We start from the raw sequence: 240,641 nt of genomic DNA, 5'->3' as shown, positions 1-240,641 counted from the left end.
CAGCGCAGGGGCTGGGCCCAACAGCCCCTGAGCTATTTCTGCTCTCAATGAGTTGGCTTCACTGGGGAGAGCATGGTGCAGAGGAAGAGCCGACAAAAATAAAACCTGAGTGTTGAAGTGCTCGCAGGAAGTTTGTGGGTCTGCGAGCCAGAGCAGAGCATAGGTGTTCAAGTGACACACCACATGAAAGCTGCCTGAAGACCAGCCCATACAACAACACCCTGCCTCTTTCAGGAGTCAGGTTGATAACACCTACTGTGGTCAGGCCAATCGGGGTCTAGAGCTGGCCTCTGCCACTACTGATGGCTGACCTTAGACAGGAGGCCTCTCTGAGCCTCATCTTCCTTATCTGGGACGCTTTTGGAGACTTAATCCAAAAATATATGCTAAAGGATTAAGCCTTTATGTAATAAATATATTTCCTTCCTTCATCTGTTAAGCACTATTAAAGGTGAAGGACAAGGTCTTCAGTAAGAAGGTGAAATTTTACTGCAGAGGTTACACATGTACTACACACAGCATACACGTACTACATACATACACACCACACGCACCTGTACATACCATGTACACATACTATATGCACTGTGCTAGTCATTCAGTTGCGTCCGACTCATTGTGACCCCATGGACTGTAGCCTGCCAGGCTCCTCTGTCCATGGGGATTCTCTAGGCAAGAATACTGGAGAGAGTCGCCATGCCCTCCTCCCTATATGCACTACACACATATACACCACAGATACCTATATACACCATGTACATATACTATATACACTACACACATATACACACCACACACACCTATACACACCATGTAAACAAACCACACACATACACATCACACACCACACACATACTCCTGCCAAGTTTAAAACCTTCATGAATCAACAACTCTAAACTTTATAGCTCTTCTGTTGGCTGCTCCCTAATTGGAAACAGATTTTCTTCTTCCCCTACCCAGCTGTTTCTGGGGCAGAGTTCCTCTAAATGTGGGTCTACTCATGGTGATTCCATTTTCCTTTTCTCGGTCAACAGTCATTTGACACCACTACCCAGGTGTTCTCCACAGCTCTATCCTTTCATGAGTTCATAAACCTGGGAACTGAGGGAATGCTTACAAAACTTCATAGCCTTTACCACGGGTGCCTGAGCATACTTGATGATGTCAGTCCTCACCACAGCCAGCAAAATGCTTCTATTATCCCTTCACACAGCAGATAAGAAAATTGAGGCTCAGAAAGATTTAAAAAATAGTCCAAGGCCTTCCAAGCAGTAAGAGGCAAGATTTGAACCTAAGGACCGGTTAGCCTGAGCTGTTCCCACTGCCCAGTGCAGCCTGGCAACACAAAACCCAGCTGGAGCCCTCTAGGAGTTCCTTCTCCACAGCCCTGATACCACCCAGGCTGTTTCTCTCCCAAGTTTCTATTTGGGTTCCTGTTGGCCCCAGCTCCCTCTGTACCCCTCTGCCCTCCTCCCTCTTGGGAGCCTCAGGCTTTGCCTTCTTGGAGCAGAGCCCTGCAGGCAGCAGAGCCTCTATTTCCCCTTTTCCCATCAGCACAGCCAATGCAAACTTCTCACTGGGAAACACTGCACCCTCGGGACAAAGGCTCTGTGTGATGTTCTAGTACCTGCCTGTCGGGTCTTCTGTGAAAAGACCCATCTGGGGTGGCTGGGCTGCCAGGCCTGGGACAGGCAAAGTTCATAAACAGCTTCTCCAGCCACAGAGCTCAGGCTGGACTGGAGCCACATACTGCCTGCCTCAGTGCTTACACCCTCCCTGGCCTTGGTCAGCCAGAGCCCATTTCTGGGAAAGCAGCAGGACATCTGGGTGTTTGGGGGTGCTGAGGCTGGGGCCCTATTCACAACAGAAAATAGATTTTGGAGTCAGGCAGACCCAGGTGTAAATCCCAAATCTGCCTCCCTCTAGCTGTCTCACTTTGAGAAATTGGCTTCTGCTGGCTGAACCTCAGCTCTTTCAGCTATAAATGAAATGAAAACTATCCAACAACCCTAGCCCAGTACTTGGATCTCTAAAATGCAAGAGAGGGACTTCTCTGGTGGTCCAGCGGGTTAAGACTTCCAATGCACAAGGCTTGGGTTCGATCCCTGGTTGGGGAACTATGATCCCACATGCCCAATGGCATAGCCAAACTTAATGAAAATAAACTTGTTAAATTTTAGAAATTAAATGCAAGGGAAGGACTGAGTCTTGAGATTTTTGTCTAAAATGCTCTCCACCAAGCTAGGTGGGAGGTGTCCTTCCTGCTGGGACACGGGGAAATTTGAAGCATTGCTGTGTCTCTCAAGCTGAGCTCAGCCATCGAGCAGAGTGTTTGGTTTAATTCAACAATTTTTACTGAGCACCCCACAACATCCTGTACCGTTTTAAGAACTCAGGGTACAAAGATAAGCATAGGCCCTGCCCTTAAGGGCTTCATAGACTAGACCAGTAGGAGTGATAAGACCCATAAAAACAAGTATAATATGCAGTGGAAAGTGATAAGTATGCTAGGAGGGGTACAGATAAAAGATGATGAAGGTGGAGAGCAGAAAGAGGGTGATTATAGGCTGGGAGGGAGATAAAGGTGTGGCCAGTCCATGAAGGGTCTTGAGTGATAGTTTGCACTTTATGGGGCGAGGCTGTTGACTAGGGCAGGGAGCATATCAGGGTCATGATGACTGGAGAGTTAGTCCTCTACCACCTGGAATACCAGACTGCAGAATTTCTAAAGAGAAAGACTCAGGTTCCACCATTTTTTACAAGGGCTTTATTTCCTTCATGAAGTATTGGGTTGGCCAAAAAGTTCATTTGGATTTTTCCATACTATCTTATGGAAAAACCTGAAGGAATATTTTGGCCAACCCAAAAGTTCAGGATTTGCACACAATGTACAGGGGCCCAAAGCTGCCCCTTGTTCCTGTTCTTGCATGTTGCACGGCCCCACGCCCCTGTCTCTCCTCGGTGGCATCTCACCGAGCCACCTCCCTGCGTGAAAGACGTGAGGATGAGGCCTGTGGGGCAAGAGGCTGGCACCCAGCTCCGGGGAATGGTCTTGGCTCCACAGACAAAGCGTCCTGGGACCTTTGCTGTCCTGCCAGTTTGCTTTGGCTCAGCTCACCACCTCCTGGGAGGCAGTTGGCCTGTAGAGGAAAGAATGTGTCACAGAGTTACAATTGGCTAAAGCTGCCTGAGAAGCGTGTGTGTGTGTGTGTGTGTGTGTGTATGTGTGCACGCACTCAGGACTATGTGTTTTGCTGATTGCAATCTGGGTCAGTACTGTGCGGCCTTTAGCACATCGCTATCTGCAGACGATGAGGTGGAACGATCCCGGGCAGGACCCAGCAGCGCTCAACTAGCCCTCGAGATGTAAACACAGCTGTTTGCCAGGCTCTCGTTTCTAATCATGAAGGGGCCTACGTCAATAGCAGAAGGGATCCAGGTAGATCATAGGTTTGGTTAAGGCTCCCAGAGAAGCAAGGGTCTGCAGCTGGCCCAAACTACTGGTGGAAAACACAGAAGACACAATGATGAATTCCGCCCCCGCCGAGCTCCTGCCACTTGGCTCATCGAGGGGAGCGCGTCCAGAGCTGGGCCTGACAGGGCCATGGAGCTGAGGAAAACATCCTGCTTTTAGCGCTTGTTCTGTCACTCAGCTACCACTGTGACCTTGACCAAGTCACCTTGTCTCTGTGGCATTTGTCTCATCTGTAAAGTGGGACTAATGCTTTCATCAATGTGAATACCAGGAAGAAAATCCTAAAGGCTTCTGAATAATCAAAAGAAGTTAATCCATCTGTCAGTCTACCTCATATTCTTTACTCCGAGAAAAGCTTACCTTAGCTCTTCTCTTGAAACCTCTGTTTTCTCATAATAAGAATATGCTTGGGTTTCTGACTTCCTGGCTGACCACAAATGACAAACGATTGATTAGCAGGGAGTTGGGTCTGCTAAACATAGGAACTGACGACTGACGTCATAACACAAAAGGCAACCAAGAAGGCAAAGAAGGAGAAAAAAGCTGTTGAGCAAAAACAAGATCTTTAAAAGTAACCCAACCCATGTATTAATAGCACTCAAGCAAACATGTTTACACATGTCAGCAGCTCTGAAGGCCATCATGTCTAGGAGCCTATTGTGATAACTGACCCTTCAAGGACTTTTCAAGGAAATTTCAAAAGACTGTGCTGTATTTCTACTGTTAGCAAGGCAGGGCTTTATAGAATATTATTTTAGAAAAAATTTCCTTGCAAATGTTTTAAATAAATAATGCTTGGATGCTTAAAGGGGAAATTTTCCAATATCCTGAACAATTAGACACTGTCCAACCAAGGGGACGGTGAGGGGTAATCCCTTGGTTTTGAATTGTTTTTGAAGGCTGACTGTCTAGGAATGATCCTAATTATCATACTCGTTGATGAGTTGGCCTGGAATGTATTGGGTTGGCCAAAAATTTCATTGGTGTTTTTGTACCATCTTGTGCAAAAACTGGAATGAACTTTTTGGCCAAGTCAATAAATTTATTTTGCCTTGGCTATTGTTTAGAGGGTGGACTTTTCCCAAGACATGTGGCCAGCCTACTGTGGAAGGAGAGAGGGAGGAACCAGGAAATAAAGTTTCTGTCCAGAAGAAGCAGCCTTTTCAATGAGCCAGCCTATTGTCTTCACATCTGTATGACACTGTGGGCTCACAGAAAAATGTAATTAATTGAGCTGCACCATCTGCTGCTGGTCAGGCTCCATGATAGCTGCATGAGAAGGACGGCCACCCAAGAAACATGGGGCCGTCCCTCAAGAAGCTTATAGACTTGTGGCTTTTCAAGGATGGGGCCTAGGTCCATGTGAAGTGTTGGCTTAACAGCACTCTTCTTGATATCTCTTTCTTTAAATACATTTTGGTGCACAAATAATAATTGTTCATGTAGCAAAACAAAAAAATACAGATGAGAAGAGAGAAAAATTAAAAGTCTCTTCAACCCAATCACACAGAAATAACCAATATTAATATTTGTATTAACAACCAGCATTAACAAGCTGTAGAATTGTTCATATAAATGAGCACATGAATAGGATCATACTGTACACAGGGCTTTTTTACTCAAAAAATTATGGGTCCCTTAATGCATTCAGGGCTTCCCTTGTAGCTCAATTGGTAAAGAATCTGCCTGCAATTCAGGAGACCTGGGTTCAATTCCTGGGTTAGGAAGATCCCATGGAGAAGGAAATGGCAACCAACTCCAGTATTCTTGCCTGGAGAATCCCATGGACAGAGGATCCTGGCAAGCTATAGCCCATGGGGTCGCAAGAGTTGAGCACAAGTGAGCAAATAAACCACCACAATGCATTCAGAGTGCTGAGAGGAACAACCTCAGAAACATAGCATCTATGCTGGGAACATAAAATTCCTCATCTACTCTAAACAGAAATTCCTGAAATATTAAAGATACAAATGTAAATGAGTAAAGCCATAATAGCATTATAAGAAAACAGAGTAGACTAATTATGTAACATGAGGATGGGGAAAACTTCTTAAGCAAGACAGGAAACCCAGAAGCCAGAAAAAAGCTAACACGTGTGAATACTGAAACATTTAAAACTCCTACAGGAAGAAAGTCAGCATAAAGCTTAAAAACAAATAGCAGACTTGAATAAAATATTTGCAGCAGTTAACAGACAGAAGATTAACATCCCTAATGTCAAAGACTTTTGGCTCCTCAGTACCTGTTCCAAGGGCCCTACCTCTGCCCATAGGTGCTTCAAAATAAAGTGTTTTTCTTCCGATCAATGGATGTCCATACTTAATGGACAAAGAGTGCCTCCAAGTAAGACATTCAAACAGAAAAATGGGCAAAAAATATAAGCAAAGAATTTACTGAAGAAAGGTAGATGGCCAATAAACATAAAAAGATGTTCAACTTCACTGCTGTCCAAAAATGCACATTAAAAAAAAATGAATAGAACCCCTACACATTGCAAGGATCTGTAGAAGTGAATACTCTCATCCACTGCGCTGCTGCTAAGTTGCTTCAGTCGTGTCCGACTCTGTGCGACCCCATGGACGGCAGCCCACCAGGCTCCCCCATCCTTGGGATTCTCCAGGCAAGAACACTGTGCAAATCTGTGCAACTTTGGGAGGAAGGTGGTTTGGTAGAATCTTGTGCAAGTGTGTGCAGTCGTGGACCCAAAGAGGCTTCCACAGCCATAAGAAGAAAGAAATTCTGGACCTAAAGGAAGGAGTGAGTCTGGACTCTGCCTCCCTAGAGGACAATCCCTATGTCTTTGCTGTCTTCAGGAACCCTGAGTCGACAGAGGCTGAGGCACCCGGCTTAGCCACGCTCTGTGGAGGAAAGACTCTCAGCACAGGCCACTTTGCTCCGGACGTGGGTCACCTCCTTGTTTTTCATCTGCTGGTGCTGCTTTTGGCTAAACTCTCTGGCCTCTTGCCTGAAGCAATAGGACAGAGCAGCGTTATCCTGGTTGCCTTTCCTGACTTGGCTTCTCCCCTGCTGGTCTCAGGGTGCTCACCCGACCCTGCCTTCCTCACACACCCTTCCGGAGCTTCTCAGAGCTCTTCTGGGCAGGCATGCCCTGGCCAAGGTGACCCACTGACAAGCTGACACATTTAACACTCCAGAGTTGTTAGTTGTCACTTTGACTTATCATCCTATAGACAGGCACACTGGGGCTGGTGAATTTCCAGTGACTTGACTCTACACTGTCAGTTCCTTGAGAGCGGGAACCAAGATGGCTTTGAACACCAATTCTGTACACTCAGGACCTGGTACACAGAAGGCCCCCAGGAGAACTTGTTGACTGAATGAAAACTGGATGAATCAGTTTAAACTCCCTTCTCCCCCGCCACATGTAACAGTTTAAAATCAGCCTGACATAGCAGATAATCCACTTGAGCAGCCCTCAGAAAACTTGTTCTGCAAAGGGTTAGAGAGTAAATAGTTTAGACTTTTGCAGGCAAGAGGCAAACTCAAGACTATTATCCATCTTGTAAAAAGCAAAAGAAAAATTAAATTTCCATGACATTTTTGTTGATGTTCAAAATATAATAATAATAATACAGCTTAAAAAAAAATAGTAAGGGGTCCCCAGTGTGAAGAATAAAATTCTTTTTTTGAGGAATAACATGGCACTTAATTTGGGGTTCAGAGTTAATGTCCTCCTTCTTCAAAAGCTACTGCAAATATTCATCTGCTAAAGATAAAATGTAATGAGATAGCATGTATTTCATTTTTGAAAACGAAAGTTGAATTTCGTATCATTTTCACAGGTCATAAAATAGTACTGTTTTTACTCTGTTTTCAGTGATGCTCAGCTCACAGGCAATACAGAAAGAAGCAGTGGGGTAGGTCTGGCTTCAGGCTGTAGTTTAACTCCTGCACTTGAGGTTAAGACAGAGGAGGCTATTTTCATTCTCTCTCTTACCTCAGGCTCCAAAGCCTCCATTTTCTAAACCCCGGGGTTTCTAAGACACTTTCACTCTTTTCTTCCTCAAAGAACTCACAGACTGAGCCTGGCAACTCCCCAGAAAGCGGTTCCAGAAGTTTCGTTATTGCCCAAGGGCCCCAGCATCGCGGAGTGAAGTCAGGGCGGCCACAGGCCCTTCCTTTTCTAAGGCTGGCATTAGTTCCTTGCCAACCACACACAAAACCGCTGGGATGGGCTTGCTTGTGCTGCTTCTCCAGCCCAAACCACAGAGAGAAGGGAGGCCTCAGCCGCGGCTGGACTAATGGGAAACAGTTGTGCTCACCCAGCCCTGTTCACAGAGGGAACACATTCAGATGCCTAACATCTCCTTGTATCCTGAAAAAATGTATCATTTGAAAAAGACAACTGACCACAGCCCCAAATTCAGGGCTAGCAAAACAGTATCAATAATGCAGTAACAGGACCTGACTTTTTGTCCATGTAGAGAGTACCAAGGAGATCCGGGATTTGTGAAAGCATCAGTTGACTGACTCATGGATTTATTCAACAGATAATTTTTTTAGGGTCTACTATGTGCCTGGCACTGTATTAGACCCTGACATAGTACAGGAAATAAAACCTGACATGGTTTCTATTCTCATGGAGTTTACAGTATTGTTCAATGGCATTTGCTGAAGTCTGGTTATTTTGTGGCATATCACTAAGCATCCTTTGAATTGAAATTATTGAATTGAAATGAAACAATGTAAAATTGTCCAGGAAAGAAGGAATTAAGTCAAGTCCACCAGATTACTTTATTGGAGGACTCAGAACCTTTGGTGTACAGATTTCCATTGAGAATCTCCAAAAGAGAGATATATAGAATGCAGCCTTCCCAATCTTATTTAACTATGGCATCTTTTTGGTGAATTGCATCTTGTGGCACCAGTCAAATGGAGCATGGCTCTTAGCACTGCTGGGTTTGGCCATGTAGGCTGTGCACTGAACAGCTTCAGTGGGACCACTCACCCAGGCTACCAGTTATGGTGCCCTGGAGTTCTGTGGCAACGGACCTGATCTCTGTAACTACAGGGCAAGGCATGGGTAAGACAGGTTTCATATAGCTAACACTCAGCTATCTGCCACTTGGCTCTTTCTCACAGAACAGGCCAGAGACAGCGCTCAGCAGCTGGGAAAACAGACGGAGCTGTAAAGAGAGCCTTAGGGAAGGTTGAAGCACAACATTCCTGTGAGTGTCTGGGTAGAAATAAATCAGCAGAATGAATTAAAAAAAAAAAAACACACCAACGTACAGTACAGTGACGCATAAAACTCTTGAGGATATAAAGAAGACCCTCAAAGCTTCCAGAGGGGGAGAAAAAAAATCAGGTAACAAAGGCACAATGATTAAAATGGTATGGGTTTAAAATGGATAACCAACAAGGACCTACTGTATAGCACATGGAACTCTGCTCAATGCTATATGGCAGCCTGGGTGGGAGGGGAGTTTGGAGAATGGATACATATATGCATGTATGGCTCATACATGTATGGCTGAGTTCCTTCTCTGTTCAGCTGAAACTATCACAGTATTGTTAATCAGCTGTACCCCAATACAAAATAAAAAGTTAAAAAAATAAATACATGAAATATGACACTATTCCAGGCCCCTCCCCCCAACAAAAAGCAACACCGGGAACTAGGAGACAATGCAGCAATGCTTTCAATATTTCAAATCAAATGAATATGTTTTTTCACCCAGACATCTCTACCTAGCCGGATTCCAGATCAATACTGAGAGTAGAATAAAGACATTTCAAGGGTTGAAAAGTCTCTGAACTACTATTACCCATGATTTTCAGGAATTATTTGAATATGTGCTCTACTGAAAACAAAAGTTAATAAACAAAGAAAGAGAAAGGCATGGGCTCCAGGAAAGAAGAGATGCCACTCAGAAGAGATCCAAAGAAAATCTACAGTGATGGCAGCGGCAGTCTAAGGATGACAGCTACATGGTAAGTCTGAGGATAATTGGTTCCAACTGAAACTGACCGGAAGTAGCAGGGGGTGGTCCTACAGAGAAGATCCAGGCAACAAGAAAAGAAATGAACCAAAAGACTACTGAGCATGTGGATAATTATATTTACAGAACTAGGTTCAAAGGAAACTAATAACAACAACAACAAAAAGAGATAATTATTAGCAAAAAATAAAGTGTAAAAAAGACAATGTGATCACAGCTTGCTGCTTGACACATGAGTGATTCATATCTATTTAGCTATAATAATAAAAATGCAAATACTAATTTAGAATGTGAAAAAGGGAGGTAAGAAAGCGGTAGCGTAAGCAAGCTAAAATTCTCCTCTACCATATCAAGACGTCAGCGGGGAGTGTGTAAAACTCATTCATCAGGAGTGAATGCATTTTAGGCATATATTTAGAAACATGGAGGAAAATATCAGAAGAAATAGCTGAAACAGTGGGGAGTGGTTAGAAGCTGGTTGTAGGTTGTGGAAGGGTAAGCAGGCAACACAGAGAACTGCCATTTCTTTAATAAGCCTTTTAGGGCCATTTGATTTTTGTGTACGTTAAACGTATACATTACTTTGGTTTTGTAAAACATGGTAGGCTAACTAGGTTGTCACTGGCTAAGCGGCTTATACTATTTTTCAGTTTCAACACTTGCCCAATTAAAGTTCATGGATTAATAAAATGACAAATCACTGTAGGCCCTGGATCTTTGGGACTCCTAGGGAACACTACAAACTCTGAATGTCAAACTCGAGAATAATAAGCATTTGTTGCCTCAGTACTTCAAGTGCTACCCACAGACCAGGGGTACGGGTTATCACCTGGGAACTTATTAAAATTGAACAATCTCAGGTATCTTCTCAGACCTATTGCATCTTAAAAGATCCCTGAGTGATTCATATGCACATTAAAGTTTGTACTGGGACAACCAACGATAGTGTCGGGGTAAATGAAGTGGAGGCAGGTATACAGGCCAATGATAAAGCCATTGGTGATAGATCAAGAGTATAATGTGAGAGACGTTCTAAGGGTTCCTTGCCTTTAGAGGTCCTACCCCACATTCTAACAATCCCACAACGAGACAAAATACATACATCTACATACAAGATGGGTTGACTTACAGGAGACTGGTTGCCATATGTCACGTTTTGTAGGCATTTAAAAATTAAACATGTATCAGTTAAAATCAACAAAAAGTACAATGTCCAGAGGGCATTCAGGTTAGGCATGAGCCAAGATGGTACTTATAAAACTTTAAGGGGCTTTCCTGATGGCTCACTTGTTAAGGACTGGCTTACAACGCAGCAGAGGCAGGAAACAAGGGTTCGATCCCTGGGTCAGGAAGATCCCCTGGAGGAGGAAATGGCAACCCACTCCAGTATTCTTGCCTGGAGAATCCCATGGACAGAGGAGCTGGTGGGCTACAGCCCATGAGGTTACAAAGAGTCAGACACAAGTGAGAGACTACGCATGAGCAAGGACAGAGAACCCTGGGCCAGCTTCTCAGACAGACGGGGCTGTTGTCAGCACCCTTGACTGCCAGTGACAGAACCCCAACTCAGTCAGACTGAAACAAAGAAAATAATTTACTGCCTTTCACAACTCCTTGAGGGTAGCTGGCACCTGGGATTTGGTCCAAATGTTTGTGTATATCTGGATTCTGACTTCGTGTCTCAGTCTTGCTTGGCTTCCTTTTCAGATAGCTTCTTGCCACATAATGACAAAAGGATAGCTGGCTGCCTAAGCTAGTAAATAGTAGTTTTAACAACTCTTTAAAATAACTGAAGAACCTAAAGAATCTTTTTAATGTACACCGTAGCTGCCAATACTTAACTATAGTAAAAAAAATAATAATATAACAGAACAAAATTTAAATATGTATAATTACTTCATTTAAAATAACAATAATAAACCTACTCCATATTAGCATAAATAACATATTTCTTTGAGAAAATTATGGTTTCCAGAACAAAGATTATTTACTGAGTGTTCTTGTTTTACATTTTTGTAAATCTCCCTAATCTTAGGGTTAACAGAAGAAAACTGACTGTGCATTATCTACTTCTGAATTGAATTTGCTACAATATATTGTTTCCATTGAAGTAGTTAAAGAAAATCTGGCCTCACAAAGACTTAGGTAGAAAAGGGAGGAACATTTTAATAACTTTTTTAGGTAATTGTGGCTATGCTTCTTTGATACTACACTGAAATTTAAAAATGGTAGTGTCTTTTTTAAAAATACATACACATGCTAGTTTATGATATAATTTTCCTCTCTATTGGCTGGTTATATCCATCCATTTATGATTCTTTCAGGGTTAGCCTAGAGCTAGAGCAGGCATCCTTAAATTAGTGTTTCCCACACAACACATTTTCACCCATTTCCCAGACAGTGCAAAGATCTTAGAACATTCTAACTCCATCTACCCTCTTCCTGATTCATGTACTATTGTGTCCTATATTTTAATTTTCTCTCTGTATCTTAAACATTAGTTGTATGGTTTTATACAACCAAGATTCATTTGCATTTATCCATATTTCCCTGCAAGGAGATCCAACCAGTCCATTCTGAAGGAGATCAGCCCTGGGATTTCTTTGGAAGGAATGATGCTGAAGCTGAAACTCCAGTACTCTGGCCACCTCATGCGAAGAGTTGACTCATTGGAAAAGACTCTGATGCTGGGAGGGATTGGGGGCAGGAGGAGAAGGGGACAACAGAGGATGAGATGGCTGGATGTCATCACTGACTCCATGAACATGAGTCTGAGTGAACTCCAGGAGATGGTGATGGACAGGGAGGCTTGGCGTGCTGCAATTCATGGGGTCGCAAAGAGTCAGACACGACTGAGTGACTGAACTGAACTGACTGATTGTCCTTCTTTCCTTCCTAAATATCCAAGATTCCATCTGGGACCACTTTCCTTCTGCCTGAAGCTTCCCCTTGTGTTTATTTTTATATTTGAACCATTCAAATGGTTCAAAATTCAAAAGAAGATGAGTGTTCTATGATAGATGTCTCTCTCTCCCATATTTGCCCTTAGCCCCAAACTGTATATTTCTATGTGTACACAGAACAATACTTGAAAGGATACACACCAAATTGAGAGGAGTGGCTTGTCCATGTGGTCTGAAACATCTGTGATGATAATATATCAATACAAAAACGATAGTTTCATTAAAGGTCATTGCAAGTGTGAAACCTAAAACCATATCTGTGGGGACTTCCCTGGCAGTCTAGTGGTTAATACTTCACCTTCCAATGTAGGGGGTGTGGGTTCGACCCCTGGTCAGGGAACTAAGATCCCATGTGCCTTACAGCCAAAAAACCAAAACATAAAACAAGAAATATTGTAACAAATTCAATAGACTTTAAAACATGGTCCCCATCAAAAGAAAAAAATCTTTAAAAAATAAAATAAAACCAGATCAATGAACTTTTCACACTCTGTTACATTAAAATCCATTGGTCTATGCTGAGTTTTGAATGGGTCTTTTATTCATTCATGTTTTTACATCATGGATTTGTCATTGGAAAAGTATCAGTTCAACTGAGTTTTGCAGATCTTCTAATGTTGACCCATCTCCTTACACAATATCCCCAAATCACATTCTTTAATATCACCACCAATCACATCAGGAGCCTTGAAACACTGGGAGCTAATAAGCTCACGGTAGAGAATATGACTTTCCAAAACTCCGAGTTTTGCTTTAAAATTCAAATATTATCATCATCAACAACAAAACCATCACTTGTTTTCCTTGAAACGGCAAGCTCACTCCTTTCATTTTTATGGAAATGTCTGCCAAATACCAAGTCTGAATAACCGTAGTTTGCCAGTCATTCTTTTCAGGTAAGATGGTAATCCATGAAAAAAGCAGCTGGCTCAGCTCATGGCTCAATCACATGAGTATTTTTCCTGAGACAATCACAGTATTTTGTTACACAGTTGAAAGTACTTTACGTACAATAGAAGTGCTTCACGCACCTTCCAGAAACAAATTTCAAGGCCAGATGAAATGTGCTTAGCCAAGGAAAACACCTGTGAAGGCAAATGGGGAGGGAGTTGGAGAAGTAAGGAAATCCTTTGACCATGATGCTAGTCTAACCGCAGGGGAAGAGGAAGGAAAGCAAAAAGGATCAGGTCAGATAAATCTTGGACTGCGGTATAGTTCAACAAAAGTTCAACCAGGCCAGTGGGGCGTCCTCAAGCCCAAATCACCCAAGACAGGAGTCCCACGTTTCTCAAGAATGAACCTGCATTAGTACTTCCCTCTTGGTCAACCATCGGCTGGGAGCAGACAGAGAGAAGCAAGGCCTTGGCACAGCATGGAGGTAGGCCCAAAGGACAGCAGATGCTCCCTCCCCCAGCTGATCTGAGTGGCACATTTTTACAGCCACCACGTGGCTCTGCTCAGTTGCGTGCAACTCTGTGAGACCCCATGGACTGTAGCCTGGCAGGCTCCACTGTCCATGGAATTCTCCAGGCAAGAATACTGGAGTGGGTTGCCATTTCCTCCTCCAGGGGATCTTCCTGACCCAGGGATCAAACCCATTTCTGCTGCATCTCCTGCATTGGCAAGCAGATTCTTTACCATTATGCCACCTAGGAAGCCCAATTACCACATGGTTTATAGGTACCTTTCATTTCATCACAAGACATCCTCACAATATTATAAAGATGCGTACCCAAGGGTTGAGGTTGAATAAAATTGATATTTTTTACTGCTTCATCATGACATTTCTTAAGTGAAACTGACCTTTATTTTCCTGCAAGTGTGTGGCAATGAAGAATACATTCAATTTGGAGTCACTGCCTCGATTCATTCCAAGGTGGCAGTAGTTTTACCCCACTATTGCTTTTGCACTGATACTGCAAACGTCAACATACCAAAAAAGGCATGTGAAATCTCAGTATCATTACAAAAACAGTTTCGATCTCATAGATTCCTTGAAAAGACCTTGGGGATCCCTAGGGAACTGCAGGTTACACTTGGAGAACCAGTGACTTATAGTTAACAACCCCAGAATTAGAATGTGTTGGTGAAGGGAAGTTGCTGTTATTCTGTTTCGTTTGGTGTGGTTCTGGCAAAAGTCACAGGGAAGATTTTAATGTTCCCATTTGGGTCATGCTTCTCTACCTGAATCAATCACTGTGAAGAGGAAAATGAGGCACTTTCACTGGCTAGGCCTGTATTATGTAAGCAGTTCTCTGAGAAGGATGAGACAGATCCATCCAATGGATGGGAGAGGTTCCCATAAAAAGGAGTGGTTCTCTTTAGGGCAGGGATAATGCATGGTCAAACCAGCCCACTATAGAGTTCAACTGGGCAAAGAAATTGGCAATAAGTGTGTGGGCTACGAGACTTGGCCTGTTCCAGGGGAATCTGATGTCAGCATCAGAAGAGAAGAGATCAAAGCTGAGGTGAAGGTTCCCAGGCAGGAACCCAGCCCCTGAGGGTACCCAGCTCCTACAACCAGTTTGGCAGCTTCTAATTTAGCCCAACAGGCAGGGCCAGGTGACCATAGCTCAGGTTTGGTCAGATTGCACGTGTGTTTAAAAGGGCAGATGTCTCATTCTGTGTCTCCCTTCAATGATGCTGGAGCTGTGACTATTGTAAGTTTGCTATCTTGGTCAGCAACAAGAACCAGAGGAACCAGAGATTAAATTGCTAATATCCGTTGGATCATAGAAAAAGCAAGAGAGTTCCAGAAAAACATCTACTTCTGCTTCATTGACTATGCTAAAGCCTTTGACTATGTGGATCACAACAAACTGGCAAATTCTTTAAGAGATGGAACTACCAGACCACCTTACCTGTCTCCTGAGAAACGTGTATGCAGGTCAAGAAGCAACAGTTAGAATCAGACATGGAACAACGGACTGGTTCCAAATTGGGAAAGGAGTATGTCAAGGCTGTATATTGATACCCTGCTTATTTAACTTATATGGAGAGTACCTCATGAGAAATGCCAGACTGGATGAAGCACAAGCTGGAATCATGATTGCCGGGAGAAATATCAATAACCTCATATATGATAGTTGACACTACCCTTTTGGCAGAAAGCGAAGAGGAACTAAAGAGCCTCTTTATGAAGGTGAAAGAGGAGAGTGAAAAAGCTGGTTTAAAACTCAACATTAAAAAACGAAGATCATGGCATACGATCCCATCACTTCATGGCAAATAGATGGGGAAACAATGGAAACAGTGAGAGACTTTATCTTTTGGGGCTCCAAAATCACTGCAGACGAAACAACAACAATCTTTGTCAGGCTTGATTCAAAAATGAGAACCCAGTGGGCTCTCAGGGGTCAGGTGGGGGAGCAAGGCAGTGGGGACTCAGATGTTAGAAGCTGGGGATGGAGAAGAACCATCTAGACTGATCATAGGTCCGTGGAAGTCATGCCACACAAGACATCGCGTTTCTGAAATGGCATTTGCTCAAATGCAGCTCTACCTATCTAGACGGTTTCACATTTACCATTTCATACTCTGCCTGTGCTACTTGTTTATCCTCAGAATTATTGAGAATTATTCCTCTCCTTGGAGGAAAAACTGTGACAAACCTAGAAAGAGTACTAAAACGCAGAGACATCACTTGCTGACAAAGGTCCATATAGCCAAAGCTATGGTTTTTCTAGTAGCTGTGTACGAATGTGAGAGTTGGACCATAAAGAAGGCTGAGAACGAAAGAACTGATGCTTTCAAACTGTGGTGCTGAAGAAGACTCTTGAGAGTTCTTTGGACAGCAAGATCAAACCAGTTGATCTAAAGGAAATCAGTCCTAAATATTCACTAGAAAGACTGATGCTGAAGCTGAAACTCCAATACGTTGGCTACTTGATGCAAAGAGCCAACTCATTGGAAAAGTCTCTGATGCTGGGAAAGATTGAGGGCAGAAGGAGAACGGGATGACAGAGAATGAGATGGTTGGATGGCATCACTGTCCCAGTGGACACGAGTTTGAGCAATCCCTGGGAGATGGTGAAGGGCAGAGAAGCCTGGCATGCTGCAGTCTATGGAGTCACAAAGAGTCAGACATGATTTAGTGACTGAACAACAAATAACAAATCAGGGTTCAGTTCAGTTGCTCAGTCGTGTCCGACTCTTTGCAACCCCATGAATCACAGCACGCCAGGCCTCCCTGTCCATCACCAACTCCCAGAGTTCACTCAGACTCACGTCCATCAAGTCAGTGATGCCATCCAGCCATCTCATCCTCTGTTGTCCCCTTCTCCTCCTGCCCCCAATCCCTCCCAGCATCAGAGTCTTTTCCAGTGAGTCAGCTCTTCGCATGAGGTGGCCAAAGTACTGGAGTTTCAGCTTTAGCATCATTCCTTCCAAAGAAAGAAATCAGGGTTATAGGTGATCAATTCAACTACTCAGCTCTGGTGCCCAATGCTTCCCTCTCGAAAGACTCCCTTACTCGGATCTCCTCGATGTCATGTTCTCCTGGGTTTCCTCCTAATTCTCTGGCTGCTTTTTCTCAGACTCCTTTGCACATCTCTTCCACAACGGTATCTTTGGGGGCTCTGCCACAAAACCTTTATTCTATGCAGGCAATGTGATCTGTCCCTGTGCTGTCAATTATGGCCACATTTCTTTCTTAAAACTGCTATAAAACTACCCCCTCATCCCTTCAGCAGACACAAACACGTTCTTTGTGTCCTAAGGCCCCATCTATACTTTCCTCAAGGGCCTGGGATAATCAGAGCAATTGGTACGCTGCTGGCACAAAGGCCATCATAAACCCACACATGCACAGGAGGACTGACATCAGGTCATCTGGCCATCCGGTTGTTCAGACTTGGGGGGGGGTGTGTCTGTCTGTCTGTCTATCCATCTGTCAGATTGTTGCTTAGATGAAAAAATGTATAGGAGAGGACCTAACTGCAGCCCTTTGAGAATACGTGATGGCTCCATAAAATATAATTGAGTAAATGGGTTCCTATGTTATGCCAGGCACACGTAGTAAATGTAAAGGTTATAAGGGTGAAAAGGCCAATGTTCTTTCCAGGGATGGGTTAGGGTTGGGGGACTAATATTTACATGACTGTAGTCAGAACAAATTTAAGAGCCTAACACTGTCTAGTCCTAGCATGTTGTCGCATTGTAAAGAATCGTAAGTAAAACTAGGTCATTCATAAACTTTAATAGAACAGTTTTTCACATTTTCACATTCCTGAAGTCAGGCTGCATCTAACAAATGATTTGATAAGGATACCTGTGTTAGGGTTTAATTGGCCGAGTTTATTCTTTCCTAGTTGCACAAAAAAATAAAATGCAGAGTTGACGCTGTCTTATGGAGAAGGCAATGCACCCCACTCCAGTACTCTTGCCTGGAAAATCCCATGGATGGAGGAGGCTGGTAGGCTGCAGTCCATGGGGTTGTGAAGAGTCGGACATGACTGAGCAACTTCCCTTTCACTTTTCACTTTCCTGCATTGGAGGAGGAAATGGCAACCCACTCCAGTGTTCTTGCCTGGAGAATCCCAGGGATGGGGGAGCCTGGTGGGCTGCCGTCTATGGGGTCGCACAGATTCGGACATGACTGAAGTGACTTAGCAGCAGTAGACAAGATGAAAAATATTATTTGGGTCTCTCAGAGAAATTTGAAGTCAAATTTGTCACCTATAGCAACATGTCCCCAAATTCCTGCTTTCTTTTGGTCTCCAATTATCTAACCCCTTAGCTGCCCAGGAGCCTCTTTTTCCATCTTGAACTCTTTACTCTCCACCAAAACATGACAAAACCTCCCTGACATCACCCCCAGAAAGAGGGTATCCTCTTTCTTCCTCTCCCTCCTGCTCTCTCTCCCTCCCTCCCCTCTTCTGAGAGACAACCTCAGTCATCTTCAAAGGACATCACCCCACTCCTCGGCTTCTTCCCCAACCTGATAGTTTGACCTGGTTTTTTGTTCGTTTTTAATAAGCAAGAGCAGGAGGGACAAATGCTTGGCAGTTAGAATTTTCTTTAGCAAGGAAAGGGAAAGGGATAGGCAAAGAGGCTTTGACTAATCCCATAGAAATAATTCTTGGACCGGGAACAAGAGAACAAGCAGATCACAATGAGGGTTAAAACAGAGCAGGGTGCACCCGGCCATGGCCAGGGGAAGGATTGGAGTGCTACCTAACACGGGCCGTCCTGGGGAGGCTCAGATTTTAAAACCTCCCACCTCATCCAGAAGCTTCATATACATGTATCCTTGCATGGATACATGCAGGCAGGCACAAACACATGTACACATACACACGTGTGTTTAAATAACAGGCTGAGGCCTTTCTGTCCCACCTCACAAAGCCTTGGGAGGGACGAAGGCGGGGCCAGGATGATCACCTGCTTTCCTGGGTTGAAGAGGCCCAGGGAGGGAGACCAGGAGCTGGAGACCCTACTCCTCCCCACCCAGCCCAAATAAAATCTAACTACAAAAGGCTGGACAATGTACTAGAAGAGCATTATCCACTCAGTGGGAAAGGCCTCTGAGCTCTAGGGAGATGTGCAGCTGAAGGAGCAAGGGTGGGTGGGAAGTGGCCTCTGGGAAGATCATGCTTCCTTAAGACCTCAGAAAACACAAGGGACAAGCTAGAAGGCTGATCTGCAGTGGAGGAGGGTAGGAGGGGACCCCACTTTGGCCACCTAGCTGAACGCTTGTGTGTGGGTTCTCAGCTTCAAGCTGCCCAGCAGCCACCCAGAGTCTCGGGGTTCCTGTGGCCAGAGAAGGACCTTTGGAAAAATTTAGGCGGCCCATGATGATGAGAGCAGAATGCAGCCAAGCTGACTGGCTCCCACCTCCCCGAGCTGAATGTTTCTGCTGTGCTAAGATCAGACAGGGTGCTGAGCATGTCCTGCTCTTCCTAGAGCTCTGGGGAGTGGGAGTATAAATAAGGGAGAGGCTGCAGAAGTCAAGATGGAGTTGGAGAAGTTGAGTGTCAACACAGGTGGAGCCCAAGTCCTATCTGATCTGCAAATCCCACTCCTACAGAGTCCCTGGCCTGTGCAGCCTAGGAATTGCCCAAAGCCTGCCCAGAGCTCTGGCCTGTGGGAAAAGTCAGGAAAGCTTTACTTAGGAGGTAGACTGGTAGGACCTTAGGTAGGTGAGAAGGAGGAGCCCTGAGACTCTCCCAAACCCTGAAATGAGCCGAGGGGGTTGGAGCTGGGCCCATGGTGATCTTCTCTGCCCCTGATCTCTGCTGATTCCTGGCTGCAGGGTGCGTGTGTGTAGCTGGGAACAGGTCAGGTTTAATTATTAATCATCTGACCAGACTAATCAGCCTAGAGCAATGTCTCTCTCTTCCGGGGCTGTGAAATCCCCACTCACTAGCCCAAACCCCCAGCACCTCCCAGATGCTAGGAGAGAAGAGTGTGAGGAGCTTCCCTGCAGCCCCTGGGTCTTCAGGAGGCCTTAATTAGGTGTGGGCACCAGGCAGGCAGGTGCGGTTTCTACAGTGCAGGGTGAACCGAGGCCATCCACCCCATGTTGACACAAGCGTCATAAACTGAGCTTTGTTCCCAGCTCTGCCCAGGAAGGTCCCTGAGAGATGGGTGGGCCTGGCAAGGTGGGTATGCAATGAGGACAGATAGGTTTGGAGAAGGCGTGCCCCTGGGACCCAGAGAGGTGAAGCTGGCATAGGAAGCCGGTCTGTGTCTGCAGAAGAATCTGACCATTGAAAGGCCAAGCTTCGAGCCACACAAGCAGGGTCTGTGACCCCAACCATCAGAGACACCTTCCAGTCCTCAGTGGGTGGGAACCTGGAAGGGAAAGATGGGCAGGGCCAAGGCGGGGAGGTGGGGAGATGCTCCCTGGCACCTCTCTGAGAATACAGTCCTGTTCCTGCAGCCAGCTGGTGGCTGGATAGAGACCTGGAGCTTGGGCCTCTGGGGCTGCAGCCAGGCCCAGAGATGGGGAGGGGGCTGCTTCGTCCTTCAGGCACTGGTGCCCGTTCTGTGCAGGCGCAGGGGAGTAGAACATGCTTCCTGCCCTGTAGACTCAATGGTTAATGTAAGACCAACCTGTAAACAGATCACAAGGCAGCCTGATAAGGGCTATAAAGAGAGGCCTCTGTGTGGGGCTGGGGGTGGAAATGGTGTGCTGGGACACAGTGTGGGAGCAGAAACACCTGCAGGGAGAACAAAGAGGGTCAAGGAAGGCTTCATAATGGAGGTAACGCTTACTTAGAAGGAACGTTAAAGAAAGTCCCGGTTCCCAAGCAGAGAGAAAGAAGGGCATCCAGGCAGTGGGAGACCATGTGCAAAACTGAGAGGCTGAGATGGGCCCTAAATAGGACCCATGCAGCATTGAGCAAGGCTGGACCACAAGTGGGAGCTGCGGGGGTGAGAAAGCAAAGTGGGTGGCGCTGAGGGAAGCAGTGCATAGGTTCAGCTAATGGCACCCTGAGGCATGTGAAGATGGAGACCAGAGAGGCCAGGACAACACAGGTGCCAGCCTGCCCCCTGGATGCACCTGCATCTGCTCCTGAGAGGGACTTGTCCTCTGCAGACGGCGGACTGCCCCGGGGTGGGGAGTGGGGGACGGAAGGATGCTCACGAGACCAGAAGTCCCGGCAGGCTTGCGGAACGCAGCACTGGGGCTGTGGGAAGCCCAGGGACGGAAGTGACCACTACCCCCGTCCTGTGACTGACTGAGTCCCGCTCTTGCCTCACTTTCCCTCCAACAGCCTCAGGCAAGCGCAAGGCACACATCAAGTGCAGATGGAGAGACTGAAGTGGCAGAAGGTCACCTTGTCCAAGACTGAGTGAGTTCCTTGTGGATCTGACATAGGGGCTCAAGGCCCTGAGGCCCAGAACCGGAAAGTTCTCTCCTCCAACCTTGTGGATGGCGAGAGTGACCCCTGTCACAGGGAGCCCTCTGCTCCTCTCCTCCCCCAGGCCAGTCCTCCCCAGGCAGGTTTGGGGTGGTTTCCAGGCTCAGCCTGAGGAAATCAATGCTTCCCAGTCCACTGGGGTTCTCTCCTGGCTGATGCCAGCCCATGGGGGACCGCAGAGAGTACCTGCCCTTGAGATTTTCCCAGAATTCAGATCGACCCACCCAGAGCACTCTGTTTTCAGGTGGGTGTGCTGAGCAGTCAGATGGCTACGATGACAGCCTCCTGGTCCTATGGACCTGGCTCCTGGAAGCTCAAATAACAAGAGAAATTTGAAAAATTTGGGGGAGGGGATTAAAACACACCAACTCAAGCCAGCATACTGGCTCAGGTGAGTTAGGCAGGCAGAGGAAAGGTCAGGTCTTTAGACACTAGGAGGCATTACTGTGACATCAGAGACAATTTCACATGGACCATTTCACTAACATCCCCTCCAGAGCATTCTCCACTATCTTCTCTGACTTTGGGCTGCCAGCTACCTAAGGATATTCTCCAAGCCTCTTAGCACAACATCACGTATAGTCCCAAAAAGGAGTTCTTCTACAATTTGGAATCAAGTAGAATGATTTCCCCAGATTAACTGGCATGCTCTCTTGATTCTAACAGGAAGAGCTGAGCAGCGGAGCTTGCTTCCTCTTTTTGCCTTGGCTCCCAGGATGCTCCCAGTCACATTTCAGGTTAATTCACCACCACTGTCTCGGCCCTTCCTACTCACCTACTTGCTGCCTCCGGGTTTCCTCAATCCTCACTTCAAAAGTTTCCATTGGCTTAATCTGGCCGCACATGGCCTGTGTTGTATATTAACTCAATTCCTTGTTGTTAGGAGGTGGCAGGTAAATAAACAATGAAGTTTCACTCAGGAAAGAAGGGTTAAAAGTGCAAAGTCTGGCCTGGATCTAGGGCCCATGGGAAATTTCCTTTTGATCACACCCTTATACCCCTAAATTCCCCAAGAACACAAACTAGGTGCTCTTCTCCCCTCCCCAGAGGAGCAGGAACAATCCCCTGGCTCACCCCTAGATCCAGCTCCTAAGGTGAAACCTCCTGAGTGAGCGGAGGAAGAAACTGTGTTGCTTTGGCAACTTCAGCCTTCCTGCTTGTTTTCCTACTCTGTGGTGGGTGGAGACCTTTGTTTAGCTACAGTCTAAGGAGGGAAGTGTTGAGGTCAGTTTCAGAATTTAACAATCAGGATCAGTCATAAACTCCTGAGTCTAGCTAAATCCAGCTCTCTAATCCTCCTTACTCCACTGTTTCTGGCAGACCCAGGATCTAGAAGTTTTAGCAAGAAGCAGGAACAAGAGAAGACCCCAACCCTGAGACAGGCACTAGAGAATAGTGGTTAAAATCATGGTTTGAGAGTCACGTGGACCTGGATTTGAATCCCAACTCTGCCACTCACTAGCTGTCCCTGGGCAAACCATTTTCACCTTTGAGCTTCATTTTCACCTTTGAGCCTCATTTTCCCTGTCTGTAAAATGGGAGAAAAATGGCGCCTGTCTCTCAGCATTGTAAAGAGGCCAAGAAACTGTATCCCTACAGAGTACACACAGAGTGTGACATGCACTTAATAATCTGTAGGGCTAATATCAGTATTAATGGTGGCTCATGGAGCACAGGAGAGGGTGTGTGAACCCCAGGTTTCCTCACGAGCAGTGACATGGTCCTGGAGAATGCCCCTGCTCCCCGTGACTCAGCCTCCTCTAAAGGTCTGCTGACTGCACAGCTCTCTGCCCTTAGGGGCTAGCGTATCACCAGGAGTCTTGATAATTACAGTGCCTTCAACCATTAACGAGGATAAAGAGACCATTGGAAGACTTTTGCCTAACCATGGTAAATATGAATCCAACTAAAAAAAAGTCCTGACGTGCCCCAAACCCAGTCTGACAACCACCCCCTACCGCCACCAGCTCCCACCATCTCCATCTGCTACAGTCAGACTGTCTCCTCCCCTGTATGTCCCCTGTCTTCAAGCCTTTTCCACACTGGAGTCTCCCATACCTTCAATGGTCTCCATTCACATCTGTTCTGCCCTTCCCCCCAGCAAAATAAATGTCCCTTCTCTTCCAGGAGCTGCTGGGGAAGTCCCCGGTTGACAGCTAGGGCAGCGTTTTTCCAAGCGAGGAACAAACTCCACCTGCACTGAATCACTCATGAGGCTCCACTAAGATGCAAATGCCTTCCCATGACCCAGTGAGGCAGAATCTCCACCGGGGGTGGGGGGTGGGCTGGGGAGGCAGGAGTCTCTAGTTCCAACAAGCTCCCCAGGTGATTCAGATACACACAAAGCACAAAAATCAGCGATTTTTCTTGAGTCCTTGCCAATTGCAGAAGTCCAGCTCAGACTAGATATAGAAAATTCATGAAATAATTCAGCTGAAAGAAACTACACTCCTCATGTGTGCCCAGTTAGGACCACCCTTTAGGCAAATCACTTCCCCGTCTGGGCCTCAGTTTTCTCACCTGTAAAAGGAAGGTCAGGGCTTGGGTGGGGGGGCAGTCCCTGGGGCCATCCTGTTCTAACACGCTTGGAAATCCACTTGGGTTAGGCTGCTTTGGAGGGCCAGCCTGGTGGGAAAGGAGAATGGGGACCTGTTGGGGATGAGCGCAGAGGTCCTGTCCCTGCCTAGGTAGACAGTTGTTGATGTGAGAGGGGCACAGAGATCTCAGGTCAGATGGGGGTCAAGGTCAGTATCTAAGTGGCCTGGCCTCCAGGGACTGTGAGGAGCAACTCGAGCATCTGGGCCATGGCAGAATCAGGCCGAAGAGTCTGGCACTGACCCCTGGGGAGAAGAGGGAGCCCAGAGAGCGGGTCTGAATGTCAGGGCCCAGGCCCAGGTGACTGGCTCAGGACTAGGCTTCGGGCCCTTAGGAACACAAGAAAGCAAATGATGAGCCTCCGGCTTGGCAGGGAACTCAGCTCAGGGGGCCTTCCTGGCAGGATGGCTCTGTTGCACAGCTCCGGGGCGGTGGGGTGGGGGGTGTGTCTTACAGAAGGCAACGTACTGCCCCCTGGAGTTGTGCCACATGAAGGGACTGGGAGCAGGGACTGGGAGCAGGTACTGGGGCACCCTAGCCGCCCTGGATCCTGAACTTAGGGCAGCAGGGCGAGCCCAGGCCCACCGGCTGCGTTGGCCCACAAGGGTACGGCTGACACTGGCAGGGAAGGATGTTTCCCCACCCCTCCTGGTTGGGAACTGGAGGCCTGAGCTCAGCCCTGGATGGCCACAATAGGTGGGGGGGTGGGGAGGAGGTGGGTAGCAACAGGCTGGATGGGAACTTTCCTCAGATCTACACATCTGCACCCACTAATTACAGGCAGCCCCACTCACTTTGCCCTCTGGGGCCGGACTGCCCTGCCGCTCCCCAGTGACTCAGGAACACTGCCAACAGGAGGGGAGGGCCCTGAGAAGATTCCAAGCCATTCAAAGGACTTGCTAACTGGTCCCAGGAGATTAGCATTGTTTTGCTAGAAGAAACAGTTGAGAAAGAACTTAAGAACCACTGAAAATTGGAGGGTTGTTCTGAATCCCCAAACAGCAAAGATTCAGGGCTGCACAGCATAGCAGTTGCTTTCACCAGCAACGACGTTAGCCCAGAAACCATCAGGGAGGTGATTAATACCATCACCCTTGCACCCAAGGAAACGGGACTTCAGAAGTCACAAGGCTGAAAGGACCCAAGCCAGGAGCTGACCTCCTTACAGGGACAGCACCTCCAGAAACGGCCTGACTCCGCTGCAGGACAACAGAATTCGGCCACTAGACAACCTGAGAGCAGTGAGACGGGCCACAGGGTTAGAAGAAGCCAAGAGAATTTTCTATCCAACCCTTTTGGCCTGGGGAACAGCAGCTCCCCGTGTTCCTAGAATCAGCCCTCTTGGAGCTTCACCCCTGAGACGCTCTGATTCCCCCCCGCCCGAGTTCCAAGTGGAACCTCTTGCATCTTGTTTTTTCAACTCTTCAGAAACATTCTAGATTTAGATGGACTGAATCCCAACCTCCACACTCTGATTATCCTTTGGCCAAACACTTAGGGATCCCAGTGTAACAGATGACGACTCACTCACAAGCTTTCAAATTCTCTTTATTAAAAATCTTTTTTTTGTTTTTCCTTTTGTAAAAACAAACACTTGAGGTCAATTATACAGATCAGGAAAAGTGACGATTAATTGGACACACTCAACAAATTCCAATACTTTACAAGTTCAAACTTAAATCAACTAATGGTTTTCTTTTTCTCACAAGCTCAATAATCAAACTCTGGTCCAGTTCAAGTATAATCTAACAGATCACAGCCTCAGACTGTCAAGAGAAACCTTGATACTAATGGCTGCTGCTCACACCAAGTGTACCAAATTCTTCGGGAATACGCTGTGGATATACTTTATTTCAGGTGTTTACAATAAAAAGTACACAGGCCTTTTGTTATATTAATGCAGGGGACGAGTAAATGTGCCGCTCAAGACAGCAGCTGCTGTTGAACAACCTTTCCAGAGAGACATTTTGAAATGGTTAACAAACACTGAAGAAAAGCTTTAAAAAAAAAATCAATATTTTCCTGGTTGCTTTTAATACTGCATTGTGTATGACACACGTACGAATAAAAAGTGCAAATTATAGAGTGGGTGAAACTATGCCAATGGAATTGTATAAAAATAAATAAAAATAAATATATATATACACACAAATATAGGACCTTGGATGACTTTTAAAATTAATTTTAAAATGTTCTTATTAAACGCAAAGAGCTTTTTCTCTCTCCTTCCCAGGGCTGTTCTCCAGCTTTAAAATATAGGGAAGTTCGATCTATCAGTGAGAGCGCCATTAAATTACTAGGGAATATGGCTGTTTGAACAGACATCCAAGTTTCCATGGAAACACTGCTTGGTAGGGGGGTGGTGAGCTGGTGGGGTCAGCTTCCACTATGCTGGGAGAAAAGACTGCCAGCTTCTCTAAAAATGCAGTTTTAGGCTTTAGGTTTTTCCCAGCAAGGTTCAGAGAGTTGGCCCCTGACTTCCCACCAGTGGGAAGAAAGACATAGGGTGAAAGTTTCCGAGAAATGGGGGAAGCCGGTTTCTAGAATACCAGGTAAAAACCAGAGAAGGCAGCCAGGGGAACAGGTCTGGGCTGAGTCACTGTTTTCAAACTCTGCTCTCTTTGAGACACTCACCTTTCTGAGGCCCACAGCTGCCTGATGCCAAGTTCAGATTTCCCACTGCCTGCAGCCTCCCTCTACACCTGTTCAAGCTGGTCTGTTTGAAGCTTGCCTGAACTCCTCTCTCTCACAGGTCCCCAGCGGTTCTCTCCTTGCAGATGCCACCTGCCCCCAGGTTTACACATGATCCTTGTGTTCTATTTTCCCTTCCTTTCTGAGGCTTAATTTTCTCACTGATCAGATGTCAGTGTAGAACTCAAATAATCCATCTCTCTACCTTCTGCTTTTAGTGCAGAGGACAGAAAACAGAATATGCAGTATAGTCTTATCTACCATTAAAAGAAAAAAAAGCAAAACATTAAAATAAAACAAGCAATCTTGTCTTAGCCTACCTATTTGTGGTCAGGAATAGAACTAACAGGAACCGCCTTCTAGGAGCTGAGCCAGGGCGGCCGCCTCCGGGCAAGTGTCTCACTTGAGGAAGCAGCCCCAGGCTCCCTTCTGACCTTCTCAAGGGTTTCTCCAGGGCTCAGCTGAGCCTCATTTTCCCTAGCACCTTTTCCCAAACCCTCCCAATGAACCTCAGCCTAGACTCCCGCAGCCTGTCCTGTCCAGGAACCTGAAGGCACAGACCTTCAGTACCCACAGCCCGATGGGAAGGAGCTCTGCGCCTCATAACATTTAATATCAAAGTCTGCACATGGGGTAAACTCTGAGAGGCCTTTGGCCTTCTGCCCAATTGGAAAGGGCACCTGGCAACCCTCAATGCTCCTCGGTCCTGCAGCCTTCCCTCTCCTTAGCTGCCCCCGCCTCTAAGAGACCATTTAAAAACCATCCCACTGTGAGGCTGCTGGTACCCAGTGTGCAGGCACCAAAGGACGAGTCAAGGATGGATGCCTCTTCCTTGTTTTGGTGTCTCTCAAGCCAACCATGCACGTCTGGGAGACCAGTCTTCAACTGAAGTCTTGACCTTCTAATGTTTTAGCTGGAGGGGGAAGATGATTCTGTTTTCATTTTCATTTAAAGTGAATCTAGACCAGACTCAATATCCAGAGGAGAACAAACCCTGGCATCTCCTGAAATCAACAGGAGGGAAATGATCAGAGCTTCCAAAATAAAGGGCTCTTTCCCTCCTTAAATTTTAAGGCTTGAATCTGGTGGGCTTCTAGAACAATGGAGAGGACAAAAGAGTTATGAAAATCAGGGCTTTTCAAAAAGGTGGTTGAGCTGGAGGAGCTCCCAGCTTCTGCCTGCTGGTGGTCCAAGGCTTCCCCACTCCAGGACTGTAGGATCCAACTCAGCTCCCCCACCTCCCACACACAGGATGCCAAGCAGAGACATGGTTCTCGACCCAGGAGTCTCCATGAAATTTTTTTTTTTTTTTTTTTTTTGAGGACTCAGCCTGGCTTGACCTATCCTATCCCACCAAGAATCGGAACACTGTGAAAATCCCTGAGAAGTTGGATTTTATGGGCACAGGAGGAGGGAGTGAGAGATGGAGAGGAAGAGAGACAAGCAAATTGAAAAACTGTTCGAAGGAAACACGAGTCACAGGACACGCCAGGGTGAAGGCTCCGAGCGGGAGGCGCTCCGGGCATTTCGTGAGTCTCTGCAGACCGACTCAGGCACCGCCGTGGGCTCCCTGGTCTTCCTTCCTCTCTGGCAGGAAGGCCCCACTTCTCAGGCCCTCCTCTCCCTCTTCAAGCAGCGGTGTCAGAGCTTCTTCCTTTCAAAGTTTGGCACGATTCCGCTGTCCTGGGGCCGTGGGCTGCCCGCCCTCTCCGTCTCTTTCAGGCCCTCCTCGGCCAGCTGGGACAAGTACTTCTGTGGTGTAAAGAGGGGCAGAGTGGGGAGGGAGAAAGACAGTGGTGAGCTGAGGGGAGAGGAAGGGGCTGTGTGCCTGGCCCCCCTCTCCTCTCCTCTTGCCCCCCTGGGGTGGGACCCCTCTTCTCCCTCCCCAGATCCTTCCAGGGCCCTGGGACCCAGGCTGAGTGATGAGCTCCACCCTCTTTGTGTTAGTTTACAAATGATTCCTGGAGAAATGTAGGGAAGTGCAGATCCTAACAGCAAACACATCCATAGCCCTTATCCCAGATCCAGCGCTAACTGCTTTTCTTCTATAAACTCATTTAATCCTCACAACAACTCTACTCATTGTCCAGAATGAGCCCTAGGATCCAGGCAGCACGTCTACATGTAAAAGGCAGAGGAAAGAGAGGGAGGCTGGAAGGGCAAGGAGGGGAGCAGCTCTGTCCCATACCTACTGTGAAAGAAAAAATGCATCCCGACATCTGAGACTCTGCAGACAGGCTGGGGGAGCCGCCTGTACCCCACCTCAGGGCACCCATGTTCCCACTGGCTCCCCAAGTCCAACTCGGTGAGCCTGTCAGGCTGCTCCTGAGGTTCTGGATTCAATGCGGTGAGAGAACCAGAAGATGCCCTAGGCCCCAGTTGGAAGTCCTCTGATGGCTGGGGCAGCCCAGGGCAGTGCAAGGAGTGCTGGATTAAGAATCAGCAGGGTTGAGTCCCCCACAACCGTCAAGTGTGTGGGCTTTGCCATCACATGACCTGGGTTCAAAGGCTGGCTCTCAGCCGGCAAGTTCCTCAATATCTTTGGCATCTGTTAAGTATGAGTAATACAGTAACCACTGCACAAGGTTGCTGTGACATCCCAGAGAGGTACCATAAAGCATCAAACATAGAGCCTGGCATGGAATAAACACCTAGCAATGTCATAGGCATGAACCATCAATTACTCAATCGCGATCCTATTCCTGGACATTCAGGATGTTTCCAAAAGTGTTGGCAATAAGTTATACATTTATTATAATATTAACTGCAATAAGTGTCCTTGTACATATTTACATATTGGTGAATTTATTTCTGTAGGTTAGATTTCTATAAGTGGGATGGTAGGATCCTGGGCTATATATATTGGGTTGGCCAAAAAGTCAATGCCGCCTTGATCGTAACTGGCACTGGCTGTCTGATTCTGTGAAAGTCACTCATCTTCTAGCCTCAGACCCTAAACTGTTGAATGGAAGGATGATATCTTCCTTCTTCTTCCTCCAGGGGTGAATCTGAGGGTCAGACCCGATGATGTGGGAGAGGTGATGGAGTCGACCTGGTGTCTCTAGGAGAGCCTGGTTGGCTTTGAGAGGTGGGTGAGACTGATGGAGAGAGGCAGACTGTGGATTCCGGGGGATCAGGCTGCTGATGGAGGACTGGGCTGCTCCTGCACCTCGTCTCACGGAAGGCAAGTGGGTGGGTGTGTCGGGTATCGGACCTGGGGCTGAGCAAGCGTCTAGTTTTCCCACCTAGCACCTACTCCACTTGCTGTTTTGACCACCTGCTGTGGCTTCTCTCAGAGCACAAGAGAACAGCAGGACTGCAGACAGAAAATGAAGATTCCTACCACCCCATCCCCAGGAGCAACCCCGGCCCCCGCCTCACAGCCTCGCGGGTGCTAGAATTACAAGCTGCCTGACTGAGGTGTTAGCCAGCACCGGCCACTCCCGTCTGAATTCTTCCCTTTTCGCACATGTAACATGGAGTGGGGGCGGGATGGGTGCATCTGTGTGGACAGAGACAGTCTGTCAAGGCCACTGGCAGAAACCCTATCTGGGACACCTGTGATTGAGGCTCCCAGCTCCCTGACAGGTGCACCGGGGAAAGCTGAACTGCAGTTGGCGGGTGTAAGGGACTTAGCCAGCGTCTGGACCTGACAGGCCTGGGACCACAGGAGTGGCTGTGGCCTGCTACAGGGAGGCGAGTCTGCCTGGGGGTTTGGCCCAGAGGCCCAAAACTCAGTGAAGTCTGTTGCCCTGCAAAAAGCAGAGGGTTTAGAATTCAAGGACCTGGGAGTCTGCATTCTTCCAACCTTCCTGGGTGACCTTGAGCTGTGTGTCTCCTTGAGGGTTATGCAGTCCAGCCGAGAAGACTGGATGAGAAGGTTCTCATGTTGAGGTATCATAATCTGCTGGAAAGACTTTAAAATGCAGATTCCCAGGCCCCACGCTAGAGACAATGAATAAGCAAATATAGGGTAGGTCTAGGAAGCCACATTTTAAAAAGATTCCAACTGAAGACCAGGGTTTGGGAAAATCAGGACCGGATGATCTTCAAGACCCTGTTCAGCTCTTCCATTCTAGAGGTTTCCTCTTGTTGTGGGTGGGTGGTGACGATGTCTTCAGGGTTAGACAGCTGCCGTCAGCTGGCTCTGTGTAGCCCAAGCTGAACCCTTGGCCTGGTCCAGTCTCTGCCCTACCCCCTGGAAAGGCTGGGACCTGGGCCCCAGGCCCTGTGATGTTCTCGGTCATGCAACAGCTGCTTTCCGGAGGGAAATCAAGAGGCTTACATGACCTGAGTTTAGGCACAGCCAATGACAGTTCCTTGCAGATGGTGACCCAGGCCACGACACGAATCTCAGTTCACAAGACCAGCTTAGTCGAGTGAAAGCAGCCAAGTGATTCGGAATCAGGCGATCTGGTTCCAGGCCTGGTAACTCACCATCTTGATGGCCTTGGACAAATCCAAGGCTTGGACTAATCCAAGGCTTAGATAAATCCCTGGTTTCTCTGGGCCTCAGTTTCCTCAACTATAAAATAAGAGAGTTGGCCTGTATCTGAGTTTTCTTAACTAGGGATACACATTCAAATCATTTGGAGAATTTTCTTAAATTACATATTCCTGGGTCCCTCCCAAATTCTGCTGAACACTTGGCCTAAGTTGTATAAATACTTCTGAAACACTGTGTACAGGACTTTGGTTCACATCCTGGCTAAGAACTACCAGAGCAGCCACTCTTTAACAATTAAACTGAACGGTACTATCTGCTCTGGAATTAAAGTGTCTGCCTGCAGTGTGGGAGACCTGGGTTCGATCCCTGTGTTGGGAAGATCCCCTGGAGAAGGAAATGGCAACTCACTCCAATCCCATGGATGGAGGAGCCTGAAAGACTATAGTCCACGGGGTCGCAAAGAGTCAGACACGACTGAGAGACTTACTCACTCCCACAAGGGTCTTCCAGAGCCAAGGCCTTATGCCTCAAGAAAGTAGTCTAGATTCCTTGCAGTTAGAACAGATGGTACTTTGATACACTTATCACAAGTATCTATCTACTATGATTTCTATTATATTACTAATCCCGAGCTAATACCAGAAGTCATATGAAAATCACATTTGAAAATGCTATATATTATTTAGGTATTTTTATAGGATATGTTGCTGTATCTCATTGATCTTAAGAAGTGTTTTTTCCCCACGTATGAACAGTTCTGAAATTGAGATGTATTTTCCAGTTGATGGAGCCTCACCGTTTAATCTGTAACATTTTTTTTCATGTTGGTACCAAAAAATAGTGTTGTGTCTTACAACTGATGGCACCTTAGATTGGATGAAATATGGTATGTAGAATATTTTTTATATGTCACAGTTAATATACAAAGAAACACACTTATTTTTTGCTTATCTACTACTCTAGAATGGAAGGTCCATGAGGGCAGGGGTTATTATCTGCTTTTTTTGTTGTTGTATCCCCAGTGTCTAGTCCCAGATGCTATGTCTTTAATAACAGCTGCAGTATGAACAGACATTTCAGTAGAACATAACAGTGACTTTTATTCTAGCCAAACATGGATACTAGCACAGGAGAAGAGAAACACAGAAATATCTGTATCTGAAATGTCCAGGTCTTGTGAAAAGGGATCAGCTCCAACCATGGGCTAGGTGAATACTAAAAAGTCATTCAGTCTAGAGGGAGAGCCAGTTGCCAAAAATATCCAACCCAAATAGAATGTTTTGTATTAACGTGGAGACAGATGCTCTGAGAGCATAAGGCAGGCAGCCACCATGTGGAGAAGTCTGGTGGAATCAGGATTCAGACCACAGAATGAGTTTTCCATGTGATGGAAGGAGATATAACCTCCCAGAACCTTAGCCCAGGGATTGCCCCTCCTGGGCGCTAGGCAAGGAAGACCAATGGTTACCTGTAAGTTCCGGTAATGGACGGCACTGCGGCAGTGAGTCATCTTCGCCATCTCTTCACTCGTGTAGAACAGCCCACATAGCTTGCAATAAAAGCCGGTCCTGGGCACCACGAACTCAACCCCTGCAGAAGGATGGGGGATGGACAGGTAGGCAGTTTAGGAAGGTGGAGGGAGGCCCCTGGGGTCCAGACAGCAGTCAGGGTGAAACAGGAGCAATGCGATCCAGCCCTGGCTTGCTATTGGCTTGGGCTGGTTACCCAACTTCTCCAAGCCTCATTTTCCTCATTTACAAAACTGGCACGAAGGAAACAGCATCAGCTTCATTCACAGGCAGTGTGATGAAGTGTGATGGAGTGCTGGGAAATCACATGCTTTGCAACCGCCTTCCAGAAGTAGGTTCAGGCTCTACTAACATCAGTCTGCTTCCTGGGAAAGGAGGAGTAAGCAGGTTTCTTACATTTCACTGGGTGGATTTCCTTTCTCCATACTGTACGTCTCTCTGCAGCTGCTGTGGCCAAGACTCTGGAAGAACACTCATTTTTGTTTGCTTATTTTACAATTATGTTCACTAAAAAGAATTTTTTAAAGATAAAAGTGAGGAAAAATCACTCGGAGTCATTCCAATCAAAATATTTTCTTCCACACTATCTATATATAGAGCCCTTTGTGGGGTGGAAGAGGACATTTTTAATGACACCCTAAGTATAATTCTGTTTCCTCCCTTTTTCATGTGATGAGCTATCATAAACATTTTTCCGTCTTCCTCCAGTCTTAAATCTTAGCCATTCGTTAGTAGCATTTTATTTATGATGTGTTAAATAGAAGTTCCAGAATTTGGGGAGTTCCTTTGATTCCGAGGAAAGGAAACAGTGGGCCAACAGCCAGAGAAATGACGGCATCACAGCCCAGAGGATTCATCTTTGAAGGGGGACAGTGGCTGCTCCAGCCTACACCATGGTGTTCTGGGGTCACTGTTGTCCTCTTGAGGACACAGCAGAGTGGAAAGAGCCCAGGTCTGAGAAGGGGCTAAGACCAGAGGCTAAGAATCTGTGTAGCTTGGGGAGAGCTGGCTGAATACCTCCTGGGCCTTCTGACTGAGGCACCAGCTAGAAAGCAGGGCTGAGGGCCGCGGAGATCAGGACACGCTGTGGAGCTAAAGGAGCGGGGCTGGCCACTCGGGACACACAGACGCGCCACTCCCGGCCCCGCGCGTTCTCAGGCTGAGGCCGCTGGGTACTGACCCTTCCGCTGTGCTTTGGTGCTGCCCATATGGTGAGCTCTGCTGCGGATGGAGGGATGGTCAGAGAGCTGGCTCCACTGGGTGTCAGGGACAGTGGGGCTGGGAGCCACACACGAGGCCAGGGCAGCCTCTTACAGAGAGGGGGACAGGCCAGGTCTCCGCCAAGGCCCTGCGTGTGACCACAAGCCCAGGCCTTCCTTCACTTTCCTTATTCTGCCTCTAGAGACAGGGCTAATCGCACAGGAGACCCTGTCATAGAGGAGCAGCTTAGTCTTCTAATTACAACCTTCCCCCCAACACTCACCCCGCCCCTCCTCCCGCCTCATTTCACAAAAGCCACTTATCAGCCTGGAAGGACGGGCCTGGAGGAAGGAGGGAGCCTGGGAGGCCTGCCTGAGGCCTGCCTTGACGGATGGCTCCTCTGTGTGTGTGTTGGTGGGGGGGAGTGGACTGGCTGGCCACGTAGCAAGCCTGCCTGCCGTGCCCTCAGCAATCTCCAGTGAGGTCCTTGGGTGAGGGGCCCAGTTGCCCTGCAGGAGGCCTAGTGGCCTCCCAACCTCACTGCAAAGGATGTGAACGGGCTGGCTTTGCCTGTGGGTGGCCGTCCCGCCCCTCCACCTCCCCCAGGCCCTGGCTCCTGGCTGCTGCTAGCAAACAGAGCATGAAACAAGGCCCGCCTTCCTACTCTGTGCCTGCAAAATACTTCTCCCTTTTGCTGCTGCTCCACAGGGAGCAGAGGCCCCCACTGGACAAGAGAAGAGCAACCAGAAAAGGGGAAGCACCCCCCGACCCCCGAGGCGCAGACGCAGGCAGGGGATCAGAGCCTCTCCCTGAGTCCAGACCTCGTAGGGACGGCCAACTGGGTAAAACCAAGAAAGAAGCCTTGGGTTTTCTGTGCAGATTCCACGAGGCCTCCAGAATCCGCCATGTTTCCCAAGAGGCCTTCAAAGCTCTGTCCTGGGTGCCCCCAAAAGGGGTGCAGCTGCCTCAGAAGCCACAGAACATGAAGCAGACCTGAGCTGGCAGCTGTGGCCCATTTCAGCCCCAGCAGTGGGCATGGCTACCATCTGTAGTGTTTGGGGTGAGATTTCACTTGAACAAAGGCTTCTACTGCCAAAAAACAAAAAAGTTGGAAGCCACAGTATACTGGAGAGAAAACAGAATTTGGAGTCAGACCTAGCTCTTTGACTCACACTGTGTGACCTCAGGTATGTGTGCTAACCTCTCTGAGATCAGTTTCCTTGTCTGTGAAACAGGAATAATAATACAATAAATTGTGTAATGGGGAAGCACATGTCATTTTGCCTAGGGCTCAACAAACATTAGTTCTTTATTAAACTGTTTATCAAAAAACAATAGCAGACATGTGTGAGGCTTTTCTCCGCAGAAGTCTTCTGGCCCTCCAGCCTTTCACCAGAGCTGCCTGGAGAACCCGGGCTCCACGGCTGGGCAGCAGCTCTCTTCAAGGCCCCCGCCGGCCTCCAGGGCTACTCAGGCAGTACCAAGTGGTCAGAGATAGTGTTGAGGAGGGAGAAGCTGGGGCAAAATCCCCAAACGCCTGGGAACTCACCCTTGAGTAACCAAGAGTTGCCCGGGCACTTAGAATGCCAACACAGCCTCAGGACACCTCTGGAATGTGAGAGCCCCGGTGAGAGCCCGGGGAAGCATAGCGTGAAGAAAACACAGCCCCAGACCCAGAGAGTTCTGTAGCAACCTGGTCCTCCCATTTTTCAGCCTCTATTAAGTACCGTAATTAAAGTAACATCTGCCTTCTAATAATAGCTCCTGCCATGGGTAATTACAGCCCTGTCATCCCAGCACAGCCTGTGATGGGTGGAGAGGGGGAGCTTGCGTTTTGTAGGCTTCCCTTTAGTTCTGGGAGGAGCTCAGGCCTTGGCAGGCTCACGCTGGCTGGGGTCCCCCGGAGCTGGCTTGAACCCACGGAGCTGCCCTTCCCTACCCTCGTGCCCAGCCCAACCCCTAAGCAGCAGGACTTTGCCTCACCTCTCCTCTTCATTCCACCTCCCTGTGCTCCACAGGGACCAAGCCTGAGCTGTCCCCACTCCCTAGAAAGTCTCTCTGCAGTAGTGATAAACCATGGAGGGTGACGGGTTATGCACCCCCAGTGAGAGAAAGCAGAGTAGGTCTCAAAAACTATTCCGTAAATGAATAATGATTTCCCTGGTGGCTCAGACAGTAAAGAATCTGCCTGCAATGCAGGATACCCGGGTTCAATCCCTGGGTCAGGAAGATTCCCTGCAGAAGGGAATGGCTAACCACTCCAGTATTCTTGCCTGGAGAATCCCATGGACAGAGGAGCCTGGCAGGCTACAGTCCATGGGGTGGCAAAGTCAGACGTGACTGAGTGACTTTGAGAGAAAGAGAGAAAGAAACAAATAATAACAATAGACAACTCATAATAAGTACCTCCTACTGCAAGAGGCTGAGACCTTACAAGTACTCATTCATCTAATCCTCAGAATAACCCTACATGGTAGGTGACTACTACCATCCCGGATTTATAGATGAAGAAAGCCAGGGAGAGAGAGGGAGAGAGAGGTTAAATCAGCAGCTCTTTGTCCCCCAGCCAGCTGGGATTGGAACCCAGGGAGTCAGATTCCACACTCTGTGCTCTTAACCACTGCACCAAAACTGCCTTTCCTTCCAACTGTGCTGCCTGAATGGCAGGACAGCCAGGTCTCCAATAAGGATTCTCTCAGTTCTGACCTGAGTCTACTGCGTGCTTTCGGGCAATAAGGGGCTTCCTTGGTGGTTCAGCGGTAAAGAACCCACCTGCCAATGCAGGAGACTTAGGTTAGATCCCTGGGTCAGGAAGATCCCCTGGAGAAGGAAATGGCAACCCACTCCAATATTCTTGCCTGGGAAATCCCATGGACAGGGGAGCCTTGCAGGCCATAGTCCATGGGGTCACAAAAGAATCAGACATGACTTAGCAACTAAAACACAAAAACAACACTGGTAATAAGTCTCTGGGCTTCAGTTTCCTTACCTGGAAAATGTAGGAAAGTATCATATGGCCCTCACCTCCACTGAGATTAAAGAAACAATAGGTCTCAAAGCCAGAGACTATCATCAAGCATAAAAGTACAGTCTGTAATAGCCCCAAACCAGAAAAACCCAAATGCTCATCAACAGCTGAATGAATAAACAAAATGTGATCTACCCAAACCACAGTGCAATACTCAACGATAGACAGAAACCAATTATCCATACACCCAACAATTGGGATGAATCTCAGAATAACTGTTGAGTGAAATAAACCAGGCAACAAGAGTACATACTGTACGATTCCCTTTCTAGAAAATTCTAGAATGCAAACTAGTATTTTGTGACAGGAAGGAGGGCAGTGGCTACCTGGAGACTGGGGTTGGGAGGGAGGGGTAACAAGGGAGTATCAGGAAATACAGGGGCGATGAGTATGTTCACTGTCTTGCTTGCAGTGATGGCGTACAGGTGCATATGTGTCAAAATTCAGGTTTTATGTGTACTTCATTAACCTCACTTATACCTCAATAGAGCCGTTTTAAAAAAATAAAATGAGCTACCATTTTCCCTCCAATTGGTTGGTAAAGATTAAAAACTGATAAGATCCAAAGCTGGCAAGGATGTGGAGAAACCATACTCTCACGTGAGGTAGTGCTGAACACTGGTATAATCTTTCTGGATAGCAATTTAGTGGCAATTTTGAAAATTTGAAATGCACAGATACATGGACACGCCCCTCTCCCCTGGGCTAGCATGCCGTCCAACAGAAACTGGCTCACGCCAAGGTGGCAGCGCGTGCGGAAGGCGGCAGGGTGCACAGGCAGTGAGAGCACGGGGCTAGGAGGCAGGGGGCTGTTCATTAGCTCTGTAACCCTGCATCTCACCCTGAATCCCTGGTGGCTCAGTGGCAAAGAAACTGCCTGAAAGACAGGAGACACGGGTTCGATTTCTGGGTCGGGAAGATCCCCTGGAGGAGAAAATGGCAACCCACTCCAGTATTCTTGCCTGGGAAATCCCATGAACAGAGGGGCCTGGCAGGCTGCAGTCTTTGGGGGCGCAAGAGTCACACGTAGCGACTAAACCACCACCATCTCATTTCTTACCTGTAAAATAGGGCTGAAAATATTACCAACCCCATAGGTGTTTTCCAAGTTCAATGGTAAATGAAAAAAATAAAAGTCTAACTTTCATAGCATTTAAATTAATTATTTAAAATTTTGATAAATAATGTTACTTTGTACTTCATACTTTCTCACTTATATTATTCTTTTCTTCTTGGCTGCTTAACATTTCTAACATTGGATATCTTACTTAATTTTATATTACAATCCTTAGAAGTAAATACGTAAGAGAAAGCCATTATTGACTTTAAAGATGGGAAAACAGGAATAAGTTTGTGAAATAGTATACCTGACAGGAAAGACATTTCCTGATAAGAAAAACAAGTCTCTGCTCTGGCTCCAAGGGCAGTGCCATTCAAATATATAATACTTTTAGAATGTAAGAATATATTCTGTAGAAATATGTGAAATGTTTGGTTATCGATCAGTGCTAAACTATGATGGAAATCATATTCTACCTAGTATTGTTGTCAATCTAATTTTTAATGGAAAAAAATTAAAGATATTCTGAATGTTCACCAGTAGAGAGATGATCAGTAGGTACAGTTTTTAAGATAAAATATTTGCAGTAGTTAAGTAGTTAAGAAGAATGCATTTGATGTGAAGAGAGCTCTAAGATTCACTGTTAAGGTATAAAAGCAAACTGCATAACATTGTGTGTACAGTTTGATCCTGTTTTTGTGGGAGAAAAACTATCCATGGGTATGACTGTGGCCACCTTTGGAGAGGGGGAGAGACTGGGGAGAAGAAGAGAAACAACATTTAATGTTTACTTTACATGGGTTATAAATTTGTTGTAAAAATCTTTCACACTTTTTACAATAAAAATAAAAATAAGACATGAATTATAAAGTAGCAGAATTTATTCTTAATTTCTGCCTGTGTGTGTCATACAGATTCCAAGTTCCTGGATGCCAAGAGACTTGTGTTCCCTTTCTCAGTGCCCCTGTGCCCCGAGTGCCTCATGCAGTGCCACAATATCCAGGAAGGGCTGCTGACTGTCTGGCACCTTTTTCCTGAAAGGCAGCCTTTGCAAGTATTTTCCAGAACCCAGGGCCTTCTTGCAATCATCTCAGTTCATTCTAAGGTCAGTACCTATTTCCGTTGTTTTTTTTTTTTTAATTTTTGTCCTGGGGCATGCTGGATGCTATGTAGTAAACTTCTTCTTCTTCTTCTTCTTTTTTTTTTTTTAAAAAAAAAGGAAGTTTGCTCTTTGCATCTGACTAAATGGCACACTGGAGGACAGAAAAAAATAAGGGATTTTTATACAGCAGATGAAAAGGAAAAAAGAAAACTTGATGGAAAGTGTGAGCCTCATGCTGACTAGCTCCTTTGGGGCTCATCGTTGTTAATGAAGGACCTGCCACGCTGTGCTTAGTCGCGTCATGGGCTATAGTGCCATGTTTCTCTGTCCATGGGGATTCTCCAGGTGAGAATACTGAAGTGGGCAGCCTATCCCTTCTCCAGGGGACCTTCCCAACCCAGGGATTGAACCCAAGTCTCCCACGTTGCAGGTGGATTCTTTACCAGCTGAGCTACCAACTCATAAATACTGGAGTGGGTAGCCTGTCCCTTCTCCAGGGGAACCTCCCGACCTAGGCATTGAACTGGGGTCTCCTGTGTTGTAGGTGGATTTTTACCAGCTGAGCTCCCAAGGAAGCTGAAGGACCTGCTGTAACTGGAAAAAAAATTCCTGGTTATGACTTGTCTGAGGACATGCAGTCAACCAACATGGGAAGGACAGGGACCCAGGGACCCCTTTATCCACTACAGAGTGCGTTCTCAGTTGCTCAGTCATGTCCAACTCTTTACAACCATATGGACTGTCCGTGGGATTTTTCTGTCAAGAATACTGGAGTGGGTTGCCATTGCCTCCTCCAGGGGATCTTCCTGATCTAGAGATTGAACCCACATCTCCTGCATTTCCTGCATTGGCTGGTGGATTCTTTTACCTGTGAGCCACCTGGGAAGCCCCTAAATACAGTCTATTCAGTATCATTGCCTCAGAGAAGCTAGTCCCTCAAAGAGGAAAAAAAAAAAAGCAGCGTTGTTTGGAGAAGTGCTGGGGCTAGGAGGGCATTTCTGTTGACTCTGTGGCGGCTGGTGGGCCGCCACTACCCGGGCTGAATAAGGGCTGTGCGGTTAGGAATGAAACATTTCCTGACAGGAAAAACAAGTCTCTTTGCTCTGGCTCCTAGGGCAGTGCCGTTCAAAGTCTGGCCCCATGAGCTATCTTGGTCTACTATGGGAGACTGAAATTGCAAGAAACTTTAAAGCTGCAGGTTAATCTGGGTGATTGCATCAGACATTAATACTACAACAAAATGACAAACAGCCTTCTCAAGCTCTTAAACATTATTACAGAACTATTGTCCCCTGGAACTGAATTCTCAGGAAGGACTGAGTATCTCACCCACCTAGAGGAATGCTAAGTTCACTGAACACATCCTCTGGTTCCCAGGAAGGCAAAGAAAGGGGCTGTTTTAGCTCCACTTCAGCGTCTTCAAGTGACCTCACGTCCAGAGATTTCATTTCCGAGTACCTGGAGTTTTCTGCAAAACATGAGCCGGGACAGAATACCAGTGAACACGACCTGCCTCCAAGAATCCCTGAAATTCTGTTCCTTGCACTGTGTGATGGGAAATGGTCCTGGGGCTGCTTAATAACATGAGACCAGGGCCAGGGCTGCTAATTAGAACCAAAGTGCTAGAATAAAGAGCTTTTACGGCTGCCAAAAGAACGCCACACACAAGAAAACTTGGCGAATCTTGGCATGGGCTCTGTGGGGGATGGGCCTCTGATGCCTTCGGTTGGAATGATCCACCCCCGTGCCCCTGATTCAGTATCACTCCATTTCTGCGGGCAGAAGAATCACTGAAGTGCAAAAATTGTGCTGACATCCACAGGAGCACCGAGGCGGGCAGAAGAGGCAATGCCATTCTCACCCCAAGCCTATTGAGCAGTGTTACTAAATATGAACTCCAAACACTGGGGAAGCCAATGAGCCATGAACACCAGTGCATGTCAAGACCTATACTGCAACACAGAGGAGGTTCAACCCGAGCAAGGTGAACGGCACTCGCTCCTCCTTTATTCTTGCCTTCTCTAGACACAGCCCAGGCCTCAGCATTGCTCTAGCAACAAGGCAGCTCACAGCAGAGTTCCCATGGAGGCTCAGATCCATACAGGTGAAAAAGAGCTCAGGTCAGCTTGACATGGAGGGAAGCCCAGACCCCCCGCTCACCAACCAGTTTGTGCCAACTACAGAGCACTGAGCTGAAATATTTAAGCCCTTCCTCTCTATTTTCTGCCCTGGACTCTTATCCCCACACTTCCTTCAAACTCTGGAATGCCACAGGCTTTCTGCAAAATCAATTTCTAGCTATTTTCACTGGGAGAACATGGAGGGCCACGCCTCCCCCCTCCCCCCACAGCTCTTGCTGGATCTTAGTTTCCACTTGGCAGAGAGGACCGGGCTTAGCCTATTTTAAACTCTGTCTTCATGATGTCATAGTGCCAGGCACAGACACAACATCACCTCCAATGGAGGTGGAGGAGATCCCGAGATAAGTCTGGTTTCACCATCAGATCCTGGAGAAAAGTGAGTCTGAGATGGTGAGACGGGAAACCAGCCAGGCCCTTTCGTGAGCCCAGTGTTCTGCCCTCTGCCCATTCCCTTCTCTCCTTTCTTGCCCTCCGAAGCTCTGCGCCCTCACTCAGGCCTCACAGAAGTAACTGCCTGGGTGGTCCTCTGTGGCTCAGGCAGGAAAGGCTGCTTGCTGATCCCCAGGAACCAAAGCTCCTTTGATAACCCCAAACACTTGCTAATTTAGTTGTCGGAGTTCATCTGGGCTCCTGTCAAGGCAAAGAAGTACGTCCCATCTGAGTCTGCTTTTCAGAAAATGTGTGGTCTCCTACCCAACGTCCCCTACCTAAAAGCTAAGAGCTAACCACTGCCTCAAAGCTCTAGCAGTTTAACCAGGCTTTTCAGCTTGCCTCCTGCACCAGCTTTCATGCCGGCTGAACCCTGACTTGTGTTAGTTCCAGCCTGCACTTGCTCACACACTGCTCCAGGGAAGCAGTGGTCGGATCAACCCAACCACACAGAAAAAGGGAGGAAAAAGGGAGGTAATTACCCGGGGTCGACGCTCTTTGGCAAGCCTGGCTTTGGAGGTCGGTTTCAGTGGGGGGGCCGGCTTTCTCCTCCAGGGTGCTGCCTTCACCAGCCCCATCTTCGGGGGTCCCCCTGGCCTTGCAGTCATCGAGAAATGGGTCGGGCTGCCAGGCCCTCTCCTCTGCTGGCTTGGGGGAAGACATTTGCAGAAGTGGAGGGGCCAGATGAACATCTGAGCTCTCTCCTCCCTTTGCGGGCTTCTCGTAGCAATCTGAGCTCTCCAGGGAGAGGCCTGTCTCACATTCAGCTGGCTTCCGCTCAGCATCCAGATTTAGGCCAGGCATCTCCACGTCCATGTCACTGGGACAGCCCATGGAAGCAGAAGGCAGTTCTTCGGGCGACTTGAGGCTAATTTCCGCAGCCCCATTCCCGATGGTCTTGACTCCCTCCTTGGCGAAACCTTTGGTAAAGTCCAGGTCTAAGGCAGTCGTCACACAGGGACATATTTCTGAACAGATTTTGTCCTTCTGGTCTATGGGCACAATCTCCTCTAGTTCTGGGATGTCTGGTTCCATGATAAAATCTTCTTCCTCCCCTACCTCATCCACTGTCACCAGCTCCTCCATGTTCGTGGGGTACCAGCTCTCACCCTCAGCCTCACTTCCACTCTCCGAATCCTGCTCCTGAATAAAAATGCAGATGGAGGTCAGAGGGTGGCTGAGGCCTGGTTCTTAGTATCTAACCAGAAGAGGGTACAAATCTTGACCACAGGACCCCTCAAACCAAAAGATGCTGTGCGATCTTACTGCTACCTGGGTAATTAGGAGCTGTAAACCATTCAATCTCTCATCATTGATTTATCCCTAAGATGGGCCTCAAAATAACACAGGAGTTGGAGTAAGCCCTTAATGTTTAACCTACCAAGTGGCACAAAGAATCTCAACTCCTGGTACATAACAGGTATTCAATAAAAAGATTGGGGTTTTTTGTTTGTTTTGTTTTCAGCTGTGGGTAGCTTACATTTTTACTTGGTATTATGGCTTAGAGGTGCTTCTGTATCATAGAATCTACATCTCTACCATAACTGTTAATGCCCATGTAGGATTCCAGTCAAAGTTATTTAGCCTACTTCCTATTGTGAAGCACTCTATGGTGGTGCTTAGCCGCTCAGTTGTGTCTGACTCTTTGTGATGCCATGGACTATAGCCGATGGGATTCTCCAGGCAATAATACTGGGGTGGGTAGCCATTCCCTTCTCCAGAGGATCTTTCTGACCCAGGGATCAAACCCTGGGTCCCCTGCATTGCAGACAGATTCTTTAACCTCTGAGCCAAGCTCCACATACTTCCTATTGATGGATAATCATCTCTGCTCATCTTTTTATGATTAATTTCTAGAAACTTTTTTTTTTCAAGTTTTGAGAGAGTTTTTGAATGAATGAGTAAGTTATAAGCTCTAAACGCATCAACTTGCTTGCAGGGCATCACTAAATGTAACTGCAGCGAAGCCCTTACAAGGTCCCCCCTAAACACCCTCTCCCAGCAAGGGTACAGCCCTCCACAGCCACAGTTCACACTTGGCTCCTCCCAAGACTTTCCCCTCATGTCCCCAGCAGCCCAGGGGCCCAGCAGCCAGATTTAGGAGATCAGCTTCCAGCCAGTGATACTCATCTCCCTGCCTCTTCTGACTGGAAAGGCATGAAGCTGGCCACGCTCCAAGGACATTTCTTTTTGCTGTGGCAGCCCCAGCCCTGTGACTGGGTTTTTCATTTTAATTAAGTAAAATAACCTTTACAAGCACAGTAGATGTTTGGTTAATCCAAGCATCAGGGGCTACTGAGGTCAGGGCCCCAGCCTGAGTACCCAAAGCCCCCTTCTGCCTGCAGCCCTTCCCCAGGACCTGCCTATTTTGGGAGTCTGGCTCTGTAGCCTGGAGTCTTTCGCGGGCACATGCTTTCTCTTATGAGCACAGCCAAGTTACTGAAGATGGAGACAGAGCCCAGGCAGGTGGTAAAGATCTCTTCAATAAAGACTGTGCAAAGATCCCAGGTGAAGCCATTACTCCAGACAGTGCTGGCTTCATTCATGGACCCACTGCTGGGGTCTCAGACACATGCCATGCAGCAAGCAGGTCATCCCCAGGCAGCACGGGAAGCCCTATGACTTGAGGAGGCCTGTGACTTGGGGTCCCAGAGCCGTTGTGCCAGTGCGGCTACACTGCCAGCATCTGGCACAAACTTTACCTTCCTCGCTTTTCTGTTTTCTGTATCGGAGGATTCTGTTTCCTTCTCTTGTCTGCCCACTGATGGGGGATTCTCTTCCATGCTGTCCTGTTCCTCTTTTCCAGCCTTAGCAGTGGAAGCACAGAACAAACCAAATCAATAGTGAACAGTGACAGAGGGCACACCAGGAGAAAAAGAACGTTACTGAGAACAGTTAATGATGCCAGATGCATTTCACACACATCACATCCTTTATCCTCACAAAATCCCTTGGAGGCAGGTGCCGTTATTATCTTTTTACAGATGGGGACACTGAGGCTCAGAGAGGTTAAGTAACTTGCTCGAGGCACAGACAAATGGAGGCAGAGAGATGTTTCACTAATGTTTTCCCTGAGGACTTTAGGGAGACAGAAGTTCCTGGTAAACTGGATACTTTTTGCGGCCGTGATATCTGTAGACAGGGTGAATAAAGGGGAAAGGGGGAATCTGACCCTGGGGTTCATAACCATCATGGTGACGTCTACCAACAGATCTGTATTAAAAAAATCACTTCCAGGCCACTTAGGGTTAGGAAGGGTGCTGTCATCCAATCAGGGCCCTGTCACCTCACTTTTGACTTATCTCTGTCCTAGAGTTATTGCCCCAGCTAGCAATCCTTTCCTACCTTCCTTCCTCCCATCCCTTCCCTCAGATTAAGTCCCTCATGCTAGCACTCATGTCTGGGATAGTGAACAACTGAAGCAGGTGTTTGCTTTGAGAATTAGGGTCTCTGATCTGCCTTTAAAACAGGGGTGAGCCAACTCCCATCCTCAAGCCAAATCTGACCCAGGGCTTCTTTTCTGTGCAGTCTGTGAACTAACAATGCTTCTCACGTCTCTAAACAGTTGCATGCTAAATGATGATACAAGTACCTACATAATATCCTCAATTTAGCCTACTTGCCCACATGGCCGAAAATAATTACTCTCTGTTTTTGTTTGTAGAAAAACGTTTGCCAACCCCCATTTTAGAAGCTTGAGGAGGATATTCTCCCATGACTTAAACTTTGGCCATCAAACCAATGAGTGTTCCTGGATGTTCTTGGGAGCAAGCTGCATTTTCTCGACAACTCTGGCTGAAGTTGGCTCAAAGTAAACCACTCTCTGATTTCTTACGAGCAGACACACCTCTCTTTGCTGACAAGGAGCCAGCCTGGCTGGGAGCTCAGGGCTGAGGGGTTTAACTAGATATGACCGGACAGGGAAAGACAGTTGAAATCCTCAAGTCTTTGCTCTTTCCAGTGTTTGCAGCAGAATCTCTGCTCTAGCCTTCTGAGCTGACCTGAGCTCAAAGCAGCCCAAATGCCTTTTCAGCCCTCAGAACCCAGAGCTTCTACCAACAGGGGGCCACTTTTCTTTATTTTCTGTCTTCCTGAATAAATTACCCACCGCCCTCCCTTGTCAAAATAAACAGCCCATACCCTTCCCAGGCAGTTCCTGCAGCCACACATCCAAATCAACACAGTAAAGAGGCTCCCTCCAGTTCTAGCTGGGAGAGGCAGGGACAACCCGGCCTCTGAAAACCCGCTTGCCAGAAGGACCCCCTGCCCTTCATCCCTGCAGGCAAAGGTGACACCGCGGTGCCTTTCAGGGCATCCCTAGACCTGGGACCACTTCCAGGTGACAGCAGCTTATGGGGAACAGACAAAGGCAACCAGTGCACTCGCGCTCCACCCCATCTCCACCCACCAGGTCAGGGAGCAAAGTATTAGGTCCTGACTATTGCAGGCAGCGCTGTCACTACAGGGCTGGGGTCACTGCTAAACCACCTACTAACTGGTCTCCCCCTTCTGCTCGGCAGCCTCCTCCCAAGTGTATTCTCCCCAAGGTCCTTGGGAATGATGATTCCAAAATGTAACAACAATTATATCGTGCCTGCACCTTCCTGTCTGAATGCTTCATTTCCTTCCCCTAGAACTTAGGATAAAGACAAAACCCCTCAACCTGCCTGTAAGGCTCTGCATAAGCAGTCCCTCGTTGACACTTCGGCCTCACCTCCCACCATTCTATCCCTGGCTCTCTCTGCCCCAGCAACACTGGTCTCCAGCCACAGGGCCTTTGCACGTGATATTCCCTCTGTCTGTTCTCCTTCCTTTTGACCCAGTAAATACCCACCATTCCTTTCAAACTCAACAGGCACATCCTAACCCAGGAAAGCCTCTGGCTTGTTAAAGGCACTGATAGCACTGCATCCTCCACCTCCTTAACACTTAACACTCATACCCATCTGTTCAATGAAGGGATTATTTGATGAGCATGTTTTTCAAGAGACCGTGAGCTCCATGCAATCAAGAGTCATTTTAGCTTTGACTCACAGCTGCAGCCCTAGTGCTAGGTGCTCCATGACTACCAGCATGGAGACTGGTAGGAGAGGGTGAAGTGAGTAACAAGTACACACCTGCCACCCAGCATGCGTGGCTCTCTCTCTAGGCTTTGAACTGAGCATGCGTTCTTTAGATATTTCTCTCCTGTGGATCATTTATACTGGGGGCCATATTCTGGGGACCCCTAGGGCTCCACCTGACCTACAGACATGTTTCATTTTACATAGTTTCTAAAACATGGGAAATTTCATACTGATATCTGCATCTGGACCTTGGTCTTGCTGTAAGAAAAGGGAAACCAGACACAGGGTACGTATGCCTGCACGGCAGCCATAGAGTGGACCTGTGACGTGGCTGACCCAATATACAGGCATTTCCTCCCTGGTCCCCCACATTCCCAGTTCTTCTCTCTGGCTTCAGTCATGCTACCTGGTCTGTGTCACCTGTCTGGTTTCCCTGCTCTAGGCATCTGGGTCTGTAAACCTGGGTGCCCCTGCCAGGAAAAGTGGAGGAGAGCCTCTTTCACTGCCTGGTCTTCTTTCGTTTTCTTCTGGTCTCATGGTCAGGGCAGAGCCTCACGTCTGGCTGTGGCCTCCCACAAACACTGAGCAGTGCATACGATGGCTTTGTCAGCACGGGCACTCCCTCCAGACTCTCCCAGGGTTTCCCATGAGCACAATCTTGTTAAAAGTCTTACAGCAGCCTTGTGATCACACCCATTTCACAAACGAGAAAACTGAGGCCAAAAAGAACAGGGTGTGACCTAGTTCTCAGAAGCCAGGCTTCTGCCTCCAGAGTCTGGACTCAATCATTCATTCCTTTTACAAATACTTATTGAACGCCCACTCTGTGCCAAACCCTAATGCAGGAATTAGGGGGGGACTGGCAGTGACACAAATTCCTGCCCTCACTGAGCTCACAAGGGGGTTGGGGTGGGGGAGGGCTGGGAGGGAGAGCAGACCCTACACAGAATAAAGACGTTAGGAGATAGATTGGAAGGAGACAAATGCCCCTAAGAAAAAGAAAGCAGGGAAGGATGAGAAGTGGGTTGGGATGTTGTGATTTTATGCGGTGACCAAGAATAAACTTTGGAGATTGTGACAATGAATAAAGACACAGGAGCTGAAGAGGGAGCCATGTGGACGTCAGCAGGGGAGGGGCTCCCAGGCAGGGGAATGCCCTGTGGTGGGCATTTGCATATCATAAGAAAGGCAGGGACCCTGTCCTTAGCCTTCATTCCCCAAGTTCAGTTGCTGCCTGTTGTCTGGCTCCTGGGACACCCCTGTAGATTCTAGGCTGTTCTCAAGATGGTGATGAGAGTTTAACATCAGTGGGTCACAAGGAGGACTGAAGTCCTGCAGCAGATGGTGAGCCCTGGATGAGGCATTTGGATGGAAGGTGCCAGCCAACTGCTGAGCGTTTTTACTCCAATGGAAGGAAACACAATGTCTGGAGAAACACACCAAGCCCTGGGCACCCAGTATAATTTAGTGGGTGGTGGTGGCTTCTCCTTTACCACCTCTCATCAAAGCCCAACACTGGTGGATGCTTTTGGCAGGAGAAAGGACGGAGCAGACCAAAGGTCTAATCTACCCTGGCAGAGTGTGTGGGTGCAAACACCTCAGGGCCGCTCCACCCTGGACAAACAGACAAAATCCAACAGAAGGCCTCTGCATCAAGTCCTTGCCGAACTTTCAGTAAAGGCCGGAGGGTGCGGTGGGACTTGGAGCCAGATCACCTGGGTGTCATTCCAGTTCCACCATTTCCAACCATGTGTCCTTGGGCAACTAACTTAAGTTCTCTGGGCCTCAGCTGCCTCATCCACAGTAATAATAGTATTATTACTAGTATTTCTTCGTAGGGTTGCTGCGAGGATTAAATGAGTTGAGATAACATGGTTAGCACAGTGCCTGGCACAGAGTACACATTCAGTAAGCATTTCATTCATTCCATAAATGTTCATTATCCTTATTAGTCTTCTCCCCTGGGACCTGCCTCTCCTTACCTGGGGGAAAGGGATTCCATCCTTACCTCATTCTCTGCTATCCTTTCTTTTCTGTCATCAGCTCCTTCTTGGTCTCGATCAGGTCTCTTGGCTCTGTTTTTCTCACTCTGTTTGGACTTGGTGCCCTTGGGCTCCAGTCCGTCTTCCCTGCCCAAGTCGTCGGTGTGGGGGTGCCTGCCTTCTCGCAGCCTGGCCTCATCTTTCTTCCTGGACCTCCCTGGGGCATCCTGCTGCAGCTTCAGGTACTTGTCCGATTTGCCCTTGGACTCTTTCCGGTGGTAGCCGTCTTCTCGGCTTTTGTAGCCGGACGCGGAGTGGAGCGGGTTGGGGGACCCAGACCTCGGGTGCTTTTCTCTGTAGCCCCTCCCCGCTTCCAGTCGCTCCTCTAACTCGGCTTTGTCTAATTGCCGGGGGTAGTGCTTGCGATCATGCGCCCACGCGTCCGTCCTATCCCTCTTGTCCTCCCCGTTCTCCCTCCAAGACGCTGGGCCTCGCTCTTCCTCCCTCCTGGCGTAGGGAGAGTGCTCCCAGGAGCCGTTGCCCCAGTCGGCCCGGGAGGGGCCCGGGGGGCTGTGAGAAGAGCTGCAGGAGGTGAAGCTCGGAGTGTGGGACCTCGGGGACAGCGACCGGCTCACTGGACTTCGAGATCGCGGCCTTTCTGGGCCGTACCTGTGAGGGGGTGGCAAAGGAGCCGCTTTAGAATCTGTGGCACCCACAGGTCCCCCCACCCCGGCCAGATACACCCCATCTCTGCAATAGAGCCACGGAGCACGTGACCCCACCCGGCCATGCGCTCTTACCACCACCATGCAGAGCCCCCAGAGTGGTCCAGGAGCAAGCTCTGCCTCCCTGCGCCCTCAGGGAGGGATTTTCCCTGGGCACAATGCTGGCTGCCCTCGGCTTCTTTCCTCATAATGCTCCTGGAGTGGGGATGAATAATTGGGCTGGTTTGGCTCAGCCACATCTCCTCTTGGAAATGAGCTTCACTCAGGCAGCAGGAGACTATCCCAGGGAAGGGAGGGGAGTTTGGGGTCCAGCAAGGTTGCTCTGGTCCAGCCTGGTGGGAGAGGCTGCCTAACCTTGGGTTCAGTCCGACGACCTCTTGTCTAGGAGACTAAAGTCACCCCTACACCTGGCCTCCACCAAAGTAAAGGCCGCCTCTTGGCCTCCATTTTTCTAGGAAGGCATTTGGGGTTGGAAGAGTCCTTAGAGCTCTGACCTGCTCATCTATCAGATGATGAAACAGAAATCCAGAAGAGGACCTGAGCCTATCTAGGGTTCAGAGCAAGGCTTCCTGGTCACCTGCCCTCGGGACTCTACCACAGAACTGCAGGGGCAGGCTGCAGCTTCACATGTGTCTTTAAAAAACTCAAACAGCCACAATATTTGAAAAACAAAAATCCCAATCCTGAACAGCTGCAAACAAAGATAGACACAAACACACACATATAACACACACACGGTTGTTATTAAACAGGTCAGTTGAGTCATCCACCCAATATTCTAAAAGGATGGGGAACTTCCATTTGGTTTCCAAATACAGGAAAACCACGCGGTCCTCACTGACCAGGGGACAAGAGATGTGGCTCCCTGGGACCAGCTTTGACCTCCTCTGGGGATACAGCCTGGGCCGGGCCCTCTGCAGCAAAGTTAGAGCGCCACCTGTGGCATCTCTGGGTAAAAACCACAGAATGAGCAGGCCCGCTGTCGCTCCTGCTGTTCTGCACAGTGGTCTCTGCAGGGACCGTCTTCACTCTGAGGGGTGGTGACAGGAGTGACCTTGCAGCCTCAGCCTGGCAGAGTCACAGCTTCAGTTGGGAGAGATGAGTTGGAAAACCAAATGCACTCAGTGTTGAGTGAGTGACCGGTCAAGTCACAGATGTTTCTGCACCTACATTCAGCTCAAGAAAAATCAGAAGACATACACATACACATACCACACTCAGAGCCCACATACACCCACACCACATATATCACACAAACACACACAGATTCCATAGATATACCACACGTACAACACACATGCACCCACACCACACACAACACACACCAGATACCACACATATCACACAAACACACACACAGACCCCATAGATATACCACACTTACAACACACGTGCACCCACACCACACACACACACCACTCCACACATATCCAACACACACAATACAACCATATAACACAGACAAAATACACACTGCACATAACCATACATACATACAACATACCACATACACAATAGAACCACACAACACAAAGCGAACACAACACACATACACCACACACACTCTCAGGCTGTTTTAGCAGAGTGTACCCTTGCCCCTAAGAGTCATATATCAGCAGACTCTCTCCTATATGCCTTTCCAACAAAGGAGGAGCAGCTGAGAGGAAGCTGAGCATCTTGAATTTTTCTGAGGTTTAACCTGAGCACTTGACTGGACTCGCATATTCCCTCGGACACAAAGAAGTATAATGCCCAAAAAAAGCTGATGGACAGGATGAGGCAAGGGCAGGGCACAGAATGACTCAAGTACCCCAAGAAAGGGGAGGATGTTCCAATGACCCAGAATCTGCCCTGAGACCAAGGCCGGGCCTCACCTTTCTGCTTCCCGGAACATGTCCCTCTCCCTCTGGGAATGGATGTCCTGGATGATGGCGGCCACGGTCTTCCCAGGTTTCTAGGCAAAGTCAGAGGGTCACTGTCAGACCTGAGAAGGCCTTGCAAACACCAGAGGGAAGCAGCTAGGACTTGGGTTCATTGCCCCATCCACCAAAGGGGGGAAAGAGCCTTCTTAGGGGGAGACAGTTTAATCTAGAGGATGAGAAGTATGTGCATAATGCTGAACAGTGCGGGGCTGAGTGGTCCAGGGCACATGGCATCCATGAAGCTGGGAAGGAAGAAGTCTGAGGCTCACTCTCCAGGTGTAGGAGGAAAGCAGCATTTGTTACTACCCACCTCCCACCTCCCTCCAAAATAAAAGAAAATATCTAATATGTGAAAGGAACAAAAGGAAAGAGGGAGGGAGGGGAAGAGGCGTTACAACTTAGAAAGAGACTTAAAGATCAGAGAATGCAGCCCCCACATTTTACATCTGAGGAAACTGAGACCCAGAGACATCAAGGCAGAGTTCTGCCTGGCACAGCTCCAGTCACCAGCCACGCTGTGCTCTAGGGTGACCTCTGGAGTTGTGCTGGGTTAAGGAACACATTTACAGAGATGGTTGCTGCTGCTGCTGCTGCTAAGTCGCTTCAGTTGTATCCGACTCTGTGCGGCCCCACAGACGGCAGCCCTCCAGGCTCCTCTGTCGCTGGGATTCTCCAGGCAAGAACACTGGAGTGGGTTGCCATTTCCTTCTCCAATGCAGGAAAGTGAAAGTGAAGTCACTCAGTCGTGTCCGACTCTTAGTGACCCCATGGACTGCAGCCTACCAGGCTCCTCCACCCATAGGATTCTCCAGGCAAGAGTACTGGAATGTGGTGCCATTGCCTTCTACTTGACAACCGGCATTTTAACTCCAAGGTCCCTTCCATGCCCCCATGCTTCCAGCAGCTCCTGACTACAGCATGGTTCTTTTAGTGGGTCATTTAGTGCTAAATGGAAGTCTGCAAGGTGGGCAGTGCAGGCTAGGCCAGGTTTCACAGTTGAGGATACAAGCACCCAAGGCTCCACCCTTCCAGAAGTCACCATATGGTGACTGTGCCAGGACAGGACCAAGCCCAGCCCCCAAATCCCAACCAAAGCCCTTTCCTAACGCTAGAGTGGACAAATAAGAAAACAATAAAAATAAATGGTTAAAAATGAAATTTAGGGGCACAGAAGGATGGAAGCATTTTGCGAAAGACTACAGAGAATTAGTAAGCCAGAAAGAAAAACACCAATACAGTATACTAACACATATATATGGAATTTAGGAAGATGGCAATGACGACCCTGTATGCAAGACAGGGAAAGAGACACAGATGTGTATAACGGACTTTTGGACTCAGAGGGAGAGGGAGAGGGTGGGATGATTTGGGAGAATGACATTCTAACATGTATACTATCATGTGAATTGAATCGCCAGTCTATGTCTGACGCAGGATGCAGCATGCTTGGGGCTGGTGCATGGGGATGACCCAGAAAGATGTTATGGGGAGTGAGGTGGGAGGGGGGTTCATGTTTGGGAATGCATGTAAGAATTAAAGATTTTAAAATTTAAAAAATAAAAAACTAAAATTTAAAAAAAAAAAATTTTGCATAGAGAAGGAAAAAAAAATAAAATGGATGGAGCAGGGTAAATTTATGCTTTGTGATTTATATCCCCAAAATTGTTGTTGTTGTTCAGTTGCTAAGTCATGTCCAACTTTTTGCAACCCCATGGACTGCATCATATCAGCCTCCTCTGTCCTCCACTATCTCCTGGAGTTTGCTCAAATTCACAACCATTGAACTGCAGATGCTATTTAACCATCTCATCCTCTACCATCCCTATAATACTGATGTTTAAAAAAGACTTATAAGCCCTTAGTCTATAATGTCAATTTTTGACAAAGAATTTTCTTAGGAAATGTAAGTAACTGTTCTTTATATCCTTATTTTTCCCCCTCCTATATATTGGGTTGGCCAAAAACTGTGTTTAAATGCAAATAAACTTTTTGGCCAACCCAACAATTAATGTGAAATCTTAGAGCCTATATGGATGTCAGGTATCATCAAACACCTCATCTTACAGGTGTGAGACCCAGGGCCAAAGATACGAAGTGAGCTCCTTGATGAGCTGGATGCGTAGACACTGATCTGTGTTACTGCTGCCATTGAGGGTTGTGCTGAGGAATAATAAAGGGAGGAGAGAATTAAGGAGGAGCCTCCTGTGGTTTCAGAGGAGAGGTCAGAGCTAGGACTTAGGGAAGGGAGGTAAAATGGCATTGAAACATGTATAATATCATATAAGAAATGAATCGCCAGTCTAGGTTTGATGCAGGATACAGGATGCTTGGGGCTGGTGCACTGGGATGACCCAGAGAGATGGTATGAGGAGGGAGGTAGGAGGGGGGTTCAGGATTGGGAACATGTGTACACCCATGGCAGATTCATGTTGATGTATGGCAAAACCAATACAGTATTGTAAAATAAAGTAAAATTAAAAAAAAAAGTTTCTTAATAATAAGAAAAAAATGTTCAAGTCAGGGAAGGATCGCTTGTCAACTTGAAACACGAGAGAAGAGAAGAGAAGTCAGTGATCGCTACCACTGAGGCTATGAAGGAGGAGGGGGTGGTCAAAAGCCAGACCATCCCTATTCAATAAAACGCTCAGGAACTAACACAGGTCAGCATACCCACCGAGAGCAGGCCTCGCAGTTTTGGCAAATGATCCCTTTCATCTGACCATAGCTATAAAGGTGGCCCCTCTATAAGCCTATGGAAGTGTCACCTATGAGTAACCAGATCATCCAGCCCCTGCACAGGCAACTAGCAACCTAACTGCTTAGACTGGACCAGAAGCCAGCAACCCAAGGCCAAGCAAGGGAAGGAGCTGGGGCTGTGGGCCTGCATGGAGAAGAAGGCTCTTGCCAGGGTGCCTCCTTCTACCCCACTGCAGACACCTGTCCTCCTGCCTGGGTTGCTGGTAAAACGAGAAGGTTGATCTGAACTCACTGAGTGGCCTTCTTCCTGCCTGCCCCCTTCTTGAACCACAAAGTGAAAGTTGCCTCCTGCATCATCACAGGTGAGGCCAGCCTGGGATGGTTGGTCCCTAGGAGACCTGCAGCATCACTGCCTCCACGTGGGCCAGCCTGGAAAAGCCCGTGAGAGCCATCAAGACCAAGAGCAGAGATGTGGGACAAGATCTGCTGGCACCAGGCAGGCCCAAATCTGTCCTCACCCTGCCAAGCTGGAACAGCCCAAGGTTAATGAATGTGCCCCCACACCAGGTGAAATGTACCATGGCAAATTTTCACAGCATCCAAATTCCCTGAGGGGTCTGGATCAGGGATCTTCTGTAGCAAAAAGCGTCCCCAGGGTCCCCAACACCTTTCTTCTGCCTTCTGGAACCTCAAGTCCTCATGATTGTCCCTCTAGTCCGGATCCAGAAAAGCCTGGGGTAAGAGGAGGGGCCTGGTCAGGGAGCAGCTGAGGTTCTATAGGTTACCCAGGGCAGCATTGGGGTGGGCTTGAGACCCTCAGGGAGGGGCAGGTCAGGCCAGTGGCATAGCCAGAGGCATTCAAGGAGCTCTCGGACCCTACTGACCTCCATCATCACAGACAACAGCCCCTCGGGCCCTCCTCTTTCTGGATGCCTTGCTGATGATGGGGCAGAGCTGGCCAGTCAGGTACCACAGATAAAAACATCCTCAGTGGCCCAATGCAATCCCCTGGGGGTCAGAGAGGTGCTTCTAGAGTTCTCTGGGGGCTAGAAGAGCCTCTCTGGGCTTAAATATTTCCTTGCCCTTATTTTCTCAACCACAGAACAGCTTTGTGAGGCCACTGTCAGCCCAGCGCCCCCTGAATTTGCTTTTATTCAGGTGGCATGGCTGGGTGAAGCAGGGAATGGGCTTGTTAACCAGCAGTAGCACTGGGCCCCTCATGGAATGATGAGTTTCATGGCACGATGACTGGCTGGAGAGATGGAGGGATGGGTTGCAGAGAAAGGCCACAACAATCTGCAAATACTATATGCTGGAGATGGCGGTCACAGGCACCGTGACTCCCCGCTCCAAGGACTGGAGGTCAGTTCCTCTTGCCTGGAAAATCCCATGGATGGAGGAGCCTGGTGGGCTGCAGTGCATGGGGTCGCCAAGAGTCGGACACAACTGAGCGACTTCACTTTCACTTTTCACTTTCATACATTGGAGAAGGAAATGGCAGCCCACTCCAGCGTTCTTGCTTGGAGAATCCCAGGGATGGGGGAGCCTGGTGGGCTGCCGTCTATGGGGTCGCACAGAGTTGGACACGACTGAAGTGACTTAGCAGCAGCAGTAGCACTGGGCCCCCCATGGAACGATGAGTTTCATGGCACGATGACTGGCTGGAGAGTTGGAGGGATGGGTTGCAGAGAAAGGCCACAACAATCTGCAAATACTATATGCTGGAGATGGCGGTCACAGGCACCATGACTCCCCACTCCAAGGACTGGAGGTCAGTTCCTCTATTTTAAGTGATAATTCCAAACTATTGGCACTCTCTGGCCCAAACAGCCTGCCAGCTGCCATCTGAGAAGGAGTCAGAAGTGGCCAAAGGCTTTCAAATAACAGAATCAACTTTTCACAACTCTAAGAAAATCCTCTCTCAACCTTCCTCTTCAGGCCTGGCCTCATGATCGTGTGGTTAAAGGTATAAAGGAAGCAGGTAAAAGAAAACCATAATCACTGCAGAGGAGTGGGAAAAGAAGAGGATGGAGTAGGTGTGTGATGATGTTTGGATACACCTTTTTATTGTAGAATACTTCAAACACACACGGAAGTGCAGAGGATGGTATATTAACACACACCCCAACGGTGAATCCATTTCCACTGTCAACCAGCCCCCAGGGGACCATTTACAATGCTCTCTGTCAACACATCTTGCTGCTTTAAAGCAAGAGTGAGATTCCAAGCCCCATACAGTCCCAGGGAAGTATGATCTCACAGGGAGTCTCCGTGGATGGAGAATCTCCACCCAGGAAGAGCAGCCCAGCCCTGCTGCCAGCTGGCAGGGTCACCTGGGGTCATGGCTTGTTGCCTGTGGGAGACTCACCTTCTCCACCTATAAAGATGAGATAATGAGGCCCACCTGGCATCCAGTGAGAGCCTCAGGGCAGAGAGTGCTGTCCTGATAAAGGCCACAGAGTGCTGGGCCAGCGTAAAAGAAGCCGCTAGAGAGTTTCGTGCCTCCTAACCCCTCCTGGGCTGTTTCATTTGTCTCAAGAACCTTAGGAAGATGCTGACACCTTGCAGATGAGCCCTGAACTTGTCACAGCCACATACTGTCACAGCATCCCTGATTATTTCTGTACCACTGTGCTTTCCAGACTCTACATCTCACCCACCTCCTGCCCGGAGGCCCCCTCTCTGTTTAGTTGCCTCATCCTTCAAGGCTCTACTCAGGAATCTCTCCCCTTCTTGACACAACCAAGTCATAGTGCCTTTTGCCACTGATCTTCTAGGAACTTGGAACGGATGCACTCAGGTTTAAATCATGAGATTAGCTTCTCTGCCAGTGAGATAGCAAACTTTCCCCCAAGTGAGGACCTCTCGCATGCTCACTGTTACTCTTGGCACTACATCTTACATGGAAAAGACCCTCAGTCATCATTTACTGATTTATTCGCCTTAACCAAGAGATCATGGATCACTCACAAGACTGCTTCCCAGGGCCAAAGACCGTCTCTGTGCGTAGGAGGCTGGCAAGACCAATGGCTCTGAAAACAGGCCCACTGTTCCCAAACCACCCGGGAGCCTCAGTCACGCCCCAGTCTACCTGGTGAGAGTCTCTGGGCAAGAGGACTTTGAATAATCAGTCTTCTCATGCAGGTCTGCAGGAAGGAAAACACTCACTTTTTATCATTCTTTCAGATTTTCTCACTCATTTCACACATTTGTAGGACACTTATTGTGTGAAAGTTTCTGTCCCAAATGCCCTGAGGAACAGAATCTCAGCCACAAAGAGTGAGACAAGATTACCAACATGAGGAAATATTTGAGAGGAGAGGAGAAATGCCTTAAAATAAAAATCTCTCCTTCTTCCTCCTCCACTTTGTCTGGTGAGCAAAAGGTAAAATTACAGGAGAAAGACCAATCAAAGTCTCCCCGACCTCTGCAAGCCCGGGTGGGGCCCCACGTGGTGGCCCTTTGGCCCAGAGACGTATATGGACACAATGACTTGCTGTCTGCCTCCCCAGGAACCATCCCCTGTCCCCAGCCTGCTCCCAGGATGCAGGTGACATGGTTTGACCAATCACACCACAGCTACAAGGACTGGCTCAGGGAAACGCATGTATCAGAGGGACTTCCCTGGTACCACTAGGAAAACTCTGGCTTTCTCTCGGTGAAGGAAAATGGGAGGCTGAGGAGCCAAAGATGCTGGAGTCACTGAAGCCATCACACCACCTAGAGGAGAGAGCCGGGGGCTGTCGGGGCCCAGCCCAGGGAGACCCCAGCAACAAGGCCAAGGGAACAGAAACCAAGTCCGAATGATAGCACTTGGGTCCTGAATCCAGCCATGCCTGCAACCCAGGGCTGCTCTTGTTTTTTTCAGTTCCATGAGCCAATAAATTCTTTCATTTATATTAGCCAGTATGATTTAATGGAGATAAAAGAAGGACTTGGACTTGCAGAGGAAGTCCAAGCTGATTCATGTCAACATGGGGACCATAATACACCCGTTACTATGTAATTGAAACATGCTCTAAGATGCTTTCACGTAGAGGCAGTGTGACTACTTGGGGAGCACAAAATCCTCGCTAAAGGTCAGGATCCACGTGTTCTGGCCACTTAGAGAGAGTGTGCTACAAGGACCAGAAACATTGATGTCTCCTGGGAGCCTGTGAGACATGCAGAATCACAGCCCTGACCCAGACCTACTGAATCAGAAATTTCAACAAGATCCACAAGGCATGTGTACGCACACTGAAGTTTGAGAAGCTCTGTTAGAATACTATCTCTGCAGCTTAATGACTGGATGACTACAAGCAAATTATCTGATTTCTCTTTTTTTTCACATGGACAACGGAGATCATAAAAACACAATATGGAGACGCACACAGAGTGCAAAACCAAAACAGCCCTAAGATACAATCATGACTCTTCCAGTAACTGTGATTTCAGGCCAGTCACCAAACTTCTATGAGGCTCAGTTTCCTTGTCTGTAGAACTGATAATAATACCTGTCCGACAGGACTGATGTCAGGATCACAGTAGATAGTATCTTAAAGTGCTTGGCACATTAGTTGACCCAGGACTCAATTAAAGGCACATAGTCTCATTATTATTGTTGTACTATTTTAATTACTGTTATTATCCACCCTACACACGTCACAGGGGAGGGTGATTGTGAGACTCAAGGAGACCACGTGTGAAAAAAAAAATTCTTAAAACGAAAGAACACAAGGTATATAGTCCTTTACTGATCTGGAACCTGAGGTTCACAGAGGTTAAGCAATTTGTCCAAGGTTATCAAAGCAGGAAGGGGTAGAGGCTAGGCTGGTGCTACCACCCTCCAATCTGCTGTAGGTCACATGGTTGCTGATGGTTCTGTTTATGTGCTCTTCCTCCCACCAGCCTGTGAGCTCCTCTACAGACCTGCTGCCACCATATTCATGGCCCAGTTCCCACTCACAATGAGCACTCAGTGAACATTAGCTGAATGCAAACTTTGATCATCTGACCCATTTAACCTATAGTTTTTGCACCACCACAAAAGACCTCCCTTGATAAGGGACCTCGGTGCCTTGGTACTTTAAGAAGCAGAGGACTGCAGTTAATCCTAACTAGAGCCTTATGACAACATCTCATTTGGAGACCAAAGCTCCACTATGAATTCAGTGCAGAAATTCAATTCTAGCCCCCAGGGCAGAATCAGGGAGAACAAGAACTTTGGGTACAGAATAGGGCAGGATCTTTTACTTGTCTGAGAAAAGCAACAGGCTTTCATGAGCTGGGAAAAGAATGCCAGGTTCTGCCTGAAGCTGAATTGTTGGCAAAGGAACTTCAGAAGCAATAATGCAAGCAAAGCAAAATTAGGACTTTGGCAACTGGTTGACGTATTACCAATCTACATATGTAGACTTGTCAGAATGCTTGTCCTAGCTAGAAAAAGCTGCTAACCCTTTGTGTTCTGATTTGAGCCTTGAAGGCTGATTAAGGGCTGCAAGTCTTGAGCAAAATGGACCCTCAGTAAATGTGGAATGAGCTGAAGTGAACCAGAAAATCCCTATTAAATAAGACAGTAGAAAGTACAAAATAAAAAGTTAGATTTAACCACAAATATGGCATTAATTACAACAAATCCAAATGGACTCAGTGCTCCAGTCAAGAGAACTCCTGCAAACCAATAGGAAGATACAATCTAAAACAAATGCATGGGTAAATGACTTTAAAATTTCCTACCAGAGAAGATCTAGGTGGAATAACCAACAAACACATGAGAAATTGCTCAGCTTCTGTTAACACGGAAAATAAAAAATGAAGCCATGATAAACCATCACACTCTTCCTCAGAGGGGCAAAAAAGTTGCACAAGACGAAGAATTCGCAAGAAGCGGAGCTGATGAAAACTCTCAGACACTACTGGTAGGAATGCGGCTGCTGCTGCTGCTGCTGCTAAGTCGCTTCAGTCATGCCCGACTCTGTGCGACCCCACAGATGGCAGCCCTCCAGGCTCCCCCGTCCCTGGGATTCTCCAGGCAAGAACACTGGAGTGGGTTGCCATTTCCTTCTCCAATGCATGAAAGTGAAAAGTGAAAGTGAAGTCGCTCAGTCGTGTCTGACTCTTAGCGACCCCATGGACTGCAGCCTACCAGGCTCCTCCATCCATGGGATTTTCCAGGCAAGAGTACTGGAGTGGGGTGCCATTGCCTTCTCCGAGTAGGAATGCTATCATCCAGCAAAGCTGAGGGTAAGCATGCCTGGTGATCCACCAATTCTAGGTGCATAGTTCCCCTAATTGTACACTCGTGTACATGGGTACTGAAATAACATGTTTGAAAATGTTCACAGTAGCTCTGTCCCTACTGCCCTAAAAGTGGAAATAACCCAAATGTCCATCAACAGTGGAATGGATAAACAAATCTATACTCATACAATGGAAATTTGCATAGCAGTGAAAATAGATACACCCAACATAGATGGCATAATGTTGAATGAAAGAATACAGTATGATTCCATTCACAAAAAACGCAACAATAGGCAAAACTAAACTACAATGTTAAGGAAGGCATGGAGAGGAAGTAAATAATAAACGGAAAAGCAAGGAAATGATTAGAGTCAGGAAAGTGGAAAGAAGAGTTAACATAAAAAGGACTCATGGGAGTTTCTGGGTGCTGTCTGTGTACCATTTCTTGACTTTGGTGGTGGTTTTACGGGGTTTATGGAAGTTCACCATCATTACTTTTTCAGCTGTACAATACAAAATTAGTATTTTTTTTTTTGGTTGTACTTTACAATAAAACAAAAAAGAAAGGAAAAAAGAAAGGTAGAACAAGCTAAAACAAAGACAAAAGCCCTGTCTGCAATGATCTCAGTTCAATCCTGAGTTTGGACGATGGCCAGCTCAGTCATGTGCTGCTTAGAATTACTATGGACCTTAAGGCATAAATGGGGGCTTCCGTGGTGGCTCAGCTGGTAAAGAATCTGCCTGCAATTTGGGAGACCTGGGTTCCATCCCTGGGTTGGGAAGAGTCCCTGGAGAAGGGAAAGGCTACTGACACCAGTATTCTGGCCTGGAGAATTCCATGGACTGTAAAGTCCACGGGGTTGCAAAGAGTCGGACGTGGCTGAGCGACTTTCACTTAAGGCATAAATACAGAGGATGGAGGAAAGAATAAAAGATCAAGAGGTGACAGAGGAAAAAAAAGTAACTGAAAACCTAAGTAGAGAAGGAGGTTACATTCAGGTTTATGCCTGGAACTCTAACCTCTGAAAAAGCAACCACCTTTCCCTCTTGCTTTATCTTTTAAGATTTCCCTTAAAATTGTTCTTGGGTCCCAGGTAGGTAGCCATCCTGTCTCAAGCACCCCTTTGCATCCTGTCCTTACCTCAGTGAGCACGTTTCTTGCCTTGTTAGAATGGGTTTGCCTTCCCATGTGATATCCTCAAAGGCAGTGGATCCTTTTTGGATCTTTTTGTCTCCTTCCCACCAGCACTCAGGCCAGTGGCTGACAAGGAGACACTCAGCTGATGTTTGCTGAACAACTGAATGAAGGAGAGGGTGCTTTACCTTCAGCTGCAATTCCTTGTATCTCTTGGACATCCGAATAAGCAATTTCTCACCATTGATCATGGCAGATTTTTCTTGGTAATACTGGACCATGGCCTGGGCAGCCTCTGTGTAAGCCATCTCTAAAAAGGCCTAGGAAAGAAAGGAGGAATAGACATTGGACTTGACTTGAATGGTCTTAAAGGAAATTCCATACAAGGTGTGACTCCATGTATATAAAGTTCAAGAACAGGCAGAACAAATTGATGCTGGTAAAAGTTAGAGTTGAGTTTCCCTTGGGGTTGGGGGTGGATACTGATTAGGAAGGGAAATGAGGAAACCTTCTGGGGTTCTGGAAAGGTTCTCTATCTGTATTTGCACAGTAATCCCTAGTAGCTCAGATGGTAAAGAATCTGCCTGCAATGCAGGAGGGCTGGGTTTAATCCCTGGGTTGGGAAGATCCCCTGCAGGAGGACAGGGCAACTCATTCCAGTGTTCATGCCTGGAGACTCCCATGGACAGAGGAGCCTGACAGGCTACAATCCATGGGGTCGCAAGAGTCGGGCACAACTTAACGACTAAACCACCACCAACACATGTAAAAGGGCTTCTCTGATGGCTCAGCGGTAAAGAATCTGCCTGCAATACAGGAGACACGGGAGATATGGGTTTGATCCCTGGGTCGGGAAGATCCACTGGAGATGGAAATGGCAACCCACTCCAGTAGTCTTGCCTGAAGAAATGGACAGAGGACATGGACAGAGGAGCCTGGTGGGTTACAGTCTAACAGATTGCAAAGGGTTGGACACAACTGAATAACTGAGTACACACATGTAAAAAATGAATGGAGTTGTACACTTAAGACTGGGGCCTCTCCAGTGGCTCAGATGCCAAAGAATCTGCCTGCAAAGCAAGTGACCCAGGTACGATCCCTGGGTCAGGAAGATCCCCTGGAGAAAGGAATGGCCACCCACTCCAGTATTCTTGCCTGGAGAATCCCATGGACAAAGGAGCCTAGCAGGCTACAGTCCATGGGGTCATGAAGAGTCGGACACAACTGAGTGACTAAGCACTCACACACACTTAAGATTAGTGCATTTTAGAGTATGTGTTTTATACCTCAGTAAAAAGGAAAAAACTTCAATACAAGGAAAAGAGCTCTCTTTGATCCCATCTGTTCAAAGAGACCTATTTATTAACTTTAGCAAAAGAGCTCATTATAAGATGGCCCCTCTCCTGATCTCCATGGTTACCAAACATTATTCTTAATTACGTACGTCCATCTGTGGCTACAACATGCCACAGGAGCCCCTTGGGTTGGGAGGGTCCATTAACCCACAGTTCCCTGAGAGGAGGGACTGAGCCTGTTGCACAAGTGACCTTGGGCTGATCCCTGCAAAACTTGCTGGTCAGTGGTGCCAATGGCAGGAGACAGACACAAGTCCTGGGTATCTGAGCTCTCAATTTCTTAGCAAAGAAAGAAATACTCTAAAAACACCGGGGGTTTCTGAGGCTTGAAGGAAGGCCATGTCTTTGTGAGCTGGAGAGAGAGGAAACAGTTATGTTTCCACAGTATTTCTCCTCTTTAACTATTCTAATAAAAACCTTTACAAAGAAACGGGCTTTTCCATTCAATTGATGATACAGGGAGTTTCTACATAGACCTTTTTTTTTGGCCACACTAAGCAGCTTGCAGGATTTCAGATCTCTGATCGGGGATTGAACCTAGGCCATACCAGTGAAAGCCAGAATCCTAACCACTAGGCCACCAGTGAACTCCCTTCATAGACTGTTTTGACTGACCTGTCAGTTTGCCCCAGGAGCTGCAGTGACAGACTGGTCACTGTTATTGTATCTTAGATTCGATGGGTTTGTATTAATACCATAATCAAGATGCAACAAACTGGTCAATTGACCACTGACTGATCAACGCAACTTCTTAATGTCAATGTTGAGAAGGAAACATGGTCTGTGACCAGGGAGCCCTCACTGCGAGCCCTCACCTCCCATGTCCTTGAACTGCGTGGGCTAAACAAGCTCATCCCCTCCACTTCCCTCACATTTGCTTTTGAATTTCAGTCATGCCTTTCTCTGTGGCTGTCACAGTCCATGGCAGAAGGGTGGGAGACCAAGAAGTCAGGGTTCTTTACAGTTTTATTTCAAAATCTACCACTCAGCTTTCTAAGTGCCTCTTTTTTAAATGTTTTATTTTTATACACTTTTTAAAGATTACTTTCCATTTACAGTTATGACACAACATTGGCTGCATAGTCTGGGTCATATAATACACCCCCAGCCTATGTTACACCCAATAGTTTGTACCTCCCGCTGGTCCACCTATAGTGCCCCTACCCCCACCCCATTAGTAACCACTAGTTGTTTCTCTATATTTATGAGTCTGCTTCTTTCATGTTATACATACTAGTTTGTTGTATATTTTAGATTCTACAATATAAGCTCTATCTGTCTGACTCTAAGTGCCTCATTCTTCACACCAACATTTTAGCACCTCTAGCTTTCACCTGTCACATGGGAATAAAATGAACCCAGGGAATCTCACTGCATTTATGTTGCAAGCTGAATTTTGGAAATTTGCCCAAAATAAAATTCTGAGAAGGAGGAATGAAGAGACTACACGAGTAGTCTAAGCCCAAGTTGATGGAGGAAGACCCCTGATGATCCAAGGTGGCTTTGATTTTCCAAAGTTCGTGCCTTACTTAAGAAAAGAATTTCTCCTGTGCCTGTTCCTCTGATTCCTAAAGTTAAAATAGTCATTAGAAATAAAAGACTAAATGTTCTTACTTCTGACCAGTCTCTGTATAAATTCCTCTCCGGACTTTAGAAATGAAGACAAACATAACCCCCAAAGACTCGATCCACATGGGCTGAGGGTTCTTAGTTCCTTAGATTAACCATGCACCCATTAATTCCCACCTACTCTCCTGCTACGAGAGACAAGGGCCTCGGATGTCAACACCAAGGATCGGTGAAAATACCTCTTCCCGGTCAGTTGTTGGCTGGCTCAAAATCCACATGCCATCAGAGATGAGAAATGTAGAAGGTGAGAAAGACTAGCATTAGCTCAGGGGGTGAGTAATATAGTGAAAAGACTCGAGTCCCTGGATTTCTGTTTTAGGAACCATCTGGCTTTTCTATGCTAAGGAATACTTTATTCCAAAACACATCCTCACCTCTAGGTAACTCGCAAAGGCCTGGGCCCATCACAAGAAGGGTAAAGTGAAACCAGAGGAAACGAAACACCAGCACCAATGACGGGAATCTCGGTGCTGCACCAGCAGGAGGCCAGCTGTGCATTATCCCTTTATGCTACGAACAGCTTCTTAAAAAAAAAAAAAATTATATAGTTCCCTTCCACCAGTGTGTGGTTTATCCGGTACCTACCAGTGTGAATGTGCCGAGACCTACCTGATTAGTAGACTTCATGAGGATGTAATTAGTGACCTTGCCAAAGGGCAGCCCCAGGTTAATGACGTCATTCTCTGTGCAGCTTCCCTCCGGTAGGTTGCAGATATGGACCACGCGGCCGGCGCCTGTTTTCCGCTGGGCAAACTAATGGGAACAAAGACCCACGGTTGGTCTTCAAAAGACATTTCCTTCCTGCCCTCTATTCCAAGTGCTCCTAATGGCTATCTCCCCCACCCAAATAATGACTGCAAAACTAAAATTTACAAAATAAATGCAGAAAAAGAATCCATTCGCAGACACATATGAAACATTGATTTTATGCCATCTCTACACAGAAGTTCATAACATTTTTAATGAGCAATCCTATCCAGGCTTGATAAAGAGACTGGGAAATGGGCATATCCATACATTGCTTGTAGGAAGTTATATATTGACAATCTTTTGAGAATATACTTTGGAAATATTGGACAAAGCTTAAAATATATAGGGTTTGCCCAAAATTTCCTTTCAGTTTTTCCATAAGATGTTATGGAAACTTTTTGGCCAACTCAATATATAGCCCAGGATCCTACAATCCCACTTTTGGAAATCTTACCTACAGAAATATATTCACCAATATGCAAATACATACAAGGACTTTTATTACAGTTAGCTTATTATAATAAATTTACAACTTATTGCCAAAACTTTTGGAAACAGCCTGAATGTCCAAGAATAGGATAATGACTGAGTGATTGATGGTTCACACATATGATGGAAAACTATGCAGCCATGAGGAGGAAGTGGTATATGAGTTGATCAGGACAAAATTTTTAAGACAGATCAAGTAAAAAACAGTTGCCAAGTATAGATGTAGTATAACACTATTCTTCTAAAACAAAACAAAAACCCAAAAATGTATGAGAAAAAGATGAAGCAAGTGTTGTAAAATCTTGATAATTATTGGAACTGGGGGATCAGTACATATGGGTTAACTACACTCGTTTCTGCTGCTTTGTATGTTTTAAATTTTTCACAACGGAAACATTTTAAAGGATATCAGCACAGACAGAGAAACACAGGGGAGGGTGCATATCAGCTTGTCAGTACTGGTTATCTTGAAAGAGCAGAACTGCAAGGGATAAGGGGAGAGACGTTTAACCTGTTTCTTATATACCTCGTATTATTTGACTTATAATTTTTTAAAAAAACCCAATTTAAAAAAAAGAACATGAAAGGACTGGTGAACCTAATACATACACAGAGACGTTCATAGCAACAATCTTTGGGTTAGGACAGTGGCTTTCAACACTTTGTTAGCCCTGAAATCCTTTCTTCAAACAAAAGCTTGCCCACCAGCCCAACATATTCAATAACTAAAGAGGAGCTGCTTTAGACAAACCTTATGGTCCAACACCCTGCTGCCACCCTCCATCCAACAGTCCCAAAGGCGCCTCTAAGGAACACAGTTCAGAAACAAGGACCTGGGCCTAATCACAGCTCTTGGAGGGAGGAAGTGTGTCTGTTTGGTCTGTGCAAACTTTAATCAGCCTGGAGTCTCCAGGAGGTTCAAGAATTAGTACCCACAAGCCAACCTAAAGTGGAAGAGAAGGATGCAATTTTCGAAACCCATACTAATAGCATAGCCCATATTTGCATAATCACCATCTTCTGTGATAAAGTGAACTTCAACATCTAATTACATTTGATGTAGGTCCTACTCAGCTATGGTAATACAATGGGGAAGTCTGAGGTCTCATCCCTAACAGGGTCTAATACTTGGGTAATTCTACCAAGAAAAGTCTTCATTTTTCTCATCTGGGCTGAGGACAATTAGAGTCAGTCAAGAATTTCCTTGGATGGTTCAGCCCTGAATTGGAGAAATCCATGTGCCTCTTTCAGACCTCCCTCTCTGCAGTGTCCAGAGGTCAAGCATTTCCCAAAGGGGGACAGTCTTCCGTGCCTGGCCCGGGTGGCTCCCAGAGCATGTGCGCGCCTCCCTAAGGTGCAAAAAGAGCTCTCCATAAGCTGGGAGGCTTTGAGTGTGAGCCTGGCTCAGAAGAACTGTGTCCTTCTCCAGAGGTGATGGGAGGAAAGCTAAGAGGCAGGATCTTTGCCTCTCATTAGGGCGAGGGGGCCACATCAAGATATCGACCCAGTTGAGCTCTTGGGCTGGGCGAAGTTGCCAATCCTCTGAGTTCATCAACAAAAGGGCTGAGGCTGGGTGCTCTGCCGGCTTCTCTTAGCTGGGCACATTTCTGTCCACGTGACTGCTGTGGTCGGCTCGGGCTCATGTTTGCTCAGACTACAGGGCAGACACGCAGGGAGGTTCTGGGCCCCTCCAGCTCCTTGCCTGTCCTGTTGCCTAGTGACCGGGCATGAGGGCCAGCGCCTCCCCGATTGTCTCCTGCAGATTAAAAGAGCAATTCAAGAGGCTTTTATCTGAGGGTTAGTGCAGCAACTGCTGCTGAGGGCAGAGCTTGCCTCTGAAAAATAAACACCTTCACTGCTGCAGGTCACCCAAGAACAAGATGAAGTCATGCTGCAGACAGATTACAAAGATGCCAAAATAAATGGGTCTCAATTAAGGTTTTCATTTAAATTTAAAAAGTACATTGCAGCAACATGGATGGACCTAGAGACTATCACACTAAGTGAAGTCAGAGAAAGACAAATATCCCATCACTTATATGTGGAATCTACACAAATGATACAAAGGAACTTTACTCACAAAACAGAAATAGACTCACAGACATGGAGAACAAACTCATGACAACCAAAGGGGAAAGTGGTGAAGGGATAAATAAGGAGTTTGAGATTAACAGATTTTTATTAAAAAAAAATCAATAGATAAAAATCAAGAACCTACTATATGGCACAGGGAACTATATTCAATATCTTAACCTATAATGCTTGGGGCTGGTGCACTGGGATGACCCAGAGAGATGCTATGGGGAGAGAGGTGGGAGGGGGCTTCAGGATTGGGAACTCATGTACACCTGTGGCAGAGTCATGTCAATGTATGGCAAAACCAATACAGTATTGTAAAGTAAAAAGAAAAAAGAAAAAGTCTGGAAAAGAATATATATATTATATATATTTATATATTATATATAATATATATAAAACAATCGCTTTGCTGTACACCTGACACTAATACTACACTGTAAATCAACTGCACCTCAATGAAAAGTTGTTCATTTTGAAAAAAATTTAAAAATAAAGTACCTATTTACATATTTTAAAAAAGTACATTTCATGGATGTACCCTCTGCACTGGGAGGCAGAGTCTTAACCACTGGATCACCAGGTAAGTCCTTAGAAACATTTTCTATGTGTTGTGCTCTTTTGCAAATATTCGATTTAAGATAGTTCAGCCTACATTCTGTGAGTGATCTAAAATATCTTAGGTTCAAAATCATATTTGATTCATAAAGGGCATAGAGTTATATGTATAATCACTCTAGTCCATCCTTAAATAGTTCATATAAAACATGGCTATTATTTGCCTTATGTCCCATGGGAGATCTAAATGATGAGGGAGGAAGGGAGGATATGGTCCAGGTGGTACTTCTAAAGTCTGCTCACCAGGATCACAGACAACCCTGAGTGCCCTGGAGCAGGCAGCACAATGTTCTACAGTTATTCCCTACCTGGGTTCTCTAAGAAGCCCAAGTCCTGAAGGGTCTTTGAAGGGATGGTTACTTTTGACATTTAAAAAAACCCAAGTTGAAATCATACTTTGAGTTTCTTTACTAATAAGGAAACCTTTGATTAGATCTCTAGGCTGATGAGAAAGGGTGACTCCTGTATCCGCTTTAAATTAATAAAAACAGGTAACTAGTTAATTACTCACTAAACTCACTAATAGTACTTTGGCAAATAGATAGTACTTTGCCAAACATAAAATGCAGGACAGGGGCTGCTTGAGGTAGGAGTGAATAATTTAAAAGGGTCTGGGCTGTAACAACTGCAAGACTTTCTGATGTAGTAAAAAAAAAAAACAACTCTGAACTTGGAAGACAGAGGACTGACTGGATTTCAGACCCAGCTCAGCTACCGAATAGGGGCATGACAAGGACAAACTGGCTTTCCTTTTGGGGCCTGAGTTCCCCAGTGTCTGGTCTGAGGGAGTTGGTCTACATGTCTCAAGTCAGATGTAAAATAGCCATGCTTATGTGGCTCAGCGTTCTAAAATTCCACTCGTCTCAGAACCCTTGCCAAGCTAAACCCTAAGATCCAGGATAATGATAAGTTTCCCCAACTGTGCTGGGCAAACACAGGAAACCTGCATCTCTCCACCCCCTGCCCCAATGAATGTAATGCCTGTCTTTCTACTCTGTGTGATCAGCCATGTCAGCACGCCATTTCACATGCACAAGGAGTCATCATTCAGACAGTCCTGTCTGTGTTGGTCTTGGTCTCCTCTCTACAGAACTGAAGGTAAGCTCCAAGCAGGGAGCACCTTGCCAAGGTGTCTGCCCCCCTGAATGACTGTGCCATCTGAAGGAACGAGAGGAGTTGAGCTCATACACTGAGATAACTAAACACACACACAGGGGCCTGCTACCACCCTGAGGACAGACACATCAGGTGTGTGCCTCTGACCTCCAGGCACTAGGGCCAGGGCATTAGGAGCATCCAGACAGACCTGGGTCTGCTCCCCAGTGTTCCTGCTCTCCAGTGACGGCCACGAGCAAGGGACTGACCTTCTCCAAGCTGATTTTGCTTCTCTATAAAACAGGGAAAATAAAAGCTGACTCCATAGGACAAAAATGCCACCATGTATTACTATATAAAGTGTCTTCATGCAAAGCCTGGTGTCAGCAAGCTTCTGTAAATAAATACTTGTTCCTTTCTTTCCTGTAACAGTTCAAGAATGTGCTGGGCTTCCCGGGTGGCGCTAGTGGTAAACAATCTACCTGCAAATGAAACAGACATAAGAGACAGATGCGGGTTCGATCCTGGGTCAGGAAGATCGCCTGGAGGAGAGCATGGCAACCCACTCTAGGATTCTTGCCTAGGAAATCCCATGGACAGAGGAGCCTGGCAAGCTACAGTCCATTGGATTGCAAAGAGTTGGACACGACTGAAGCAACTTATTATGCACACACGTGATGCTACTGGACAGGGGGGAAAAATGTAACTGTACTATGATGATGTAAGAGAACATCTGTGCTCTTAGGAAATTCATGCTGATGTAGTCATGGGTGAAGAGGTACAGTGACACCAATAGTTCAGGAGAAACATGCATACGGATCATTGGATGGATGGACGGACAGATGGATGGAAGGACAGATGATACAGAGAGACAAGAGAAGCACAGAGAAAGAACGATAGAGTAAATCAGCCAAAATGTAAAAATGTAGTGAATCTAAGTAAAAGGTATATGGGGGTTCTTATATCGTTCTTGCAACTTTTCCATAAGTCTAAATTAAATTAAAATTTGAAATTACAAAAGTAAATTTTAAAAGATGTGCTGTGGGGCAGAGCAGCAGCTAGACTTAGAATCGTGAGCCTGGTAGTGATGGGCTCTGCTAACATCCCACCCACTCATGCTCTCCCGGGAGGCACACAGGCGACAGGTGCATTTGAAACTTTCTGGTCCAAGGTCAAGTCTCTAAGAGAGCTAAGGTGTCTGGGTGGTAACTGAAGTCTGCATTACTAAGCTGGGGGGACGGACAATCATCCATCACCAGCCCAGGAGATGCTTCAGTCAGTTCACAAGCTAGCATGAGATGGCATGCCCCCACATGTAATCAGGGCCCTGGGTACATTTTCATCCGTTGGAGCCACTCATTTAAAACCGGATGCTGCTTCTGGATTTCCCCGGTGGTTCAGTGTTTAAGAATCCACCTGCCAGTGCAGGGGACATGGGTTCGATCCCTGGTGGGGGAAGATTCCATATGCCTCAGGGCAACTAAACCCATGTGCTGCAACTACTGAGCCTGAGCTCTAGAGTCCACGAGCCTCAACCGCCGAGCCTGCGCTCTAGAGCCCACGAGCCTCAACCACCGAGCCTGCGCTCTAGAGCCCACGAGCCTCAACCACTGAGCCCCACATGCTGCAACTACTGAAGTCTGTGCTCTGCAACAAGAGAAGCCACCGCAATAAGAGCCCCGCACATCACAACAATAGTAGAGTAGCCCCCACTCACAGCAGCTAGTGAAGCCCATGCACAGAAAGGAAGACCTAGCACAGCCATAAATAAATAAAGCAAGACCAGACCCTGCTTCTAATGGTTCACACGACCGGGTCTAAGGCCTCTCCAGTTCCTCGCAGATCTTTTATGGATGGGTGGAAATGTGAGCAGACTTGTGTAGGAAGAGTCTGAGACCTTTCAATGCCCTCTGATGCAAGAGGGAACAGACTTCGAAGATGAGTTCAAAGAACAGACCCAGTTTCAATAATTCACAGAGCTGTCATAAAAATGTGGCTCTGGGCAAGAGGCCCCCAGGGTGAGAGAAGTCTCTCAATCTGCTTTTAAGAGTTAACAGTATAGAGTCGCTCTTCAATAAACCATTTTCTCTGCTCCAGCCTCATCTCCTCTAGGTGTGACCTAATTTCACCTGGCACACAGTTTATAGGCCTCTGCTGGGTTTGTGCTAAACATAACTGAGGACAGACACAGGGAAAATGTTTATTTCTCGTGGGGTTGATTTGAACATACCATGCAGATAGTGAAAAAGCCAAGTCCCTCTATAGACAATACAACATGATCTGATTTTCCCCCAAGTATATACTTACAGTAAGTAAATTCGCACAGGTACACTAGCTGGAGACAGACAGTGAGAGCTGAAGACATTTACCTTTAGTTTTCACTACAGGGTTGGATTTTCTATTTTGTATACTTCTGTTACTGTTTAATATTTACATCATTTTACTATTTTTGCAGCAACAAAAAAATTCAGATTTGTAAGCAAAAAAGAAAAAAAAAGGCTCGTGCGAGTCTTCTGCGTCTTCATTCTTTGCTCTCTTCGAAAACGCACAAGGTGAGCCTTGCCGAGGGGACAAGAGCAAGGATAGAGCTGGAATGATGGAGGAGGGGAAGGGTATTTGCCACATCGGTTACTACTCTTCATGGTCTATGGGGGGTCAGGAGACCAGGGTGCTCTGAGCCAAGGACCTAAGAGGCCAGGGTGGAGAGACAGTTGTTCTAGAAACAGCCAGCAATCTGAGGGGCAACCTATGGCTTAAACCTCTGGCTTCTCACAACATTTCTATTTCGCTGTGCCTCGGTTTCTTTATTTACACGCGCTTTCTGGTGAGCAAGGTTCTAGTGGGAAAGAAACCATAAAAACAATGCATATCGTCCCCAGCCAGGGAAGCCCCATCTGAGGCACTAGCACTAAATAAACTCTAAGGTGTCTGTGAAAACTGCAAAGGGACTTTATGGGGACAGTCAGCAGGCAAAGTGCATCTTAGGCAGGCACAAGAAGACTATTTACAGGCTGAGAAGGCCCCTCTGGCCCCCTGCAGAAACCTGATTACCCTGTTTATGACGACTCAGGCAGCCAAGGATAAAGTGCCTCTGCTCCCTCACACGGCTGGAGCTTAAGTGAAAGTGAACACCCTTCTCCCGGGAGGGATCCTGGAGTTGGAGGGGAGGGGCCAGGGCCAGGCACAAATCACCCACCCATAGCAGAGCACACAACTGTCACTTCAGTGCCCCATCTCTGTCAGAAATAAACACGGAAAGGCTTGCATTTCTACCAAATTGAGATAAGTGCAAATTCAGCCAGTGGACAGGTTGTGTGGTCATTTTAGATTTTGCGGCAGTTCAGATACCCCCTGAAGCCTCCGTCACGCCATGGAACCCCGTGTGGCTGTTCCCTGCTTAAAAACAGGGGGCTTTAGAAGGAAGAGGGCTTCCCTGGTGGCTCAAATGGTAAAGAATCTGCCGGCAGTGCACGAGACCCAGGTTCTTTGCCTGGGTCAGGAAGATCCCTCAAAGAAGCGAATGGCTACCCACTCCAGTGCTCTTGCCTGGAAAATTCCATGGACAGTGAAGCCTGGTGGGCTATAGCCCATGGTGTCGCAAAGAGTTGGACATGACTGAGTGATTAAAACACACACTTTTTTAGAAGGAAGAACTGTTCTCTGCTCCACAAACAATAGTGATGTGACAGTGGCCAAGTCCTGGTGGTTCCCGCTTTTACTCAAAACGTGTTTCTGAAAAGATGTATGTTAAGCGGAATCAGGCAGAAACAGCCCGGCATTCAACTGGAAAACAATTCTGGAGGAAAAGGCACGAAAGCCTTCATGGGTCTCTATGGGGGCAGGAAGCGGGGAAAGTGGGAGGAATTTCAGCGTCCTCTTTAAATATTTCTTTTCTGCTTGAGTTTCCACAAAAAGCATACATTATGTAAGCAGGAAACACAATAGAAGTGTATATGCAAAAGGAGCTCTCTAGGCACTCACGGAGCCTGAAAAAAGCACCCTTGGGTAACAGATTAACCACCCCTTGGTGTATCTGCTTATCTTTGGAGACCAGCAACTGCAGACAGAAAAAGAATCAATAATTCCTCTGAGAGACTCTAGCACTACTTAAAGGAGCCTCGCAGAGTATTTTTCAGTAGTGGATTCATCAACTCATTTCTCGGCTTGTCTTCACAAGTCAGTATTTTTGGATTTTAGGTTTTTCTAAAGAAACACACCTACATTTGATTGCATTTGTCAGAAACAGCAACAAGAGGACCAACAGGATGAACCAGCACTGACGCTGCAGGGACCAGCTGGAGCAAACTCTGTCCTTGTCCCCCAAATATCCTTGGGAACCTCATGTGACCAAAGAGACTTTACAACTTACAACGACAAAATCAGTCAGATGACACCTCTTTGCCTCCACTGAGCGTGCACAAATGCCTCCAAACGTCTGGGTTCATCTTGGGAAACCCTGTCACGGTGCCGAAGAATTCGGCTGCCAGGTCTGACGGCCTCTTCACCTTTTGCTCCACGGCAGCTGCTGACTGAGGCCCAAGGAGACCTCATCACCCCCAAGACAGCCTGAGAGCCTGCTAAGCAACTTGTGGAGTGGAAGCTGGGGAGGGGCAGGGGAGAACGTACTAAGGAGAGAATCATCATGATGGAGAGACCTCAGAGATGAGCAGGAGGGCTTAGCGGTTAAAAGTGAGGCTTCTAGAGCCAGGTCCCCTGAGTTCAAATCCCACAGCTGCCCTTTACCAGCTGGGTGACCTTAGGCAGGGAATTTAGTCTCTCTGTGCCTCGGTTCCTCACCTCATAGGGTTGTCTAGGGGATTAAATGAGTTAATACATACAAAAATGCTAAGAAAGTATTGAGCACCATATAATAACAGCTATTATGATTATCATCTGACTATGTCTGGACTTTCCATCACCTTTCTGCTGCCACAGCACAGAAAGCAAAATGTTTCTTGTGTTGCTTCTCAGGCTCAAGCCAGATGAACACCCCATCTCTAGGCGTCCAGAGGAAGCTGTACTCACAAATGATCACGAGTCAGCACATTGCTGATGTCTGCCCCCTGCCTGGGTAAAGCCCTTCCGTGGGAACTCTCAGCTTCTCAGGGGGAGCAGACGGGACTAGAGGGATTCCCAGACAGAAGGAATGCTGACCCTGAGACCAGCCCCTGGTCACGCGGCCAGGAGACAGAGCGCAGGTTTATCTGGCCACAGCACGGGTTTCCCCACAGCAGGTTAAATGGACTTGCGCTCAATACCAGCCATTATTACTGCTCACACACTGCACGGTTCACTAATCCTTGTCACCGACATGGTCTCTGACCTTCACAAGGGCAGCACAACACTGGTCTGCCCTGAGCCTCATGCCCATCTTACCACTCAGACCACCGAATCAGAAGACAGTGCTCAAATGGCCACAAAGATGCTCCGAAGTCAGTGGCATCATCAGAAGGCTCACAAGCCGAAATGGAAACCCAACTTCAAAAGTCATTATCAGGGGAGTGTTTGCCCCACTTGAGGAAAAGGAGTCTCCCAGAAATAAAGTGACTTGTTTGAGGCCACACAGCAGCGGGCTCCAGACCTGGGACTTGAACTTGGGCTCTGGCCCTGCGGTTCACTGGTCGAGGCCGGAGGACGTGGCTAAGGCACAGGCCGACACAAAAGTGTTCTGCCCTTCTCTCCTCGCCCCACTCAGCCCCCGCCCCTTTATAAAGGGCTCATCTGCCCCAGTCTCTCTTTCCTGTGTCCAGATCCTTGGCCCACCTGCCCCCTAGTCCTGCCTCCCCCATCTGGGTCACAGCCCCTTCTGCTCAGTGCTGGGGTCTCAGAATGGGCAGAGAGCTGGCTCCATGGTCCACAGTGTGGGCAACAGGCCCTGGGGTGGGAGCCGGGCCAGAGCTGCCAGCGCCTGCATCGGACACAAGGTCATGGAATCCAGCATCTGACTCAAAGACAAATGACAGGTTCAGTCAATTCACCCTCTCTCCTGGGACTGACCCAAAGCTGCTGCTGACCAGGCGTGGCTTTCCATCTGAAGACTGCACAGAGAAACCACAACGTTCTCTCTCACCAAAACATAGGCTGCAGACAGGGGCGCCCCCTTGAAGCACTTCTCCCCGAAACACAAACAAACAGAAATTGCGGTCCAAGCAGGCCTCGCTTCTCATCATGAACTTCCTCACCTCCCCACTCATTCAGCACCCAGGGTCTAAACCTAAACATCTCAGCTTGCTCTTCCCAAGCTTTGCTCTGATGCCCTGACGCGTGGAGAGGATGGCATGTGGGGAGACTGGCTCTTCTGAGCTGGAGAAAAAAGAGCCTGCAGCTGCTCACATGACAAACTGGAAAAAAAAAAAAACCCACAGATTCAGGCAAAACCACACAGACACTCGCCCTCAAGCAGGGTTCGGTCAAACGTAGAGGATGAGGTGGTTAGATAGCATCACCGACTCAATAGACATGAATTTGAGTAAATTCTGGGAGACACTGCAGGACAGAGGAGGCTGGTGTATTATAGTTCACAGAGTCACAAAGAGCCAGACACGACCTAGCGACTGAACAACAAATTCGCTTTATGGGGGGCTCTGTGGCTCAACCCCTTCCACGCATTTCCCAGGGAGGAAAGGAAGCTGGGTAGCTCCTGGGAGACCAGGCTACACGGAGTGGGAGAAGCAAGTGGGGAGAGCAAGTTGTCACAATTGGTGGGAAAAAGAGGGATGAGCCCTTAGAGCTTCGGGACCAAAGTGCACACTGTAGAGAAGAAGGAACACAAACACGACTAAAAAAGGCGTGATGCAGATGTCACCGTTTCCCCAAGGAGCCAAAAATAACCCTGAGCGCCGGGCCCTTACTTTTCAAGCACATCTTCTCTTTCTGTTCAAGTTTCAGAATTGAAACTTGAAGGAAACGGTCCACTTCATTAAATGTCAAAGTGCTAGAAAACACACACACACACACACACACACACACACCCCTACACACACACCCACACACACCCACACACACACCCCAACTTGTTTTTTTCTAAACCAGGACCGAATGCTAGAAAGTCTTTGAGTGCTTTCAATTGGAAGAAATTAAGTCAGGTTTTTAATCTGTGTGTTTCAACCCCAGTTGGACTGAATTAAACAACGTGGGCCGCCTCTGCTTTCCTGCCCTTCACTAAGCGCCATCTGTGCCTGCTTCACCCAGCCTTCTCTGCACCTCTACACCCAGGCAGAGAAGGTGGTAAAAATGCTTCGATGAGGACAAGTGACAACGGAGAAAAAGCTTCTGTACTCACATTTGTCCCTGGGGAAGCTGAAGGGAATGCGGGACTCGACTGAGTAAACGACCTCGCAGGAATGGTCGCGTATGACGTTCCAAGATTTGAGGTGTACTCTAAATGGTAAATCACACAAAATCGAGTGAAAACCCAGTCATTTCCTTGACCTTCGGAAGTCCTGGTTTATAGATATGTGCAAGAGTCATTGCCCCCCCTATTTAAAAATAAAAATGACTTTTTGGCCAAATGTTCTTTTAAAAAATAATTAAAGTTAGCTTTTCTTTCTTGAAATAAATCATTTAAAAGAAATTTTTAAAAGTTGTAAGGCAAACATAATAATAAATAACTGGGTTAACCCCTATACCCCAAAAGCCATTACCAGGACAGAAGCGGGAAGGGAAAAAGTGAAAACTCCCTTTTAGTATAGTGATTAGTGATTGGCATGATTACACTTCTGAGTGTGCTGATAACCAGCAAAGCTTTAGGTCTAAAACATGTAGAAAACATCAAAGAGCCCAGAGAGCAAGTCCAACGCCTCTTAGCATCTTGGGATCCGTTTGCTTTACAGATGTCCAAGGAGGGCTCATCGGGGACACTTGGTTAGTAAAGATGAGGCACAAGAAGCCTTTGGGAGGGGGTTCCCTGGCAGTCCGGTTGTTAAGGCTTCGCCTTCCAACGCAGGGGGGTTTGGGTTCAAGCCCTGGTTGAGGAGCTAACATCCCATATGCTTCTCGGCCAAAAAACCGAAACATAAGAAGAAGCAGTATTGTAACAAATTTAACAAAGACTTTAAAAATGGTCCACATCAAAAAAAAGTCTTAAAAAAAAGAAAGAAAAGAAGGCTTTGGGAAACTGCTTTCTGCTTCAAGCTGCTGACCCGTGGGCCCCTCCTCACCTTCCGTCCCAGCGGGGTTGTAAACAGCTGCGCTGTTGGGAGAGGCACACAGAGTTCCCTCTGCTGGACCGAGGACACACCGCACACCAGCGCTGGAGGGGGTGAGAAGGGGGAACCGGTTACTCAATAGGCTAGACAAAGAATGTGACTCAGAAATTTCACTAAGACACTCAGACCCCAAAGAGGAGAAAATAAATGTTCAAACCAAAACTTGTACACAAATGTTCACAGCAGCCCTATTCATAACAGCCCAAAGGTAGAAACACCCCAAATATAGATCAGAAGTTGAATGTTTTTATATATGTGAATATTATTCAACCATATAAAGGCTGCGTATGCTACAATGTGGGTTGTACTGAAAATATTATGCGAAGTGAAAAAAGCCACAAAAGGTCACATATTATGAGTCTAATTATATAAGATGTCTAGAAGAAGCATATCCATGGGGATAGAAAGCAGATTAGTGGTCCCCAGGGGCTGGGGGTGGGGAAGGGGATGCGCAGTGACTACCTAACGGGTATGGGTTTCCCTGGGAGTGATGAAAATGTGGAACTGGAGAGTCGTCCTATTTACACAACTTTGTGAGTGTGTTAAGTACCACTGAACTGTATACTTTAACATGGTTACTATGGTGAATCTTATGTGAATTTTACCATAATAAAATGATGGGGAACCAGAAAAGAAATGATTTTTTAAAATCAATTTTTAAAATTGTGTTAAATAACCTAAAACTAAGATCATGGCATCCGGTCCCATCACTTCACGGAAAATAGATGGGGAAACAGTGGCTGACTTTATGTTTTTAGGCTCCAAAATCACTGCAGATGGTGAATGCAGCCATGAAATTAAAAGACGCTTACTCCTTGGAAGGAAAGTTATGACCAACCTAGACAGCATATTAAAAAGCAGAGACATTACTTTGTCAACAAAGGTCCGTCTAGTCAAGGCTATGGTTTTTCCAGTGGTCATGTATGGATGTGAGAGTTGGACCATACAGAAAGCTGAGTGCAGAAGAATTGATGCTTTTGAACTGTGGTGTTGGAGAAGACTCTTGAGAGTCCCTTGGACTGCAAGGAGATCCAACCAGTCCATTCTAAAGGAGATCAGTTCTGGGTGTTCATTGGAAGGACTGATGTTTAAGCTGAAACTTCAATACTTTGGCCACCTGATGTGAAGAGTTGACTCACTGGAAAAGACCTGATGCTAGGAAGGATTGAAGGCAGGAGGAGAAGGGAACAACAGAGGATGAAATGGTTGGATGGCATCACCGACTCAATGGACATGAGTTTGGGTAAGTTCTGGGAGTTGGTGATGGACAAGGAGCTCTGGTGTGCTGTGGTTCATGGAGTTGCAAAGAGCCAGACACAACTGAGCCACTGAATTTAACTGAACTGAACCTAAAACTTACTGTCTTAACCATTTTTAAGTGTACAGTTCAGTAACATTAACTACATTCACATTGTTTGGCCACCATCACCACCATTCAGCTCCAGAAGAACTCTATCTTATAAAACTGAAATTCTCTACCCATTCACTACTAACCCCCCAAATCCCTCTTCCAGCCCCGGCAGCCTCCATTCTATTTTACGTCTCCATGAATCTGAGTTCTCTCCTGTAAGTGGAATCATACAGCATTTGTCCTTTTGTGACTGGCTTATCTCACTTAGCATAACCTCTACCCATGTTGTTGCACATGTAGGAAATCCCTTCCTTTTGAAGGCTGAACGATATTCCACCGTAAACCTAGACCACATGTGTTCATCTATTCATCTAGCCTGGACATTTAGGCTGCTTCCTACCTTTTGGTTATTGTGAATAAGAAAGAGAGGCCTTTTGAATGAGCTCATCTCTAAATGCTTAACCCTATCTTCTATTCTACTTCCCCAGGCCAGAGCTCCTCTTTTCTGTGTGGGTGTTTACAACACCCTCAACATCAGTCTCCAGGTATCTGCCTTTGCCCCCTACCAGCTGAATTCTCAGCATGGCGGCTGGGGTCCCAATCAATGAAGCCAGAGCACACCCCTCATCTGCTCAGCCCTCCAGGGCTCCAGCTGCACTCAGATCAAAAGTAAGTCTTCTCGAGGAGCCAAAGTGCTCAGGATGGGGGCCCACGACTTCACTGGCTCTTCCCCCCAGGTAGTCTGCGCTGCTCACACTGATGCTGCTGAGCATCCCTGGACCACACCAGGGTCTTCAAAGTTGCTATTCCTTCTGCTGGGAGTGCTGGTCCCACAGGCAGTCATGGCTCATTCCACATCCTCCTGGTATGTCTTCAGTGAGGTCTCCCTGCCACCAGCCCCTATGAGTGAACGCACACACACATATGTACACGCACACACACACACACACTCTCTCTCTCTCTCTCTGCCCTGATGCTGTTTTCTGTTTTCTCTTTAGCATTTACCACCAAAGATGCTACTGGGTTGGCCAAAAAGTTCATTTGGGTTCTTCTGTATAATGTCATGGAAAAACTCAAAAGAACTTTTTTGCCACCCCAACACATGCCTCACTAGCGTGTCATCTGTCACCCCTCGTCATTAAGTATAAGCTCCTTGAGCACAGGGTTGGCTTGTTTTGTCCTCTGTTTTCCTAGCAAGAATGGTACAAAGCACACAGTATGAGCTCGATGAAAGCTTGCTGAACACATGCAAAGACCTGTCCTCCTGGACAGCACTTACTTTTCAGAGAAGAGCAGGCATTTCTGAGCATGTAGTTTCCCTTTTACATGCAGCTCCCAGTCCTAGGCCAGAAGGAGAGAAAAATGACCGAAGTAGAACTGACTCCACGGGAAGGCAATGGATGAGTGCGGGCTTCGTCCTAAACACAGGGAGCACAGAGCACCCAGTCGCTGGACAAACCCTGCACGTGCATCTCCCGCCCTTCCTCCCCCACCATCCAGGCTCCTCCCTCCCTGCTCCTGCCGCCCTACTCAGCCCTCACCCCACCAGCATCCACCTGCATATCTCAAGTCTATCTCAGACAGGAGCCTAGAGTCACAAGTCTGATTCTCTCTTCCCCTGTCAGTGGGCCCTTGGTCCCACCGATGCATTTCTATAGGAGAAGCTGGCAGGTGGAAAACCCTAGAAAAGGCTCAATCCTCCATCACCTCCCATATTAGCCAGACCCCCTCCAGAAAAGGGAGGTGAGAAGGTATGTCCCACTGGAGTGACTAGGATGCATCTGGATGACATGACCCAGCAGAGGTGAAAGACACACCGTGGTGGAACGCCCGCTAAACAGGGATTATTGTGCTCTGCAGACGGGACAAGAGACAAGAGGCTGTACAGCTCAGTGCTTAAGAGGCACAGGCTCTGGGAGGGTCAGACCCATGTCTGAATCTCCACTCCACCACTTTCTGACTATGGGGTCCTGGACAAATCATTTCATCTCTCTGGGCCTCAGTCTTTACATCTATAAAATGGGTATAATAATAGTGTCTCTCTTGGAGAGTTATTGCTGACACAGACAAAGAATATGCTAACTGTAATTATTATTGCTTTGGACTATTTTACTGCATCAGCAATACATTTTAGGGGGAAATTTATACTACCATGGGCTTTTGTTTGCAGGGGCTCAAAGCACTTTCCAACTGCTGGAAAAGAGTCATGAGGCTCTACCTCCATTCTGCAGACGGAGAAGCTGAGGCCCTTCTATAATAATCTGTCTAGGTCCCATCTGAGAATGACTTTCTTGTCTGACTCAAAATTCTGCTAAGTTTTTCTCCATTTGTACTCTGTACAATGTATGTTGTCAAGGAACATAGACTCTCAGGCTTCCTGGTGCTCTACAGAGAAAAGCCCTTTTCAAGGAGGCAGAGGCTCTAATTCCTGAGTCCCTTTTCCATAACCCAGGTTGGGTCCCTTGATCCCCTCTCACGTTGACTCTCTCATCTATAAATACAAGACTCTCTTACTTGCTTTAAAGCAAGAGATTGGCCCTGATACATTTCTGAAATTCCTATTGGTTCTAATACCAAGGATTTTAATCAAGGGTAGCTATGGCAAGGTCCTGTCACCCATCCCCCAAGTGTCACAGTTCCTGGCCTATGAACAGCAAGGGTTGGGTTGTGGTGGCCGGCTCCCCCAGGCTCCAGCTGGAGCTCCGAGCAGGTCTCAGATGACTCACCTTCAGATCAAACACCTTCTTATCACAGATGCTACAGACGTGCGGCAGGTGGAGGGGGGCCACACCGTGAAAGTCATTCAGCTCATGCGCTTGCAGGGGCCGCAGGGACAGCACTGCCTGCTCCTCCTTGGCCCGCCTCCGGGCTCCGCTGAAGCCCTGATGGCTGTTGTTGAGCCGACCCCCAAAGGAAGGAGGGGTCCTGTCTGGTGTGGGCTCCTCGGGGTCATACAGCTCATAGGGCTGGCCGGGAGGTGGGGGCCACAGGCTGGGGGCCGCCGCAAGATCAGGCTTGCTCTGGCCAGAGAACCCATGGGCGCTCTCCCACTGGCTGTTTGGACCCTGCAGCAGGGGACCCACCTCGCCTTTCAAGGCCCCGGCTGGCTCAGCCACAAATCCACCTGCCACCTGCGACCCTTGGGCACTGGGTCCGTAGAAGTCCTTGGGAAAGGCAGCCTGGCCATCTTGCCCTGAGTGGCTATAGTGCCCTTCGTAGGTCATGCTGCCCGAGGTAGCAGCCGAGGCTGGCAGGAAGCCAGGCTGACCGTCGGTTTCAGAGCCATATGCCTGGCCAGAGTTGGCTTTGCCGTATTCGTAGAACCCTGCAGCAGTGGGTGTGGGCCCAGTCTTTCCAAGGCCCAGGATGACCGCTGGCTGGGTGGGGGTCTGAGGCATGAAGGGGTGCATCACCATGGCATTGGGGGGCTGGCTGGGAAGGCTCACCGTGGGCCCTGGGCCTCGCGTCTGGCCAGGGGGTGAGAAGGCGAGTGCATTAGAGGGAAAGCGGGTGCTGGGCACGGTGGCTGTGTGTTGGGGCACCCCGGTGTGGCCGTGGGGGCCGCTGATCATGGATGGATGCCGCAGCTGGTTGAAGAGAGGCTGGGACATGGCCACTTTGGAGAGGACTTGGTTGAGGACCGTGGCGGCCGCGGTGTTGTTGGTGACGGCTGTCTGTGCCAGCTTCAACCGGTGGAGGGTGAGCTGAGCCTGCAGCTGGGCCAGCTGGAGGCTGGCGGGCGAAGGAAGCAGCGGGTTCGGGTTACTGACCGAGAACGGGGTCTTGTCCAGGAGCTTGGCGGCACTGCGAGGAGACAAAGGGCTAGATGCACGGCTGCTTTCCACCTGGCAGGCGATGGGCTGCTTGTTTGCTGTCTGTGGTCCCCCCTCCCATACAAACAAGACCTCCCACACAGGCCCCACATATGCTCCAGTCTGCAAAAACCTGTGCTCATACACATCAGTGAAAGAATCTTTTAAATTCCAATAGGTGGCTCAGACAGTAAAGAATCTGCCTGCAGTACAGGAGACCCAGGTTCAATCCCTGCATCAGGAAGAACCCCTAGAGAAGGGAATGGCTACCCACTCCATTATTCTCGCCTGGGAAAAGACCTGGCAGAGGAGCCTGGTGGGTTATAGTCCACAGGGTGGCAAAGACACGACTGAGCGACTAACACACACAGAAAAATTCTTATAAGGTATAATGTTCAAACTCACTGGTAATCAAAGAGATAAAGTTAAACCATTAGAAACAAGTATTTGCTGACCGAAGTAGCAAATACACACACACACGTAAATGACAGCGCTCAGTGCCGGTGAGATAAAGTGGAATGGACACAAGATCAGTGATGATCTAAACTCGTGCAACTTTGCCCAAAGGTAGTCTGGCAACAGGCGCTCATTACAGCCATATTCTTTGACCCAATAATTCAATCCTATGAATATGCCCTAAGAAAACAAGCTAAAATGCAGACAAAACTTGATACGCAAAGATGTTTAATGAAACTACATTATTTGAGAGTCCAGTGTTGAAAGTTACAAATATCCAATAACAGCAGGGAGGTGACTTTTAAAGCGAGTAAATTATAATACATTGGCAGAATGAAATGTTCAGTAAGCATTCACTACTGGTGCAAGAATTTCCATTGTGTTATGCAATATTTAAGACATTCAAAGAAGTCTTCCCATCATCAAGTTTAAGATAGAAGATATTCCACCACACTAAGTCCTCCTTGGGCATCTGCTCTCTCCATCCTCACCCCATCTTCATCATTGCCAGTGACAGACATCATCTTGAATTTGGTCAGGCCATACTTTACAAAGAAAAAAAATGGTGACAAGAGAAAATCCATCTACTCTAATGTTAAGTGAAAAAGGAGTCTTCAAAATTACACACAGAATGAACTGTGTGTGTATATATTTGTGCCAAACACATTTTTATCCTTGTTCTCATTTCACATCCAAAAGCAACAAGACTCATGTGCCCTTCAGTCCATTCTCAAACCCAACTAGCAAAAGAAATTTAAAAAAATCAGAAGGGAAGAACTGAATTTTCGATCATAGGCAGTGGTGGACTCTCACAGAATCTTATTTCAGGGGTATCTGTCTGACATGTGCCTTTCACTGACTTCTGTTGGTTGGTTATGGTATTTTCTAGACCAAAAGTCAGGACCTGTGAACTGGAAAGGGAACAGACATTCCCTTTCATGGTATATGTGGTTACCATTGTCAGGGCCGTTTTATAAGACCCCTACATTTCCTGGTCTTAAACTCCCCTTCTGGGGAGTGCAATCAGGAAATGTGTTCAGGATGTTGATAAACTGGAATTCTCAGGACATCTTAATGGGAAGAATGGAACTGTGCAATTGAGATTGGGGTTATCGTGGACAGACCTGGCTATACATTCAGCATGCCTATGGAAGTGTGGGAGAGAAACGAAAAGTTGGGACCGTTTAACAAGGTGTCCACTGTTTAACAAGGCTTTGTACAGCGCAAGTCTGATGACAATGAAACAAAGGGGAAGGGCCAGAGGGTAGGCATAGGCAAGGAGAGAGAGAGGTGGTTGGCATGTCACACCTCTCCCACTTTGGATTGGTGCTCTGTACTGGTCTGAGAGAATGAGCACAGGCAGGCTGGGGAGGCAGGTGAGGGGGAGAGGTTCTTCACATTTACTGCGACGCCATGTGCCCGGTGCTTGTCTGTGCTGTCTCCCTGGACCTCTCCATGAGTCCTATGGGGTGGGTAGTGTTATATGCTGTGCTAAGTCACTGCAGCTGTGTTCTAGGCTTTGCGATCCTATGGACTGTAGCCCGCCAGGCTCCTCTGTCCATGAGATTCTCCAGGCAAGAATACTGGGTTGCCATGCCCTCCTCCAGGGGAATCTTCCCAACCCAGGGATCGAACTCAGGTCTCCCACATTGCAGGCAGATTCTTTACCATCTGAGTCACCAGGGAAGCCCAAGAATACTAGAATGGGTTGCCATTTCCTTCTCCAGGGGATCTTCCCGATCCAGGGATTGAACCCACATCTCTTAGGTCTCCTGCACTGGCAGGCTTTTTTTTTTTTTTTTACCACTGGCACCACTTGGGGAGCCCAGGGGGTAGGTAACTTCATCCCAATTTTGCAGGGCAAGAACCTATAGCTCAGAAAGACTAGGTGACCTACTTAACAAATGCCCATTGTTGGTGAGTACAGACCAAGGAGTCAGGCTTTCCAAAGAAGAGAAAGGGCACAGCCCTCTTCATGGGCGGCTTCACTGTTTTGTCCAGGGTTCTCAGAACATTAGGCACCCCTACATTCAAATTCAAGCACAAAACACATCTCAGAGCCAGACAAAAACAGATCTGGCTTACTCTTTCTCGTTCTATGAGAAATCAAGTATTTGCTGTAAGTCATTAAAGAGACAGGATGTTCCCCCAGCCAGCAGCCTTGCTGTGCTCCAAGGACAGAACAGGCTGGTTGCATGTTAAGACACTGCAGGGTTGTGGGGAGGGGTCGAGGTTAAAATCAGTGACAGACCTCTTCTCCTGTGGGTAGTTGTGCTGGTTGCAGCCAAGCCTTGGTGGCCCCACTGTGGCTCAGGCACACATCATGGCAGCAGCCGAGTTGGGGAGGTACTAACTGTCTACGCAGGCGAGAATGTGAAAGGCACAGGAGGATGGGGTAGAGGCTGGTGATAGATTTCTACTTGTGTAGTATTAAGCGGCTGAGCTTTAGAGAAGCAATTAAGCTTAACTCAAAACCCTGCCCACACAGGGCCAACCCTTCCTACCAGGTCTGTACCCGATGCAGCCTGTCCTTGCTAACAAGGCGATAATGAGGTGCCAACTTGGTTTCCATGACGAGGGTAAGACAAGGTTGGTTTTGTTTTTCCCAGAGAAGTCAGCTGTATTTTCTAAAACTGTGTTCTGGGCTGGAGGGAGCTCTCGCTGGAGATTCCCCTTTGCCTCTGAAAGGACATGTGGGGAAGAGCTGTCTTTCCAACGGGGAGAGCCAACCTCGCTGGGTATTTGTAGGTCAGCCATGGGAAACGAGTGCTTTCCTGAGGATGGCCCAGGTTACAGAAGTCTACCTATTCACATGCAGCAGAAATTAAGAAGACCGACTAGATTTTCTTCTCGACTTCCGCTTTGCCTGGTAAATTGGTCCCCAACTTGAATCAACCTTGAGTAGAAGTGGTTTCATAAGTATCATCAGAATCAGATACCCTTTTGAACCAAAGACCCTTGGATGAAAAAGAAATGACACACCATCCTACTTTTAAAAAGTCTTAAAGTTCTCAGCCTATCAGAGTTAGTAACTCAGAATTCAGGTGCAGGGCCTCCTCTGGTGGACCATTGGTTAAGACTCTGTGTTCCTAATGCAGGGGACACAGGTTCGATCCCTGGTTGGGAACTAAGATCCTGCAGGCCACGAGGTGCAGCCAAAACAAATTGCAAATAAAAATAAATTAAAAAATAAAATTCGGGTGTGTATGATAATCAAACTTCTGAGCCAAAAATTGGGGCAAGTGGTCTGAAACCCTGAAGGACAGAACTGATGTCACCCTCCTGTCTTCCTCCCCCCTCAGTTTGTCACTGTTGCATCACTGCCCTGTATTGAAAGTAACTGCTTGTGTGCCTTTCACCCTCCATCAGACATAAGCTCCACCAGGGAAGGGAGCATTTCTCAGAGATTCTCGCATTTTCTAGGCACACTTGCTTAAACTTGGTGGCCACTTGGTGACTGCCATGAACAGAATGAAGGAGGAAGATAATGGATGAATTAAAGGAAGGAGAATCTAAATATAGGCAGAAAGCAAATGGATTTTGCTGTTGTATACAGCTTGAACTTCACTCAGGTACAGAGTCACCAGAGCAGGAGTTCCAATACACTCTCTCCCTGTCCAAATCTAGGTTTGTGTGCTTGTTTTTTTTTTCAAATGAAGTGTTATTTTTATTTTTATTTATTTGGCTGTGCTATGTGGCATGCAGAATCTTAGTTCCCTGACCAGGGATCAAACCCATGCCCTCTGGAGTGGAAATGTGTTGTCTCAACCACTGGGCCAGCAGGGAAGTCCCCGAATCTACATTTTGAAGTCAAATGGACAATCCCTGTGGTAGGCTGAATAACGAACCATCCCAAATATCTCTACACCCTAATCCCCAGAAGCTGTGAATCTTACCTAACATAGTAAAGGGGACTCTGCAGGTGTGATTAAATTAAGAGTCTTGAGATGAGAGGTTATCCTGGATTATCTGAGCTGGCCCAATGTAATCACAGCAGTCCTTATAAAACAGAGGCAGGAGGGCTAGAGTCAGAGAGAGAAGATATAAGGATGGAAGCAGAGTCAGAGAGAAGAGATGCGATGTTGCTGTCTTAGAAGACAGAGGAAGGGGCCATGAGCCAATGAAATGCAAGTGGTCTCTGGAAATTGGAAAGGGCAAGGAAATAAAACCTCCCCTAGAGGCTCCAGTAGAAACCAGCCCTGCTGACACCTTGACTTTGGTCCCGTGAGACTGACTTTGGACCTCCGACTCTCAGAAGTGTAAGTAATTTGTATTGTTGGAAGCTACAAATTTGTGGTAACACGTTACAGACACAATAGGAAATTAAAACAATCCACCAAGAAAGTGAGGTGCAAAAGAGGCTTCCACACAGAGAGGCGGGGGTGGGGATGGGGACATTGGCTGGATTTGTTGGTATGAATGCTTGCCACAGCAGTCCTGGGGAGTACAGCCATCTGACCCAGGATCTGAAGACCCTCTGGGAACTTAGCCAGGAGCCAAAACAACACAGAGGTCTCTTCCTTTTCCAAGTCAGATTTTTCTAAACAGCTGGAGCAATGGCACCCTGGGAAAGCTTAGAACTGCAGACCCTTAGGGAGACTCATCTACCCCTCTCGTCAACAAAGAAAGTGACTCGCCCAAAGCCACACAAAACCCATCTAATCAGAACCCAGAGCTTTCAAGCCAGCTTCTAGTGGCTGACAGAACAGCCTTGCCTCCAAAAGTCTGAAGTTTCAGAACTATTTCATCACCAAATCATCATCTCCATCCATATTTCTCTGTGGTCCTCCTCTTTGTTCAGTGAGATACTGACTCCCTGCCATAGGCAAGGCACTTGCTGAGCCCTGGAGAGAGGTGGAGGTGCAGGCCTTTCTGGAACCCGTCAGCTCCAGTGATGGCAGCAAGGACGCCCTCTTGTCTGGGGGGTGGGTGGGGAGCGCGGTTCTATGCCTCTGCCACACCCTCTCTTCCGTGTTGTGCAGCAGCTCTGTGTATAGTCACATGGTCAAACCTGAGATCCAGGGAGAGAGGGAGAGCAGCGCAGTCAGGCACAGAACCTGGGCACGTGGCACAGAGCTAGAACGCCTACCACACAGCCCCACGGAGGGCTGGTCCACTCTCGGCACAGCCACTCGGGTTCATTCAGGCCTTGACAAGGCTCACTGCCCCCAGAGCTGAGGTTTCCTTTCCTTTCCAGAGCCATTCATTGTAACAAAGAACTCACAGTGCACAATTAACATCCAAAACTTTGGCTCCCTACTCACTTGGAAGGTTGGTTGTTTCTCCCAATTAAAGCAGCATTTCTCTCATTAATTTAAAAAATAAAATACAATATAAAGGAGAAAAGTTTCCTTTATAAGCTGGGAGATTTAGGAGCTCCAGATGAAAACTGTTTCTGATGATTTAATTCCATACTGCCGAAAGGATGTGCAACATATTGCATCTCCCAGGGCAGCCAACAGCTGTCTCCAACACTCACTCTTTGCCCCAAAGCTCTTCCACATTTTATGCTGAGTACCCACAGGATGTGATGATGGATTAACATTTGAGCACAGTAACTGAGGCACTCTTTCCTCAGTTCAAGTCGGGGTGCTGGAAATTCAGCAAAATTTCAGCAAATTTTGTGACATAATCCATTCTGTTCTGAAAGGAAAGGATAGTGTTCAGGACACAGGGGCTGCAGAGCCTCTGCTCTGAAACAAATTCCAGCAGAGGGGTCAACAGGATATGGACGAGCTCTATTCAACCAGAATGGATTGAGCACCTATTATGTGCCAGGCAAAGTTGCTAGAGATGGAAAAAGAGAAACGTCTTGAGACCACGGGGGAGACAGATCAGTGCAAAGAAGATGAATATTCCCACGGAGGTAAGCACAAAACAGCAAGGCAGGCAAGGAAGTGGTTCAAGCCTCAGATGTCTCAGAGCAATGTAACAAATGAAACAAAAGACCAACTCAAGGGCTGTCCCTGAACTCTGAACAAAACCTTTGAAACAGTCTGGGTTTATTAATCCACCCACATGTACAAAGGCACATCAGCTGTTGGTGAAAGGCAGTTGTAGGGTGAGTTATGGTCAGAGACCAGCTTCCAAGTACCTGTTACTGGTGGTGTGATGGGGGAAGTGAAGTGAAGGGTTGGTGGCTCAGTCGTGTCCGACTCTGCGACCCCATGGACTGTAGCCCACCAGGCTCCTCTGTCCATGGAATTCTACCGGCAAGAATACTAGAGTGGGTTGCCATGCCCTTCTCCAGGGGATCTTCCCAACTCAAGGATCAAATGCGGTCTCCTGCATTGCAAGCAGACTCTTTACTGTCTGAGCCCTCAGGGAAGCCACAAGTGAATTGCTGTAGAGGAAAACAAGCCCTGGGTGGGCTCGAACCACCAACCTTTTGGTTTACGGCTGAATGTACGTGCTAATCGATTATGCCACAGAGCCATATGATGGGGGGAAATTGCTTAATTTTTTCCAACCCTCAGAATTTTCTCATTTATAAAATGGGAATCGTAATGTCTACCTAATATGATCCAGCCAGTCAGAGCCCCCAGCCACCGTGACTGACTCAGGAACGGACACTCCCAGATGCTACTGGAGCCATTAAGAGACAGACCCTCGTCACCTTGTCAGGCCATGCCTGGGTTGCTAAACTGGCTGAATTTAAGCTACCGCTTAAGGAGAGGCTGCCTGAGAATAAAGCTAACCCACAGACACTGGCCTGGAGATGGGCCGGTCCACTCTGGGAGTCACCGTGAGCCAGCTTCCCCTGAACCTGCTTGGACTTTTCTTTCCATGAACCAATGCATTTCCTTTAGGTGCTTAATAAAAATAATAAGGTAAAAAGAAAAGCAGCCTACTAGAACCATCTTCAAGGAATCTGGCTGGTTCCCTCCATGGTCCCACATCGAATCAAGAGTCCCCTGTCACTCTCCAGCTTCCTCAGCTGGAGGCGAGGGGTCACTCAAGGAAAGTTCGGGCGGTCACTTTGGTGTGAGTATCTGTTGACCAAAGAGACCTGTTTCCTGGAGATTCAGGAAGCAGAATGCTCCCCCGTCCTGGGTGGACTAAGAGCCCTGCACTGTGATCACGAAGTGTGAATAGAGTGCCAGGAGAGAGTCCCCACAAGAGGAGGGACCCAACTTCCTACAGGTTTGGAGATCCAATGCTGACCACGCAGGTGCTCCTGTGAGAAGGGACAGAATGTCTTGGCCCTCACCTGGGAGAATTTCTAAGCAACGCCTTTCAATTCTCAGCACCTAACAAGCCAATTTTGCTGTACTGAGAACTGGCTTTATTATGCCAGACACTCATTATCCCCCAGGAGAAAAAGTTCTTTATTACAGATACAGTTCTCTGGTCTCCTTTCACTTGGAGGGGAGGGGAGTGTACGATGAGTACATATTGGGCTGTGGGCTGCCCTTTACAAACTGGGGTAGGAACCAAGGGATCCAGCCCTAACTCATTGCTCATCAGCTGTGTCACAGTGGGCAACAGACTCTCTGAGCCTCAGTGTCCTCAACCATGAATAGAGAAGTTACAGTCTTTCCTCATTTACATCATGAGGGCCGATTTGGGGTTCAGTAGGGAGTTGTCAGAACGCTCTGTAAATTATTTGGCACTTACAGATGTAAAGGCATGGCATTGGCCAGAGATTATTGGAAAGAGAACATCTTTTGTGTGATCACAACATATTCCTTTTCAGAAAACGTTCCTTTATAGAGGAAGTGATATTTATCACTCACATCCATGGAGATAACCTCGTTGCCACTAGGATTCAGGGTAGAAAGAGGTAAAATTGATTCAGCCATATTAATGGAGTGCATGTTGGGGTGTACCAAGGGCTGAACCATACCAAGGGCTTCCCTGATAGCTCAGTTGGTAAAGAATCCACCTGCAGTGCAAGAGACACCGATTCGATTCCTGGGTCGGGAAGATCGTCTGGAAAAGGGATAGGCTACCCACTCCAGTATTCCTGGGCTTCCCTGGTGGCTCAGCTGGTAAAGAATCCACCTGCAACGTAGGAGACCTGGGTTCAATCCCTGGGTCAGGAAGATCATCTGGAGAAGGGAAAGGCTACCCACTCTAGTATTCTGGCCTGGAGAATTCCATGAACTGTATAATCCATGGGGTCACAAACAGTTGGACACAACTGAGCGACTTTCACTTTCAACCATACCAATGTGATTGCACTCTGCATCCCATACGGCGGGTAGGGATGTAAAGAGCATTGCCCAGAGGCTAAGGGTACAGGTTTCAGAGTTTGTACCAACTTGGATATGAATTTCAGTTTGCCACATATCAGCTAGTGACTGTGGGCAAATATTTATTCTCTCTCAGCCTCAGTTCTCATTGTTAAAGTAAAGATGGTTATGTCTAAGCTATAGGTTTGTTCTGAGAGTTAAATGACAGGGTAGACATAAACTGTTCTGCACAGCTCCTACATACAGTAAGCAGCCACTAAACCAACACAGCAGAGACCAGCACTACTACTAATCTTCTTACCACTGTTGTTACCATAACTCATGTTACTATCATCACCAGCATCATAGTCATCATCAGGGCAAATGGCAGGTGAGCTCTGCCAAGGCAGAGAGAACGAATCTTCCTTAGAGACAGATAGAGATAGATAAAACATACAGAGATGTAAACACTGAGGAAAAAAAAGAATTTACAAAGTAAATGCAGATGTGTGCTGAGAGAGGAATAGCAGGCGGGGGGGACTGAGACCTGGAGAAAACACAGAGAGTTAATCACAGCTGCTTGGTGAACTGGAAAAGTAGTCAACAATAGATTTAAAAGCCGTAAAACAACACAAGGACGCAGCTGAAGTGTAGTGGTACAAATGTGTGTGAACTCACACCAAGTTTTTCCCTGGTAATGTTCGTCCATCCAGAAGCAGAAGCCAAGAACTGAAGTCCAGAGGACAGCAGTACCTTTGTCAACCAGACCAGTCACATTTTCAGTAAGCACCATACCTTGCACAATAAACAATCAGGAATTTAAATTCACTTCCAGTTCAACTCATCTCCCTTTCCAGGCCACAATGAATATGCCATTTCTTCTTAAGTGCTAAGATACAAAATATAATCCAGACGAAAGAGTTCACGACAAGAGAATGTTTTCCCAGGTTTGCTCACAGCTTACAGAGCAACCAAATCAAATCAAGAGCAGTGGTCAGGGTCAGGGACAGGCTTCCTGGGAGTGGAACCTCAAATCACAAGCTCTCAACTCTGCTATAACATTCTTAGAAGCTAGGTCAGGATGTGACCCTTGGGAACAGCCCCTAAATGTCAGGTTACAAAGATGACAATGATGATGAGACCACAGTAATACTGGGGCAGAATTCCAAACTGCAACTAATTATCACAAACGTAAGAGCAAGAGATCTCAGAGGTCATTGAGTTTAATCCACTCATTCTACAGAGGGAAAAAAGTGAAGCCTAAAGTAGTTGGTATATATGTAAGTTAACCCAATAACACAGCTAGAGAGAGGAGAGCTGAGGCTGGAACCCAGTCTTCATCCTCACTCTCTGGGGCTAATGCAGCCTCTGTGGTGGATGCATCCCCATCAACATGCATCAGGGGAGTCTTCTTTGTGGGAGAAGAGTGAGATCACACACTTTTTTGATAGTGCTGCCTTCCTGGTAACAATAGGGCTCCTGGATTATCACTCGAGAGGCCTCTGTGACTAATTCTGAGATGACTGGGTCCATGCTGGCATTATCCTGTGTTTGGGTTTTAGCCATGACATTATCGTGTGATGATTCATATCACCATGACACATTCAAACAGCAATCATAATCCTATTATCTCTCTTTTGTTTTGTGATTTTCAGTTGGAGTGTTAATAGATGTTTTCACCTCATTAGCTACCTGACCTCCAGGACAGCTACATGATTAGGTAAACGCAGTAGGACCATTTCTAGTTTATAGTAAGAAGACTTGACTGAGACCAAAAAAGGTCAGATGAAATCATATGAGGGCATCCAGCAAATAAGGGACTTAGCTGGGACTTGAATGAGGGTCTTTTTAGGTATAACCAGTACCCTATCCCCGGTTTACACATTCATTAAAGGGAGCTTATAAAACCACATTCCTGTATCTATTTCCTTGAGTCCAGTTTTTTTTTTTTTTTGGGGGGGGGGGTTGTTTGTTTAAAGTTACAGTTAAAAGTAAAGTTAAAGTTAAAATATAAAGCTATTTCCTTTATTTTGTGCTTTTCCCTCCAAATTCTCATAGTGTTTCATTTTATTTTTTCCAGCTTTAAAGGTATATAACTAACATATGGGGCTTCCCTGGTGGCTAAGATGGTAAAGAATCTGCCGGCAATGCAGAAGACCCAGGTTCAAATTAACATACGACGTTCTACAAGTTTAGGTGCACACGTAATGATCCGATATATGTATATGACATGAAGTGATCATCACAATAAGTTTAGCTAACACAGTCAGGATGTGATTTTAAATAACACATTTGATAGCAAATCACCAGCCTTTTGGTCTACTGTACTCAGTACCACTTTAATCAGTCAGATTAAAATTCTCGGAACCTGGGGGACATGTAGTCTCGAAGGTGCAGCTAGCGATTTTATAACTGACAAGAGAGGGCCTGCCTGTCCTGCCAGAGTTATTAGAAGTGCTTGAAATGTGAAAAAGAGAACTGATAATGCAGCAGAAGCAGAGAAATGAATACACATCCTGCTAGAGTCATAACAGGAAAAGACTTCAAGCAAAGAGAGAATGAATGTCAACTGAACCACCAAGAACTAGATACTAGCTTTGGTTTTTCTTTTCTTTCCTTTGTACCAAATTTCTTTTTTTAAAATATCCTTTTTTTTATGAAATGATGATATTGTAGGTGGTAATTTATTTTTCACATTAGTATTTGTTTTGAATTTTAAAACTACAAAAATCTAAAGAACATAACAAATACTTATTAATTCATTGCTCATCAATAAAATTAACAAATACTACCATTACAGTCATTTTAAGCCCAAGTATTTTTTATCAAAAAAATAAAATTATACAGACAAAACTGACATCCCTTTGAGACTGCCTAGTCTAATTCCACCTTTATCTCCCCCAATAACGTCCACATGTGATTTGTGTATCTATTTACCTATATATCTGTTTGTTTACCTATCTATATATAGAAAAATTATAGAAGAGACTTTTTCTATATCTGCATGAGCTTACAGAACAGCACATAAGACTGGTTTCAACAGTATTTCTCTTAAAGAAACAAATATGTATTCTTTCAAGTTTCTTTTTACACACTGAAAATTGAAAGCAGCATGATACAGTGGAAAACTTGGTGAGCTAGAAATCAGAAGATCCAGGCCTGGACCTGCAGTTACTATTTACTTCCGGTGGGATTATGTATCAGTCAACGTCCTCTTTTTTTTTTTTGGTAAAATGAGAAAGCTGGATGAAAGGATCTCCAAGGTCTCTTCCACCTTTGAAATCTGATGACTCCAAGGTTTAATCTCCTCATCTGTCAAATGGGGATAACAACGTCTGCCTTACTAACTTATAGAGATCAAACATCATGTGCAGGTGTTCCGCAAAGCAGTGATGATAATAATAATATTAGTTGAATAATAATGAATAATAATTATCACTAATACTACACACTAAAATTAAGCTATTTTTTAGCTTCTGGGAATACTTTTGAGAAACGATTGATACACTACTGTTGTTACATATAACTTGGTTTAGACTGACATGTTGCAGTCCAGGCAGCATAAAATAATTTAATTTCTTCTAACTGCTTTCTTGGGCAGGCAGTTCTGCACAGGACAAGCTCTCAACTCTACCCTGAAGACTGACTAAATGAAATATCAAAAGTGCCTTGCCATAAGATGCTGTCTTCTGCAAAGCATTCCATAGACAGCACCAGGCTTCCACAGTAAAATGAAGCTCAAAGTACTCTGGGTCTGGAGTTGGTTTCCCCGAGACATAATTCTTCAGGAAATGCATGCAGAATTTCACTCATTTTGTGAAGGATGAAATTGAGGGGGTAATTTGACTTATAGGGGTTAGGAGAGATCTTTCTGTTTTCTCAGTGACATAAGATATGGTGACCTCTCAACCCACTAACTCTTCTGGGGAACATCAGGGTCTTTGAGATGGAAAAACAAGCTGTTTGAAATGTATATCTAAAGGAATTCCCTGGCAATCCAGTTTTAGGACTCTGGGCTTTCACTGCCATGACCCAGGTTCAATCCCTGATCCAGGAACTAAGATTCCGCAAAGCCAGGGCACGTCCAAAAAAGAAAAAAAAAAAAAGTTGAAATGCATGTTTAAAAACTGTTAAACAAGTTCTCTAAGAAGCCAAATGATAATGTTTCTACATGCAAATGAAATGTTTAGGGGTTTATAGGTCACTAGCCCCAGTGAAGAACAGTGTGCACATAAACATGAACGCCTTTGCATATACCGCTTTCTCCTTGACCACCTCCTCCCTACTCCCCCTCACCTGGATAACCACCATCCTTCAACATGCAGCTCACATGGCACCTCCTCCAGGCAGCCCTCTCTGACTTCTGCCCCCATCCAGTGTGTGCTGGTGTTTCCTCTGTCATCCCCCATAATGCCCTGCAGTTCTATTAAGCCTCAATTACACTCCGTTCTAACTCCTTCCACCCTCACTAATAATTATCCACTCAATCACTCATCTAATGTCCTCATCTAATACCCCACGGTCATTTTGAAAGCAGTAATTATGCGTCCATTTCATGTCATAGAGCCTGGCACACAGTAGGTGTGTGGAACCAATAAACACATCCATACTTGTACACACCTGCTCCGTGTGTATGCGTGCGGACATAATAGCTGTGTATCACATTCTCAATTTGTTTCCTGGCTAAGTGTTCCATGTACGCTGCTACAAGGCTTTGAAGATGAAGCTCCATGGAGAATGTGGATTAGACTCAGTCTTTGAACACTGTCAAAATTATGTAAATAACCACCATCCACATCAAGGATAGAATTCTAAAATATTCAACAAACAGACTTGTTGCCACATTTTTCCTTTTAACTAAATCTGAAGAAAATGCAATTTCAGTGTGCGATCTGAGGAGCTATGTGTCTAATCTACACGATTCTGAGATGAAACACATGCTCCAGGAATGGCCCCTATGTTTGCTAAATTTTACTTTCAGTTTATATCACTGATTTTTTCTTGTACAAAGAGGATTATAAAATTCAAGTTAATATTAAATCACAATAAAAGTTTAATTTTTAAGAATTTAAATTCTCACTCAATAAAGCTGGTCCTTTCCTAGAATTGCCTGACTGTTACCCTGGACATTTTAATCAGTGTAATTTAAGCTAAATACTAGGAGTCCCTATGAAACCGAAGAGGTGCTGTGGGGTATTTAGGGAGGAGGCCAAGAGAGACAGTTTTTGTTGGTAAGTCAAGCGACTTCTTGGACAGGCTCTGCCATGAATAATTGTACATCTTATTGCAATCAATTCGCCCTGCAGACCTCAGTTTTCTCATCTGTGAAATGGGAGGGTCAAATGAGACAACATTTAAAGCTCCTTTATGTTTTGTGATTTTAGGATGGTGGGTATTTTCCTAAAGCTCTTACTCATGATACACAGAAAAGTGAGGATGATCTGGCCACGGTGTAGACAGATTTTGGCCCAGAGAAATCTGAGTTTCTAGCCTCTATGCTTCTCTAGTCCTGGGTAACTTCAGGGGCACTTAACCTCTGTTTAACAGATATGTCTGTAAAATGGCAAAGTGAAACCAGAGCAGTGATTTTCAGGTGTTGAAGGAAGGGGCATCAGGAAAGCTTCAAAACACAAATGCTGGGCTCACCCCCAGTTTCTATCTTAGGAGGTCTGAGTTGGGACCTGAGAATTTGTGTTTCTAACAAGTCTGGGTGGTAACTGATGCTGCACTTTCAGAACCACTGAACTAGACAAGCTTGAATTGACCTTTCAACTCTAAGAATCTATGGTGGTGGGTTATAAAGAATTTAGTAACAGTTGTATTTTTTTAGGAGCCACTTCTATCTACTAATTGTGCAGTACCCCAGGAAGGGGCTTCCTTTTCCGTGGGGTTTTAGACATTGCAAAAATGTGGTTATTCTTATACCTAACTTCCTTTAAGAGATTCAGTCGGTATGTTCAACAACATTTGACCTCCTGGAATCAAAATGTTCAAGGTTCACAAACCTCAGGTACTTTAGTAGATTGACTGGCTCAGTGTTATGTTATCTTTGTTGACTAGGAAGAAAGCATACCTCCATTTACACTGAGTTCAATGATGCAGAGCACAGAGGAGTCAGACTCCAGTATGTCAAAAGTTCTTTAGTCAAGCAACATCATCATTATGAGAAAGCCTACCTTCCAAACTCACCCTAGACTTAAAGTTTTTTATAAAATCATCTGTATCACTAGATTTCAATGGTATAGCAATAACACGGGGTGTTTTTTAGAATACTGATACTTGGGCCCCATTTCCAGAGATTCCTTTTCACCCTAGGCATTGGGATTTTTAATAGCTACCCGGGGAGGTTTCAGAGGAATCAGAAACAAAGTTTGAGATTCACCAATGTCTAAAGGAATAGTATCAATCTGTTCTTCTTTACCTTGATCCCCACAGGCCATTTTTGTCATTACAAACAACATGACCATGTGTCTTAAATTGCACTTATGAATAAACACTGAAGTTTTTATAAGCTCACAAAGGGTCACAAACACAGTGGGCAATCGATCAATATTTCGTAGCTAGACTGAAGTATCTTTCACCCAATTCAAAAAATATTTTTGTGGCAAGACTTGTCCCAAAGTATATAAATAATGTTTGCTGTAGGAAGCTGGGTGAGGTTTGCTGGCGTACGACTCTTGCTTTTTAAATGATAAGCACCTTGAAGACATCATCCACATCCTAAAATCTTTCAAATTCCTGAGTGTCTGTCTGGCTCGGTGCCGGGCAAATTAGAGGCGGTGAACAAACACTTATTCAACTCACTTGGATTTACGATTGTCTCTAAGCCCATGGGAACGGAGACCTTAGCAGAATATGCTAAGTGATTCATTGTGGAGTATGAGGTATATATTTCCTTGTGCTCTGGGAATTTAATTCTTCTAAATTCCTTAGAGTAAATGAGAGTATTATGGATGGGACTTTATAAATACACCATATAACTATTTGTTTGGAAAAATGGAGGGAAGTTTCTGGTGCCTTAAAAAACCTTTCTGACTACAGCCGACAAAACACAGGTGCCACCCAAGGCAGAGAATATTCTATGTAGGTGACTTCTGAGTTTTGACTCTGTTTTACAAAGCTGTGGTCCTATGAAAGTTGCGAAAGACAAAAAGCAACAGCAGAGAGACAGGTCCATCTCAGTTACATGTGTGCGTGCCCTTGTAGCCATTTTCTCAGATCACCACAAATTAAACCTGTGGTTCAGATCCAAGCAAGACTGAGAACTGCCTTGGCTGAGGCAAGTAAGAATGGTTAAAACCCAATGGCTGGCTTTTCACTCAAAACTGTTCTCCAGCCCTTCTCCCTGCCACCCCATCCATTGCTAATTAGGGGAAGCCAAGGCTTGACATGTACACAGTCCTCTATGGTAAAATTGATTATTATATTACTCTGGAAAATAAGGAAGTCATTTTGTTCAAAATATCAAATTCCACAAAATCATACGTGGCAGCTGTTAGTGTATGTGTGTGGGGGAGGGGTGAGTGTGTGAAAATATTAACCCTCTCCCCTTCAGTTTTCTGACATCTTGACAAAAAAGTGCACAAAAAGAAAGGAGGAAAAAAAAAAAAAGATTCCAATGCATGTAAGGCAGAAGCCAATAGTAAAGCTAACATCTGGATTTTTTTAAGGTTAAAAAAATTCCCACGATGTAAGACACATCATACATGCCATTTAACCAGAGTGAGGATTTGCTCTGACACACAAGCAGAGGACCAGTATTCCTCTCTCAAATGTGTCTAAGCGACTTTTAATTGCATCAGATGAAGAAATGAGGTGAGTCATGTTTGGCTGTGCTTGAGCCTGCTAACAGATCATCACATCCATGTCCAACTATGTCCCTTGAACCTCAGGACATAAGTTTATGTACTTGCTTGGGGACTGTTAATATAGTTTTGCTTTGTAATTTAAAGATATCTAAAGTTGCTGAAATGCTTATCACAGCTCCTGCAGAGGTGCTCAGAAGCGACTTGTGAGCATGCTTTTCTGGCAAATCACCCCTGCTCGTGAATCCTAACACCGTACTCCCCTCCGGTTCATGAGTCTGACTCTGCACTCAACAGACACGGGACATTTCAAATGCCTTAAAGTTCATTTTCCATCATCGACAAGTTCCAGCAATGAACACAATAAACCTCCACCGTCGGAGACCCTCATAATTCATTAGGTTTCGGGATTTCGAAAATGTCCCCTTCCATTCCCTCCGATCTGGTGACAACGCAATCTGTTTTCCCATAGCCACGCGACTTTTCTTAATAAAAGAGTTTAGTAACCAGCGTAAAAAGAGCATCTAGACTTCCTTGACGTTGGGATAGCTGATTTCACTGGGGTCATGAGGAGCTGTTTTAGGTCACATGTTACCCCTGCCGTTATGAATCATTTATTACAACTTTTTTAAACAGAACGGGGTGGGGATCCACACAAATCGCATACTCATGCACAAATGCTTAGCGCCAAGAATATGGTCAGAAGTGCTGCCCGGACTAGAGAACTAAAAAAAAAAAAACCAAACCCTTGATTTCCCGCCTGGGCTGGGGAAAGGTAGGATGACGTCATGCAACCTTACCTTTCTGAAAAAGACCAGGGCTCCTGGCATGGAAGGCTCACCTGAGGCCACCGAAGCCGGGAGTCATTTTGGGTGTCGCGCGTGTGCCTCCCTAGAAAATTCCAATGACATTCTACCAGCTTTCCGCATGCCAATCATGACAAGCGTCCGCTTAGACTCTCCCGAGTCTGGGAAGGGGGCAGAGGAGGGGGGACGCGAGCAAAGGAGCCAGCGAAAGAGAAGGAGCACCCCGGGCACCGCACACCCGGCTGGAAGCAGAGTCACATGCCGCCAGGAGCCATTCCTGTGGCATTACACATGCTGAGTGTAAATGGCAAACAATATCAGTCGATGTTTATACCACATGTTCTCAGCCTCTTCACATATCAATGCCCAGGCCAGCTCTACGCAGACAGGACGCCTAAGACCACTTCTGAAGGAGGGAGTCTGGTGCTAATCATGAGGCCATTTTTAATAAAATTCCGAAGCCTTCAGTTCTGGTTTACTTTCCTATTTTTTGTGGGTGGTGGTGATGAGAGTGCTCTGTTTATTTGCTTGTTTTTAACTCTGGGTCTGGTCCTGAAGAACCCCAAAAGGACCCCATAATGACGCTTAGCAATGCAGCCGCCTCAGACAGCGTGGTCACACTGACTTCCAACCCACAAACCTCCTGATTGGCTGGCCTCTCTTTTTAAAACTTTTGTGAAGCAACAGGAGATGGAGTGAAGTGACTCATCATTTCACCATCCCAAGTTGTAACTGCAACATTTTTCAGCAGGAAGAACCGGCTGTCTTCTGCTATAAGCAAGGGCCGGTAACTGGGGGTGAACGTCCCCCAGGGTACACTGTAGACATTTTGTTTCAGAATTGGGAGCACTACTGGGATCTACTGGGCAGAGGCCAGTGATGCTGCTAAAATCCTACACTGCTCAGGACAGACCCCCCAAAAAAAGACTACCAGTCCAAGATGGCAATAGTGCTGGCAGCTGAGAAAATATCCCACAGCTAAGTACCTCTAAAAGTCTTGCAAAAAGCAGGGGGCGGGGCGTGGGGGGAGGGAGGGGTGGAGAAGGAAGGAAGGAAGAAAAGAGAACAAAGGCAAGAAGGCCCTCTCTGTGAGGCACTGACCGGAGACCACGTCCCCTGATGGACCTGGCCTGATTTACAGTTTAATTACTCAGGAAGTTGCTCACTTGTCTCCCCAGGAGTCACCATTCTCCTGCCACTTTTCCTCCTCTTCTCTTTATAATACTTAATCAAACCAAGTAAACCTTCTCATGACTTTTGAAGTCAAATGCTGCTGTGTGCAGATGCCTCGTTGACAGGTTAAACAGAGCTGCCATCGCCCCTTTGTCCTGTCTGGACCATCTGATGTTCATCTGCGATGCCCAGAATCCTATATAATCCCTGCTCAAAACTATTCAGGAGGGTAGGCGTTTTACAAGGTAAACCCTTCCCAAAAGAGCTTAGAAAGGCTGAGGGATGAAAGCTCATGGCGTTCTATTTGCCTGAGACTCCTAGGTGGGGATCGGGAGCGGGGGGCGATGGTCACCAGCTTCGGGGAGGCTCTTCTTCACACACTCAGGGTGTGACGTTCTTGCAGCCACTGGCAAGTCGAAGTGAAGGCCACTCTTGCCTGCCTGAACAGCTGCCCACCAGAGGCCGGTCCACCGCCCACTTGCCCACTGAGCTCCCTGAGCCCGAGGGCTCCTTCTTCCTAATTTAGTCATAGCCCACAGGCTGCCCCAGGCACCCTGGCTCTCTGCCGCCCACTCAGTCACAGACACCTAAAGGCGCCAGCCCCAGATCCTGACGCACAGGATCCGGCCAGCCTGGCTGCAGCCACATTTCTGCTCAGGCCTGGGCCCCTCCCACGATCAACTAGTCCTCCTCAAGGCGCGAGGTGACGCCACATTTTGCCCTTCCTCTGTCTCTTGTCTCATCTTATTACACTCGGGACTTGCTTAGGATAAGGGTTACTACGGAGTGCTCCACCACACACAGATCTAAGGCTCTGCCTTTCTCCTGCCACCAAGCCAGCACTGACTAGTGGATGGGAAGGGCTCAGGGGCTCTGGGCTGGAAGAAGCAGGAGGCAATTCTGTCCCAGATGAAATGCTGCTGTTTATTCTGAGACTATGAGCTCCTTGAGGTGACACGATGGAAGGGGATCATTTGGCCTCTGCTCCAGGAGCGACATCCCAAAGCAGGCGGTGTAGTGACCCTCAGTGGAGGTGGGGGAGGGGGCTATTCACAGTATGACACACTCGGCAGGCGTATACAGCCCAAGGGTGAATGGTGAAGGCAGCGGAAGATTAGGAATAGGAAGGTGGGAGCATTGGTTCACGGCCCCAGCTTCATCACTGACTCAGCGTGTGGCCGCCAGCCCCTGCAGAGTCCTCAGAGCTCAAAACATCCAAGTGCTAAGCACACAGGAACTTAAGGGCATAACATGTGGCCATGCAAAGTGCAGTCTATAATCTACTTACTGTTGAATGTTAATTTAAAAACCAGGTTCTGTAAAAAACTAAAAATAGAATTATCATATGATCCAGCAATCTCGCTCCTGGGCATATACCCACAAAAGACAAAAATTCTAATTTGAAAAGATACAGGCACTCCAATTTTCACAGCAGCACTATTTACAGTAGCCAAGACATGGAAGCAACCTATATGTCCATTGACAGATGAATGGATGAAAAAGATGGGGGAGGGGGGAGTGTGTGCGGAATGGAATACTACTCAGCCATAAGAAGAATGAGATACTGCCATTTGCGGCAACATGGATGAACCCAGAGATTATCATACTGAGTGAAGTAAGTCAAACAAAGACAAAAAATATGATACCAATTAGTGGAATCTAAAAAAAAAATGATACAAATGAACTTATTTATAAAACAGAGTCACAGATACAGAAAACAAATTTAGGGTAACCAAAGGAGAAAGGGGTGGGAAGGATAAATGAGGAGTTTGGAATTAGCAGATACACACTGCTTTACGAAAAAATAAACAAGCTCTTACTGTACAGCACAGGGAACTATATTCAATATCTTGTAATAAGCTATAATGGAAAGATATATAAAAGTATGTATATATATATAACTGAATCCCTTTGCTGTATAACAGAAACACAACATTGTAAATAAACTAAAATTCAATTAAAAGTTTTTTAATTAAAAAATAAACAGTGCACAGAACTGTATATACATTATGGTCATAGACATGTAAAAGGCAAAACAACCCTTCAGTTCAGTCCAGTCGCTCAGTCGTGTCCAACTCTTTGCGACCCCATGAATTAATTGCAGCACGCCAGGCCACCCTTAGGTGGAAAGAAAAAATACTATCAGAGACCACACCAAAATATTAACAAGGCAGCTGAGTTTAGATGGCGGATTCTTAGGTCATTGCTTTCTCCTTTCTCCTTGGAGAATGCTCCAATTTTTCTTTTATAAGCACATTTATTTTTCAGGGGAAAAAAACTTAATTTTTTCAGGGACAAACGAATTCAGTTGGACAAGCATACTGCACCATCTAGCATATAAGGACTTTTCAATGAACTCCCTTATATTAAATCGTCCATCAAGGCTCCTTGCCATAGCAGGCACTTCTCCTCTGGAGAACCATTATGCCAGAATGTAAGGGCAAGGCACCTGGAGGAGACAGGCATCCATGTTCTCTTGTGGAGGCCCAAGTGCAAGATTCATGTGTGTCTTCACACTTATACGCCAGGAAGGCACTTGTACAAAGTAGGTGGAGGAGCCAGCACACTGTTTAGGGGTCAACAAAGGCCCATTTTAGGACCTCAGACTTCTGACCAGAGAGATCAAGGTCATCGGCATGAGACCGCTTCTCGTGTGGTACACGTACACTGTATATATAATGGAATATTACTCAGCCATAAAAAGGAATGAAATTGGGTCATTAGCAGAGACGTAGAAGAATCTAGAGTCTGTCATGCCACAGTGAAGTAAGTCAGGAAGAGAAAAACGAATATCATACATGAATCCAAATACATGGAATCAAGCAAGAAAAACAGAACTGATGAACCTATCTGCAGGGCAGGAATAGAAACGCAGACACAGAGAACACTGTAAAGCAATTATCCTCCAATTAACAACAACAACAAAGCCGAAATCTGCAGCAGCCTCTTTCCCTTTCCCATGCAGGTCTGGGGGTGGGGAGGAGGAGCTCTCAGTTAACTGCAGATGGCTAGGCAAGGCTGAAGGGGAACAACAGAGTCACAGCTCAACCCCCAGAAGCAGGCTTGGGCCCACAGACTCAGTCTCTCGCACCCTTCAGAGGGGGACTAAGTAACTGCACCTTCCACGGGGTGTGCAAGCACAGCGACTAATCTGGGCCAGGCCTGGACTAGAGACTACAGCTGGGCCTCCTCTAATCTGCAGCACACTGACCGTGGACAGGCTACTTCATCTCTGTGTTTGGCTGAGAATCTTGCTGGAGCCGAATCCCCACATGCACTGGAGAGGCAGAGCTGGTCCCTGTGGCATCCACTCCCTCCCCCACTCTGCCGGGATAAGCCAGAAGCTGCTTGGAATAGCCCAATTCTTGGCCAAGAGGTACAGAGGTTTCCACAGCCTAAGAGATCCCAGCACACACACGGCATGTGAGAAAACCACTGCAAACATTCCTGGTCTTTTTTTCCCACTCCTTTCCTTTCCTATTTTCCTTTGTAACCTTTTCAACAGAAGTGGCAATTCATGGTGAAACTATTTCCAAAGACCAGTTTCTCTTTATAACCAGGACTGATTATGTCATCCTAGCTTGGGACAGGGGGTTGGAGGGAATAGCTAAGCCAGAAAAGTTGGAGCCTTGGCCCCTGAGATAACTGGAGGGAAGTAAGAATGCAGAATTGTCGTTGTCCAGTCTCTAAGCCATGTCTGAAACTGCGACCCCATGGACTGCAGAACAACACCCTTCCCTGTCCTTCTCTATCTCCCGGAGTTTGCTCAAATTCATGTCCATTGAGTCAGTGATGCCATCCAACCATCTCGTCCTCTGTGGCCCCCTTCTCCTTCTGCCCTCAACCTTTCCCAGCATCAGGGTCTTTTTAAATGAGTTGGCTCTTCAAATCAGATGGCCAAAGTATTGGAGCTCTGACTTCAGCATCAGTGTTTCTAATCAATATTCAGGGTTGATATCCTTTAGGATTGATTGGTTTGATCTCCTTGCAGTCCAAGGGACTCTCAAGAGTCTTCTCCAACACCACAATTCTAAAGCATCCATTCTTCAGTGCTCACCCTTCTTTATAGTACAACTCTCAGATCCATACATGACTTCTGGAAAAGACACAGCTTTGACTATTCGGACCTTTGTTGGCAAAATGCCTCTGTTTTTTAATATGCTGTCTAGGTTTGTCATAGCTTTCCTTCCAAGGAGCAAGTGTCTTAATTTTATGGCTGTAGTCACCGTCTACAGTGATTTTAGAACCCAAGAAAACAAAAATCTGTCACTATTTTCACTTTTTCCCCTGCTGTTTGCCATAAAGTGATGGGACCAGATGTATGATCTTAGTATTTTGAATGTTGAGTTTTAAGTCAGCTTTTTCATGCTCTTTCACCTCATCACCTCTCTAAAGAGGCTCTTTAGAGACCCCCTTAAAAGAAAATTTGTAGAGGTTCCAGCCTCTCATTACAAAAAGGTTCAAGGAAAGAACAAACACAGGATTCGTTCCCAGAATGAACAAGCAAGATCTATGTAACGGCTACATCCTGCAAGACAAAGGCCAGCCCTGCCTGTGAGCAGAGGAAACCAGTCAAGAGTTGTGAGTCAGACGATGTGGGAATGAGCCCTTCCTAGAAAAGGAAGCAGGTTCTTTGTTGGGCAGAGGCTTTTCGTTCTCATCTGGTTAACTGTTCCTCTGTAGGTTCTCCAGAGGCTCACAAAACAGAGGCAGGAAGCAATTGTAAGTTTTCCAGATTTGCTCTTTGAAGACTGGGCCCAGCTTCCAGACCAGATCCCATGCTGGGTTTTCAGGGGCCCCATGTCCTCAGGACCTTTGCAAGGCCTCTCCTTGCAAGGCCTTTCTCTAGATCTTGCACTGTCCAAGAGAGTAGGTATTAACACATGCAGTTAAGTTATTAATATTAAATACAACTTGAAACTCAGTTCCTTGGCTGTACCAGCCACAGTAGCCATGAGACTCAAGGCCACACATACCGGATAGCATATGTACCATCTTCAGCATGCAGCAAGTTCTACAGGACATCATTGCTTCAGGTCCTCATATGACCAGCCCCTTCTCAACCTCAGCTTCCTGCGCTACTGTCCCCTTCCCAAAGAGGCCCACTTCAGACCCAGGAACCTAAAGGAAGTACAGTCACTCTCCGTCCCTTTATCCTACCTTTGTCGATATCTGAAGTTATCTTGTTTATTTTGTGCTTTATTGCCTGTCACTCCCCTGGAATATAAGCTCCATGAGAACAGGTCTCTTTTATTGCTCCCTTCCCAACGACCATACCTGGCACAAGCAGAAGCTTGGTAAACACTATTGCATAAATGACTCGCAGTAGGGTCTACCCCAACATTCTGGGATCAGAGGACACTAGCCAGCCAAACAGCTGCATCTTATTTCCCCACAGGCCAAGATAACATCCAAGCATGGGCCCATGAGATCACCTAGGGAGACTGAGGGTTGTGGGCATGCCCACGTAATAGCAGAGTAGCCAACACCCAACCTTGACCTGATTCTCCTCCAAAAACACTGGTTACCTTTCATCACTGCTGCCAGTCAGTCAACAGTGCTGTGCCCAACACCTACATTGTCTTCCTTTTCTGCTTTTGCAAAAGATCAAAGTAACCTCTAACACAGTATTAGATACTCTTCAACAGGTGATCACTTTTCCTCCATGTGTATATACAAAAGCAAGTAACAGAATGAGATTTATCCTACGTTTAAGGAGTCGGTGACAGAGAAATAATCTCAAAAATATACAAGCAACTCCTGCAGCTCAATTCCAGAAAAATAAACAACCCAATCAAAAAATGGGCCAAAGAACTAAACAGACATTTCTCCAAAGAAGACATACAGATGGCTAACAAACACACGAAAAGATGCTCAACATCACTCATTATCAGAGAAATGCAAATCAAAACCACAATGAGATACCATTTCACACCAGTCAGAATGGCTGCTATCCAAAAGTCTACAAGCAATAATGCTGGAGAGGGTGTGGAGAAAAGGGAACCCTCTTATACTGTTGGTGGGAATGCAAACTAGTACAGCCACTATGGAGAACAGTGTGGAGATTCCTTTAAAAACTGGAAATAGAACTGCCATATGACCCAGCAATCCCACTGCTGGGCATACACATTGAGGAAAACAGAATTGAAAGAGACACGTGTACCCCAATGTTCATTGCAGCACTCTTTATAATAGTGCTCTTTATAATAATGGAAGCAACCTAGATGTCCATCAGCAGACAAATGGATAAGAAAGCTGTGGTACATATGCACAATGGAATATTACTCAGCCATTAAAAAGAATACATTTGAATCAGTTCTAATTAGTGGATGAAAATGAAGCCATTTATACAGAGTGAAGTAAGCCAGAAAGAAAAACACCAATACAGTATACTAATGCACATATATGGAATTTAGAAAGATGGTAATGATAACCCTATATGCGAGACAGCAAAAGAGACACAGATGTATAGAACAGTCTTTTGGACTCTGTGGGAGAGGGCGAGGGTGGGATGATTTAGGAGAATGGCACTGAAACATGTATATTATCATATGTGAAATAGATCACCAGTCCAGGTTCGAGACAGGCATGAGACAGGGGGCTCGGGGCTGGTGCACTGGGATGACCCTGAGGGATGGGATGGGGAGGGCGGTGGGAGGGGGGTTCAGGATGGGAAACACATGTACACCTGTGGTGGATCCATGTCAATGTATGGCAAAACCACTACAGTATTGTAAAGTAATTAGCCTCCAATTAAAATCAATAAATTTATATTAAAAAATGGTAAAATTTTAAAAAGGAGTTATTTTGCTACTTGCAGTCTCTTGTGCTTTCTGACACCTCCTCTGGGAGAAGAGGAAGAAGAAAGGGAGGAGGAGCAGGAGGAGAAGGTGGGGAGGGGGAGGGGAGGCACAGGGACGGCCCACTACAATTGTGTTTTACACAATTTACTTCAATTAAAATTTGACTGGAAGAGTATTACATTCAGCAAAACATGACCCCATGGCTAAATGCTAGAAGAGTATTAAGATATAAAAGTTGGAAAACATACCACGTGTCACATGTTATTGAACTTTCATAACAAGCTGAATACAAAGTCATCCTTGTTTGGGATCAAAAAAAACTCAGCAAGACAGAGGAGCAGGACATAGAGAAAGAGCATGTGCAATCAAAGAAGAGCAACAGGCAAACAGAAAACAAAAAAGCAGGAGGAATCTGCGCTCAGAGTCAAACTAGGAAGGAATTCCCATAGTCAAGGAAGCTGGGGAGCTAGAAGCTAACAGCCTGACCGCTTGCCAAGAAAGAGAGGGGCGGCTTGGAGAATCTTTCTAGTGTATTCTCTAATTCTTGATGAAGAAACAAATCTGATTTTAAGCTGCTGCTGCTGCTGCTGCTAAGTCGCTTCAGTTGTGTCCGACTCTGTGCAACACCATAGACGGCAGCCCACCAGGCTCCCCCGTCCCTGGGATTCTCCAGGCAAGAATACTGGAGTGGGTTGCCATTTCCTTCTCCAATGCATGAAAGTGAAGCCACTCAGTCCTGTCCGACTCCTAGCGACCCCATGGACTGCAGCCTACCAGGCTTCTCCGTCCATGGGATTTTCCAGGCAAGAGTACTGGAGTGGGGTGCCATTGGTTTCCCCTAAAAGGCACACACTGGCAACTGTCTATGGAGCTCTACCTGCACTATTTAGTGCATTAATTAAAAAGTTCATCAAACTCATTTGTGTAGAACAATGTACAACAGTGATTTTTTAAAGTTTTTTTGACGTGGACCATTTTTAAAGTCTACATTACTTGTTACAATATTGCTTCTGCTTTATGTTTGGGATTTTTTTTTTTTTTTTTTTGGCCAGGAGGCATGTGGGATCTTAGCTCCCTACCCAGGGACTGAACCTGCACCCCCTTCATCAGAAGGCAAAGTCTTCACCACTGGAATGCCAGGGAAGTCCCAGCAGTGATTTCTGAGTGAACTGGCAAAGAGAACACATCTTCCACTCCAGCCATGTTTTATTAATCAAATTCCAATATCCATTCTAAGATGATTTCCAGAAAATTGAGTTTATTCTGATGCATAAATCACTCAATTCTTGTTTCTTTGTCCAAGACTGCATGAAGCTTTGTCCAAGATAAGCAGCAGGATTGGTTGCCATCTTTCTCCACTTTGTCTTTCACTAGGTCTTAAAAAAAAGAGTTGGCTTACAACTCCACATTCAGAAAACTAAGATCAGGGCATCCGGTCCCATCACTTCATGGCAAATAGATGGGGAAACAATGGAAACAGTGAGAGACTTTATTTCTTCTCCAAAATCACTGCAGATGGTAACTGCAGCCATGAAATTAAAAGACTCTTGCTCCTTGGAAGAAAAGCTATGACCAGCCTGCTGCTGCTGCTGCTGCTAAGTCACTTCAGTCTTGTTTGACTCTGTGTGACCCCATAGATGGCAGCCTACCAGGCTCCCCGGTCCCTGGGATTCTCCAGGCAAGAACACTGGAGTGGGTTGCCATTTCCTTCTCCAATGCAGGAAAGTGAAAAGTGAAAGTGAAGTCGCTCAGTCGTGTCCGACTCTTCGTGACCCCATGGACTGCAGCCTACCAGGCTCCTCCATCCATGGGATTCTCCAGGCAAGAGTACTGGAGTGGGGTGCCATTGCCTTCTCCAATGACCAACCTAGATAGCATATTAAAAAGCAGAGACATTACTTTGCAAACAAAGGTCCATCTAGTCAAAGCTATGGTTTTTCCAATAGTCATGTATGGATGTGAGAGTTGGACTATAAAGAAAGCTGAGCGCTGAAGCATTGATGCTTTGAACTGTGGTGTTGGAGAAGACTCTTGAGAGTCCCTTGGACTGCAAGGAGGTCAAACCAGTCAATCCAAAAGGAAATCAGTCTTGAATATTCATCGGAAGGACTGATGCTGAAGCTGAAACTCCAATACTTTGGCCACCTGATGTGAAGAACTGACTCATTTAAAAAGATCCTGATGCTGGGAAAGATTGAAGGCAGGAGGAGAAGGGGATGACAGAGGATGAGACTGTTGGATGGCATCACTGACTCGATGGACATGAGTTTGAGTAGGCTCTGGAAGTTGGTGATGGACAGGGAGGCCTGGAGTGCTGCAGTTCATGGAGTCGCAGAGTCAGACGCAACTGAGCAAGTGAACTGAACTGAACTGAACCGAACTGAGGTCTTAAAAAGAAAAGCGTGGCTACCTTTACATTTAACCAAAGGACAGCTGCCTCTCAGTGAAAGGGTCATACTTTCAGAGATGACCCGATTTGGGAGGGATGCTCCCTGAAATGTGGGGAAGAAAGCGAACTCCAGCCAGCCAGGCCCGTCAAATCAACCCTCACAAGCAATGGGATGACAAACATCACAGATCAGCCTCACAACCAGCTTCAGGTCCCTCCTCAATCTCAGCTTCTCTCTTAGGTGATCAGCCTTAATACTTTGCAAGATTATAAGCATTCTGCAGGCAAGGATACTGCAATAGCCAGCATGATGCTTTCCAGGTGGCAGAAGTCCATTAAGTGTTTTCTGCATCAACAAATGATTTACAAGCTTTTCCTCATGTTGACTGTCATTTCAGAGGCTTCCATCCAAATTCGGGATTGGAAGACCAAGGGGTCAAAAATTCATTCCTGACATGTGAGATTTAAAGTTTTGAAGACTTGATCCAAGACCAACTGGTCAAAGCGTGATGCTGAGGGTAGGCCAAAGACTGGACTCATAAACCCGGCCCAAGCACGTGCACATATCCACCGCCAGAGTCAGCAACCCACCTTCACTGTCACAGACTCACGTCGCAGTGCTCAGGCGTCAGGCCATGAGACAGGCAGCTGCTGACGAGCGCTGTCTCTACCAAAATCAGCTGCCCTCATCGCTGCCTCAAATTCGAAAAAGCTGGACCTCCACCACTATAGGGCAGTTCAGGACCAGGCTGAGGTAGCAGGGAAACGAGCTAAGAGAGCTTTTCCTTTGGTGGTTATTTTTTTCATGGCAAAGATGCAACTTATTAGCTAACCAACTGAAGATACACCTTAAGGAAAGAACAAATGGTATCAAGCAAGATGGGCTCTTCAAGTTTGTAATGTCACTGGGACAATCCATCCAAGACTCACACCTTTTACTCCTCAAATTCTACTGCAGATCAGTCTTCCAAAGGATGACTGCTAAATCTCTTGTTGTTCAATCGCTCAGTTGTGCCTGACTCTTTGTGACCCCACGGACTACAGCACATCGGGCTTCCCTGTCCTTCACCATCTCCTGGAGCTTGCTCAAACTCATGTCCATTGAATCGGTGATGCCATCCAACCATCTCGTGATCTACTGTCCCCTTCTCTTCCTGCCCTCAGTCTTTCCCTGTGTCAGATTTTTTTAACAATGAGTTGGCTCTTCTCATCAGGTGGCCAAAGTATTGGAACTTCAGCATCATTCCTTCCAATGAATATTCAGGGCTGACTTCCTTTAGGATTGACTGGTTAAGACTAAATCTGTTAACACACACAAAAGAATTTATGGGCTTACATTCCTTTGATCTTCTTGCACTATAAATTTCCTAAAGGTAAATATAGTTGTTAAACACAAATGCTTAATTTCATACAATAAAAATGGAATAGCTGTTTCCCATAAGGGCAGGTTAGGTAATAGGTTATTCAGATAAATCCTCTCCCTGAAAGAAAAAACTCTGGATAAATCACCTTTAAGCACTTAGGAGCTGAAAAGATAGTACAGCCCTGCCAGGCCAATTTTGAAGGAAAGCTTGAATTCAAAGAGACTAGAGAATTATTTGAGTACCCAAGTTGCTTTCACCTTAAAGACACTGGAGGGGTAAGGGTAACAGATATCCAGTCAAAGAAGACATTCAATGTAAAGCCTTACTGGACACTTCTCCCTGCATTGAAGCAGGGTCCCAGAGTAGACTCTCAGAATGAGGACTCTGAAATGATTTGTCCCTTCTACTTCTCCCCAGCTCCACAGACTAAGGGAGGTTACTTTGTACTGAAGCAGAGCAGGAGGAGGAAAAGGAAGGTGGAGAAAATAATTTGGAGAACACGTGGCCACAGGGCCACCCTCATGCACATTTCACCCCAAGAATGTACAGCACAGATAGGCAATGAATTTGGTTTGATGTGATCCCCAACTTGAAGTGCCCTGAAAAGACGGTCAGAAGGAGGACAGTACACTTATTTCAAGCCTCAGAGAGTCACAAAAAATGTTTTAAGGGCAATAACCAGCGAAACAGTTAAAAGATAAGTAGACGCATAGAGATATAAGGCAACATGAGTGAGACCCAGTATAAACAATTGAGAGCAGAATCAGACCTGGACAGATTTCAGATATAGACTTATTAAGTTTATATATGTTTACCACACGAAAAAATGAGACAACAAGTTCACAAATAACTAAGACTATAAAACATGACTAAGCAGATCTGGAAGAGGATCAAATAGAACTTCTGGAAATAAAAAATATAGTAACACGTTAAAATTCCAATAGAAGTGTCTGGCAACAGATTAAAAACAATGGAAGAGAGAATTATAAACCAGAGGTAAGATCAGAGGAAAATATCCAGAATATAGTACAGAAAAGCAAAAACAGGGAAAGCACAGAAGAGTGAGTTTACAACAAGGAGAATATAGTAAAAAAATTCTAACATACATTTCACTGGAGTCCTGGAAGAGGAGGAAAGGGGGTGTGGGGTTGAGATCATTTTGAGGAGAAAACAGCTAAGGATTTTCCTGAACTATTGAAAGATACCATAAATTCAAAAGACCCAGAGACTACCAGACAGAATAAATATAAAGAAATGTACGCCTAGACACATCATAGTCATCAAAACAAAGATTAAAAATCTTAAAGAAAAAGTATAGATTGCCTTAAAACGAAGGATGAGCAGACTGAGATAATATCTCAACATCAAAAATGGAAACCAGCAAGAAAATAAAATGATGAAAAGACAGTCTCCTTAATAAATGATGCTGGGAAAACAGTACAGCAACATGTAAGAGAATGAAACCAGATCATTCTCTAACAAAATACACAAAAATAAATTCAGGATGGATTAACTGCCTAAATGTAAGCCCATGTACCATAAAACTCCCGGAGGAAAACAGAGAACAGTCTTTAACATAAATTGAAGCAACACTTTTTTTTTTGTTTTTACCTGTCTCCTAAAGGAAATAAAACCAAAAACAAACAAATGGGATCTAGTTAAACTTAAAAGCTTTTGCACAGCAAATGAAACCATAAACAAAATGAAAAGACAATCTATTTGGGAGAAAATATTTTCAAGGGATGCTACCAACTAGGGCTTAATTTCCAAAATATACAAACAGCTCATACTGCTTAATATAAAAAATGAAACAAATAACCCAATCAAAAACTGGGGAAAAGATCTAAACAGACATTTCTCCAAAGAAGACATGCAGATGGCCAACAGGCACATGAAAAGATGCTCAACATCACTAATTATAAGAGAAAAGCACATCAAAACTACAATGAGGTATCACCTAACACTGGCCAGAATGGCCATCATCAAAACGTCTATAAATAAATGCTGGAGAGGGTGAGGAGAAAAAAGGGAACACTCCTATATTGGTGCAGCCGCTATGGAGAATAGTATGGAGGTTTCTTAAGGAACTATAAATAGAGCTAGCCTGGGATCTAGCAATCCCACACCTGGGCATGTGTGTGTATATTAGTTGCTCAATAGTATCTGACTCTTTGTGACCCCATGGACGACTGTAGCCCTCCAGGCTCCTCTGTCCATGGGATTCTCCAGGCAAGAATACTGGAGTGGGTTGCCATTCCCTTCTCCAGGGGATCTTCCCAACCCAGGGATCGAACCCAGGTCTTCTGCATTACGGGCAGATTCTTTACTGTTTGAGTCACCAGGGAAGCCCACATCTGGGCATATGTCTGGAGAAAAGTGAAAGTGAAGTCACTCAGTTGTGTCCGACTCTTTGCGACCCCGTGGACTGTAGCCCACAAAGCTCCTCCATCCATAGGATTCTCCAGGCAACAATACTGGAGTGGGTTGCCATTTCCTTCTCCAGGGGATCTTCCCAACCCAGGGATCGAACCCGGGTTTCCCACATTGGAGGCAGACGCTTTAACCTCTGAGCCACCAGGGAAAACTCTAGTTCAAAAAGACACACACCCCAGTGATCACAGCAGCGCTATTTATAATAGTCAAACAGGGAAGCAACCTAACTGTTCACCAGCAGATGAACAGATAAAGAAGATTTGGTATATATACATAACGAAGTATTACTCAGCCGCAAAGAGAATGAAACAACGCCATTTGCAGCAACATGGATAGACCTAGAGATTGTCATATTTAGTGAAGTAAGTCAGCCAGAGAAAGACAAATATCGTATGATATCACTTATATGTGGGATCTTAAAAAATGACACAAATAAACTTATTTACAAAACTGAAATAGACTAACAGGCATAGAAAACCAACTTCTGGTTACCAAAGGGGAAAGAACGGGGAGGTAGATTAGGAGTTTGGGATTAACACAGACACACAACTATATATTGATATGGGCTTCCCTGGTGGCTCAGATGGTAAAGAATCTGCCTGCACTGTGGGAGACCTGGGTTCCCTGGGTTGGGAAGATCCCCTGGAGGAGGGCATGGCAAGTCACTCCAGTATTCCTGCCTAGAGATCCACATGGGCAGAGGAGCCTGGCAGGCTACAGTCCATGGGGTCGCAGAGTCAGACATGACTGAGTGACTAAGCACAGCACAGCTCAGATGATATAAAACAGATAAACAGCAAGGGCCTAGGTATAGCACAGGGAACTATATTCACAATCTTATAATAACCTATAATGGAAAAGACTGAAAAAGAACTGAATCACTTTGCTATACACCTGAAACTAACATTGTATATTAACTACACTTCAACTTTAAAAAATGGTTTAAAACAGGAAGCCAGAAGACAGTAGAATCATATCTTTAATATGCTGAAAGAAAATAAAAATCAACACATAGTTTTATACAGTCCTGTGCAAAGATTAATAATGGTCTCCAACGATAACCAGGTCACAGTCCCTGGAACCTGCAATATTACCTTATAAGGCAAAAAAAGACTTTGCAGATATGATTAAGTTAAGCACCTTCAGATGGGTGGATTATCCTGGATTATTTGTAGGTCCTCAGTACAATCATGAATGTTACTACAAGGCGGAGGGAAACTCCACACAGAGGAGAAAGGCATGTGGGAGGAGATGGAGATTTGAAGATGCTGCAGTGCTGGCTCTGAAGATGGGGGAAGGAGTCACAAACCACAGGATACAAGGAATGCAGCTCTAGAAGCTGGAAAAGGCAAGGAAACCGTTTCTGCCCTGGAGCTTCTGGAAGGAGCACAGCTCTGCTGACATCTAGACAAGCCCAGTGACATGGGGTTCGGGTATCCAGCCTCCAAAACTCTCCAAGGATAAACATCCTGTTGATTTAAGTCACCACATTTGTACAGCAGCCACAGGAAACTAATACAACTGACAAGACTATCCTTCCACAAAGAAGGTGAAATTCAGGCGTTTTCAGGCATGCAAGGCCTGAGAGAGCTCCTTATCAGCAAAGGAAATTCTAAAGGCTGTACATCAGGCGGGAGGAAAGGGATTCTAAACAGAAGACTGGAAACACAAAAAGGAGGGAAGAGTGCAAGACAGTGACAAATGCGCGAATAAATCTAACTGAACGCTGACTGTGTAGCACAATTTATTTTGTGGTGTTCTTCAAAATATACAGAATTAAAAGACACGGCAATGAGAGAAAATAAGTGAGGAGGGGGTAAATGTTTTGGGGTGTTCCAAGGACCTGGTGTTACCCAATGGGAAATGAAAGCTTTCATCAACCTTAAATTCCAAGTACAAATATTGTAATTTTTAGAATACAAAGAGTGCGTAACTTTCAAAGGAGCAGAAGGAAACACAGATGGTAAAACTAGAGATAAAGCAGGAAGTTACTGTAAAACGGAAGTGAGGAAAGAGGCTGGGATGGATCAGGCACTCTCAGAGGTTCTGGGAGCCAGTGGCATCCTATTCATCCACCTGGTGATAGTTACATAGGTGTTTATTTGTTGAACTCTGCATATAAGTTTTAAGTATTTTTTGGTGTATACACAATTTTTTTTGCAATGGAAAATAACTGAAAACAACAAACACATATGTACCCCTTTCAACTATACTATGTCCAGACTCTTTCATCTCAGCTCAGTGTTTAGCAAATCAAATATCCATAATGAGTTCTCCAGAGGACATTCATCCAGCCTCGTGTTTATAGACAAGCAAATTCTTGTTTTGCCTAGTTTATAGGTGATGCAACTGAAGTCTAACAAAGTGGAATGATTTATCCAAGGCCACAGTGATTTCATCCAGATAGTTACCTGAGAATAACTTTTACTTCTGCTTTTCAAAAATAAAGCAAATTCTATTTTTCACAAACACATCTGAAGATTTCCCAGGGTAGCATCTGTCACACTGAGAGAGCCCCAGAACTGAGCTTGCATCCTCTTGCCTCTAACTATTGCATATTTAAGTATGAAGTGCTAGAGGCCAGAAACGTGTGACTGCTTGTAATTAACAGTGCTTTTGCAAGACTCCCCCTTAATATTGATGCAACAATACAAGAACAGGGATTTTTAAAAAAGGGGGAGGGCACATAATCAAGCCCGGACTTGACGTGGCTTCCCAGTGAGATGCTCACCAAAAACAACACTGCTAAAACCACAAGTCATGCATCAAACCAAAGGCAAACAGCACCATACCAGGAAGGAGACCAAGGACTCATTCAGGGAGGTAGCCTCACACAGTCCCGCAGAGGGGGTGGGGGGAGAGGAGCAGGCAGGGTGGAGAAGGAGAAGCGCAAATAGTCACGGTGCTTAAGAAATAAACCTGCACAGACTCCAGTACTCTTGCCTGGAAAATCCCATGGGCGGAGGAGCCTGGTGGGCTGCAGTCCATGGGGTCGCTAACAGTAGGACACGACTGAGCGACTTCACTTTCATGCATCGGAGAAGGAAATGGCAACCCACTCCAGTGGGACCGGGGAGCCTGGTGGGCTGCCGTCTATGGGGTCGCACAGAGTTGAAGACTACTGAAGCATCTTACCAGCAGTAGCAGCAGTTTTAAAGAAATCAATTTTATCTTGATATTCATCTTGATTCAAGTAACTGCTTAGAGAGCAATTTTATTTATTGCTAATTTTTAATTACAACCTCCTAACAGATCAAAGCAATGGCACCCCACTCCAGTACTCTTGCCTGGAAAATCCCATTGATGGAGGAACCTGGAAGGCGGCAGTCCATGGGGTTGCTGAGGGTCGGACATGACTGAACGACTTCACTTTCACTTTTCACTTTCATGCATTGAAGAAGGAAATGGCAAGCCACTCCAGTGTTCTTGCCTGGAGAGTCCCAGGGACGGGGGAGTCTGGTGGGCTGCCGTCTATGGGGTCACACAGAGTCGGACACAACGGAAGTGACTTAGCAGCAGCAGCAGCAGCAGCAACAGATCAAAGCGATTGAACTGAACTGAACAAATCAAAACAACTGCCATAAAGCACAAGACTTTCAACACTGGTCACTGAAAACACAGCAACTTCACATTTGCCTCTGAGCAAGGTCCACTTTCCCAGGTCCCTCTCAGCTTCAGCCTCTGCTATGCAAACACTATCCCTTCAGTGAACACACTCAGATGAGGACACTCTCTTCATGGATGTCAAGGAGCTAGGGATGAAGTTTAAAAGTTGCCAAGTTAAATCACAGCCAGTACTTTTGTGTTTCAAAAAGCGTGGCTATTTTCATTGCAATCCTTCAGGTCACAGAAAGCCACAGTGGATTTTTTTTAGGGCATCTCTAGAGCCTCAGGCTTCCCAGGTGGCTCAGCGGTAAAAAATCTGCCTGCCAATGCAGGAGACACAGGAGACGTGGGTTCAATCCCTGAATCTGGAAGATCCCCTGGAGGAGGAAGTAACAACCCACTCCAGTATCCTTGCCTGGAGAATCCCATGGACAGAGGACTACAGTCTATAAGGTCCCAAAGGCTTGGACACCACTGAGCGTACACACCCCATCTCTGGAGCCTACCCCACTGTTGTGACGACAGAATGAAGCCTCTGAAGGATTTCCCAAATGACCTTGCAGGGAAAGAACCTAGAAGATGGCACGTGTTGTTTAGTCGCTCAGTTGGGTCAGTCTCTCCGTGGCCCCATGGACTGTAGCCCGCCAGGCTCCTCTGTCCATAGGATTCTCCAGGCAAGAATACTGGAGTGGGTAGCCATTTCTTTCAGGAGACGGCTAAATGAAGAGTGGAAGAGACAGAGAAGGGAGGAAAAGATTGGAGTCAGGCGGTGGTAGAAAATGAATTTCTTTAGTACCTGCAGCAGAAAGATGGAGATGAATGTAAGGAGTGTGTGCCTACACTCCCAACCTGATCCTGCTACAGCTAGCATTCCATTTAGATCCTCAACCGGGTCTCGTAAAATTCATTCCTGTGGCAAAGAAGGGCCATTAGAGGATGCCTTGCCTCTCCACTCTGATTGTGTTGTCATTGAGCACCCGACCAGTTTCACAAGGACATCGTGTAAAGTCTGAAGAATGTGTCCACGCACACAAATCATTTAAGATGACGGAGGCCTTGGTCACACGCCCTGCTGAGGTTGAGAGCAGTGATAATTGTAATTATAAATACTCAGCCAGTGGAAACCTGTTCACCACCCCCTTCCTGGTTTCAAAGTCCTCTTTCTCCCTCTCTGCAGGTAAAAGAGAAATGATCCTCTACACCACTCTGGTCTCATCTGGTGAGTTCCATTTCACAGATTAGAAAACTAAGGCAGGACAGACCAGCAGATCCACAGATGACTGGTAGGGTTCCAAGACTCTTGTTTCTAAATGAACAGCCCACAGAAACCACCTTGATCCAAACATCATACCTCCTTGGCGACCCTGACATTCTCACCCACCCTACCTCACCATACCCGAGTGAATTGCTTGGCTCTCTTTCAGGCTCTGACTCCAGAGCAATAATAATGGAGACCAATTAAGCCGGGGCTTCAATGTCAGTAGCATGCCACTCCTGCTCAGCGGCAGCTAATTAAGAGCCTCTGCCACTTGGTAGGGAGCACACTTGTCACTACAGGGCACCCAGATCCACCCTGTTGAGGAAAACAGCAAGGTCAAAGGTTTAACAGAAGTCAGGCGGGGCCCATGAATTAAGAGGTCAGGCAAACAGGAACTGACTGCAGTGATAATCACCTCCCTGTGCTCGTACAAAACTTAGGCTTGTGACAATGCTCTTGCCTGTGCATTCTTTTTCTGCTCCTCCAAGCAGTTGTTAACCTCTCCCACGGAAAGCAGAGAAAATGTGAAAGCTGGCAAGGGAGAGGACATTAGCAGACTTTTGCTTTCCAGAGTGAAAAGTCCTTGAGAAGGAGGGTCTTACGCAGGGACCCAGCTTGCTGATGGCAGTGCTAGGGTGAGAATCAAACCTTTGGGGTCCAGGCAATTTCCCTTATACAGCTACAGCTTTCACACTGCTTGCTGATTTGGGTTGAGAGTTGCTTTGTGTTTTCTTAAAAACAATTTTAAATACAAAAATATTTATAAATGGGGGCGTGGGTGAACTGGAAGATGGCAGTGACAAGTTACAAACTTTCAGTTATAAGGTAATAAGCACTAGGAATATCATGCACAACACTGCTGTATGTTATATACGAAAGTTAAGAGAGTAAATCACAAAGAAAAACCTTTTTTCTATTTCTTTAATTTTGCACCTATTTGAGATGATGGATGTTTATTAAACTTAACTGTGATAATCATTTCATAATGTAACTCAAAGAACTATGCTGTGCACCTTAAACTTATACTGTGTTGTATGCCAATTATATCTCAAGGATTTCCCTGGTGGTTCAGTGGATAAGAATCCACCTGCCAGTGCAGGGGACATGGATTCAATCCCTGGTCCAGGAAGGTTCTACACGCCCTGGAGCAACTAAGCCCATGGGCCACAGCTACTGAGCCCGTGTGCTGCAACCACTGAAGCCCACGCACCTAGCGCCTGGGCTCTGCAACAAGGAAGCCCCTGCAATGTGAAGCCCACGCACCACAACAAAGCATAGTCCCCACTGGCCCCAACTAGAGGAAGCTGGTGTGCAGCAACGAAGACTGAGTACAACCGAAAACAAAAAAACATATAATTTAAAAAATTATATCTCAATAAAACTTGGAGAAAAAAATAAAACAACATTTTAAAAATGTAAAAAAAATTCCTAAATGTAACAAACTTTATGTTCCCACCATCCAGAATCAACCAATGTTAACATTTCTTCATTTTTAACATTATGGATAAAGTTGAGTTCCCTGTCTCAGCCTCTCCCCTCTCTCGCTGTCCAGAGACAACATCTATGTGTATATTTCTAAGTCAGATCCTTCTACTATTCACTAATAAATAATGATATGCTAGTAAGTTGTCCTGGAGAAGGAAATGGCAACCCACTCCAGTGTCCTTGCCTGGAGAATCCCAGGGATGGTGGAGCCTGGTGGGCTGCCGTCTGTGGGGTTGCACAGAGTTGGACATGACTGAAGTGACTTAGCAGCAGCAGCAGCAACAGCAGCAGTAAGTTGCCTTGTCTATGAATGTATCATTGTCCATTTATTTTAAACTTTAATACCTTTTACTGGAGTGCAGTTGCTTTACAATGTTGTGTTGGTTTCTGTTGTACAGCAAAGTGAACCAGCCACACATATACGTATAGTCTTCTCCCTTGGACTTCCTTCCTATTTCCTAATATGTTTTATGACCTCTCCATTAAAGCCTTATGTATGTTTTATTTGATTCCTAGGTACCATACAGATTAGTTGCTATTAAAATATCTCTTTTCCTAGCACATTTCCTATAGGTTATTGCTACACTGAAGTGCTACTGCTGTTTGTATGTAGATACTGTACTCTGTACCATGTTTATCTCTTTTATTATATATAATGTTTTCAAAATTCTTGAATTTTGAAGGTATACAATCATACGATGTTCACGTAAGAAAAACTTTAGCCTCTTATTTTCTGTCCTGAAGCTTCATTTCTTTTTCTTGTCTTGTTGCATTGGCTAGATCCTCCAGCACAATGTTGAACAGCAGTGATATCGAGTATCCTTATCTCATTGCTTACTCTAGTTGTAAGTGTTTCTAAGGTTACCCTAGTAAGCATGATGTTGGCCGCAGGATGGCAGCTGCCTTTTTTATGTCCTCAGATGGCATCTTCACACCTAGGAAGCTCCTTCAGTTGCTTCAGTTGTATCTGACTCTTTGCAACTCCATGGACCATAGCCCACCAGGCTCCTCTGTCCATGGGATTTTTCCCAGCAAGAATACTGGAGTGGGTTACCATGCCCTTCTCCAAAGGGATCTTCCCAACCCAGAGATCAAACCTGCATCTCCTGTGTCTCAGGAATTGCAGGTGATTCTTTACCACTGAGCCACCAGGGAAGCCCCAAGCTCCTTCAGGGCAAGGCCTAAATCCCATACATCTTTCCACTCATTATAGTACAGTGCTGGTCACATAATTAGTGCACAACAGATGGTTGATATTGTTCATATACTTTTAAACTCTTCTACTTAGGTTTATTTTAACATTTTGTGCTTCTCTAACCTGCATAAATATGGTAGGCACTTCAGCAACCCTTGGCTAGATGGTTGTAAGATGGGTGTTCCTCAAGCATGTGTGTGTTCATACTTAACTTCACGGAGATGGCAGCCTAAGCAGTGAGGCTATGAAGGTTCATAAAGAAAACAAAGAATTCAGGTTTTCAAAAAGCGAATTCTTGCAAATATTTGAGATTCGATTACCCTCTGGAGACTGTTTATCTGCTCATTCCTCATTCATCCCATATAAGCGAGGATTAACTGGAGAGACTAATCGGCCCCTGAATGGGTCACTGACTTTTTCAGATCCACAAGGATCTATTCCTTTGTGGGAGCAGCAGCTCCACAGGGAGGAGAACACTGCCCTCACGGTTCAGCTGGAGTGAGGCCACACACCTCTGGCTTCTCAGCAATTCCTGGGAGTCTGGCCAGCATAGTCCCCCTGAGGCTGTGCACACAAAACCACCAGGAACTCCATTCATGCTGACGAGAACATGCCTGTGGTGAGGAAGAGAGGAACAACCACAGTCCACGCTTCTCTCTCATGCTCAAGTTCCTGCTCCCTGCCCTCCTCAGCTGCCTCCCCAAGTCATTTTCCCCAGCGATCAGCTCACTTGCCTGAGGTATATGGAGGAATGAGAATGTCAGGAGATGGGATGATTGTGACCCCCACCCCAAACTCTCCTTAGCCTCGTCCAAGCCAACAGCTGGACAGGGAAACTGGATAATGGGGTACATGCAGGGTGATATCAGAAAGACTGTTGGCAGTGACCTGCTCCTGGGCAGCAGGGTGCAAACGGCGGAGCAGGCTCGGGCAGTGGTGAGAGGCTCACACTCTGCTGGAGACAGGGGGCCTGGGTTCAGGTCTCAGCCCCACCACTTACTTGTCTTCACCACAGGCAAACTTTCAGTGTCTAAGTACCTCATCTGTAAAATGGGGACAGGCACCAAGGTCCCAAGTTCAGCTACAGCATGGGCCAGGGATGAAGGACAGTCTGCTTAGTCCCTGAAACATCCAAAGCCCCTAAAGGGAATCTTTTGCTGAAACTAGAGACTGAAAGTTCCTGAATGGTTGGCTTGAAGGACCAGGGCAAACTGAGATAACTGGGAATAAGTTATTACCTGGGTGCCACCAGGAAGACTCATAAAGCCTTCCCTCACGGTGCCATGAGAACTCCTCTGTTACTTAGCAACCAGGCTCAGCACACAGCCAGCTCAATGTGGAACAAAGCAGAAATGAGAGAGGCTGAACAGGCTGGCTGGACTGCCGGGCCTCCTACAGGATCCCCTTGGGCCTATCTGCGCCTCCCCACCTCCCTCAGACCTCACAGTCACCACAGAGGCCAAATCCTTTTGAGTCACCCTGAACTACGAATGGCAAACTCATCACTTCTTGCTGTTCTCACTGGCAGTTCACTAGTCAACATTCGCACCTGAATGATTCTAATACCGTTTCCCATCGCTCCCAGGCCCTAATGGAGCTCCATGATGCTACCGTAACCACGGTGCTCATCCTGGAGCAGCCACTGCTCTGCTCAAAACCGACAACGGCTCCTACTTGACACCGAACGAATCCAGACATTCCAGAAAGACACTCAGCTCCCAGCTGGATTCATCCCCCACCTTGTTTCTCTACGGGTCTTATGCACGAGCCACCTGGACTAATGGCATTTACCGAAACACACCTACATCTGTCACCCCTGAACCTGGGTGCTCTTTCCCGTGTCACGAGTGTCCCTACTTTGTGGACAGAATGAACCAGATACACACCTCTCTTCTCCAGCAGATAAGCACCCTTAGGGGCATGAACTAAGTTTCATTTTTCCAGTTGTGCTCCCACCGTGTCCCTTACGTGGTGATTTTTTAGGATGTAAAACTAAGCCTAAATAACATGGAAGACCCTTGAACACACCATGCAGAGTGAAAAAAGCCAGACACAAAAAGCCACAGATAGCATAATTCCATTTATGGGAAATACCCACAATAGGCAAATCCACAGGGACAGAAAATAGATCAGTGGTTTTTGGGAGCAGAAGGAAGTGACTGTTAAATGGGTATAAGGTCTCTTTCGTGGATGATGAGAAAGTTCTAGAACTACTGACGGACAGTGGTAATGTTATACAACATTATTACACTGAACTATATACCTTTAAGCCCACTCCAATGTTCTTGCCTGGAGAATCCCAGGGACGGCGGGGCCTGGTGGGCTGCCGTCTATGGGGTCGCACAGAGTCAGACATGACTGAAGCGACTTAGCAGCAGCAGTACACCTTTAAATGGTTAAAATGGTAAATGTTATGCTATGGGTACTTTACCACACAAACAAAACTGAAGCTGAAACATGAAAACTTTCATGATACATGCACTCCAGTGTTCCTAACAACAGTATTTACAAGAACCAAGACATGGAACAACCTAAGTGCCTATCAACAGAAAACAGATAAAGATGTTGTACATATATACAAAGGAACATTACTCAGCCATAAAAAAGAACAAAATTTTGCCATTTGCAACAACATGGATGGACCTGGATATCATATTGAGTGAAGTAAAGAAAATATTATACAATATCGCTTGTATGTGGAATCTAAAAAAATAATTGAAATGAACTTACTTACAAAAGAGAAACAGACTCACAGATTGAAAACAAACTTATGGTTACCAAGGGGAAAGCAGGCAGGGGTGTAAATTAGGAGTATGGAATTAACAGATATACACTATTATCTATAAAACAGATAAACACCAAGGATTTACTGCATAACACATGGAACAATATTCAATATCTTATAATCACCTACAATGGAATAGAATCTGAATTATATAAAAAAAATATAAATGAATCACTTTGCTGTACACCCGAAACTAACACAATACTACACATCAACTATACCTCACTTTTAAAAAACTGAGACTGAAAGGATATAATTCTTCCAGGGGCACATAGCTAGTGAGTATGACTACAAGAATTGAGTTTAAGAGTCCAGCTTTTCACTGCAATTTTAAGAGTCACGAGCTATCCCCCAACATTGCCACATCCAGCCCAAGTCCAGGCATGCCCTCTGAGTGATCCAGGCCTCAGGAACCCTCGTTTTCAGAATCCCCCGTGAAAGCGCTACACAGTTTGGCACAAAAGCTCCACAGCTCCATTTCTCTCTGGCGGCTTTAGGCACACTGGTCTGGGTCTCCATGGCCAGACCATAAGGTCTTTGAGGGCAGAATCCTCGGTACAGCCTTCCCCCAGCCCTACTGACCTCACCGGTGTGGCGGACACTGACAAGCACCCTGGGCACCATTGTATTTTTCAACGTTTTGACTTGCATTTTAACAGAAAAGTTCCCACACTCTTTGGTCAGCAAAACACTACAGTCTGCTTCTGTCAGAGATTCAATCTCAGGAAATACCTTTTAGCCAGAGAACTACTAAGCCAATTGCCACCTATTGTTTTCTAATGGGTGGGAAAAACAAAAGTTAACACCACTTTCTCCACTTATTCATAAGAGAAAGTTTCATTTCTCTACTTCAAAAACTGTGAACATCACAGGTTGCCTTTTTATAGAGCAAGCCAATAAATAAAAACACATGAAATAATGGCCTAGTGTTTAAACATGGAGACTTCAAAACAAGTTTTATTACTACACTTGAAAAACTTTTCTCCCTTCTTTCTCTATTTAGGAATTGGCAAGGAAAACCTAGGTTAAAGGTCAAGGTCCAAATGCTAGCCTTGGGTCCAGCTCTTACTCATCACCTTGGGCAACTCCTTCACCCTTCAGAGTTAGTATTCCTATCCACAAAATGGGACTGAAAGTGTCTTCCTATGAGCCTTGGAGGAGTGCTGTAAGACATCATTAATACTCCAAAAGGGAAAGTGCTTAGTAAAAGGCAGAGCCCTGAGTGGAGGAGGCACTTGGAAGGAGACCTGAGCCCAGAGGGGAGGAAGGGAGGCAACCACCCCCAGGTCTTTGGTTCCAGCCCCTCTGCACAGCTAGTCAGCTGGTCTATCAGGTGCTCTGTGGAAACGGCCAGTGGATCTGAAGTGGGAGAGGATGCTACTCTGGCAGAATAACAACAACAACAAAAAAAGGTTTTTAAATTGAGGCTCAACTCCTCCCAAACAACAATGCAAATATGAGTAATACACAAGCAGGTGGGGGTTATTTATAGAGAGGATTTTTTTTCACTTTCTATTCTGAAATAATTATAGAGTCACAAGAAGTTGCAAAAATAGCACAGAGAGGTCTCTGTCCCTATTACTCAGCTTCTCCCAGTGGTAACATCTTATGTAACTATATTCCATTATCGAAACCAGAACCTGACAGGAGATCAATAGGATGAGCTAGACCACAGATCTCAATCAGATGTCACCAGTGTTTGCATATACTTTTAAGTTTACAAACAGCTATACTGGCAGAGGATAAAGAAAGCATCAGTGTAGAATAATTTACAACATTGCAGTGAAATCAACCCTCAGGTAGCACCTGAGTGTGCAGTTACAAACAGTGTTACAAACAGTATTTTTCTGTGTTGTACCCATCGTCATGGGATGATATTTGAAGCATCTTATTTGTTTATATTTGCAGAATCTCCCATCCCAGAGGTAAAGAGGCTTCACAAGTATCTGTTCCTGTAACCGTTGCAATGGCAGCCCACTCCAGTGCTCTTGCCTGGAAAATCCCACGGACGGAGGAGCCTAGTGGGCTGCAGTTCAAGGGGTCGCTAAGAGTCAGACATGACTGAGCGACTTCACTTTCACTTTTCACTTTCATGCACTGGAGAAGCAAATGGCAACCCACTCCAGTGTTCTTGCCTGGAGAATCCCAGGGATGAGGGAGCCTGGTGGGCTGCCGTCTCTGGGGTCCCACAGAGTTGGACACGACTAAAGCGATTTAGCAGCAGCAGCAGCAACAGTTCTATAAGAATAAGGAAGAGTTGGTGTTTCCCAGCCAACGCCCATGACGGTCCTCAGCCCAGGCCCCCTCTGTGATCATCACCACCCAGCCCTTGATCCACCCAGCCAAATTACAGGAGTCCTCAGCTTTAAGGGCACATCCAGGTGGAATTTGGTGCTGACCTTCAAAACTCCAGCTTGACTAAGCAATGACGCCATCTGGTGGTCAGACAAAGAACTAAGAAAATCGGTGATAATGGGTAGCTCTTTGTGGATGTTGAGATACCTACTCTCTATAAATCTACTCCAGGAAAAGGTGTACTTAAGGCACTGAATATTCTAATCAGAAATGTTTTGTAATGAGAAATAACTACTCTGCTGTAAATTAAATATGGCCCCATATTCTCTGAAGCCCTTTCCATGAAGATGTTTCCATGAAGCCCTTTCCATGAAGAGGTGGAGTCTATCTCTGGAATCTGGGCTGGGCTGGTGACTAGCTTTGGAACAGGATGCACAGGAAGTGATGCTGCTTAACTTCCAAGCCGCTGCTTCAAGAGGCTTCAGAGCTTCCACCTCCCCCTCTTGGAACACTGCCTGCTGCCTTTAGAACAAGCCCAGGCTAGCCTCTGCGAGGATGGAACTCCACGCAGAGGCAGAGAGAACCAGCCACATCAGTTCTTCTAAGGCCCCAGACGTGTGAGTGAGGCCATGCAAGACCAGCAGTCCCAGCCCAACGACTACCAAGCGCAGGGACAAATGAGCCGAGGCAAGACCAGCGGAAGCCAACTCGATCATGAGAAACACTAAACTCTTGTTCTAAGCCACTAAAGTCTGGGGTGGCTTGTAAAATAGCAGTAAATAACTAACGTATGGGCTTTCCCTGGTGGCTCAGTGGTAGAGAATCCACCTACCAATGCAGGAGACACGGGTTCAGTCTGTGGCTCGGGAAGATCCCCTGGAAAAGGAAAGCACAACCCACTCCAGTATTCTTGCCTGGAAAATCCCATGGACTAGAGGGGCCTGGTGGGCTACAGTCCATGGGGTTGCAAAAGAGTCGGACACAACTTAGCAACTAAGCAATTCTGAACGTTAAGGTTTATTATTACTATTTTAAACATGTAGGGGGGAGAAATCAATATTTCCACATGATGAATTTTGACTAATGCACAACTTCTGATTGTTGCATATTTCCACCTTATGCATTTTCGGACCCTGCTTCATGTTTTCATTCATTCACTCCTTCATTAATGAACCAAGCATGTCATGATAGTGACTGAAGAGGCACTAAAAGATTTGGTACTGAATTAGGTACGATGTCAACCCTTAAGAAGGTCATGGTATTGGAGAAGACACATATGCAAATGCATCATAACACTGGGTATGTGTTAGTTTGGAACACAGGAGCAACTACCTGGATGGGGGCAGTGAGGGGGTGGTAGGATGGATATATCAGTCAAAATCCAATTAGAAAAAGAGAAACCACTCCACATATTTAGAACAAAGAAAATTTAATCCAGGAACTTTGTTATACAAGTGAGAAAGCAAACAAAAGATGGTAGGACAGGAAGGGGTGGGTAGAGCCCTGGAAGATAGTCCCTGCGAAAGATGCCACCAGCCATACTTACTGCAGGAGGGGCAGGAGTACGTGGGCCTCTCCCTTCCTGCAGCACCCAGTCTCCCTCCAGTGCCTGGCACTGGTCAAACCTAGCAGGAGCCAAGGAGATGCTGCCCGTGGGGATGAGCACTCTGGAGGTGGAGCACCACATGGGAAGAACAGGAAAGAGTGCCAGCAACCAGGCTTAGGAGCTGCCATGTGGGGTGCTGTGGGCTAGAAGGCTTTACAACTGATGGGATGATCAGGTTATTTCATGCCACTCGCCCATTTCTCTACCTGCCTCTCCCCCACCTTGCGGGGAGCAGAATCAGGGTGCTTTCATCCTGGTGCAGTTCTAACTCTGCCATGGAAGAGGGTCAAAGGCCACCACAGTAGAGGTGACATGATTCCTTTTGTGCCTCCATGGGCCTTTCTCAAAGGAGAGTCTCGAGGAACATTTAAATAAGAAGCACTAAACTACGTGGGATAAAGGACTGAGCATCTGGTTGAGTCAAGATTTCAGCCAGAGGAGAAACCCTGGGGAAACTTGGGCTGCTCCCTGAATGGTATGGGGCTGGGCTAAGATGTGCTAAGGCTCTTCTGGGTCTCATGTCCTTAGACAAACCTGGAAGAGAGCCTCGAGCACCTCTACAGCCCGTGCAGCAGGGCAGGTCTGGGAGACAGTGTGACTTGGTGGACAGCCGCTACCAGGGCTGTGGGTTCAAATGCGAGCTCTGCTGCTGGCTATCCAAGACCTGCAGCAAGTTGTTCTCTCCCTTTGTTTTCTTGTCTGTAAAGTGGGGACAATCATTCCTAAACTTACAGGGTGTGAGGAGGATGAAGCTGACCACCTGAGCACCTGTCAGATGATCCAGGACTATGGTTTTCAGAGTGGGGTCCCTGCAACAGGAGCATCAGCATTACCTGGAACTTGTTACAACTGAAGTTTCTGGGGCTCCACCCCAGACATACTAAGTCAGAAACTCAGGGGTGAGCCCAGCAATTTGGATTTGAATATACACCCTCTAGGGATTCTGGTGCCTGTTAAAGTTTGAGAACCAATCATGCAGCTAGAACACAGTGGACCATCAATAAATAGTAGCTGTTACTGCTATTTCAAAGCTTTAAGGAATGATTTTGGGAAAGGAACATGTTTATGTATCACCAACTGCTGGAATCATTTGGGAGGAGCTGGAATGTGAGGACATCCAAGTCTGTAAGCTTCAACACCAACTGTGAGTAGTATGGAGCATCCCCCTGCTACCCCACAGACCTGCCCCACTGCCCAGATAACCTCAGGGCCAGCCCTCCCAGGTCCCAGCTATAACAGGCCTGCCCAGGACTATTACTGATCCTACCTGCTAGAGATGACATGTTCTTTCACATCCCAGAGGAGTCTGGGAATATCTCAAATGGAGTGATGAGGAAAGGGACAGAGGCTTTCCAAGGGAGGGAGAAGATACAAAAGAAAAGAAATATCCAGTCTTAATAAAACAGGAGAAAGTCTGAGCAGAGAAAAATCTCAGCCCAGAGATTTGGCTAGGGGGCGGTAAAAATGATTGAAGAGGAAGAAGAAAATGGGAACACTTTGCCTAAGAGATTTGTGATACCCACAGAAAGTACAGAAGGGTGATGTGATGGCTTCAGAGGAACAGGAAGCAACATAGGCAACATATAAGGAGTTAAAGGCAATAACATCCCATTCCTTTATCGCCCCTTCCTTGCAGATCTTGTATCAGGAGGGTCTTATCTCCCATGGGGAGGACTGTGATATTCGTTCTGTCACGGGTACAGCCTGATTCCACCAACTACAAGCTACACTCATGGGTACACAGACGGCTCCGCTGCCACTAGAGGGGGGTATTTTGCTGAACTGGGTGGGAGACACTGAGAAAAATGTGACTATTCAGAGATCTTCACCACTTGGGCTTGCCCAGGAGGAACAAGGATGAGGAGGCAGAGGGTTTGTAACTGAGAGACTGCTTTCAACACTGACTACCAACCGCAATGACAGAGACGGTACAGAAAGATGCTGGTACACCCAAGCAGCGGAAGGAACTTCTGGCACCAGGCCCTTGTCGGCACTAGAAGAGGCTCAGTTTCTCTGGTCCACACACCAGTCGCAGTGTTTCACCACGAGACAAGCCAAAGACCAGGATGGACTCACTGCCTTTGCCAGAAACAGAGCTGAGTCCCCATATCCATAAATTCTTCTCTCTTCTTGGAACAAGTGAATGCATCTTTACAATTTTTCCCTCAACTGCTACATGTACATCGAAATGTATTTGAAATGAAATAATGGGGTGGCTCTAATTCTAAGACACGGCTGACAAGTTTCAGCAGGCATCAGAATCACCTGGAGGGTGCGTTACAGTACAGTATTGCTAGCATCCGCCTCCAGAGTTTGTGAGTCCCTAAATCGAGACTAAGGTCCGAGGATCTGCATTCTATGAAGCTCCCAGATATGAAGCTGCTGGTCCAGGACCACGCTTGGAAAAAGAATGTTCTAACTTACCCCCAAGTCCTTTCACTTTCTATATCAAATCACCTCTACACTGGAAGGACTGAGGCTGAATCTCCAATACTTTGGCCACCTGATGCAAAGAGCCAAATCACTGGAAAAGACCCTGATGCTGGGAAAGACTGAGGGCAGGAGAAGGGGGTGACAGAGGATGAGATGGTTAGATAGCAATACCAATGCAATGGATATGAGTTTGAACAAACTCTGGGAGATAGTGAAGGACAGGGAAACCTGGTATGCTGCAGTTCATGGGGTCACAAAGAGTCAGACATGACTGAGCGACTGAACAACACCTTTATAGTCTTGTCACGTTGGTGGCCACTCAGCTGTCCCAATAAGCATCAGCTGGCTGCTTGTGAAACTACACTTTCCCCGCCACTTCCTCCCCACAAGAAGATCTGAGAGTCTGGGCTGCTCTCCTCACGGGCTCCTGGTGAAGTGCATCAGGATCACAGGAACCACTGGCATCCTGCAAGCCTGTCGGGTGCCAGGCACTTGCTAACGGACTGACAGGCGCAAATTCATTTAATCCTCTTTGTATTTCTACTTGGGCTTCCCAGGAGGCGCTTGTGGTAAAGAACCCACCTGCCAATGCAGGAGACAAGCCAGGTTCGATCCTGGGTGGGGAAGACCCCCTGGAGGAGGGCATGGCAACCCACTCCAGTATTCTTGCCTGGAGACCCCTATGGACAGGGGAGCCTAGCAGGCTATACTTGCATTTCGGGTTAAGGGGTGAGGTATCTGAGACTCAGAAAGGTGAAGTAACTTGCCCAAAGTCACACAGCTGGCAAGTGGAGAAGCTGGGGTTCAAACTCAGGTTCTGTGATCTTGATCATTCTGCTCTACTTCCTCCACATTAAAAGGGGCCTGAAGCCCCCACTGTCTAAGATGTGGATGACTGACAAATGTCTCCGGGAAGAGAAGCTGATTTCTTCCAATAAGAAACACCTAAAAAAATATATAACAAAGGGACAGTGCAGGGACTGAAGGGGTGTGTGTGTGTGTGTGTGTGTGTGTGTGTGTTTGAACTCTGGGTTCACACAGCAAGTGAGAAGGTGGGAAGAGGGACAAGCTTCAAAGTATAGCTGACTGGAGTTTATGTCTCTGAACACTGGGTCAGCCGGCGGTGAGAAAGTGGAAAGAGGGACAAGCTTCCAAGTAATGCTGACTGGAGTTTGAAACCCAGTTAGTTCATACCTTTGGGCAAGCCACCTAACCTCGATGTGCCTTGGTTTGCTGCTGCCAAGTCGCTTCAGTTGTGTCCGACTCTGTGAGACCCCAGAGATGGCAGCCTATCAGGCTACTCTATCCCTGGGATTCTCCAGGCAAGAACACTGGAGTGGGTTGCCATTTCCTTCTCCAATGCATGACAGTGAAAAGTGAAAGTGAAGTTGCTCAGTCGTGTCTGACTTCGCGATCCTATGGACTGCAACCCACCAGGCTCCTCCGTCCATGGGATTTTCCAAGCAAGAGTACTGGAGTGGGGTGCCATTGCCTTCTCCGGTGCCTTGGTTTAATAACAGGTAAAATGAGACTTTTTTCCCCATTGGAGGTTAAGAGAATGAAGTGAGATAATGTATCAATATGTGAAAGCTTCTATTTAGCTCATAAGCCATTAAAATTTTTTTTTTTGTAAAATACACAAAACAGAAAATTCACCATGTTATCATAAACCTTTTAAAAATAGTTCTTAGAATTTAGTTTGTCTTAGCTCCCCCAAAAGAGCAGCGGTTAAACCATGAGGTTCTCAGAACCCCCCAAGTCTGAGCCGCTCGGGGAGGAATGGCTGTATCTGCAGGCAGTGTCCAGCGACTCACACGACAGCCTAACACGTCTTTATGCGCGCCTTCAGCTTATCCACCAGAGCCTCCAGCATGGGGAGGGGCGGAAGAGGCCCCAGGTGGAAAACGGAACAGAAGGCAAAGACAAAGAAGGTACTGAGGTGGGTGGGGGACACTGGAGATGCAAGACAAGCTGGAGGACGTGTTGGGGACCCATTGAGGGAGACAGAGCCCGCCCACAGGGCTGCCATCCTGAATGTCAAGAAGTTGAGGAAAGCCCAGCTGAACACCACAGAACCAAAGGAAAAGACAAAATAATAAGGTAGAGAAGGACCCGGACTCCAGATATGAGAGCCACGTTACCCGAGACAGAAGCTCCCAACACCAAGGATCGCTGAGGGTCCCGCTGGCCTCTGGACCCCCTCTCTGAACCCACGAGAGCTATGGTGGATGACCTGTGCGCCTGCGGAGCCCTGTCTCCTGTGGAGAATGCGTTACATGTTTTCACACAAATAAGGATGCCACATCTGCTGCCATTCTCCTGAGTAAGGGGAAGAAACCAAGTCACCTCAGCCCCGGAAGAAGCCCCCAAAGGAGGTCAGGTTGGCCACAAGTTGCCCCCCACCACCAACAATGCTCCCCACCAAGTCTCGTGAGAGAGGAAGCTGTGGAGGGGAGAAAAGGGAGGGTGGGCTCCATCTCTCTGGCAGATGCTTAGCCTGGCTCTGCAGAAGGCAGCCCCCACCCCGGGGTTCCCACCAGCTCCCCTGCCGCCTTCCTCTCCAGCTGGACCTTGGCCAATCTTTACTCCCTAGACCCTGCTCTCACCCATAAAACACTCAAATCAGCTGTACCAATTCAGGGGACCCGGGTCTGCCCAGCCCATATGGATCTGGCTGGCTCAGAAACACCCAATCTCAGGAGAGAAAAATAAGAAATTGTTTTCTTTCCAGCACACAATCCTGGTGACCTACACTGAGCAATTGCATCAGAGACAAAAGCAATCGCCCCTTCCAAGGTCAACATTACTCCATGCCAAGGCTATCAAACATACACCCAAGAAACAGACTTTCACAAAATCCTGAGCAGCCATCTTTCCAGAGCTCCGAGACAAGCAGCCCAGGGGGCCGCGGACCAGACTTCCTTCCTTGGCCCAGCATTGACCAAGAACCTCGTCTTAGCTCAGCAGTTGGCCGGAAATGCCAGGCTGCTTTAGCACTCGAGTTCCCAGACAAGTCTGCATTGCTGAGGATCAGAGGGAGGCTGGAGCAGGTCTGGGAACTGGAACAGGGAGCAGTGGAAGACCGCCCAGCCAGGGCTGAGAACTCCCAGAACGGGCGGGGCCGTTGAGTGGGTGAGGTTTTTCTTGTTGTGTGGTGTGCATTTGGGAAGCCCCCCACCTTGATGGCCAAGATAGCTGCCCACCAGTACTCAGGCCAGGGTCTTGACCTACCTCCACAATTTCAGCTTATCTTCATAACAATCTTGCCAGTGGGGATTATTTTACGTTTTACAGGTCAAAGTTGCCAAAAGCCCTACCTTCAGGAAGTCACCCCGAGGTTCAAACTGAGGTTGATGTCTTTCCTCTGCTCTGCCTCCCTGACCAGATCAGTCCTCTGAGTTCTATCTGGAAGCCTTGCTAATTTCCTCCTTGAGTGCGTGCCAAGTTGTTTCGGTCGTGAAGGACTCCTACTCCTTAGCAACACTATGGACTATAGCCTGCCAGGCTCCTCTGTCCATGGGAATCTCCAGGCAAGAATATGGAATTGGGTTGCCAGGCCCTCCTACAGGGGATCTTCCCGACCCAGGGATCAAACCTGTGTCTCCTGCATTGCCCGCAGATTCTTTACCACTGGGCCACTGGGAAAGCCCATTTTCCTCCCTACTTTCTTCCTTATACCTATGATAAGCACTTTTCCCTAAGGGAAAATTGTCTGAGATGTTAAGAAAACAGGCAGTTCGACAAAACAACCCTATTTTAAGGGAAGACCATGGATGACTGTAGCATCACAAGGATGGGAATTTGTGTCTATTTTGTTCACTCTGGAATGTCAGTATCTAAGCCAGTGCCCAGCACGTGCTCACACAGAAAAGACATCCAATCAACTGTTCATTGAAAAAACGCCCTCCTAGACTGCAGATTCTTGCAAAGATATCATAGTTCCTGGTCAGTCTCTTTCATAAAGACAAGGCAAGGTTTCAAGTGCCCTTGGCTGGGCTAAAGCAGCCACGTGAGAGCCTCACTCAGATGTGGGCAGCTATCCGTCTTCATGGGACCAACCTTCACTCAACAAACAAAAAGACATCCATCTGGCTTCCCCTGTCCAGCCAGAAATGTCCCCTACAACAGTGGGATCCTGGGACGAAACTGATAAGCCTCACCCCCTTTCAGTCAGCGTCAGCTCCTGAAGGACTCTGAGCAGTGGAACATTTCAAACACTTCCCACTAAGCCTGCAGCCAATGAGCCCTTCTTACCCCATCAGTGCTGCTGGCCTGGGCTCCCAACACAGGGCTCCTGAGCCCCACCAGGAAATGACAGATAGATGGGCCTCCTCACATCTCACAGAGCCCCTCAGCCAGACTCCCTGCAGGGGGTGCTGTGTCTGAAGGCCCTTCCACTGCACTCATTTCCTTTAAGAGAAGAACAGACTGATTGCTCTGACCCTCCTGAAACTGGGCAAGCTCCCCTTTCCCCATATTACTTCTGCTGACCTGAAAGAAAACCATACCTAAGATGCTGGGCACCCCTGTCAGCTTGGGAATGGCCCTCACATGGGAATAAACCAAGGTCTCTGTCTCAAAGAGCTTGCAGCTAGTGTGAAGATCAAGACAACTTTTAAACTGATTTTCAACTGTTTAAAGTTTAAAAATTTATTTTAAAATAACATTAATTTTTAATAAATGTTTTTGTTGTGAAATAATAAATGCACAACAAAGTACATAAAAGGCACTAATTTTGTTAACGTGCATGTAAACACCATGAAACCTAAACCACCATGAAAGTTAGGATATATGAAATAGTTGCAGTACCTCAAAAGATACAGCTCCCTTTTGGTCTACATACATCCCCAACAAAACAACCGTTTTTCTAATGTGAAATATGGGTTTCCCTGATTTTGAACTTCGTATCTAGCAGCAGATTGACATGGTCATAGGGTAGACACATACTTAACTTCAGTAGACACTGCCTGTGTCCCTTAATGGCTGTCCCATTTTACCTTCCCACAAGCAGGTATGCAAGTTCTAGTCGCACATATGAGCACTTCATTTCTTTTTTCTGGCCATATAATATTCCACCTTGTGGCTAAACTACACTGTGTTTATGCATTCATCAGTTGATATACATTGAGCCGTTTCTACTATTACTATGAATAAATGCTACTCTGAACATTCATGTACAAGTCATTGTGTGGACATACTTTTTTACTTCTCTTGGGATATACCTAGGAATGGACTTTGCTGGTAAATCTGTGAGCAACTGCCAGACTATTTTCCAAAGTGGCTGCACCATTTTTTATGATTTCACCACTAATGAATGATGGTTCCAACTTTTCCACATGTTCACCAACAGTTCCCATTTTCAGTCTTCCTAGAGTTTAGTCATTCAGATGTTTAGCAGTATCTCCCATATGGTTGCAATCTGCATTTTCCTAGAAGCATCTTTTCATACGCTATGCTCTCCACCTCCAGATCCCCCTATGCCCCACACATAGGTGCTAATACCTATCCACCTCACTGAGGATCACTAGACAAGAACATCTGCCAGGTTTTAACCCCTACAGGCTCTGTTACAAAAGGCTGGCATTGTTTCATTAACCAGAATAATGTGAAAATACAAATAGATCTTCTCAAAATGAGGAAATTCAGCTAATCATCCATCCAAAGAAATATTTCATCAGTGCTTCTGTCCCCAGTTATAATAGTAGTTGTTAGAAATAGGAAAGGGGCAAATAAACATGAGTGGGAGTAACCAGGGAAGGCTTCCTGTGGAAGCAACCTCACCTGGGACTTGAAGAACAGGTTACATGAGCAAACAGGCATACGTTCCATGCAAAGGGAACATCATGATGGAAGGCAGAAAGTAGATTCTGAGAATGTGGGGCCAGGAAAGGGACCTGCTTTGGTGGGAATGCTGCAGACGGAGTGTGGAGCCAGGTAAAGTTGCAGAGGTTTATTAACGTGAAATCTATGAAGAGCTTTTCATGTCACTGCTGTGGCTGGGGTTTTAGGATGGGATTCAATTGCCCTTTTTATGAGGAAGGTGCCAGAACAAAACACACAGACAAAAGCCAGTGAGAGACGTAAGAGAAAGGCAGACAAAAGATGCTTGACTATGTCCACAGGGTGACACACAGACCTGAAAAGGTCTTGAGCCACCAGCAGGTCCAGATAAGACTGGTCCAAGAGAGAGCGTCCCGTTGGCCAATAGTCCCTTCTGAGAGCTGTCATTCCCACACTCAGCACTGCCAGCCCAGCGTCATCTTGCCACAGAGGAAAGTGAGCAAATAAAGAGAGAGGTCCTCGTGGTTCCTACAGGATCACATGACTGCATTCATGAACACCTCAGTGGCTTCCCTTTGCTGTAACACAGAGATCTGCAACCCCCACCCCACCCCAATCTCAGCCTCACTACCCTCTCTCTACCACCTAATCCTTGCTCTGTGCTCTGGCCATCTTGGCATTCCTTCAGCTTCAGGAAGGTGACTCACAGGCTCTCTCAACCGCACGGCAAGCTTTCCCATCACCCTGCTTACTCCTCTTCATCCTTCAAATCCCAGCTTTGTCAACTCTTTAGGGAAGCCTTCCCTTACATACCACTCCTTCTCTGGGTCTAGATCTATTTCCCAAGTCAGACGTTCTCTTGGAATGCTGCTTTCTTTCCTCTTTAACACTCATCTCTGTCGCAATCACACCACCCCAGCTTAGTGTGTTCGATTAATGTCTGCCTAAGAACAGAAACCACATCTGTTTCTGCTCATTACCACATCCCAGTGTCTTGCACAGGGCCTGCCGAATGAATGACTGATCACAAAGAGTTTAGTGACAGGCAACGGCACCTAATAAGACACCCAAAGACCCAACAATTCTATCCTGGCAGAAATGTGTGCACGTGTTCTCCAAAAGGGATGTACAAAAATGTTCAGACCACGCTATTTTAACAGCCAGAAACTAGACCAACATAAATATCCATGAACAGTAAAACAAATAAATAGATTGAGGGACGCTCATTTAATGGAATACTATACTGCAATGAAAATGAACATGGCTACAACATGATAAATGGCACAAACATAACACTGAGCAAAAGAAAGTTAGACACGAGAGAACATACTATATAATTCCAATTATGTGAAAATCAAAATCAGGCAAACTAAATTATGGTCAGAATGGTCAAAATTGTAATGACCTTTGAAGGCCAGGGGGCAAAGGAGCTCCAGGGATGTTGATAATATTGTTTCTTGATCTGTGTGTGAATTTTTAGGGAAATGTTCATTGCATGAAATCCATCGAATGTTCACTTATTATTTCTGTAGGTATGTTATACTTGCCATAAAAAGCTTGCTGGAAAAAAATGGAAGGACAGCTCCTTCATTAGTTGTTGCTGGATCTCAACAAGCCAGGAGGGTGTCTGAGTGGTTTCAGAGCACACATCCGTGTGTCTCTATACTCTCAGCTCATGTGGGCACTTGCAGTCACCGTGTTCCTCTCTGTCTGTTATTGGGGTTTCCTCTTCTACTTTTTTTTTTTAGGATGGGGATGAATCTTTTGCTCACCCATGAAACACTAACAGAAACAGGGTTATTGTTGAATGACCTAACCCCAAAATATATGAAATTTAATGCCAAAAAAAAACAAAACACAACACTTTCTCCTATACAACTGTAAATGTGTTGACAAACACAAACAGTGTATGATACAGAAAGGAGCAAGAAATGGAATTCAGTGCGAACTGGGTCTGTTTTGTGCAAATCACCCTGTAGAGCAGCAAGCAAGTGACAAAATGCCATTTGGGCAAGTGGACTTCAACCTCTTTAATTTCTGTAAAAACTGCATAATGGATTCCTTGATTTAAGTGACTTCTTCCCAAATGCCACGGTTCCGAAGAAGTTGTAATCCTAAATGCATGTTATTGAGTATTTGCTGCCAAAAGATTGAGTTTCATCCTCTCTGGATCTGAAAGTGTGAATGTTTTGTGCAAATGCATTTGTGCTCTGAGGCAGACCAGCTGGCAGGAGGAAGGGACAGGTCTGCCCACCACACAGCTAATAGTCCGAACAAAGGGTGGGGAATAGTGGGCCTTCATAGCTGAGATACTGCGATTCAGGGTAAGAAATATACATGCTGTCTTCACCCAGGTTCATTGGGCCTATGTAATGAAGCCTCCATAAAAACCCAAAAGGACAGGGACTGGAGAGCTTCCAGGTTGGTGACACGTGGAGATTCAGGGGCAGTGCCAGCCTGGAGAGGGCATGGGGGCTCCTCACCCTTTCCCCAAACCTTGTTCTATATGTCTCTTCTATCTGGCTGTTCCTGAGTTATATAGTTTTACAATAACCCAGTGATATAGAAGTAAAATGTTTCTCTGAGTTCTGTGAGCCGTTCGAGCAAATTAATCCAACTTAAGGAGGGGACTGTTGGACTCTCTAATCTATAGCCACCTGGTATCTACAGATGAGGGACAGAGTGAGAGGACAGTCTCGTGAAACTAAGCTCTTCACCTGTGAGAATCTGACACTCCTTCCAGGTACAGAGTGTCAGAATCGAGTTAAAACTGTAAAACACCCAGCTGGTGCCAGATACACACACACACACCCCTACTGTGCAGACCTCTTATCAGCCTAAATTTGTGGTTAAATTCCTAAGCCTTTCACTCCTTAGGCTGAATGCTTGAGCCATGAAACTGGCAATCCTGAGGAAACATTCCAAATGCCTATTAAGATGAATTGTAATTAGCAACTTTGCTTACGTAACTTTTGCATGTGGGTCAGTGTCCTGGGTTCTGTGGGTGGTGAGCAGGTTCTTAGAAGGCATAAAATCTAGAGACAATGGCAGGCAGGTACTCTAATACCTTAACAAGATAAAGAAGCATATTCCTTCCACCCAGCAATCCTACTTACAGACATGTATTCTCCCAGTGGACTCATACATATATGCAAAGATGCATGTGCTGGAATACTCACTGGAGCCCTGTCAGTGACAGCAAAATATTCAATATAGGGAACAACATAGATCAACAGGGACTGTGCAAATAAATTATGGTCAATTCATACAATGGAATACTACTTTATCAACAGAAGCACAAAGTGGTTTTCTATGTGCTCACAGGCACCAGTCTCTTCAGAGACATATTGTTAAAACAAAGTTAAATACAGTGGCTTTTTGCATAAAAATGGTATGCATGCAGACAGATGTTTATATAAGCAGGGAAGAATATCTCTAGAAAGACATCCAAGAAACCCAACAGGGGAAACAGAGAAGTAAAGAATGTCTCAGAAGAAGGGAGATTTACTAATTATTCTCTGTAACTTTCCACTATTTGCATGTTTATCATACTTACACAATTTTTTCAAAGTGGCTCAGATGGTAAAGCATCTGCCTGCAATGCAGGAGACCCAGGTTCAATCCCTGGGTTGGGAAGATTCCCCCGGAGAAGGAATGGCAACCCACTCCAGTATTTTTACCTGGGAAATTCCACAGACAGAGGAGCCTGCCAGACTACCGTCCATGGGATTGCAGAGTTGGGCATGACTGAACAACTAACACACTTTAACACAATTTTTTCAAATAATAAATTTAGTTTAATTTTATTCACTGGGAAATACACATACCAAAGACAGAAACTTGATTTTTGCCCTAATGAATATGAGATAAATAGCAGCTTTGATACACAGCTTGCAAGGAGGTATCAAAACAGACACTTGAAGCACGTGGCGTTGTTTAAGGTATTTGGGAACAACTCCAAGCGCAAGCAGCTCTGAGCAAGGGCCAGAAGGATATGACACAATTAGACCCCCCCCCCAGACAGATATATATAAAATAAATCTCTGAAATGTTTTCTATCTTTGGTGTGCCTGTGAGAAAGTTCAACCCACTTTCCCTCTTGGCCTCAGTTATTTTGGTATTATTATTATTTTTTAAGTGTACTTTTTAAAGAAGTCAATTGAATTTGTTATGATATTGTCTTCTTTTTTTTTTATGTTTTAATTTTTTGATCACAAGGCACATGGGATCTAGTTCCCTGACCAGGGATCGAACCCAGGCATTGGAAGGCAAAGTCTTAACCACTGGACAGTCAGGGAAGTCCCATCTTGGCATTATTACATTCATTGAATATACACTTCTCTAGGGACTTGTTAAGATCACACATTTCAAGCCAAATGGGCTCGGGTTAAAATCTTGGCTTAGCCACTTACTCGGCATATGTCATCAGGCAGATGACGCTTTCTGTTTCCTCATCTATAAAGCACAGAGAGTAACCCTTCCTGGTAGTGTCCACTGTGAAGGTTAAATGAAGTCCTGGAGGCAAGCGTGCTTATCCCAGTGCCCTAACCAGTGAGATGAAGTTAGCACTCAGGGAATGGCAGGCAGTGCCATCACACTTCCCCATTTTGCCTCTCACTCAACCAGCTGCTCCTGAAGACAGTGGTGGTCAACAGGAAAGCATGCCTGGCTTCTAAGACTTTTCCATCTGGCTTTCCAGTGGGGTAGGCGAGACGGGTCTGGGCGCTGCCCCAGGGACCGGGGCAGAGGTAAGGAGCCTCACTGCCTCCAACCTAACCAAAGAGCCCCAGAGGCAGCTGGGCAGCCAGTTCTGATCTGACACTCAGGCTTCAGAAAGGCTTGCGTTCAGTTGTTAAGTTGTATCCAACTCTTGGCAACCCTATGAACTGGAGCCCACCAGGCTCCTCTGTCCATGGGATTTCCTAGGCCAGAATACTTGAGTGGGCAGCCATGCCCTCCTCTAGGGGATCTTCCTGACCCAGGGATTGAAGCTGGGTCTGCTGTGTCTCCTGCATTGGAAGGCAGATTCTTTATCACCAAGCCACCTCTCATTTCAGAGAGGCAGGAAGGGACAATTATTCTCCACCATGGATGTGCCTCAAGGGCTGCCTGAGGCCACAGGGCAGACAGCCTGGTCAGAACGTCCCTCACCGCAGTAGCGGAGCTGGGCTCAATAAGGGCCGCTGAGTGGGAACCTGATCATGAGGGAGCCACCTAAGAGGGGTGTCAGGCGCATGCCTAACCTCACCCCGCCCTCTGAGCAGCCCTATTTTACAAATGAGAAAATATCGACCATTAAGATTACTACTCATCATAGTAGGCTGTGGTCTAGGTATATTCAGGATCTGCTTAAAATGGGAATATGAGTGAATTTTAATGTAGACTCCATGCCAAAGTTTTAACATCTTGACTTACAGGGTAAAATGAATTCACCCACAGGGTTGAATAAGGTAAGCTAAAACATAAAATTTGATGCAGATACAAATCCATGAGGGGAAAAGACTGAACAGAAAGAATCATTCCCAATGACACCCGAAATTCAGAAAATACTCAAAACCAGGCACTTCCCTGGTGGATCAGCAGCTAAGGCTCCATGCTCCCAATTCAGGGGGCCAGGGTTCCATCACTGGCCAGGGAACTAGATCCCACATGCTGCAACTAAACAGTTTGTATTCTGCAGCTAAGACTCAGTGCAGCGAAACAAATATTTTTCAAAAATACTCAAAACCATACCTGAAAGTTCATGACTTAAAAATCACCAATACATAAGAGCTCCCAGAGTCAAGTCTTGAGTTCATTTCTGAACTGATAAGACAGTACTCCTGGACCTAACTGTCCTTGTTCCAGTCTCTGCTGCATTCCTTTATCTTCTCCCACAGTTTCACCATCCTTCTGCTCAATACCTCAAGAGTAGCTCACAACATCAAGGGAGGCACAAATAAATTTCTCCAAGGACACAAATAAGACCTTCTATCACACTTCATGACATTATAAAAACCAAATCAATCAAGAAGAGATTTTTGAGTTAGCACGCTTCTTTCTAGCTCTTCCCCAAAGACCAATAATTCAAGACAGAAGGAAGACTTTTAGTAAACAGTAAAAACGATGTCTTCCTCGAATGGAAGGAAGGAATTGGTTTTGTTTTCATGAAGAAAGGGAAGCAATGAAGCTAGTGAACGTGGTTTAACAGGCAGTCTCAAGCATACTGAAAAGATGAGGAAGATAGGTATGGCTAAACAGCACACACCCCACAAGCTGCTTAGCTGAAGTCACATGTAAGACTGCTCTCTTGAGAAAGCACTCTAGAAGAGAACACCAAATTACTGAGTATAAAAATATGTTCATTATCTTGGTTTAGAGGCCATCAACTTTTAAAAAGTGAAAGTGAAGGTAGCTGAGCGAGCAGCTCTTGGTCATTCTGCAAAGTCACGAGCATCAGCTGCCCAGGAAGTGCTGAGTCACAAAAGTGGGCAAAGTGTAGCCAGGGCAAGCCAGTATTTCCAGAACTAAGCAGACACCCCAGACAAGATCCCAAGGGATCATTCAAGGGGCTGCACCCCTGATTTGCCATGACGTTAATCAAGGTGCACACACCAAAGAACTTGCCATACATGGGCAACTCGCGTGCGTGCGTGCTAAGTCGCCTCAGTCGTGTCTGACTCTGTGATCCTGTGGACTTTAGCCTGCCAGGCTCCTCTGTCCACTGGACTTTCCAAGCAAGAATACTGGAGTAGGCTGCCATAAATCACAATGTTTGCCTCCTCAGCATATCCGGAATTCTGTCCAGAGGCAGTCTCCTCCACAAGACACCCCCTGGGTAGACATTTGGAAGGAACATGCACAGTCCTCTCACCCATACACATGGCTCTGTGCTTTGCGGTTTCATCTGACAGTTCTGCTCATCCCCACACAAGAAGCATCTCAGCAAGGGAGAGGGGGTCACCGATTCTGCCCTAGAAGAAAAGTCATGGTGGGACAGGGCTGGATGGAATTGAGTCACCATGAACCAAACTCTGGAGCTAGAAGGCCAGAAAGGAGCTCCCAGAATGGCTTCCAAAAGAACTCCATTTGTCCAAAGGGCGTTGTTTGTCCAGGGTGCTTGATTTCTGAGCCTTGCCAGCTTCCTTCTTGTTGTATTTTTAAGTCATGATGCTGAGACAGAGACAGGAAGGGAGCAGAGGATTTTGACTGAGATAACCTGGCATGGATGCTGGTACCCATAACGAGTGGTTCTATAAGGAAAGTACTGATTAAGAGAAGAGGTTTTCTGAGCCTGCTTAATAGGCCTGATAATACAGGTAACTGAGAGAGGCCACGACTGACTTCAGGCCGGATCCTACTGCCAGGGGTGGTTTACCAGGGCCTTCTGCGGTCTGTTCGTGGAAACTAAATACTGGGGAGAAGGAGCTGCTGATGGTTCCAGGGGTCAGAGGTTTTCAGCAAGGTCCTCAAGTCTCCCAGGCTCAGAAGACCAGGTTCTCACACTTAACACCAGCTCAGCCTTCTTGGGGCAAGAAAAAGAGAAAGCATCTCTCACAGAATTTCTGCTCCAGAATCCAATAATGGGGTGTCAGTGACCAGCAAGGACAAACCTCACTGTTAGGGATTCACACTCAGCCCAGAAGGCCCCAGGACCCCAGGATGGAACAACAGGTGTTCGGGAAAGAAAAGAAATTTAGAGAATGATTTCAGGACCTACCAAAGAAGGAGCCCCAACTCTCAGGGACAAGCAGTGAACTGGCCTTGCCCTTGAAAACCCAGTGTTACTGCTGTCAGAAGTCAGGATCAATGAGCAAGTGACATTGCTTATACTTGAAGAGAAGAAAAGCTTCCCCCCATTTTTTCAAAGAAATCTGAGAAAGGAGAGTAGGGGAAGAGATGCCTGTACATTGTCTTTAGCATATTCTCAGCAGTCTCAGGTAAGCCAGCCTAGACAACAAAACAAAGTGGATAAAAAAGATAGTATCTACAGACGTGTAAGATAAAGAGCTGCTGAAAAATAATTTTAAGGATCAGGATGGCAGCACATACAAAAATGATAGCACTGGAAATAAAGCAGATTCATGAATTTCGCTAAAAAGCACAGATTCCTAGATTTTTCAGATATATGGGGTATGACAGGAACTCTGTAGCCTGGGGAACAAATGTAAGGTAATATGGAGGGGATACCACTGCTCTGACTGAAATTCCAAACACAGTTTCAACTTTCCCCCTCATCCCTCCCATCTTTTTATTGTTAGCCAAGAAGTCAAACAGATACCCCTCTTTCTTCTTCCATTCTCTCAAGGAAAGGAATACCAGCAGCTTCTTGGCTTGCTTGCCTGTGTTGTGTCTGAGTTTGAGGACAGGCACAGTGAGAAGAAAACAGGAAGGAGCCTGGCTTTTTTCCAGCAGGGATAATAAACAGCTCCCGAATACTGAGAGCTGACCGCACTCAGAGTAACTAAGGGGATGATGACTTTTCACACCAAGAAAGGACAAAACCGTTTCATGCCTAAAACTTACCTTAGTCATTGAATGAAATATTGGGATACTTAGCAACGACTCAACACAAGCTTTCCTGGGACAGTACGGCACAACTGACCCTCTGTGCCCACCCTGAGCAGGGTGTGTGTGTTGGGTGGGTGGGCAGGGAGAAACCAAAAAGGATGCCTCCCTGCTCCTTTCCACCTGGTTCCCTACCTGCCAGCCTCTGATGTGTGATTTTGCCCTAGCATCGTTGTTAAACAGGAAGAGGAGAGAACAGGAAGAAGCAGGCACTTAGTGCAGGGTCCGAGAGCTCTTTATCCTGGCTCAGGAATCTGAGAAAGACGGGAGGGGGCCCTCTACCCCACTGTGACAAGCTTTGCAGAGGAGGATATGGTGACATGGCCTGAGGGCCAGCCATGGGCCGGATGCTATACCCATTTTACAGACGTGTAGTAGAGTCAAGCTTCACAAACAGACAGCTGGCCTTTGCCTTGCTCTTGGCTCTGGGAGGCGATCTTAAGCCCTCAGATTGTCCTGCCTGGTAAGAGTGCCCGTTACTGGGAACTTAGGGCCACACCAGTCTACCAATATGATTTATGGTGGTGGCTCTGAGCCATATTGAATCAGCGTAACCTTTAAGAGGCTGGAGACTAGGTCAGCCTCGCGGGAAGACAGCAGGAGAAGACAATCAGAAGTTCTGGGCATGGAATTCTTATAGACTCTGCTCTTGGCATCTCTTCCACGGCCTGTTTTGATCTGTATCCTTTCACCACAACTGCAATTAGCACAGTTTGCAATAAGTTCTCTAAGCCTTTTTAATGAATGATCACTCCAGAGGATGGTCTTGAAGACTCCAAAATTTGCAGCTGGTGTCAACGTAAAGGCAGGGCCCCGGGGCCTCCGAGTTTCGTAGTCCCTAGGCATTGTTGTTTCATTCGCACATAAACCCATGGAAACAGGTGTTTCATTCTCACCTGAGAGCTAGGGAGACTGAGTAGTTGATAGAGTCACTGCCAACCCACAATCCCACGCCCGATAGGTGGGGGGCCGGTGTTAACCACTAAGCCGCGGCATCAGTATTGGAACTCTCACCTGGGCACGTGCGGTCCTGCTGCCACCTGCCGGACCACATCTCAGACTACTCCGAGAGCTGCGAACCAGCGAAAAGAGGGCCTCGCTTTGAACAGCAGGCCATGACATGGGAGGATAAGGGGAGATCTTAGAAAGTGCTTCAGGAGGAAGAAATAAATAAAATATCCTATGCTGTATATAGATGCTGGGTGGTATTGTGACCTTACCATTTCAGCTTTGAGACACGCCACCCAGGACACAGATACCACATCAGCCCTGAAACCCAAACCTCAGCCCTTTCATGGTCAAGAGTCACACCAGCCCTGGGGAGCGGGCGCCTGGATAGAGTGATGCAACACCTCCCAGGACAGGACATTCCACCAGGAGGCCGGTGGAGGGGCTGCGTCAGGGGAGCGAGAGGGGGGTGCTCAAAGGGGGGACTCCGGCAGGAGGGGGCAGACGGGGCGGCCAACGGTGGCACTGCCGCCTGCCAGCGTGAGGAGGGGCAGGAAGGAGGCTGCACACGCAGCAGATTCCCCGCCCGCGCCAGACCAAGCTGTGCCTGTCAATCCTGCCTCCGCGTCTTGGGCAACCTGGCATGGCCAGTGCCCTCAGCCTCCTACCCACACGCCCCACCCCCAGTCCTGCGCCATCAAATTCGTTTTATAAGAGCAGTGGATTTAATGCTGCCCTCCCCTAAAACAATTCTGTGGGCTCTGCAGCCCCCAAATACACAACCAAGCAGGATGTCACTCCTAAAACCCAGATGCATTGTATATATATCAAGTCTGCTCCTAGGTCACTGTTTACTTTATTTTATACATGTATACCAGGACAAAAAAAAATTTAGTTTATCAGATTATTCTGCTTTTGCTTTATTCTTGAGGCTCAAGAATCTAAATAATACCACATCACAAGGAACCTTTGGAAAATGATACTATTAATGAGAAAGGATTCTGACATAGAAATAACTGAGAAACAGTATTCTTAATAACAGTAATATGAATTACCATCTGGGATTTTAAAAACACCCTGCATGAGATAAGCTCTAAAACAGGTGTTATTACCCTCCAGCCCCTCGGGGGTCCATGGATGGGTTTCAGGATGTCCATAAAAACCATGAAATTGAAATTGTCTGCAGAGTCACACGGGTGTGCGCCCCAGAGCAATTTTTCTGAGGTGAAAGTCCAAAGCTTTCATCAGCTCTTTAAAGGGATCTCTGACCCTAAAATGTTAAGAGCTACCAGCACATCCAGGGCTGGCACATTCTCGGTCTCATTTACTCTCAAGACATCCCAGTGTTAAACAGTGAATGAACGATCATCTTGCTGGGCAGGAGAGAAAGGGCAGGGACAGTCCAAGTTCTTGAGGTGTGCCTGTCAACTTGATCAGCGGCTCAGGACTTCTTTATCACAGTCCACCTTGTAGGAATGTGGTGGTCCACAGATGTTTTCGCCAAACCAAAGACAACACTTCTTGAAGACAGAGACGAGGGACTTCCCCCACAGTTCAGTGGTTAAGACTCCACGCTTCCAAGCCTGGGGGTGTGGATCCCATATGGTGCAGCAGGAAAAAAAAAAAAAGACAGAGATGGGGCCTCAGTCACTGAACACCCAGCACGTGCTAGGTGTGCAATGAAGGTCCAAAAGGTCAAATTTCTGGCATAGGAGATGCCCGGCACAGCTACAGTAAACCAAACACATGCACAGAGAGTGCTCGGGAAATGCCTTTTATGGACATGTCTTGCCTGGTCTGCTATTCTCACTCCTCAGATGATTCACACGCAGCAAAAATAATCTGCTTTGGCTACAAAAAAAAAAAAAAAAAGTACCCTCTCTCAGTCTTGAAGGGCTGGCTGCCCTCAGGGCAACAATAAGACCCAGCATACCAGCGGCAGCAGGGACATCACTAGGCATCACGGCAGCTATTTGGGAGGAAAATTCTAAGGTTCAGTAGAAGGATGCTGGTCAGTCTGAGTACTGACCCTTCTCTCCTCTCACAACTGTAAAGTGAGTCAACGACCCAATGACCCAACCACCGTCTTCAGCCCCAGAAACAGCACTGAGGTCACCCTGGAGAAGCTCTTCTGCAAGGAAACACCTTCAAACACCCTCAGACAAAGCCACCTCAGTGCTGCAAGCCCCCTGCTTTGAGCCGATTCAGCTGGAGCAGCCTGCAACCCGTGGGAACAATTTACATGCAGGGACATGGAGTGGCTGCCATTCCAGTGGATCTACAATCTCCTCTGGGTATGAATGAGATATTAGCAGTGGATGTAGAATTCAGTGACTAGACAGAACAACACTGACCCGCAGACTTTAAAAGAGTGAACTGTACAGCGGGTGACATGTACTTCAGTGGAGCTGTTTCCAACTGTGGGTACTCACCCTCTCCCTCCCAGGGCTGCTGGGAGAATCACCCAGCCTGTTGCTGCATCGCCCCTGAACCTGAGTCCTGGGGCTCTGGTCAACAGCACTCTAGATGGAACTAGTCCTATCACCCTGTGCTCCAGGCTTCCTGGGGAGCAAAATGAAGGACACAGATGGACAAGAAGATTGGTTTGGGGGCAGGATCTGAGATTCTGGGTGGTGCAAAGAAAAACAAACACTTCAGCTTTATATGCAATGCTTTAATACTTTAAAGCAGAACATATTCACATACTACTTGAGTAATTAAAATTAAAATGTCAGTGCCTACTACTATGCTAGAAATACCTTTTACTATTAATCATTTCATGGCAAATAGGAAAAAAATGGGAACAGTAACAGACTTTATTTTCTTGGGCACCAAAATCACTGTGGACAGTGACTGCAGCCATGAAGTTAAAAGCCGCTTGCTCCTTGGAAGAAAAGCTATGACCAACCTAAACAGCATATTAAAAAGCAGAGACATCACTTTGGCAACAAAGGTCCATGTAGTCGAAACTATGGTTTTTCCAGTAGTCGTGTACAAATGAGAGAATTGGACCATAAAAAAGGCTGCACACCAAAGAAATGATGCTTTTGAACTGTGGTGCTGGAGAAAACCCTTGAGAGTCTCTTAGACTGCAAGGAGATCAAACCAGTCAACCCTAAAGGAAATCAACCCTGAATATTCATTGGAAGGACTGAAGCTGAAGCTCGGATTCTTTGGCCACCTAATGGGAAGAGCTGACTCACTGGAAAAGCCCCTGATGAGGGGAAAGATTGAGGGCAGAAGAAGAAGGGGGTGACAGAGGATGAGATAGTTGGATGGCATCACTGACTCGACAGACATGAGTTTGAGCAAGCTCCAAGAGATGGTGAAGGACAGGGAAGCTTGGCGTGCTGCAGTCCATGGGGTCACAAAGACTGGGACACAACTGAGTGACTGAACACAACAATGAATCATTTCAAACCGTCCATTCTAACAGTCATTTAAACACAAATAGCAACCAAGAGCCAGGAAGGCTTTACCAAGGAAACATCGCCATCAATAGAAATACAATTAAATTCACTGCTCCCAACTACTAACGACAGCCCTCCCCCACCCAAGATTAACCAAAGGCAGAGAAAAGGACATGGTCAGAGGTAGGGGCAGAAGCAGGTGCCCACTGGGGAGCCCTCCCCTCCCCAAATAAGAGGGTAGACAAGACTCTGCCCCACACACCTCTAGCCGACATTTGAGGTCTCCGCATACAATTGAGCTGTAGGTGGGGGGTGGGGGTGGTTGGGGAGCTCTGGCATCATTGCTGTGATGCTTATCACACTTATTTTTAGGCCTTCGTTTTATAGCTTGGTGAGCTGAGAAAGTGTGGAGAGATCCAAATACCTGGCTACATTAAGATGTCTCCTGAGAAGCAGGGAGATGCTTTCATAAGCAAAGCCAGAGTCGGAAGCCACAGGGGGTGTTTGAAGATGACACCAATTAGGGAGGCTGCTGAAGAGCTTGCTGATTTGTCCCTGGGTCATATGCACAGGCATGGTCTCAGAAGTGATGATTTACTGCTGGAAGGACTCTGCCTGCTTGGACCCAAATGTATGACAGACACACACAAACACTGACCCTGCCTGTCCAGGCTGAGCCTAGCCCAGTCCAGAGACCCCCCTTCCCGGGCCCCCCCCACCGCGCCCCACCCCCCCCACCGCGCCCCACCCCCCCCACCGCGCCCCACCCCCCCCACCGCCCCGGGAAACGGTGTTACCAAGAGCAAGCAATCCCATGGCCCAAGTCCTGGAGCTGATCAATGAGAAGGCAGGCAAGGTTCTAACAACAGGCTGGGCCCTCATCAGGAAGAGTCCAGGTTGGACCTTTCTATGTTCACTCAACAAATAAATGAAGGACTTGGACATGCCAGGCACTGCTCTGGGTGCTAGAGGAAACAAAATCTCTCTTCACAAGGAAATTACATTCCAGTACACAAAGAGAAAAATTGATAAATGTATAATGTGTCTGGCGTGGGTAAGGGCTAAAATAAAAATGAGAAATGGAGAAAGGGGCCTCTGGATAAGGTGACAGTTGAGCAGGTGGCCGCATGAAGCAAGGGAGTGAATGCAGCAGGCATCCAGAAGACGAGGACTCCCGACGGCAGGTGCAAAGGCCCTGGGGCACCACAGAAAGAGCAAGATACCTGGGGAGAGTGCCTGAGAAAGGCCAAGAGTGAAAAAAGAGGACCTGAAGGTAAAATGGAGGGCCTTGCAGGCAAGACCTCTGGATTCTGCTCGGAGTCACCTGGGAGGGTTTCAAACAGAAGGAGAAAGGAAGTGACTGGATTTGCATTTTAAAGGGCACCTCTGGCTGCTGGAGGAATGGGAAGGACACCGGAGTATCTGGGTGAGAGGCCAGGGCAGCCTGGCCCCAGGGGTGGCAGAGGAGGTGGTAAGAAGTGGTCGGTTCTGAGTGTGTTTGAAGGTAAAGCTAATAGGATTTGCCGATGGATTGGATGCGGGAGAGAAAGATGAAAGTCCCAGATGACTTTAAGGTTTGGGATCTAAGAATATGTTGAGTCTCAAAGTTATGGTGCCAACTGTGCAGTAAGACAGTAGACGTGAGAAGAGCTTTGCTTTTCGAGGGTAGCAAGTGAAGTCCTGGGTACTCCCGGGAAGGAGCTGGGCACCCACTGGTGGCAGAACGGACACAGGATTGCCGAACGTTGGGCCCAAACTCCCTGGCATCAAAGAAACAGCCCCGATAACACCAATATGAAGGAGGGAGACTTCAGTGCAGCGCTTGGAAATGTAGCAGGCTGGAGAGGGAGGCAGGACCCTTTTCACATTATCTCATACAGTCCTCAAGAAGTACACATGTCTCCATTTATAGATGGAGATGACATTGCTGGATGAAATATCTAAAGTTAGTTTTTTTTTTACCTTTTTTTTTTATTAGTTTATTATTTTTTAAATTTTAAAATCTTTACTCATAGGAGAAACTCTTTATAATCTGGGATGGGAAAGGCCTTCTCAAACAAGATGCAAAACTCAGAAGCCATAAAGAAAAAGATTAACAAATTTGAATTCATAAGAATATAAAATGTTTGCCTGATCAAAGATAAAAAGACAAAACTTAAAACTATGCACACACACCCAAGAGACAAAAACAAAAACAAACTTATCTGTGAATAAAACTAAGAGCAACATGAGGAAATATTCACATCAATAACAGTTATCTATCATGTGCAAAGAATATATTCAAATCAGTAAGAAAAAGTCAAAGAAATACATTTTTAACAAGCAAAAATTATGGATACCCACTGGCACAAAGAAGAAATTCAGAACCGCTGTGAAAGGGTGCTCACTTCCCCAGCATTCAGAGGAATTCATGTGAACAAGGACCTCATGCTTTCACTCTGGGGATTAGGAGGGTAGGGAGTGGAAATTACTCTGAGTCATCAGTCCGGCCTTTTTGGAACATGACGTGGCAGAATCTGTCAAAACATTTCACATGTATTCCCTACGACACAGCCATTCTGCTACAAGGCTCTGTCTACAGACATATGCCCACATGTGTGCAAGAAAACACGCCAAATTATTCCCTGCAGCAGCGCTGTTACAGAAAGGAAAAGCCATGACAGTAACAATTAAACGTCCGTCAGCACGGGATTATTTAAGCAAATTATCCACGCTATCAAACACAATGCAGTCTTTTAAAAAGAATGAAGTAGAACTATCTGTATTGGCCTTAAAGATTTCCAAAAATACTGAAAAAACATTATAGAATAATACGCATAATGTTACTCTAAATATTAAAAAATAAAACACAAATTGAGTATGTGTATATACATCTATAAGGATGTAAATACAAAGAAAAAAAGCTAGAAGTTCCCAGCAGTTAGACTTTGGGAGAAGGGATTTCTATTGGGTAGGGGTGTGGAAGAAGGAGCCCCTCACTTACTACTCAATGCTTCTAAGGAAACACTAAGCTATTGGAATGTTTCTAATTATGAATTTGTATTCCTTTCCCTGGTGGCTCAGACAGTAAAGAATCTGCCTGTAACACAGGAGACCTATGTTTGATCCCTGGGTCGGGAAGATCCCCTAGAGACAGGAATGGCTACACAGTCCAGTATTTTTGCCTGGAGAATCCCAGGGACAGAAGAACCTGGTGGGCTACAGTCTGTGGGGTTGCCAAGAGTCAGACATGACTGAGGGACTAACATAACACAACAGACGATTGCTTGCAAAATCTTTAAACTCTACAGGCTGATGATACTTGCTCAAACTCTAATTGCACACGACAGAAACCCAACCCAAAGTCACTGAAACACAAAGAGGAGGTGGTGGACTTGGGAAGCTGGGGTGGCTGAGCCCAGGCCTGCTTCAGGCGGGGGCTGAGGCAGCGGGGCCAAGCCTCTGGCTTCTGTCCCAGCTCTCACACTGCTTGTCTTGGCGTCTCCTCATTCTCAAAGGATATCGCCACATGGCAGACACATCCACCCTGCAGAGCAGCCTAGCGCAAAAGGCAGTTTCTCTCCACTGATTAGTCCCAGAGGAAATGCTGATGGGGGTTACTTGAGAATGGAGTACTTGGGTCTCACCTGCCCACTGCAGTTGAGTGAGGAAGCCCCTCTTTCACATCCCGTGGTTGACAGCCCCTTGGACCACATGGAATGAATGGGTAAAGAGTATCCTCAAAGGAACCCAAACCAGGCAAAGAGGGACGGGGAAGTGTGACAGGCAGATCAAGCAACAGACAACACAATGCATGACAGACTGGAAATCAGCAAGATCTGAAATTACTGCCCGATGTCGCACAGCTAGGCAATGGCCAGGGGACGCCAATCTCAGGAAGTCCTGTGTGTGTGAAGGGGGCCTGTCATCCAATCACTCAAAGAAACCCTTCACATTCCTTCACGTTCCTTAAAGTTCCTTCAAGATTGTCACCCTTAGAACCAAATGACACTCGCACAGATAGAATTTTGCTGGAGAAACAGCAGTGAAGGGAGAGAGAGGGCAGTAGAATATTTATGAATTATGAGGGGAAAGGATGAGATGGGTCCCAAAATATGCTGAAAGAACAGGAAATTAGGAGGGTGTGGTGAATTAAACATAAAGACTGTTGTTAGAGACCCCCTCACCAACTTCATCATTTATTAAACCTTGTGTTTTGCACTGGGGAAGGAACTATGTAAAGAGAATGGAGCAGGTATACCACTGCTGTGTCTGCTGTCTCCAGAAGACGGCATTGAAGATGACCTCACTGATGCAAGTGACCAGCATGGGATACAGAGACAAGATAAACACGACATTAACACCGTGAACCAACTTTTCTTTATGCAGAATCCAAATGCATAAGGAAGAAAGTTCAGCCAACAGAGAAAAATACAATAACAGGAAGGATAACAGGCACAGTTGTAAATTCAAGTTTTCCATATTGTTTAACCCTTTTACTCCCGTACTCTAGCCATTTATTCAATAAATACTTGCTTACTCAAATACCCTTTGCCTTCTGAAATCCTGACCACTCTTGGGCTTCATTCAAAATTAGGATATAATCTACATTTTGCATTACTGAATCAATCAGCCTACCTCAATCCCAAACCACACTCCTTCAATGGTGGTTGAGTGTATAAAGGTAGATGATGCAGTTTTTAATTATGTTGGCTGCCACTTAATTAAGATTGCCTTCACCCAGGCCTGGAGAGCAAGAGAAGCCAGCACTCTGGTGTTCAGGCAGGGGGTGGTGTCCCAGCCCTTGTTGCCTCATAGGAAATGAGGTCACACCTTGTCTTGGATGGAGGGATCTGGGCCTGCTCTAACCAACCTCCTCCCTGTTATTAATAGTAGGAAAGATACTGTCATACAGAGGATGCTTAAATGCCTGGAACTCTATCTGCTGCTCCCACTGGGGGCTCCCATTGGTTACAGGGCACCCACAGCTCCCAGTGGCTATTCCTGCTCTCCGGGGGCAGTGGTTCTTCCTGACTGTGGCCAGCAGATGCTCTCATCAACAGGTCACTCAACTATCCTGGTAGCAAAATCTCCTGCTCTCAGGCAAAGCGATCTTCCAGGGCTGCCTTACATTGGTTGCTCTTGGGGTCCTCACTGCCTTACCCAACCAGCAGTTCTAAGACAGTCCAGCAGCCCTGCCAGCACGGGTTGATGCAACGCATCACTTCAGATAAGCCCGTGCCAGGCCAGCCTTCTTTGCTGCAACAATGGTACTGAAGATATCTGCCAACAAACTCCTCCTTGACAAAGTATTTTCACTGCCCTCCAAGGACTTCGGGTACAGTTAACATTTCTAGCTGCCCAGCATGAGCAAGACCTAAACTCATGAGCCTCTTGGGTCAGGGAACCCCCATCTCCCTTAAGAGTAGATATCTCCTACTATCCCTCAATCCCAAGTGTGCCAAGGCTCCAGTGTCCACTCAGTGGGTCTGCAGAAGTCTGACTTCTTCCTCCAGAACCACAGATGCAGGATCAGGATTGCCTCTGAGACTAACCTCGGGCACAGACTAACCCAGGTTCCCACCATAGATGGGTGAGCATCACCCTTGGAATATTCCTGGGTTTTGATCCTCTTGGACATGCATCTTCTAGGGATTAATAATACAGCAAAATATCATCGATCTTCATGAGCAAGTATTTCTATACTGTTTCCAACCCATGTAACAAGACAGCTGTTTGGAAAATACACTGATATAGAAATAAGGAGCTCTAGATTCTGGGTCCACACTTGCCACTCAGGAGCCAGGAAGCCTGAAAAAAAAAGCCATATGCCTAAACCTCTGTTTCTTCACCTGTAAACTGAGTTTAGACCGTAGGGAATGGTTGTGAGACTGGCATTAAATTGGTGAATGTGATCACTCTTTCAAAACAGTATGCAAATTCTGGGTGGTACTAGTTCATTTATTCTTTTATTTGTAGCAAATACATATATTTAATTTTTAGAATTTCTTATCAATGTCATAATTACTCAGCTTACAATACTAAATTACTAACTAACTACTCTGGCCCTTAAGTGTGCAAAGTATCACAAGAGACCCAGAGAGGTTTAAGGTACGGTCCTTGTTCCTTAGTGTCTTATCCTCATCAGGGCTATAATTTAAAATGTGAGTGGAGAGGACTCAGAATCTCATCCCAGCTGTGTCCCCCACATAAGATAGAGGGAATCTGAGGCCCAGAATGGTTAACTAATAATCAACAGCAGTTATAATGCTACCTAACACCTACTGTGTATTACTCTGTTTGGAGACTTGCTTAGGATGGCCCAGCAGGACTGGAGCCCAGCCAGGCCTGGAACCCAAGTGTGAGTGTCCAGACTGCTTGGCCAGGACTATTCCCATGTACATATAAATCCAGTAATTATGTACAGATGTGAAAATTGGACCACAAAAAAGGCTCAGCACTGAAGAACTGATGCTTTTGAACTGTGGAACTAGAGAAGACTCTTGAGAGTCCCTTGGACTGCTAGGAAGTCAAGCCAGTCAATCCTGAAGAAAATCATCCCTGAATATTCATTGGAAGGACTGACGCGGAAGCTGAAGCTCCAATACTTTAGCCACCTGGTGCAAAAAGCTGACTCATTGGAAAAGACCCTGATGCTGGCAAACATTGAAGGCAAGAGGAAAAGGGGGCAAGAGAGGATAAAATGGTTAGATAGCATCACCAACTCAATGGCTGTGAATTTCAGCAAACTGGGAAATACTGGAGGACAGGGAAGCCTGACATGGTGTAACCCATGGAGCAGCGAAGAGTTGGACACGTCTTAGCGACTGAACAACATTGATAAGAAATTCTAAAAATTAAATATATGTATTTGCTACAAATAAAAGAATAAATGAACTAGTACCACCCAGAATTTGCATACTGTTTTGAAAGAGTGATCACATTCACCAATTCTCTACACACTGTATAGAGAATATAAGAAATGTAGTCATGGTTGTGCTGGGGAATTACAGAAAAGGCAAAAACTGTTTCTGCCAAACAGAAATACATATTTGAGTCTAGGGGATAAAGTAACACCTATGATATGACAGAAGAGTAGTTACTGAGGTCTCCAGAACAGGTTATTAGCCTCAATCAATACAGACTGAAAGAAATTTCCCTGGTGGTCCAGTGGTTAAGACTCCACGTTTCCAAAGCAGGGGACATGGATTTGATCCCTGTAAGGAAATAAGATCCCACATGCTGTGCAGCACAGCCAAATAAAAAAAAAGTAAATTAAAAATAGCAATATGAATAATAAAATAACCTTAACAAAATAAAGACTGAAAAATTCTAGAAAGTCTTTTCATGTCATGATTGAACCATCACGTGTCTGTTAGTTGATCGAGCGTGTCTGACTCTCTTGAAACCCCATGGACTGTAGCCCTCCAAGATCCTCTGTCCATGGAATCCTCCAGGCAAGAATGCTAGAGTGGGTAGCCATTCCCTTCTCCAGTGGATCCTTCCAACCTAGGGATCGAACCCGGTCTCCTGATTGCGGGTGGATTCTTTATCATCTGAGCCACCAGGGAAGCCTTACTAAAGTGCAGTAGTCATTAGTTTAAAAGGACTCAGTTTTGTTCACAATTACTACACACACACACACACACACACACAAACACAATCTCATCTGTGGTCTCTGGCCTTGGAGACACTGACAAGAACCTCCCTCGCAAGCCACTCCTCTGGAGGAATCTTGGGAAACCTGGGTGCCCCCTTCCAGCGGTGACATCTCAGGACAATCTGTCCACGCAGCCTCCTTGTTCCTCAAGTAACGGCAGTCCCACATTTGTGCATTTGCCCACATTTGCCACATCTGTGGCATTTCTGGCCACAGACAGAAAATAAAAGACGACCCCCGGGCATCAGGGCAGAAATTCCCCTTAGCAGAGGGACTGGTCAGAGGCTGGCTGGAGTGGGGGCTGTCCCAGACTGGCCTGGTGTCTGGTCTAGTGTTCCCAGGATGCCCTCAGGGTTGCCCTCTCCAAGGCAGGCATCCAGTAGGATGCCCCGGTCACCCCCTAGTTCTCTTACTCCCAACCCGGTATTTAATTCCTGGCCAGTCCACAACCAGCAGGAGGCTTTAGTGGTGCCACTGTATACAGCAGTGGGCTGAGATGTCAACAAGAGTTTTGAGGCCAAACCTGTTTATCTCACACTGGATCTGACCCCACATCAGAAGGACAGCCCTGCCCTGGTTCAAAGGCCAATTGTAGCTTTGGCAAAAAGCAATACATTTCCCATCTTGTTGTTGAAGGGTCAGAGGAGCATTTAAAGCAAGAAAAAAACACAAGACTTATAGATGATACACACACAAGAAAAACAAAGGAACACAACACTTGATAGCCAAGGACTTAAAATGAAATAAGATGCCATCAGGGCCTCCTGTAAAACTGGATCCCAGGCCCAGATTATCCTCAAGTTTACAAACACTCACTGAATATTTCTGCCAAAATAGTACCACCCGCTCTCGGCCACACACGCTCCAAGCCATTTCTTGACCCCTACTAACATTTCTCTGACTGCCCTGCAGGAATGGGAACCCTAGCATCCCAACTCTGTAAGGCTGCCTGCCAGAACCAAAAGGAGATGTTCCTTTTACAGCTAAAATGAATGAGTCGGTTTGGGTTTTTTAGCTTTATTGTTTCTCGTTTCTACCCCTGCTTCCCCTATTACAAAAATAATTCCTACTGGTTGTAGAAACTCGAATTCAGAGCCATAACATAAAACAGAAAAAGTGGAAATCCTCTGAAATCTCAGCCTCTAGCAAAAGCCACCAGTAATAATTTGAGAAACGACAGTTTCGTTTCACTTATTCTTATCTAGCAAAAATATGTGGAATCTACATATTTTAATAGATATTAGTAAAGAAACAGGGTTTTAGTTTTATATCATATGCAACAAAATAAAATGTTCATAAACATAGACTTATCTGTGAACTTTGAAAATAGTTGAAAAGAAATGTATCTAAATGAAAGTCCTGTATGATCCTGGTCCTCACAATTCATATTTAGGGAGAGAGAAATAGTAAACACCTGGTTAGGATTAAGCTGGAAATTCAAAAGGCTAAAACTAGTTTAAGGTGAATTACCAGGTGGCTGATTCATGGGACCAGCTACCTAATTTGCAGAGCCCAGAGCAAAATAAAATGGTGGGGGCCCATGTTCAAAAATTATTAAGAATTTTCAAACAGTGATACAAGAGCATTAAAAACCAAGCACAGGACCCTTCTAAGCATGGGGCCTTGTGTGACTACACGTGTCACCTGCCAGTCACATTACTTTAACCATATGATTGCCAAAGCTTTGTATTTTTAAGGCTTCAGATCTATCATGTTTGCTTCAAGACCATTCACTTTGTTTCCTAAAAATGTTTATCATTCTCGAAGGAATGAATGAGAATTAGGGGAGACTAAGGCCAGGAAAAAGTGTTAAAAAAAAAATAAAACAGTACAGGAAATTTCCCAGTGGTCCACTGGCTAAGGGCTTCCCAGGTGGTGCAGTGGTAAAGAATCCACCTGCCAAGGCAGGAGATGCAAAAGGCTTGGGTTCGATCCCTGGGTTGGGAAGATCCCCTGGAGGAAGAAATGGCAACCTACTCCAGTATTCTTGCCTGGAGAATCCCATGAACAGAGCCTAGCGGGCTACAGCCCATGAAGTCTCAGAGTTGGACACAACTGAGTGACTGAGCAGATGCACACAAGTGGTTGAGACTTCACTCTTTCAATGCACAGGTTCAATACCTCATGCGGCCCTAAGGTCCCACATGCTGCTCAGCCAAAAGCAAAACAAAGCCTCCCAAACAGTGTATGTTCAGCTTGACTTTGATTACGTTATATGTTTTCTGACATATTTTCCAGTCAGAATGCACTGATTATGTAGCTAATACTGGAGAAACTCAAAACAGTCTGGAGTATCAATGTAGCAAAAATAAAATCTTAAACTCCATTTCACTTTCAAAAATCTACAGTTAAGATTATTTACAAGAGATAATTTTCTAGGATAAATTTTATAATAAGCTTTCAGTTGTTTTAAAACAACAAAATATGTACTGCTTTCTACTCCAGTAAGCCAGGACTAAACAGACTTCCTTTAAAAGCAAGGGAAAAGAAAACCTGAACACTTGCCAGATTATACTGTATAAAATTAAGAATTCTCTTTAGTCTCTCCAAAGCGCAACAGGTTCATTTTACAACAACAACAACAACAACAAAAATCTGCTACATAAAATAGTCATCCTAGCAACTCCCTGGGTCATTTAAATGTATTTCCATGTTTAACATGAGCTAGGTCATGAATAAGAATAGCTTGATCTTTAATACATGATAAGAATACCAGGAATTCTTTCTAAACGTCTATAAAAGGCTCACCAAAGCCAACCAAAGGCCTGGACCACATTCTTTGGCAATTATCAGCGTGAGGAGGCGGCAGAGAGAAAAGGGAAAGTGGTTTGTAAAAGGCCTTGACTACAGCCCAGCCTCTTCACTTAAGAGAAACAGCTGCAGGGCTCTTCTCGCCCAAGCAAAGGAAAATCACTTGTGTTCCTGAGGGTCACCCTTCCGATAGATAATCTAGACACATCTTCCTGAGACTCCCAACCTTTCAGCCCAGGAGAGACCAGAATAACTGTCCACCCAATATTGCCTTCTGATGGATGCATCTTGGAATCCCAGGGAGAGGGCTTCTCCTGGGAGTCTTCAGTAGAATCTTTCAGTGAACTCTATTTAAATGAACTGTGACCTTTCCCGAGGGAATGGCAGAAACAGGATGACAAGGGAGGCAGGTCTGTGACCAGCCAGACTGAACTCCCTTCTCAGAGTCCAGGACTAGTCCCAGAGACACACAGACGTTGCCCCTGCCTTTCATCAGTGCTAAAGCCCAATGTGGGGCTTGCCCAGTGCAGGCAATGAGACAAGGCTTTATCCCTAGAGAACTTAAAAACCACGAAAAGCCACCTTCTTTTTCTTATCACCAAGCATCAGCAATAATGTCAGTAAGAAGCTATTCCTCTTGGAAAGCATATTTTGTTGGCTTAAGTTCTAAAATATCCCTGCAGTTACTGTTGAGCTACCTGAAGTGAAGAGCCGACTCATAGGAAAAGACCCTGATGCTGGGAGAGACTGAGGGCAGGGGGAGAAGGAGGCGACAGAGGATGAGATGGTTGGACGGCATCACCGACTCAATGGACATGAGTTTGAGTAAACTTGGAGAGATAGATAGTAACGGACAGGGAAGCCTGGCATGCTACAGTTCATGGGGTTGCAAAGGGTTGGACACGACTTAATGACTGAACAACAACATGTATGTAAGCTTCAGATGAGCATATCTGTACTATTTATCCTTTGATAAACACTGTATTTACAGGAAAGGTAACTTAGAGCATCCCTAGCTTTTCAGTTGGCCCCATCCATGCAAACCAGACCTCAAAAATAAATTTATAATAGACCAGAATCTTGATTTTAACTCAGACACAGTCATGTCTCCAATCCCTACAGTACTATATATTCCTGTGTTTAAGCCAATTTAAAATAAATAGCAATAGCACAGTGATTGTAAAAACGAAGAAACAGAACTTGAGTTACTTTAATCCAGTCATGCTATGAGACCACTTGGAGCTTTCATTTCTGTTTAAAATTTAAAACAGTATAATAGCAAACTACAAGATGTGATAATTTTGCTTGGAAGTATAAATTTTAATTCAGTGAAATACTAAATTTAGTGAATTTAGTGAAATACTAAATTTGAGTAGTGTCTTTAAATCTTAAATGTATTCTTTTTCAATTCTTTGGTGTTTACAAACTAAAGAAACCAATCACGAAAATAATAAGTACTGGTTACGTGGTTTTTACTGGAAATAATTTTGTCATTTGGAAGACAGGAATGTGAAAAATTCTCTGCTCCAGATGTCAGATGTGCTAGGTGAGTTTTCACTGCACTCCATCAAACTGACCCCTCTTCACAGGAAGAACCAATATCCTTCCAGAGCCTGGGAAAACCAGCATGTGACCCGGCCAGGAGTGAGTCTTTTGTCCACAATGGTGAAATGTTAAATCCAGCTGGTGTTCCAGCAATGCCATGCTCTGCTCTCTCTTGTAAGTACAGAATGCCCTTATGAAGGAATTTGATTCTACAATGATCACTGTATTTGATCACAACATACTTTTCATGCAAAATTGATGCTTTTCCTCAAATTCAGTTTCCAAATTTTTCTCAAATACAAACCAGCAAATTCCCAGTTTCAAGCAATGGTGGCACGAACATTGAAAACCCCTTCCCAGATCTCCACTCTCTCCCCATCCCGCACCTCCCACCTCTGCACCTGTCCACTGGGCTTTTTCAAGCCATCTATAATCAGCACACAGTTTTTATATATAGGCTCTTATTTGTAACCACTCAATTCCCACACCCAAGGTAAAACATTCCTGAAGACAAAACCCATCACCATACCATCTGAATCTCTTTCCCTTGCCTATCTCTTACACAGTCTTGCACACATTATAAAAGTCAGTAGCCCATTTTAACTTATTTAACAAATACAAAGCACTTACTATAAATCAAAGAACTGAACATAGATTTACTGTTGAGGGGTACAGTGAAGTGTTACGTTCACAGTAGTAAATCCAAACATGTGCCAAACCACCCAACAACCGCACTCCTGGACACTCCTCCCAGAGAAATGAACACTTAAGTTCACACACTAACCTGTACACAAATGTTCATAGCAGCTTTTCTTGTAATAACAAAAAACGGGGGAAAGCCTAGATATTCTTTATTGAGTGAGTGGTTAAACAAAGAGGTATATCTATATCATGGTATATTATCAAGCAAGAAAAAGGAATGAACTATTGATAGACTCAAGAACTTGGGTCATTTGCCAGGAAATCAATATTGAGTGAATAAAGTTAATCCCAAAAGGTTGCAAACTGTAAGATTCCCATTGATATAGTATCGTTTTTAAAGGCTGCGCCACGCAGCTTAAAAAATCTTAGTTCCCTGACCAGGGATCAAACCCATGTCCCCAGTGGGGGAAAGCCTGGAGTCTTACCAATCAGATTGCCAGGGAAGCCTCTAACATTCTTAAAATGACAAAATATTAGAAGTGGAAAACAGGTTAGTCTTTGCCAGAGGTTGCTTGGAAAGGAGGGATGTGGGTGTATTTACACAAGGGCAATATGAAGAGTCCTTGGATGATGGAGCTGTTCAGGATCCTAACTGTGGTGGTGCAAGCATAAACCTACACATGTGATAAATTGCACAGAACTAAATGTATACACATATACAAATGAGTACACATGACGATGGAGAAGTCTGAATAAGGCAAGTGGATTGCATCAGTGTTAATATCCTGGTTGTGATATTGTACTACACTTTTGCAGAATGGAGAAAACTAGATAAATGGAACATGGAACATGAGAACTGTCTGTATTATTTCTTACAACTGAACCTAAATTTATAATCACAGCAGCAAAGCAGTAAGCTAACAAGAATATCTCAAACTAATAATATTTACTTATTTAAAGTAATATATTTACTTTAAATATACTTGTCACGTCCGATTCTTTGTGACCCCATGGACTGCAGGCTGCCAAGCTCCACTATCCATGGAATTCTCCAGGCAAGAATACTGGAGTGGGTTGCCATTTCTTATAACACTCATAAGGAGCTTACTAATTACCAGGTAATATAAACACTTAAATATTATCTCATGACTCCTCCTAACTACCATAGGTGGCATGACTATTACCATTCCCATTTTACAGATGGAAAAACTGAAGTACAGAGAAGTTAAAACACTTTGTCCAAAGGACACATAGCAAATAGGTTAACTGATGAAACTGATCCAAAGGCAGGCCATTCTTTCTTCATGAGGATTATTTTGACATACAAGTTTTTTAAGTTTTTACAGTATTTATTTTCTTACTCATTTGGCTGCATCAGGTCTTAGCTGCAGCATGGGAGAGCTTCATCACACCATGCAGGATCATTCATTGTGGTGCAGGCACTTAGCTGCTCTGCAGCATGTGGGATCTCAGTTCCCCGGCCAGAAACAGAATCTGCATTGCCTGCATTGCGAGGCACGTTCTTAACCACTGGACCACCTGAGAAGTTCCCAAGGCAGGCAATTAAGATCCAGAACTCTCCCCTCAGAGATCTCCGCACTTCACTTTCAAAGTCTGGGGACCACCAAACAGACTAGACCCTGGATGCTGACAGTGGCTCTTCTAGAAGAGTCCCCCAAATCCAGGCCGAATATCTGACAAATCCTCCTGACCATAAAGTCAACCGTAAACTTCCCAAGCTGTCAACTTTAAAGGAAGTAAACGAACTATCAGATTCTAGTGTAAAAATCTCCCACCGGGTGAGAGGACGAAAACTTCTAACACAGGAACAACTCGCCACAGAGTCAAGTCTACACTCCCCTTTGTCACTTTTGCCAACAGAGGTCAGAAGATGGAGGTAAGAGGTGGGCACGTTTGGGAACATACTGCAGGGCAAGAGTGAGGAGCCATAAAAAGCAAAATGCATCTGGGAGCAGACGAAAGGGGAAAGCTCAAACAAGACCATGTCATTGCATCAAGCTCTGCGCACCCTGACCCCAGCTCTCGCCGCCCTGCTGCTCTGCCTCCAGCGCTGTGTCTTTCCTGGCACTCTGGGAACGGACCTCAGGGAGCTCCCCGCCTTATCAGCTTCAAGCCCACCGGCTCGTAAACAAACAAGAGCCAGGGAGGGCCCTGGGGATTGAAACCCAGAACCTGTGTGGCATTCTAGAGTAGCAGGCCTATAGCAAGGCCATCTGGCTCAGAAGATTTTCAGATTATCAAGTGGGGAAGGCAGGAATGTCACGGCCTCTGTGGGTGGACATGGGGACATCCATCAAAAAGACAGCTATCGGGAAACCACAGTCTCCCTTTCCCACTGGAGTTGCAGAGCTGGGGTACGTGCATGTGCTGGTGTGTGTGGACAAACCAAAGTCCTTTTAGCAGAGAAATCACTTCCCAAGATTCAGTGCTAGAAAGGGCAAAGGGAGGGCTAAAGACCCAGATTTTTCAAAAGACAGACTACCAACCAGAGGGCAGTGTAACAACAATAATTGTGAACACTCTGGCTCAGAGTTCCCACTGGGTAAATGAGGCGAACAGTATGTTGCCAGTGGTCCAGGTTGATACGATGCACCATTCAGAAAAGGGGGATTGGGTAGAGACTGTAAGGGCCAGAATTTATTGGTTTCTAAGATGAAAACTCGTAGATACTCTCAGATGAGCTTTGGCTCCTCAGTTGATTAAAATTAAGCCCAACTAAGAATTCTGGGCTGGAAGAAACTAAGAGGAAATAAAGTTTTTCTAGTGATTTTAAGAAAGAATAATTGGGAATGGAGTTGGAAACGTGCGCTGGGAAAATGGAGTCTTGGCTCACTCTGTCACCCAAATGACTGGGTCCATGTCAGTTTTCACATCTAAAAAGCACTTCCCTGGTGGCTCAGACGGTAAAGAATCTGCCTGCCATGCAGGAGATCCAGGTTCGATCCCTGGGTTGGGAAGATCCCCTGGAGAAGGGAATGGCAACCCACTCCAGTATTCTTGCCTGGAGAATTCCATAGACAGAGGAGCCTAGCAGGCGACAGTCCATGGGGTCGTAAAGAGTCGGACATGACTGAGCAACTTTCACTTTCACTTGCAACAAAGATCCAAAATGTTCTGCTCCCAGATGAGAGAGAGGTAAACAAAGAGATAGTTCTGTCGCCCTCCCTCCACCCCCAACTTCCTGCTCTGCCTATTGGCATGAAAGTACATGATACTTGGATCAGCCACCCTGGGCAAACGAGGCCCCAGACATAAGAACAAAAGCATCAAGGCAGAAAAATGGGAAGACCCTGGATGGAGTTCCTGAGGACCCTGTTGAAGCACTAAAGCAACCCTGGGCGTCCTGCCTCCAGACTTCTTGTTAAGAAGATGATAAATGTCCCTCTGGTTAAACCTACTGTTTGACTTTTCTGCTGTCAGGCAAACGTTTGTCAATTGGCATAAAGCTCCCATAATGATTTTGCTCAACAACTGTATTACAGCTGCCAAAGTCACATTCCCTAACTGGCCCATGGCTGAAAGTTGGATGAAACCTGTAGACCTCTTTATCCTTGTATCTAAATCTGAAGCTCCCACGTAACACAGTGTAGCACCTATAAAGCTAGCCAGCCTTGTCACCTGGACCTCAGAAGTCACTGCCAAAGGCACAGTGAGTAAACACAAAGACATGCAAAGTAGAAGGAAAGGAGGGTCGGTGGGGAGGGACAGGAAGAGAGAAGTACAGGGGGCAGAAAGAGACAGGAAACAAGTGCTCTTTAAGAATGTGCTTTTTTTTTCTTTTTTTTTTTTTCCTTTTTTTTGAGGGATGCCCTTGTGCTTTCAGAATCAGCACACTCTGAGTAAAAAGGTGCTGAGTGCCTGAGCTCCATCATCACAGAGCTCTGGGAAGGCCAGATCCCATTGGGGAGCCCCTCGGCCACATGGTGCAGACATGCGAATGACCGATGGGCTTCTTGTACTGCCTGTGCATGACTTGGCGGAGCAAAACATATTTTACATTAGCTTAGGTCCTGACATTCTATCATGTTCCCTGTCAGGAGGCCAAGTAGTTCTTGGAACTCTGCACACCAAGTGACATATTACAGAACCCTAGCAAGCAAGCTGGCTCGTTGCCAAGTGCCCTTAAATTTAAAGACTCTTCTTACCTCTTTCACCTCCACTGCAAGGGGGTCCGGCTGGGTGGAGAAGTCCAGTAAGAAAGGTCATTATTCTTTTCCAACATCTAAGGTACTTTTCAAGGAGGCAATGTTACAAGGTGTGGGGCTATTTGCAATTAGATTACCCTTAGCGATCAGTATCACCAAGTTAGGAACTGAAAGTGAGACTAAGCAAGGCACCCAGGCGCTTGACGGAGCAGAGCTGGGGGAACGGCCATCAGAATGACACCTTTCCTTTCTAGCCGCTGGCTGTCTTCAGTGAACCTTCTCCTGGCGTCCTGCAGGGACACTCTGTCAGGCTGTAAGGGGAGAACCTCAAAGGCCACCTCACATGACACTGCTTGGAATGCCTGCAGCCTGATGGCCAGCCAGAAAGTCTGTATCTCCACATGGGTGTCAACACTCTCACAAGGACGAGAGGTCCTCCCAGGCTGGATTCCTAACGGGCAACTGTCAGCAGGGGCATCTCCCAGTGCTTTCCTCTCTGCCTCCCACCCCAGGTGCTACCATCTGCAGACTCTTCTTTTGAGTTCCACTTACTTTCCTAGACCACCTCCTGTATTTACTGGATGCCTCTATAAGCTCAGCCATGCAGGGGATTATGCAGCCATGTCAGGAATTAAAGGCAAAGTCTTTGCCCACGGAGCATGCCACCTGTAGTATGAGAAACAAGGTCTTTCTTTTTTAATGTGAGGAAACCAAAGACAGAGCTCACTGTTTGCTGTAAGAGATATACTGATTAAGAGTTCAGAGGCGGGAGATGTCACAGGAGAAAGGGGTGGTCAGCAAAGACTTCTTTGAAGAGAAGGAACTTGAGCAAATGCTTCAGGGAGGGATGAAGGTCAGACAGGGAGAAAAAAGAGAGGGAGACAGCAGAACTGTGACGGTTCGAAGTCCCTGGGCTCAGGGGCCAGGACACAGCCAGCATGGGTGGCACCCAAAAGGGTAGCGAAAATGAACCCACAAAGACGGGACACGACACACATCCAGTGAGCTGCAGGGCAAGCTAACATGCAATGCCTCATCTTTCTGCCTGTGAACACCTCTGTATTTCCAGCATCTGGCATGTGCCTGACTCAGAGGCTGTCCTCCATAAATGCTGATGAATCAATGAGTAAAAATTACTAAGGACCCTCATCCATGCTAGAGGCCCCAAACCAAGAAACTAAACAATACCTAATGGCAGGGGCCGCAAATACAAATGCCCCCAGGGCCCGGCAGGCAACAAGCATAGCCGGCTAGGGGTGAGCAATGGAGTAGGGAATGGGGCAAAGCAGGGGGAGCTCCAACGGTGCAGAAGCCCATCTTCCGGGGGACAGTCCCCACCCAACCGCAGCCCAGCACACCACCGAGATACACGAGCCCAGAATTATTGATATTATATGAAATTCCCCAATTTTAAAATGTAGACAATAATGTAAAAAAAAATAAACTGTGCAAGCCAAACAAAACATACTTTGGAGCCATATCCAGCCTGTTAGTGATCTTTGGCTATTCAGGATAAACTTTCTGTGCAAGAAGTTTATAATGTAAAAAAGTCCCCAATAACAGAAGTGAGAATGGGTTTTCCTTTGAAAGCAGGGCCTCTGGACTAGAATGAGTACAGGAAGACCAGAAACATTCTATATTTTGATCTGGGTGGTGAGTTACAAGAGTGAGGTTATTGTTGTTGCTCAGTTATGTCCGACTCTTTGCAACCCCATGGACTGTAGCCTGCCAGGCTCCTCTGTCTCTGGGATTCTCCAGGCAAGAATACTGGAGTGGGTTGCCATTTTCTCCTCCAAGGGATCTTCCCAACTTAGGGATCGAACCCACATCTCCAACATTGGCACATGGGTTCTTTACCACTTCTCACCTCTGGTCACCAGAAAATGGATCGCTACTCCTCTGAACCCTTCCCAAGACTTGCCATTGAAGCAGAAAATGACACCAATTTGCGGCCACTCCCCAGTGCTCAAATGGTCTCAGGTTCAGACTCCCAATTCTAAGAATTAAGTTTTCAAAGTCCACTCCCATCAGTGAACTCACCTGTTTCTTCAAATAAATCAGTGATTTTCCCAGGTCTCCTTTCAACATATCACCTCCTCCATGTAACTAGAAAAGGAGTTAGTTACAGATCTTTTGCTTGCCATGGGGAAGATGAATTTTCCTGGAGCCCAAGCCAGCAAAGAGTCTCCAGGAGAGTCAGAGGGTGGAGGCAGCCTTCCAGCAGACAGGCAAGCACACTTCTCTGAAACAGCACCCTCTCCCTGTCCCGGGCAAGAACCACGTTCTGACATATTCAGTTACGAGTGAGTGCCTGGGCATGAAATCGAAATGGCCCATGGTATGGAATGCCCGGGCAGCATGCTGTTGGATTATTTATGCCCTTTGCACTTGTGGAAGCCGAGATTTAATTATTCATCTCGTGTTAGATTTCCAATCCTGGGCTTCCAGTCTGCAGATGAATAAAGCATCTCAGTTAAACTGCAGGGGGATTCTGGGTCACCACTCAGCAGGGGCCGGAAAACTTAGTGATTTCAGCACCTAGGGATATCATCTCACTCTCGAAGGATGTCCTCATGAAATTTGATCATGTGAGAAAGAGTTTTAAGAACACTTTGAAGTGACACTATCTGAAAAACCCGATTCTATTCTCTCAATGACAGTGTAACTCAAAAGATAAAGGTGCAACATTTGAACCACAGACACAGCACTTTTGCTACGATGTCTTTCCTGACACACATCTGACTTATGGTAGGAGGCCACTGGCCATCTTTACTCCAATTTCTTGGGTAGAAAATATTTTAAAATTGTAGAAATTCTCAAGTTAAACACCAGTCAGCTTCTCGGGGACTGTGATTAAAATGCAAAACCAAAGTATGTTCTAACAGAACTAGCTCCTCTCCTAGTAAGATCTAGTTTGCTGTTGTTGAAAGACCTATAGCTTGGAAATAACTATTTTAACGCAAACCATCATCAGCTTTTCACTTCAAGCAGACCAACTTAGAATTCAAACCTCACCTCTTCTCTATCGGTCTAGCCCTGCATTAGTAGGCCCAATCTTTTGTTTCAGTGAAATGGTTAGATTCCCATTTTGCTTATATTTTCTTTGTGGCAACAATATCACTTTTCAGATATAATTCTGAAAGGCTTCCAAGATCCTGCACAAATTTACCTGCTGCTTCATCATAGTCTCCCTCCGCTTCAAGGAGCTACTCAAGCTTCCAACACAAGGGCCAACCCAGCACCAACTGAGATGACAGCCAACATGGCAGCACCTGGGAATGGAGTTGGTCCATTCATGGGAACAGGACAAAAGGTTCTAGACTGTGCCATTTGGATGGCAGAATTATTTTCTTTTTGAGGACCAACCCTGCCTTTTGGTTTTGGATTTGTCCCTTGGTTCTCCCAATAGACAGCAAAGTTACCTTTCTTGTGTGTTTCTGCATTTTGCATCATTGGGAAATCTATGGTTACAACAGTGTTTGGCACACAGCAGGTGCTCAATAAATAATGTTGAATGAATGGCTTTCTACCAAAAAACACCCAGCCTGAGGACCAGAGAGAAGCAGAGGGGAAAGTCACAAAGTTCTTATACCACACAGATAGGGGTTGCTTCTCTTGGCTCTGTCTGACCCAGTTGCTAAAAACAAACTTGAGAAATTTAAACTTGAGCCAAATATATCACTGGCTCATTATGTCATACCAATTAAACAGGCTCAAGATCATAAAATACAAAGTCAGTTTATAAGAGTAAGAATAACTGTTAGTCTATTCTGATATGATACCAAACACTCCACAGAAGCCCTATAATCTAAGTTATAAGTAATTAGTATGTTGGAAACATTTCTATATACCCTCCACCTTGAATGAGTCACAAAACACACAGTATTTTATTAAATATTTGCCAAAAATAGAATATACATCAATACTATATACAACCAAGCTCTCATATTTCATTGGATTTTACTTTGTAAAGAGACAACATGCCATTTAAGAAGAGAATTTCACTCTTAGGTAAGACAGTATAAAATCTGGAAACAGAAATAATTTGCCAAAAGTTCAATTTTCAAATGGTCATAATTGAGATGGACAAATACCAGGCAACATACAATTTGCAAAAACTGATCCATAAAAAAGTAGAAAACCTGAGAAGATCTATAAAAAATTAGGAGGTTGAATCATTAATCTAAAACCTCTCAACAAAGAAAATTTCAGGATGAAATAACTTTATTGGGGAATTTTAGAGAATTAACATTAATCTTTCTCAAACTCTTCCCAGAAAAACGATGAGGGAGAGAACACTTCCTAACTTAGTCTATGAGGCCAGCATAACCCTGATAACTGATCCCAAAGACACTACAAGAAAACTATAAGCCTGTATCCCTTATGAATATTGACGGAAAATCCTTAATAACATACTAGCAAAGTTAATTCAGCAGCAGAATTAAAAAAAAAAACAAACAACTATATACTATGAGCAAATGAGATTTATTCCCTGAATTCAAGGATGGTTCACCATAAAAAAATCAATCAATGTAATACACCACATTCAAAAAATGAAGGAAAGAAAACCACATGGTAACCTCAATTGATACAGACAAGCATCTGACAAAACCCTTTAATGATAAAAACAATAAACTACAAATAAAAGAAAACTTCTTCAACATGATAAAGGCATTTATGAAAAACCCATAGCTAACCTCATACTCAATGGTGAAAGACAAAGCTTTCTCCCTAAGACGAGGAACAAAACAAAGATGCCTGCTTTCACCATTCTATTTAACACAGTACCGGACATTCCAGCCTGAACATTAGGCAAGAAAAAGAAACAAAGAGCACTTGAATTGGAAAGCAAAAAGTAAAATTATTTTTGCTTGCAGACGGCAGGATCTTATATGTAGAAAATACTAAATATTCCATGAATAAAACCATCCATGCTAATCAACAAGTCAGCAAATTTGCATGATACCAAACCAACACACAAAAATCATTTTAATTTGTATACAGTAGCAATGAACAAACCATAAAGTAAATTACTAAAATAATTCAATTCACAGTAACATCAAAAAGAATAAGATACCTAGGGATAAACTTTACAAAGAAGGTGAAAGATTTGTACACTGAAAACTACAAAGCATTGCTGAAAAAAATTAAAGAAGACAGAAATAAATAGAAAAACTTTCCATGCCCATGGATTGGAAAATAATATCATATTGTTAAGATGTCAATACTGCCCAAAGTGATCTACAGATTCAATGAAATTTTCCCAATGAAAAATTTTGGAAGAAATAGAAAAATCCATCAAAAAAGTCATACAGAACCTCAAGGGATCCTGAATTGCAAAAAAAAAAAAAAAAAATTGGCAGACTAACACTTCTTGATTTCAAAACTTACTACAAAGCTATAGTAATCAAAACAATTCTGGCATAAGGACAGACATATATACGAAAGAAACAAAACAGGGAAAAACTCACATCTACAGAGGAAAGGCCATCTTTTCAATAAATGGTGTTGGGAAAACTGGAAATCCACATGCAAAGGAATGAAGTTAGACCCTTACCTTATACAACACACCAAAATTAACTCAAAATGGTCAAAGCTCTAAACTTAAGCTCTAAAACTCTTAGAAGAAATCATAGGGGAAAGCTTCACTATACTGGATTTAGCAATGATTTCTTAGATATGACGCCAAAAGCACAAGCAACAAAAGGAAAAAAATAAACAGGACTTCAAAATTTAACTATGAGCAACATTGAAGGATATCATCATCAGAGTAAAGAGAAAACCCACAGAATGGGAGAAAAGACATGCAAATTATACAGCTGATAAGTGATTAATATGTAAAACATATAAAGAAATCCCACAATTAAACAACAAAACACAACTCAATTTAAAAATGGGCAAAGGACAGGGAATTCCCTGGCGGTCCAGGGGTTGGGCCTCTGCAATTTCACTGCAGAGGCCATGAGTTCAATTCCTGGTAGGGGAAATAGGACACCACATGCCACGTGGTGCAGACTAAAAATTTTAAAAATTAAAAATAAAAAAACATAGTAGATGAGACGCTATGCTTCTAAAACAAATGGGCAAAGGACTTGAATAGACATTTCTCCAAAGATAATGTAAGTGGCCAATAAGCATATGAAAAGATGGTGAACATCATTAGCCACTGCATGCGTGCATGCTCCCTCAGTCTTGTCTGATTCTTTGCAACCCATGGACTGTTAACTGCTAGGCTCCTCTGTCCATGGGATTTTCCCAGCAAGAATACTGGAGTAGGTTGACATGCCCTCCTCCATGGAATCTTCCCGATCCAGAGATTGAACCCACCTTTCCAGTGTCTGGTATGTTGCAGGCAGATTCTTTAATGCTGAGCCACTGGGGAAGCTCTCGTTAGTCATTAGAGACATGCAAATCAAAACCATAAAGAGACATCATTTCATACTCACTAGGATGGCCATAATAAAAACCAAACAAGCAAGCAAAATAGCAAGCATTTTTTGAGGATGTGGAGAAACCGGAATTCTTGTTCATTGCTAGTGGGAATGTAAAATGGTATAGCCGCTGCAGAAAATAATTTGGCAATTCCTCGAAAACTTTCTTTCTTTTATGTTATGTATACTTTGCTGCCAATAAAAAAAAAAATGGCCTTAGCTGTTCATTTGAAATCATTCATTTCCACGGTAGAAAATAACTGATATCACTCAGTATATTGAGCTGAAAACCCTATTTCAGTATTTTTTTAATACCCATCATCTGGAAACACTTAAAATGATGCAACCTCTTTTCTGAGGGACACAGTTCGACATTCAGATGAAAAGCCCGTTCTAAACACTTGCAATCTGAAACCTTCCCTGTCCCTTTGATTGTGTCACAACTTCTTCAGGTACCAAAAACACTAGGGAATAAAAACAAAGTAACAGGCTTTATACTCTATGTCTGTTGTCACTAAATGCACAAAACACCATCACTGTGAGGCCAGACCCTACGCTGTGGGACTACAAGCAGTGGAAACAAGGCTCTCCATGGAATTTCACTTAAACTCCTGAGATTTTTAAAGACCCACTACCAGCACAGAACAATACCAAGGATTTCCAATAAACAGGGTGTAAAGTAGTTATACATGATTTTAATGTGAAATACAATCAGCTACCCTGTCAAAAGCAAGCAGTTTCTCTGACGCTCCCATCCCATGGGACCAGGGATCTCATTCCTCAAGAGAAGCTGGAATTCTGGATTTCCTCCTCTCTCTGAATGTACAGTCTCTCTTCACGGCACTGATTAGCTGCCATCCTGTTATCTCTGCATGTGTTTCTTTGTTCATGTCTCCCTCCCAGAAGCTAAGCTCCAAGAGGGGGGCTTTTCCTCTCTTGTTCACCTCCTGGCTCCCTGGAACTTGAACGGAGCCTGACCCCTAGGAGCCCTCAGTCAACATGCACTGAATCAAGAGGGTCCAAATGTTGGGCTGGATAATGGAATCTTATGGTGGTGGGAATGTTCTGTATCTTGACTGTATCAACATCCTGACTGTGATACTAGACTGTAGCTTTTGAGATGTTACCATTGAGGGAAATGGAATAAAGGGTCTATATGTATTATTTCATACAACTACATGTGAATCTACAATAATTTCAAAATAAAAAGTTTAATTTTAATAAGCTTAAGAAAATTTAAGCAAATAACACAAATGCCTAAAAGATATTCTACAAAATACCTAATCAGTATTCTTCAAAGATATCAGGGTATGAAAAATAAGAAAAGACTAAGAAGCTGTCATAGACTGGAAAAGATCAGAGAGACAAGACAACTAAATGTTATGTGAGATCCTGGACTGAATGCTGGAACAGAAAAAGGATATTAGTGTGAAAACTGGGGACATTTGAATAATGTCTATAATTTAGTCAATAGGATGGTAAGTTCAGACATTTGAATAATGTCTGCAATTTCGTCAACAGGCTGGTACCCAATGCTATTTTCTTAGTTTCGACAAATGTAAGCTGTTAACGTTAGGGGAAGCTGGGTGAAGGCCATACGGAAACTCTCTGTACTATCTTTGCAACATTTTATTAAATCTAAAACTATTCCAAAATAAAAGTTAATTTTTAAAAAATGTACTGTTGGAAGAGAAACATCTGATAACGCACCGGGTGGTTAACTGAAACTATACCTGGTAATTTTTCATATAAAATCATGCAAATCTAAGCAATAAAAATTATTGGAAAAGCCCCTGATGCTGAGAAAGATTGAGGGCATTAGGAGAAGGAGGTGACAGAGGATAAGATGGTTGAACAGCATCATTGATCATTGACTGGACCTGAGTTTGAGCAAACTCCAGGAGATAATAAAGGACAAGGAAGCCTGGCGTGCTGCAGCCCATGGGGTCGCAAGGAGTCGGACATGACTGAGTGACGAAGCAACAACAGCAGCAACAACAACAAGCAATAAAAACATTAGGTGTCTACTCTTGTAAACAATTATGCTGTGATTTGAATCCACAATTTCTCATCCAAAATCCTTGTGACCAGATTTGTTTTGGAATTTACAATCTACTTGATTTTAAAGAAGAAACATGATGTGTGCTGTTCATGAAACCCCAGTGGGGTCCAGGAAGCAGTTTCTTATCAAACGCATGAAAAATTCTTTAGCAAGATGAGTGAGCAGTCACACCTGCAGGGTAAATGGAGACCACCAAGAGCCACCATTCTTTTGAGTGAGATTTTGTTGCCAAAAACTTTGCTAAAAACTTGCCATTTTCAGAGCGATCTGGATTTTAAAATAGCAGACAGGAGGTTACAGACTGGATTAATAGGATTCCAAGTGAATAAAATGTTGTCCTTTAAGGGACTTCCCTGGAGGTCCAGCAGTCAAGACTCCACACTTTCACTGCAGAGGTGCAGGTTCAATCTTCGGAGGGGGAACTAAGAGCGTGCATGCAGCACGACATGGCCAAAAAGCTTTTTAAAAAAGAAAAAGAAAGAGTAAAAGTTAAAAAAAAAAAGTTTTTACTTTTAATGGTAAACTTTCAAATTTCTAAAAAGTATTACCATCTCAACTCTTTTTTCCTCTCTCCCTCCCTTTCTCACTTTTTTCCTACAATTAGGAGTTGCATCCAAGCCCCAGGGTGGCTTCTAGAATGTTGATAACATTAAAGTTATATCTCATACTCCACGGCTGGTTAGAAATGTGATAATTCAATGAGCTGTGCACGTATGATTTGGCCACTTTTCTGTGTGTACATTAAATGTTGACTTTTTTTTTCTTTCAAAAGCAGGAATCAACAGAATTAAATTCAAAGTCACCAAATGCTAACACTGCAAGAAATCTTCTCTCACTGAAGATATGTAGTCCCATTTCCTGGTTCCACAGCTCCAGAGTGGTACAGTGAGCTGCCCAAGGTCACATAGCAATGCAGTGGGAGAGCTAAGACTCCCACTCAGCCTCTAGTGCAGGGTTCTATTTGTTATGCAAAAACATGAGATTTCAGTTTCAAACATTTGTTCTATAATATGTGTTACTAATTAACTGGGAAAATTTGTAATATCATCACATTGGAGTTAATACCAAAACATTTTTTGCCCATTCAGATTTATTTTTTCCCATGAAATTACTGAACTGAAGTCTGGATCAGATGTTCCCATCTAATTTGGTGTAACTATGCTTCCCTCTAATAATGTGTAAAACCATCAATGACCATAAATACAATTTAAGTGTTTTGTCATGTCATCCAACTTAATTATTTGGCTATAAATATAATATCACAGATGACTTAAATCACATTGATTGGGCTCATCACTAAAAAAACAAAAAACAAAAAAAACCCTCTGGTTAACTAGGACATTTTGAGGATGGAAAGGGAAACGTGATTTGGGGGCCTGTGATTTATCTTACTACTCTCCTGATTGGTACCATATGACTCAGCTTTTCCTTTCATTGCATTTACGATCTTGCTTTTGACAGTTTTACAGTCTTGCTGTATGCAGTATACCGCAGCAGTCCTAGAAAAAGCACTGAGCTCAAAAGGACACAATTTAATGATTTCTTCCTCTAGAAAAATAAATGATCTAAAAAAGATGCATAGACACAGAAAATTCCAAATGCCAGGCATCTATAAAAACCTAGTTCTTTCTAATGGAATTATAATTTCCATAAAAGAAAACTAGAATCAAATCAGAGGTTCTCAACTGAGCTTCGGACTATGAACCTCTGACATCAATGCTAAACTCTGTGTGTGTGTGTGTGTGTGTGTGTGTGTGCGCATGTGTGTGTGTTGACCTTAAATAAAGGAAGGATGCGGAGAAGACTCGCTAGCTACTATAAATAGCAGAAAGTGAGGTGTGGACATGAGACCCCTTGTTTCTATTGGAGGTTTTATGAAGTAAGAGCCTCGAGAATGCAATATAGCACTGTATTGTAAAGACCATGTAGCAGCTCTGTGAGGCAGGCGGGGAGACCTGGTTCCGTTTTGAGGATGAGGAAACTAAAGAACTTTGATTAGCTCTGTGGCCAATAGATGTGGATTCAAGACAATCGGAATTCAGACATCATTTAAACCAATCCTCCTCAGAGCTACCTGCACATTTATGTTAAATTACAGCTGAGGAGCTAACAGTGTTTCCATCACGTCAGATTGCACCACTGTTTTTAAAACAAAACCTTACACTATTTAAAATACTACAGAAATGTAATTTTCAGTGCATCAATTTTAATTTGTGTTTTATACATCATGCAAAAAACAAAACAAAGCCTACCTTTCTTATCACCTCCATCCCTCTTCCATCCTCTCCCACTACCCAAGGCTACCCCAAATCCAACTTTTATTTTCCACTTTCCTTCCAGCCATCCCCTTTCCAGGCACTAAATCCAAAGGTAGGAATGTCTCTCTCTATTTCTACTTTCCAAACCAGAAGTGGGGTGTCTTTTCCTCCCACCCTCCCGGAGGTCTCCCTTCACCTCTTTACCTCTTGTTGTGAACAACTGGGGACTTGCTAACCAAAATAGAAAAGAAAAATGCATTCCATCTCCCCTTCCTATCTAGGTGTTTAAATGCCAGAGCTATCTTCCAGCTACCCTATGACCATCCCACACACGGACACAGCTGTCAACAGAAGAACAGAAAACAAGAAAGTCCACGCGAGTCTGACCTGACAGAAGACAGGTTTGTCACCAGTCTCCAAGTCGAAAATAGATCACCCACCGCTCAGAAGGGCACAAGGCACTTTTCCACTCTTATCTCAGCAGCCTCCAGCAGTTAGGTGAAATGCGCTGAGCACTTGATGGAATGAAATGTACAATCAGCGATATGCTTTCGAAATAACTCCTCTTTGACAGGCCCGCCAAGGACAAGAGGACAACGAATCTGTAAGGTCGAAAGTGACAGCGCTGAGTTTCCACTGTGACCACACACCCCACAAAGGCCAGGAGTGGCCCACACAACATCTTTCCCAAACCTACAGCTGGTTCAATCACCTCATTTCACAAACAGCGTCCCCAGTGCACTTCATTTCAGACTAAAGGGCAGATCCAGGAACCTGTGCTGGAGGTTTTATGAATTTATTCCCTTCCCAAGATGTCAGGAGCTTCCACAGTCATACACAGATGGCACCAGCAGTTCTTTTGTCTCCTTCACATTATTTTGTTTTAGAGGCCCTGAGCTTCAAGGGATCTACATCTGACTCATGCATGTGACTTTACTAGGCTGCTTCATAGACATTGATAAGAATACATGGTGACAAAGTCTATGATTCCCTTTGATAAATGTTTAAAAAATTAATATCTTGGTTTTTCATCCAATCCTACAAGCAGGGAAAACGAACAACTTCTGGAGAAACAGCATGCCAGAGATTTGGATGCATTTTCTCAGTACTAGTGGGAACCCACCTGAACTTCCCCAAGACTACAGAACCCACACCTTTTTATGCCAAAGAAGGTAGGACTTAAGCTGCAGTTTTTAAGGCTCCATGTTTTAGTAAATTCTGTCTAGGACAATATCAGAAGCGCCCAAATTTCTTTCCTATTCTTCACTCCAATAATGTCTTGGGCAAATGAAAATTCTTTTCTTTCTTTGTCCATTTTTTTAAACTGATACTGTAGGAGAATTTTTTCTACAAATTTCTTTAAAAGCTGAGCTGATATAACTTTCCCCCCCAAAAATTAATTAGTTCAAAAATCTTTGTCACAGGATGTGCCTTGATTTTTCTCTCTTCTTTCCATCATCATTGACCACAAAGCCCTAAGTAAAGAACATTTTCTGAACTCACCTAAAGGATCTACAAAAATGGAACAGTCACACCCACCACTCTTCAGTTAATCTTTTGTATGGCTATCAAAGGAATGATTTTTATAGGAAAAAATAGAAGTTTCTCTTATTTTAGAAAGCTGACTCAACATATTCGTCTTGTGTTTAAAAGTAGATCGGACAGCCTGGTTTTTGGAAACCTGTGTGACTTTCTAAAGGCTTCCTTGGCAGCTCAGTAGTAAAGAATTCGCTTGCAATGCAGGAGATGCAGGTTCGATTCCTGACAAGGTCCTCTGAAGAAGGAAATGGCTACCCACTCCAGTATTTTTGCCTGGAGAATTCCATGGACAGAGGAGCCTGGCAGGCTACAGTCCACGAGGTCACAAAGAGTTGGACATGACTGAGAGACTAACATTTTCACTTCACTTTGGGCTTTCTAATTGAGGTCAAATCATTTAAGACAACATTTTACCTTAATCTAGAAACATGCATACAAAAGCAAGTAAACTCTATTTACTTTAAACTCTGTTCCTAAGCCAGATTTTTCACCTTTTAAGTTTTCCAACAAATAGAGTAAAAGAAAGTTCTTTAAGAGCCAGAATGGGGGGAGAGCTAGTAACTTGGACCACATTCACAATTCAAATCTGATCTAGAATGCACCAGAAAATACTCCAAACTCCTCCTTCACCCAGCAAAATTAATGAAAACCTATTGCCAGCTCCCGACCAGCTTCAATCGCCCCAAGGCTCACACTCCCAGTACAAGTCAACCAGCTGTGCAGTACACTCAGAATGTAAATTTGGCCAGCATTTTGGGCTGAAAAATAAAACTGCCTCTGCCACTGACAAGTTAACAAAAGCACACCTACTAGTCTAGGGCCACCAGATGTCCACAAAGCGGAAGTTAGGTAGAATAAAGCCAACTATGAAATCAAGAGGATGGTCAAGAATTAGATAAGACCAGAGAAATCCAAAAGAGGACACACTTACAACTACTTCAAAAATCATGATCATCCTAATCCAAAATACAGAAAAAAATAGCTATGAGTCCACACTGATATAAAGGAAGAGTTTTTCTTCACAGAATTCCTATTAATAAATGAAGAAATGAGTGGAATAGAAACAGAAATTCACCATTAGAACACCACAGAGATAACTGTTACAGGCAAGATCCACTGATGGAAGCTAAAATGAGCAGATGAAAGTTTGAGGAGAAACAGGACATTTGCATAATCTTAGAGCATCTGTCTTGAGTGAGTGTGAAGTTGCTCAGTTGTGGCTGACTCTTTGCGATCCCATGGACTGTAGCCTACCAGGCTCCTCCGTCCATGGGATTTTCCTGGCAAGAGTACTGGAGTGGGTTGCCATTTCCTTCTCCAGGGGATCTTTCCTGACCCTGGAATTGAACCCGGGTCTCCCACATTGCAGCAGACGCTTTACCATCTGAGCCACCAGGGAAGCCTTTCAGATATTTTTAATTACACACTGGGGGGGTGGGGAGGGGGGATAACTGTTAAATTTACAGTTAATGCCATCTTAACCAAGTGATTAAGAGGTCACTGAGATGGACACAACCCTTCTGTGGGATTCCCATTTAAAAATGTCACCCATCCAATGAACTCGAACAGAGAGTCCTACAACAGGGGTTGCAAACTTCAACCTGAGGGCCTAACCTAGGCTTCTGCCTATTTTCATAAATGAAGTTACGTTAATGAACTCACTCTAAAAAAAAAAAAAATGAACTCACTCATTTTCATAGTGTCTAATAAGACTGCTTTGGGGTTACAACCGTAAAGCTGAGGATTTACAACAGAGACCGTACAGCCTGCAAAGTCTAAAATATTTACTATTTGACCCTTGACAGAAAACACTGGCTGATCCTTGTTTTTTAAAAAGGATACCTCAAAAGTGAAAGGCAAGGCAAGAGTGAAGAATTGCCACACACTGGAGTAGACTACAGTCTGTTGTTCAGTCGCTCAGTCGTGTCCGACTCTTTGCAACCCCATGGACTGCAGCTTGCCAGGCTTCCCTATCCTTCACTGTCTCCCTGAGTTTGCTCAAACTTATGTCCATTGAGTCGATGATACCATCCAAGCAGAGACATCACAATTAAATGCCATGTGCGAACACCCTGTTTAATATCCTGGAATAGAAAATAACATTTGTGGAAAAGCTGCTAAATTAAAAAAAAAAACTTTGCAATTTGGTTTCAAATATTGTACCAAGATTCCTTTCTTGATTTTGATAAATGGACTACGCTTATGTAAGTAGTGAACACAAGGGGAAGCTGGGTGAAGAGTATACAGGAATTCTCTGTGCTGCTTGCTATTTTTTTGCAGATTTTCTGTAAGTCTAAAATTATTTCAAAGTAAAAAGTTAAGAAAGAACTATGATGACTTCCTCAGCCTGCTATGAGGCTGAAGGAATGGCAGCAGCCGTCTGGAGGCCAGCATCAACTTCCAAAGTTTGTCTTTATGGGGCTTAAAGGCAACTGTGAAAATAATTCCAGTGTTACTGGCACTTCATGCCAGTGGCCTGAAGGGAGACAGGATTAGCAGAGAGTACTCCTGCTTCAACCAATACTGCCTTTAAAAATATATTCTAGCTTGGGGATTCCTGTCCTTAAATACAAAGTACTGAATAAAAGGACATCTAAATTTCTCCGATGACGTCTGTCGGAGCCTATAACCAGCTCTAACGAGCTATAACAAGTAGGTAGACAGGAAGACTGTCTTGGAAGAGTCGAGGGGGCTAGGTTGGGAGCAGACCCCACTGCCAACGACCCTGGTTTGACAGCTGGGGGAGACAGCGTGCTCCTGGGTTGCTCGGCCAGTTCTTTCACCAGTTCCCTGTGCAGCGCTGACACAGCAGTGAAATGCCTTCAGCAGAGATGTCCCTTCTTCATTACTCAAGGGCTGAGCCCTGCGGGGTTAGCAAGGAGCTTGAGGCTAAGGACCTCTGCTTCTCTCCCATCAAGCAACTGCGCCTGGGCAAAAACAAGCCACAGAGTCGGGATTTTTCATGAATTTCAACAAGTCACACTATAATTATGCCAGAATAAAGAGAGACAATCAATCTGAGGCTGCCAGAAAGACGTGGCAAAAAGATGCTAAGGGGAGCACAGGTGGGGGGTCGGGGGTCACACAGTAGGAGCGGCAAGGAGAAGTGTGGGTGCAGCTCTTCCCTGCAAGGACCCTCAAAGACCACCTGTCTCCCCCCAACCTTACTGATCAGCCCCTGTGTAAGCAGATGAAGCTGGGGGGAGGGGAAAGTCCACACAAACCGGGCCAAGTCCATCACGTGGTCCCCAAGCGCCCTGGACCCCCGGGTGAGCTGCCGCTGTGACAAGCACCCTGGGACAGAGTCTCGGAGCCTGGACTGGGGGACGTGTGTGTCAGCCCCAGAGCTGGCCAGACACCCTTGGCAGATGACGGCTCCCGGCCGAACCCGTGCCCCGCAAAGGCTGGCCATCCATTCCTGAGCGCCTGCGCCCACTGCGAGTGCCCCAGTGGGGCCTGGAGAACCGGGCTCCAGGCGCCTTTGCAGCTGACGGCGCTCCTCCTCCCCGCCTTGAGAGAAATGAACCCCTGGGGTGGGGAAAACCAGGCCAGTGCCTTGTGAAGAAGGAAGAAGAGGCGTTTTATGAATGGGCCATCTGGACAGGAAAACAGCCCTTCGGGCCCTCCCCGGGCGGGGCTATCCCTCCTCCCTCTGGAAATTCTTTCAGCCCCCTCTGCTCAGAAGGAGGCAACACACCCAGGGTGCAAACCCACGACCCACTCCCCAGCTTCCGCCCCCTCCAGGAACATTCCAGTGGTTTTGCCAAACAAACTAATTGTTCTCCCCCAGGCTGGCCTGTGTGACAACAGGTGCCCGGCTCCAATGCCACCACAGTTTCTGGATTTTATCCTTGTTAACTGGCCTATATGATTGTTTTTAACATCATTTAAAAACAGCCCTGCCTTACTATGCCCTTCTCTGGACGCCTCAGAGGTAGAGCCTAGCGGGGCAGGGTCAGTGGGGAGATGAAATTGAGATGGAGATGGCCTCCAACTGCCTCTGGCCTGAGCCTGCAGGAGCCGTGAATGACAATCACCAAGTGAATGACTCTGTGGCCATCTGCGGGCCGGGCCGTCTGTCTGGATGGGAAGTGTGTCTGCATATGCCCCAGTCCGTCAGGGCAGGACTGCCTTCCAGCCTCAGCCAAGCCCTGTCTCGGAAAACAGCTACTCTGCACGCGGACAGATCTCCAGCCTTCCTCTTTACCTGCCCAGTCCTACCACCTGCGCCTTGGAGAGGCTCTAAGCGCTCACAAAGCACGTCCACACAATCACATTTGACTTTCCAAACAATCCCATGAGGCAGGCACCACAGGCAAGACACCAAGACACAGCAGCTTATGCGATGTGCCCAACTGGAAAACTGCAATAACTGAAGCCATTATAAAGACTAATAAGAAAAATGTCAGCTATGCTGGACATTTATTAAGGAGAACATTCATGAGGAAGAGAGGAGTGTTTACAGATGAGAAATGGAGGCTCCATTTCATTGATGTGAAAACCAAGGCTCAAGAAGGCCAAGTTTTCTGCCCACGTCCACACAGCTACTTAGCATGGCTTTCTGGGTTTGGACCCATAGCCTGCAAGCCTACCCACTGTGGAGCCCTCCCATCTCGGAATGTGGGCTGCAGCCAAGCATGAGCTCATTTGTGCTCTGGGTCTGAATGAGCGCGAATTAAGTCATTCCAGGAGTCCATGGTATTGTTGAGCCTGGACCTTTCAGACTTCTGGTCCAGAGCTCCCTCTGCTGCACCACACCATGAAAATGTCACGTCTTGATTAAGCATAAAGGGATTCTACCCGAACATTCTCCTACTGCCCATTTCTTCTAAGATAAAATTTGGACCTAGGAAAACTCTTTAAGGCCATCAAGCTCAACCCTTTATATTCCAACTCTTCTAGTTTCATCGAAGCCAGCCTCCTTGAATAAAGGAGATACAGCAGAACGCAGAGTAGACCCCACATCCCCCTGGCCTTACATGTTCAAGCGTGCTTTCCGGAACAAAATTGCACCAGAAATAAACAATGAGGGGGAGTCACCCAATGAGACATTTGCGGTGGTGGCCCTGAGTCAGAGGGTCCTTTCTTATAAGGCTGTTTTAACTAAAATGAACCAAATTATGAGACGATTCATTGCTTATGGTCTCAGCATGGCTCAAACGTGTCTTGAATTCATTAGTGACCCCTTCATGGCCAATTAATGGCAACTTGATATATTTGAACACCTTGACATCACATCTTTTGCATAATCATTCTTAACCTTTGCTCTTTGTTTAGGCTTTTATAGAAACTTTTTTAATATGAATAAACTCTTTAGTTTTAGTTCCCCTAGCTCTATTTTCCCACTTTGGGTAGAAAGAACTCCTTTTTCTTCCTTTATATTATTTATCTCAATTTATGTTTTATAGTTATCTATTATTTTGTTTCTATCTGTTTTATTCATTAGACTGTAATTTCCACCCATAAGGCCCACACCTGTTCTGTTCATCACTTGACATCACTTCACTTCACATCAGCACCTAGCATTAGTAGGTGTTTGATATATACTTCTCCTAGTTGAATGAAGTGTCCCATGTGTTAGACTGGGAAGCAGTAGCCTCTGAAGAATGTGAACCCCATTTTCTTAAAGCAAAACAGTTCAGAAAACCATTATTTTACCAACCAGGTTGACATCATTACCTTTCAATGGTCATCCATCACATGAAGACATGTAACGTGAGATATATGTTCATCAAAATAACCAACCATTTCAGACCCCCATTTTAAAATGCACCAATCAAGAATGGAATATGAAAAATTGGGCAACACTGCAATTTTTCCAAAATACCCCACAGCACCAAATAGATCTACCAGATAACAATCTGACTCTAGCCATATTTGAAAACGTAAAAATTCTAAAGCAAATCTGCAGAATTTTTAATAAAGTTTCTAGAAATTTTTAGACATTTTTCTATAAATTTTTAGAAATTTGTTTCTACAGAAATAAATTTTCTGTAGAATGTTAATACATTTTTTCTAAAATTTGTAGAAATTTTAATAAATTTTCACTTTTTCAGAAACACTCCATATTTTTGGCACTGCGGTCCACGGGGTCGCAAAGAGTTAGACACAACTTAGCAAGTGAACAACAACATATTTTTTTTAGCATTTATTTCCCTTTATACCTTCTTGCATTCCCAAATGTCAAAACCAATAGTGGATTAAGAGCAAGAAAGAATGTTAAGTAGTTTCAAAGAAACCAAGGTGGATTATACCAAGGGCATAGAAACAGGAAACAAATAGATGTGCCACAACCAAGGAGACGGAAAATCAGAAAAAAAACTAGAAACTGTTCTTTCTGTATAGTCCCTTACATTGTGGCTTTTGAAATTCTCAGAGGAAGTAATGCTAAGAAAAACTACAGCCACAGAATATCACAGAGGAAAACTACCATGAGGACCTCAAACAGAAGCACTGGGTACTGTTTCTCTACCAATTCTGAGAGTCACGTTTCTAAACAGTGTTTCATCTTAGTCCACAGTTTTTCTCCTACTGTTTTTTTCTTTTTAATATTTTGTTCAAATGTCTCTGTCTTGTCATAATTATTCCATGCATCATTTAACTTTACAGACAATTAAATATGCTTTCAAATTTAATTGCTTTCAAGTGCTCTCAAAACTTTCAAATATTTATGGTTCTTTCTAAGAGGCAGGCCAATTATCTGTGGTCAAGCACCATCAGGAAGCAGGAAGCAGAGAAAGGACACTCATAATTTCAGCAGATCCCAATTTCAGCCCATGGAATGCACAATTGGCACCGAACTCTGTGCCAAATTTCAGTACAATGGCAATGTCCTGGTTTTACCCTCCAAGTTTCGGAGGGCAAAGGGAAATGTAGTCAGTTCATGGAACAACGCAGAACCACATCTGGAATTTATAGTCCATTCCTGGAACACCCTGGCAGAAGGAATCCAGCATCTGGCATCTGGGTTGGCTAATTATTATGGCAAATGACACCAAATAAATTCTATCTGAATCATGTCTTACCCTTATTCCTTCTCCTCAGATGCTTCTTTATAGAGGTATATCTCAGAACCATAGTAGCTATCATTTTCTGCCTGCTAACTCCCTGCTGGGTATTCTGCTAGATGATTTTACATACATTATCTCATTTAACCCTCTCAACAGCCCTGAAGTAAGCATTACTATTGTCTTTTCTTCATAAATGATGAAATCCAGGTTCAGAGAAATAACTTGTAAGGTTACAGTTAATAAGCAGGAAAGCCAGAATGTGAGCCCAGGTCTGTCTGACTTGAAATGCTGATCTCCTCCAAAACCCAAGGGAGGATGTGGGGAACAGGGGCCAGTGGCAGGGGGAAGACCTTGTTAATCTTACCAAGGGCTCTCAACTGTTACTAAAAGGCCATAATATATTATGGTGAAAACACAGACTGAAGCCAGGCTGCCTGATTCAATCCATCTGGATTCAATCCATTCAGTCCCACCTCCATCCAACCCCAGCTGGAAGTTACTTAACTTCTCTACATCTCACTTTGCTGTAAAGCAGACATATTAATGATTGCTTCATAAGGCTGTTCAAGGATTAAATAACATCCTTGAATATGTAAAATCCTGGGAACCATATAGCAAGCACGAAATAAAGGCTAGCTGCTAATACTACACTATTGATGATGATGATGGGCATTTCAAGATCAGCCTTTCTTCCTGACCTTGGGCTTCTCCCAACCTACATCCACCATCCTATCTAACCTTATTTATTAATTTTTGATCTTAAAGCCTTCAGTTCAGTCGCTCAGTCGTGTCCAGCTCTTTGCGATGCCATGAATCGCAGCACGCCAGGCCTCCCTGTCCATCACCAACTCCCGGAGTTCACTCAGACTCACGTCCATCAAGTCAGTGATGCCATCCAGCCATCTCATCCTCTGTCGTCCCCTTCTCCTCCTGCCCCCAACCCCTCCCAGCATCAAAGTCTTTTCCAATGAGTCAACTCTTCACATAAGGTGGCCAAAGTACTGGAGTTTCAGCTTTAGCATCATTCCTTCCAAAGAAATCCCAAGGCTGATCTCCTTCAGAATGGACTGGTTGGATCTCCTTGCGGTCCAAGGCCTTAAGCAGTATCAATCAGCTTAATACGCTGGTTTCCTTTTTACAATTTAAAAGCTTCAAAACTATTAATCTTGTGAGCCGCAAAGACTTGGGATACATTACTGAGCTTGTGTAGTCATGGCACAAATGTCCAGCTACAGGTTACATAATTCAAGTCTGTCCATCATCTGCAGTTGAGAATAATTCTAAGAAGATACTCAGAACATGTTTAAACTGCAGGACATTGAAGCCCTGCTCTAACTCGAAAGCAGTAGGGCAAATACAACAGCATTGGATTTAAGAAACCAGGGTTGTAAGCAAAGCCCCAGGAACATGAGAGCCAAGCACAGAATATGTGAACTGGTGATACAGTTACAGGTTTTCTAATGGATTTTACAGAAAATAAGTACTGACCATGAACAACTCAAACATGAATACCATCCTACATAGTTCACTTATTAAAACTTAGCCCTTCTGAGACAGGCTGGGACCTGGGACCCTTTGCTGCAGTGCCTTCGCCTGGACAAACAAAACACAAAGAAACAATATGGGACTGTGCGTATGCACAGCTGGGGCAAGTTTATGAACAAAAGTATACACCCTCCCCACCAAAAAAATGCCACTTTTGAGGTACCTAGAGCAAAAGCAGGGTACCACAACCAAACAATGGGCAAACCACCTAAGCCACCCCTCCACCTGATTCCTACCTTATCACTGTATAAGGAAGGAGCTTGCCCTGCTCAGAAAGCCAGCAAGGGAACTGGTTGCTTGCTTCTGCCCCCTCCTGCTGCAATTAGGGCCCCAATAAAGCCTTGCCTGAATGTCTTGTCTGGCCTCTTTTATCAATTTCTGTTGGTTAAGAAAGGCTTCCCTAGTAGCTCAGTTGGTAAAGAATCTACCTGCAATGCAGGAGACCAAGATTCAATCTCTGGGTCAGGAAGATACCCTGGAGAAGGGAATGGCAACCTCACTCTAGTACTCTTGCCTGGAGAATTACAGGGACAGAGGAGCCTGGCGGGCTACAGGCCATGGGATCACAAAGAGTCAGACATGACTGTGCAACTAACTTTCACTTTCAAGAAAGGCCAAGAACCCTGGTTGGCAACACTTCTAATACATTAGCAGACTAATGGTTATAAGTGATTTCTGCATTTCTTTCCACCCACCTGATATCCTGGAAGAGAGACCCTCTCTCTCCAGGCAACAACCTCAAGAAGAAACTGCAGTATAACCTCTGGGGCTGGTGAGAGGGAAGTGTACCCAGCAATCTCAGATTCAGCCCTCGACCCAGCAAGATACAACCTCAAACTGCAGACGGAAAGCCTCTCTGCTATGGACTCATTCTGCTCAAAATGGAAGCCAGTCCCCAAAAGGTGACAGAAAATGATATTCATAGAAAATGATATTCCCTTTATATGTAACTCTAGCACCTGCGTTACTTGCTAAGCCATGATAATTTCAGATAGCACTCTATCTTAAACACATCAATCCAAGAAAAACTTCTAGAACCCACCTCAATCCACATACAACTAAACCTCATTCCCTCAGGTTCAGTATAGGCTGATATCTTTAAAATGTAGGGAGTTTGGAAATAAGTGGGTAACAGAAGGCAGGCTTCCACAGTCAGTACTTCCTAATGCTCTGTGTCTGTGGCCTTAACCTCAGCATCTGATGAGGATTTTTGTAATACCCAGTGCTGGTGAGGCTGGCATAAAACACAAGTTTAGACATAGCCAGCAGAAGTGAAAACTGGTACAAACTTTTCGGAAAATAACTTGAAATACACACACACACACACACACAAAGAGAAAGACTTGAAAATAACCCCACACTTTGCTCCAAAAAAATTATAATGAGACAACCAATTAATACAAAGAAAGCTTTAGGCAGAAAGGTGTTTATCACGGAATTATTTTTTTTAAAGAACAAGCAAACCCCAACCGTGTAAATATCCAACGGAGGAAGGGCTGTTATGCGCCAGTATGTATGTCTGTAAGATAATGAAAAAAAGCAGACTTCAAACTTCAACATTATAGTACAATTAAAAGCAAGAAAAAGGGAAAAACTAATTTATGGATAGAAGAGGAAGGCAAAGGGACTATCTCAAACAGCCGCTAATTTGGGAAATGGACCCATGAGGGGTTTTTTCCCCCAACTTTCCTACTGTCCTATATTAAGTACGTTCTAAGCCCTATTTGAGAAACTGATTAGGTTCAATTCCATGGTACGTCCCAGCATGATGGGGACACTAGCACCCCAAAAGAAAGAAGCTGCGTTCTCAACGCAGGAAGAAAGACCATCTTTCTGGGCCGCTGTTCCCACCCAGGCCTGGGAAGGTTTCCATGCAAACGGCAAAAGTTGCGGACCGAGAAGCTTCTGGGGCGCGGGCGAACAGAGCCTGCGTGCGCGCACACCTCCCGGGGCCCAGCGCACCAGCCCCGACGACCTGCACCGACGACCCCGCTAAAGTTCGACGAGTCCGAGAGCCAGCGGCCGCCCAGCAGGGAGAAGCACGAGCGAGGACGCAGGGCCCCGGCGCAGTTGACATACGGCGCACGGGAAGCTTTCTCTTTGACCGGCTCGCGGAGATTTCTCAGGCTTCTAGAGTTTTTAAGCACACACAAGGATTGAATTATTCGGAGAGCTCAGCAGAAACAACCAGGATTAAAGAGAGGAAAGCTGATCGAGCCATAAAGTGAGAAGCGCTGCCACCTCTCCCGCCCTCCAACCCCAGCCGCCCGAAGCGAGCTGAAACCTCACCACCGCCCGCGCCCGCAGAGTCCCGGGCATCGCCACCAGGCACGGAAGGACCCGCTCCACGTGCGCCACGACACGCGGGAGCCGCAAGGAGGGTCCGGTGCATGCTCCCAGGTGAAAATTATCTTGTACCCGCAAACCCAGATTCTACATTAACAGCCATCCATTCAACAGGAGAGGAATAAGATCCCCTAATACAGGCCTAAAAGTACCCACATATTTGCCCATCCACACCCCACCCCTAGCGAGTCGGGAGGAGAGCAGGGAGGCCCCATATAATTATTCCAATTCCTCAGAGATGGGTGGCCGTCAGTCTCAGCACCTCCCACCTCGGCTGGCTGACATCTGACCTTCAGACACAACCAAAGGGCAGACAGGCGCTCCACTTTTGAAAGTTAACGGCTCCTAAATAATGTGAATAGTCCCACCAGAATGGATCTGTTCTGTAAATTAACATTATAAAATCTACGTTTTCCAAAGAGAGATTTTTCAACCGGATGTTACTTAGAAATACTAACACCTCTCTCTCTACTTCAAGATTTTTAAAAATTAATAGAAATAAAGTGACACTTTGGTTTATTTCTATTTTTATGTGTTTGTTAAAAGCATTTGTCACTATTTCTAAAATAAAATGTCACTTTATTTCTATTAATGTTTTTAAAATCTTGAACTAGAGAGTTATGTTTTACGAACACACAGTAATACTTGCATACTCTCTTCTAGACACTATACAAATATTAACTTATTTCTAATAATAGCCCCTTGAGGTAGGTACTATGGTTATCCCCATACATGGTTATACAAAGGATGTAACTGAGGCACAGAGAGGTTAAATGACCTGCGCAAGGACACATAGCTGGTAAGTGGCAATTGACAAAGCTGGGATTCAACCCAGGCAAAGGTCCTTCTATCCACTCATGAAAATCAGGAGTTTCACAGTGCAGTTCATGCCCTCCTAAGTAACTGCTAACTTTGTAAACTGGTGTAACTTTATCATAAAGCAACACGGCAGATATATCAAGAGCAATAAAAATATTCATACCCTCTGACCTAATAATCCAATTCCTGGGAAATATTCCAAAGCTCCAGGCATGAAGATATCCATTACTATAGTATTAAGAGTGGGAAAAACTGAGACCATAATTTCCTATCAGTTGGTGAATAAATAGATGTATTTAGTAGGTCAGCTCAGTGGAATATCAAGTAGTCACAGAAAATTAAATTATGAAGGTGATGCAGCTGCAAATACAATATATTGTTAAGGAGAAAAAATAAAGTTGCATGTACTGTTTCAGAATATATGCACACAACCAAACATTGAAGGAATGAAGACAAACGGGCGACTGAGTCTGACAAAGACCACGGGTCATACTGTTTTCTTTCAAAAACTTCCCTTTATATTATTATAGTTGAGCTGTTATAAACAAAATCTGGAGAAAAGGGAAGTATGTCTTAAAGGGTTTATGAGAATAAGCCAAATTTGCACAAGTCAGGAGCATTCAGATGGAAACTTGTTAAGAGATGGCTCTATTGTATTTAAATATTCCCTGAGCCTGGCCGGCCCTAGCCAGGGAAGGAGGAGGATTCGGCTGGCAGCTGGAAGTAGTACTGCTCTCAGCCCCTGTGCTAGGAAACTCCAGCTGAGACAACACTGTTGGGATTCCAGGCCTAGCCTCAATCCCACAAATCATAGTAACAGTGAAAGGAGCAAGGCTAATAATGCCAGAGGCTATTCACACACAAGCACGCGATCTAAAGAAACACAGTCCAGTCGTGAGAAATTTTGGCTCTGCTCTCACCTCAGTGGACCATCTCAGAAAGTGCCACATTCTTCACTTCCCAACCTGTAAGCGGCAGGCACCACCCAACAATCCCTGGGAAAGATGTAAGAGTAATCTTGACCTTTTCTTGATCTACCCTGAAACTCCCAGAGGTGAAATCCTTACCTTCTCTACAAGGAGCCACGTTGAGGCAAGGAAAAAAATCAGACAAAAAATGCTCTCCTTAACATGAACAACCAAAGTGACACCGAAAGGTTTCACAGGCTCGACCATTAAATTCACTAAGGAATAAAGTTAAGGTCAAAAGTAAGACAGAAATATCTGAACAAGTGAAAAGAGCAAAACTGAATGGTTTCAACGAAATAGCATATTATTTTGAATTCAGGAAGTCTGTTTATGAGGGATTTGTCTGTTTACCAAGTCCCAAGAAACTGCCTTATTCAGACTAGGAGAGCATCTTCCAGTCGCTGTGCTGAAGGACTATGGCCATGTGTAACCCGCCCCAGCCCTGCCCTTTCCTTCTTTCACTAAATGGACAGAGCCCAAACTATCAATCCGGCTGGGAGAGCCTGTCCCTTAAAATTTACTGCAAACAAATGAAGGTGCAAAGTTTTCAGAACAACATTCTGAGCCTAACAGTGCTATAATTTAATACAAAATTTTATTGAAAAGATCATTAAAGCCTGCAAATGGCTTGTTGAAGTGCAGGCAAAAACCCATGAGAGATTTTTTTTTTTTTTCCAAACAGATGGTAGTAGACAATAAACACATCATACTTCATTTTGATTGATTTTAACAGAAAATGCAACTAATATATGGAAGGAGCTCATTGTTCAAATATCTTTACTATTCCCCCAAAGTAAAATGACCACACACACCCTACACACACACACACACATACTTACATACATACATATATATATATATATACACACACCCCTTCCTGTGCTCCCCTCTCAGACTCTATCAGGAAACATTTTCAAAATTCTCTAGCCATAAACAACCTCACCATCAGCGGATTAGCAAAAGTAACTGGCATTTTAAATTAATCTTCTGCTTATCCTCAACAGTGGCTTTGCTTCCATACCAAAAAGAGAGAAGGAAGTTTTCCCTTTGCTTAAAAATGACACCTTAAATGAGGTTCAGGACAACAGGAGTTGAATACACAACCATTTAAAAGTGCAAAGAGAAATGACACAACTTGAGCAAACTGTCATCATTATTTCACATAAAATCACCATTTTTAAAAAAAGTCACATTAACAGATTCTATCCCTCATCAGGAACTAAGATCCCGCAAGCCACATAAGAAAAGAAGCGGGTGGGGGAGTGGGGTGGGGGGATGGGGGGGAATCACTTTTAAAAAAACAAGGGCCAAAATTTATGATAATAAACAGGCTATTTTCCCCCCCAAAAAATACATTCATGAACTGCTCTAGGACAAGTTCAAAAAAAGAGCCTTTGTCAGTCCCTGCCTTCCAGTGAAACTTTAGGCCAAAGAATCTTAAGAGTTAGGATCAACTCTACCCTCTGCCCTCCCCTCCCTTCACAGTCCTCAAAGAGCAGACATTAAAAAGATTTCAAAGAGGGAATTTAAGAGGGTTTCTGAGTTTTCCCTGGCACCCTCATCACTCATCAGGAACTCTTTGGACAGGAATGACACTTGTTAAGTTTTTTCCCCCCTCTCCCTCCCTCCACCTGTCGTCCCAAGTCTCCGTGGTATGCTGGGGCCCTTCGCGCTTTCTGGTTGAATGACAAAGTCTCCCCTGCAATCTGGTGTCTCCTCTTCCACCCAAGTGGCTGCTTCTAAATTGGGGCCCCAAGAAAAATATGTACCAATTAGGGGCTACTTGATAACTAAGCATCGCAGATTGACCATACGCTAGCTGATGGGATTTTTCCTTTTATTTTTTTCAGTATAATGACTAGCTCCACCTTAACCTTCCAGAATAACCTTCTGTGGGGTTGGGATGGGCAAAGGCATGAAAACTCAGAAAGCTGGGGATCAGTGAGGTGCCCCTAACTTCCCTCTGGGCCTCCCAGAGTAGGTAGACCCAGCCACAGCTCAGGAATTCCAGGCGGGATGCTTAGCATAAGTAAGTAATTGAGTTAAGGGAGATCTAAAGAAAGACTTCACGTTCACATTCATATGCTAAACTCGGTTAAAAATAGGCTCAAGAAGGGCCTGACTTCATTTTTAATTTTAGCCTGATGATGAACATGCCCTAAAGACAGAAAGTCACCAGGCATTTTCCTGAGGGCAGCGATATTCATATTTTTATAAAAAGGAAATGCAGCATGTTCTATTAATAAAAGTGCTGTAGCCTCAGTTAAATCTGGACAGTTCGTAAATCAGGACTCTCTCCGGCTGAGTTTCCCCAGGTCGGCAGCTCCCTCACACCCAAGCCCCTAGCAAGTGGGCAAGTGGGCCTGTCACACGCAGTGGGGCAAAGTGAGCCAGACACCCAGGGGTCAGAGGCCACACCAGATCAAAGACCATAAGGTATGGCTCCTGGACACTTCCCAGGTGACCAAGTGACTCAACCAAGAGCATTCGCCAGGAACTCTTTTAAAGGGCTCCTGAAAAGATCCTCATTGCCAGGATGGAGCCCTGTGTTACAAGATTTAGTGAGGAAAAAGGGACGGGTTGTGGTTGTGGGAGGTACACAGGGTAAAAGGGAGAGAAAATGTGATGCTTCCTTCAGAAATGACACACAATTTCAACTTCTCCTTCTTATCTCAAAGATGGCGAAGTTAAAACTGGCCTCTGGCTATGTGGCTGGACTTTTTGATGGACCCGCCAAAGAAGGATCTTCTCCAGTGACCCTTGGCTATCAAGCTACGGAACAAAATAAAATGTGGCCAGGTGGGAAAATTACCACCCTTAGGGCACTGAGCCTCCCCACCCAGGCTAACTGGTAACTCCAAGCTTGGGCAGGGCTGCCCCAGGTCCTGGAGAAAGTGCTAGGACTGAAGTATGTATGTATGTGTGTGTGTTGTGCCGAGGTCACAGGGCACTTGTAAACACACAATCCCCAGCCCAGCTTAGGGATTCTTAGGATCTCAGTGCCCTGTGCTTCTGCGTTATTTTCTAAGCAAACATTTGAGGCCCTCTCACACTCTCATAATCCTCCCAACAACCAGATGAGGCTGGTTGAAGAGACCGAGGCACAGAACAGTAAGGTCACACAGCTAGTAAGGGATAGTTCTTGCTTTAATCAGGCCTCTCTCAATCCACAGCTCAGGATGGTGTAACAGGAAAAGCCTGACAAAGTCAAGGTCAAAGGTATGCTGTCTTTTTCCACTTTCTTGCCTTTCACTTGGGTTAATTTCCTCCCCTCAAAGGGGAACAATTATAATGTTTTGGTTTCAATTTTTGGTTTTTGTTTTGCTTCTGCCCCCATTTTTGTGTGTTTTTTTTAAGGCCACTTGTAAAATCCTATAAACCCTCAGTCTAAACAATGCCACGATAGTCTGAGCCGTGAGTGAGTGAGTGAAGTTGCTCAGTTGTATCCGACTCTTTGCAACCTCATGAACTGCAGTCTGCCAGGCTCCTCTGTCCATGGAATTTTCCAGGCAAGAATACTGGAGTGAGTTGCTATTTCCTTCTCCAAGCCATAGAATGGCATAAAATACAGGGGAAAATAGAGAGACCTTAAGCGTTGGGGCCAGAGAGATGCAAGTTCCCATTCCAGCCCATCTTCTTACTAGCCAAGTGACTTCAACAAGGGTATACTCCACAGCCCAAAATTAAATTCAGGAGCAGCTGGACTAAGAATTGGCCAACCGACTGAGCTTGTGGCTTTTTTTAAACTTTTATTATGGAAATTTTCTAACTATACAAAGGTGAGTGATTGCTAAATTGCCTCAGTCTTGTCCGACTCTGTTGATTGTAGCCTGCCAGACTCCTCTATCCGTGGGATTCTCCAGGCAATACTGGAGTGGGTTGCCATTTCTTTCTCCAGGGGATCTTCCCAAGCCAAGGATCAAACCTGCATCTTTTATGTTCCCTGCGTTGGCAAGCATGTTCTTTACCACTAGCGCTACCTTAGAAAACAATATAATGAAGTCTCAAACATATCACCCAGCTTCGACAATTATTAATAGTAACTTTTGGTCAGCCTTGTTTATTACTACCCATTCTCGCCCTCCACACGATTTTGAAGCAAATTCCAGATACATCATTTCATCTGTAAGTACTTCGCTATCCAGCACTAAAATATATCATTTCAATTTTAACATAATTTCAGTATCTTTATCACAACAATACATAAACAATTCTTTAGCCTCAATATCCAGTCTGTTCAAACATCCTAAATAATCTCTTAGTTTTTGTTTTGTTTTGTATATTACTTTATTCATATGTTCACTCTACACTTAAAAGACTTAAGTTCCACCCAGTAGCCAGCACAAGCCAAAACGAAAAACTGTAGAAATCAAGTCAATTCTATAGCCTGTAAAAAAAAATAAGGGACCTTATTTAATCAAACCTAATGAGCAGGTTACTTCCCTGGTAGCTCAGAGGTTCAAGCATCTGCCTGCAATGCGGGAGACCTGGGTTCGATCCCTGGGTAGGGAAGATCCCCTGGAGAAGGAAATGGCAACCCACTCAAGTATTCTTGCCTGGAGAATCCCATGGACGGAGAAGCCTGGTGGGCTACAGTCCACAGGGTCCGCAAAGAGTCGGACATGACTGAGCGACTTCACTTTCACTGTCACTAATGAGCAGGTGGCGCTAGTGGTAAAGAACCCACCTGCCAATGCAGGAGATCTGAGAGACGCAGGTTCGATCCCTGGGTCGGGAAGATCCCCTGGAGGAGGACATGGCAACCCACTCCAGTATTATTCCCTGAATCCCCGTGGACAGAGGAGCCTGGTGGCCTACAGTCCATAGCATCACACAGAGTCAGACACAACTGAAGTGACTTAGCACAATGAGCATCTTGCATGGGAGCTTATCCTAACTACTTTAGGATTTCAACCTGTAGACTTGTGTTTCCCTAGTATAGCAATTTTTAAAATATTTATTAAATGTCTATATGTGTTAGGCATTCAAGACCTGGAGCATAGTTTGTTTTTTAATCGTTGGTTTGTTTGATCTAAGACCCAAAAAGCACAGACTGCATTTTGCTGTTAAGTACTCCTATGGATGTGTATGTGCTCAGTCATGTCCAGCTCTTTGCAACCCCATGGACTGTCGCCCACCAGGCTCTTCTGTCTACAGGATTTCCCAGGCAAGAATACTGGAGTGGGTTGTGATCTCCTTCTTCAGGGGATCTTCCTGACCCAGAGATTGAACCCAAGTCTCCTGCATTGCAGGCAGATACTTAACAGCTAAGCCATGAGAATGGGGGTAAGTATTCTTAGTCTCTTGTAATCCATACTCCTGCAGTTCTTCTTATAATTGATTTGTTGAAGAAAACAGGTCTTCTGAGGACTTCCCTGGTGTTCCAGTGGCTGGGATTCCACACTGGGGGCCTGGGTTCCATCCCTGGTCGGGGAACTGGATCTCGCATGCTGCAACTGAAAGATCTTGCATGCCACAGCAAGGATTAAGCAGCCTGTGTGCCACAGCTGAGACCAGGAACAACCAAGTGGGAAGCCACGTCCTTCTCCAGGGGATCTTCCCAACGCAGTGATCAAACCTGGGTCTCCTGCATTTCAGGTAGATTCTTTACTGTCTGAGCTGCCAGGGAAGCCCCCAAATAAATACATAAATTAAAATAAATATTTTTTTAAATAAAGAAAGAAATAAAATAGGTTTTGTGGCCCACAGAATGCCCACATTCCAATTTGTGGATTTTTACCTCCATGGTGTTTTTTTGACATGTTCCTCTGTTCCCTGTGTTTTCTATGAACTGGTAGTTTGATCTTGAGTCTGGCATAGATTGAGCTTCTATTTTCTTATTGTGTTGTGTACTTCCTACTGCAACAGTAGGAACCTGATGCTTGGAAGTCTTTCTTTTTTGTGACATTAAGATTGATCAGTGGGTTTGTCACCAGGCTGATCTATCCATCAGAAAGTTCTTCTACAAAAGGATTTTTCCTCATCCACAGTTTGGATGAGGTAACCAATAAGAAAGGACAGAATGAATGTCTGATTCATTCCCTTTCTTGGACGGTGTTCAGAATGAGTTAGTTCCCCAACATCCTCCAGTGAAAACCACTGAATTTTTAACTCACGCATTTCACACATTGGAACATATTTAATATGTGTGAATCCACTATAGTTACTCTTTTTAATGCTCAAATTATTCCATATTTGGGCACTGGGAAGCCCTTTAACTTGGTTCCCAAGGCCTTTCAACAGGACACAAGTGGTCTTTGATAGTTCCTTTGTTTTCTGATACAAGGTAAGTCAACTCATTTTGTACATTTCCTGTCCCAGAACTGGAATCAGCCATTTTTCTCAGGCTCCTTAGTCCCTTTTAGTTGTTGTTGCTCAGGTGCTGGCATGTCTGACTCTCTGTGACCCCGTGGACTGCAGCATGCCAGGCTTCCCTGTCCTTCATCATCTCCCAGAGTCTGCTCAAACTCATGTCCTTTGAGTCGATGATGCCATCCAACCATCTCGTCTTCTGCTGCCCCCTTCTCCTCCTGCCCTCAGTCTAGTGGGGACTTGCATTTAGAGGCCACAATCTAGGTGTTACAGGTGCTCATTGCTACTGAGCTGGTCCTTATTTCTAGGTTTTTCAGTGGACAAAGTTGGGAAATACTTTTTCATTTGTTAAAGAGAAGGCATATCAGGCTTTCACACCAATACCTTCAAATATTTAGGGTTATAGGATTTTTACTTAACATCTTTGATTATAAAATCATACTAAAAATATTGCTTTCTGATTATTTTAACATAATTACTACATATATATATAATAGATTCAAAATAGTAATACCAATATTATTACTAACAATATTACTGAAAACAGTTTAAGATTTATTTAGAATTTGTTTTGACCTTAAGATATATTCCACTTGAGCTGTAAATCAAATTATTGTGTTTTAAAGTCATATGGTCATGCATGGATGTGAGAGTTGGACTGTGAAGAAGGCTGAGCGCTGAAGAATTGATGCTTTTGAACTGTGGGGTTGGAGAAGACTCTTGAGAGTCCCTTGGACTGCAAGGAGATCCAACCAGTCCATTCCGAAGATCAGCCCTGGGATTTCTATGGAAGGAATGATGCTAAAGCTGAAACTCCAGTACTTAGGCCACCTCATGCAAACAGTTGACTCATTGGAAAAGACTCTGATGCTGGGAGGGATTGGGGGCAGGAGGAGAAGGGGACGACCGAGGATGAGATGGCTGGATGGCATCACTGACTTGATGGGCATGAGTTTGAGTGAACTCTGGGAGTTGGTGATGGACAGGGAGGCCTGGCGTGCTGCAATTCATGGGTTCGCAGAGTCGGACATGACTGAGCGACTAAACTGAACTGAACTGAAAGTCATATGAAATAATTCTCTGTATGATTAAGCTACCAACTTGATACATAAACGTTTTATTTTCATCTTGATTGGGTGGATTTTTCTATTTTAATTAAATTTTGTTTAGAGTTAAGGAAAATATTTATAGTGTTCCAAAGTCAAATCTGTAAAACAAAATACATTCAAAACAGTCTAGGGACTTCCCTGGTGGTCCAGCGGCTAAGACTCCGTTTGTCCAATACAGGGGGCCCAAGTTCAATCCCTGGCCAGGGAACTAGATCCTACACGCTGTACCTAAGAGTCCAAATGCCACAACTAAAGATCCCGCATGTCACAACTAAGACCCAGCACAGTCAAATAAACAAATATTTTTTTAAAAGTCTAGCTGACCTGACCCTGACCTATCCATCCATTTCTTCCCTCCCCATATCATACTTAATCAGTACTAGTAAATTTTATTAGTTTATGAGACTAAAATTTTAGTTTACTCTTCTATTTCTTTTAATAACAGGCAAATACATATGTATTTCTTAGATAAAAGGTAATATGCTATCTATTATTTCTGCACCTTGCTTTTTTCACTTAACAATACACCCTGGAGACCATCCCATAACTGTAGTTGTGCAGAGAGATAATTCTGCTTCCTTATATAGCCCTACAACAACCCACTGTGTGGATGTCCCATGGCTTACTGCTATTACAAGTAATGCCACCACAGAATACCCTTTGCACGTCTTTTATTTTCAACTGTGTATTTTTGGAATAGAGCTTATAAACAGGATTGTGTGGTCAAAAGACAATGTACGTGTAATTTTGCTCAATATTGTCAAATTCCCCTCCTTAGAGGTGGTGCCATTTTTGTATTCTCATCATGAGGTGATAAGTCTTACGTGCTAAATTTAATATATATTTTTTTAAAAATCTCTTGACATCTCCGGGGCCTTCCTTTAAAATCCCTTTCAGGGATTTTAACCAAAGCCATCTAATTCAACTCTCCACATGCTGGACAAAGGAAATTTCTTTTGAGAAAGGGCAATGATGTGCTCAAGGAACTGCCTTTATCCCTCACCTTTCCTGACTTTTAAATACACAGTTTACACATAATTCTTTTCATGTCAGAGAAGTCAAGCACAGTATCAAATATTGAGATGGAAAATATCACAGGTTAATTTAGGTCTTTGCAAACTACAAGTGGTTCCCTGAACTGAAACTGAAGTTCACGGAGATCGGGGACCGCTCGGTGCCCTCTCCTTCCCGCCGTTTAACAAGTAAGATCTGATGTGGGCTGTGATGGTGCCACACGTGGATACTGGCTCCCGTCCACACCCACTGCAGAACAGCTCCCCCAGCCTCCCCTTCCCCACAGGGTCCTGCCAGCGTCTGACGCTAGACACTGTTACATGTGTTATCTCATTTACTCATTTACCTCATAATAACACTATGAGGTGGATGCCCTACTGGCCCCCTTTTAAACCTGAAGAAATGAAAGAGCAGAGAAGTGAAGCTACTTGTCCAAGGTCACACAGTTAGCAAGCAAACAGGCAGCCAGGATGCGCACACAGGCCTTCCAACTCTAATGCCCACCTTTAACTGTTATGCTGTGGTGCTTCCACGTTTCAGACCTTCATCAACTTTTGCCCAAACAGTGCAGGGGCCTCCCAACTACATCCCCACCTCTAGGAGCACACCTACACATACAAACACATGTGCACACATGCACAGAACTCTGCCGTTTACCCTTTCTTCTCCAATACCAATACAATCTTTCCAGAAAACGGATCTTATCACATCAGACCCCTGCTTACAAATGACTACTCAGAAGAGAACATCCAAACTCCTCACCTTAAGAAACATGTTCTGATCACCAGCATCCTGCCTTTTTGCATCCTCAGTGCTAGCCATTCCCAGACACTGATCTCCAGTCATGTGGAATTACTCTGAGGCTCCCAGGTCATCATGGTTTTTCTCCCCTCTGAAAATGTGTCTTTTGTCCCACCTCCCACCCTCCCCCATCCACTTGACAAGCCCTTAGGCTCAGATTCAGAATCAGCTCAGAATGGCTTCCTCAAACATCTGGGCTGGTCCTTCCTGGATGCCCTCTCCTCTACCCTCTATGCCTATTCAAAACCTGCTATAACATGAGTCTCATTCTCACTACCTCAACCCTCTTCTCCACCTGCACTCAGAGGTACTCATTTTATCAGGTCTTCTATTGTTTATCCTTCTAGTATTTTTTTGCAACAAAGTATACATAAAAGTTGTATATAATATATACATATAATTTACATAATAATATTATACATATGTTCCTATTCTCCCCTTTTCTTACACAAAAGGTAGCCAACTATACACACTTTTTGCACCCTGCTTTTTCTGCTTGATATATCCTTGGCATTTCTCTGTTACAGCACACAGAGATGGTCCTTGTAGTGTGAGAGGACAGAGCCACATTTATTTACTCATCGCCTGTTGCTGGACATGGAGTAGAGTATATCCCCTTATTTCAAGGGACTGAATGAGACCTAGTCCTGTTGCTCCTCATCCAACATCAAGATCCCACTGGATGCACAGCTTAGATCTCTGCCAGAGAGTCCAGTGAGACCAGCCACTGCCGGAGCCAGGCCACAATAAGAGACCAAGTTACTGATGCCAGTAGGAGCAGCTCAGGTTCTGTACCTTCTTTTATGTCCAAGAATCACACCAGAGCAGAGGCTATGATCCTTTCAGTTCAGTTCAGTTCAGTTCAGTCGCTTAGTCATGTTTGACTCTTTGCAACCTCGTAGACTGCAACACGCCAGGCCTTCCTGTTCATCACAAACTCCCGGAGCTTACTCAAACTCATGTCCATTGAGTCAGTGATGCCATCCAACTGTCTCATCCTCTGTCGTCCACTTCTCCTCCTGCCTTCAATCTTTCCCAGCATCAAGGGCTTTTCAAATGAATCAGTTCTTCACATCAGGTGGCCAAAGGATTGGAGTTTCAGCTTCAGCATCAGTCCTTCCAACGAATATTCAAGACTGACTTCCTTTAGGATGGACTGGTTGAATCTCCTTGCAGTCCAAGGGACTCTCAAGAGTCTTTTCCAACACCACAGTTCAAAAGTATCAATTCTTCGGCGCTCAGCTTTCTTTTTAGTCCAACTCTCACATCCATACATGACCACTGGAAAAACCATAGCCTTGACTAGATGGACCTTTGTTGGCAAAGTAACGTCTGCTTTTTAATATGCTGTCTAGGATGGTCATAACTTTTTTTCCAAGGAGCAGGCGTCTTTTAATTTCGTGGCTGAAGTCACCATCTGCAGTGATTTTGGAGCCCCAAAATATAAAGTCTCTCACTGTTTCCATTGTTCCTGATCTATTTGCCATGAAGTGATGCAACCAGATGCCATGATCTTAGTTTTCTGAATGTTGAGTTTTAAGCCAACTTTTTCACTCTCCTCTTTCACTTTCATCAAGAGGCTCTTTAGCTCTTCGCTTTCTGCCGTGTAAGTGTGGTGTCATCTGCATATCTGAGGCTATTGATATTTCTCCCCGCAATCTTGATTCCAGCTTGTGCTTCATCCAGCTTGGCATTTCGTATGATGTACTCTGCATATAAATTAAATAAGCAGGGTGACAATATACAGCCTTGACATACTCCTTTCCTGATTTGGAACCAGTCTGTTGTTCCGTGTCCAATTCTAACTGTTGTTTCTTGACCTGCATACAAATTTCTCAGGAGGCAGGTCAGGTGGTCTGGTATTCCACCTCTTTAAGAATTTTCCAGTTTGTTGTGATCCACACAATCAAAGGCTTTGGCATAGTCAGCAAAGCAGAAGTAGATGTTTTTCTGCAACTCTCTCGCTTTTTTGATTATCCAACAGATGTTGGCAATTTGATCTCTGGTTCCTCTGCCTTTTCTAAATCCAGCTTGAACATCTGGAAGTTCACGATCCTCTAACATCTTGCAATTTCGCTTCAGTTTACAGAACCACAAAACTCAGATCCAGTAGCCCACAGAGTTCACATCTTAGGTGGACTCAAAGAGGAAACAAATGGCACCATGTGTCATTGACTAAACTTGGCATTTCATTTAGTCATTCAACAAACAGTTAGTGAACTGCTTCTAGGAACCAGGTATTGCTCTTAGGTGTGCACACATGCATGCTTAGTCACTTCTGTCGTGTCCAATTCTGCGTCCCTATGGACTGTAGCCTGCCAGGCTCCTCTGTCCATGGGGTGCTCCAGGCAAAAATACTGGAGTGGGTTTCCATCCCTTCCTCAAGGGGATCTTCCTGACTCAAGGACTGAACCCATTTCTCCTGTGTCTCCTGCATTGCAGGCAGATAAGATTCTTTACCCACTGATGGGGGTGTAAATCACTCGGTAAAGCTCGCTGGCACAGGCAGGATGCTAGGAAATAAAACAGACAAGGAAACCATACTAAATAGGGACTTCCTTGGTGGTCCAGTGGTTAATTCTCCACACTTCCACTGCAGAAACATGGGTTTGATCCCTGGTCAGGTAACTAAGATCCTGCATGCTGAACGGTATGGCCAAAATAATAATAATAAATAAGTACAATAAGTAAATGATATAATCTGTTTGAAGATGACAAGTACTGTGGAAACGACAGAACAAAGTAAGGGAGTTTGGACTGGAAGATACAGGATGCAACTGAAGTACAGTGGTCAAAGTAGATCTCAGTGGGAAATCATGACAAGTTATTTCGGGGGGCAACTCCTTTTTGCAGCTGTCACAGGTCAACTGTCATTAGCACTGCCACAATTAAACTGTCATCATCATCACAGTGTCGAGGTAACAACAAAGGATCTGAGGGTTGCAGTCATCTTGAATGGTGTTGTTCTAAAAATTGCTTGAAATAAGCAGAGTATTCACGGAGGGCTTAAAAACCTTTTTTGTGACCTAGAAATTTCTTTCTTGGAAAGCTTTGAGGCAATGGGCCTTAAAGGATGTCCCAAGTGGTCCGGTCCACCACTTCCCCTGTTTGGAATGAATCTCACAGAAGAAATTCAGCCTGGAAATTTCCTGTGCCTTTAAAGGCACAAGCAGGTCCCCGGCTGGAGATGGTGGAGTGAGACAGAAAGCCGGGTTACACTGAGACGAACATGTGTTCAGCGTGTCCTTCCTATATTCCTGTGTCAGGTTGTTGATTCTCACAACCAACCTCACATCCTGTGAGAAGCCCACACTCTCTCAGAAGCCCCGCACCTCGGCCCACACTGTGACTTGAAGGTGGTACCCGGCCCAGAGCTAGAGCTTCTTACTTCCTGAGTCTGTGCCCCGACACACCCGTCTGCCTAGACCACCTCTCCAAACATAAAGGCAGTGTATTTGCTTCTCTCAAGCCCTTTTAGACAGGCAACCCAAACAAAACATAAGTTGGAGAACACCAAGCTTTGGTCCCCATCAGTTCTCAGCCATGAGGCCCTTCCAAGTGGACTTTCTCATCACAAAGTTGCTGAGATCGAAAGTTGGGTTGCAAGTAACTTGCTCCATCTATCATGGACTCAACATACTATGTGCCAGGGACCCTGCCAGACACTGAGGACACCCAGACAAGTGACAGTGGCCCTGCCTGCAAGGACTCTGCAGGGTCTCTAGGGGTGTGTTAGTCGCTCAGCCGTGTCTGACTCTTTGCGACCCCATGGACTGAGCATGGGGTAGATGCTACTGAGGAGGCCACAGGGTGTTACAGGAAACAGGCTCTCACCCCATCCTTGAAGACAAAAGCAATGTTCCATCTGAGGAGAGAGAAAGTAGTTCAGGTGAAGAGAACAGGACAGGACGGCGGCCAAGAGAGAACAGAGTTAATGGGGGCAAGGCCGGAAGGGGCTTCTAGCATCTGAATCTTGACTTACAGGCGGCAAGAAACTTCCCCAGGGCTTTAAGCAAGCAGATGACACGGTTAGCACTGTGCTCCTGTGGAGAAAAGAAAGATCTGAGGACAAGCCCCACTGGGAGGCCTGTGGCAGAGGTGGTGGGCACGGAAAGTGGGGAGGGGTTCCCAAGGAAGAAGAAGGCAGTGCAAACTCGAGCGGGTCAGAGGGCCTGGCTCTGAGCCTGGGCTCTCCAATCACTGGCGGGAGGACCCTGAACTCCTCGTACTTACTTAATCCCTACCTACTTCACAGGGTTGTTGGAGGATTAAATGGGATAACCTAGGAGGAAAACCAGTGCCTGTGAGCCATACAGCACGGCAGGACAGCAGCGCTGTCCAATCCCTCCCGCACTGTAGCCTCTGCAGACCCTTCAGCGCTAGGAGATTTAAATTTACACCCCCCCCCCCCCCCCCCCTGCCGCCGCTGCCGCAGGCACGAATGTTCCCTCTGCTCACTGAGCTTCTCTGACAGCTAAGTGGCCTTTGGTAAATCTGGTCTTCTTTCTGGACCTGGCTTCTTTTTCTACAAGAGAACTGAATCAGATGATCTCTAGGGCCCCTTTCAGCTTGAAGTTTTGCTTTCTTATTCACCTTGTAGCCCAATTTCCAGAGTAATAATTATTTGTCAAATGAAAACTTATTGATGGAAGAATCATCAATAGAAGGAAAAGAGCCAAGCTAATGAGTGACTGACACGTTGAAAACTAAGGTGATAACGTGTGTGTTCTTTAAAAGCCTTGAAGGATCGTTATCAATAAGTTCCATTCAAAGATGAGTCATAAAAATTCAAAGGAATTTTCATCTCCCCCAAATTGATTCTTATTTATAACATCTGTGCTCCCAAAAGGTTGAATTATCATTGGCTTAGATATTTACCTAAGAAAACTAAAGACACGTCCACATTAAAACTTGCAAAGGAATATTCATACAACTTTATTGTAACAGCCAAAAAACTGGAAACAATGTAAATGTCCATCATCCACAGGTAAGTGGATAAACAGTGTATGACATATCCATAAAACAGAAAACCACTCAGCAATGAAAAGGACCAAACTTTCGATACATGCAAAAGAACAGATAAAATTGTAAGCTGAAAGGAAACTCACAGAATGAGAGAAAATACTTGCAAATCATATATCTGATAAGGGTCAAGGATTCAGAATTTATGATTCAGAATTTCATGAGAAAAAATAAACAACTCAGTTTAAAAAGAGACAAAGGCCTTTTCTCTGAAAAACACAAACACAACAAACACATGAAAAGATGCTCAGCATTATTAGTCATTAGGGAATGCAAATCAAAACCACCATGAGATCCCACTTCACACTCATTAGATGGCCATAAACTTTTTTTTTTAATGGAAAATAACAAGTGTTGGCAAAGCTGGAAAGAAACTGGAACCCTCATTCATTACTGGTGGGAATGTAAAACGGTGCAGTTACTAGGAAAACACTTTGGAAGTTCCTCAATAAATTAAACACAGAATTATCATATGACTCAGCAGCTCCACGTCAAAAGGATTGGAAACAGATGTTCAGGCCAAAACTTGCACACAAAACTCATAGCAGCATGATTCACAAAAGGTAGAAACAGCCCACATCCATCAACGGATGAACGGGAAAACAAAACACTACCTATCCATACAAGGGAATTTTACTCAGCAATAAAGAGGAATGAAGTACTGATACATGTTACAATATGGATGAACCCTGAAAATATTATACTAAGTGAAAGAAAGCTGATATAGAAGGCCACATATTATATGATTCCATTTATATGAACTGTCCAGAATAGGCAAGTCCATAGACACAGAAAAAACAGGTTAGTGATTGCCAAAGGCCTGGGAGAGGAGGGAATAACCTTAATAAGGACAGGGTTTCCTTTCGGGGTGATGCAGATGTTCTGGAACCAGACAGCAGTAACTGTTAAGCAGCATTGTGAATATACTTAAAACTACCAAATTACACTTGAAAATCATTAAAATGGTTAATGTACCTGTATTTTATCACAGTTTTGAAAAATATTATTTCCCACCAAATCATTATGCGAGTGAAAGAGCCAAGTAACAAAAAAAGTACATACTATGATTTCATTTTTATAAAATTCTAGAAAATGCAAACTCATCTATAATGCTAGATCACTAGTAGCCTGAGAGGAAGGGGGTTAAGGAAAAGAGAGAATGATAAATTATAAAAGGCATGAAGAAACTCTTGGGGGTGATACAAACGTTTACTCTTTATTGTTTGATGGATGTTTTAAACATGTACAGCTTAGTGAACTTCAATTATACTTCTGCAAAATTGAGAAAAGATCAACAAATGTTTTAAAAATTATCCCTGGACCTCTAAATTCTTACACTTACTAAATTTCTATTTGAAATACACGGGGGAACTCACTGTTTAAAGGATCTTTGCTATAAACCCTTTTGAAAGTCAAAAGCAAACAATCTTTCCCTGATTTATTGATTCTTAATAGAATCACTTAATAGTGTGCTTTTTACATTCAATGGTTTCTTAAAGCAAAAGAACACCTGTAACAACGTCTGCTAAAACCATTTAAGAGTATGTCTGGTGAAGACTAAGCGAGCTTGATGTGGCCATGTTTCAAGTCAGAAATTCTTTTTGCTATTAATAGGCGCCTAGGACACTTTAATCATTGAGGAATCCTGGTTTTTTGAATTGGTTCAAAAATTGTCTGGTAGAACTTGGCAGAGGCTCAGTCTGCAAATCAAACGATCGTATCTGTTATTAGTTGAGCACATGCTGAGAGGATTATAAGTGTTTATGTACTTTCCATGAGCATCCAGTTCAGATCTTGCCTAACATGCATAACGACAGAATAAGACAGTGAATCAAATGCCAGAGTCAGATTTGCTCGTGGAATTTAAATTGGGATATGGATTTCACTTTAAACCAAAAGTAATACTTAAAGCCACCAGAAATGGAAAAAGGGGTTTCTGATCTGACTGCTTAGTTTGTCTCAAATTAAATTTGTCAGTTTCAAATTTATTTCAGTAATCTTTCCATAATAATATTTTCTTGGTAAATAATGGGTTTTTTAATAAATTATTTTGAGGATGCAGATATTTACATACAGATGACATGATCACTTGAATTTATATAACATTCTCCCATCCCAGCCCCACACCACCCACCAGTTCTTTCATAAATACTATTTTCCTTAGCTTTGTTGAGCCCTTTGAAGTTTGTGACTTGATTTCTTCATCTGTAAAATGGGGTGAATAGGGGCATAAACTTCACAGGATTATTGTTGGGTATTAAACATATATAAAGTGCTGAGACTATTGGCTGACTCACAGGAAGCGCTCAATGAATGTTCAATGTTACTCACGTAATTATTACTACTCCCTTTTACAGATGAGAACACTGAGGCTCAGCGCTAGTGGTGGCAAAGCCGAATCCAGAACACAGAGCATGCTTACTCCTGATTCTTTCCACTACTCCACACCACTTTCCCCACCCACGCATATTTCGTGCATGAAAATAAGAATACCAATCGAGAAGAGGCAAAAATAGTTGTGTAACTTAAATCTAAAAAGCATGAACAAATTGGTAGTCACAGACCAGCTCCAAGACTCATCCAGTTTAGGCCCCAGGGCAAGTCATCAGTCATTTTTAAAGTCGGCTTCATACAGTGATTTTGAAAAAGATTAAAGGTTTCTGCAAAGAGTCAACTGAGCCTTGAGGATGCCCCCCAAATTGTGCCAGCTAGCAAAAACGACATTATCGCTCACTCACTGCTTCAACATTAAAAGGGGTTTAGAGGATGAGATGGCTGGATGGCATCACTGACTCGATGGACATGAGTTTGAGTGAACTCTGGGAGTTGGTGATGGACAGGGAGGCCCGGTGTGCTGCAATTCATGGGGTCGCAAAGAGTTGGACACGACTGAGAGACTGAACTGAACTGATACTCACTTTGTATGGACATTAAAAAGTACTGCAGCTCAGGACAGAATATCTCCGGAGGGGTTACATGGAAAGTGGCAGGCCCATCAATTAAGTTCTTATCAGGTTAAGACTAGAAAAATCCAGAGGCTCCAGATAACAATGCAAACGTATTTGCAAGGCTGTCTGATTTAATCTACTTATCCAAATTAATCTATTCTAAAGTGATATTTAGTGATATTTAGTTAAGGTTCCAGTTCCAGGAATTCCATTGAGAAGGGTTTTTTTTTGTTTGTTTGTTTAAGGTGGTCAAGTTAAAAGACAAAATCACTAGATGAAAGTTTGTTGGGAAACAGGGTATTCAGAGGGTCTCATAAAGATTACTTCCAAAGACAACCTACTAATCATAGACAGATTAGATATAGAGATCTGGCAGTGACCATGTTAACCAAGGGATCAAACTTACTGGAACATACATCACCTGTTGAATGCATATCCTTGCCAAAATGCTTAACTTGAATCTGGCCATGAGGAAACAACAGATACATCCTGATCATGGTTCCTTATTTTTTTACGTATTTATTTTTTAAAAAATATTTGACTGTACCCCACTGCATATGGAGCCTTAATTCCCCAACCAGGGATTGAACCCCTGCCCTCTGCACTGGAAGGCAGAGTCTTAACCACAGGACTACCAGGGAAGTCCCCAGATGATGGTTCACTCTATAGTCAGGAATCTTTGGTCACGAAGAGCAGAAAAGAGCAGGTACACTTGCTAAATTAAAAGAGATACTATAAACAATGCACTTGAATCTGAACCAGAGGGGTTTAAGAATTGCTATATGAGACATTTTTCTGACAACTGGAAAAAGTTAAAATTCAAGTGTTTATTGGAAAAAATCATTTAAGTAAGACTAACCATCTTAGATGCGACAACAGAATCATGGCTATGCAATTTACTTTCAGATGCTCAAGAAAAATATGAGACACTGCTTCTGTTTGGAAGTATGGAAGAGTGTGAGATGCCCTAGAGAGATCCAGTCTACCCCCACATGCAGAAAGATCTTTGTAGGAAGTACTGAGCCCACACTCTAAAGCCCACAAGCCACAACTACTGAGCCCTCGTGCTATAACCACTGAGGTTGGTGTGCCTAGAGCCTGGCACAAGAAATGCCAGTGCAATGAGAAGCCCTAGCACAGCAACGGAGTAACCTCTGCTTGCCACGACTAGAGATGGCCCCAGGAAAGCAATGAAGAGCCAGTGCAGCCAAAAAAAGATAAATAATTGTAAAAAAAAGAAAACAGAAAGATCTTTGTGGGGAGAGATGGCAGGAAATAACACACCCAGAGATAATTTTCAAAATTCTCTTTCATAGGTCGAGTAGACTAGAGCTGGCAGATAAAAAGGAATGCTCTCCATTTCCTTCTCTCTCATTTCCAGGAAGGAAAAAAGGGCAAATTGCGGAAAACGCAACAGACAGAAATATGAGGATTCTTATCCTAGCCTGACCAGCACTTGCTGTATGACTTCAAACAATTCTCTTGACTTCTCTGATGCTCACTTGCTTTACCTAGAAAAACAGGGGGGCTAGGCGAAAGCAGCTCTCAGATGCCTTTCAGATCTAAAATTTAAGATGCTAATGGCTCATTCAGTCTTAAAGACAACATGCAATGCCAATGTGAAAAGTCTATTCCTTTTTTTTTAAATGGAAGTAAGTTTTTCCTCTCTGATTAGAAAATTAATACATGCTCACTGGAAAAAAAAAAGTATAAAAAGGGAAAAAAGAAAGACAAACCACTATAATTGCACCACCTAGAGTTAAAACCACTGTTAATATCTATTTGGTCTTTAGATGGTTTTTCAGGCTTGAGAAACCAACACATGCTCATAAAGGTTTTTTAAAAAACACAAGATCCCAATATATGTGCTGTCTGTAATTCTTTTAGTTAACAATATTATATGGTTTACATTCCATATTAACAAATATAGAATAATGGCATCATTCTAATGATGAATGGTACATGCTATTATACAAGCACATGATTTATTTTCTCATTGAGAAACATCTGGGTGGTTTCTAATTTTTTGTCCTTCTAGACAATGCTGCAATAAATATCCTCAGTTTCATCCTCATTATGTAAATATCAAAGTATCTAAATCAAGATTTAATCACACTACCCCTCTCCCTTTTCAGACAGAAAGTTTAAAAAAAAAAATCTCTTTTCAAGTATTAAATAAAGGCTCTCCCATAACTCCAGACTACAGTGACCCTGCCAACCCAGGAGGATGCAGGGCCCTGAGGAGACCTGGGCGTTAGAATGCTCTGGAAGCAATGTTTGATCTCTTTGATTCAAGGAGGCACTCGGAAACCTGAGGCCCAGCTTCTGGATAACCGTGATCGCTTTGCAAAGTGTTTGCCGGCGCCGAGTTTTAGGCGAGTCTGCGGCCCCGCTGCGGCAAATGAGTGCGCCAGGCAGCATCTAGTCCTAGCCTGGGCAGCCAGCAGGCTCCTCTAAACGTCTGTCAGCCTATGCTTATGTTTTCTGCCTTTAAAAATAATAACGGCACGAAACACACTCCAACCTCCCTGTATTCAATACAATCTAATTAATTTAGACCCATGAAAATTACTAGATCTATCTCCCAAATTGAGAACCATACTCTTTCTACAAACTCAAGCATTCACTTTAACATTCCAAAATAATGAACATTCCAAAGTATTTATTTTTATTTTTTTTAAGTTGGTAATAATTAGGAAACAGTATGAAATGCCCTTTTTTCACTGACATTAGTATCCACCTTTCTGTTTTAAAATTATGTCATTGATCCAAATATACTTTGCAAGTGCTGAAGAACACTTTTAATTCTCTTTTTTGTGGCTAATGCAGTTTCCGTGAGTAATCAGTCTCACAAACATGTACCTGAGCCCTTGATTAAAATGTAACTGATTCTCCATCAGATGTGGAGGCAAGGAGAGGCATCCTCCAGTGATAAGCACTCAGCAATATTCCTGGGGATTCACATAATTTTATTCTTGGAAGGAACTGACATTGATCATTTCCAACCCCTGGAGAAGCAGGATTAGGAAGATTAATTGATGTGTCCAGGTTACCCACTTCCAATCCAGGGTTTCCTTTTCCTCTCTGACCCTCTTTGTCAGAAACCCAACTATTAATTTAAAACAAAGATACTCATTTTACATTTGACAACACGAAAGATCCTACCTGTCATTCAATTCAGTAATGAATTCAAAATAGAGCCAAAGAAGTAACTCTGTGAAATGAATATGTCCTTAAAATATATATTACCTTGTCTTCTCCTTCAGCATCATAGCACTGAAGGTCAGGCTTAAAGGTGGGTCTAATAAGAACCAAAAACACATCTGGAAGACAGTCTGTAGACAAGCTGCAGAAATGAAAAGTATTTAAGATGTTTAGACAGCTGTGAATGGAGGTTTCCAGGTTTAGTTCAGAGTGGAAGTGGCAACTGAGAACTGGTGGGTTGTTACTGTGATCCAGAGAAAGCAGGTGCAAAGAAAGAGCAGCAAAGAGCTCTGGTGCATCCTTGAAGCAAATACTCACATTAAAGAAGGAAAACTTGGCGTGAAAACTATCTTCATGGGGTGGCAACCTCCCCCAAATGCAGGCATGACCTCCAGCCTTTTGCTTTTGAACACATGGAAAGAATTATTTGGCAAATTGAGCTACAAGTTATTGACACATCCTCATTCAACTTGCTTCACAGCTCCTGTTTTGCTCATAAAGTACATTCACATCAGTATGGACCAGCCCCCTGACGGAGCTGCTGTCAGCGAGCTGGAAAAGTTTCCTTGTAAACTATCAGGGGACTTATTTATCTTATAAAATCCAGCAGAAATTGTAGGAAAAGAGAGGCTCAATTAACTTGTCTGTAACTTCTGCCACTGTAAAGACTTTATCCTATTAGATGGATGTATGCCTTAAATCCAAAATGCCCCCAACTTGCTGTCTTGAAAATGTCGAAGACTGAAACCTTAGTTGGGTGGAATTAACAGTGACCACCCATTGCGCCAGGCAAAATATCAGCCCACCGCCAATATCTTCTTGGTGGTTGTTGGAAACCAAATTCACATTCCTGATTAAAAATGTGCCTACTTAATGAAAGTCAGGATTTCCCAGTCTTCTCACTGGTGGGAAGAAGCAACATGAAGCTTCCAGAACACACACATCAGCAAGATCCAGTCAGGTTCATTAACCAGAAAGGGAATTGCCATGTGCTCCTTTCTACAAGCTGCTAATTACCGTTTTTTGCCTCATTTTGGAATACGGATCACTTTACTTTCTGCAAAACTTTTCAATGCACTATTCTAAACACAGCCATCAGTCACTCACACCAGCTGTGGATTCACAGCGACTTTCCTTGTTAAAATACACAAAATCGTATCGGCTACACCATCCCAAACAAGATAATTACTGTGTCAGGAAATAAAAATCAGATTAAGTGGAGTTTAGTGGCACAGGAGACCCTTTTAAGCTTCTGCCTAACAGAGGGACCAAGGAGGATGAGTTTGCCTTTGGAGTTTTAATTCCACTTCTTCCATTCTAGTTTTTCAAGTTCGATCTGTTTTAATTCTATCCCTTGGTTAGATCTCAGTTCCTAACATTTTGTAGATTCTTGTTTATCAGAGACGTGAACTGAGCTATACTGGTGTGTTTATTTGAGGATTAGCTGTTGTGGTCAAGGAAGAAATATTTGTTCAACTGGAGTCAAGAACCTACAGCCACAAGAAAAATAAATCAGAGCGGGAGAGAGAGAAACTGGATAATGGGGGATCATTTCACTGTGAGTCGATCCTGGTGGGGTTTTCTGCCCCCTGGTGACTTTATGCATAGGCAAAAAGAACTTAACAGATCAAAGTCCACATTCCAACTGACAGATATGGGTTTTTAAAATTATTAATTTGATGAACTGCTAAAGCAGTAGCAAGAGAATAAGTGGACAGAAGAATAAAACAGGTGATAAAATTTGTCTTCTTTTTCTTCCCCTGCAGCATTGGCATTAGAAAAGCTCTGTGTACACCATATGTACAGTCATTTGCTGTGACTAATGGGAATAATGTACTACATTTCATAAAACTGATCTCTGGCAATTTGAGAAAACACTGGATGGCTACACTTCCTATCTAAAAGTACTTATCACAACAAACCCTCAAGCAAAATTTCTTTTTAAAAAAAACAACCTTAATAGGCTTTCTAGTGAAGCAAAGAAACTTTTCAGAATGTCAAGAACCCTCCCTGTTTTGGGGAAACGCTTAATCCTCTCAGATGTTTTCTCCTGCTGAATGCTTGTCTTATGTGCAGTTTAAGATGGTGTTTAAAATTTTCAAAATTCTTTCTACAAGTGTATCCCTGTTTCCTCTAAAAATGGACTCAAACTGATGTTAGAAAGTGGCACAGATGTTAGAAATTCCAGCCTCTTTTCAGAACAGGACCAAGTATGAGTTGAGATAATGTCCCTTTTTGGCAATCTCTTATTTTCTCTCAGATTCTGGAAGCAATTGTCAACATGTCCATTAAAGTGGGTGGACATCACACACAACTTGCCTGAGTGTCACCCTATAAGTTACATGGAAATCCTTCCAAATGCAAGACATCTATCTGTAAAATTATCTGCAATCAGAGTGACTACTTGTAATATTCTCTAGACTGATCCGGGGAGCACTGTGCACTGAACACACAGCGTCTTAACTGTAGGCAGAAGACTGAAAAAGCAATCAAACTGGGTTTATATCTTCATAAATCACAATACACACAGGCGACACTATCAAATGCTAAATCAAAACTTTTTCCATTTTCATAATTGATTTTTATTCACTTCATACCAAAATAATCTGGAAAGGAAAAAAATAAGTCATCAACGTACAAATTAAAGATGCAACCTGACATCAAGCATTAGCCAGGAGTATTTCCCTGCAAATCAAATAATTTCGGAAAATCACCTGAGTGCTCATCTCATAGATGTCTGTGCTTGCTTGGTTAATTTTCACCATGATTAGTATCACACTTTCTAACTGCATCTGACAACCGACTTCCACACTGCACACAGAACCAATGACTCTGCTTTCATTCTGAAGAGTTTTAAAACTTACAACCTAAAATTGTAATTTCTGATGAGTTTTAAAACTTACAACCTAAAATTGTAATTTCTGATGTTCATCAGGATTAATAAATAACTTCTTATAAATCAAAAACTAGGTTTGGTTATAAAGCACAAAGATAAAAAATAAAATACTTTTGAAAATAAAATATTGTGCATACTTGAGGAGATAAACCCTTATAAAACATTCACTGACACATGTTGTTCTATTTATGTTCATAGGAAGATAATATATATTTTTTAAGCTCTCAAATTATTCTGATTTCCTAAACTTATTCCAAATCTCTTCTTAAGGTGTTATTTATAATTCCTTTGCCCAAATGGCTTACATAATGCTTCCGATTTTATTCAGTAATACCTCCACATTGGCCAGCTTAGAGAATGCACGTTTAAAACACATATCTTATAAGACATTAGTTATATGCATCTAAACATGGCTGATAATCTTCATAGGTAATGCAAATACTAGCCTGAGGTCAGGGGTTAACAAGGGTGGAGAGGTCATGCACCATGCTTGACTGAAGCGAGCAATACAACAATGAGAAAACTAGATACACCTGAACAGGACAAAAGAACTCCACAGTAGTTAAATTCTGATGCAGTCTTCATAGATACAGAGACTGGATTCTATAAAATAAGCCCCAAAGTCAATCACATTATTCACTGTCACACCTCATTCTCTTAAGACCAAATATAACGTAGGTGAATAGGATTCAGTATGTATGTATCATGTTCATGACTGTTACTTCACCAAAATCATTGATATCACCCAAAATGAAAACATTATTAAAGAAGATCAATAAACAGACTTTAAGTGAAAAAATTATTGTAATCCTTAAACGCTATGCAACATGAAGATTGATATCTTCATTTTGAAAGCAATCGAAACTCCTCTTAAAATTACATAATAACCTCATTTAAATAACTAGAAAAAACACAGGTTTCCCCAATACAATGCATTTAACATGCCATCCATTAGAGAATTACACCCAAAGCTCTAGCTTCACAAAATTCTCAAATCAAGAGGTGGACAACTCTTTTTGCAGCTGAGGGCAATCTCTCCCCATCACATTTTCTCAAAGATGGCTGATGCAAACAGCACCTCCTAACTACATAAAAATGGTTGCTCAGATTAAATTATGCAAACGCAGTTTCAAAATAACCTGCTCAAGTTTCAGCGCATTAAAGATGGACCTGCAAACATTTGTCATGTTATGCCTGCTTCCGGCAGAATCACAGTGGGTGATCAGGGGAGCACAAAACCCAAGTCATCCTTATAAAAAGAAAGACTCTGAAACATAAGTGCACAAACATCAAATCCCATGCGCACATTCACCAGCCTTGGACTTGGCGCCTGAAGACTGATCTGTCACCAGTGCAAAACAAGGAAGAGCCATCAGGCAGTTCTTGAGGTCTCCATCCCGGAACGACTCGCAGAAGGGGCCATCTTTGAACAGCTCAGGCTCATCAATTAAAGTAAAATATTCCAGGGGTGGAATTTTCAAAATGGGGGTGAATTTACAAGGTTACTTTTTTATTACATGAGGTAATTGAAATATACTTAAAATGATTCATCTCCCACAAAAATAGCCTTTATTTTCAACCGGACAATATTTCATAGTCAGACACCCATCTACAAAGATTTTTCTGTGAACCTAAAATACTTGGCTTTTTCCTAATTAAAAGTAAGTGACTGGAAAATGTAGGGTAATTACAATATCAAAACAAGTTCAGTAGACTTAATGTGCAGCCTAATTTCAAGCCAGGAGACACTGGTAAGAAGCACATTAGATGTTTCCCAATTAATAATCAGTAAATTAGGGCTTTTTCTTTTTTTACTAAATAAACTTTAGGTTTTAAACATCTTTTCTGTATTATTTTATATTAAGGACTAAAGAGAAGTTTTAAGTAATGATGTACTTAAACTGTCCATCTTAGTAAATCTTAGCTGAAATGACTTGCAAAACAAAGGGAACAGAATAACAATATAAAATATTTTCAGTTTCAAATAATTAGCTACTTGTAGGTAGTTGAAAAGTTTTATAACATCAAACTAAAGCCAAAAGTTTTCATAAATGGAGCTTTTAATATTCTACCAGTCAAAAAAAAGGGGGGGGGGAACCATTTTGTTCTGCAACAAGATACTAACGTTCTTTGATGTCAAACATAAATTTTCACTATTCTTTCCATGACGTTAGTCTTAAAAACAATATTTACTTCCATTTACGCCCCATCACTGGTTATTTCTCTTACTACATTTTAATAAGTTTAATAACTCAAAGCATCAACACAACAGCGCTGGAAAACCTCCGCTTTGTTCCATAGACTGATTTTGCTGTACTTGTGTTTATTTCTTTTACTTTCTCCAATTTCACTAAAGCACTCATCGTCCAGGCTTTCCAACACTTCTTACCCTAGTTTTGAGGACTTCACTACAGGCTGAGGGAAACTTTTAGGAGAATAAAGATTCTTTCAACAAACCAACATTCTAGGCCTTAAACTGTCCAACAAAATCTCGAAAGAATGAACGGAACCTCACCATTTTACTTTCGTCTCCCCCAGATGGGTTGAATAGAGCTTCTGAGAGCACACTGGCCATCCCCAACCTACTCACGCATTGGGACGTCCGGCACAAAATATTCGCGACCCAAGCCGCACGGTTCCCCCGAACCACGAGATGGTAACATTAATGGAAAACGGTTCCTCTGCTAAGAACTCTTCGCAAGGGCCTTCTTGGAAAGTGTAAACACTTCTTGCGGGGCAAAGCAAACTATGTTGTCCACAAACCCTCTGTAACCCTTTGCACCCAGTATCACTGACTGACTTCAGGGTCACCATTTAAGGTGGTTCTTCGGGCGGGCGTCTTACTGACGCGCCCTCCCGCACGCGCGCGCACACACTCGCGCGCGACTCTCCATACATTTCAGCGGCCTCCTGGGGCTAGAAAGATGAAATACCGTCTCTGGGCCATTTCCCCCCGAATTGAGCTAATTGAGTTCAAAATATCCAGTAGGGAAAAGAAAGGGGATGAGAAAGAACAAAATTATTTTCCCCAAATAGCTTGGTTTTCCTCTCCCTAAGCTGACGAACAGCCGGAATGACACCAACCCTGCCGAGAGGGAGGGCAAGAAAACTTCAAAGGCGAGGCGGCCGAGCGAAGTTTAGCCGGGTCGGTAGAGAGGAAGCCACAGAAGGGGGCGCCCGGGGCGTGTCCCCCAAGCGCACCCAGGTCCCCGCTCCCCCTTCCCTCCTCTTACTTTTGGATGATCTGGGGCAGGCTGGCTTGGGGCGGCGGCGGCGGCGGCGGCGGCTGCATCCCTCGCAGGCCTGGGGGCGCCGGGGGCGCCGGGGCACCGGGCACGCTGCGGGCATCTCTGTCCGGTTGCTCGGGGCCGCTGGGCTCGGCGTCCTGGCTCATGGCTGCGGCCAGCACCATGTGAGGCGAGACCGGCCCGGGCTCGCGGCGGGAGAGCGCGCGAGAGGGGCGGCCCCGGGGCACGGGCGCTCACTGGCCGGGGTCCCCGTGCCCAGTCCCCTTGTCCTTCCCGGTAGCACGGGGAGGAGACGCGATGGGCGGGGAGGAGGCAGTCCCGGCGGCGCCGCCTCCGCCTCCTCCCGCGGGTCCCGCTCGCCCGGCCGGGCCACTCAGAGGTGGGGGCCAGGGGGCGTCTCCCAGCCAGCGGGAGACGCTCGGCGCCCGGTGGTCAGGGGATCTCTGCCCGCAGCTCCTGGGCGCTGCGTTCTCCACCCGCCACCCGCGCGCCTTCAGGGTCCCCGGGTCGGCGCTCGGCAGCGCAGCTCCACCGCGTAAGGCGGCGAAACACAGGGCAGCCCGCCGCCGGACGCCGAGCTCTCGCCTCTCCCGCTAGCCGGCGGCCTCCGGACCGTCCCCGGGGACGACGCGAGCGGCCTCGCGCGCTCCAGCCAAGCGGGGCAGACCGAGTGCGCCCCGGGCGTCTGCGCGCATCGCCAGCGGGAGGTGCGCGGGCCTTGGCACCTTCCCGCGATTGGTGCCCAGCCAGCGCCACTCGTGGCTGAGGGGCCCGAACCCGCGGGGGGGAGAGCCCAGAACTCCCTCAGGTCGGTGCGACTGGTAACCCCAGGTCTAAGATGACCGGACCCGAGGGCTCTCCAAATTGGCAGTCCCCAGAGGCAGCCGCCGTGATTTCTCTTCATTTATTTCCCCACTTTTCTAAAACACCTGCGGTTGTCCCGCGAGCGCAAAGACAAAACAACGTGTATGTTTTACTCTTGTTATTTATTGGCCAAATCTCAGTAGGAGTGTAAAGGATGAAGAGGCGTTCGCTACCATGGCACTCCCCAGGATTACCGCCTCTGAAGCTCTGCGGGTTGCCCGGGAGCCGCCGTGCGCCTGTTCACCTGCGCACAGCGGTTCACGGCGGCGGACGCGGGCGTCCTGCGCTGAGGAGTCACCCCACGAGGTGCAGTGTAGTGTCCTAGAGCACCGGCAGCGATCTGGGGAGGCGCCTGGTGCCGCGGAAACGTCCAGAAGCTGGGCAAAGATCTCGGAGAGTGGTTACCTTGGAGATCCTTACCGTCTGGCGGACACATAACTTTCTAAATCCTGACACAGGCAGCCCTGAGAAACGAGGAAAGGAGTCCCTTGGGTGCCTTGGAAGCCAGAGCGCACGCCAGGGTGCCCCCGGGCCTGGAACGAAGCTTCCTGGGGGTCTCAAGCCAACCCATCCTCCTCCCGCAGTTACGTGGAGGAGAATTCTGAAGATGAATTCTCCGGGGACCAGCAACTATTGAATCCCCTGAAAGATGATTTCTTCTCTCCCTAGACTGTGAGTTTCTGTCAACTTTCCTGCCAATTTCAAGAAGTTTAGCCTCCCTTTTTGCTGTCATCCTACCTAGATCCTCCGCCACCCCCCTCTCTCCTGTACATACAGGGTCCTGTCCACTCTCTGGCTTCCTTCTTTCTCACTCTCTCCCTCCTTCCCCTTACAGATAAAATGATACACCCAATGCCTTGTATTCATAAGAGTAATCATAATTCTCAAATTTGAATCTCCCCAGAAAACCCAGGTAAAGAGGAACCAGTTGTTTATTCATTTCGCCAATGAGGCAAGTCAGGGTGATTGATTTGTTCAACTATATATAGCTGGTAAAAGGCTGTCCCAGAGTCCTCTTGGGCTCTAGGAGTGGTTAGTTCATCATTTTCCGTTTCTATCACTGAACTACTGACTATGGTTTTCCTAAAACTCCACCTTCTACTGCCCTACCCCCACCTCCTTGGTTGAGGGAAATGATCTGAAATTAACATTGCAACTCTCCCAGAAAGGAAAACTTTCCATATGCTTGTATTAAAATATCTCTCTGAGAATCCCCCAAAACCTTTGTGAAAGAAAGCTTTGTAGTCAAAAAAAGACAGATCACTTTTTACAAGAGAGGGTGAGTGATTCAGTCTCTCTGAGCGTCAGTTACCAAATATGTAAACTGGCAGTGATGAGACCCTGACTTGCAGAGTCATTGTTAGGATTAGAGAGAATGTATCCTGCATAATTGATGCATAATTGGTACAAGAGATATTCAGTCTGGCAATTATCACAAAAGTGATTCCTTATCTTCCAACCTTACAACCTAGTAGAACAGTAGATCTCAAACTCTAGGAAGCCGAGTGCCTGGAAATCATAATATTGATATAACTTAATCCATCCTCATAACGTTTTTCCTGGCAGAAACGTAAAGGAAGGAAAGAAAGGAGGGAGGGAAGAAGGGAGGAAGGATAAAAGGAAGGGAGGGAGGGAGGGAGGAGAGGAAATTCATATTATACAAGTGCAGCTCTCTGTATCTCAAAAATAACGTATTAGCTTTTGTGACAAAATAACAGTGGATATATCTGGGGTATTTATTAGACTTTTCTTCCATCCTTTCTGTAAGTTGAAAATGTCCCCCCAAATGGAGAAAATTAATAATACACCAGGTGTTTTTAAGAAGCCCCATTTCTGTGAGTATAGCTGAATGTTTGCAACGTATGTGTTATGTGAGAATTGAAACTTGAAGCAGATGTGAAGGGAGAGGGAGGCACTGCAGCAAAAACCTAAAGCTAGTTCTGGTCCTACCTCAGATTCCCTCAAAATACTGTCTAGGATAACAGTGAACAAGACTTTCCATTTTGCAAGTCAGACGTTCAGCGTATTAAGCAAGTCCAATGAAAAATATTTATTAACGTAATGTCATTTCACTTTTTTCCAGGAAAAAATGATAAAGCTCCCAGGGTGGGGTTGCAGCCATTCAAGAATCCTTTAGGTTTGGTTTTGACTGCCCTGTGCCCTCACCACCCCCACCACACCAGGATGTGCTTGCGGTTGCTGACCTGAGGGAAAGGCTGTAGGGGTCACCTGACTTGACAAATGGGAAAAGGGGAGGGGTTGGTAACATCTCTGTTCCACTCTGCAGAAGTGCCCTGTCCCTGCTGACATACCAGGAAACTGAGATCAGTGAGGCTTTTGCTGTCTATGAATATATTGAACATTTCATAGGTTATTGTTGTTGTTCAGTTGCTCAGTCGTGTCTGACTCTTTGTGCCCCCATGGACTGCAACACACCAGGCTTCCTTGTCCTTCACTATCTCCCGGAGCTTCCTTAAACTCATATCCATTGAATCGGTGATGCCATCCAATCATCTCATCCTCTGTCAACTTTCCAATGAGTTGGCTCTTTCCATCAGGTGGCCAAAGTACTGGAGCTTCAGCGTCAGTCCTTCCAGTAAATATTCAGGGTTGAGTTCCCTTAGAATTGACTGGTTTGATCTCCTTGCTATCCAAGGGACTCTCAAAAGTCTTCTCCAACACCATGTTCAAGAGCATCAATTCTTTGGCCCTCAGCCTTCTTTATGGTCCAGCTCTCACATCCATACATGACTACATGGGAGTCAGCTGTTAAATGCTTTCATAGATTATTACTTACTTCATATTCACAATAATCCCATGAGGTAGCTGCCCCTGTTTTTATTTACTTGTTTTTTAATTGAAGGATAACTCCTTTATAGAACTTTGTTGTTTTCTGTCAAATCTCAACATGAATCAGCCATAGATATTCATACATCCCCTCCCTTTTGAACCTCCCTCCCATCTCCCTCTCCATCCCACCCCTCTAGGTTGATAGGAGCCCCTGTTTGAGTTTCCTGAGCCATACAGCAATTCCCCTTGGCTATCTATTTTACATATAGTAATGTAAGTTTCCATGTTACTTACCCATGTTTTAGAATTGAAAGTGAGGCTAGAGGGCTAAAAGAATTTGCCTCAGGTCACCTGCCTTTTAAGCTGCAGAAGCAGAACTGCAGTTAGATTGATCTGACCCCAAACCTCACCCACTGCCTCAGTGGCACACAGAGACCCGAGAAGCCACCTGGTCTTCTTTTGCTGTGATAACTGCCTGCATCTTCCAGTGAATGTAAGATACCCTCTGCATTGTGATTCAACTCTGCCACTCATATTTATCTAAGCAGTAAATGATCAGGCAAGGTCCAAATTGACATAAGCCAGAAAATTTAAAGAAATTAAGCAGCCTAGCGGTGGGGAGGGGCTAGTAGAAAGGAACAGGAAATAGAAACCAGGTCTCTGTCATTCTCAAACTTGCCAGGGATTCTGGCACACTGGTTTGTTCTGTAATATTAATAAATGTTTACTGGGTTCCAAACAGTGGTTCTAGGAGCTTTCTCATGTCTTATTTCTCTAATTATCACCAGTTTTTAGACAGAGAAGTTTGATAAACCTCTCCAAGGTCATGAGGATAATACATAGTGGAGTTGAAGTTCATGCCCTGGTCTGACTCCCTGCAATGCGCTGTCCTCTGTTCAAGGTGATTGTGAGCATTCAGCTCCACAGATGAGATTATTTAATATGCATTGTTTTTCCCTATGTGTAATTACTACTTTAAAAAAAAAACAGTTTACTTAGTAGGTTGTAAAGTTTGATAATAAACAGAGCTGGTAAAAATACAGGACTGCAAACATTCTCATATACTGTGGATGAAAGTGTCTGTTGCTACAACCTCTTTGGAAATGAGTTGGCATTGTATGTTACGATTACAACAAAGAAACTGACTCAGTAGTTATCCTTCTAGGAATCTATCCTATAGGTAGGTTTGTTTGTAGCAACAACCAAAGTTCCATGTGCAAGGAAGTTTACTATGGCACTGTTTGTAACAGCAAGAACCAGAAACAATCACAATGCTAAGCAAAGGGGCCCTGGTTACATAAAGGATGGTCCCTGCGTGGAAAGGAATACAAGGTAGCCCTGAAAAAGCACAGGCTAGGTCTGTATGCACTATTAGGAAAAAATTTCCAAGATGTATCCCTAAGGAGAAAATCCAATTTCCTCAGCAGTAGTGCGGTATAATTAAATTTGTATAAAACCAAAGAATATAAAACATTTCTAGAAAATTATACAAGTAACTAATTAATAACTGATTACTTCTGGAAGTTGGGATAGGGCAGGAATTCTATTTGAATATTTGAAATAAAATTTTATTGAAGTATATGTACTGTTTGAAATTTTTTACTATAAACATGTACTGTTTTTTATTACTGATCCCTAACAACAAAGCCGTTCTTTCCCTCTTCAGCTAGTCTTTCTTAACAGCAATTAGCACATGAATAGGATTTTTTTTTTTAAAGCAAAACATCATCTGGAAGATTGAAGGAGAAATGCACTGGACCATGTATTGTCCAGAGTAGTCTTTTGTTATCCTAACAACCCCAACAGAGACAACTGAATAATTAATTCATTAATTCCCAGCAGTCATTTTGATAGTTACAGTCTATTAGTTTGATAATCGTACAAGCAACCTATCAACATTAGCCATAACATATTAACTGTTATCTGGGTGTTAACAAACAGTTATCATTTCTTTAGTATTACTCTATGTCAAGCTGTCTTGAGCACATAATATTTCTCATTTAATCCTCACAACTTCCTTATTAGTTGGCTGTGTTTATGCCCATTTTACAGATAAGAAAACCAAGACTCAAAGAAGTTCAGCCACTTGACAGCTACTTTGTGGAAGAACTGCAAGTCTAATGCCTGTCTCCATTCCTCCTAGAAGAGGGCTTTTAACTATTCCAACATGGTGGCAATGATGTTTCTTGGTATAATGGGGATTTTAAGACCAGACATTCCTCTGCTAAATGATGGCTGGTTTGACCCTCTCTGCTATCTCCAGTACCTCATCCTTTGGTTTCCTGTCTCGCCACCAAACCTGGCTTCTCTTTTCCATCCCCCTGAGGTCAGCTTTATCTGTTTGCTGGCTCCTCTCTCAGAGCTACACCTTAATCTTTTACTTAAACTTCATGGAATCCCTGCATGTGTCTTAAAACAATCATAAAATAAAATCCTGTGCTAGCTTTGGAAAGGATCACCTCTCTGAAAATGCTGGAGAGGCAGCGGCTGAAGGATGCTGTTTAAAAATAATATGGTTACTCATGGAACTGGATGCACATTTGAATGTGAAGGCGACAGTCAGGGAACTCTAGCTGAGGAAAAGTGAGGACATGACCCATATGGTTCTTTTCTGCCTAACAACTCAGGCAGAATGTCCCTCATTGGCTGCTGGGAAAGGCTTAGCCACCATCTCTCCGGTGGTGGATTTACCAGCCAGGCCCCTTGTCCTCTGATGAGCCACGCAAGCCTTGTATTATAATCAAAGGAACAGTTGACTGGGAGTCAGAAAATCTGAGTTTTGGACCTCTAGGCGTATCCAGTGTTCCTGAGCAGAAAAGCAGTCATCCCAAACCAGGGGTGAAATCAACATCTTTGCCTCCTCTAAAAGCATCACTACTCCAAGCCCAGGTGGCTTGAGCTCCGCGGTTCCAGCACTTGCTCAGGACCTGGACACAAACCAACAGAGGACTGAGTTAGAATCCTAGGGGGCTCCCAGTATTATAGGGCAGAGTTACCTGGGTCTGGCTTCCAGGAAAATAAAAATTTTGAGCAGTGTTTTGAAGGAGAGAATGGCTTCATCTCTTTTGCTGTTACCAAGAGAAGGCAAAGCAGCAGGGTACAATAAGGGGTGTCATAAAGCAAGTTGCAGCTGAATTTTCTTGGAGGGGGGATGGGCAGTGACGGAGGTATGAAGCGAATGTGGGAGAAACATTAGCTGGTGGCTAATTGCATGATTTAAGTTCCATGGGGCTCCGCACCCCCCGGTGGAAACCCAGCTTCTACACTACAAGCTTAATCCCTGGAGAATGTCACTGTCATTCAGAGGCTGCTAGTGTGACTCGGGGCCCCAGCCAAGCCAAACAGCACTTCTTAGAGGCAGGGGATTCCTTTATCGAGCCCTTCCCCCCAGTCGCCTGCTCTGTCTTCCCTTATCACTCGGGCTGTCAGGCCAGTTGGTCTGCAGGGAATAAACATCTCAGGCTGTTTGCCCACCAGCGCGGAGATCAGGTGACCATTATGGAAGGCAACACCGGAGGCCTCTGCATGCCAGCGTGACGCCAGGAACAGTGAGAGCCTGTGATGTGCTGACCTCACTGAGTGGGCACCCGTGCAGCTGGCTTGAGTGAGGAAACTGGTGCCACTCCCTGATGTGGTACCTTTGATCATCCCAGGGTCACCTGATGCCGGATGTCCTGCCCAGCCCCCTCTCAGTGTAGACTCTGGAGTCAGGAGAGCTGGATTAGAAACCCAGCCCCATGATCAGTTAGCTGCATGACTTTAGGCTACTTTACCTCTCTGTGCTCCCTTCAGATGGGAGCCTCTGTGTTTCCATCTGAAAAATGGGGACAATCGTGCCCCCATCATAAAGTAATTGTTAGGATTAAGTGTAAGGCACTTGGGAGGTTGGTAAAAGAGTACAAACTTTCAGCTCGGAGATAAATAGGTCTATGGATCTAATGTAAACATGGTGACTGTTGTTGATAAAAATGTGTTGTATAACTGAAATTTGCTGAGAGTAGAACTTCCGCGTACTCACCCACAAGATAAATATGTGAGGTGATGGACATGTTAATTAACTAGATGGCAGGAACTCTTTCACAATGAATATGTATATCAAACCACCGCAATATGTACTTTCAATATCTTACCATTTTATGTGTCAATTAACCCACTCCAGTGTTCTTGCCCGGAGAATCCCAGGGATGGGGGAGCCTGGTGGGCTGCCGTCTATGGGGTCGCACAGAGTCGGACACAACTGAAGCGACTTAGCAGCAGCAGCAGCAGCATACCTCTATAAAGCTGATTTTTTTTCTTAAAGTAAAGCACTTCAGGTAGGCATGTGATTGAGGTCAGCAAGCTGTTGTTAGCTGCTTTTAATATTATAATTACCGGGCTTCCCAATGGAGAATCAAGAGTCATAATACATAGACTGCTCTTGAAAGAGAGAGGGGTGCTGAGTCCAGGATGTCTGTCACCTCCTGCATGTAAAAGTCCCAGGGAAAACGGATGTAATCATAAGAACCATCTGGAAGGTAAACTGGGAAAAAGGGGGTATTGTCAGAAGAACATTGGAAAAGAGACTCACAGACCTGGGTTGCCCTTGCCAGCCTCGTGACCTTGGGCTTGCTTTGTGAGCTCTCTGCCCTCAGTTTCCTCATCCATGAGATGGGATAACAAACATTTCCTTTCTGTTGTTGTGAGGATGAACCCAAGGCTGGAACTCAAGTCTCCTCTCAGTCCCAGTGGCTGGAATGATGACCTGCTCTCAGTAACATGGAACACAAATCCGGGGAGAGCAGGATGCCCACAAGAGGCGGGGGTGGGGGGGGGCGGTAGTGAAAGGTATGTTTGGGTTTGGTTTGGGGAGGTGGGGATTCATGGCAGGTGGAACTTGCTGGAGGACTGCCTGTTCCTTGGTATATTTCCCCCAGGAACGTCACTCTGATGATTTAAAGAATCCTAAAGAAAGCCAGTTAGGGTTCGTTCGGGAGAAGAAGGGCTGTTAACATATGTCTGCTTCACTCTCCTCCCCTCTCCCCAGCAAGGAGTAAAGCAGCACGTCTAAAAGGTCTAAGGTCGTGTTGTGGGTTGAAATGTGTCCTCTGAAAACATCTGTTGAAGTCTTAGCCCCTGATACTTGTGAATGTGACCTTATTTGGAAACAGGGTTTTTGCACATGTTCTCAAGTTAAGATGCAGTCGTCAGAGTGGGCTCTGACCCAGTGTGACTGGTGTCTTACAAGAACAGGGAAATTGAGACAGATTCCGCAGGGAGAATGCCCTGTGACAACAGAGGCAGAGACTGGCGTGATGCAGTTCAAGGCTGGGAACTCCACCAGGAGCCAGGAAGACGGGAGGAAGGATTCCCCAGAGCCTCCAATGGCCTTGCTGACACCTGGATTTCTGACTCTGGCCTCCAGCATTCTGAGAGGACCCATTTCTGTTGTTTTAAGCCATCTAGTTTGCAGTGCTTTGTTACAGCAGCCGGGAGGAAAGTAATACAGGGAGGAAAGGGGCTGGGGGAGAGGGAGAAACTGCGCGCCCAGAAAGCCAGGTGAAGAGATGCCCAGCTAGAGGGTCCTCCCCACCTTATCCACCAGCCCGAGAGGGCTTGAGCTCAATTCCACTGCTAGGGCCACCAAGGAAGGCAAGATAGTTGAACCAAGTGAGAAACAATATTTGAACCAAGCGGAGAAGAGCTAGAGACAAGTTCCATGGTCCAAGAAGGAAGGAGTCTCCCACCCAAAAGCCTTCACAGCTTCCCCGTGGTCCAGCCTCCAGGCTCAACTTCTTTCACACTTAAGTCTGGCCAGACTATCTAATTCTTTCCCTGGAAAAGCATCTTATGTGTTTTGTCCCCCTGAGTCTCTTCTTGTCTGCCTTTCTCCCTCCGTGCCCTGCCTGACTGAGCCCACCTCCATCCTGGGAGCACCTTCCAGCCCCAGAATGTCTCCCTTCTTGGAGCACGTATCACACTGCTCGTCTGCACATCTCACTTAGCAGCTGGTCATGTACTCCCCGGTAAATTGTGTGTACTTTTTATTTGATAAAGTGATCCCTATTTACCGGTTTATGGTTTAGGTTTTCATGCGTTGCCTTGTTCTCGTGACTATATCAGGTATCTTGGTATGCAGGGACTAGGCATGCCTCTCGAAGCAGCCCTTTCATCCTCAAACATGGAGATCTGCCCATGTAGAATGTATAGCTGTTTCCTTTATTCAGCCCAAAGATGTTTGCTTTTTGGCTGCACTGGGTCTTCATTGCTGCACAAGGGCTTTCTCTAGTTGTGGAGAGCGGGGGCTACTTCCTAGTTACAATGCGTGGGGTTCTCATTGTGGTGACTTTTCTGGTGGAGTACAGGCTCTAGGCTATGCAGACGTCAGTAGCTGCTGCACATGGGCTCAGCCATTGCAGCGCACAGGCCGCAGAGCTCAGGCTTAGTAGTTGTGACACATGGGCTTAGCTGCCCCACGGCATGTGTGGAGTCTTCCCGGACCAAGGATGGAATCGGTGTCTTCTGCATTGCAAGGCATCTTCTTAACCACTGAACACCGGGGAAGCCCAGCACAAGAATGTTGGCTATGAAGATCTGGAAATCTAGAGTAGTTGTTTTTTTTTTTTAAGTTCTGCCATTGGCTTCTTTGTATCACTAGGGGCATGGCCATTAAAATCAGACAGACCAGATCTTGAATCCTGACGCTGTGTGACCTTGGATAAGTTACCTAACCTCTGTATGCTTCAGTTTCCTCACCTCTAAAATGAAGTTCGTAGACTGTGAGAATGACAGCACTGTGTGGAATGCACAGGGTGCCTTCAGAATTCATCCATGCGATGAATAATTTATGTAAGTGCTTGGCACCATGCCTGCCAAAGTTCCCTGGGAAGCAGACTCTGAGACAGGCTATAGCAGGTTTATTTGGGGCTGCTCATGGCTGATCAATAAAGTGGAAGAGAATAGAAGGAAGCAGAATTGGGCAGAAAGAGATACCAGGCTTTGAAAAAGTCTCAGCGGAGACCTCGACCAACTCCTCGGAGATTCTGAGGCTGGGGTCATCCACCAGAAGTGGCAAATGGCTCTCAGCATTTCCACATCAACACTCCCTCTAGGTGCAAGTCTAATAGAAGAGTGAGAGTGCCCCTCCCAATCATCCTAACAAAATCCTTATTACATTTCTTTGGCTCTGATTGAGTCCTGGGCCTATTTGTGAACCAATCTACCACCAGAAAATGTGATAATCTCACTGGCTGAGCCAGAGCCTCATGCTGACCCCCGGTGCCAGATGCCCCATGTACTCCACCTGAAGCAGGCAGATTGAAAATTGCAGAGCCTGTGGTTCCCCTAGTGGAAAATCTGAGAGTGCCAGGAACAGATGGACGCTGTACTGTGAAAGCCTGACAAATGTCTATTCTTTAACTGAAAAGAATGTTAGCATAGGAACAGCCTAGGGTAGGGCAAGTGCCTACAGAGAGTGAAGGACAGGCTGATGGGAAGCGCAACATACATTGACTGCAGGGTGTCTGACTTAGAGGCATGTTTGCTTTTAAAAATGAAATAAATATGTATTCCTAATAAATGGTGGAAAAAAGCATCCGCTGAGTGATCCTCAAGTTGAGTTTTAAATCTTACCCCTGGAGAGGCTTCTGAGCTGTTGGATGTTCTGTGTTTTGATCTGGGTGGTGGTTTGGGCTTCCTTGGTGGCTCAGATGGTAAAGAATCTGCCTACAATGCAGGAGATTGGGCTCCAGTTCCTGGGTCAGGAAGATCCCCTGGAGAAGGGAATGGCAATCCACTCCAGTATTCTTGCCTGGAGAATTCCATGGACAGAGGACACTGGTGGGCTACAGTCCATGTGGTCACAAAGAGTTGGACACAACTGAGCAATTAACATGTTCATGGATGTATTCATTTTGGAGAAATTTAATAAGCTAAACATTTATGATTTGTGTCTCTTTCTCCATATATGTTATACCTATAACAAAAATGTTCCTTAAAAGTAAAAGAAAAAAATTTCACCTAGTCGAAGGCTACAGTATAAGGCTGCATTCTTTCTCCAAGTTGTAGTCTTTTTTTACTGTCTATAACCTTTGACAAGTTACAACCACTCCATTTCTGGCTGTTCACTGCCTGAAGAACTATTTCATCTAAGATGATTTTTATAATCGAGTGTCCCTAAAACCTTCAACACAGACCCCCAACAATCGGGATTTATGTTTTTAAGGGTGTGTCGTGAAAATCATTATTAAAGCAACAGATTTTTTAGTTTTGGGTTTGTTTTTTTTTTGGCTGTACCATGCAGTTCGTAGTATCTCAGTTCCTAGACCAGGGATTGAATTTGGGCCATGGCAGTGAAAGCTTGGAATCCTAACCCCTAGGCAACCAGGGAACTCCCAAGCAAGACTTTTTAAAATGGACATTTCATATTGCGCTTCAAGGATTCAGATAATTATCTAGTATTTTTGTTGTCGCTGAGCTAGTTAAAAATAAGTGATAGACAGCGTGAGAGTTCACTTCTAAATATCAAGTATTGCCAAAGAACAAGACATTCTTCTCTATAACCACACTGTCATTAAGATACCCAAGAAACATAATGTCGATACAATAATATATAATTTTCAGTTCATATGCAAATTTCCCCAGTCATCTAAATTATGTCCCTTATACTTGTTTTTTTGTTTAAGGTTCAACCAAAACATTTTGCATTGTATTTATTTGTTATTCTCTTTATCCTGCTTTACCCTAGAACAATCTTCACACCTCTTTTTTGGGGCGGTCATTGACAACATTGATATATTTAGAATTCAAGTGAACTGATCTGTAGAATTCATTTTCTGTATACTGAATGTCTTACCACTTTCTCATTACTAGATTCAGGTTAAGATTTTTTAGCAAGAAGACTGCATGTGGTGTATGTTTTCCATTCCTCACACAAGAGGCCCATTTTGTCATTGTTCCATTATTAGTGATACTAAGTGGTCTAGCTTGGTTAAAGCAGGTCTTTCCCTTTGTGCTGAGAAATCATCTTTGGGCTGACAATTTGAGACTATGTAAGTGCCCTGGTCACCAACAGTCATTCACCCAGTAGTTTGTTTTTTTTTTTAATTTTTTTTAAATTTTAAAATCTTTAATTCTTACATGCGTTAGCATCCACTGATGATCCTTGCCAGAAGCTGTTACAAACGAAGGTTTTCTAATTGAATCATTCCTTCTACGTTTGTTGATTGATGTCTTTAGTAATGAGAGGACACATCCTGTCTCCTCTCTCCTCTTTCTTTTCTCTCCTCTCCTGCTCCCTTCCTCCCCTCTCTTTCTAGCGTATATGTGTTTATTATATACATTTATTCTTATTTTTCTTTCACAAAAGGTATTTCAGAAACAGTGTACACGTCTTTTGATAAATTGTCTCTTTTGCTCATTTTTATATTGGGTTTCTCATCTCCCCCTCCCATCCTAGAATTTTAGGTCATCCTCATGTATTAGGGGAGAAGGCAATGGCACCCCACTCCGATACTCTTGCCTGGAAAATTCCATGGATGGAGGAGCCTGGTAGGCTGCAATCTGTGGAGTCGTGAAGAGTCGGACACAACTGAGCGACTTCCCTTTCACTTTTCACTTTCATGCATTGGAGAAGGAAATGGCACCCCACTCCAGTGTTCTTGCCTGGAGAATCCCAGGGACAGGGGAATCTGGTGGGCTTCCATCTACGGGGTCGCACAGAGTAGGACACGACTGAAGCGACTTAGCAGCAGCTGCAGTAGCATGTATTAGGAAAATTATATCTTTATCTCTGATATAAGTGACACATATTTCCTCCTAGATTATTTGTCTTTTGATTTTTGTTTATAGTTTTGTCATGCTAACATTGCTTTATTTTTATGTAGAAAAATTCACCAACCTGCTGTTTTTGCTATGTCTGGATTTTAAGACAGAGTTAGACAAATTTCTCCATGCTGAAATAATCTTTTAAATTATGTTTTCTGCTAGTACCTGTGTCATTTTATTTTTTACACTTAGACCTCTGATCCACTTGGAGTTTATTCTGGTGTACAGTGTAAGGCGTTGGTCCAATTTTATCCATCTCCAAATGGCCATCCAGTTGCTCCCACACCACTTATTAAAAGAACCAGCTTTTCTTAGTGATTTGAGATATTATCTTTATCATAGGCTAAATTCCCATGTGCCTTAGATCTATTCCTGGACTTGCTATTTTATTCTAATAGTCTGTCTGTTCATTTACCAGTTTTAATTATAGATCCTTTAGAATATCATTTACTATTTGACAAGCCTCGTCTCTTCTCATAGCTCTTCTTTGGGGGACTTTATGGCTATTCTTGCATGCTTATTTTTTTACATGACTTTCAGAGTTGACTCCTCTAGAAAAGAATGTGGTATTTTTATTATGATTGTGTTAAGATTATATATTGACTTCAGGAGAATTAGAACTTTATGATATTGAGTGGTCCTGTCAGAGAACAAGGGAGGTCTCTTGCCTTTTTCGAATCTTTTTTCCAGCCTTTCGGGAGTATTTTAAAGTTTTCCTCAGGTTTTGATGATTATGAAGTGAAGTGCAAGTCGCTCAGCCGTGTCTGACTCTTTGCGACCCCATGGACTATACAGTCCATTAAATTCTCCAGGCCGGAATACTGGAGTGGGTTTCCATTCCGTCTCCAGGGGATCTTCCCAACCCAGGGATTGAACTCAGGTCTCCCACCTTGCAGGTGGATTCTTTATCAGCTGAGTCACAAGGGAAACCCTTTGATGATTTTAGCTGTAGCAAATAAAACAACACTCCATAAGATCAAACAAAAGTTTTATTACAAAAAGTGATACCAGAAGAGAGGACAGAACCAAACAAAATCACCACATTGGCACCAGATGCCAGTCTTATAGCCCAGAGGCAAAAGAGACCTGGAGCCAGACAGATAACTAGCGAAGGTAGAAAGTGCAGCCGTAGCCCCTCTCTGGAGGCTAGACACCACCTCCTGATACATGGACTTGTTATAACCTAGGGATTCAAAATGACTCATATAGGGGGCTACTTTCAGAGCCAAGCCTGCCTATAAAATATGGAAAATAAAAAAAAGAATGTATGTGTGTGTGTGTATATATATATATATGTATAATCTGAATCACAGCAGAAATTACTACAACATTGTAAATCAACTATACTTCAATAAAAAATATTGATTAAAAATAATGAAATAAAGAATTGTATATACCTTATTAGAAAATAGGGTCATTTTCTTTCATTATCTCCTGTAACTGGTTATTGTTTATTTAAATATAAACATTTTTGCATATGCATATGTTACTTATCTATCTAAAATTGTGCTTATATGTACTTCTTATAGAATTGCTTTGCTTGTGTTAGTTTTTGCCATTAAAACTTTTGCCTATTATAAGCCTGCCTGTTTTCTTATTTATGACCGTGTAACTCATTTTCTAGATGTCTAATGCTGAAATATTAGGTAAAAACTTCATATAACAGATTGTGTTAGAATTTCCACATAGTTCACACATATTTGTTGGTTTATTCCTAAATATTTTAAGTGGTTTTCTGTTTCTGTACCACATGGTATCACCTGTATATGAATCTAAAATATAGTACACATGAACCTGTCTATGAAATAGAAACAGGATCTTGACATAGAGAACAAACTGAGGGTTGCCAAGAGGGAGGGGGCTAGGGAAGGGATGGAGTGGGAGGTTAGGGTTAGTAGATACAGGCTTTTATAAATAGGATGGGTAAACAAGAAGGTTCTGCTATTAGCACAGGGAGCTATATTCAATATCCTGTGATTAATCACAATGGAAAATATTAAAAAAGAGAATGTAGGTATACGTACAATCTGAATCAGCAGAAATTAACACAATATTATAAATCTACTATACTTCAAAAAAATATTTATTAAAAAAGATAAGAATTGTATATACCTTATTTAAAAAAATAGGGGTTTTCTCTTTTATTATCTCCTGTAACTGGTTTTGCTTATATAAACATATTTTAATATTTATATATTATTTATCTAAAATTGTGCCTTTATATGTACTCCTTATAGAATTGTTTTGCTTGCATTAGATTTGTCACTAAAACTTTTGAATTTTCCAACTATACTATCATATTATCTATGAATAGAGATATTTTAATTTTCTCATTTTCAATTCTTATCCCTCTAATAGTTATCTCTTGTCTGGTTGCATTGATTAAAATCTCCAGTATCGGCAACAACATGGATGGACTGTGAAAGCATTATGCTTGGTGAAGTAAGCCAGACAAAGACACCAATACTATGTGGTATCACTGATATGTAGAATCTAAAAAATAAAAATAAACAAACTAGTGAATATAACAAAACAGAACAGACTCACAGGTACAGAGAACAAACTAATTGTTACTAATGGAGAAAGGAAAGGGGAAAGGGACAAGATGGGGTAGGAGATTAAGAGGCACAAAGTGCTACAGACTAAAATAAATAAGCTACAAGGATATACTGTAAAGCACAGAGAATATAGCCAATATTTTATAATAACCATAAACAGACTATAACCTTTAAAAATTAAATCACTATGCTGTATGCCTGAAACTTATATAATATTGTAAATCAACTAAACCCCAATTATATTATCTCCAATATCATGTTAAATGGTAGTAGACTTGCTAGGTATCCTTGCCTTGATCCTGACCTTGTGTATTTATTTATTAAATAAGATTCTGACTTTAGGAATGAATTATACATTTCTAGTATATACAGGTATAATATACATATATATTTATTGTATCAAAATGAATTCATTAATTCCTGTGTTTAATTAATATTTGATCATGAATAATTACTTTTATCAAAACATTTGCAATATCTATAGAAAAACTCATTTAATTTTTTAATAAATGTTAAATTTATTAAATTTGAATTTAATGCTGAATTTCATTCTGCGTGCATGAAAGTGAAAGTCACTCAGTCGTGTCCAACTCTTTGGGACCCCATGGACTATACAGTATATGGAATTTTCCAGGCCAGAAAACTGGACTGGGTAGCCTTTCCTTGCTCCAGGGTATCTTCCCAAACCAGGGATTGAACCCAGGTCTCCCACATTGCTGGTGGATTCTTTACCAGCTGAGCCACAAGGGAAGCCCAATAATACTGGAGTGGGTTGCTTATCTCTTCTCCAGTGGATCTTCCTGACCCAGGAATCAAACTGGAGTCCCCTTCAGTGCAAGAGGATTCTTTACCAACAGGGAAGCCATGCCCAGTCACTAAGTTGTGTCTGACTCTTTGCAACCCCATGGACTATAGCCTACCAGGCTCCTCTGTCCATGAGATTTCCCAGGCAAGAATACTGAAGTGGGTGGCCATTTCTTTCTCCAGAGGATCTTCCCCACTGGGGGCTCAAACCCACGTCTCTTGCACCTCCTGCCTTGGTAGGTGGATTCTTTACCACTGAGCCACCTGTTTACATATTACATTAACGAATAATATCAAACCATTTTTGTGTTCCCAGAATAAATCCCACCTATTCATGGTATATTGTTTTGAATGTACTCTTAGAATATTTGCTGGCTTTTTGAGATGTTTGCATGAATCTTTATAAGTAAAAATCATTTATACATTTTTTTTGTTTGTTAATTGCATTTAAGTATCAATGTTTACTTCAGAGGAAGAGTTGGGGAATTTTCTTTCTTTTTCTAGGCTCTAACATTATCTGGTCTCTGAAGGCCTGGAAGACTTCTCCTGTAAATCATGTGACCTTAATGCTGTGTGTGTGAGAGAGAAAGGGAGAGAGAATTTTGGATAACTTTTTCTGTTTCTTCTATGGAACTGATTCTCAAATAAGTGACCGAAGGACACTCAAGGGTCCGTATAACACTTTCAAGGTGACAGCAAAGTTCTTTCAACTAAATATCTGCATGAAGCTAAATTTTCTTTATATTCTTCAGTCCAAATATATAACAAGATACTGAATGAAGAAGCAAACATGAGGGGTTTCCCTGGTGGCTTCCTGGTAAAGAACTGGCCTGCCAATGGAGGAAGCATGGGTTTGATCCCAGTCTGAAAAGATCCCACACGTCATGGAGCAGCTAAGCTTGTGCACCACAACTCTTGAGCCTGTCCTAGAGCCCAGGAGTCACAACTACTGAAGCCCACACACCTCGAGGGTGTCCACCGCAACAAGAGAAGCCACTGCAATGAAAAGCCAGCACGCTACAGCTAGAGAGCAGCCCCTGCTCGCCACCACTAGAGAAAAGTCCACGCACAGCAACAAAGACCCAGGACAGCCCACACAAATAAAAAGTAAACAAATAAAGTATTTTTAAAAAGAAGCCAACACAAGGATCCGGCTGTCTTAGATTAAACCAAACAAAAATAAATTGCAAAAATATAAAACAATACCATTATTTTCACTAAATTTTTTTGTGGAAAATATAGTTATTTTTCATAAAATAGTGCTATTTATATTAATATGTAATAGGCTTGTCTCTTAAATATTATTTCAATGGTCTCACTTTTAATGTCTAATATAGTAGATACTGATAAACAACCCACATAAACAAAAGCTCTTGAGATGTCATCGAAATTTTTTAAGAATATTAAAGTGTCCTGAGACCAGCAACAATGAGAACTGCTATTTTATGGGAATTGTGTTGTTTAACTTTTTATCTTTTTTTATGGACAATTTTGATAAATTGTATTTTCTAAGAAATTATGGATTTCATCTATATCTTCATAAAGAATTGTGCAAAATAGCCTTATTTTTAGAAAATTTCCTCTTTTCCATGGTTATTTTGTTCCTGTCATTTCTTTTATGAATTTGGCTTGCTTCTTTTTGTTTATTAGCTTAAATAAGCTTAAATAATAAACAATATTTATTAGCTTAAACATTAGTTTACATATTTTGTTGGTTTTTCAAAGAACAAGCATTTGAATATGGTTGCTATTTCTGCTGTCTTTCTTCTTTTTAAACTCATTAACTTCTGCTTTGATCCACTTTTAGTGTGGCGGGCTAAGCCCACTATAACCTATGTAGACTCTTAGAAGTAGTTTTCATTCACATGGGGCCATCACCCATATACATCAATGATCCTGCCCAGAATTCAGTTAACTCTCCTGTCATTCATTGTGAAATAGTCCAAAGGAACTTTGACAAGCTGGAAATTCTGCAGGATATTGCAATAGTCCTCTATTATGATAATATCATATTAATAATAGTAGATGAGAGAGAAATGTATTGGAGTCCAAATGGTGAGATAGTAAACCTTATAAAGATTTAGGGACCTGCCACAGTAGTGAATTGATAAGGATCTGGTGGTCTGAAGCCTGCCAGGACATCCTCTGAAAGTAACAGACAAATTATTGCATCTTGCATCATTCACCACCAAAAAGGAAACACAACACTTGCTTGACCTCTTTCTGTTCTGGAGGCAGCATATTTATTTCACACTTGTGATACTGCCCTCACACATCTGTCAAGTGACACAGAAGGCTGCCAGCTTTGACCAAGGCTCCGACTAGGAACAGATTCTGCAGTCAGGTCCCGGCTGCTGCCTGAGCCACGTGATACAGAAGACCTTATGGTGTCTATAGAAGCCCTCTGGGGGCTTCTGTAAGGAGAAGATGCTGTGTAGAGTTCATTACAAGCCCTAGCAGGAGAATCACAATGTACACACCTGAGGTCTGGAATAAGCCATGACAAGCGCAGCAGAGAATTATATACATATGAAAAATAACTGGGCCCTGATAGAGACAGTATCTCTGACCTTGCTGACCATGGAATAACAAGTGGCTATGCGGCCAGAGGGGGCTTCCCTGGTAGAGAATCAGCCAGTAGAGAATCCGCCTGCAATGCAGGAGATCCTGGTTTGATTCCTGGGTCAGGAAGATCCCCTGGAGAAGGGATAGGCTAGCCACTCCAGTATTCTTGGGCTTCCCTGGTGGCTCAGATGGTAAATAATCCACCTGCAACGTGGGAGACCTGGGTTTGATCCCTGGGTTGGGAAGATCCCCTGGAGGAGGGCATGGCAATTTACTCTAGTATTCTTGCCTGGAGAATCCCCATGGTCAGAGGAGCCTGACAGGCTACAGTCTATAGCGGTCCCAAAGAGTCGGACATGACTGAATGACTAAGCATAGCACATATGGGCAGAGACACTGCATTATATTTTTATTGATGTGTAATAAATCACCACAAATATAATGGTATAAGGGAATACAGATTTATTAACTTAGTTATATAGGTCAGAAGTCCAGAATGGCTCAAATGGGTTCTCTGCTTAGCATATCACAAGGCCAAGACCATATTGTTGACCGGGCTAAGTGCTTGTCTGGAAGCTCTAGGTAAGAATCTGCTTTCAACCTCATTCAGGTTGTTGGCCAAATTCAGTTCCTTGTGGTTGTAGGACTGTTCTTGTTGGCTGCCAACTGAGGGCCTTTCTCAGCTCCTAAGGCCTCTGCATTCCTTCTAATGTGTCCCTCATCCTCCTCAAGCCAGCAACAGTGCAGCTAATCCCCTCGTCACTTCAAATCTCTGGCTTCCTCTTTTGCTACCAGCCAGAGAAAGCTCTCACTTTGAAAGGTTCATGTGATTAGATTAGGCCCACCTGGATCATCTTTTTATCTTAAGGTTAAATGTGCTGGAGAGCAGAAGAGAACCAAGGAAGGGGGGCTTCCCCAGTGGCTCAGTGACAAAGAATCTGTCTGGAATGCAGGAGACACAGGAGACAGGGGTTCTATCCCTGAGCAAGGAAGATCCCCTGGAGGAGGAAATGGCAGCCCACTCTAGTATTCTTGCCTGGGAAATCCCATGGACAGAGGAGGCTGGTGGGCTACAGTCCATGGGGTCACAAAGAGTAGGACCTGACTGAGCGTGCACATGCAGTTCTCATCCCAGGAGGGATAGCTTATCATATTCACAAGTTACAAGGATTAGGATAGGACATTTGGGGGGCCATTTTAGACATGGTCTCTACCGCAGCTGTCCATCATAAACTGGATTATCTTAGACACACTAAGTCAAAAGCTGAGCTTGGTCCACCAGCAGTCCACTGAAAGATGAAAGTAGTATGGCAGGTCTGGGCACAAGCAACACAAGTGCTCACAAGTGAGCTGTACCAACAGGGGACTGAGACTGCTTGTCATCCATCACTATTGCACCAGTGTCTCTCCCTCAGCCCGGATCTATGTTCACAAGGGAAAGTCCTTTATGACCAGCCAACAGAGGAGGAAAAGGCCTCACAGGTGAGTCGTTTGATACATGGAGCCAAAAATGAACTGCTGCCCCTGCAGCCCTACCCTGGCGTAGCTCTGTGAGAGTGTAGAGAGGAAGTCCTCCCCACTGGGAGGACTTCAAATGGTACACTTGGTCATTTACTTTCCATGGACACAGAAGGATCCCAAGACAAGAATACGCATAGACTCATGGGCAACCATGAGTGAGTGAGCTGGTGAGTAACCAGCTCTTTTAATCATCACTGTTAACAAGGGAAATGGAACTGGGTGAGTGAGGAAATATTATCAGCATGTAGCAACTAACAACCACAATCACAAACATTATGTGAGAACTTAGGAAAATAATTGTGTAAGAATGTTAAGCGATGGATACGTTAAATTCTTTTGGTCTCACCTGGAAAATGGGCTTACTAACATCTACTATATTGGTTTATTGTGATGATTAAGTGAGACAAAATAGGTTTATCATAGAATCCACTTATTATGAGGGACTTCCCTGGTGGTTCAGACAGTAAAGAATCTGCCTGTAATGAAGGAGACCTGGGTTTGATCTCTGGGTGGGGAAGCTCCGCTGGAGAAGGCCATGGCTATCCACTCCAGTATTCTTGCCTGGAGAATTCCATGGACAAAGGAGCCTTACAGAGGGGTTCACAAAGAGCAGGACACAACTGAGCAATTAACACTTTCATTTTCACTTCTACTTATTATGACCCTGTGTTTGATAAATGAGAGCTATTTTGTTGTTATCATTTACAGTAATGGTGAAAGAAACAAAAATAACTTTTAGGCTGATGTTGACTAATAAAATAACAAATTTTAATCATTTCTTTTCATGTAGCAAAATCATGTAATTCTTTTCTATAATTTCAAAAATTTTGTTATTAAAGTAACCAGGGTTTATTACCAGTGCACTGAAACTCATTAACAAAGTAAAAATAAGTATTATGTCCTCCTGGCTTCATAAGATTTCAGTGACTTAAGTTAATTTCCAAATGTGAAAGTGCCTTGGATATAGTCACCTACCTTTCCCGGTTCTTTCTCTCTTGCCTGAATCTCCCTCTCTGGTGTCCTGGTGAAGGATGTGCTGGCTGTGACACACACCCTGAATGAGAAGGGAGAGTCAATAATTCTAGTGAAAATCCACGTGGGGTTGGCCATGATGTCAGCTGGAAGGGGTCTGGTGCCCTCCAGGGGACAGAGGACCCACAAAAAGAACTCTAGACTATCTGGGAAGTGGACTGGATCCCCCAGGCTGGATCCTGGGTTTGGAAGGGCTCCAGAGAAATGCTGTCAAAACTCAGGAATTTAATCTTAAAAATGCCAAAGGAAGGCAGCCTCAGATCCACACCAGGGCTCATCTGTGGCATGTTTCGCTCAAAACTAGTTCCCATATATTTACACGTATATGTATAACTGAATCACTTTTCTGAACCCCTGCAGGTAACACAACATTGGAAATCAACTATATTTCAATTAAAACAAACAACTTTAGCTCTAGTTCCCACCTCCCATACCTAAACATCCAATGTCCTCCAACCTATTATTACTTCTGGCTGTTTGGATCTGAATGACAAGACTCTTTGACTCTGTCCCTGAGAAAGACAGAGGTCTTGCCTCAGTAATTTTTGCAACTTACCAGAGCTCCAGAAACTGGTTAGCACCAGAAAGGTCATTCTGCTACTGGATTTTTCATTTTCAGGCTCCAGAAATATCACACATTCTGGCTTGTTTGTGTTCTCCTTACTCCCCTGAGAACTCCCCTGACAGAAACTGGACTAAGGGACCACTCAATATAAATCGGGCTTCCCTGGTGGCTGGGCTGGTAAAGAACCTGCCTGCCAATGCAGGAGATGCAAGAAGTGCAAGTTTGATCCCTGGGTTGGGAAGATCCCCTGGAGAAAGAAATGGCAACCCACTCCAGGATTCTTGCCTGGAGAATCCCGTGGACAGAGGAGCCTGGTGGGCTACAGTCCCTGGAGCTGCAAAGAGTCAGGCATGATTGAGCACACACACGCACACAGAGTGAATTAAGGGACCACTCAATGTCAATGAAACTGTTCACATGTATTTGGAGCCCTTTCGTTTTTAAAAATCCAGCAGCCTCCTCTTTACCTGTTGGCAGAATATCAAATTGCTGT

General features: G+C 44.9%; 1 protein-coding gene and 1 long non-coding RNA gene across 3 annotated transcripts; one reads left to right on the top strand and one right to left on the bottom strand.

The window, feature by feature from the left end:
* Positions 1-20,517: 20,517 nt before the first annotated feature.
* LOC138427549 (uncharacterized) lies at positions 20,518-25,997 on the top strand. Of its 2 annotated transcripts, none has more exons than XR_011252049.1 (3): positions 20,518-20,607; positions 21,122-21,199; positions 24,644-25,946. It is a non-coding gene; the product is annotated as an uncharacterized lncRNA (long non-coding RNA). The 2 variants fall into 2 exon arrangements; XR_011252050.1 differs by having other exon boundaries at positions 20,519-20,607; positions 24,969-25,997.
* Positions 25,998-27,931: 1,934 nt separating this feature from the next.
* On the bottom strand, positions 27,932-217,947 carry RBM20 (RNA binding motif protein 20). Its single transcript, XM_069567084.1, has 14 exons — positions 217,634-217,947; positions 81,536-82,613; positions 80,089-80,150; positions 77,411-77,502; positions 76,534-76,631; positions 64,833-64,976; positions 61,428-61,559; positions 51,138-51,217; positions 48,565-49,207; positions 44,193-44,297; positions 41,973-42,633; positions 40,254-40,388; positions 32,470-32,591; positions 27,932-28,306 (listed from the first exon to the last, which is right to left on the bottom strand). Exons 1-14 carry the CDS (start codon positions 217,810-217,812, stop codon positions 28,196-28,198), a joined length of 3,642 nt encoding a protein of 1,213 aa, XP_069423185.1. The 5' UTR covers positions 217,813-217,947; the 3' UTR covers positions 27,932-28,195.
* Between the last annotated feature and the right edge of the window lie 22,694 nt (positions 217,948-240,641).

The sequence above is a fragment of the Ovis canadensis genome, chromosome 22 (genome assembly GCF_042477335.2).
Source record: "Ovis canadensis isolate MfBH-ARS-UI-01 breed Bighorn chromosome 22, ARS-UI_OviCan_v2, whole genome shotgun sequence".
In the NCBI taxonomy this organism is placed as follows: domain Eukaryota; kingdom Metazoa; phylum Chordata; class Mammalia; order Artiodactyla; family Bovidae; genus Ovis; species Ovis canadensis.
Note: the sequence above shows the minus strand (reverse complement) of the source record. Positions and strands in the feature narration are given on the sequence as shown.

Coding starts and splice junctions, on each gene's coding strand:
- RBM20 (XM_069567084.1), bottom strand. CDS start 217,812: ATGGTGCTGGCCGCAGCCATGAGCCAGGACGCCGAGCCCAGCGGCCCC. Junction 77,503..80,088: donor TGCCTGCTCTTCTCTGAAAA/GTAAGTGCTGTC, acceptor CACCCCCTCCAG/CGCTGGTGTGCGGTGTGTCC. Junction 40,389..41,972: donor CCAAAGAGCGTCGACCCCGG/GTAATTACCTCC, acceptor CATGTTTTGCAG/AAAACTCCAGGTACTCGGAA.